Source organism: Poecilia mexicana, unplaced genomic scaffold (genome assembly GCF_051168715.1).
Source record: "Poecilia mexicana isolate PSO_F unplaced genomic scaffold, ASM5116871v1 scaffold_10, whole genome shotgun sequence".
NCBI lineage: Eukaryota > Metazoa > Chordata > Actinopteri > Cyprinodontiformes > Poeciliidae > Poecilia > Poecilia mexicana.
The window spans coordinates 29155546-29394134 of record NW_028263379.1 but is presented as its reverse complement, the minus strand read 5'-3'; the positions used below and the strand labels follow the sequence as shown (position 1 = coordinate 29394134).

The window sequence follows — 238589 nt, the reverse complement described above, 5'->3', positions numbered from 1 at the left end:
TATCCCGTGAATATTGGTCGGGACATGTCCCTACCGTCCCTACCCAAACCTACGCCCATGCTCTCACCTGAGTGTTGGATCTCTTCAGCTCCTCCAAAGATGCCATGCTTCTCTTGGCTAGCTTCACTGATTAATGATTCCCTGGTGGTTTAGGAGGTCCTGGTAGCTTTTCAGTGGTGCCAGGCTCTTTCTATTAGAAGTTACAACCAGTTTTTTGTAAAAAAAAAAAAAAAAAAAAAAATTGAAAACCATGATGAATTTTCCTTCTACTTCAGAAGGATGTTGATTTACGACAAAGTTCTGCTAAAATTACACAGAAATTTGTGGTTTGTAAAGTGACATATTGTAAAACAGTGAGACTGCAGTTTCTAGTTCTCCAAAATGATTGCTAACATCTAGTTGCTAAAATAAAAACACGGTTAAAAATCCCTCAAAATCAGAGACACTTATGTCTCGTTATTCTTTCATAAAGTGTTCACTCTTAGCTGCTCTGTTGTTTGGTAAACAGAGTTTAGTTTAGCTAAGCTCGCTAGATGTTACAAAATAGTTAACCAGCTAAGCTAGCTAACTCTGACTTACAGGAAGTGGTGCACAGCTGCTTCTTACAAAATCATGAATCGGTTAAAGGAAATATTCAAATATGTTTCCTGATTTGAATTCCGTGTCGAGAAAACATTTTAAAAAGTTGGAATCAGGGTAACAAGAGGCCAGAAGCGACGGCAGCAGAGCCTCCAGAACAGGCTGAGTCAGTTGGAGATGAAGATAAAAGATGAGATAACAAGTCTGGGAAAGGCTGAGTGGGCAGGTGCTTCAACAAAGACAGAATAATTTTTATCTCTGTGGAAGTTCGAGTGTCGCAGGGAAGCTGTGTAACATATTGGAGATATGAAGGGAATTCAGAGAAAACTGTAGGGGACAGTGAGTATTGACTGATTTACCGTTTCAGTCTAAATTTGAGCATTATTTTTGACTATAACAAGTCAAATAAGAATATTGTTTGGAATATCTGAAAGCAAAAATGATGCTACAATTGTATGCCATGAATCCTCAAACAGTCTTAATAGGTTGTGTCATTTGGGCCCCATAAGTTGTGTGCAGTCTAACGGGGTCGGACTGACCCCGCATCCGCTTCTACAAGAGTGTTTTTTGTGCATGTGATTTCGGGAACTGACGGGACAACCACTCGTTTCACTGTCCAACTGTGACATCCGCTGCGCTCCTCCTGAGCGTAAGACCGCGGGAGATTTAAACATTTTAACAACTGTAGCAAACTTATTTTTTCTTAACTGATTACTGTACACTCCACCTCTGAAGGCTGCGGGGAAATATGAAGTGATGCTCTCTCCATACAGTTCCTCCAAGTTTTTGAGGTTAAAGTATCTTTAGTAGCACGACTTTGTGGGGAAAGTGCCTCATCATCTCCATTGAAAGCAAAAGCTGGTTTCTCTTTGTCGGTGCTCTCTCTGATTTTTCTGAGAAATCTTCCACTCACTTTGCAACCCCAAAGATTGTAACCTAACTTTACTGCTAGCTCCTGTGTTTGGTTCATTATGGTCATTTCCACCAAGTAGCTGCCAGTGGAAAAGAGCCGTAAGTTGATCTCTACCTGTTCCCTAACACTCTACCAGCACAACGGTTCTCTCCCCTGATGGTGGGAACAGGACTCTTGTCTCTGTCTGCTAATTCAAATGCCAGTTCACAGTGTTTGTTTGGAGTCAGGCCACAGAAGCACTGCCTCAATTTACCCCAAGGCATCTGGCTCATTTTACCCCAGAGAATGGTCTAGCTTAGCAATTTGAGACACTCTTTGGCTAAATAGTTTACATGGTTTGATATACTGCCAAATCATCAGCTTGTATGGTATACAGTTTTAAACATGGATAAATTTGCTTTCAGGTAGCAGTCATGATGACTGAAATGTAAAGAGTTTACTTTGACATTCAAAAAACCTAAATAAATAAAAGATATTTGTCCCGTTACCACACGCTTTGCCCAATTATAGGGACACTAAAATGGAAGGTATTTGCAGAATTTATGGTCACATGAACACAAATGTCTACCTGATGTTGTATACTGCAGCAGGTTTCAGTAAATCAAATTTAAGAATTTTGAAGAACTTTTATTGCCACCTTGAATGAAAGACATAAAAACTATAAATATGGGGAATGATTGGGGATCCATATCAAGCAATGCAAAATCCTCCGTAGTTCCAAACTTAAAAGATTTTTTTTTTTTTTTTTTTTTTTTTTTTTTTTGCACAGAATGCAGTTGGTGTCGTACAGGTTGGCAACAGAAGTGAGCCAGTGGCGAAAACAAACGTTGTCCAGCCAACTGGTGATAAATTTGCACTCACCCATGACAAATAGCAAGGGTCTATTAGCACCAAGTTAGCGGTAGCCACAACTGCCTCGAGACACAGAATGAAACAAAGAGGTCTGTGAGCAACTCAAACTTTTACCAGTACTGGAAGACAAAACTACATATTCTGCCAAGATTTAAGATTTAAGACTTTTGAAATAAATTTAAGACATTTAAAACCTTAATTTTGGATATGAAATTAAGACTTTTTAAGGACATATGGACATCCTGTACTCTTCAGGTTCTTACTTCATGTCAGATGTTTAGAGGAATATTCACAGGTAATAAAGCAAAAGAAAATATAAAGTTAAGACATATTGCTTCTACTCCTGACCCAGAATTTTTGGGCTTCTTAGTGTGTGTGTGTGGGTTGGGGGGGGGGGGGGGGACCCAGCATTGGGTCTAAAACAGCTTCAGGATGTTTCATCTTTAAACTCTTTAGTCCAGGTCAAAGTTTAAAGGTGCTGAGTCAGTAACGAATCAGAGGTTCATCCACCCACACAAAATGTTCAACTTGCACATCCTGGATGTTTTGAAAACCTGAAGCCCGTCTTGACCTTAATGTTTCCGTCAGAGTGTCTGAGAGCCAAAGTGCTGCCTATGAAAAAGAGAAAAAATACTTAAAGAGCCTGATGCATTAAGTAGTAGAGAGTCTTGATTGACACAGTCATCATACACATCGTCCAGAATGAACATACAGGAGTAAACAGTAAACTAAACCTTTTCCACATATCTGATATTTAAAATTCAACTGAAAAACAAATAAATAATAAAGACTGAAAAATCAACTTGGAACAACTTGCTTTTTTTATAACTGTAATACTTCAATGAGGCAGTTTTTGATTTAATTTTAGCATTTAGGCTTTTTTGGTCGAACATGTTTTCATCCCTCATTTTCATTTGCCCTCTCTACCTTAGGAAAGTTCTCCGAATCTGTCGTAATGTGATCCCACACACTTCCTGTCAGATGTTGTTCTAAACCATCCAGAATCTGAATTTCCATCTTATGATTCCCCACGTGTGGATTTGGATGTGATGCAGCAAAGAACCACCTTCATGTTTCTAGTAGATTATGATTTCACAGACCATGACCAAAAACCCAGTTTCATCTGAAGGAAAGTAAGCCCAGAGCATGATGCTTCCCCCACCGTGTTTCACCATAAGGACAATGTTCTTTTGGCAATTTTCAATGCTTTTTTTGTTTGTTTGTTTGTTTGTTTTGTGTCTTGAGTTCATTTTGTAACTCTTGTCTAAAACTTGAAGTGTGTGTTTGTCTGAACACAACACACCCTCCCAGGAGGTTTTGAGGCCTGGGTGTTTCCTTTGAAAGAAACAGCTTCAGCCAAGAAATATTTAAAGTACAGAGGGATTGCTGTCACGTGTGCCACACAGAAAGTCCTTGATGAAATTTTTTCTTTCTCCTTGAGTTACTGTAGAGCTCTTAACAGCCTCTCTCGCCAGTTTTTGATTTGTCTTAATATTTTGGAGAAATGTTCAGTTTTCTGAAGTCGCTCTTTGTCCCACATTTTCTGCAGTAATTGCAGACTTTCTTCACTGTGTGGTGTACGTCTAAAACACTCCTGATGGTTTTATACCATCATTTCAATCCTTCATCTGTAAATATGTGACTTCAAGATAAGATTAGAAATAATAAGAAGTCATAAAAATCTAATTAGGAAAGCTGAATTGTATTTCTGATTACACAAATGTAACTTATTTCTCAATAGGAGTGAACTGAGGGAAGCTGAGTGGCAAAAAGGAATTTATCTATGACGGTTTATCCTTATTTAAATAAATAATTTTTACACTTCTGTCAACAGGATGGACTATTTTTAAAATGCAATAACAATCTAAACTTCTACTAAAATCACTGTAGATTATCTGAAGTGTAAACTATTTTTTGTTTTCATGCCGAGTCTAAACTTGATCAAAAAAAGCCTCCAAACATTTAATCTCTGTCCTTAAATTTATTAGTAGTGACAAAAAAGAATAAAGTTTGGTGCCTGAAGAGCATCTGTGTTTGTCCTGGAGGTCGACTGCCGACATCTGGACGCTGTGGCCTGGTTAGGGAGCTGGATCTATGGTCATTTGAGCAAAGGGCATGAATACTAATCACATTTATTTATTTTTATTCTCATGTTTTCATTTCAAATGACAAATAAGAACTTTGTGACTTTAACTAGACAAAAAGGAAAAGAAGTTCAAATGGTGTGAAAACTTTTACAAGGCATCACCTGCTTTAATTTACATTGAGGTGTCATACTTTTAAGCACTCACACTCTGTCTCTCTCTCTCTCTCTCTCTCTCTCTCTCTCTCTCTCTCTCTCTCTCTCTCTCTCTCTCTCAATAAAAAGCTTCAGGGTAAATAAACACTTTTTGTTATTATTATGTAATTAGAGCAGAACCTTTAGTTTGCTCAAATTAAAGTAGTGCTAAGGTAACTTTCTTGCTTTGGTAAACAACGTTTATAGTAAAGCACTAAAACAAAAACTTCATCTGACCTGACTTCACCTTCTTCTCCTACTAATAACCATAAATCTGATGAGTTCTGTTCTGGGGTTTATTTTCCCACTTGAAAACAAAATACTTCAAGTCAGTAATTGTTATAAAAACACGACTATCAAACACAGCACTTTACGATGACGATATAAACTGGAAAATACACTCTTGGTGTCCTGACTATGAAATGCTTTGTGCATTATAGAAGCTGATAAAACCTGCCTGATACACATTAGGAAGTGAACGGGCCGCTGGAGGACGGCGGCAGCTCGGTGAGTCCTAATGCTCTGGGATCACAGCGGCCTCCAGCTGCAGCTTCACCCGCAGCTTAATGACCTCTTATTAACACTGCGATCGGACCGCTAAACATCTCCTACAGAAGCGTCCAACCAGAACCAAGTGATGCATTCTGCCTTTGCTTACTGAACATCAAACCGTTTCTCTGAAACAACAAGCTACACGCAACGACTCCCTGCAAGGGGAAGTTTTACTGTATCATAGAGGCGATAAATCATATACAGTTCCCTGTAGGTTTTGTCTCGTTACAGTCGCAATGAAAAAAGAGAATCAGGACACGGATCCTTAAAAATCCTGCATCTATAAAATTAAGGTATTAAAATTCCTAAAACTGTAAGTTATCTTTAAATGCGTTACTCATAGGTATTGAATTTAGTCTTAGCCGGACTATTTAGTCCTGTATATAGTTTTTTTTCTGTGGGTCAAGGGACTTGAGGCTACCGCTAACTAGCTGCTAATATACTCCTGCAAGCTATTTAGCTAGCTGTGGTTTTTCATCTATGATGGGTAAATGCAAATTTATAAGTTGCATTTATCGTTTTTGTCTTAAATTAAGTTTGAGATTACTTTGAAAGATTTTAAGACGACTTAGATTTGACTTGGTGAAACCTGCAGATACTCTGAGAGTGGAGCGCCAAATAAAAAAAAATTAATTGGTTACCATTAATTGACCAAACTTACTTTAATTACTTTTGTTTAACTTAACAACTTAAGTTTAATAAATGGATTTGGACAAATTTAATTTGATGCCTTGTGACCAAGTAACACAATACATTGAAGTTGGATCACCTGTACTATTTTTACAGTGTATCTGCACTGTAAAAGTAGACCAATAGACCAGCACAAACAAGAGCATAATTATAAAGTGTGGATAAAAAGATTGAATGTTTGAACTGACAGTGAGCTACACATTTAGATTCAGCCTCTTTACTCTGAAACCCTGACATAAAATCTTTAATGCTGCGAATCAGTGACTAAACACAATCTGTTGGGTTTCCTTAGAAACTTTTTAAACAACTTTGAATACTTATTGAGCTATTATACAGTTTGATAGCTAGTAACATGGAAATCTACATTCTTGGCCCTTTAAGTATTGATAGGAATTTGCCTTATCGCATATCATTTATCGTGATAAATTTCTTATCGCGGTACAATTTTGATTTATCGTTGTCATGGTAAATCCCAATTAATGATGTTTAAAAACCACTAAAACTGTCTTTCTTGATGGGATTCTTATTTTTTTTACTATTTTTCCTCCATTGTTTGTTCAATAATGCTGTATCAATAAATTTAGTGTGGATTTTATTAATATCAATCACACTTCTTTAAGTGACTGGCATCCTAAAGAAACGAACACATGGGAAGATTTCTCAAAAAGCAATATTTGTGATGTGTCACAATGACCTGAAAAAAAGTAAATAGTTCTTATCGCCACTTTTAGCGTTATCATAATAGTACCAAAACATACCGCGATAAAAATTTAAACCTGTATCGTTCAGACACCATTACTGCACAAATACTCTCAGGACTCCAACATATTGTAGCTGCTGAGCCGTACAGAAAACGTCTCGAGCTGGAGTGTTGCTACTTCTCCCTGCTCATGCATTCATCTCTTGCAGGCAAACCCACGCTGAGCAGAATGAGTGAGCAGAAAGCATCATCATATAGTTCTGCGAACGATCATCCTGAGCCTGTTGACGACAGCAGCCTCCTCTTTAAACTTTCTTCATCACAAAGTGCTCATCAAAGTGCTAAAAAAACAACTCAAACGCCAAGCCACAGATGCTCATTTAAAAACCTGTATCTGAAGAATAGGGAACCGCTTTAATTTCGCGCAGAGCCGCGCCGCCTCCGACTAAAGGTACAGAATAATGACGGCAGAGCCCCCTATTTTCCCCTCGTCTTTGTTCCAGCGGTTAAGTGAAATTGGTGATGGTGAGGCTGAAAGGCTTTTTTCCTGGTTGGGAGAGGACCCATGCTGGGGGCTGATGACGGTTATTTGTGTGTGGCGCAGTTAATCAATCACTTCGAGTCAAATCAGATGGCACAGTGTGTGAGGCAGCTCTGCGCAGTTTGAATTTAAAGAGAAAACAGCGGGATGCCACCTTCAGTGCATTAAGGATTACATAAAATGCCTCCCATCTGGAAGGCAAACATGCTACTTATCACTGGGATCATCTGTTGTGGTAGTTGGGGAGAAAAATATATATAAACATGGCTTAATTACTGTAAAACCTAAAGATGGGGGAGGGAGTTGGCAATAACAGGTTGTATCTTTGAAAACAACATGTTTGATATTGAGCCCTGGGGCATTTCCGGAAAGTTTAGACAGAGACGGCCACTGGTAGTCCTGTGGTGGCACACAATGATTAAAAACTTAAATAAATAACTTCTGCAACTTATAGCTCATTTTCTCCTGCTTTGAAAACGTTAAGCTTAAAGAATGGGGCCGACTTAAATAGGAGGCATAAACCCAGATTCCATGAGAATTAATATATTTAGTAAACATAAATCGAATGCGAGATGTTTTAATAATTACACGTGCATTATTATTATTATTATTATTATTAATTATTATTATTAACTCTCTTGCGGTCTTGGTGCAACTCTCAGGAGGAGTGCGGCAATTGTCACGGTCAGAGAGTGGGGAATTGTCCTGTCAGACCGTCAGTCCCCAGAACCACAAACACACAGTAAAAACTTGTAAAAGCCCAACAGGGGTTAGTCCTGTCGGAACACAAATCGAGTAAAAACACCCCGTCTCTTGCGAAGGTTAGTCAACTTTTTAAAAGACGTATAATTTTGTAGCCCCATCTCTGACTCAATGAACCCAATAATATGATTTATAGCAAGCTTTAAACACAGGTTCCAGACTGTGTTTGTTATTTTTTGGTGTGTTTCAGGGACTTTGTTACACATCAGTTGGGCCAGAGTTTAGAAATGACTTTCAGGGTCAGTAGTCCAGGGCGTCAACTTCTAAGGGACGGAAAGAAAAGATTTTTCATTTGTCTTTTTTTTTTGTTGTTGTCATTTTATGAATGTGTGTTTTACAAACACTTTACTTATAGAAGACAGGATATAAACAAAGACATGAAAATGAATACTAAAGTATTAGAAAATGTTGAAGTTATAGTACAGTTTTCTGGAACAATATGTAGCTACTGACCAGCATAAATAAATTCATACCCACTAATGTATACGGCTACCAGATAGGGCACTAAAACTGAGGCCCATGTCCTTCTAAATCTGGCCCTTTAAATTGATCTGAGATCAACTTTTAATCAGGATGAAGTTATTTCTATTAAAAATAACAATAATACAAAACTGTTCCAGGAGAAAATAGTCTATTTTAATATAGACGTGAGTTAATTTTTTTTAAATAGATCTATTTGCAAGTGTGAAAAATAGTTGTAGAGGGCAGGACACCAAACCTGCCCCCCTCCTACATCCGGCCCTGTTTGACCAGCGGGGCGGGGCACCAAGCTGACCATGCCACTGTTTAAAGCAGCTCAGTAAGAATTATGGGAAAAAACACACCGCGGAAGTTCGGGCTCAACACTGGCAGCAGTTTCGTGACTTCAGCTGAGGTTAAATACACATTTTATTCACAAGTAAAAACGGTAACAGCAACCATTCAGGAAAACAGGAACTCTCCACTTCATTTCTTCCAGCAAGCTGTTGCTTTTATGGGCCTGGATGTGCCTGCACTTGTCTGGGCCCGTAGGCTGCCACTTTTTATTCTATATTTGAAATGTTTAATCTGTTTTCTATCTGGCTCCTCAATGATATGTGACCAGAAAACATGAGAATAATGGTCTGCTGACAAAAAACCTCCTGTGAAACTTACTGTTATACTGTGTGTGTTGGAGGAAGATGTTTGGGGGGGCGGAGGGGGTTTAAGCACAAAAAAAGAAAGAAGAAAAAAAAAAAGTCAGTGATTGTCACAGCAGAGGCTGGGGCTGGCTCCGGAGCGGCTATGTGTTGCATGCCTCGGCGGGGAAAATGTCCTCGTAGGCGGGCGGCAGTTCGCTGGGGATCGGGTATGAGAATGGGAAGCAGTGGTTGAGCTCCGGGTCCCAGGGCCAGTATCCGGGCAGGTCGATGGACGGGTGGCCCCCGCGCTGCACCTCGGCCCCCGTCTCGTCCAGCACGCTGAACACCCCCAGGTTGATGTAGGACACCGGCTGGAGCCCCGCGGCCGAGCAGTCCCGCTCCTCGCTGAACACGATCGGCCCCCCGCTGCTCTGCCGCTGCCGCTGCCGGCTCCTAGAGAACTGCTCCGCCTTGTAGCGCTTGATGATGACCAGGTTGAGGAGCCCCAGCAGGCACTCCAAAGTGCTGAGGACGGTGGAGATGACCAGGGTCCGCTGGTACTCCCGCAGCTGCTGGCAGGCGGAGTTCACAAACACCGAGTGGAAGCAGTAGTGGGAAAATTTCCTCTCCACCAAAGAAGCCGTGTCCCCGTCCACGACCGCGCCGGAGAAGGCGGTGAGGACCCCCAGCAAGAAGACAACAACACCCAGGAGGAAGAAATTCCGGCAGCCGGGCTTCCGCACGCAACAGACCATCGCCGAGCCCAGCAGCACCTGGCCGGTCCCCACCAGCAGCCCGGAGTAGAAAGCCCCGGCGGCGGCGCCGAGGTGGAAGTGCGCCTTCACCGTAGATCCCAGCGAGACGCATCTTAATCCAACGACAACTTCGCTCAGGGCGCACACGAAGAGGAGGGCGCTGGAGCACACGGTGCACAGTCCTTTCCCACTCAACTTCATTATAGCCCACCTCTGCCGCTCTCGACCCCTCTCCCCCCTTCTTCATCCTCCTTCGTGCTCTCCTCCGTCTCCTCTGGAAACACTCTCGGGCTGGGTCATCATCTGCCGGTGAGTCCTCTGGTTCAGAGCGGGCGAGCCTCGCCGCTGCGGCGTCTCTCGCGCATCCCCGCCGCTTTACAGGAACCCTATAAATAATTAATGGCAAAGCAGAGACGTCCCCCCCCCTCCACCTCCACCACCACCCTTCTCCCCTCCAACCCTCGTCGGCAATTATTGATAATCCACACGCAGCCAATGATCGCTGTATCCCAAACGTCCAGGCGCTCTTCTGAACTAAAACTTCTCCACGGTTTTTCCAAGTCGCCTGCAGGAGAGAGAGAGAGAGAAGTCTGCTCGGTGTGGACTGCCGAGCCTGCCGGCTGGAATGCAGTGGGGTGTTGTTTCTTTTTTTGTGTGACAGAAAGGGAGGAGATAATAGGGGGTGACCAATGACCCAGGGCCGTTCAAGCTCCACACTGCAAAAACCCCAACTCATACCAAGTGGCTTTAGTGAAAAATATTTTTAGTAAACTTGAAATAAGACAAAACTTACTTCAAATAACCTAAATGACATTTTCAAGTAAAACTTTTTCACATGTAATACATCGTCACCTTCAAAAGCTAATGACTTAAGTCATTTTTGCCAAAAGTGAGTTTGGAAAAAAAGACTTGGGGCGTTTTTGTATTATTGTAGCTCAATAACATTTACTTTACGTTTGTGATTAATAAAGTATTTTTGAATTTTAGGAAGGTGACGACATGTAAAAGGCTTCTTGCCAATGAATCCGCATGTATAAATGAAAATATTTCATCTCAAATTTAACAGGAATATAAATATTGTTTCACAAGATATAATAGCTTGTTTTAAGTACAGAATTTCTTACTGTTTTTTTAAGTACTAAGTAGATTAGTTCACTTATAATTTATTTCCCAATACGTGAAAGAATTTGCGAGAGGAACTGGTACTTAAAAAAAAAAAAAGAGTCAATATTAAGGAATGAGCTTAAAACAAGCTGCTATATCTTGCTGAAAAGATACTTATAAGTTAGTTTTGTGTTATTTTAAGTGTACAGAGATATTTACAGCAAACTAAACCAAAAATACTTGGTAAGAGAGAGAACATGCAAACTCCACCCAGAAAGTGTATTTGTAGCGTTAGTCCAGACGCTGTTCTGCCTGAGGACCAGCTGACGGGCCTCAGTGCGAAACTCTCCGGGTGGTTCCTTGAAGTCAATCTCATATTGTCTAAGATTCACTGACAAATATTTTTTTTAAGACTTTGCTGGCAATAGTAGTAATTCAACAGGATGGTGGTAAAGAGACACAAGGTAGGAGTCGAACTTGGGGTCTGTTCCAGTTCATTTGCCTTGAGAGTTCGGTTCGTTTTGGGAGGTTAAATAATATAAAACTCTGACCCGGATAAAAACCTTGGTCTCGGTTCAGTTGAAGTGAACTCTGGTGTGGTTATGTGGACGCAACTGGACTGGAGACCACTCAGAAAGCAGGAAGTGGACTATACTACTCCATTTCTGTTCACATTTTGTGAAGCAGGAAGTTGCGCTCAGCATCTTCTGAGGTTTTCGCGTCATTTCCTTCAGTAGTTGTTGGTGCAGCGCCACCACAGGCGTGGAGGGGAACGGGTTTTCCAAAGGCTCTAGTTTGTTTGACTCGGTGCAGTGTGAAAGCGAACCACACCAGTTGAAAATGTAACAAATGTTGCAATTTTGGTCACCAATCAAACCGACTACCAGACTACCAGATCTGTTAACAAACTTGCATCACTGAAGAAGGATGACGCTGCTTCTAGTCTTTTCTGTAACTCAGCAAACTGGACTGTACTTCTTGACCCAATGTTTGGCTTTAACTGCCTGACTTCTGTCCCAAAAGCATATCCAATATCTGGATAAAACAAACAACCCGATACTATTTGGAGTGTGCTTTCTGATGCAGAAACACTCTGCTCAACAGAAGGTTTGATTCTGTGCACACCCTCAAAGCCCTCAGTCTTATGCTAAAACACAATCTGACAGCAGCAGTGACAGACTATGAATCTCATTTCTTCAAGTAATCTTTTAAATAAATGGAGTTTTAGTGAAATCACAACTCGCTCCTTTCGGATAACACATTCAACACATTCGCCGTATGCAGCGTGTCAGCATCCCTGAATGGTTTTTTATATTGTGGAATCAGTTTTGGGGCTCGAGAGCAAAATCCAGCAGCTGACTGAAGCCGGACCGAGGCTTTGAGCCGTCTGCGGCCTTCTGTCCCGCTTGCTAAACTCCTCCACATCTTTCCCTACAGTGAGCATGCTGACACTGTAGATAAAAAAAAAAAAACCTGTCCCCTGGGATTTTATTTAAGAGATTTAATAGAATTGTGTGGGCGGGCCTACAGTATCTGCAGTTTGTTTTCTCTTTTCAGAGTCCAAACGGCCTTGGCACTGGTGAAGACAGGACCACAAGAATTGCATTACAGTCTTTTCATTTCAGAAGGACACACCGTGTGAGTCACCCACAGTCAGCGCAGTAATGCCAAGCACAGGCTTACAACCCACAGTCTAAAAGCCAATGTCTGAGTGTGAAAATCTTTGGTTCATAACATTAGCGCAGATGCCTGAAAGGGGAGCTACACCAACTTCGAAGTCTCATAGTCAACATTCATCATTAAGTCTAAACTTTTTGGTCTTTTGTCCATTGCTATGTCTGGTGGCCAGGTGTAAGATTTGACCGTATAATTGCGCAAGTTGGAATTCCGAAATCAAATTAGCTTAATGGGTCTTGATAGGTTTTGATCTTCTTTAGATCAAAATTAGAAATTTTGTTTCCGATCAAACCGAACCTGGATGACGTCATACAGAACCGTATTGAGTATTAATTTGTTTTAAATTTGTTTACAGTTATTATATTAAAAAAATGCAATTTCTTTTACCAAATCTTTACTTATAAAAATGGAGATATTTAGTTTTTCCAAAAATATCACTAAAATTTGTAACTATTAAGTATGAGCTAAATGAGGTGTTGTTCGCCCATTTATGAGTGTCTGGACCCGGCATCAACGGTAAAGTCCTGACATGTTTCCATGTCTGTGGAAACGAATGACTTGGATCTGTACAGAAAAAAAAAGTCATAGTCGCTGTTTTTGATCAGTTGAACAATTGATTTTGACACAGTTATCCAGTTTTCACTGCAGGAGGTGGTATAATGTGTTGGTTTCTACACTGTCTATTCAAAAGAGTAGAAGAAGAAAAGAACTGAAAACAGAATACAGTGAATGTGCCAAAGCGATGGCCGAAAAATTACTTCTTGTCAGCATTCTCTGTTTCTGTGCCTATAATGTGTCCATATTCACCTCGGAACGTATGTGGTTTCTGTATTCTTGTTGTCTCTGAGAAATTAAATGAAAATATCCTCTCTGTAATCCTGTAAAATAAACTTTGTTGCAGGTTTTCTCATCATGTGCTGACCGTTTTCTATATTTCCTCTGTTTGGTGCCTGACTACCTCAGCAGTTGTGAACAGTGGAGCTGCACACAGATGTCCAAAAAGATAGTAGACCTTCAGTGGGCGCCCAGATTTGTAGAGCAGACTAATGAAATATGAATTTGTCTTAACTGACCCCAGAGAAAGAGGGAGAGAAAGAAGAGGAACAAGAAAAAAACTCAGGAGAAAAAGTGAACATCAGATTGGCTTTCCCTGTAAGCAGGACAAGCCAGAAACGTAGAATTGGAGTAAGAAATGGTTAGGCGTGGTATTTTTCCTCCCAAAATGAATGTATTTTATAATTCCATGTAGTCAGCCTAAGTGTCGCCAATATCGTAATCCAATTTTGAGTCAATGCCCAATTAATGTGCTGTAGTCAAATCCTCATGGAGCCAACATCCAACTTCTTGGCTGGGCAAAAAGTTTGAGAAGAACCAAAGTCACTGAAAGTCAAACATCTGAGAGACAAAGAAAAAGAAGGAACAGTGTGTAGACATGTCACGATGCCCTTTCCAACAGTTCAGCTCAGTGGACACTGCCCTTCTTTGTTTCAGGACGGTAATTAAACGTGGTAGCTTTTGAATTCTTCCCAAACCCTTGAAAGTCTTCACATAGGATGAGTCCCCTGAACTGTGAAGGGACTCCACGGTGAGATGCGCTGGCAGGACACCCAGGACTGTTGTGGTTGTCACTTCGCTGCGTCTCAACGTGAAAAATTAGCCAAAAGATTTGACTGCTCCCATCAGAAAAATTACACCAGAGACAATCCTCTCGTTTCCATTTATCACAATGAGCCACCTCATTGACTTTACTGGTACGGCTGCCAGTGAGTCCGCGAGCCTCTCTAATTAGGTCGTTACTGCTTTGCATAGGCTTGCAGATAAGAATGACAAGCTGATGATCTGCTGATGGATCTGCAGTCCTGCTGGCTGGTGACGGGCAGAGGCGGAGTGGGGTGGGTGTCTCTGTCGGCGTTGGTCGGTCCACTGAGAGAGCCGCAGATGTCGCCACAATCAGCAGCAACGGTGCCACCATTCAGCAACACAAATCTGAGTTTTGAAGGAGGCAACAGATCCAAACCGGATTTCACATTTGAAAGGATTTGACTTTGTGAATCCTTTCGTGACTTAGGGGTGAATTCACACCTGCTCTGTTTATTCTGCTTTAATCAAACTCTACTTGGTGTAGAAAGTCTGGTTCGTTTGTGGAAGGTGTGAACGGGCAATCGAACTCTGATGTGAACCAAAACACAAACTATCATCTGCCTAAAAACCTCAGTATGGGTCCAGTTCAAGTCAACTCTAATGTGGTTCGAATCCATATGTGAACGCATCTGGACCGGAGGCCGCTCCCAAAACAAAAAAGGGGACTACAGCACAAGGCATTCTGGGTAAAATACAACCAAAACTAACGTGCTAACTGGAGAAATGGTTCGTGGTCTTTTACCAAAGTCTAAAGAGAAATCCTACAACTACTAAAACCTGACGCTACTCCATTTTTGTTTACATTTTGTGAAGAAGGAAGTTGCATCAGTGTCTTCTTCAGTGGTTTTCATGTCATTTCATTCTGTAGTTCTTAGTGCGGCACCACCACAGGAGAGGAGGGGAACAGGATTTTCAAAGAATTTTGTTTGATTGACCAGTGCAACACGAAAGTGAAACTCACCAACTGAAAATGTGATAAATATTGCATTTTTTTACTCCCCAACTGAACTCAATCTAAAAAAAGCCTAACTGTGATTAAGAGCTGTGCAAATTAGATTGAGAATAAGCTAAGTTAACCTGCAGCAGTCGCAGGTCACACAGAGAGCATTTCAGTCCCGATGTGACTCACCGCGTTAAATTGCCTGAACAAATCTGATGAAGCAGAAGTTGTTAACAGCATATGTCTTTCATCGGGACACAAACACATCCCCGCTCTCCTGCATAACACAGGCAATTTACTCGTCATGGTCACAAACCTGGAAGACGCCGTTACTGAGGAGGAAAGTAATTCCCATCCTAACAGGCGAGATCGTCCCTCGTACACACGGCGCGCAGTGAGCAGAACGAGCCGAAGCCGGCTTCATTTTAATATGCACAGCACTCTTTGAACCAGACAATGTGTTTTTTTGGGGGGGGTTTTTTTTACACCAGGTGGTATTTAGAAAGACAGAAAAAAAACTTGTCCTCAAGACAGACTTCCTGACAAAGAAGTGAAATCCTCCTAGAAGCAGCGTTTGAAATATATATCACAGCATGTGTCTGTGGAGCTTGTTGCTTCCGCCGTGCCAAAAAGCCAGCTGCCACGGCAACCGGGCTGCAGTTTTACGGCGGCGGTGACGGGTCGGACGGCCTGTAAAACCTCGTTTGATCCCATGAATATTAAAAAGTCTGGACCAGCTTTCTGCAGGGCTGGGAGGGAGTTCAACAACATTCATCCTGAAGGCAGAGAGACGTGGAATCAATACGGAGTCTGACCGGATCAGACCGGAGGACCAGGGGTCACAGTTTAGACGGGGCTTACAGGGGCAGTAGCTCAGGGCGCTGGGATTTGGGGGGGCGGCCTCATTGATTTGTTTTTGTAGTCAACAGATGCTTTTCCTGCATTGTGCTTTAAAACCCATATGCATTTGTTTAAATTTAATTTTACTGTATATCTTTATTTTTTTGTATGAATGTTTGAATCTTGTATTTTTATAGGACTATGGATGGAAATTAACATTTTGCTAAATCCAGTATAGTGTACATTCAGTAATTTGTACTGTCTCAATAAAATCAATCAATTTGATTTTGGCAATATGACATCATAACTTTGTGTCTTATCCCAAGGTTAATCAGAAGTGAGAAAAATAACATTTTAGTGCAGTTTTTTTTTAAAGGGGCAGTATTATGTAAAAATCAACTTTTTTTTTAGCTTTATGTCATGATTTTGAAACTCCATGGCAACCATTAAGATGCCTCAGTGGACCAAGCACTGCTCCTCCTCTGAGCTGTTGTTTCCAAGCTTCTGCCTCACTGAGCTCCTCCACTCAGCTCCTTCAGGCTAGCCAGCAACAATTAGCAAACACCTGGTGGAACATCTGACCTCGTTATAGAAGATTCCTCTCAGTACAATGCTGGTAAAAACGTTGCTAAAGGGTTGATAGAGAAGCCATGTTATGACGACTTCGTGAAGGCGGAGTTTCAGAAAAAGCAGGAGCTTCTTAAAGAGACAGAGACCCAATTTCAAGGTGTTAAATTAGGAAGTAATTTTTTAAGTCATATTTGATATGTACAGTGTATATATACATATACAAGTGAAGTTAACTTAGTTACCTGACTGTGCTATAAAACAAATTACACTGCTTCTTTAAATGTGCATTTTAGTGATTGCATCAACAAAAACAGGCCTGTGATTGTAATGAAAATATTTTGCTTTCTATTTTCTTCCTGCATGGATGAAGTATTGATGCTGATCACTTCGCTCAGTGCCAGTCTGGGTTTTGCTACATCTTTTCAAGAAAAACAGAAGCATCTGAGCGGGGACATCTCCACTAATGTTTCGGACTCCCTGTCAAGCTAATATGATGTTCACATGAAACAGAAATGTGTGTTTGTTGGGAGCCAGAGCTCGATTTAACCCAGAGGCCCACAGTTTACTATATCTGGCCCTGGTCAGATCCGGGTTTAGATAAGGTGGTCACAATTCAAAGATCAACTGAGTCGTAGAGATTTTGCTCGATGAACAGGTAGCTAAAAGCGGCTGCGTGTGACGGCATCAATAGCACAAACTCGCTAAAATTCATTTCATAATAACTGCTGCTGCTCTCTGAGGCCTGTTTTTAGTGCTTCCTCTGGATTTTCCTCCATTCACCTTTTGCGCTCATCAGCCTCATTCACGGCCCCTGCAGGTGGGTATTGTCATTTAAAAACGGGCTCAGTTAAAACGCCTGCAAAGAACAGAGGAGACGGACAGAAATCAGCAGCCATTATGGCCAAAAGAGCAGCAGCTAAAAAAAAAAAAACAGACGGACTTTATCTCTGGAGTCAGTAAGAAGAAATGAACCAGAGTGACTCTTAATAGGTACAATTGTTTCTAGATATGTGTCAAAATGTAATTATCTGAGGAGTTAAATAATGTTAATATGTCAATAAAGTGTTTGGAGTTTGTTTTGTTGCCGCCAGCAGGCCGAAAGGAGACATGCAACCTTAAACAGGTTGCATGTCTCCCCCAATCCCACAGCAACATTTCAAAGATTTCATCTCATCTCTGCTTGGATCAGATCAATATGTAACGTTTTTGCAGAGGAAATTTGAATATCTCAGTAAAAATCCTGTTAATTTATTACGAACACAGCTTCACTACTTTTAAAAAAAATGTGCGCGAGTTTATGTTGCTCTTGTTTCGCTGTGTGACTTAATGGATTTTTCCGCATACATCACACAAGCAGAGCTATAATAGACTGGTGTTCAAATGGCCCAGTCAAAGCTCAGACCTTAATCTAATTAGGGTAAACTGTGGCTAAACTTTGAATATGGCTGAGTTTAAACTATTTTGCAAAGAATGATGGGTGAAAGCTGTTAGAAACAAACCTCAAAAGCATCTATTGTTGATATTGATCAGTTTTTTTTCTTTTTTTGTTCTTTTTTTACAATCAAGCACTATTTTTGTGTTGATCTATCAAAACAAAAATTCTCTCAAAAGGTTACAATATGATAAAATGTGAAAACGTTCAAATGATCCAAATACTTTTGAAAGGTAATGCCTTTCACTTTAACTCCTAACCTCTATATTTCAGTTTTATTATTTTATGTAATTTCTGCTGACTAACTTTGAGCCACAAAGTTCTCTATTAGCTCATTTACCCCCAAAGAAGCAGGTAGGCAAACAAAACACAATTTAAGCAATAATGACATCCCTCGCTGTAGCAACAACTTTTCATTTCCTGCCTAGCTTACTTTATATTGTTAAGCTTTAAAAAACTTAATTCAATGTAGAAAAAAAAAAAAAAAAAAAGCAATTAGCCATCATCCCTCAGGTACAGACTGTCTGGTCAGAGGAGGGGAACAAAAAAAAGGTGATTTCCAGGACGTCTTAAGTGAATTACGTAGTCGGTCCAATCTGCGTGCTTTAACTTTCACTTAAAACTTTGTTCCTGTTTCCTTCCAGAGCAGTGAAGATGGTAATGATGATGATCAGACCATTAGGGTGGCTCATTAGTGGGGAGGAAGAGGGGAAAATAAAAGGCTACGTAATGATAATGAACTTGTGTGAGGTTACAGCACAGTCTATGGGAAGGTTTCGGCCGCAGGGTCACAACTGAAGCGCGTTAAAAGACACAAATAAACTAACGACCGGCTTACTTCACCACACTGGTTCTGTTGGGCCGGGATCCCTCATTAGAGGCTGAATTATGTCATCTCCACATAAAAAGCGGAATGTGTCTGAATGAGAAGGGAACGGATCACAGCAGAGGCTGTTGTAGCTTTGGTGCCTTCCTTTGAAAACATTTTGGCACATGACAACAATTTGTGTGTTTTATTGTTGGCTTTGTGTAATAGATCAACACAAAGTGGAGCACAGCTGTGAAGTGGAAGGAAATGACTCTGTTTGCAAAGCAAACATTTGCAAAATAGTGAGTATTCAGCGCGCGCGCACACACACACACACACACACACCCCTCCTAATTCTTTGTAAGAACCATTTTTTCTGTAATTACAGCCAAAGGTAATCTTTCCTGTCATAACTCTGTACATTAACTGAGTCTAATTGTGCTGGATACTGCTCACTCTAATTGCTCCATTTGCACAAAATATTTAAATATATTCTTAGATAACACTGTTTAATTTCATAGAAATATACATTGTTCATATATATTTTCTTCATATTGTTAATATTACTATTATTTATGATTAGCATGCTATGTTTTCTGTTTTATGTATATTGTGCTGCTGCCTGATAACATCTCAATTCTGGGATTAGGAAAGCGCATCCTAACTTAGCTTATGCTAGCTTAGCTGAATTCATTTTGAGATACGTCTGTTTACAGCTAGAGACTGAAATGTTTTGTGAACATGCCTCACATTCTCAACTGGATTTGACTGGAACATGCTAACACATATTTGTTTTCTCTAAACCTTTCACTTGTAGCTTTGGCTGTTCATTGGCTTCTTGTCCGGCTGGAAGCTGAAGCTCCGCTCCGTTCTCCTGACTTGTTCAGCCTCCACCTGGTTTTCTTCCAGGATTGTCCTGGATGTGGCTCCTCCTGTCGCCTCTGACCGCCATGTTTCACGATTGAAATGGTCTTCAGGGTAATGTGCAGTACGTTTTCTTTAATCCAAAGATTAAAATTTTGTTTTTCTATGACATGTTTTCAGTACATGGCTTCTGGCAACATGGAGTGAAAGTCAGAACAAAACAGTGCATTTGTATTTATTGATGATGGAATCATTGGCGGTGGATATGCAGGTGTCCAGGGAGACAGAAATGCAGAAAACCAGAAGTGCTAAAAAAGAAATAGCATACGCAACCGTTAGCAAAATCAGCGAAAAACAGATTATCCTATCACCTCAAAAATCTTTTTTTTTCTTTCTTTTTTTAATCTTGTTGCAGTGAGGATTAAATTGGAGGTTTTCCACCTCAATCGCACGCCGTTGTTATGAACAATGCCCTCTGGTGCCTGAGGGCCGATGTTCAGCTTGTAGCTGCTCTTAAAAGGGACTTAGAAATGAGCTCAATCAACTTGATCCCTGAAACCCGAAGATCTGAGCAAAGGGCCCCATCTATGTTTCAACAGGCTCACCTCGACTGTCATGGCAGCACAGCGGCGCCGCGGGGCCGTTTTGTACGACACACACCACCAACCCTTTGTTTAGAGGGATCTCCAGCCGGATCCTGCGTCACCTCCTTGTGGGCTTTACAGGATTGTTGTGGGGAGACGGACTGAGGGGGTGAGCTGGGTCCCGGCCCTGCTCCGCCTGTCAACTGGAAGCAATCGTTTCCAGCCCCTCTAACAATCGCTGGAACATCAATCCTTCAGATCCTTTTTCTTACAATAACTTGTTTTATCCTCTTATCTTTCTCCCACCTCAAGACACAAAGCCCAGATAGAAGTAAGTCCCCCTGCATCTGATGAAAGCCTTTCGAAACAACTCTGTGTTTTTTTTGTTTACTCTTCATTGTGCTGCTCAAAGCTAATATGCTGCTTTCTCTCCAAACAAACAGTCCTTTAGACCCATTAAAAATACCGAAATATATTTACTGAAAACAATGTTGCACTTAATCAAATTGATTTATATATATATATATAGTGGCAAAACACTTAAAGCATGAAACAATGCAAGTCCATTTGGCTTCAAAACACTTCTAGTGTTAATTTTTCCCTTACTTGTGTTATTTTAACAACATAAAATAACATGTTTTATGTTATATATATATATATATATATATATATATATATATATATATATATATATATATATATATATATATATATATATATTGCTAGGAGGTAGAGGAACAACATTTAGATGAATAATTGTGAATCTAATTTATGTTTATTATTCTGTTTATTATGACTGCGCTTCCTTTCTGTTTTAAAGCGTTGCTCTTGTGCTTTGTTCAAGCAGCAGACAAACATTTTAATTCCACCAAGGCACTTAATTGATGTTTGATTTTTCTTGTCGGTCTTATTTGTGTGCTAATAGGAACGGGAGTCATCTGAATGTCGTAACGCATTCCTGATGCACAAAAAGCTTCGTTTGATCACCAAAATGAGTCTGGTGGTTTGTAGTCCCTTGTGGAAATCGTTCATAACTCTTGAAACCTAAAAACCTTTTCACAGGTTTTTATGTTGTTAAAATAACACAAGTAAGGGAAAAATTAACACTAGAAGTGTTTTGAAGCCAAATGGACTTGCATTGTTTCATGCTTTAAGTGTTTTGCCACAGCTAGAGCCTTTTGAAAACAGTCACTTATATTTTTTCTGCAGTGCAGCTAAATTAAGACAGAATCTTTCATATTAGGAAACTAAATTACCTATTTGCTTTTTTTTAAAAATTAGTGACATTTATTTTCCTTACCCATTTTTATGGTGCCCCCTGGACTACTGGCGCCCTGAGCATTTGCCTATACTGCCTATGCCACAGGGTAACCAAAGCCATCAGTAGTTGTTTTGATACTATAATTCAAAATAAAATTTTCCCCCTGAGATTGAACGAGCTGATATTAATTTTCACTAATTGCTGATTGACTTCAGCTGGTGTCATGACTTCCCGTGTCTTGGTGTCATTCCAGTTTATCAGTCATTATGGGCTAACTGGGCTATTACCGACATATTGTGAACATTTTCATGTTAGCTGGACATTTACAAATTGGGTTTAATACGTTTACTTTTGAAAGCAATTTAATTATCTTTTAGACCTGAAATATGTTCTCCTAAACCTTGGGACATATAGAGTTCAACTTAAAATCACTAGCTAAGGTTGTCATGTGACGCCACAGTAAAATGTCAGGCTAACATCTTATTCGAAGACCCTATTTTCTGATAATAATGCTGTCGAAGAGGGAACAATATCTCCACACCTTTTTATTCCCAAGGTGTAAAAAAAATGTGAGACAGGTGACAGAAATGTCACAGGTTATCTTGTCGCAGTGAAACCTGCGGGGTACTTTTTATATCACGTGTTAAAGTAATTTTCTCTGTTTCTTCTTTTTCGGTTTAAAGCTCAATAGTACAGGCACACATGCGTCACCTCAAACAACCCCACATGTAGCCTCCTGTGTGTGAGTGAAACCAACACCGGAAACAGATGTTTCTAAACCAGGCTGGATGCGGTCCAGGACTCAACATGGTACGTTAAATCCACGCTGCCCGCCGGCGGCTGCATCTGGACGAGGCTTCATGATGGCTGCTGTAAACACACACTCACATGTGGCCTCAGATCCGGAGACAAGCGAATGACTGTCTCCTTGTGCCTGTGATGAAACCGAGTGGTTTGTTTGGAGGAGTGCTGGGATTAATTAGTATTTTAATTATAATCTGGAAGTCTTTTTTAGTTCTGCGTTTTACCACTAGGGAGCACTGTGCTCAGAGCAACGCTTAATGAGGTGCAGCAGGTGTCTCTTCTTGTTTAATAAAAATGAAAGTGTAGCCTAAACCGACACTCGCATGTTAGCCTTGATTGTGTGTCATGGTGTGTTTTTTTTTAAGTCAGGTGCAGCTGGCAAACCGAAGCCTAAAACATAGTATCCTGCTGTTAAAAGAAAGAGAGAGAGAAAGAAAGAAAATTAAATCATTTCGAGTTGACTTTTCATTCAGTAATTCAAGTGCCAGGCAGTTTTCATGCTCGGTCCTGTCACAACTACCGATGACGTGAACTCTCCAATAACGATCCTCCACACCAAGAAGGGGGGAAAAATGGCGAGCAGCCTTACAGAAGACATAATTACAGACTACTGGGATGCAGAAAATGAAAAGAGGGGTGGATTGGGCTGTAGTGTCAGCAGAAGTAGGAACAGCTGCATCTAGTGGAGTAAATCCATTTCCAAGCTCGGAGGGAGTCCAGGACGTGAAGCTAAGGCTGTCAATCCGTGCAGCAGCACTCACAGGGGGCTCCAGGTTCGCTTTTCTCCTGGTGGCACGGGACAAAGCCTGTCCAAGAAATTTTAAACAAGTTGAATTAAATACTTCTTAAGACTTTTTAAATACCACTCTGAATTAAATTCAAGACTTTTCAGTCTTGAATTCAGATATATTCAGATATAAATATACAAAAAACGAACGTCTCCCAGCGAACTGGAGATAAATTTGCACCAACATGGCTAGCTAGTTAGCGGTAGCCTTGTGAGTCCTTTGGAGTAATTTTTTTTACATGATGTTTGAACCCCTTTCTATGACTTATTTGGGCTAATTTGCGACGTCGTGGTATACCGTTTGTGTTTGGACTCTTGTTATACCATAGCTCACTTAGCCTCATTTTTTACGTTTTGTTTGGACTAATTTTTGACGTAATGCCTCATTTGATATAATTTTCGACGTCATGTTATTCCATGGCCCGTTTGTTGTCAATGACACTGAAAATGAGCTCAAACGACACATACTATGCAGCATTTTCAGGGCTGCCTCAGTGGCCACCTTCATGGACTCTCATTGAGTGCACAACTTAAAAACGCTGTTTACAGATCATATTAGTGGAATGTTGAGTGGTAAAAAAAAATGCAGTTGCTAAAGAAAAACTACAAAACCGGACGTCCAGAGCAAACAATGCAGATTAGCTTCCTTAACACCTCAGCAGTCACAGGCTGATATTAGCCTCCATCCCATAATGCATCAATTGCTGAATCTAACTTCTGATTGATATTTTAAATCATTACAACACAATAAGTCAATGATCAGAGTCCAGCAGCACGGTAGTGTTTTATTGCTCAGCTGCTTTATTGTCACAGAAGGAAAAGGTTCTGCTAACAACTGTCAGTATTTTAACTAAAGTTATGTTTAAACATGACTTACCCTTCCACTCACACTAATAATCTTCCACGTTAGTTTGCAAACTAGCAGCCAAGTTAAAGTCCTGTTTATCTTTTCTGCCACCGACTTATCACCAGTTATCAACCCTCTAAGCTGCAGTTTGGATGCTGTTGTGCAAACAAAAGCAAAGAGTCCTTTCACACACATAAGATGTGTAATGATATATAAAAAAAATAACTACTTTAAACTGTTTCAGATGAAATAAGCAAGAACAGGGAGTTAATATTTATACGGAGTATACAGTCTAAGTGACAACATGTTTACTCCAAGACTGAAGGGATTTACAGAAGACTTTACAGCGATATCAAACTCCATGTGTTGGTTAATGTTAATGGAACATGGAGGGGAGTGTTAACGTGGAGCTCTAGCTGGCCTCCTGGGTCTCGGCCGGCTTGGTTTCCTCATTCGAGAGGCCGTCTGCTCCATATTTGTTCTTTAGTGAACGTCCCAAAAACTGCCAGTACTCCTTACGAATGGTGTCCTTCTCCTGGGCAAGAAGCTCACAGATCTTACCGGGAAGACAAACATGAAACGGATGAAAAATGAATCCACTGCAGCTTAAGAAATTGATTAAATAAAGAAAAAGTGCTAATTTCTCAAAGTATCAACAACTGCTCACCTCCAGAGCCCTTTTTAGCGTCTCCTTATGTTCCTGCTCCAGATTTTCCTTTTGGAAGCTGGACTCCAAAGCGTCTTCATAGCAATCGAAGAGGAAAGCGAGGAGGTAGGGCGAGCAGTGCGTCTCTTTCAGCTCCAGGACCTTTTCCAGCAGGCCCGGCTGAGACGAGAGGCCTCTGTCCTGCAGCATCCTGATGGGAACAAAAAAAGGTGGAAAAATATAAAATAAAAAATAGAAGAAACGCCGCCTCAAAGCCTCTACGTTTTTAATAACTGAATTGTGACCGTGGCCGCGGCCTCCTGGCGCAAGTTTAAACATTCCTGTCCTCCACACTGAAAGGGACCGATTCATTCTTAAACCAGAGAAAACCAGAAAAAAAAAAAAAAAAACTTCCCTTTCAGGGTTTCTAAGAAGTTAAATCTAACGTATGCGTGTCTCACTTCTCACCCTTTCAAATAATTCCAGGCGCTCTCGTTGTGAGGAGCCTTCCTGATCTGGTTCAGACAATACCTGACACAGAAGAAAGCATTAAAATGAATGAAACCTGAAAGAAACACTGCATGCATCATTTGACAGCAAATACCAGGAATTTCTTTGATTTTTCAAACAGGAAGACATGTTAACCATTTTCAAAGTATTAGATTTCCTATGAAAAATTTTATAGGTCAGATTTCCTATAAAACAGACTAAACTCAGGCTGCTTTGTTTTGAAGTGTAATGCTGCCTTGCAGCTTTAAAATTGGTTTTAGCTGATCAAAGGTAAAAATTGTTCCTAAGCTCTCTGTGAATCATCACATAAAATCCTCAAATAAATCAGGTCCTACAGGATTTTACTATTTTTGTGATGTTTTTTTACCCCAGTAAAATTCATTAACTCGTTATGTTGCTACTTTACAAATAATTGCACTAATCTGTGACAGTAAATGTTACTTTCTGTTATTCGCCATGTCATCACAGACTTCACATCAAGTAAGGCCGAGGCAGCAGAGTGGTAGAAGTAAGAAATACTGCCACCTGCAGGCCAGAGTTAGTCACTTAAACTATAACAATTTCTCTGGAAAATTTGGAATTCAATTAATCTGTTGATTTTGCACAAGAAACTGTATAACATATTAAAGTTTGTTTTTGGAGTATGGATACTTTTCAAGGAACTATTTATTAAAAGAAAAGAAAAATATTTTTTAAAAAACCCTTACTGTATCTCTCTCTGCACGATGGCCGGGTCAGAGAAGCCCGTGGTGTGAGAAATGACAAAGTGCCTTTGGTTCCACGCCGAGTTGTTCCGCACGTCTTCATCCAGAAGACTCTCCACAAAGTCCAGCTCGTTGTCCCACAGCTTGTACTCCTGAAGGTCAAACACAAAGAGACGCCGTCAGACGTGGAGCCCCAAAAGACACACCGTCACACCCTTGTTTTTCTTGAACAGAAAGAAAAACAAGAGTGGAGAAAAGATTCCCTCTGAGGGTTTGTGAGGCGAAGGAAGCGTCGCCGACCTGGATGACCCACTGCCTGTGCTGCCAGGCATGGTAGTTCTTGGCATCCTGGCTGAGGATGTCTGCGATGAACTGCAGCTCCGCTGAGGGGTCGTTCAGCCACTCCACCACCATGCGCCTGTGATGCCTGGACAGGAAATCAGGAAATACGCAAATACTGGGTCATAATGACTCCTGATTTCTATAAAATTATTCATTTTCCAATAATTCTGGGTTTTTTTTCATCCCTTGTTAGTCCTTTTATGTCACTGCAACAACAAAAAAATCCAAATGAACTAAAAATATGAACCTCAATTCTAAAAATCAAGATGAAGTAAAAATAAAAAAAGATGTATAGAGAAAGCCCACGTTTTGACTCTAATTTTTACATTTTTAAATCACTGCGATAGAGATTGTGATTAGAAATGCACCGATATGAACATTTGGTATATTTGGTATACACGATGTTGATATCCGATTTTAATACTGCTGTGATGGCCGATAACCAATATCATACAAAGTTTCTCTACCGTTTTGACACATCTGCAAAGAAAACAAGCAGAAACAAATGGCAACAAGATAAAAACAAATACTGGCTGTTAACCAATTTATCGGACCAATACCGATACGTTAAAAAAATGACAAATGTTGGATACCGATACCGATGTTAGTGATATTGTGCGTGACTTATTGTGATCAGTGGAAACACGACTCACCAGACTTGGTAGTTCTTGGGCTGCTCCTCGATGATGTTGGTGATGTATTTCATCTCCTCCCTCAGGTCCTTAGACAGAGCTTGGAGCAGAACTCGCCTGTAGTGCCTGAACAGGAGCAGATCCAGGGTTACATAGCACCACAACCTCACAACGGAACCCAAACATTACACAGTTTGAGCCCAAACTCTAATCTGTTGGGTTTTCCCTAAACATTTTAAATGTTTGAGTGCAAAGCGTTTACTTTTATCACCTGTACATTTGATGACTGAACACACTGCTGAAGCTGGATTTTGATTGGGTAGTGGTCTTAAAGGCCCGTTTCACTGTTTTTGGCATCTTAACTAACACAAATCAATTCTGTTTCAAAAATAATTAAAAGCAATCTCAAATGAAAAGTGTATTAACTTCCAAACACAGAATATTTAGTGCATTTATGAGGTTTGGAAATATCCATAATAAAAACCAGCTTGAAGGTTCAATATCGAGTCTGGAGGGCCACATAACTTCAGGCGGGCCTCAATTTTAACACCAGTACGTAAAGCCAGTTGAAAATTGTCCACTTTAAAACTCTGAGGAGGTGGAAACCTCTGTGCCCCTTCACCCCCCCAAAAAAAAAACAAATAAACTTTACACTGTGTTTCTCTCATTTTAAGCTCAATTGCTTTTATTCACTTTTTTGTACTGCTGTCGTCTCACAAGAGTGACGCTCACCACACTGTGTAGTTTGCCGCGTTCAGGTCGATGGCATCGGCTGTCAGAGCGAAAGCCCTCTCGCTCCTTTCGTCCTTCTTTAGGAGCGCGCGGAAATAGTCATAAACATCAGCAACTGTTGGATAAAACACACGGTGATGAGTGGCACGACGTTCATATCTGATTACGTTCAGTTTCCAAAACGAAAACACAGAAAGCGTCTCGTCACACTGCAAAAATGTTCCCCAGCTATTCGTTTGAGGTTGATTTCAATGAGTTAGAATGTCACTGTAAAGTTTCAGTTCAAGTAATTTCATTCAAAATGTGAAACTCATGTAGGTTTTTATTTATATTAATTTTTAGGATTATAGCAAGCAAATGATTAAAAAAGGTCAAATAAGAATATTGAAATGAACAATAAAAAAATATGGGTGGTAAATCAATTTTAATGATTAAATAAATCTTTGTTTTTGAGCACGTAATTTTTGAAAAAATATAAAAAATAAAAATACATACCAACGCACTCTAGTGTTTCCACAGTTCAGAGTGACGTCAGCCCACCTAAAAACTACTATTCTGTTTGACAAGCAGGTTTTATAGCTTCTATTTATTTTAACTTTGAATTCAGATCAACTTCCAAAAGCATTGATTGAAATAAAAGTCCGTTTTTTAAAATAGATATTTTCAGTCACCTATGATTTTTTTTTTTCCGGAAAAAGTGGGGTGGGGGGGGGGAAATCCATCAAAATCGGAAATCAAATTTTGAATAAATAAATCAAATCTAAGAACCTCCATTCTCCGCTAATTATTTATTGCAAATACTGTACAATGCTTGGACATACTTTCTACTGTAAATAATAATAATAATCTGTTATATAACAAGAGTTTCATTTTTTGAATAACTCAATGTTTTGATGATACTTTAATCTGCTGAGATGCGCTCCTGTGGTATCCTAGCAACCGCCTTACACTTGTCAGAGTAGGCGATCTTCACTACGGGATTTGGTCCGTCGTCTTGCGGAACAGGCTCCAGATCAGCCCACTCCTTCCGGTCTCTGAAAGATAAAAACACAGCACTGATCCAACTGCATACCTCAAATACCTCCGGACACCAGCTTACCACAACTTTGAAAACTAAAGGAGGGCTACTAACAAAACTAGATTGACCTTCAGCGTAAACTGTCATTTCTTTTATTACCGTGATGATTATTTGAGCATAAATAGAGACAGAAATTCCAAAGCAAAGCTGTTATATTAGCCTGAACCGAGTTAATTATTGTTACCTTGTGATAAATGACCATTATCATACTAAAATTATTATCACTATGACACTTGAAACACATTCAGCCTTAAAGAATTAATATGGAAAAAGTGGCGTCTCGAGAAACTTGTAAGAAACGCCTCCTTGCTAATGGAGTAGCTACTGAGGCTAGGTTAGCCAGCGACAACAAGACGGAAAAAGTACCTGTAAAAAATGTATCGGGTTGAGTCGGCGCCATAACTGTCCCCGAAGTGGTCCCCGACATCTACATCCAGCTCTTTCTGCTCTTTAACCCCCAGGGGTTCACTGGAGGGCTCCTCAACAGTTGACATGGCTAACTTCTAGCTTTGTCTCAGCCAGAGCGCTGCTTCTGCAGGAAGGAAGACGCAACTTCCGGTGCCTCCGTGAACGGTGGGAAATATCAGTTTCCTCCTAATCAGCAGTAAGAAAGGGTGAAAATCCGCATGTGCAACCGTATTTTAATAAAATCGTGTCTAATTGTTTCTCATAATTTCACAACCACTCACTTTTAAAACGAAACACTTTCATCACAACTTTCAGACTGTTTGACAGAAAATCAATTAAAGCAGCTCACTCAGCAGGTTGACTGGCAGATTTATTTCACGGTGGTTGTAGATGCAAAATTAAAATTGGTGCTCCAATCCAACTATCCTATTTTCTGTGATTATAAAACTGAAGATATTTTTATATGGGCTCAAACAAACTTCAATTGAAATAATGAAATGTTTCTGCTCTGTTGTGGAAGATTATGAAATCTGTACTTCCAGCATCTGGCCTGTTGACAATATCTGTGGCGTCACTTCAATATCAAAAATCCTTCTCTCTCATGAAATAACCTAATTTTCTGAGGAACTAAATTTTGAGATTTTAAATTAGCTGTACTTGAAATATAGACATATATGTAATGCCTAAAAAATCTCACTTTGTAATTTAGTGAGATGTTTTATTAGGCAAGTTGTACTTTTTTTAATTATCTGGGACATTTTAAAACGTATCCATTATAAAAACTTTAAAAAAAAAATCTTATAAATTAAAACCATTTTAAAAGTTCAGTGGTGGTATTAAGGAAGTGTTGGGGGCCGGGGGGAACTGTTCACAAGTTGATAAAATATGATTTAATATATGGTACGACCCTTCTGGTGAACCATATTTATCCCTAGCTTAGCCAGGTTCTAACAACGTCGTGTACTAGGCGCATTTAAACGCATCATGAGGTTGCCAGGAACTCTTGTTTTGAAAAGCAAAGGCGTGACAGCGGGGCAGAAATGGAAACTTTAAATCAGCGAAGTTAAAGACACCCGAAGAAGCACAACCGTAACTGTAGACGTCATAACAATAACTTATGTTTATCCAGGCATTCAAAAGACATTTTAGATTGTGATAAACTTGTTCTGAATAAGTTTATCACAACAAAACATTTATATATATATATATATATATATATATATATATATATATATATATATATATATATATATATATATATATATAAAAGAAAGCTCACACACCTTATGTTTCAAATAATTTCTTGAAAGCAAGGTCAAGCTGAACTTTATTTTCATCGACAACTCTGACATTATAAAAATAAATAGATGATTTACAGTCAGTGGATTGTTATACAAACCGTTATCAAAATTATGTCTCGGCCAGGATGAAGAATTAAACACATGCATAAAATCACCATTCAATGAATGTATACATGTTTGAATACTTTGTTGCCATTATTTGCGGATAACAAAACCAGTTTTTCGTTGTTTTTTTTTCCAGCTCGACAGGGTTGATAGAAAATAAAAATCACTTTCCAAAAGTAGACAGCAGGACAGCTTGAAGATGCCTCACTCCGACCAGTTTCCAACGATCCGACGTTTTGTTCAGTGGCTGTCTTCCGGGTCCAGTCCGTGCTTCTCGATGTAACGTCTGCAGAAGACCACTGCTGGTTAGAGAAATTAATCTCGCACAAACAAATGTCGTAGGCGTTATGGTTTGCTGTCTGCATACGGAGGTTTAAATCCGCTCTTCGTCAGCATGAATGTATTTTAAGCGATTCGTTTCAATTGTTCCTTTTTTCCAGGCGTGAACAATGATTCAACATCTTCAATTAAAATAAAAAAAAAACATTAGGTTTTAATTTACTGTGTTTTTTCCCCCTCTATATTTAAATTTGCATTTAGATATGTGTTAGAAGAAAATATCTAAATGTGAAACAGCATTCAGTTTTTATGCAAACAAATCTGGAACAAATTTCCAGAAAACTACAAAACTGCTGAAACACTGACTTCCTTTAAATGAAGGCAAAAAAAAAACACAGCACCTGCTTGCCTTTGATTAGTAGTAACTGGAACATTGAAAAGTATATTTGTTTGATTTTGATTAAATGTAATGTTTATTTTTGGTTTCATAGATGCTTGCTGTGTGATGTTTTTACGACGTAAAGCACTGTGACCAGCCGTGTTACAAAATAAACATGACTTGATTTGTGAGGGTGTATTAATACATTTTTGAGCTTGTATGCATAATTTATTTAGGTTTGAATGTGGGGAAAAAAATGTACAACACATTCAAACTTATGCATCTAATTCTTACTTTAGAAATGAATTCATTTTTCCACATTGGAAAATGTTTGAATCAAACACATAATTAAAAACCCGAACTAAATAATATATTTATGTTGATTATGAATATTCATAAACTTCTCAATGACACTGCAGGTAAATTACATCCCTCCTCATATCGCCCCCATTTATTGTATTTTTTCTAGCATAAAAAGCTGGGGGTTTCTTTTTGGCCACTTGAGGGCAGCAAAAGCGTGTCCAAACACCCCACCTATTTTTAATGGGAACCCGCTGATGTTCAGTAACCTTTCACTTTTAACAGTGTAAAAATGTTCTGTGGAGACATTGTTGGGTGCCAAGTCGTTTAAAACATGAAATTCCTCTAATCTCTCACCTTCTCGCGTAATTATACAACGCCTCTTTTCTTTGCTGGAGAGACATGTGTCTGTCAGCTGGCAATCTCCCAAACGTTTTGGCAGCAGGCTATGGAGAGGAAAGGTAAAAGCAGGAACCGCATTAGTCAAATAATAATTTGGACTTCCCAGGATTTTGAATACATATGAAATTTGTTCTACCACGTAAAAGTTGGGACAGATTACAGCATCCACTTATATCTGGGCTGCAGGTCGAAGTCCACAGACCAATCTGAGACAACTCCAACTCACAATTTAGTACTTAAAGGGACAGTTTAGGATTTTTGGTGTGTTGTTCTGCTAAACGGATATCAGCAGTGTGTATCTTACCTGCAGAAATTGAGTGCAAGACCAGATTTAAGGCAACCAGGAAGTACAAGAGTAAGACAATGCTAATCTCAACAACATCACAGCAGTTTATATGAACACTATTTCTATGATTTATTTTTACATTGCTTTAGTTTCATTCTTAGTACACGTTTTTCCATTTCCTGTGAAAATAATCTTTTTTTTTTCTGGGTAAAGTACCGCCCATCATGACAATCCAAAGATCCTCTAGGTATAAACCGCCATGATGTTTGTGAAACTGAAGTTGTTTCAGGACGTTATTGGAAGTCTTTTCTGATCTCATCCCCTCTGGCACGAGGCGTTAGCGTCAGATTCTGGGACTAGCTGATCTAGATTTATGCTAAATGAAGAACCAAGAGGCCCAAATTTATTCAAACCACTGCCAGATTTGAAATTATTTTTAACCAACTAAGATTTGTCTCTGACAGGTGAGACAGGAATGTCCTAAAACACAATACAATGTAAAAAAAAGAAAGAAATCATGTTGATTATTTACGCCCTTCTTAGAAACTTCCTAGGCATTGCAGCAGTCAAACCTTTCTTTTAATGGATGACCAGCAGTTCAACGTATTCTGACAAGTTAACTTCGGTGATGACCTTCAAGTCTTTGAGGTTGTAAGGACTTGTTGTCATTACCAACTCTGTTGCAAAGTAAATTTTCAGATAAACTAAAAAAAAAAAAAAAAACTGGAACCCGTAGGATAGCTTTTTTTTTTTTTTTTAAAGATCGCTGCAACAAAGATGTTGGTCAAATTGTAAAATTAATTTAAACCTGAATTTGTCAGGGATAACTGCTTTTTAGATGGCCGACAATTTTATGATTGTAACCTAGAGTCAAAGATAAGTCTAGGTTACAAGAGGTCAGTGAAGGCATCATTTTGAATGGTCGAACCTTTATGGCAGGAGAGGATCCAGAAGGGAAGGAGCTGATCCTGGAGGCTCCGTATGCTGACGTCTCAGTAGCTTCCATTGACGCTTCCTCTCGGTTCTCTAGCAGGTTTGTTATCGTGGTGTCAACACAGTTGGTTTTAGCTGGAAAAACAAAAACAAAAAACCACATGATTCTACCCTAGTTTTTCTTGATTAAATTTCTGTGACGAAAAAGTGATGCATTGTTGTGCATTTGATGTTACATATTCACCATTTTAAGGTTTCGAAAAACCTCAACATTTTCCGAGAGTGTACTCGCTTTTCAAGATGAATGGATGTGTTAACCACAAACCGTAAGGAGTATTAAAACCGGCCCGTACCTAAATCCCTTGTAATGACACTGATTGGGACGTGTGGCAGCACATCCTTCACCTGCTGGGCCATTTTAGCGATCCGGTGGTCATCTGAGCCCAGACTCTGGGCCATGAAGCCCAGCCCGATGGAGCCAGATGTGGCACCTGCAGAAAACAAAACGCAGCCACTTAAAGAATCCCAAACTGTGAAATGTGCCACACGGGCAGATTGTCTAAAACGGCTCATTTACTTACTTGTAGTCGTTTGTGGTACTGAATGTCTTTTCCTCTTAATGTGCTCTGCTTTATCAGCTTTAGTAATCTTGGTGGAGACCAGCCCCAGTTCGATAGCGAGAAGCTGAGCAAGACGACACACGTTAGAGTTAAAAGAAAAAAAGAGAGCCAAACAATAAGAAAACAGACTAAAATTATTTTGACAAAACTAGCATTCTCAGATTCAAAGAAATGTGCAACTGGGTAGGATATTTGTTCTAGGTTTTCTGTCAAGGGGATATCATACAAAGTATTTACAAAATGTGCCTGAATATTTGTGCATCGTGAAAAAAAAAATACTATTTACAAGAGAATGAAGAAGCTGTGCAAATAATCGCAATGTTTGTCAGCAGCTGTCATGGCGAAAGAGTCTAACAGCTTCTGAGAGGAAGGATCTGCAATGACACTCCTTTGTGCACCAGAGACGCAGCAGTCTGTCACCAGCTGCATGTCATCCAGCCAACTGACAATAAATTCATATCTAGCCAAAGAGAAGTCCCTCGAGAAAAAACCTACATAGAATGTATGAGATTAAATGGTCCTGCCATGACAAAATTTAAGGCCTGTGATTAATGTATGTAAGGCCAATTTACATTTCATTTAATGAATTTAAGACATTTTAAGGCTTTCATTTAAAAATGAAAAAATTAAATTAAAAATTTAAAACTTTTTAAGGCTTTCATTTCGTATAAATGAATTTAAGTCTTAAAACACTTAAATTATTAAATTCATATAAATTAATTTAAGACTTAAGGCTTTTATTTCATATAAATGAATTTAAGACTTTTTAAGGCTTTCATTTCAGAGAAACAAATTTCAAACTTTTTAAAAATGCGCGGAAACCCAGTGTTAAATGCCCGTTCGTCTTAAATCTGCTTGGCAGGCATCTTGAGGTCCAATAAATTCCACTTTTGGTTTTACATGTGTGAGTTATGTTCATCTCCAATGAGGGAATCTTACCTCCTGGACTTTGTTGGCAAACTCCTGCGTAGATTCGCCGTCTTGTCTGGAAACCGGTGGGAGCCAACTGAAATAAAAGGCGATGTCAAAAACCTTATTTTTAAAAGTCAGAACGCAAAGTATGACGATACTTACTGTAGAAACTTTTATTCTCTCAAACTATCTCAAGCTGCAGCTGAGTATCCAGCATTACTAGCTGTGAGCCAGAGGCTGTTAGTGCTGCCAAGGCAACATGTAACCACCACTGCTTTCTACCTCGACACTATCCCTGTCTATCTAACAGATGTTAAGTAGTGATAAAATATGTAGTACCTTACATGATACACTGTACATGGAGAGAAAAATGTCCACAGGAGGTCTGTTAGCCAGCTGGACTCTACCGTGCTCTGTTGGAGGAAACGAAACACATTAAAGATGGCTGTGTTATTATGTTACAGATGGGAAAAAACGACCAGAGAAGCTGTATTATCTGTATACAAATATCCTCACTTATATTGAAGGAGTTCATCATGGAGCTGGTAGAGATCTCTGTAACGCCTGAATGGATTACTCTCAGCACTGAGATCAGATTGAAGCAGCTGCTACTTCACTTTAAATGTGTAATATCAGATTTGGAACAAAGTCATATTTTGTTCATCGAAGATTTTAACCTCTTCAACATGTGTTTCATTGAGTCCTGGAACAATAATAAGCTAAATGACACTAATAAAGCAGCAGATGATTTAGTTTACAAGTGTTCTCCATCTATTCTGACCTGACACACAAGTTTAAAATCCGGTTACCAGAGAAAGCAGAGGTCTGGACACCCGTAAGGCCACAGGTTGGATAGAGTCAGTCAGTGTGAAAGGCCATGAGCTGAAACAGCAAACACACAAAAATACACATTTACTACGAAGCAAACACTATTTGGAAAACTTTCCTCCTGATATTAACAACATTAAAATACATGACAACGTAAACAAACTGTTATTTGACTATTTCGTTATCGATGACGGACGGCAAATTGAAACGAGTGGATTCTGACTAAAATCAGCAGCAGAGCTAATTAGCCAGCTCACGATACCAGAGCTGAGGATGAGTCAGTAAAGTGACCGAAACGCTGAGGTGGAAAAGGAAACTGCAGGCCAGGCGCCCACACAGGAAACACCTGGATGTGGCTGCAGCACAGCATCAAGACGCAAACCCAACCTTCACATTTCTGAATCACTACAAAGTATTCTGCCAACCTTGAGCTAAAGGTTAGATGATACAATATCACACGGCTTCCTGTTTTATATACAAAAAAAAAAAAACATTTAAAACAGAAGTGCATAAAAAATGCAAAACAGTAAACTGATTGATGGTAAAATAATGTGGTTATCACGGCGTTGACCTCCTCTGCTTTAGTTTTGTTCCATTTAGACGTTTCAGACTAAACTGATTTAAAAAATCGGACAAAGATAAGCCGACTCAAATCAAAAAGTGTTTTTTGGATAATGATATCTTTCATTGAGGGGATAAAGCAACACAAACCAACCTGGACCAACGTGAAAAAGTAATTGCCCCCTAAGCCTAATTAATGCCCACCAGACAGGAAGCAGTGGCTGATTTCTACACATTTGCAGACGTAGAGCAGATCAGTAAAAAAAGATTGATTTCACATGTAAGTATCAGCCGATCAACAAAACCTCAGGAAATCAGCACCGACTTATTGGCGTAACCCTAGCAACCAGTGCAGGATGTATGTTAATGCAAAGTTCAAAGGTAAAAAATGAACAGAAGTAAATGTGCCGATAAATGCTCTGAATATTTGTGTTCCTCTGTAAGACTCGGGTCAGAGGAAACGGACAGCAGGTAAAAACAAGAGGAAGGCAGACGGACCTGAACTTTAGCAGACCGGCGCGGCCGTTGGTGGTGTCTTCTTCAGGAAAGACAAGTAAAGGCGGGGCGCCGTCAGCGGAGCAGTACCTCTGGAGAAACTCTCCTACCGCCTCCTGGCCGGAGGCCGAGTGGATCTCCATGAAGCCCCGGGCCCAACACATGAAGCCCGTGGAGCCCTCCAGCTGGGGCTGAGGAGCAGAGGAACAATAACCGCTTACAACAAAACGTGGCAGACGTAGATATTTTAATTCAAGTTTATTTGTGTAGCACAATTTTAGCATTGAAAGCTAAGATTTAAAAACAAAAGCAGCGTCTCTTCAGCCTTTCAAACATTTCTGACCTTTTGTTGGAATGCTTTATTAGCTAAGCCCCTTAAGCCCGACCTCTGAGTCACTCGGGTATTAAAACGGCTCCGACCGCTAAATATTTACCTGAGCTGCAGCTTCATCACACATCACAGAAAAAAATAACATTTTACCCCACAGTACATACATATTGCCTCGCAAAAGTATTCATTTCTCTGCATATTTTCAGTGTGTTTCGTTCAGATAACACGTAACAGAATCCATAGAAACTAACCCACAACTGTGGAGGTGGAAGGAAAAATCCTACATTATTTAAATAGGGCTGGAATGAAAAATGCATGCCACACTTTTCAGGTTTTTATTTGACAAAAAAACATTTGTTTAAAACCATGCAGTCTTTCTTTTTTCTTTTTTCAATCTCCTTTGAGCATCCGACTGGTTAGTGTCCTCAGTTCATTCATGGACAGACTGAACAACATACTGAAATAAGCCGAGTATCGCTGAGACGATCGATTAGATTAATCGTGATGAATCAATTATTGAAATATTCATCAAATAGCTTAGTAGTAGATTAATCCTTAACTGGAGTATAGAGACTCAAAAAAAAAAGGCAAATTGCTGAAAGAGCACAAACCTAAAATTAAACCAAAATTTATAAAATATTAACATTTGCAATAAAAAAACCCCAAAAAAACAAAACTAACACTTCACCTGGTTCAAAATGTGCTAAAAAATCTCCCTTTAAACACTTTTTACTATTTAATTAATCAGTTCTATTCAAGGAATAGTCAACATATTATCTCTACACTGTATTGATACTGGAAGTACTTTGTTTTAGTTGCTGTGCTTCCTTTGCTGCATTTTAAGCGGGAAATGTTTATAATATTATTTAAAAAATAAGTAAAATTGATTATTTGCATCTTTTAATTCGTCTTTAATACTGTATAAAAAGAGCTTAAAGGGAAAATCTGCAGAGAAATTTTTTATCCGATTAATCGTCAGAATAATTGATTACTAGAACAATCGTTAGCTGCAGCCCTAATGCTGAGATGAAAAGGAGTGAAAAAAGAGATCAATGATCAGAAAACCGGTCAATTTGTTTTTTTAAGTAAAATCTGAACACTCACAGTATTGAAGGGGGTCAGGAGGTTGATGATATTGTGGTCAAACTCTGTCACATGATTGCATACGGAGAGCTTGGTGTTTTTATCCCGGGAGCGAGGATTTCTCTGTCGCACGTGCATCCCGAGGACCGAGCACATAACCCTGACGACAAACCTGCAAGCAAAAATAGATGTTAACGCCAACAGATCAAAGAAACAAATAGAAAAAAAATAAAGAACAATGGCCAAGACACGCCACCTTAAACGTTACTTGCCTCCGCACAAAGCTATCTGGGATTGCGCAGCTGACCAGGAAAACGTGAACGCCGATAAAAATCCGCATCAGCATCAAACAAATGCCAACTGGGGAGTAGAGGAGCAACAGGAGGAGAGCCACGGCATCTTTGGGAAACCTGCACACAGATTGTGGAAACGGTTTCAATTCCACAGGAGAAAAAAAATAAAATAAATCAAACACACCTAACATCTCTAAGTCAGGGCTAGCTTCTTACAAATGCCACACTTTCTGGACCAAAATGGGGCAGGTCTCCAGGTGTTGCTGGAAAATTCCCTGTTTCTTTTAGGACCATTTTCAAGTGTTAATAAAATTCACTGTGTATTTATGGCTGACATTCCTTCAGTGGTTCAGTTGATCAATAGGGATAAAATAACTTCACTCCCTCTTTTGAAGAACACTCTATATACATGTTTACAAAATACATAAGTTAATTAAAAAACGCCTTTATTTTGCAACAGATGCTTCTATTTAAAACTTGCAAAGTTTTAAATAGAAGTCAAACTCCTCATATGTGCCTCAAACTTGACAAATAAATTTGATTCTGATTTACTGGACTGCGCTGGTTTGATCTGCTCATACATTTCCAGATGTGAATTGGGCCTCACATTTATTGCAAATTTGACACTAAAGTACATAAACAGAATTTTTTTTATCATGGTTGAACACCAATGTGTAAACAATCAGATTCAGCATTTGCCATTTGAACAGACATCACTGAATGTTGCCTTTCATTTCTAATAACTTATTACACGTGTCCTTTGTGTGCGGCTCTTTGACATCAAATTCTTATTGAAGCGTGACAGAAGTAGTTTTTCTTTGCAGACAACAGTAAAACAACACGTTTATTAAACTTACCTAAACTAAATACTTCCTAGAGCAAGTGGACATGAACACAAACTTCACTTTATACCTTATATAGAGGCAGCGTTATTTTTGATATATCTAACTAAATGAAATAGTGATGCATATTCTTGCCAGTGTTGGGACGTGGACCCTAAATAAAGTTCCAGAGTAACTAATAGCAACATGATGTCTCTGCTACTTGGCTAATTAGCCTATCGTGTTTCTTTTCGAATGTTTTAACTCCCTGTGACACATTTGACCTGTAAATGCATCATATATCCGTCACCGACAACTTCATAACACATTGTCTCAATGAGGAATACAACCCCTCCACCACTGGCTTATTAGCTTTATTCTGGTTAACCAGGGAGTTCTAGTTAGCCTGCCGTTAGCTGACTTACCGACGAAAGTCAAACATGTCCTCAATCCCCCGAGTCTCCATGTCTGCCTGTCGGACTTTGGCTTGGCACACAGGCTAATGCTAAGAATACCACCTGACCTCTAAATATGGGTGAGTCATTACGTTCACAGCAGCGCTATGGTCCTCCACTGGGTGAACTGGTAACCAGCTAGCCGCGTCGTTCACTCGATAAACTGGCAACACAGTAAAACAGAACGAGCAGCTAGGTAGGTTAGCACAGCAGCTATCAACAGATGTTACTTCCTGTAGTATGGCCACAGTTCCTGTTAGGAACCGCTAAAATAAAGGATTTAAAAGAAAAAGTTGAGCTGTGCGTTTTTACTGATTAGACTCCGAAAGTTCAACTTGGATTTATGTACAGTATTTCTAAATTACACATTTTATTACTTTCTATATTTTTTTCTTTTCAAATCAAGTCCTTAAATTTCAAAATAAAGGGTGGTAGGAAAAGAAAACAGAGGGACTTTGTCTCCCTCTGGTGTTTGAATTGGGAACTTTGAAATTACACACAAATCAGAAGGCAAATTAAAACATATTTATGTACATATAAAAAGAAACTTAGTGAAATTTAATTAGTTCAATTTGAAATTAGGCGATTTATTAATTCAGAATTCGTTAATACCTTGAACCACTTCAGAACTTTGAGATCACTCCTGATAAATTGGTAAGGGATTTGGGGTTGAAACCCAAATTAGAATTTCAGATTAATTTCAGGACTGATATCCTGTCCTTTGCATATTTTTTTCCCCAAGAAATATATTCCTAAAAATGTGCAAATATTGCAGATCGCAAATACACTGTAAATAAATTATTGGGTATATCCTCCGTTGAAAATGACTTATGAACACCCTGTAAATCACTCACACATTGTTTATGGAATAAACATTACATTTGAAACAAAATTATATATATACAATTGAAAAAATAGACTTTTTAAAAATCTTTTCTTCTCTCCTTTCTGAGCCTCTCTATCGCCCCCTGGTGTTCCCCAGGCGGCCTAGGGCATTTTCTCTTTAACAAAATCCTCTCATTAAATCTCCCAGGCTCCTCCCACATGCAGTCCCGTTTGTTTGGCAACAAGAGCAACTCGTTTGTGCAGTTGCCGTAGTTAACCCGATATTGATTTTGATTTCGGGGAAAACAAACAGAGCGCTTTTAAATCCAGCGCAAACTGAACGCTGGTCCTTTTTCTTTCTGTCAGCGCTCAGGAGTCAAAATGAGGGTCGGAGTCCGTTGCTGTCCTCTAATCCTCTGCCTGGCCCTGGTCTCGGTGTTCGGGCTGGGTGAAGACCTCGACCGGCCTCTGTTCGGGCCTCCCGGCTCTCCTATCCGGCTTCATGAGTCCGACCCGGACCTTAAGAAGGTTCTGGGTTTCGCGGAGGAGCGATACAACCGGGGCTCCAACGCTATGCACCTCCGCCGAGTCAGCCGGTTCGTCTCTGCCACTAAACAGGTTAAGACTTAAAAACAATTATTTCTTCATTGTTTAAATAATTGTGTCTTGGCTGTGTTTTTAATCATTTAAGAGTCAGTTCAGTATTATTAAATGTCTGTAAACAACGATAATTAACCCTGCGTCATGTTAACATAAGTGAGATCTGGACGGAAGGAAAAATTCATAATTTCAAAAATAAAAGCACAAACTTCATTGTACAGAACAAATGCTGATGTACATTTCCTAAAGAATATATTTATTTCAAAGCTATCTAATTCTGATTATAACAATTCCCCATTAAATGAAGTGAAACAGACGTGCTATTAATGTAAAACTTAAATTGTTAAAGCGTTTTTTCCCCAACCGGAAGCGTCGATTTATCAGCGCATCATCGACACACCACCACCAGAGAAGCTATATTCCTAAAATAACAACACGAAACCATAATCTGTTAAATTCAGTGAGGGAAGGTGATGATGCCTGACATTAGGAAGTCATGTGATGAATATGTTGTTAAATTTACATGTTACTCAATTTTCCTTCCTTCAATTTTCCTTCCTTCCTTCCTTCCTTCCTTCCTTCCTTCCTTCCTTCCTTCCTTCCTTCCTTCCTCCCTTCCTCCCTCCCTCCCTTCCTCCCTCCCTCCCTCCCTCCTTCCTTCCTTCCTTCCTTCCTTTTTTTTTGCTAAAAATGTATACCGTTGTCAAGAACTTATGTCTAAATAAATAAATAAATAAATAAATAATGCTGCCTGGCAATTTTTTTAACACTTTGGAGTCTAATAACAGGCACATTTTGCATTTTAAAAAGTAGTTTATGCAACACTGATATTACAGTGACTATTTTTGCAGTAAATGGCACAGCCCCAACATAAGTCTGTTTGTAAATCCTTTTTTGTGGAGAACTACATTTCTGTCTTGCAAATTCCAAATTTTCACCTGTTTTTCAGCTGGTGAAGGGAATCCGCTACACCTTAACACTGGAACTGAGCAACACCCAGTGTAAGAAATCTGCCATGCTCAGGACCTGTGACTTCTATCCTGAGCCTCAGAAACTCAAGGTACGCTGTGAGTGTGACTGAGCAACAAACAGGAAGTTGCTAGCCTGTATGGAATGGATACCAAATGTCTTAACTGATTGTGTTGTTTAATGTTGCAGCAGTGCCTCGTGTTTGTTCAGGCAGAAATGTCAGCACTGATCTAGTCTTGTGAAATGACTGGCTGTAACTTTGGCCATGTTTGTGCAACTCTGACATATATATGTGTGTGTGTGTGTGTATATATATATATATATATATATATATATATATATATATATATATATATATATATATATATATATATATATATATATATATATAATGCTTCCACAATACAGTTATGACAGAAAAAAAAAAAATTAAAAACATTAAATCAAAGTGAAGCGTGCACACACACACTAACTTAACTGAAGTAAGTTGGAAAGTATGTGAGAAGAGATGAAGACAGACAAGTAACTTCCACTTAGCATTTGCAGGACATGAACAAATACATGATTCTGATGATATTAATGTCTGTTGTTTTTCTTGTTCTGGTGTTTTTTCCTGAATCAGACTGAAGTATGTGTGTTTGAAGTGTGGGACATTCCCTGGCAGGCCACCACCACCCTCCTCAAACAGAAGTGTCAGCCTAAAGGTCGGTCAGTCAGCAACCAGACGACCGGATCGCTCTTTCCTATAGACCTCACCTTTCTTCCTCCTTTTTGTTTTTTTTAAATTCATCTTATATTTTCGTATATATATATATATATATATATATATATATATATATATATATATATATATATATATATATACACACCTTTATTTATACATGTTGTCTCATTAAGATCTAATGTACAAGAGAGACCTGGTTTCCTACATCAAGCAACAACAAAAACTGGAAAGACAGCAAAACAAAATTACAGAGACAGGTCTTTTTTTTTCTCTGACTAAAGTATTTTGAGGAAAATTGCAATATCAGGTGATCTACATCAACTTTAAAAAAATCACCCTTATTCGTATTTTCACCATGGTCTTGTTTGTTCAGTCTGACCTTCATGTTACATAACCAGGATCAATGAGATAAATTAGGTAAAGGGTGACGAGTCAATGTCTAATGTTAGCATTCACCTTGCTAAAGCCTCCATTACTGCTACTTAGTGCTGTTTAAAATAAATCTACATTTGACAACATGAAACTGAGGCACGTGTTTATCGACTAATATGCTCTCCTCGTTTCAGTCGGTCCAGCCTCAGAACAGCCCAACATGCTGGAGGCTCAATCCACCATCCAGCCCTCAGAGGTGAAAAACAGCAGCTTAGTGAGGTTTTGTCAGCGTTTCGTGCCCCAGCAGTCGTTTATTCTCTTTGTTCTCTCTGTGGTAGGAGTCCGTGGAGCTACTGGGCCAGTTTAAAGAGTTCATGGTTAGATACAATAAGGTCTACAGCAGCCAGGAAGGTGAGCGGTTTGCACACGCTCACACAATCCAGCAGCTGCACACACACACACACACACACACACACACACACACACACACACACACACACACACACACACACACACACACACCACACACACACACACAGAGTCACATTCTGGTGCACAGATACTGAACCTTTTGTGCTCGCAGGTCATTGTGTTCACCCTGAAGGGAAAACACACTCACAAGTCAGCCCACATTCAGTTCCATGTATACACAGAATGTTGTGAAACAGTTAAATACGCAAAACCTAAAGAGTCAAAGTAATCTTATTAAGAGGAATTATTAAAAGCAGTTTTCAAATAATGTTTTACTTTTTTTTAAGAGGAAAAAGTTGGTCCAAATTGACTTTGCATTATTTGAAAAACCAGTTATGCACTTTATAAAATTTCGCAGCAGCTGTGATTAACCACATTTTCTTGACCGCTGAGTTAGCTGTGGGCATTTATCATACTGTTTATCATTTACTGTAAAAATGTCTTATAAGAATTCTGATTTATCGTCGTCTCGATAAATTTCAATGAAAGATGCTAAAAAAACTGTCGTAACTGTAAATGCTATTTTTACTATTTTCTCCACTGTTTGATAAGAGCAATACATCAATAACATTATATATCGTGATAAATACATGATCAGTGTCTGTAGATATGTCTGATACATTATTCAATAATTTCACTGATCTCTGATTCAGAACCAAACAGCATTCTGGGAGATGAAAGCTGAGGAAAAGCTTTTGCTGCTCAACCTTTCACAACCAGCTATAATGTTGGTGGCATCAACAAATTCACTCACTCTTTGGTTACCTAGCAACAACCTGTTGAGTAACTTGAGCAGCAGCAATGTCAGGCTTTTCCACCGTGCCACATAACTGCTTAGAAATTAAAATCAACGGCCAGGAGTGAATAAAGAAAATGAGTACAACACATCCAGCGGAAACTGGATGAAACAAAAACGGTCACGTCACCAGCTGGCAGCATTTCAGATATATAAAACAAAAAACTACTCGATAATTATCATCATCGACTGATATGAAACCCTAATATTATGATATGTTTTTAAGCCATATAGTCCAGCCCTAAACAAAATACATAAGTTTAATGGGAACAGAGCACGGAGCAACAGTAAAGTTTAATTACTGTAGAATTTTAGCCAAGACCTAAAAGCCAAAAAGAGTCAAATTTCAAACTTCAATTTCTGAGCTCAGTTTGGACAATGACTAGCTTACCTCAAATGCTAATAAAAGAAAATGACAAATGTTTGTTGGCTTGTATTTAGAAAGCGATAGATAGAGATCACATGAAGTGCTGACATTGCATGTTGTGATGTTAAGTATTATCTTTGTGCGTGTTTCCATGACAGAGGCTGACAGGCGCCTACAGATCTTTCACGAGAACCTGAAAACGGCTGAGAAGCTCCAGTCTTTGGATCAAGGTTCGGCTGAGTACGGCGTTACCAAGTTCAGCGACCTAACTGGTGCGTGCCACCGTGCGCCGTCCAGTTATTTCCGACGAGGAAATGCGTCTTCTGCTTTTAACATTGCAGCTTTGCAACAACTCGACGTTTTCCCGGTACCGCAAACGTTTCAGCTTTGTATTCTGTCCATCTGTTTTCGTCCAGAGGAGGAGTTTCGTTCCACGTACCTGAACCCGCTTCTCAGTCAGTGGACTCTTCATCGTCCAATGAAACCTGCCCCCACCGCCAAAGGCCCCGCCCCCAGCAGCTGGGACTGGAGGGATCATGGAGCCGTTAGTCCCGTGAAGAACCAGGTGATGCCGAGCAGAAGAGTTAATAACCGACGGCTCACTCTGTTGGGAATAACTTGATGTAGCGCAGGGACATTTTTGAACCCTCGTTGTGTGTGTTTGGTAGGGCATGTGTGGATCTTGCTGGGCGTTTTCTGTCACAGGAAACATCGAGGGCCAGTGGTTCCTGAAAAATGGGACTTTGCTGTCACTTTCAGAACAGGGTAAGTCGTCCTCAGATTCTGACTGAAAAAGCTCACCACTAATGTCTTCAAAATGCAATGAAAACAGTCAATTTTCCATTAAATCAGTGGATTATACACTCTCTGCTTTGCAGAGCTGGTTGACTGTGATGGACTGGACCAGGCATGCAGAGGTGGACTGCCGTCAAACGCTTATGAAGCTATTGAAAAGCTGGGTAAGAAACAGCTTCACGGGAACAGTAACACACAGAAAACTGAAAAGGGAGGATTTAAGTTTAAATAAGCTTATGTTATATATATTTTTTTTTCATGCATGTTTGTCTCTCCTGTGCCATTAAGGCGGCCTGGAGACAGAAACGGATTACTCCTACAAAGGACACAAGCAGACGTGTGATTTCACCGACAGGAAGGTGGCTGCCTACATCAACAGCTCACTGGAGATTTCCAAAGACGAAAAAGGTAAGCAATGGGGTGGGCATTTATCGTATCATTTATCATTTATCATTTATCATTTATCGCGATAAATTTCTTACCATGGTAAGAATTTTGATTTGTTGCTGTCACAATAAATTCCAATTAATGATGTTTTAAAATCCCCCAAAACTCTCCTTATTTTTGAGTTTTGTAATTTTACTCTTTTCTTCACTGTTTGATCAATAAATACTGATAAATCTGAAAATAGTTACTGTTTAGTGACACAAATCACACTTCTTTACGTGACTGGTGTCTTAAAGAAGCGTATCCCAAAATGGGAATGTTTGTTCAAGAGCATTATTTTTGTTTGTGGGGCTATAATGGCTGCAACACAGTAGAAGTAAGAAGGATTTAATAAACCGTTGTTATCGTCACTTTTATCGTTATCACAATGGTAACGCAAAATATTGTGATAAAACTGTAAGTCCATATCGTAAGAGAGTCAATGTTCTGCGAGTTGGGCATCCAAGCATCATTAAACAGGCAAATATTTTACTGCTTTATTCTTGTTCTCAGATATTGCCGCTTGGTTGGCAGAGAAAGGACCAATCTCTGTCGCTCTCAATGCCTTTGCAATGCAGGCGAGTTCTTTACTTTCTCTTTCCGTTTCTCTGTTTGGTCTGATGTAACTTGTACTATTTTTTTCCTGTATTATCAAAGAGTAAAATTTGCCTTTACAGTCACGGTTATGGTTGTCTTTATATTCCTGTAGTTCTACAGAAAGGGTGTTAGTCACCCAATGAAGATCTTCTGCAATCCGTGGATGATCGACCACGCTGTGCTGCTGGTGGGATATGGTGAACGTGAGTAAATCACTCCTCCCCAATCAGAGTTTAATGACATCTGTTGATATTAGTTTGTGATTCAGAGTATTTTAAACTGTTTTCGTTGTGCTGTTCTTCTTTCAGGAAATGGCATCCCATTCTGGGCCATCAAGAACAGCTGGGGGGAGGACTACGGAGAGGAGGTACAAGAACAACAACAACTACCACTCACTTTATTTGATTCAAGTTAAATGTAGGATACAGGAATGCAGATATGCTGACAGATGTGTAGAATCCTACATTTATATTGTTTTACTGGTGCACCGATAAATCAGCCCCACTTTCCTTATCGGACAATACTTTAGCGCTGAATTGCTGTTGGCTTGCTTCATATAAGTTAATATTTACTACCTGACTCAAATCACAAATTAACTTCTTGCTCGTATAGCAAATTATTCCACCATAATTCATTTCTCTTAGCACACAATTATAGCAGCACTGTTCTGTAAGTACCAACATCACCCGCAGTGCTTAATTACATAATTTACCTTCCCATTCAGTTTTTTTTCTTTTTACTGATTTTTTTCCAGTACTACAATAAAATTTCAATTTATTTCAAGGCTTTTTAAGCTTCTTTACCAATAAATGGAACCAGTACCATGTTGTAAATACATGGAGGTCTGGTGTAAATTTAACTCTACTTAATATCATTAAACTAGAATGTTTTATGTTATTGTAAGAGTTTTATTTTGTATTCTGTTTGTCTCTTCTGCAGGGTTACTACTACCTTTACAGGGGGTCCAATGCATGTGGAATCAACAAGATGTGCTCTTCAGCTGTTGTCAACTAATCTTCATGCTGTCTGTGTTGTACCAGCCGCCTGGTACAACTACGTCAGCTCACGAAAAGCACAGGAACAAACTGCATGAGGATCCAAGTGAAGGCACTTCCAAGCTCTAACAATGTTCCGTTAAACCGTTTGCTGTATTCTAACGTCATACCTCCCGCCTCATGTCAGCCTACTCTGTCACACCAGCTCTACTGACGTTAGCTTTGATGTTACTGTGAAACTTTGCTGTCAATTGAAACTGCATTTTGTTTGCACGTTACTCCGTTGTTTCAGCAGAGGCAGTGTTGTTTGTAACTCATCTCTACTAGCAATAAACATGCTTGTGCTCGAGGTATTGTGAAACTTAGACCATGTCTACTCAGTGTTTTTTTTTTTTTAAGTTCTGTTATTAATTGTTGTGCTAATGGTATTAATTGAGATTTGTTTCCAAGGAAAGGTTTGCACAGGACTATTAAACTGTAATAACAACTGCAGTGAGAGTGAAAAAAAAGATGTTTGAATAAAATGTGGGAATTAAAAAAAAAGTTCATGAAGTGTCCAAACTAAATCACTTTGCTTAGACATTTGGAATTATGAATGGAGACAGTCAATTATTATTATCCATCCATCATCAATAACCCTGTCTAAATGGTGCCTATCTCCAGCTGACCTTAGACAAGAGGCGCTATCAGGTTGCCAGCCCATCACAGGACAATACACACACACACACATGCATACACTCATATAAGCATTCAACATATTTACACTCAAGTAAATGTAAAAAGTAGCTTTGCAATAAATTATTCAAGAAAAAAAAAACTCTGAGTAACTGATCATATGTGATTTAATATTTAAAAATTATGTAGGAAGAGAAAACGTATATGAAGTTAAGTGCAAAATTGGGTGTTATATTACAAATTAATACAAATAACAATTACAAAACAAATTCAAGCAGAAGAAACGCTAAACTTTTTTTAAAATACAAAACGTAGGACACTAATATAGCAGGTAATCCAAAGAATAAGGAGAATAAAGAAAATTATTTCCAGTGACAATATATGGTGTTTGCTGAATCTTCACTTAATCTCCAAATGGTCCAATAGCAGATACAAAATGACATCAGAACAACAAAGCTTGTTTGCAAACAAGTTGTCTGCCTTTCACATCAGTGGTAGATCTGTGTTTGTTGCCTTTTTGGTTAAAAAATATGTTTGTTCTTTATTCAGTGAAGGTCTGAGTATCTATTTTACTCAAATAGAAGAAGAAATGCTTCATAATAACATTACTCAAGCAAAAGTAAAAAGTATGGAATAGTAGAAACTACTTCTAAAAGTATTCCTGTACCCAAAGGTTACTGAAGTAATTGTAAGTATTTAATACCCACATCTGTACAGTACAGATACACAGTACAGATGCGTTTGGACTTAGAAGCCGTAGGGAACCCAATGGTATTACTATATGCATCTTACAAGCATTTAAATGTTGGTGATCTTGAACATTGCTCTGATTTCTGAAAGAAATACAATTCCCATAATGCAAATTAAGAATAACCCAGAAATAGATAACCCTTGCTTCCGCAGAAAGATACCTGTAAAATAAAAAAAAAGTGTTTCCCAGCTCGTAATAATGTTTCACATTTAAATAGAGGACAATATATTACTGTTGTATTGAATTTCATAATTATCAGAAAAGCATGTGACAAAAGAGCAAAGTTTAAAAAAAAAGAAGGTAAATAAAATCATACTGGTTTTACTTTGAAAGTAAAAAGCACGTTAACACCGGAAGTGAAACGTTTGTTTTAGGTGTTTTCAGAAAACGCGATAGCATGTGGCATATTCATTGATAGAGAAGGCCTTGTTATTCTGTTCAGCTTTTCTGCTCCCCTTTTTGTCGCTGTTAGGGAACATACTTCGTTTTGAAACGAGACTTTTGTCTCTAGTTTTCAAGGTAGGAGCGGAAATACAAGTAGTAGCTTTCAACGTAGCCAGTGTTAGCAGTATTAGCATATCAAGCTAAGTTCTTCGTATCATTAATAAATTATGTACGGTATTAAGAATATGACCGCATTCAGAGGTAGCATATTCGAGTGTGTTTGCTTTTTTAAATCACTTTTGTGACTCTTTGTAGTTGTCGACACTTTGATAGGTGTTAGTTAACTAAGTTTGGTTAATGTGCAGCAGTGTTTCCAGGTGTAAGACAACGTTCTGTGATCATGCCATTTGCGGACTATGAAAGGATTTCCGTTTATTTTAAAAACATTTAATTAAGAGTTTCCAAATGTAGTTATCTAGCTTTTCTTTATGTCTACAAGTTTATTAATTTATCGGTGTATCAAACTCTGAATTTATTTTTTACCAGCCATGTGCAAATTATGTCAGTAGTCGTCACAATAATATCACAAATATCGTGATAAAACTCTAAAGACCATATCGCCCACTCCTACGTATTAGTAGTAGTATTTCAACATAACAAATTTTTTTTAACAAATTTTGCTTTCTGTTTTGTGATAAATCATACAGTCTTACCCATCTCTATTTGTACTGATTTTGTTTTCCCCTCCTGAGAATTAAATGTTTGACAAAGTGTGCTAAAGTGTGTGCAGAACAAGTACAGAATCTATTCCGACTTTTTTGTAATTTCTTTTTTCTCTTCAAGCTGGCGAAGAAAACCGCTACCCATAACTTAAAATGTCACAGGCCACTAAACGCAAACATGTTGTGAAGGAAGTTCTGGGAGACTTCATCACTCCCACGGAGAACCAGCAGATTGTGAAGGTAAACATTTTAATGTACAGGTCATAAACAACACTCAGGAGGACGTTTTAACCATTTCGTATCTCCTTTCTCCACCTGCACACTCTCACAGGTGACTGGTAGCCGTGGCAACAACCTCCACGAAGCGGTCACGGCTAAGGGCGAGACGTTCCTGGTTAGCATGCCCACCAAGTTCCGCAAGAACATCTGGATCAAGAGAGGTGATTTTAAGAGTAGGATTATTTTTCTGAAAATGAAGTCATTGAGCCATTCATAAGTATTTAAAGATGTCTAATGGGGCAGTTTGTTTAAATATACCCATTCTACCTTTGGACTAATATCGTTGTCATATCTTTACCAATCTTATATACATCTTACTACCCTTTCAACATCTTCAAAGAAACAATCACACGACTGACATTGCTTCATTTAAACCCCCCACAATCCTGTGCTGCACTGCTATCTCTGTCACATGACCAAAGACCTCATGACCAACTTCCTCCCTGTCCAGAAACCAACGGCATAATGATGTTAATAAATATCTGTTGGTAATAGCGACCCAGTTTTCTTTACTGGAGCGAGACTCATATGTTAAAAAATTATGAAGATCGGCTGATGTGCCTGTGTGTTAACGTAAGTTGCATTTCCATCAATTATATAATTGCGCAAATTAGTTCCGGAAAAAAATTCACCCAGTATAAACGCAGCAATTTAAAAAAAAAAAAACAAAAAAAAAAAACGCAGTTTCCACAAAAACAAATAAATGAATTGAGCTAGGATGAAGCTGTTTTTGGTCATATTGAAATTAGCGTGTTTCACAAAACTTTGATGGAGACACTTTTTTTTTTTTTTTTTTGCATCACACGAGTCACATGATCAACAACTGGATGTTACTACATGCAGTCACTAACAGAAAAGATGGAGACGACATCTTGTTTTGGGAATATGGGTATTACGGGGGGACATCCTATATTGTAAGAAGTTAGATTATGATCACTGTAAGTTAATATTTGCCTTAAATCCTTTTGTTATAGATTAATTTCCTGCATAATTTCATTCTGTTTCTCAGGTGATTATGTCATCGTGGATCCTATTGAAGAAGGGGAGAAGGTGAAGGCAGAGATCAGCTTCATTCTCTACAAAGATCACATTCAGTACCTGCAGAAACAGCAAATCTGGTGAGTAGAATCCCAAACCCCCTCAGAGGGAGAGCAGTGGAAGCCTCCTAAGCCACGGAGTGTCTCTTTAAGGCCCGAGGGTTTTATGGAGGAGCAGTCATCGCAGGACAAGACGAGCAGCAAGGAAGAGGAGGCGGAGGGGAGAGATGATGAAGAGGAAGGAAGCGACTCGGAAGATGACGACAGTGACCTCTTCGTGAACACAAACCGCTGTAACTACCAGTACAGTGAGAGCGAAGATGAGGACAACACTGAGGAGGAGGAAGAAGACGAGGAGGAGAAAAGGACAGAAAATGGATCATAGCAGCTTTGTGAGCTGGAAAGATCCAGTGACTCTCTGACTGATCCTGATTCCACGATGATTTCAAACATTTGTTCTTGTGCAACGGCTCCCTCTGCAGGCCGGCTGTGAGAGAACAGCCGAGGGCTGGAGTGGCTGGGCTCCTTCAGTGAACCTAATTGTTGCTGTTTCTACCAAAAACAATCTAAAATGTTCCAGTGAAACTTAAATACAACTAGAATCAGCATCAGATATGTTCCTGTCTTTCCTTCTAAATTCCCAGTAAAACTTTTAAGCCTAATTTTTCAGGTTGGTTTCTACAACAGCCCTAAACTGCAAATTCAACTATAGGGTTAAAAATTTATTTAATCTCCAATTATCTCTTTAATGGGACAAATAAGTCAATAAAAAGTGTAAACAATGGTTTGCTGAAATAAACATATTTTGTCAGCTTAATGGTTACTTTGCCCCTTTGCCGTTCTCCTGTTTTGTTTTGTCACGTTTTTCAAACGTGACAAAAACTTTTTCTCCCAAACAGGGAAATGTCCTTGAGTTGCTTTTATAGCCAATTGTTCAAAATGATTTTCTATGATTTACTGTATATGTTATGGTTATATTACTTCAATAAATGGTGTTTACCAACAGGAGTCCATTCAGTTACTTTGGTTTGATCAGTGATCCTGGCTATCAAGGATCGTGTTGCATTTAAAATACAGTGTCTTCAAAATAACCAAACTAAATTGGGGGATTTAAAAAGGGCAATATTATGTAAAAATAATTTATTTTTGTTTTTTAGCTTTACATTATTCTCTCCCTCACTCAGCTCCTTCAGACTAGCCAGCAGCAATTAGCAAACACCTGTTAGAACTGCACATCTGCTGAGCTCAGCATAAGAACCACTTCTCAGTGTGACGCTGGTAAAAACGATGTCAAACAGGAGAAACGGAGGAGACATTCTGAAGGCAACAGCAGGAGCTTCTTAAACCAAGGCACTAATTTACGAAGTCATATTTCTTTTACACCATATTTGATATGTACAGCGTGTTTTTGTTTTAGACAATTTAAGGCAACACAAATTACTTCTGACAACAGCAAGTTACTTGATTGTACTAAATGATCCCATGTATCACTTATTAAAACAGCACAGCAAAATAAACCCCACTGAATATAAAAATATCTTAAAACAATTTGAAAAAAATATACATTAACAAAGTTCCTACAGACAAATAGAAACTGATATAGCTGGTGAACTGTTGGGCGATGTAACGTGCCATTATCACCTTTTTATTGGAGATGCTAACATTATCAAATGAACGCAGTTGTGATGCTAATTCTGACCCAGCAGCACATTTAGGTTTAGCAGAGACGTTACCTCTGAGGCTGCATGACCAAAACGTACCACTATTCTCAGTAATTTAGCTTCTGTTGTAAACGGCATCAACAATGATGCAAGAAAGCAATAAATGCTGTGTGTTTTATTGCACATGCTTGCAAGACCTAGGTATTTCTCCATGATTCTGAGAATTCCAAATACCAGTGAATCCAGCTGAACCAGTCCTGTGGTTAGTGCATTCACCCCAAATGTCAGCCTTGGTTGTATCACAAGTATTAGGTAAAAGCTAAAGCTTCTCATCCTGAAGCTTAAAATTATTAAACCCACAACAAAACTCCATGATTCGACTTAAGATACAAGATTTTTTTTTCTGAATCACTTTTAAAATAAAATGGACAGTAATTGTTCAGATTTAAGTAGGGTCATTAATTTGATTGCATTTACTCAGACAGCGGTGGTTACTCATACAGTTTATATGAGCAACATCCTGGAAGGTGTGTCAATACTTACCAAAGAGTTTTGTTTTCCATTTTCAGTTTAAATCAGCTCTGTACAGGAGCCTGTATTAATTCAAAAATAATGGGGGGAAAAATGATGAAACCAAGAAAATAACGGCTGTGATTCACACAAAGGTTATGCAATAAAGGAACGAGTTGTTCCAAGAAAAGCAAAATTGTTTCTTTTCTTTTTCAAGAGTCCAACAGTGGGAGTGTTGAAGCTTCTCAAACAGGTAGTTACATTTCTTAGAAGAGCAACTCAATGTGTCTTACGAAGAACATGTATTGTGTGAGTGTGTGTAATGAACCTTTTGTTTATAGCTGATGTACTGTTGTGTTGACAGAGGTTTTTGTGATGTGATCAGAGGGCTAAGCTCTGCAAACACAGCAGTTCGTTCCTCCGAGGCAGGGCGCAGTGGGGAGGAAATTCCTCTCAACCGTAACTCTCTGCCTTGAAAAGGTCGTGTTAACCGGGAGGGGAACTTGTTAATAAAACTCCACGACGTGATAAAGATACTTGACTGCAGTAACTCTCTGTGTTAAACTGTGATTGTTTCTTAGAGGAGTATTTAAAGCTCTGAACTGAAATACGGATCTTATTAAGGTTATATTGTAACGGAAATCATATAATTTCATTAAATTTTTTTGGGGGGGGAAGTCCACAAAATATCCAGTGGGGAGTATTAATACTCATAAAAATCCCTTCAAAGTGCTTATCTTTTAATCACCATCGATCTTCATCTTTCATGCTTTATTTAAACTTTCAAAAAATGTAAATGACTGCATCTGTCTAGTACTTTATCAAAGGGCTCCAAAGTACTTCACCCAACATTCAGCCATTCACCCACTCAAACGCTGATGGTGGTGAGTTATACTGTAGCTGCAGCTGCCCTAAGAGAGACTGGCATTAGCAAAGTTTGGTAACACTTTCTTTGAAGGGGTGAGAATAAGACTGTCATGACACTGTCATAAACATGACATAACACCTGTCATGAAGCCTTCATGAATATTAATGACTGTTATAAAGCGTAATTTGGTAAATTATGACACTTTTAATACAAAGTTGACATTATTCAAAATGTCTTTGCTATGACAACTTGACATTAACCAATAAATCATTACTGTTTAAACTTTACCTTTAATAACATAAAGTTACCTGATTTTTAAAGTGCAATCAGTAATACTTTTATAACAAATTTATATCAGTAATGATTTCTTGGTTAATGTCAAGTTGTCATAAAGACATTTTGAATAATGTCAACTTTGTATTAAAAGTGTCATAATTTACCAAATGACACTTTATGACAACAGTCATAAATATTCATGAAGGCTTATTCATGTTCATGACAGGTGTTTATGAGAGTGTCATGTCAGTCTTATTCATCCCCCTTCAAATAAAGTGTTACCCAAAAGTTGCTCTTGAATCAGAGCCACTGGGAATGAAGACCACCACCAGTAGGCAGGTGAAGTGTCTTAAAGACACAATGACTGAGATGGGGGAAGGTTCAAACTGGCAACCCAACGGTTATTGGACGAAACCCAACCTCCTACAATGGGTCATCCGAAGACCATTCCAGAGGTACAAAACAAATATCTATTTGTTTAGGTAATTTCAAGAAACCATGATTGTCAGTGGAGCTCCTGGAATTACTTTAATAACCCAAGAAAAGGAAGTACAATCAACAAATGAAAAAAGTTTAGGAACAAGCTACACTCATATCTAAATTCACCTGGAATGGGAAGAAACCTCGTTTGAAATTGAGAACACTTTAACGAGATAAAACACTTAGGGGCTTAGGTTTATCGAATCTTAAGATGTATTTTTGGTCCTTTGTGCTCCGACCTTTGCTTGTATGGTTGAATCCTGAGGCCTCTGTGTCTTGGAAACCAATTGAAGAAAATTTATCCAAAGCATACAGACTGGAAGACTCTGTGCATTCTAATATACCTCCTAAAGAGGCTAAATCACAATTAGGACCCATAATTTCTTCTCTTCTTAGAACCTGTCATTCTGTGCTGAATCACACAAACACCAACCTGAAATGGCATAAACACTCTCTTATATTTAATAACTTTTCTATCCTCATTGGAAACAAACCATTCTCCTTCCCTAGTTGGAGAGATAAGGGTGTCAATGTCCTCAAAGACCTTATGAAAAATGATGGCCTGAGTTCTTTTAGTGGCCTACAAACTGCGTATAACTTACCAGGTTCTACATTCTTCTTTTATTTATAACCACATCGGCCATGAAAGTGTAAGGTATGCCTTGGGGTGTGCCTCTTCCAACCCATCCCTTACAAGAACTTCTTGCCTCATCGGATCAGATACGTGGCATTGTTTCTAAATTATATAAATTCATTTCGGATCCTCATGCCAGGCCCCCTGTAGAAAATATATGGGGGAGAGACCTCTCCTTTACGGGAGATGTAGAAATCTGCTAGGATACAGTATGGGAGAACTTCCACAACACATCCAAAAATCCTGACCACTGGCTTATACACTTTAAATTTATCCATAGGATGTACTTAACCCCCAGGAAACGTCATGCTATGAAAATGATCACATCTCCTATTTGTGACCTATGTACACTTAAGACTCCAGGCTCTTTTATGCACATGTATTGGGATTGTCCTAGTGTGGCTGCTTTCTGGAGACAAATCTCCACTACGTTGAGTGATTTGCTTAAAGCTAATATTCGATTATCACCATCTTTGTTTCTACTTAATGACGATTCCACTTTAGAACTTTCCTCTCAACAAGCATGCGCTTTTGCATGCTATGGGCGGGACTCACTGTAGCTAATAAGATGTTGGCTCTACGATGGCAACCACCACACCTATTGCCTTGGCAACAATGAGCCAACTCCTTCCTAGATATCCTTGTGATGGAGAGATCAGTGGCCAGGATGCACACGGCCAGTCAAAAAACAATTAGAGCTTGGGATGCAGCTTATTCTTTGGTTAGAGAAAGAGTGAAACATAATTCTATGTAATTCTTTTAATATGTAACTGTAAGTGATGACTTAATCTTCGCAACTGTCCACTTCCATATTTGTTATCACTTTGAGATCCTTGGGAACAGGGTAGGGGGTCGCCATGGGGTTGAGGGTTAGGGGTCACACTGCTTTTTCTATTTCTATGTCTTATTCCACCTATTGTAACTATACTGTATTGTACATGTTGTTGTGGATGTAAAACAACTAAAATAAAAACATTTGATTGCAAAAAAAAAAACAACAACAAAAAAAACAAATGAAAAGTTTTCCAATGTGTGGAAAACACATTGAAGCAGTCACAGTTGATCAGAACTGTTTTAACATAGTTTTTTCACATAAGAGTCCAGAGCTGAGCTTAAACACTCGGTGACGGTGTTGCTTTCTGTTTTATCTTCTTGACCGCCCTCAGCGGTACACCCTGACATTGTTCCCTCGTGTCTTTCAGGTCAGCCCACAGCTCGACTACTTCTCTGGGGCTTCGCTTGTGGACCAGAAGGATGGTGTGATATGAACACGGCTGTGCCTCTTCCTTCTCAGTGAAGTCAAAGGTGAGGAAAGCCGGGTGGTGGATGGGTTGGGCGTTGAGCTGAATCATGCACATTCCGACGTAGACGTCGTCAATAGGAAACAGGTGGATTGTTTTAGAGATGTTGTGCAGGCGTCTAGTCAACTCCCCAGAGTACACCACCCCTCCTCCGCCCGCGTACATGGGGTAGAGCCCCCTGTAGAAGCTCTCTGGGATAAAATACTTTGATCTCCTCACTCGGTTGGGCAAAGCAGACCCTATCACCTCGCCGACCATGAACTCATGCAGGGTGTTGCGGGATCTGTGCTTCTCTAGCTGATCCTGGAGGTAGCTGATCAGCTTTGGGGTGTTGACGAAGACGTCATCGTCTCCCTTCAAGACAAAGAGAGGCTTACTGCAGTGGTGTGAGAACCAGCTCCAGAAGAGCACGTCCTTCAGAGTCAGGTTAAAAAACGTGTCTTTGAAATCCCACTGCAGAATGTCTCCGTGACGCTTACTTTCTGCTCTCAGTAAATGGGATATGTCTACACCCAGGTCTTCTGGAGTTTCTTTGCCCAGTAAAAATACCCTTCGGATGTATCCTCCGCCCATATCTCCGTCGCTGCTGTTGATCCTCTGTCCCTCCACCCATCCGACACGACCCCAAGTCTGTCGAATAACCCGTCGGTTCCTGAAGTTTAGCGCCGTTGACTTGATGGCAAAAAGAATCAGCGGAGGCTCCTTCTCCTGCTCTGACTGAGCTCCACACTCTCCGTCTGGTTGGATGAGGATAGGATAGTTCCTCTTGTGCATGCTGCTTGCAAATTCTCGTACCTGCTGTGGCAGTCTCTCAAAATTCTCCCTCACGCTAGCCATGCTGGTAACTTCAAAGTAGCTTTGGTGCAGCAGAGACTCGTCAGAGCTACTTCGTTCTAACAACATGTCGGACTTTTCTTTGCGGATGATGGGGTTGAAACGGTGGTCGACGTGCCGTTGAAGCCGGTTCCACAAGGCATCGCTTCGCAGATGTTGTTCCCAGAAGGTTTTAGGGACAGAGGGGCTGCTGCCGTTGCTCGAAGCACCTGCGGCTACAAAATGGGGGCTTGCCAGATTTGGGGAAACCATGGCGATGTGTCTCAACACCATTGAATTCATGTGCAGATAAATGGTGATGATGGCGTAGCTGTAGAGCAGGGTAAGGCAGCAGCATGGCGTACACACGCAGATCAAGATGTTTCTCAAGCGACAGCAGCGTCGTGCCATCCAGCTGAGGATGAATAGAAAAGTTGTGTTAGTTTGGAGAAATCCAACGACGCCAGACTCTTGATATAACCGTTCCATGTTTACCTTCGTTTGGAGTTACAACAATATGAATTATGTTACGTTTAGTCACACATTCTGGAAAAATTCAATGCTTTGCAAACATTAATAACACATGATCTTATTCGCAATTTATCATACAACCAAAAACTTTAACGTGTTAGAATCTAAACTAATCTAAAAGATAAACTAACAGTTTAGATGGATAGTCATTTGTTTTTCCATACAATACTCTAGTGATAGTTTTTAAGTTTATTAATTAGCTTTTCACTGAACTTTTAACATATTTTAAAGATTTCTTTCAGCTGCTTAAGTTTTGGAAAAGTAAATTCTTCTTTCAGAACAAGGGCAACATGTTTTCATTTACATGTGCGGCACATGTGTGTATTTGAATATCAAATAAAGTTCCAGCTCTGCCCAAATCATTTGTAGCCCAGGCAATTTCAAACTACAAAAAGCATAATCATTCAAACAGAGTTTGTTTGTTTGTTTGGGACAGTTTGTGACAGTTTGTGACACTCAGTGAGATGATCAAAACCTGACACACGCTTTATAACTTAGGCCTCTACGACTTTGTTTCAGACAATTTGGGGCGCTCTTCATGATCTCAGAGAGTTTGAAGACATTATGATAATTGGCATAATGTATCTTACTGGCTACTGGCTTTCTAACCACACAGCCAGACAGAGACCTAAAGAGGAGCAGCAAAAGCAAAGCAGGGAGATTAGCAGTGCCAGCTAATAACTGATACCATCCAGGAAAGGTTACTTTGGAATATTGTCTCTGCTGTCTGGAATTAGCATGTTAGCACGACATCCAGGAGGCTGTCATACAAGCAACAGTGTCTTCAGACAGAGGTCTCTTCAGAGCCGTTGAAATACTGACTGCTACTGCAGATCCTTCCTGCCTCTCTGTGGATACTTTCATCATATGAGCTGCAACATTTAATTTCCCTTTTGGGAAAATAAATCATATTTGAGTGAAATGGAGCTGTTCACTATTGTTCTGAAAAATTAAACTTTTCCTTCCTCTTCACAATTATTTTCTAGAATTTGCCGTCTGTCACAAAAACCCAACAGAACACTTTAAGATTTATCGTTGTAACGTGGCAAAATATGAAAAGACAAAAAACAACAAGTGAATCACTTTGGAAAACTGGGCGTATGTTGGACTAACTAAGCTTCTAGAATCATTCCTAGAAACTTAAGAATGTGGTTAAAGCACGAATTGTGTAATTTAACCTGATACTATGCTGCAGACATCAGTGATTTTTTTTATTTCTAAAATAAATAAAAATAACACATCAGAGTAGCAAAATAGAGAATTCACATTTAGAGTGCGGCGATATTTTGGAGTGACTTTAGTAGGAAAAACTACACCAAAAAAGGTGGAATCATTACAAATAAGCAGTAAAACTTCTGTTTCACAGTTGATTTTTCCTCATCACCTTGCCTGTGACATCCACTTTGCTATAAAGCCACACCTTCAATTTCACAAAGTTGGTGTAAAATCACATAAAAAAGAAGAAGAAAAAAAATACTCCACACACTGTAAAAGTGTAAAACACACTCATGAGGTATTTTCTAACTTCTAACAGAAATAATTTGTCGATCAAAACTTTGTGCGACTGTGAATGAAAAGTTTCCTCACCCGTTTCAAGCGGAGTCCTGCTGGCTCAGTGAAAACTCATCCGTTTACTGGGGCCGCAGGCGTGAGGTGGAGGCGTTCCGTGGCCGACGGAGCTGAAACTAGAACCGACCTGTGAGGTGGCTTTGGATGAAAGGGAATTTGTCAGGCTGCTGATGGATACACCCACCATCAGGCAGGCAGAAACCACAGAGCAAGAAAGGCGATGTTTCTATCTCCAACACTAACGGCCCAGGGTGAAACCGCCGGCCGGACCGGAGGCGGGCCAGTCGCCGCTGTCAGGTCGTCTTTAATCTAAATACAGTTTACAGCAACTTGCATTATTAGATTTTACTTCTAAAATTGACAGGGTTTTTCCTGCAGGGCTCATTGTTTGCTTCTGCATTGTTGTATTATTTGGTCATGGCCCTTGGCAGAGCAATTAAATAATTGAAACGTCACATCATCCAATTATAAAAGGAGTCTTACAGCTTGCAAGAAACCTCCTTGTTGGCATTCCTTCCATAGAAACCCAAATTCCCACCAAACGAGTAGGCCCGTCTTCCTGCGGAGACGTCATCCCGTTGAGCAGACATTCCCGCCGAAGCCATGCACTCTGCAGGACGAAGAGGAATCAAGAAAAACAGATTTTTAGAATGTTTGTCCCCAAAAACAACAAAAAAACAAACAAACAAAAACCTCTGACACTTGTGTTGCAAAACTTGTAGAAAGAAAAACCGAGGCCATGGAAATTTCCAGAACAAGAATGTTTTAACGGTGACTGAGACGGTTTATTGGTGTCAAAATAGAAGGTTTTCACCACAACTGCAGGACATTGTTTAAGTGCTGCAAGTTCGGAGGCGAGGGGCCTTTCCCACATTTACTGATTTGGACTGAGATTTAGGGGAATCTGCAGGAGCCAAGTCAATGCTGGTGTGCTCCTTAAAACCACGTGTTACATACAGCATGAGTGTAATTAATGAGACCGTTTTAATGGGGCGTTCTATTTTTAATAAATGTGAAAAAAAAATCTCAAAAACCTTTTTTTTCCCCACATTGTCATGATGCGGTTTTTGTGTGTAGAATTTTGAGAGAAGAGAAGAATTTAATACAATTTGGAATAAGTCTGTAACAAAGTGTGAAAAGTTGAACCTTTTGACTGAAAACTATGAAGTGATGTAGTTTAGGGTTATTTACAAGGATGGGTCCCCAGGGGTGGAAACTGCTTTGGTGCCCCATCCACCAAAGAAAAGATATTTTGCTAATGCAAATTACAATGCGTCATTAGGTTGCTCTGTACATAACTGGGTATGAACTGATGATAGTAGGCCATGTTATCAAAAAAATAAAATAAAAATAAATAAAAATCTAAAAGTTCATTGTTTTTAAATACTTGAGTTTTGTCATGCAAATATCAAATTTTATTACAACTCACCTGGTACGGGCCTACGACCATAACTTATCATTTCTCGCATGAGGCGTCACTTTTCACATTGACATGTCTGTGAAACATGCGTTCATTAATATAAAAAAAAAATTAAAATTAAAATCTAAGAGATCTAAACTCCTAAAATAATTGACACCCTCTCAATACAAGTTGACTGACTGACGGACGGACGGATTATAACTTAAGTTGCTTTATATTTAAACCTTTTTGGTTTTTCCATGTCCTGGATGACTGACAACATATAAGTAGATAAAAAAAATGAATATCTGGGAAGTATCATAACTTAAACCTAACACTCAAAGCACCAGGGTTTTTAGAGTAGAAATATTCAGATTTTATTTTGTAGTATTAAAGGCTCTATGTTGAAGATGGTAAGAAATATATATTTTTTACTGTCAGCTGCTCTGACAGTAAAAAATAGGAGGAGCCCTCCACCCCCTCCCGAAATCTCCCACTCCTTGTGAGGTTTTCATCTCGTTTCTGATCAGAAACAAACTTCTTAGCCGAAAGAAAATCATCTTAAGTCTAAACCCGACAGGCTTATGAATAATTTTAGGCTTACTTGCACATATTAGATAACTCTTCTTGAACACTTGTCCATCATAGGCTTGCAAACAGTTCTGAAAATGTTAATTTCTAAAAAGAATACAAAGAATGTACATTATACTTCAGTAACTAACATTTCATAAACCAAGAGTTCAGTTCAGATTAAGTTCAAGGTAAACACTGCCCTCTAGTGATGCAATGTGAAACTGGAACCCCATTCTTAACTTTTTTTTCCCAGACTCAACAATTTGTCACTTTTCTTTCTTTCTTTTCTTTTTTTTTTTGGCAACTTTTGCAAAGATGACAGGACGTTTTCAAAATTGTAGGAATAAAGTTTTATTTTCCATATGAAGGGGTGGTTTTGGATTTTTCTTCTTTTACAAGTAGTATGTTTTTGATAAAACTTGCAAAAAATTTCCTAGCATATTCCAAGAATGATGGACATGAAGAGAAGGGGAATTTATTGCTGGATGTTTAAAATTATGACTTTTTTTTTACTCGTTTATTGTTAATATTCTTCTTTTATTTTTTTTTACTGAGTGGAAAAACAATTTGCTTGCTGCTTTTTCCATGCACCCAACTACCAGTACCACTAGGACATGCAGGGGAGGGGAAGGAGAAAAGGGTGGAGCTGGAAGTGAGGGAAAGGAGAGGGAATTGGCAGGTAAAAAAGACAAACTGCTTGACAAACAAACGTTGAAGGGCTGTGTGTCTCTCTCTCTCTGTGTGTGTGTGTGTGTGTGTGTGTGCATTAAAGTTTGAGCGTGTGTCAGTGTGTGTATGAGTGACATTTATGTGTGTATGCAACAGGTGGGTGGGGAAGTGTGGGGTGAGGAGAAACAGGGTGGGGACGGGGGAGAGAAGTTGTTAAACATTTCGACTAGCTCTAGAAGCACACTATCCTCACTTGCTGAATTTTCCATGTTGTAAAATCCCGGACTGATTACAGTGACAATACGATAGAACTATAGGCGGAACGTTTTTTGGGGGAAGGAGGGAAAAATACCCAAATGATTCACCTCTACTGGGATTCCGAGCGGGATTTGTCACCTTGGTTTTTTTTTTTTTGTTGTTTTTTTTTTTAAAGATACTCTATATCTCTGATCCATGCATCGTCTGTGGAAGGAAAGAAAACAGAACCTAAACAGGGGAACGAGTTCTATGGGACACAGTGACGTTCATCCTCAAAGAGTCTCCAAGGGGTGGAAGAGTTTTGGTCGGCCTAATGTGAGTGTGCTGCTCTGTGTGTTCCAGACGAGGGGTTTAAATTCCTCCGCTGGTTGCTTTCGGAAGGTCCTAAGATGGTGAGAGGAAGACATGACGGCGGGAGATGGTGGGAAAAAACCCCCAACAACAACAACAACAACTCCTGTCAGGCGCCATGACGAATCAAAAGAAGCTCAGGCGATCAAAATGTCAGAATCACAACTGAGGACGTTTTAACCTGGATTATCACACACACCGCCACACAAGTGTGCTTTGTCGCCTCTTAATTCACGTCCAAGCTGTGCCACCCACTACCGTGACGAAAACACGTGGAAGTTTGGAAAAGAAAAGACAAAAACATCAGGTGCATCTCAGTAAATTCAAAAGTCATTCAAATGAATTCAAAAGTGAAACTCATATGGTCTGTCAGAAGCTGCGTTTCCTTTGACCAATAATTGCGCAATTTCAAATTTGGAAAATAAATTTGCTCAATGGAAACATGCCATTTAAAAAAAAACAACTTGATTTTTGATAAGACGTTTTGCATCGAAATTGGTTTATTTTTGAAAAACTGCAATGGGAACACTAATCATGCCACACCAGTCATGAGATCGACAACTGGATGTTACCGCTGGCGCAAAACACTAAGAAGAAAACAGGAAGTAGTGGCATGTTTTTAACGACTCATGTGAACAAGCTTATTCACATGTAGTTTTAATTGCGTTTCTCATTTAATGGAAACACAGCAATTACAAAATTGCTTTTTTCCCCCCAACATTAGCAGAAATATCGACAAAGTTTTGCGCACATTTCTAGCAGAAAAGAAGCTAGAGTTTCTCCTAGAAACTCTAGCATTTTGTTCAAACATTTTATTATTGTTGATTTTGATAACTAATGAAAAACCAGATTTCAGGTGCTCGGAAAGTTTGAATGTCACAAGACCAATTAAAATAATTCAGAAATACCATATTCTAAAAAGGTTGCCTTTGTACCGCAGAGTGAATGCGTTCAGTAGCTGAGTCGGACTTCTTTTGCAGCAATGCTGTGTGAAATGAGAGCAATCAGGCCTAATGGAAGCCTAGTGCAGGCGAACCTTGGCTGAAAAAGCATGGCTGGAAGTGCGTTGGGGTGTCAAGTCCTGCCCAGAGCCAGATTTTCAAGGATGTGGGCCCCTGGGCTGGAGACAGTTTTGGTACCCTATCCGATAAGGAAATATTCAATTACTAATGCAAACTACAGTGAATCAGTAGGTAGTCCTAAACACCAGCAGGTATGAACTGATGCATCATAGGTTTAATACGTCCTCAGCCAACAACTCCATGTTGTTCCCAAACAAATCTGTTATTACTTCATAATGTTCAAATACTTGAATATTTATATTAATAAAAATAATAAAACCCGCATGATTTGGGCCTACGTGTTCTACATAAGGTAGAGTGTTTGCAAAACATGCATTCAGTAAAAAGAATAATAAATAAAAAATAAAATAAAATCTTGGGGCACCCACGATTTTTGGGTGCCCCCAATTTTTGGGGGGCACCCCTCCTCCCTATTAAATTGGGGGCCCTGGGCTATTGCCCCTGTAAGCCCTTTCTACAGTGTGGCGTAACTCCTGCGGGAAAATGAATAAGAATGGAAGACATTCTGTACTGACTGGAACTGATAAGCACAGCGGACTCACATCAGCAGAAACGTCACTCTGGACCTTAAGCAGAGTGGATTCTGAGCCTCTCTGCTCAAACTCTAGGACACTGACTTCAAAGTGAAATGCACAGCACCTTTTGTATTTTCATTGATGGTCATTGCTGGACAACTGGCGAGTCAGACCTGCGCTGTGAGGCCATAATATAGTACTCCTGTTGCACATTCGTTTTATTGGCATGATGCCAAAGCTCCTGCATCACTTTGCATGCGAGATAAACAATTTGATCACTTTGGATTTGCAAAAATGGATGCTGAATGCTTTTATACACCATGTATAAACAACATGTGCAATCGTTATGGAAACAAGACAAACTCCTGGAAACTGGAAGTTAGCCATACCTCCTGCTGGGCCACTAATTACTTAGAGGAATAACCTCTAGATCGGTATTTGATCCACAAATATGGGAAAAAATAATAACATAAAGACATGGTAATGTCAAGGCAAAAGTAACTTGCTCCGCTCTGTGAACTCCACACCCTTGATCCCAATTAAAACAGCATTCAGAGAGGGATCAAAACAGGTTATTCAAAGATTAGCATGGACTTGATGTTTCACAGCGAACAGAGAGCTGGGCATGTTTACATTTTAAATCTTTTCAAATTGTTTTCTGTGATATTCTAATTTTGGAAACCAAAATTTTGGGCTCTCATTAGCTGTAAGCTAGCCTAGCCATGACCTTCCTGCACATTTCCGCTCAATTATGATCTAGCTTCACAGCACAGCTCTGTTCGAAACAAATAACACAGAACAAGGTGCTTATTCTTACCAGGCTAGCTGTAAGCTACAATCACCATAATTCAATTCAGCCATGGACTCTGATGACATTTTAAATGTTACCCAGTCGCTAAAGTAAAAAACAGGCAGACTACAATTCTGAACCAACGCAGGAAAACAACGTCATCGTTCACAGCTTCACATTCTTTTCGCTGATTGGCCCAGTAGAAATCCTACCGGAGCCAATCCTTGTAAACGGGAGAACTGTCTGAAGCGAGAAGATTTTAATGGAGCGGAGAAGCACAGGAAGGCAATGACCAGGCTACTAAATGCGTCGTTTTGTGTGTAACGCCTCTTCATAATATATGAGTTCCACTTTTTGAATTGACTGAACCGTTTTGATGACATTGTAATTTTCTGAGCTGCACTTGGGAGCCGGGATGACGTCGTCCTCTCGGTGTGGGTGTGGCGTGAGGCAGAATTTCTAGCAAGGCCCCGGATGTGCCCTCAGCACAACGGCGTTCTCCGACTTCACCGCCAACATTTTTGGACAAAACATCTATCTACACGTGCTAACTTACATACATACAACTTTTTGAATATTAATAATAAGAAAAAAAATCTGTGAATTTCCAATACCGTTCCCAACTTCAGCGCCCTAAACTTGTGGCTATGAGTCTTTTTTTTCTTCTGTTAACTTGACGGAAGTGAGTGCGGGTGGGCGGTGGTATGGGTTCTGGCCTCGTGGACTGATCTGATACTGGGATGACGGGGACGGTGGCGGGGGCCGGGGGAGGCTCTGTCTGCTGCGAGTCGTTCGGCTGTGATGCGATGGGGAAAGTCCTGAGACACAGTGCGGCTCTAAGCTGCTGGCATAGGAAACGGGCGGGAGGCCAGGCAGTCCACGGGAGGCCAGAGTCAGGCTGGATATTACAACTGGACTGGTCGGGTTCAGTTCGGGTCGGGCGGCTCCCTGGCTCGCGCGAGGGAGGTGCTTACAGTGCAGTGGAGCTTCTGGCAGCGTGGCGACCGGCGGACGCGTCAGGTGAGGGACCGCAAACTGGGCTTTATGAAAATCTCTCACACACACACACACTAATGTAATGACAGCACCCTGAACATCTACACGGATATCTGAGGTCGCCGTCCCTCTACATACGACACCTGACCGCCCTTCTTTACGACAGAAACTACGAGAAGATGAGTGACGGGCAGCAGACATGGACGCGGCTAATGACAGATGCGTGTTCGTCAGAGGAATCCACCCTACACATCCGGCTGGACCACAGCACGGGGCGAACTCATGTAAACAGACACCTTGTACACAGAAGGAATCGATATTGCATGATGACATAATCAGATCACAGTTCAAAAAGAGGAAGATCCCAAATCAGAGCAAAACGTAATAATAATAATAATAATAATAATAATAAAAAATAACAAAAACAAACCCAAACCAAAGCATTAGGAAGGAAGAGGGTTGGTCTCTATAAAAATGAGGAGTCTTTATAAGAAAAGCTACAAAAACTCAACGGGACCTCCGACTTCAGCATACAGCAAAAGGCACCACAATATTATTCTATTTATCTAACTTGTGAAAAAATTGGCACGTAATTCTCCTTTTTTCATCTCTCATAATGCTGTAAATCAAAAAACTTTACATATAAATATCCCCCCGTTATAAAAAAAGTCTTTGCTGTTAGCTAGTAGACAATTTTTGCTGAAATGAAAATAAATATTTCATTTGTTTAGAATATCTGTCTGTTATACAAAATAAAAATATTTCTCCTAGGTGCAGGTCTCTAGTCCACTGGTTCTGTGAAGGAGGGAGGAGAGGAGGTGTGTGAGGTGGCGGGGGTCGTGGCGGGACGGGACAGGACGGGGGTGTTATGGGTGGGTGTCGGGGGAGGTCCGGTCTTAAAGGGGCATGTTGTCGGCTTTGGAGCGCTGTGACTGGGAGCTGCGGCTCTGCCCGTTGCTGCGCGCGCTCGGCCGACTCAGCCCACGGTGAGTCCGTGTGTCCGCGCCAGACGACGAGCGGTACCCCGAGCCAGTCAGCGGCTGGTCCATGTTCATGTTCTGCATACTGAGGAAAGGCGTGCTCTCCCCGTGAGCATCCTCGTCCTCGTCCTCTTCCTCCTCCTCCTCCGACTGACTGAAGCTCTGTGAGCTGTAGTCCCGATAGCCCGCTGAGCGCTGGGACGTGTGTCCGTTGAGGCGGTTGCGCCGCGGCCGGCGCCGGCTCCGGATGGGTTCCCGGGAGGAGGCGTACTCTTGCGTCGTCTCGTAAGCTTCGTCGTCCGGGAGGTGGTAGGGGCTGGACGGTAGACTTCCTGTGCTCTCTGTCAGGTAGGGCCGCCGGGGTCGTCTGGGCTGCCTGTATAAACTTCCGTCCTGGTGCGAAACAAGGGGAACGAGTCAGAGAAATCTGATGTTTGCTGAGAACGAAACTTCAGAAGCAGTTAATCGATAAAATATTCGATAAGTATTGGACATCTGCAAATCCTTGAAATATTAAGTTGGTGCAGAAACTTCAATGTATTTTGCAATATAATGTAGTGAGTGACAAAAATATTAATCACAACACATATTTTCACAGTATTCCAATTTTTTTCACAGCTCCTAGTCTTTTGCACATCTTTTGCCTGTCATGATAGAAAATTCCACCTGGCGGCCCGTCACTTTGAAAAGCACTGTTCTGACCAATCACGATCTTTAAAAAGATGAATGATTTTGGCTTATACCAATTTTTTGGTCTGCAAAGTTGCTAGCGACAAAGTTGCTGAGTCGGGCAACAGAGCAGTGACTGTTGCTAACCGCACACACATGCAGACGTGACATGGTGGTCGTTTCTGTCAGTCGGACACAGAAGTCAAAATCACAGTTTTCAGATTTTGTTGTAAACAATTTTGAAAATCCTACACCCTTGTCTTCCACTTCACAGTAATGTACTTTAAGAGGTCTTTCGTTCCTCGTCTTGTTTCCCTGCTACCGCCTAATGACATCGCTAAGTGTGCGTCATGTCTGCCTACGTACTTCGGGGCATCTTAGCAGCGGTTGGTCGTCGTCTCTGTGGTAAGCCGCGGCAGCAGGGGGCAGGGAGAGGGCGTGGCTTGTGTTGGGCGACGTGATCTGGAAGATGGGCACCTGGGGCGGCAGAGGTGGGTAGTGGAACTCCACAGGAGACAGCCGCGCCGGCGTGGTCAGCGCCGACACGTACCTGGACGGAGAAAATAAAGACAAAAAGCAAACAGAACAGTAACTGAAGCAGCAGAAACCATGAATCTGACTCTCAAATCAAGATATTTTAAGATATTTGATCTCACATGGCTGCTGAGCGAGTGTTTAAAGTACCGATACAGACATTTCCCCATGACTGTGATGAATTAGTTTTATCCTTCAGTTATCGCTACATTTGTGTAGCTATAAATTCAAATGTGAGCTGGGTTAACTTTTACCTTGTTGTGTGTTTCTACTAAAGTGGTTTAAGAACAAGAAAACAGAAAGCTGGATGGAAACATCTCTGAGACGTCAGACACCGGGTGTTTTCACACCTGATAGTGCGGTGGACTCAGTTCCATTGGAGGTCAAAGTTGCAACATTTGTTACATGTTCAGCTGCTGAGTTTTGCTTTCACACTGCACTGTATCAAACGATACAAGCCACTTGAAAAATCTGTTCATCTCCTCGCCTGTGGTGGCGCTGCACCAAGAACCACTGAAGGAAATGACACAAAAACCACTGAAGAAGATGCTGAGCTCAGCTTCCTTCTCCACAAAATGTAAACCAAAAATGGAGTGGTGTCAAATTTTGTAGGATTTCTCTTTTGTCTTTGGTAAGCAACCACGAGTCGTTTCTCCTGCTAGCGGTATCCCTAGGGCTTTTGTTTTGGTTGTATTTACCCACAATGCCCAGTGCTATAGTCCACTTCCTGCTTTTGGAGCAGTCTCTGGTCTGTTCAGCATTCACACCGCACCAGAATTCACTTCAGCTGAACCGAGAACGAGGTATTTGATCTGGACTTTCTGACAAACCAGAGTTCCGTTAAAGCGAACTAAACACGGCTGGTGTGAATGCAGCCACTGTCTCAGTGATTCCCCTCTTGAATCATTTGACATGTAGTCGAATGATTCAAGTTCACATGTTAAATAAGCCGAGATCACCAACGAACCTCTGATACAGAATATATGTTTGATAACAAAATCATGTCAATGTCAGCTCTTGCTTACATCGCACTTGTTGTTGATGCAGTTTTAAAGATGACAGATGCTTAATGATTTAGTATTCTGAACCAGTTGTCCCAAAAGAGGCTTTTCCTTACCTGTCACTGTGAGGCGAGTCTCTTAGAGAGTCGTAAGAGTCCCCGTACTGCATCCCCATTCCCGACACGTCTGTGCAACCGTAGTTGGCGGCCCGCCTCGCCATGCATGCCGGGCTGCTGCACTTACTGGTTCCCACGGAGCTGGAGAGCCCACCCGACTGGCAGTCTGAGTTCACGCTCTCTGTCCGCTCCATGCTCCACGTCTGCTCCTCGTGTCTGCAGGTTAGCATCAGGTGTGAAAGGTTACAGCAGCATTAGCAACGTGGAGCTGTGTAAGTCGAAAGCATAAAAACTACGGAGATAGGTTAGGGCCATAACTATTAAATCAATCACTCAAGTTTATTTGTGTAGCACATTTCAACAACAAGGCAGTTCAAAGGGCTTCGCGTCATAAAAAACAAAGTCATTAACAATTGAAACATTATATTTTGCCGAGTGCCGTCGTTATGGCACTGTTGGTATCGAAACGTTGGTTGGTGTTTCGTTTATTATGGTTCAAAAGCCACTCTAAACTTTTGGGTTTTTAGAGTACCGGTAGATTTAAAGGAACTCGGTGTTTTGCCTGTTTTCCAGTTTTCCGGATGTTTGTTCCAGATTTGTGGTGGATAGAAGCTGAATGCTGCTTCTCCATGTTTGGTCCTGCTGATATTTGCTAACTTGAAAATAAATGGTTGAAAACTGATAGAAAGGAGAGCTAAAATCGAAAGCTAACTTCTGATCTAGAACTCCGAAATGAAAATAATGAATAAAAAAAAAAACAAAGTTAGAGGGAGTGAAGCTAATAAAATAAATATATTGTCATATTCAGTAGCTAAGAGTATTAATGAAACGTTGTCCAGGTGGATCCAGTCTCTCACCCAAAGATATCGACATCAGCCACAAGATAAAGACAATGTATAAATGGATGGATTCACTAAAATTCTTGGAAGCCTTTAATGTTGTTAATTAATCGTAATTTTCTGCTTACAGTTAATGAAGATTAGAGCATCAAACTATTTTTAATACCGAAACGTGTTCTTTAGGAAAAATACAGCTGTAAACCGTAGTTGAGCTACATCAAAATAAAGACATGCTGACATGTTAACAAGCTAATAGCTCTGTGGTGTTTGTAGCTTGTGAGCTAGCAGACTGCTACAGATGCCTTTATCTTCCTCTTGTGACAAGAGAAGAGTGACAAGACTTTGTCTGCTGGTTATGTTTAGCTACCAGCGATGATGAAAAGCTGTTACTGTGTAAAATACTGCCACAACAGACAACATTAACTCATAGCGCTGTTAGCTCTACAAGCTAACTGCCAGGCTTACAAGCTACAGTCTGTTTCCAGACATCCTACTTTCTGGAAAAACAGAAACATTAAACCTACAAAGAAATACATTTTGAAAGTGTAAAAAAGCATATAGAGGGAAAAAACATAAAATTGAAAGCTGTTAGAAAAATATTTATCGTATACATCGCCACCATACTAGAATGATGGCCTGTTTCAGTTTTGCCAAAAGATGATACATAGACCAAAGGAAAAAAAAAAATCACTTTTGGCAAAAAAACTAACATAGTACAATATTAAAGTTAGGCCTCAATATATGAAAAGTTTAATACAAAAATACTACATGGAATTACATTTTCATTCAAACTAAAATGAAATTTTGCTTCACTTTTAAAACTTTTTTTTGTTTACAGAGTTCAAGATAAAAACTTCTTTCATCATTTTGGCACTGATCTTGCTCCATAAATAATAAAAACTTTTAATATGCCACAGTTTATTTTTAAAGTACAAAACTTTTATTGGACTGGTTGATTTTGCTGCATCAGTTGATGCCTTTGCCAACACACTTGGCTGCTCGGCCGTTTATTGTGTCCAGGTGTCGCGCGTGTGCGTGTGTGTGTGTGTGTGTGTGTGTGTTTGGCCTACCTGGAAGCATGTGAGGCAGTGGTGGAGTGATGGGAGCGGGTTGACATTCGACTGCCTGCATAGTTCCCAGCACCCTCCGCTCCATGGCTGATCACACACTCCGTCGTCGGGACGCTCTTTGGGATGTACTGCAAAATCAAACATAAAAACATGATTCACTGCATTTCCTGCCTCCCCATCTTCTAAACTCACTCGGCGAAGTGGGGCGGACGATTAACACACGCAAATTACACAAATGTAAATCTGACAGCCATTACAAGGAGATGCTTCAGCGTTTTATCGGCCTCCGTCTCTGCTGACTCATGGCCGTTACGTCTCCAGGAGAGCGATAGGTGTTTTTCTGCTCTCTCCTTAACATCTATCAAGTACGTGGCACTAAATTTCCCCCCATGTTGTCAGCGGATCAGAGTTTTAATAACACAAACACCCTCTTGGAGGCAGAGCTGCACTGAGGGCTAAAAGAACTTTAATTGTTGTGTTAAATTTTAAGTCCCAAAGTGAAACAGGCTCCATCAGCAGCGGCGGCTAAGCAGGCAGCCGAGGCTTACTGCGCAGTTTGCCTCCTTTGTCCTTCCTTTAGTATTCATGAATTTCCTGGGGTATTTCTTATAGACACCAAAATTATAATTAAAGGGCAGTAAAATTTAATTAAACACAATGATATATCTACTCTTATTTGAGCGGTTGCTGTAGGCCAGGGGTCCCCAAACTGCGGCCCGCCACGTCATTTGGTCCGGCCCCCTGAACAATGCCGGATCCGGCCCGCCTCCTCATACCAGAGAGCATTCAGTGTTTTTTTTCATATATTGTATTTTCTGGTTTATATGTGGATTTTTCTTCAACCACCAGGGGGGCTCTTGAGCAGATGTGAAACTAACTTTCCCTCAATGGAATATATACTCGTCAGTCCCAGTCACCGTTTCACCCACGGTTTTTTCCATTTGCATTCTGGGTAACAATCTATCTAAAAGTGCGAATGTGTCGTCGCCCCCCCCCCCCTAGAAGAATTTTCTAAGGTTTTTTTCTCCAAAAACTAAGACCGGCCCCGACCAGAGAAAGGAACAGCTATGTGGCCCTCACAGGAAAAAGTTTGGGGACCCCTGCTGTAGGCCTTTGCTGAAGATTGGACACCCTGTAAAAGCTCAAAACAAGAGATAAAATAACAGCTATTTTTAACGTGATGCTACATTCATGTTTGGTGGGAAAAAAACTGAAAATCTCTAGACCAAAAAGTACATACATATATGTGTATATATATATATGATCTTATATATATATATATATATATATATATATATATGATCTTTTTCGCTATTTTGACCATTTCTCATTTTCTGGAAATAAATATTGGAATTTCATAGACATGCTGTCAGCAGCTCATAGAATAAAATAACAATGTTCATTTTACTCAAACATTTATCTGTAATGAGTAAAATCAGAAACTGATCGTTTTAAGTGGTCTCTTAATTTTTTTGCAGAGCTGTACATATTTAAATTCTAGCTTGATTTGCAAAAGTACTGACACCAACTGATTTTTTTTTTGTTAGTTTTTTTTAAAGTTCCGTTGCAACCACAAGAATTTATGTATTTTATTGGAATTTTACATGACAGTCAAACCCAAAGTGCCACATGACTATGAAATAGAAAATTGCTTAGTAGTTAATTTTTTGTTCTTTACAAATAAAGAAAATAAAAGTCAGGCATTAGTTTGGACTCCACCTCCATCCTACATGGATACGTTGCTGGTCTGGCTGCAGTTCCAGCTGTAAGCCTTAGGGTGTTAGGGTCTCCACTAGCTTTACACTGAACATTTCAAACGGCTCAAGCTCGGCCACACTGGTTTCAGACCATCTCTGAAGAGCTCATTTCTAATCTTACTGCAGATTTTTAAACAGATTTCAATGAAGTCGAACCTCTTTTTGCAGCCTGTTAAAGTTTTTTCCCCCATCATCTCCCTGTATTTGGCTTCCCATCAGGACTAATTAGCTTTTCTGCAGATGCTGAAATAAAGCATGATGCTACCACCACCATAGTGTCTTCATGATTCAGTTTGCTTTCTAGTTAACCTGGGACGCCTTCGCAGAGCAAACTGAAATAAATCACACACCTTGCCCACTTTGTGTACCAATGTAGCAGTGTCAGGAGGAACCTCATTCTGGAGGAAAATACATCTTCACACCGCACTTTTCAGATTTTTAGTAATAATACTTTTTAAAAAACCACAAATCACTTTCTGCATACTTCAAAAACAATGCATCACTTCAAGTTGATCCGTCGCATGAAATCTCAAAACAATTCACTGGTGTTAGTGGTTGTAATGTGAAAATTTAAAAAGACAAAGGGATCGAATACTGATGGTATGCACTGTAAAAACACAAAATCTTGACATGTATTTCTAGTGCAAATATCTTAGTACATCTAAATAAGACAAAACTGACTTACAAGTAACTCTTCAACAAGACACAGGAGCTTGTTTTAAGTCAATTATTCTTTAATATTAATGAAAAACTACCAGTTCCACTGGCAGATAATTTTATTTATAACAAGGCGATATTCACTGATTATTTTCAGTCAAATAATCTGAAAAACTTGTACTTTCTCATCAATATCAAGGAATAATTGACTTAAAATAAGCTCCTATTTTGTTGAAAAGTGACTTCTAAGTTAAATTTGTCTTATTTTAAGTGTCACTAAGGTATTTGCAGTAGAAACTGGACCAGAAATCCTCAGTGAGATTTTGTGTCTGATCATCGGGTTTGTTGCTGATGAATTTCTTGGCCACCTTGCAGATCACGGCCGTTCGTTTCCACTCACACTCTCCGTCCTCCAACGTTCCGACAGTGTCTTTCTGCCGCAAATGACAAAAATCCCCCTGCCGCCGCTAAATCACACGCCGAGACGTTATTCTGTAATTATGAAACTATTTGCCCGTGAAATCTTCCAGAGTGGCTATTTCCTCTTCATCTCGCCCCCTCCCGACAGACTCTTCCTCTCTTTGACGCTCCAAACACTCCATCATGCTACTTGACCTGTTGCCAGATAACCTAATTAGTTTTGAGATTTTCCGCCGGGTGATTTTTCTTCCTGTCTTTTGTTTCCTGTGTCTAGCTTGTGGCGACCTGATGCATATTTTTTTAAACTTTTTTTTGTACTTCCCGCTGTGTGGACTCACATCCAGCATGGGGATCTCCTCCGGACCAGGCCCAGGGTGGTTGGGACCATTAGCCAGCACGCGGTTTGGCTGCTCCACGAACTGATTCTGGTTTTGATGTAGGTGACGCTGCATCTGATTCCTCTGCTTCCTGGAGAAAAATAATGTGTAAACATGACAGAAAGCATTAAATTCTTTATTCCCCCCTCCAACCCGACGTCCTTCTCTGTTTTCAAGAATCGTTTTTATTGCTCTCTATGCTTTTTCTGACACGTCTTGCAAGGGAATAATCAGTTTTTTTCTGGGCAAAGCTGTCATGCTAGAGTATTGTTTTCATCTGAAAATGGAACATGTTCTTGTATTTTTGCTGCACGTTACTGTAAAATGCCGCAAACGTCATTAGTAGCTAAGAAGTTTAAGAAGTCAGTATCTTACCTACAAGTGATGAGAACTTGGTTTCTAGAAACAAAAATGGAGAAGTTAATTTCTGCCCAAAAACCCACCTCAGAATTCTTCCGATTGATTTCAGAAAATTTCTAGTAAAAACTTGGAAGCTCACAAAATTTCCCAAAAGTTGAACATTTTCAATTTTTCAAACTCAAAAGTTTCAAAGTTTTTTCTAGAAAATTTCTGAGCTTTTCTTAGCTTTTTCTTTTTTTTTTACTTTTCAAACTCAGACATTTCCTTGTTTGTTCTAAATTCTTCTGAGATTAATGTCAAAATTTCTGATTTTTTTTCTAGCACATTTTAAACTGTGGGAGCTCAGCAATTCCCTTGTTTTTTTCTTGAAAAATTCTGAGAATAACCTTAAAATTTCAGGGATTGTTTTTGGGTGGAAATTGACTTTTTATTCCATCTACAATGGCCATCATCCGTCTTCGTAATGTTGGCCAAAATACGGAGGAGGTGGGAAAAATAATATAACGGTGTCGGCTTGATCTGCCATCATATTTTTGCTTTTTTACACTTCATTAATTTTGTAAATGGATAGGTACAGCACAGAGTATTTTTTTATTAACCATACTTTTTGCTTTATCTTTAAGTTACAAGTAAACAGGACCACAAAGATTCTTTGTCTTTTACTCAAACACAGACGGAGACACACTTATCCATCATGCTTGGCTAAATAAAGCCAAAGTGTTTGTGAATTAAAAAAGTGATCTGTTATTTTTGCTCAGCCACAAGATATTTTGTTCTGGACAAAAGAAAAAGGAGAAAACAATCAATTCGAAAAAATGTTGTAAACTGTAAACCTTTCTTTTAATAAGGGACTTGGACAAAATCCATTTAATTTATTCTTGATTATTTAGTTTATTAAACAAACCTTGTGCCCAAGTTTGACTAACTGGAATACATTAGTTCTCTATTACACTGCAAAAACAGAAAATCTCACCAAATAAATTTCTCCACACCGTAAAAAAAAGTCTCTAATTTCTGATATAAAACTGGAAGCTGTGGTTTTTATTTATATGACAAAATTCTGAAAATCACTGAATTTTACTGTATCAATAAGGTAAAATCCGTATTTATATGGTAAAATCCTGGTAACACCAGCTGCCGTAAATTAGAGACTTTTATTTTTACAGTGTAGTTTCAATGTCTATCTTATCACACTTGAAATGAGAAAAGCAAACTTAGAAGTAGCTTTTCAGAGAGATACAGAAGCTTGATTTAAGTCAATAATTCCATAAGATAGATGAAAAAGTTCTCGTTTCATTCACAGATTATAATCTACCAACGGAACTAGAACTTTTTCATCAATATAAAGGAATTATTGCCTTAAAACAAGCTCCCATATCTTGCTGAAGGGTCACTTACAAGTTAGTTTTGTCTTCTTTCAGGTGAACTCAGATATTTACACTGGAATCAGTCACACTTGGTGATATTTAGTGTTTTTGCAGTGTGGTCATGTTTCTCCTTTCTCTCCCGCCGCATCAGGAACAGAAGCAGCAGCTGATCACTGCCGCTTCCTCATACGGGGTAACAGGAGGGCTTACAAAGTCCTTCTCATGTAAGGAGAGAGAGAGCGCTTATCCCTCCTTCAAAGACATACTTGGTTTTGCAGTAGGCCACCACGCACACGATGCCGACCACTAACAAGGCCACGCAGATGCCTGTGATCGTCAGCACCCGCCTCTGGTAGACCTCCTCTGCCTCTGTGGATGAAAGCACACACACACACGAGCAGACGCACAAAGTTCACACACACACAAACATTCATGCATTGGAGATCACACATACATACACACACACACATAGCGATTGAGCGCTACTCCATTTGTGGTAACGACAGAAGCAGGTTTTCTCACTGTTATTCCTCTCTACATCACATCCCCCCTGAGCTGTCTGAACAACTTGTGCTGCTTCATATCACATGTCTGACACCTGACGGCGCCTGCTGCGATAACCAGCTTCCACAACACACACAGTGACTCCCGACGTCTGGGCTACACGACGCCAGTGGGCGTCTTGACAGACTCTCTGACACCTGCACATGACCGCGGTGGATGTGGTGACACACGTGATGCGGGACGGGCGTCTGACTACATGCCTGGACGGATGGGATGAAAAGAACACAAATTATCCAGGTAAAGAAAATGTAAATTAAAAATGATACAAATTTGGAGAAAAAAGACAAACACAGTTTGTTAACGCCACAGGAACTGGAGTCTGGACTCTAATTCACCGCAGATGAATTTCACCGCGAAAACGTAAAATATTACCAAGGATTTTTGGTCTAGTTTCTTTGTGCAGACTTCTTGACACACTTTGAAATATGATAAAACTAACTTACAAGTAACTTTTCAGCAAGATATGTGCACTTATTTTAAGTCAGTAATTCCTTTAATATTGATGAATAAGTTCTAGTTCCACTGGTAGATTATTTCACATATAACAATAAAGTACTCTCATGTTATGAGTGACATAATCTACCACTGGAATTAGAACTTATTCATCAATATTAAAGGAATTATTGACTTAAAACAAGCTCCTTTGTAAAGATGAAAACTTATTTTAGTCTTATTTGAAGTGTACAATTATATTTGCACTAGAAATTAGACCAAAAATACTTGGTGATTTTTTTTGCAGTGTTAACGTTCATGATGCCGTAGGAGCAGAATATGTTTTCGTTATTATTATGCTCACTAAAAAGGCAACGGTGTGGAAAAAATATGCTAATTTCCTAATGAAATAATAAATGAATACCATATGTGGGTTGTTGCTGTTTTAATGTTAACTAAGTCTTAAAGACGGGATATTTTTGGGTTTTAACTCTTCCCCACCATCACAGTCCTATGAGACCTGCACAATTAATCAGTTAATTACACGATAAACTAAAATAAGCTCCACAAATTTCCACAAGGATTAACATTTCTTGAAGGGCAATTTTGTTCACAGAGGCTTCATAATCCATTTTAGTTACAGTTTTGATTAGGTGTGGTTTTTATTTCCGTTTTGTTTATTGCGTTTTATTTATTTTGGTTATATAAAATGTCCTCCAGTTCCAGCGTGACGTGTTCTGTACAAAATTAGTTTTTGAGAGGGCAAACTTGCTTATGTCGTTAAAAATGGTCTCAAAATGACATTTTGAGACCATTTATTATCGTTTGCTGAAATATTTTCTATGACAATTTATCTGTAATTTTGTTATTATGACAGGCTGCTTGTGTCCACTGTGGCTCTAGGAAGATATGAGTTACTTAGAAACTTGTGTTTTGGACAGATAATGCTTCTTCGCCTGTTTATTTTTATTTACATTTTGCCACATTTGTAAGAAAAATCTCTTGTGATGAGCATGTGGCTTGTGCTCCTCAAAAAAGATACAATAAAATAAAATAAAATAAAAACTTGTCAAATATTGTCTACAAAAGTAGCTCATTCTGGAGTTTAGTCTTTGATTGCCACATGTTGCAGGATCTCGTCTCGATCTCTCTCCGCATTAGCATATAAATATACATATATATTTTTTTAAAATGTAATTTTTTTTGGCTGTGCAAACTGATTTACTTGTTTTAAATATTTGCTGTTTCTTGGCACAAAAACAGATCTGTTTTTCTGGACAGTTGGGTTAGGGTTAGGGTCATAACATGTTGTTATGCTCAACAAAGTTTACATAATACCACCCCTTTAAGCAGTCTCATTGAATTGCGGCCCTTCTGGACTCCCATATTTTCCAATCGAGTCATTGGTGAGTTTGTTAAAACGACTACGTCAAAACATGCTGCGAATATAAGAGCTGGATTCATGTTAAGGCTTCTTTATTTATTTATATAGTCAGTAGATGTAATGCACACTGTGTGTGTGTTTTGGAAGGAATAAGTTTGTGACGACGTTGAAGGCGAGTCCAGCTGCTACTCTGGCGTAACGCTCTGTGTCTGAACAGCAAGCTCAACGACACAATGATGGAGAGAGCGACAAGCAGAGGAGATGATGAGGGGAAGAGGGAGAGACTGGAAGCAAAGATCAAATCAAAGTGAGGAGGAAGGAGGAGGAGGAGAAGAAGAAAACAGGACGGAGGAAGAGGAAAAAGAGGAGGAGGAGGAGGAGGAGGAAGGGGACGGGGCATCAGGAGAGAAACTAATTCCCAGGAAGCAGATAGTGACCTGACTCTGTCCTCTTTTCAGTTAACTGGATTATAGAGGTCCTTTATGTGTTAGTTCTGGTTAGATTACAGTCCCTTAATGCTGGCAGTTTTTTTTAAAACACAGCTGCTAAAATTTCATTTATATGGTGGAAAACTTAGGAAGTTGTTATCTATTATTTGATGATTCAAGAAAAACTTATTGGTCAAAAATCTCTCATGGTTTTTATCACATCACATTCTGCAAAAACTAAAAAATTAAATAAATAAAGGCTCTGGAACAGGACGTAAGTGGGGTCAAGTGAGGACACAAGGAGAGTTTCTAAACAGGGCCTGATCAAGTTGCCTTGTGTGTGTGTGTGTGTGTGTGTGCGCGCGCGTGCGTCTCGTGGGTTTACTGGAGCAGCAATCTCAACAGCAGTTGTGACTTAGGAGAGGCGAGCTCTCGATTCTGACAGAGAGTCAATCAAGGGCATAATAATAAGGACGGCCTTTATGTCACCAAGCTGTTTGCCTGCTTTTGGCAAAGCTCAGAGAAAATACTCGCAGCTTGGCGTCTACGGCAGGCTGTTGAGGCCAAAACTGCCAAAACCCAGAGGACGAGGCAGACTCTGAAACTTCCTTTCATTGTTTTTTTTCTGTTTTGGGCGAAAGCTTTAATGTAAAAAAAAACAACTTTGATTCGAATGTTACGTTCACCTCTGTCGCAAAAATGTTCACACCCAACGGACATTTTTACATGCTGTTGCGCTATGATCTCAGCATACTTCATTGTTTGTTTTTACAAGAAAGACCAGTGCTAATGACATTATTGTGAAATGCCATTCATCTTACAAACAAAAATTTGGACTGCTTGTTTGCATTCAGTCCCCTTTTACTCTGATATCCCCAAATATAACTGAGGGAAACAAACGACTTTCAGAACCTGCTGTGTGTAAAGTGATTTGTTAGAGAGCGTCAGAAAACAAAAAGCATCTTTACTGTCAAGCCGACAGGTTGTGGAAAAGTTAAAGCAGCGTCAGGATATAAAAGAATATTCAAAGTTCTGAAAATCAATTTTTAGTAATTCAGTTCATTTAAAATTCATATCCACTTTATAGTGGCAATCTGTGGCTATAAAGCCGTAACTACTATGGAACAACCTCATATTAGAGTTTTCGTCTGATTTCACAGTTTTTCAACTCATTTTGGACTGCTGCAGAGATTTTCCATTGCAGTTTTTGTGAAAATACACTGATTTCCATACGATTGGAAAAACATCTCATCCTAGCACCAAACTTTATATTGAAAAAGAAGAAGTTTTTTTTTTTTTTTTCCCAAAATGTAGATGTTTCCATAGAGAAAATTTATTTTCACAATTTCAAATTGCACAACTTAAAGGTCAATGGAAACGTAGCTAAAGGCGCCCTCAGGACATTTTCAAAGGGGTGGCCAGGCCTGGACAGTAAAATCTTTAGTGTGGCATCGATAAAGAAAAAAGTAAAAATTATATACATACAAATGTTAATCGTGATTAGTTTTTTTTAATTTTAATTTTTTTTTACATTTATTTATTGGATTTTACGTTTACGTCTTTGTTGAAGAAGATGACAGTTTGCCTTTCTATGGCCTGGAGAAGAGTCTCTGGGGTGGCCAACATGTTTCAAGATGGGGCCGTGGCCCCCTCGTCCCCTCTTTGGGGATGCCCCTGTTGCTTCAGCCACATACAGATGTGGCTGAGGCAACATCTGTATGTTGCCTCAGCCACATACATAACAAGCATAACAAACATTGTTTGTTATGCAAACTAAACAATGAAAGGCGTGCATATTTTTCCTTTTCCTGTCATAATTACACTCTATGTTGTGTTGATTTATGACATTACATCCGAATAAAAACATATGGAAGCTTGTTGCTGAAGCATGACAAAATGTAAGAAAGTCCAAAGGGTGTGAACACTTTGTTCTCCTGTCGTTAACGAGTGTCCTTCTGTAAAACGGCAGCTTTCCCAGAGTTGTCAGGTTAAAACGGGCAGAATGGACGCAAGGAAAGGAGGTTAGGTTTCTTCTTCTAATCAGGTTAGTGGGCAGAGGAAAAATAGAGGGACAGGTTGAGAGAGAGAGACCCAGCTGTTGGTTCAGGAGAGAAGATGGTTACAGTAATGTGAGACTGTGAGAGGAACTCGGCAAGCCATTTAAAGCACAATAAAATGAATAATAATGTTCCATACCCATAAATCCATTTTTGAAAAGATCTGCCAGCGCAGAAAGTTGTGGTGGTAAAAAAAACAAAACAAAACAAAAAAAAAGAGAGACACATGGTCAGCTGTGAAGTCCACTTTGGAGGCAGATACATTTAAGAAAATTATAATTTCCACATCAGTCGTTTGGACCGACATATGTACCGTATTAGTAACGGACAGATAAAGCAGCTGGTTGACCCCCCGGAAGTGACGGGGGGTGGCTGGGCGGGAAGGGGAAAAAAAAGAAGAAGAAAGAAAAAAGGCAAACAGAAAATGAGAAGCGAAAGGGAGGAAAATGAACCAGAAGCTGAAGGAAAGAGAAACCAGCAGCAGGCAGGGAGAGGGCATGCAGACACACGGAAAGACTGGAAAAAATAAAATCAAATAAAACAAATAAAAAACGACAGCGAGACAAGAAGCCACATCACTTACTGCTATAGTTAATAGACCTCATTTCTGGAGTGAACGACATCGGACAGAAATACAAAACAAATGAAGAAACAAAAGTAAAAACACAGACGGAAAGGAAGAACAAGAAAACAAAAGATAAAAAAAAGCAGTGAGTTATTCTCCAACATAAAAAAAACACACACAAACACAAACGCTACAGTTGATGAGGCTGACACAGCAAATGGGGGGTGAGTGCTGTGACTCGTTTGACTAATGGCAGTCGTGTGCCTCCGTATCGATCGCAGCATACCTCTCTTTGTCCTGCTACTGCTGCTTACAGCTGTTCATAACCCTGCGCATAATTTACAGGGAAAATCATCCCAGAGTTCCCAATTTTGCTGTGTTACTGGGAGGGACGGGGGGAGGGAGGAGCTCAGCCGCTGTAATGGCTGGACCTGAACTGAGAGTGAATCTTCTCCAACACGGAGTAAAAAAACAGAAAAGAAAAGAAATGTCACACAGACAATTTTAAAGATGCAGACACGGCGTGGCGACTGGGTGTGAGATACACGTCCGGTTAATTCTAACATCTTCTGACGTGAAGCCAGTTTCGAATTCTTCCGAATGTTTGAGGGATTTTCATAACAGCAGACCAGGACGGTATGGCATGAAGCTTCTGGAAACACCAGGTCTCATTCCTGGGGTTGCTTGGACAGCAGCGTGAAGACAACATGGAAACTCAGGATCAAGCTAGAGCGTAAGCTCCTCGTGTGAGTTTTGCCAACTCTGACTGCGTCTCACTGAAAGCTGTCCCCGCAATCGCAGGAAAAGCAACAAAGCACACCCCATTTGCGTCGATGTTATTTAAGGGAGCAGTCCAACATTTTGGGGGAATCCACGTGTCGTCCCAGCGAGTCTGAATGAAACTGAAACAGAACCAGGTGAAGTTCTGAACCTGCTGGTAACATAGTTTTCATTAAGGTCCCCCCCCTGTCTACAAAGTACGAGTGTCGCTTATTTTGAACTATACCGGGATGAGGGGTGTGCAATTCACACTGCGTCAGATTTTGTTTCGGTCTTAGCGCTGTCGATCACTCTTGTGTACACACTGCTCAACGTGCTAACTTACCGTTACAGGAAAACTGTTTATCGGTGGCTATGTTAACTAGCCTTAGCATTCATGGCAGCCTCTGATTTGGGGAACTAGCCGTAGCTCAGCAGAGAGGAAGCATTGAAGGTGATTGGCAGCGCTAAGACCCTCCTCCTGACTCTGATTGGTTGTTTGTGACCGAGCTGTGTTTTTCTGAAGATGGCTTCAGGACTACGAGGAGGAGGCAGAGGAATTCGATCTCATTATCCATCAGGACATAGTGGCAGTTTTAACAAATATGCAAAAATACATATTATTCATAAAAGTTACATACTGCAGCTTTAAATGTAGAGGGAAGTGAGGCAGAGTTTTACTAATGGGACTTTAAAGCTAGCTGAGGCGTTAGCCAATGCTCATGTTTTTTTTTCTCCAAGGATTTCCCAAAATGTGAAACTACTCGCTTAAATTAATGTCACTGTAATCATAAGCCCACAATGAGAAATCCTGAAGACGTTACAAGTTTAAAGAAATGATCAAGCAGCATTTAAACCACATGCTGTAACAGCAGCCGGTCTGACAGATGATCCATGGACGCTGCGGTGGAAACCAAAGGTCAGGATGCTTCACTTTTCTGATCATTTTGAGAGTTTCAACCTGCCTGGACGTCAGAGGAAGAATTAGACCTTTCTAAACACTTCAGAGGTTTCTCTGAAACGTACGTGTACTGCACTTCTCAGAAGTCTTGAATTTGGGAATTTCTGGTTTTGCCTGGATCAAATTCATACAAATCTCTTGAAAAAACAAAACAAAAAACTTTTCTTTTGCAGCTAAATTTCCCATCAAAGCAGTAAAAACTCGCTATGATGCCTGAAAGGCCAGATGGAAGAACAGAAACGTTGATTTTTCCTGACAGACTTTTTTGTTTTGTTTTGTTTTACAGTGTGCACAATTATTAGGCAAGTATGAACGCATCATCATTTCTAAACATATTTTCTGATTCCAAACTGGATAAACTTGAATGTTTAATCTTAGCAGCTGATGACTGTCAAGTTCGCTGCAAAAACATATGATCTTACCAAGGATTTTTGTCTAGTTTTTTTTGTGCAAATATCTTAATACACTTGAAATAAGACAAATATAACTTATAAGTAACTTTTCAGCAAGATACAAGATCTCGTTTTAAATCAGTGAGTTCTTAATATTGATGAAATAGTTCTAATTCTAGTGGGATGTTTTTGAAAAAAAATTTTTTATGTCAGAAATGTTTATTGTAAAGTTTTGAGATGTTTGTTTTAAAATTCTCACTTAGGCCGATACAAATCAAAAAACCAGAAGGGAAAATGTCTGTTTTTCATTTAGTTGCGTAATAATTCTGCACAGCAACAGTGTAGACATTCTCCTAATAAAAGCCAAAAGCTTCACTTTTACTTTCTTGAAAACTCACGTTTGAGGTTTGAGTTGTCATTTTGGATCAACATAGATCACTGAAAAATAAAGACTTGCCTAATAATTGTGCACGCAGGAAGAAACCAGCACCAATGGACCATCGACATGGACGAGCAATAAAACATTTCAGGAAAAAAAAGAAAAGCAAGTTCGAACTTCTTTGCAGAGTCAGATCTCTGTTTCATGTAAGTCTGAATTAAAAAAGCAGACACAAACTAAATCTGTTGCTTACAAACTCATAACCTTTCATAGCATTTTCGGTTCAAGTTTTCAACATTTAATCACTACAATGTCAGGCATGCAAGCTAGCATGAAAACAGAAATAATAAAAAAATCAGAACATTTCAGATTCACTGCAAAAACACAAAATTGTACCAAGTATTTCTGGTCCAGCTTCTAGTGGAAATATCTCAGTTCGCTTAAAGTGAGACAAAACTAACGTGCGTAACTTTACAGCAAAACATGAGATCTTGTTGTAAGTCAATAATCACCCATTAATGAAAAAGTTCTAGTTATATGTGAAATAATCTGATTATTTCACTGAGATGAACACCTTGTTAAAAGTGAAATAATCTGCTAATGGAACAAAGACTTTATCGTCAATATTAAGTATTTTTGTTTAATCTCAATGATTTTTTAAAAATCCTGGTTAAAAAAAACAAACAAAAAACCAATAAGGTTAAAAAAATGACTTAAAAAAGCTCCTATGTTTTACTGAAAAGTCACTTGCAAGGTAGTTCTATCTTATGCTATACTTGTACTAAGATAGCGGTTCTCAACGTGGGCGGTACCGCCCCCCAGGGGGCGTTCAGAGTACGGCAGGGGGCGCTGGCGGACATTTTTACAAAAGGGGGGCGCTGGGATGCCTTTGGGGGGCGTTTGGTCGAAGGTAAACTTTACACCTTATATGCACAACAATGCCAGTTTAGACTTTGAGCAACTTGGTAAAACTGTATTGTGTAACATTAAACCATGTCTGGTTGCAACAATATACATGGCAGCTGTTCTTCTATTCAGTGTTTGTAGCTTCTGTTAGTTTCTTGGCGCAGCTCCGTTCTCCTGCTACTGGTAGCTAAAATCACTTTGTATACCTCTGAAAAATGAACCCATTTAAATAAAGAAATCCCTCCATAGTGATACCACGATAGAGGGCGTTCATTTTATAGCGTTAACACCGGAGCTGTAAGTGGTCCGGTATGAAACAGGGGTGATAGAACAACACAGCACTTTTAAATGTCAATAATCAGAATACCGAAATTGTTTCCGTTGTTTTAAAAGGTTTATGTCAGTCTGCCTTTTCCCCATCGATACGTTTCCCGACCGCCCTGCACCTCAGGATAAAAAAAAAAAAAGACGCGCACATTGCACAAAACTCTAAAACAGGAGAAGCGGGACATAAAACGGAGCGACGAACTAGATGTGAATTATGGCATAAAAACAGAGAATCCGACGCTGAACAGTGAAAAATCAACACATGATGTGAAACATGATGATTAGGCGGAGCAGCAGGTGATGAGTGAAGATTAATGATGGTCAATAAACGATAAAATAAATCTAGCAACAGGAAAGAAACTAAAGTGGACAAGAGAGGAAAATACTAATCAAAGGAAACTAAATGGAAATGAATGAATAACAAAATGCAAGAATAAACTAAGAAACTAAAGTAAATACAGAGGAATAAACTGGTATGGCAAGACCTTTCGATCAATAATTAATACAGAGGACTGTATGGCAAGAATAAACACACTATTTCCAGATAAAAAGTAAAATAATATTGTTGAAATGTCATGGGTTTGTTGAGACCACATCTAGTACTGAGAATAAACATACCTTACAGATCATAACAGTAAATAACTTATCACTTATTCATGTTTTTAATTAGATTTAAGAACCAGATTTGTTCTTTGTAATTTCTGTCCAGTAAAACCATTAATCTATAAATCAATAGACAGGTCTATATAAAGATTTAATCAATGTTTCTGTCTCATATTTCTATGGCCTTAAAAGGATCTGAAACTGTTGTTTTTCCACTGACAGCTCTGGATTGCACACTAAATGCCATGTGGGTGAAATTTTATGGATGATACTCTGATGTCTCATTCTCCTGAAGGCAGCACAGAGCTGCACCACCAGAAACTGACAAACACTGAAGAGAAGAAGAGCTATGATTGATGTAGTTGCAGTTCTATCCATGTTTTAATGTTGCAGAGCTCAGTCATTTTGCAAATAGGTCAAAGTTTAAACTGGCATGTCGAACAACTTTTATCTGACCATTTGGTGGAATATTTAACAAATAGAAAATGGCACAAAATAAGAATATTTTTTCCACTCTGATTGGCTGCTGTTAGGCCTACCGATTTTAACTTGAATGTTCATTGCATTTTTCGTAGACGCCTGTGAAAATATTTTCTATTCCCATGGCTTTTTTGTTCTCTGGGAAATTATTTTTGATGATAAATACAGAAACAAGCATAAAAATCAAAACATCTACAATAGTGATAGTAATATTAATGATAAAATAATGGTCAGTGCAAAGTAGCCTGCAAATTTTTTGGTGGGGGGCGGTGAGGGCTAGGGGGGCGCTGGCCCAAAAAAGGTTGAGAAACACTGTACTAAGATATTTCACCAGAAACTAGACAGGGGAAAAAATACTTGGTAAGATGTTGTGTTTTTGCAGATCACCTGAGGATAGAGAGAAAAACAGGGTGGGGGGGAGGAGGGGGAGACAACCTCGTGCAAACACACCCTCACACACGTACAGGAAACAGAGAAGCAGTTTAGTACACACGAACACACACACACACGCACACACACTATCCAACCCCTCCGATGTGGCATGCAGCATCTCAGTGAGAAGGAGGACAGACAAGAGCAAATGGACGTACTGTAGAAACTGGTCAAGACGGAGTTTTGACAGCGGTCCCCCGTATAGTCATTGGGACACCTGATGGAGCGAAAACAGGACACAGAGGGAAGAGAGTGGGATGGGAGGGGGGTAAGAGACACGGAGAGAAGAGGAGGGGGGGGGACAAAAAGAGGAAGAAAGAAGGGATTGGGAGGGGAGACAAAAGAGAGCAGAGATGAGGGATTAGAAACAGCACAAACCACCAACTACAGAGAGAGAGGAGCTGCGTACCGCGGCGTTACCGACATCACCGCGACGCCGCACGTGATGGTGGCGAACGTTAGACCCTCACCCCCGCACACAAACAGATGAACACCAACACACACACACGCACAAACAGATGAACACCAACACACACACACACACACACACACACACACACACACACACACACACACACACACACACACACACACACACTCTCTCTCTCTCTCTCTCACAACTTAAGAGTGTAGCATGGAGCAGGGATGCAGTAATCATTCAGTAAGTGTCTGGCTTGATTAGCAAATAATTCGCTAGCAGCAGCATATTTTAGAAGTGTTTACTTAAAAACAAAACAAACAGAAGAAGAAAACATCTGCAGGTCAGACAGGTGACCTGAACAGAATAATATCAGTATGATTTCGAGAATAAAGTCAGAATGTTACGACTTTATTTTTCTAATTCTCATATCATAGCTTTATTCTTGTAATACTATGACTTTATTTTCCTACTGGTGTGACTATTCTCAAAATATTAGGACTTTATTTTTATCAAGTGTTGTGACTTGATGTATGGTGGAGCACTTTTATCCAAATTGCTGCAGTTTCACTCCAGGCATAAAAACCCTCCTTTGTTTTAAAGTAACATGCACAGTTTTCCTTTTGAAATCATTTCCTTCCTGTTATTTCTACCACTTGAACTTAAGACAAAGAACTTTTATAAATTAACTGGAAATAACGTCTTTCCAGCTTTAAACATGACTAATAGTGTTTTTTCAAATCCCTTATAGTTTCAAGATATTAGATTGAATAAACACGTTATTGATATGTTCTCTAGCGTTCACTTCACATAAAACTATAACCGCTTTCTTTTGTGTCACAAACAGAAGTTTAGTGTTGGTTTTATAAACAGTACGTACAATTTATATTAAAAAAACTAAAACTTTTCTTTCACTCATGCTTTTTGTGTGATTCTGAGCTAACTACAGACTTTTCCCCCTGTACTTTAGAAATTTCTTCACTCGTCTCTTTACAGTTTTTTTTTCTTGGCTTATAGAAAAGTTGGCAGCATTTTTGTCCCGACGTAGTAATGGTCTCTTCTGGCGTCTCGCCCCATGCAGCCCATTTTTTTCTTTACGCCTAAAGAAAAAAAAAAAGGCCTTATTGTGCATCTTAAAACTGCCACAGCAGTATTTTTCTTTCTTCTTCTTTTTTTTTGGACAGTCCTTTATGTCAGCTGGAGATATTTGTGTTTTTTTTTGTTTGCCTTCCAAATTTCCCTGGAAGTTGTGGCCAAAATGTGTCGGTCTCCTTGACCGTGGCCTGGTTTCAACACAATCCATTGTTTTCTACTTTTTAATTAGAGTTTAATCACTGCTCATTGGCTTTCTTGGATACTTTTAATGTCCTTTTCCTGCTTCATACGGTTCAACTGCCTTTCCCTGCAGATCCTATGATTCTGAATGCAGCAGCATCAGTGCAGCACCGTAGTAAACGTCTGACTCGGTAACTCAACGACCTTTTATACAAACACAAAAATTACAAGCAAACATTGGCTCCCAGTTGAGGTTGATTACCTATAGAGGCCATTTAGACTTAGTTATGTCAGCTTTTGTGTTTTCAGGTCAAACTTCAGAGGTTATATAAACTTTTCATCAGTCACTTGGGTAGTTTCTGTAGTCAAAATGATTTAAAAGGAGAAAGCACAATTTCTTAATAAACAATTAAGTCACCCAAGACTAATAATGAGTAAATTTTTATTTAATTTTATTTTTACACACCCTTCATTAGTATAAAACACTTGACCACAACGCTAAAATAAAAGCCTTTGAGGTAAACTTTATCTATGATAATTAGCTTTCAGGGCGAATCTCTTTTCTCTGTGTCTGAGCCAAATGAATGAGTGGGTAGTTTTATTGTCTCATCCTCCATAGTTAGTATTTGACCTAAACAACACAAGTAAACTAAATATAGACAGATGTTATCTACATTTATACTCTTATTAGATTAATTATGTGCAGAAAAGTGCAGATTCTTCAATTCACTGCTATGTTTTAAACAACCGTCACCTCATATAAATTATGATGGCAACAGAATTTTTGGAATAAAAAGAAAAATTAAGAGCAGATATTATATTTACTTGAAGGTTGGCAGAATTTCAGTACTTTGAATTACATTTTTTTGCAACAAGCCATCAGTCCAGGCACACTGGACTTAAAACTGTAGGCACTGAGCCTGATTGTTGGGTCTCCAAGCTACTGCCTCTCAGACAGCATTAAAAACATAATTAATGAGATTTATTATCATCTTATGGCTCTCAGTCTGGAGTTGGAAAGTTGTCCACCAGTATTTTCTCAGATGGCCACTGAGTTATGGGTGAAGAGTCTGGGGTCGCCCTTGAAATTCGCTTTGTTTGTCTTTTTGTTTTTTCAGATCTCAACTTTGGACAAGTAAAAAACAAAACAAAACACTGTTCACTCATTAAGGATACAATATGTAAACACTATGATCCATGGACTTAAGCTGTTTTTTACTGTTTTGCTGCCAGATGAAATGATTACAAAAATTTTAAATCCCAAATGTAGGGAATGCAGGGTTTCCCTCAGTGCATTATAAGCCTGGAGGGCCACCAGGCTTTACATGTAACCCCACCAGGCTATCCATCCATCCATTTTCCGTCACCCTTGTCCCTCAGTGGGGTTGGGAGGGGTGCTGGTGCCTATCTCCAGCTCGCGTTCCGGGCGAGAGGCGGGGTACACCCTGGACAGGTCGCCAGTCTGTCGCAGGGCAACACAGAGACACACAACCATGCACACACACACTCACACCTAGGGGCAATTTGGAAAGGCCAATTAACCTGACAGTCATGTTTTTGGACTGTGGGAGGAAACCGGAGAACCTGGAGAAAACCCACGCATGCACAGGGAGAACATGCAAACTCCATGCAGAAAGACCGGGGCCGGGAATTGAACCCAGAACCTTCTTGCTGCAAGGCAACAGCTCTACCAACTGCGCCACTGTGCAGCCCCCCACCAGGCTAAGCATTGCTTATTTATTTAAGTCCTTTAAGAATGTTTGCATTTTTAAAGATTTTTATAGTTGGTGTTCAGGTGTTAATCTTCCAATCTTTCAATAACACATAATTATCAAGTGATATTAAAAACTTCCTGTCAACTTTTAACTCAAAAACAACGCGGGCCGCTGGATGAATGACCGGCCTGTCACCCAACCACCAGGCTTAGCAAGTTTTCTGGGGGAAACCTTGGAACGTCCAAGATGTAATATTTCACTTGCGAGTTCCTTTTTTTAACCTAAAAGACTTTCGAAATTTGTTAAACTGTTCAGACGACAAAATACACAAAAAATATATTTTTTAAAAAGAAAAAACAACATTCCTGCTTACAATAGTGATTTCTTTAAAAGCCGGAGAAACATTACAAGGACAGAAAAGTGCCCAATTAAATATTTGCTTCTCTTTTCATGGCTCATCTAAAATTAAAGGCAACAAGAAAAGCCCTCAAATAAACTTTATGTCCTGGACCATAACATCCACTGCTTACACTTACCTTGCTCTATTCTTTTTATTTAGCAACCAGAGCGGGTTGGTGCGTTCAAATAGCCTCGTCTTTTCTGAACACCCTCCCAGCTACGAGGGAGGGCAGAGACTGAATGCTGCGTCTGCAAACAGGAACCACTGAGTGAACCGTTATAACAAATCAATCTGACTCAAACGCCATTACAGTAACAAGATCTTTGACACAGACTCAGAGTTTAACCTAGATTTATCAGGCTGTCCACGAAGAAACGGAGCGTTTGATCACAAAGAAACCCATAACTCCACATTAAAATGTTTTCACTGGAGAGAGCACAGGAAGGCACATCCAGCGTTTATTTCAAGCTACAAATTTTCCCTTAGCATGAATTTCAGCTATTTTTCCATTTACTTCTATGGAGTTCTGCTGCTATAAAACCAAAAGGGAAAAGTTTAAGAAAACTATAAAAATACTCAAAAGAGCAGAACTGGTGTGTATTATGAAGGTTTTAGTGCCTTTAGTAATAAATTCACGCCTTAACTCAGTGATAGAACTTCAGTGTACAGGCGCGCTGTCCATAGAAGGGGTGGTGTGAGCTTCTTGCCACATGCGCAGGTCCAGGATTGGTTGCACTGACCCAATGTGCACTTTTTTTCTTTATATTTTGTGGCTTCAGGAACTAAAATACTAATAGTGTTTTACAGAAATGGAGGAAGTGATGTTCGACCATGACACCTGCCGCGCTCTTCACCGAGCTTTGCGCCAAGACCGCGGGAGAGTTAAAATCCTTGTAAGGAGTTTCAAATTGGGTTAAAACCAAACAGCGCAAATAAAATAAAATAAAATGCGCACACTGACAGCTCTCCACAGAGTGTGAGCGTGAAAATTGATGGAATAGATTTTTTTTTAGGAGTTCTTGGCCATGAACAATAACAGGAGTTTACATGCAGCTGCAGAAAGTGCTGTTCTGTTTCTGGATGGGTGGCGAGCTGTCAGTGAATAGTGCAAGTGGGGTGTGCGAGTCGGCCATTCTCTCCCTGGCATCAGCTATCAAACTCACAGCGCCGAAACTAACAAGCAAAGCTCCTCACTGCATCTCAAGAAACAGGAGATTGATTCAAGTACATGCAGGGGAACATCCAGGATTTATTTACTTATTCATTTTTTTTTTTTTTTTGCCAACTTACTTCTCCTCACAGTTGGACATCACATACTCGTTTTTCACACATGCATTGTTCACCTTTTTAGTCATACCAGCAGTCATATGTCTTTGACTGACAAGGTTTGTGTTTTTTAACCTCTGCTGGTTGAAGCAGGGTGAATTTAGTGCCAATTGTAGGTGTGTTGTTGTTTTTGTTGGGACATAAATTCAGATCCGAATCAAAAATCATCACGAACGTTGTGAATTGTAACGCATGTCATAGCTCTTACCCCGCTTTGCATAATCGGTTTGATCAATTTCCCTGCTGCAACTGATACTGAGGCGCCTTTTTTTTCTTCTTTGTACCACAGCTGAGTGAAAGACGGGCACGCTTTAGAGGATCTGATCCGACTGCAGCGCACATTACCCTCTGGATGGATCACAACAATTGACCGGAGTACTTCTGATACTGTTGATGTGGCACTATTCCAGCGATGATGACAGAGGCTCTTCAGCAACTCCATCCAGCCCCCGGCAGTAATAACCCGTGCCGTATTTATTCCATTGATGTAGTGCCTGGTCAACACATTTATCCAGATTAAAATGCAGGGACCTTCCTCTTGCCCTTTTGCATAAACTGACTGGGTATCCTTCGCTCCTCTTTCTCACCAATAAAGAGAGAACTTGCATTTTGAATCAATTACAGCAAAAACCCTCAGTAGAGCCCACTCAGCAATTTCCCAGAGAGATATAAATAGAGCAGAGAGAAAGAGGTGAAGCAGCCCTGTTCGCTCTCTCTCTCTTTAGTCTTTCTTTATCTGCCTAAACCTTCTTCCTAGTTTCCCTCCTAACTGTTTATAAGTGAAAATGAGCAGAAAGCACATCAAAGTAAAGCACATTTTTTCGTTGCACGACATGAAGGCAAACTCTTCGGTTTCCGTCAATTGATTAAAGCCTCATTAATCTCATAAATGTGCGCACCAACATTATATTGAGGCATCAATATTAGCCTGAACTAATAAGGTTTGTGTATTGGATTTAAAGGAAGTTTAATGACCCACTGGGACATTTGAGAGGAAATGTGATACTTTTAACTAGATAGTTGGAAATCCGTTCGATGGATTATTTACGTCATCGAGTCAAAGCAGCTTCTTATTTTAGGATTTGACCTGCATGAACAAATATCTGATAATGTGTTTTATTGATATAGTTTGGATAGTCTTGAAGACATTGTCCTCCATCACTGCAAGCTGACATTTGCTTTAAAATGAATATTTGCCTTAAAAACACACAAGAGGCAGGTCAAAGTAAAACACTTACATCTCGTTCCAAAACAACATACAAGAACCTGCCGCTAAGCACCCTGGGAAATAGTTACCACTCCATGGCTACCTTAAAAAAACCTTGTTTACTCAACTCTTGGCGATACGAGAAACTGAATAATACTATAATACAACTTACAACTGTAAGTTCATCTTCCACAAACTCACATATTTAAGTTCAGAATCAAAAACTCGTCAGATTTATTTGACTTGAAGAGTAAAAGTTGGTAGACAACTAAATGCCCTTTTCCACCAGCACCAACTCATCTCTGCTACAAGGGAGTTCCTCTAGTAATGTTTACATAGTACCAGCACCTTTCTTTGAACTGACTTTGCTGCAGTTCTAAGCTTGTTGAAAATGAAACATCAGGAACTGCTGGTCACCGGTTAGCTCGGTGGTGAGGTCGTGTAACAAAACTGCATCATGTTTTCTTGCCATTTTCTTTTTCAAGTAAGACAAAAAGCCACATACTGTTCAACATACGTTTGTCACGTACAGATTACGTCGCGCTACTTTTCGGACTCTGAGGTCGCCCCGCCTCAGTGCCATGTCTTAATGGTGTTTCCTATTAAACAATACCACAACTGCGAAATTATATTTCATCAACATTGGCGGAATATTGGCAAAGCTTTGCACACATTTGTGATGGAAACGCAGCTTTAATCTATTTACAAGGCCCTGTGTCCTGCGTTCACAATAAAGTTACGCTAAAAGTTAGCATAAGCACTGTGTATATTTGAACCGTCACTTCTCTCTTGTAATGTCTGGTGGGGAGTACGTCACTTTTATTTGGCCACAATTATCTCTGTGAGGTGGTGTAAATGATTGAGAGAATATCTGGAAATGGGCTAGCGTCACATTTAGCGGTGAAGCAAACGTTGACTAAAACGAGAGTTTTCTGGAGCAGATTCCTGGTCTTTACGCATGTTTTACTAGATGTTGGCAAAGCAAAGAGCCCTGCTGACATGGTTTTAGCCTGCTGACATGCCCAGATCACTGTCAAACCTCTGCTAGGACAAAGCTACTCAAAGCTAATCTAGAATCACCAGAGGAAGAGAGCAGGGCTAACCCCAGTGATGTCAGTCCAAATCAGGAAAACTCTTCCCAATCTGGGTAAGGCTTCTACAAAACTCCACATCTGCATGAACGCGAAGGGACATTAAGTTGGTGGAACCCGTTAACGAGCTCTTCTCCACTTCCACCTGGGTTTTAAGCACAATGTCTTTCTGCATTGCCTGTCCTCCAATTTAACCTACACAGTGCGTTTTGCTCTACAGCAATAATTTGCCCTTTAGGGAAGAGGATATTAGATGTTTTCCCAGATGGGGAGGTTGTGGAGCGTGTGGGGAGGGGGGGGAATAAAACAGCTTACAAAATACCCCCTCAAGTTTCAGAGCCATCATAAATTTCTGCGGCCTGCCAGTGCCATGCGCTGGAATGATTTGCAGCAGTTGTGCAGATTCATGAGAGACAGAACAAGAGGGAGAGTTAGGGACTACATATCTCTGAAGTGAACAAGCCGCACTGACAGTCTACAGACAGCAGTCTTATTTACATCCTGTTATCCAGCGACCCCAGCAGACGGGCCAACAAAGGATGACAGAGCCGAGAAACCCACGCCGGTCCCATAAAAAAAACCCTGCAGGTTCCTGGCCGTGCAACATGCTGAGCACAGAGCGGAGTCGTACGCACACGAGGCCGTGCAATCGTGCACATTCCCCCCCCCCCCGAGCCCCCGCACGCCTGTAACGTGCAGCACCGTAACGTCTGGGTGTCAACCCTTTCACACTAAGTTTTCTGCTTGTCAGCACCACGAGAATAAATCCTGAATTATCCTTCAGCAGTGTCCACAAGGGATATCAGATGGGAGGTGAAGAGAACGGCAGCGAGTGAAGGAGGGAAACGTGGGACGGAAACGGAGAGAGAGCGAGAGAGAAGGAGGCAACGAGAGCAGGTACGAGACATCTACGGCGGATCTGAGGATGAGTTTCTCTCAGATGTGTTCAGTTGTACGGGGAGAATTATAATAAAGCTTTTGATCACACAGGACTTTACATACCATCTGTTCTCCACACAGTCAGGGGAAGGAAATGCTACACGTCTTCCAAAGAATCTAGCTTGGAATTTAAAGATTACGACTCTGCTATCTTATCCAAGAAGTAAAAAAAACATAAAGGCATCTCTATCTATCTATCTGTACATTTCATTTAAGTATGCTACTGGTTTGATATTTTTGAAGACTTTTCTCACACGTTTCCCGTTTATGCCTCATAATACACAATCATGGAAGAAATACTTTATCTACAATTGTTGAAACAGTTGTGGAAAAACACCATACACCCCGACTCCTAGAGGAATTAAGAAGGGAAGTAGCAGCTAGATGTCGCTAATCACATGCAGGGGTTAACTAATCGTTAGCAAGCGTCGGCAGCACCACAAAAGCAGGCGTGTTGGTAATTAGCATGGGGCTAAACTTCACAATATGTAGCCCTCAGCGAGATTGTTGAATGTTAAACTTTAGGACAGTACAATGAGACAAAGACTGAAAAGGGATTCCTTGTTAGCAGAGATGTGCAGATTTTCGCTAATGAGCTAATTTTTCACTTAGTGCTTTAGCATTTTTGCTAACTTTAAAAACGTTTAGGGCTTCCTCTAAATTAACTTTTCTGGATAAATTAAATAGCACCAATTTACTTTGCTGTTTTACACAGTTCCAGTTGAATAAAGTTTGACATTTTGTGTTGAAGTTTTGATTGTAATCTTTTAAGAATTCTTCAGCTAATCAGATGTCTATGTTCATGCTCTTATTTTGAAGTAAGTCAAGACTGTTCATGCAGCAGTTCCTTTTCCTGTTCTTGTGTTTTCTCTTTTTTTCCATCAATAATTTATGTTAAATAAAACACAAATAGGATCAAAGTAAAACCTAGACAGTAGAGAGAGCAACATAAAATATCTAAGGCCAATATAGAAAATATAAATTATAATGTCCTGTTGAAATGCAAAAAAAAGGACTATTTTGAAATTCTTAATATATTTCAGGTTTGTTTTATTAGTTTTAGATTGACACGCATATATTGTAATGTCAGTAATTACTTTTCGCTGTGATTACGCATGATAGTTTTTCAGTTTATTGCTTTGTCTTCTTTTGGAGAAATACTTTTTCTTTTCTGTGTAAAACGTCGATCTAAGTCGGCGCTGAATCATTCAATAAACACTTTTGCACTTGCTGCTCTAAACACCTACAGGTCTGATGGCTGCTTCCTGGGAAGACGCCTCCTACTCAGACAAAGTGATGCGTTTAATGTTCGCGGTTTTGTTTCCACACAAGGAGGACCGGATCGCTCACAAGTGCAGGAACTATGAGGATCTGACAGGGAAGTCTCCGTGTCAAGGCTCCAGGTTACGTCCCATAGTTTGTCTCATTTTTTTAGGATATCAAATTTATAACTGTAAATGAATTTAATTGACTGGGAAATAATGAGTGTCTTAACTCTTAAATTTAGGTGCAGAATTGACTGTAAAATAGGTTTTACATGTAATTTAACGATCCGTGGGCTAATTAGCCAATCTGCAGCTCCAAAATATAACGCCTAAAGTTATCTGAAATGTCTCCCAGTTCCAGTGCTAATTGTTGTTTAGAAATTAAAGATTTTATTTAATTATTGAGAGGGTGCACTCACAATGTTGTTATTATTATTATATTTGATAGAAATAGTCTCAAAATGGCAATATTATCGATTATCGCAATAACTTCTGGAACAATTGATTGGCTGTCAAAACGCGTTATCGTGACAGGCCTAAATTTGCATTAAAACGATCGTACACTGTTTTTATTGTACACACGTTTGATAAACGATGGCTGTCCTGAGTACAATGAACAAAAAAAAAAAAAAAAACTGGAATATGCTGTGCTTTTCCCCCCAAAATTTATCAGAAATTTGCTTTTGGCAGACGTCACGTGTGCTACGACAAATAAAAAGACAGACTCGTCAAACCCATGCTCGGCTTATGTTGAAAACAAAAAATTTGGACTTCTCGCCGTTGTCCAAAAGAGACAGTCCAGGCTTCATTAAGTAACTGAGTAACTCACAGGTGTGGCTCAACTCTCAGTTAAACGTGAAGGAGCGAATCATCCAACAGCCTCCCGCTCTGTCCTCTGCGCTGCCCTCGGCTCGCAGAGTGGCTCATGGTTACAAGCCAGCAGAGAGAGCAGCTAACACTCCGTGTCAGCGGGACGTCCTGTTTAACTTTTCATTACTTCACCGAGCAGAGTAGTGCTGTAGAGCGTATACTGTAATGTTACCCGCTTCCTGTGACCTGACACTGACCTGCTGGGATCCCTTAGAGCAGAACAGCTCCAGTACCTGAGAATGGTTTATGTATATATATATATATATATATATATATATATTCACCACCACAGGTGTAAATGTCATACTAATGATTTTTATTTCTTTAAGAATCACTTTTTGAATGAACCATTCAAAGGACTGTGAGTACAAATTTCTCTTAAAAAAGACCAGAGAGCTTCTGGAATAATTCTGGTTGGATATTGGGCTGCTCTTGTTGCCAGAATTGATACACATCTTTTAAATTGTTTAGCTCTGTAGCTACAATCTTAAGTCCACAAATGTTCAACAGAGTTGAAGTTGCTTCAAGTCTTTTGTAAAACAAAAGCCGCTAGCAACTTCAGTGTCACCGTCCACAGCGAAGGTAGTTTAGCATTTGCTTTAAAGCTGGGCTATTTAATCGATATTGTTGCTTATTTTAATTGTACGCAGTTCTTTAAATGTCTTGTGAGTATATTTGCCCATTTATCTGTAACAACTGAAACTTTCAATCTGCGGCAAGTTATTTTAGCAATTTACCATCTGTTAAAAGTGTCGCCCTCAGAATAATTTCACTCCCTGCTACGGCAGGGGTGAAATTACCGTAATGACCCGATATCGGCTGGAAAGCGCAACGTCTCCCCTTTCTGAATTTTCAGATAGCGCAAAGTATGGAGGAATTACAGTACTGCACATTTGGCCGGATTCCCATCGCTCCTTTTACGACGTATAGGGTTAACTTTTATTATTTTAAATGCTCTAGCGTAGGGGTGCCAAAAGTTGGTCCTGGAGGGCCGGCATCCTTTTGTTTTAGTTCTCTCCCTAGTGGTAGTAACAACCTCCTCAGCAAGTCAATGTTCTCCTTAGGTCTTCTAACAAGCCATCATTTGATGCAGGTGTGCTAAACCAGGGAGAGAACTAAAACATGCAGGATGCCGGCCCTCCAGGACCGACTTTGGACACCCCTGCTCTAGCGGTACATATTATCTAAAACTGTCACTATGATGTGACAGTTTGTTTTGAGACAGATAACCTGTGAAAGGCTACCATTGCCGTCCGAAGAAATGCACGCACCGCTTCTAGTCAAGAACAACCAATCAGAGCCAGGAGGAGGGTCTTAGCGCTGTTAATCAACCTCATGTGCGTGCTGCTAAATGTGCTAATTAGGGCTGTTGTAAACGAATATTTTAGTAATCGAGTAATCTATCGATTCTTACGATTAATCGAGTAATCGGATAAAAAAAAATTATAAAATGAAATATTGGTAAATCTGGCATAATACCGGTGTTACTATCAGATATCAATATCAGTCCAATTTTTCATATTTGAGCATCCCTAACAGTTGCTTTTTGTAGTTTAGAAAACTAACCTGTAACAATAATAGCTCACTTTCTGAGTTAACCAGAAGAAAAGTTATAGAAAAATCTGAAATTCTATTGAATTTAATAACAAAGAGGCAGGCTCACAAATGTGCTTATAAAAAATGTCTACAATCCAGCTTTTAGTTTATGTATTCATCTTCAGTGAGTTTAATAGATTAATTAAACTCACCTTGCCACCTAACCTGTCACGCTTTGGGTTTGAAAATACGGGAAATGCCGTCTGGAGTGGGAGGAGAGGGCGAATGAACGAACGTAAGATGGGGTGGAGGGGAGGAAATAGACCAGCGGACTGACGAACCGTTAGACCGGGGGACGAACACGGGGGGAAGCAACACGGGATATTTACAACACCTTCACTGGTCACACTCAGAAACTCATCTACCAGCCATGTACGATGCGCTCCACCACCCGTTTCTTCAGACCGGGATATGAAATTTATTGTGCGGTTCGTCGGTAAAGCTACATTTACACGGTAAGCATCAGCTACTCAGCCGCCCGCCCTGTTCAGTCTATCCGCTCACCTCAGCGCTCTTCCCGCTGTTCGCTTTCAACCAGCAGCCCCGGAGGAGAAATGCTGCCGTACTCCAGGCATTCCCCAGTCATTTTAAGGATGCTTATTGGTTCCCCAAAAACGATAAAAAGTCGGGCATTATCATCAATCAATAAAATCCCCACGGGCCAATCTTGAAGATTGGACTTTATGCCACTGAGACTTAGCTTTTGTCAACAACTCAGAGGCGGAAGTGAGAGCTCCGCGCAACGCAAATGAAGTCCCGGCCGGAACATGGTGCGCTAACTAATAAAACATAAATTAACGAAGCTTCGAGGCACTAAATTTTCCTCAAGGAATTTTAGTAATCGAGGTACTCGAATCATTCGAGGAATCGTTTCAGCCCTAGTTCTAATGCCAGAGAAACAACTCATTGTTACAGGAAAACTATTTGTCCACCATCATCGGTTGCCATGCTAACTAGCATTAGCATTTATAACAGGCTTTGTTGTAGTGAGCTAGCTGTAGCTTAGCAAAGAGCAGGAGGGAGATTTTGAGCACCTTGTAAAGTTGGGCGATTTACAGCGCTAAGACCCTCCTCCTACCTCTGATTGGCTGCTTCTAGTTAGAAATTCATTTTTATGGATTATCTGTCACATACTATAATGTCATGACACAATGACAGTTTTAACAAATATGTAAAAAACATATTTTTATAAAAATTACATACACCAGCATTAAAAGTATAAAACAGATTGAAAAAAAGCTTCTGAAAAGGCCCTGACCTTTAACCCTTAACTATTGTTTCAGGGAGACTATCATTTAAAACGAGCTCCAATATTTCTGAAGTGAAGATAGGTCAATGTCCAACAACAATTACACATGTGAGGTTTAGGTGATGCTTTCTAAAATATTAGTGAAGATATATCAGGCATGGGCGTAGGTTTGGGTAGGGACGGTAGGGACATGTCCCGACCAATATTCACGGGATATGAAAAAGTCCCGACCAATTTTTGCCATATTGGCTCAAAGAACGTGGATCTACGATCTTTGATTAGCAGCAACAGGCGGTGCGCGGAAAGGAAGCTTCTTAGTTTGACATTTATTATGAGGCTCCGAGACCGTGTCGGAACGGTGCTGTCGGGGGGTGGGGGGAGGGGGAGTCAGTTGAATCGTCGGACGTTCTTTGATTAGCTGCAAAAGGCGGCGGCTAGCTGGGCACACGCGTCTCCTTCTGAGTCTCCGAGACCATGTCGCCACCAAAAAAGAAAAGGACAGACATTAGAAGTTATTTCGCTACGTCGGCTGTAAGTACAGTGAGTGGACCCATAAGTTAGATATCTATCACGCAACGCATTTGTTGTAAAGTCCGGTGTTTAGTAAGGTCAGCACTGAATGTGAGGTAGAATAGGTCTGTTAATTATGTAATATTTTTTCTTTTTTATTTTATTATTGATTTCTTCTTATCTGCAATTGTGTTTGCTGTATCCAGAGGATATTTCTTTTGATCTTACTTGTAACGTTTGCTGAATTTTGTAAAGGAAAAAGTAAAGTGTTCTTGAACTGATCTGCTGAGTATGACTGTATCTGGTTGTATAAGATGTATGATATGGTTATGGTTGGGGGCAGGGGGTTATTAAGCCAATGTGGTTTCCCCCCCCCCCTTCTCACAAATGTTCGGTGCTCTTGGGCATTTCACTGTGCTGCGGGGGGGTGTCAAGGTCCCCACCAAAACTTAGACCGAACCTACGCCCTTGATATCAGGCCATACCTGAAGAAATAAACGTCTTGAATGCATCATTAATACCGCATTCAAATCTATGACGATTAAATGTTCCACTAAGTTGATCAACCACCATCAGCGTTCTGGATGCTAAAAGGGAAGATAAAGACTCCATTTCCCAGAATGCTAGACACCAACACTTCTGCAGTGAAGAGTTCTCGAGGCTGCGTTTACGTTTTTTCCGTAAGTTTGCTCCTTTCTCTCACTCACTCGCACACAGACACGCTCACACCGCTGCAGCAGGGAACCGAGACTTCTGGACGCGTACGGTATGAACATTTAACCGCTACTGCATCTGCTGTTAGCCGCCATGAGAGCCCGGTGAGTGGGAAAACCGAGCCACGGTGGCCCCGTTCAACACGCATGAAACGGAGCGCATGGTGGTACGGCGACCAGCAGACACTGACGGATGAAAGGCAGTGGGGTGGAGAGATGGAGGAAGTTTAAAAGCAGCACTTACTTGCAGGACAGCTGGTTAAAACCGTGTATAAAGTAACAGTCTCCTCCGTTAGCGCAGTAGGCCCTTTCTGAGTCGTTGCAGCGCCTCACGTGACTCACACCTGGAGATGGGGTGGTGGTGGTCACTGATTAACACAAAGACACAGAGGGCTGTTAGCACTCAACACCTGTTTAATAATGACACTTTAAAATACATCTGAAACTTATTTCACACACTATTATATAAATTAGTGCACGGCATTTAGTTTCTGATGATAAATCAAACTGAAATTTTCCCGCTTTAGGTCGGCTAGGATTACAAAACGACTCTGTTTGCTAACCTGTTGAAAACAAATATTTTAGGGACGTTTCTCTTGTAAGTCAGAAGTTATACATTTAGATTTTTGTGCCTTTAAACAATTTGTCAGGGTTCGTACACGTTTCCCACCGCAAAATTCAAGCATTTTGGAGGTAGGCAGCAAAACAGCGAGATAATTTGAACAGTAGCACCGATTAAAAGAAAACTTGGTTGTTAATGTTTTAAGTTTCAGTGAATCCATTTTCACTTTCAGTGCAACATTTTTCAGCACATTTATTTCACAGTCAATTAATATTTTCAGCTGAAGTTACATTTTTCATGCTGCACTTCTCAAAATAGATGCTGTCATATGGAAATAATTTTACGTACAAAAATTGAAGCAACATCTCAAAAGATCAACCAAGAAGTGAAAATGTCAGAAATAATGCGTCTAACAAAAGGACAACGATGCTTAGCAGTTAGCACACCTCAAGAATATTACTATAGAACTTACTCTGGCACTTAGAAATAAATAATTTTGGCAATTATAACAAAGAGAATAATAACAATCGTACAACAAAACACCTCCAGTAAATTTTAAAAAGCAGAATTTCAGCTGTCAGCCAAGACAAGTCAAAAGGTTTCTGGAGAAACTGTTTCTGGTCCGGTGAGACAAAGACACATAGGACTACAACTTCAGTGAAATTGTGAGTCTTAACATTACAGTCAAATTTGCAGCTAAAAGAATTAACTGAGAAGCTAAAATGAATGTAACATCCACAGGTAGTTCGTGTAAATATCTGGTAGTCTCTGTACATTTAGTGACACATATTTATCCTCAGCAGTCAAGTTTGATTCAATCAAATTCAGAACAATTTGACTCCTGCAATTCACTTTGTATTCTAAATAAAAAGATGCTAACAAGTTCAGTTTCAAAACGCCGATCCGACCCAAACTGATGCATTTTTAGCTCCTGCATCAACAGCTCTCCATTTTCCCTGCGACTTGTTTTACGTCGTATTTTATTCACACACACTGACTCGACATGCAGAACGAAGCCGCCCGGGTCCAGTGCTTACAGATCTGCACGGTGATTATACTCGTGGCGTTTTCTTGTCCTAATGTGTTTTCAGCCACGCAGGTGTAGTTGCCGGAGTCTTCCAGACGGACACGAGTGATCTGCAACTTAGAATTTTTTCTTGAGAGAGGAAGAGACGGAGACACGCTCAGTTATTCATGGTCACAGTAAAATGAAAAACTGTGTTTTCTTTTCTGGCAACTGGCACATAAACTAGTTTAAAAAAGACTTTGAAATAATCCAGAGAATCATTCATGGAGGAACTATGATCACTATTATTCACCAGTTTCAGAGATAAACTGAAAGCCACTGAACACATCGGCTGCGTTCACACAGCAGGTGTTGATGCGCATTTCAGTTTGTTTGTTTTTTTTGTTTTTTTGCTGAAATCCGACTTTTTTTAAAACTCGACCGCATGAAGCGACTTCTGTGTGAACGGTTTACGTTCCCAAAGCGGCCCGTTCAGATTGCGGACACTCTGACGCTGGTCTTATCCGAATTGCCACCACATCTGGACATGGAGCAGACCAGAAAAGGTGAAAAGATCAGAACTGAGACGTTCAGACTGAGGTGAAAAAGCTGAATATTGGTCGCATCTGGGCAAAGAAAAGAAAAGTGGATTTAGTTTTCATTTGCCTGCTGTGTGAGCGTAACCATAGTAACTGACGACCACATGACAAACAGTAGGTCTGTGAAACAAGCAGCGTCTGCAACACCTGCATAATGTTGGGGAAGAAAAACATCCCAGAATCAGAGATCTTAATCGCTCTCGTTAAAATAACTTCATTCTTGTACTTTTACAACTTTATTCTGGTAACATTCCATCTTTATTCTCATAAAATTATGACTTTATTCTCGTAATAAACAAAAAGAATCTCTTAATCTGGTCCTAATACTTCATTATATTATCTTAATGTGACTAACATCCTTCCTTTTTATCGGTAGCAGCTCATCTGGTGGAGGATGAACTCGCCAGGTGTCTGTTTTCGTTTCCTCCAGGTGATATCCAGACTCACTGAACTCACTCAGACACTCACACGTTGGTTTTTATTTTGAGGTCTCTGCCTTTCTGGAGTTCGCGTCCGTCTTTGTACCAGCGGAAGGAAGGGCTGGGGTTCCCCGACGCCTCGCACTTCAAGTACATCTTGCCCCCCTCCAACAGAGACTGGCCTCGCATCGGCCTCAGCTTAGGAGCAGACGCTGGACACGCAAAGACAGAAAACACACACAAGAGGGAGAGGAGGAAACACGTAAGTGGAAAATCAAAGTTTTTGTCATTGACAAACTAAAGGTTTTCATTGCTCTGTCTTTTTACCAGTGTGTGTGTGTGTGTGTGTGTGTGTGTGTGTGTGTGTGTGTGTGTGTGTGCGTGTGTGTGTGTGTGTGTAAGAAATATTTTAAGCACTAGAACCACTTTCAGAAGAACTTCATATATTTTATCATTTATCGCGATAAATTTCTTATAAGAGTTCCGATATATTATTGTCGTAAAAAAAATCCAATTAAATGATGTCCTTTGTGTCAGCATTGTCGTTTTTCTCCAGTTTGTTCAGTGAGAGCATCAATAATATCAATACATTTGAAAATATGATTGAATGCGGTTACTATGTGCAGGTTAGTGATATAAATCACACTGTTTTATGTGGCTGGGGTCCTAAATACACATATCACACACGGGAATGTTTGCCAACAATGTTATCTGCGTCTGTGTTAGTCTGATTGCTGTGTCATGCTATTCCCTAAAAAGGAAGCAATAAACAGTTCTTATCATCACTTTTATCACTATCACGATACTTACCACAAAATATCGTGATAAAACGTAAAGTTTGTCGCCCAGCTCTACTTTCTAACCTTCAAACAAGCCTATTAAGGAAAGCTACAAGGCGAACATTTGTCAAAATGTTCTTACTTTCCAGACATCTCCTCATTATTAATAACTAAAAGCAAAAGAGGTAAAAAACCCCCCCCAAAAAACAGATACATCTAAATAATTGGGTACAAGGTGAATCCTGGACAGCAGAGATATTTTTAAATGAAAACATTGAAGAGAAGAGAAATCCCAGCTCAAAAAATCTGCAGTACATTTTCACAATGGAGCAATCTGTGCATATATGTATACGTGTGTGTGTGTTTGTATATGTGTATGTGCTTCATCTGTCTCCAGAGACTTTCCCTCTTTCTCTCCTCTCCTAAAAAACTACAGCAGACTGCATCACTGACACCAGCGCAGACACCAACATGCAGGAGCTAAAGCAAGGAGACAACCCAGCTCCATCTGCTAACATTTACCCTCACACACACACACACACCTCACAGCACAGGGTTTCATCCACAAGTCTATGTGCACTAATATGGGGCTATCACACGCACACACTGATGCTGAACAGTGACAGGACACAGTTAATCAGATGCAAGTTGTGTAGGCCCACAGCGCTGCTGCAGCACTCAGTCCTGCTCAGATGGATGCAGCAGAAACAGAAACACACACACACACACACACGCATACACACACACACGCACACACACACACACACACACACACACACACACACACACACACACTTTGTGCACTTACATTAGAAAGTGTGGGTAAGAGTGTTTCCATTAGGGCTGGAACGATTTATCGGATTAATCAAATCGATTATTGAAATATTAATTTAGTAATCGATTAATCCCTAACTGGAGTAAACAGAGTAAAAAAAAGGCAATTTGCTGAAAACAACAAAACATATTCAGAGCAAAAAGACAAAACTGCACAAAATAAATATGCATAAATGCAGGATTACAGACAAAAACACATTTGTCTGTAAATATGTTTTTTATGATAGTTTTACTCAAGTTAGTTTCACTAAAGCAGTGCTATAGTTTTGCATTTTAGGCAATAAGATGTTTATATTCATATTTGAAAAAGGAATTGAATTATTTATTTGCATCTTTGAATGTATTTCAAAGATTATTACATGAAAACGCCTGAGTGGTTAAGCAAAAAATCTGCAGAATGTGCCAATTCATCTGTCGGATTAAGTGACGATTAATCTGATTAAATAAAAAAAAAATGTTTGTTTTTATTATTACAGATGTTGTCATCATTAGACATCGTGAAACAGGAAAAAAACAACACTGGGAAGTGCTGCATTAGTAGAACATGTGCCAAAATGGAGTCTATAGTTTATTTTTCAACATTTCAAGCACATGTGAGCCGATGCGCGTTTTCCTTTCTGGAACTGAAGGTCTGACAGGAAAATCTGTCAAATAAGTGACAATTTACAACCAGCTGGCGAGCGACTTGGATCAACTTACATATGCTGACAAAGCTGCTGTGTCCACAAAAAAAAAAAAGAAAGAAAGTAGCTAGCAGCCTTAAGCAATCACTGCTTGATGAAGTGAAAGGAAAATTTTACATTTTCTAATTTTCTTTTTCGCAAACTAAATTCTGGGAAGTATTGTGTGCGTTTGTAACTCTGGGGGAGCTGCAGAGATCCTCAGCTCAGGTTTAAGACTCTGCTGACTGTTAGTCATGCGCTTCACAAATCTTTAGCAAGAAAAAAAAACATAAGTATACCAATTTAAATTTTCAAAGAAAATCTTATTTAAATAACTTGCAGTTAGTTCACTAAGACTTTGTTAAAGGCGCTTCCTTGAACAGGTTAGGATAGGTCTATAGGTTATACAACACATATTACTTTTTTTTTTTTTTGCACAAAATCATTTTTGGATAGTGAGATTTTACTCTGGTCAGTTCTGTGAGCTGTTTTCAAGCCTGTTGTCACTTTAAATCCAAACAAGAAACGCAACGTTTACACTCGCATGCAAAAATGGCAGCAAACAGGTGCGTAATTATACAACCGAACATCTTTGAAAAGCAGAAGTGGAGCCTCCCACACAACCAACAGAAATGCTGCAAGTGGTTTCTGAATGGTAAGTCAACAATAAAACACTTGTCTTTTCCAGCAGCCGTTGTGCAGCGGTAAAACCAGCTGAACAAATGTGTCGGGGCTCTGCTTTGGTTGCTAGGTAACGGTAACGGCTCGTTTTCCAGACACCAAAAAACTTATCACCTAAAAAACGTCTGGGTGTTTTTTATGCACTAGGACAGTTTTTTGAAGCAGTTGAGACTCAAATGAAAGTATTAAAATGTGCAAAAGGTAAATTTTGCATGACAGGTCCCCTTTAACGTGATTATTGATAAAAGACGAAGGAGCAGCAGCAGCACATCGTTGGGATCCAGTGATCACATCTTGTGAGCGTTAGTCCTGTCACAGACTCTTACTGCTGATGTATAAATCCACATCACTTCTCAGTAAATCACCTTCGATTCACCACATGCTGACTCGCTCTCCCTCCACGACTCCTCGCCCAGAATGAGTTATGCTGCAGAACAGCAGCGAGTGTCACAGCCATCATCTTTTCTTTTTTCTTTTTTTGCTGAATAATTTGCCAGGTATTTTAGTAGCTTGCAGATGTCACAGACTCAGGACCAGATCCTGTCGATCTACTGCTTGATGCAGATATGAAGTTATAAAGAAAATATTTTAACGTATATAAGCTTCAGACGGGAAGCTGTGTTTCACTTCCTGTTACAAAAAACAATTTTACAAGCTAAATGATTTTTCAAACTTTCAGATGACTGTTTGACTTTTATGACTCTAGTGGTGGATAAATTGATCTGTTAATTAAGTAACTTCATTTTTAAAGATATTTGAAGTAGTCCCTTTTGTTTGAAGAACGAAGGGTTAATAGCGTAAATATGGTTAGAAAGAAATTCTATTTTATTTATTTCATAAAAGGAGACGATGGATATTAATCAACATGATTACATGATGTAAAGATGCCAGATTTAGCCAACGAGGCTAATTTCCATTTGTAATTCCCCAGCAAGTTGATGGAAGAGATAAAAAAAAAAATGCATACTTTATCACTTTAAAAACAAATCCTGACGTAAAACGTTGGTTCTGAAGAATTGCGACATTCCTACAAACAGCAGATGTTTGTGATCGCCGAGAGTCCGCCTTTGTTTTGGTGCTGCTTCAGTCGAACATAAACTTTGATTCTGAACACAAACATTCAGCGTGTTTTCATTTTTTAAATTTTCATTTTGTGTAAAATTGACTTTTTTTAAGCTTTACATCGTGTCATAATGCAATTCCCTCGTGATATCATAACAACACTAGTGTTGCCTCGATTCTTTCATGCATGTCTGAGGAATCCTTTCATCTCCATGGCAACCATTCAGCTGAACAAAAACGCCTGAGAGGACCGAGCGCTCCTGGACTCCTTTACTCAGCTCCTTCACTCAGCTCCTTCAGACTAGCCAGTAGCAATTAGCAAACATCTAATGGAACCGCTGAACTACTTCTCAGAGCAGCGCTGGTAAAAATGTTGCTGAAGGGTTAATAGAGGAGCCATGTTGGGGCAACTTTCTGAAGGCGCAGCTTCAGAAAGAGCAGGAGCTTCTTAAAGAGACAGAGACCCAATTTCAAGGCGTTAAATTACAAAGTCAAACTCCTTTTAAGTCATATCTGATATAAGCAGCATTTTTATAACAACTAAAGGTAACATGTTACTTGACTGGGCTATAAAATGGCTGAGTCTATATGTACCTGGGAAGCACATAATACTGAAATACTTAAAAACAACAATTCAGTAAACCTAAAATACTACGACAAAAAACTGTTAATACTGTAAAATTTAATTGAATATATGGAAACACGTTTTCTACAACAAGGTTCCTTCAGCGTGTCCCGTGTCTGGCCAGCCGTCTCCTCCCAGAGGGACGCGGCGCAAAACCTCAGGTGAGAACCCAATCTGTCCGTCCATCTGTCCACTGTGACATCATTCATCAGCTTTTGTGAGGACTTGTGTGTCCACACCGAGACATGCGACAATAAACTAGCTTGACATCCAGAGAAGCTGCATCAGACCAAGAAAGAGACTTAAAGGCCCCGTATGAACAAACTGAGCGAGGAGATGGAGGCAGCTGAGAGAAGCTATGTAACTGGTAGCTTTACAGCAGGAGGATGTAGTATTTTGTGATGTCTCCGCCTCATACCGGAGAATCTGTGCTGATCAACATGGCTCCATCTTGACTCAGATTCACAAGTTCCAACGTTACACCATCCTCCCATTCCCCAAGAAATGCATCGATACGGGCTTAAACGACAAGTGTCTGAGATCATAAAATCCTTTGAGCAACTTAAAGGACATGGCAAGCCCCCTGCTGGAAGCGTCAGATTTCAGATTACACCAGATTACACAACTACACTTCATGCTGCGCCACCTCGACCACCTAGGTACGCACATAACGGCGGCGAGTACGGCCATTATAGATTTCTGTCAGAAAAAAAAAAATGAAATTTTGACATCAATCGTACAACTTTCTAGGAAAATAACTAAATGAAAAGTAATAATTACAAGTCGAAATGTCACAAGAAAAAAAATTCTGGGATTTTCAACATTAATCTCAGAAATTTTAGAAAGGACTTGAACATTTCAGGGTTTGAAAAGTCAAAAAAATTATCTGGAAAAAGTCAGAATTTTTTAGATTAACCTCCTAAAGTTTCTAGAAAAAAAAAACTCGGAAATTTGTACATTTCAATTTATGGAACTCAGCAAATGTCAAAAAGTCGAACATTTTTGAGTTGGGTTTTTTTTTTTTCTTTTTTAATCCTGTAATGTTGAACTGCATGGAATTGGTAAAAGCACAATTAAAAGCCTTTAAAACAACCAAATATTTAAATTAAAGACAAAAATAAAATACCTCATCTTCTTTTCGGTATTTTTACATCAGACTCCAGAGAAGTCGGCGCCTCACCAGTCACTGATCAGAGTACAGTTAGTGAAAACACTTAACTCAAAATCTTTTAACTTTATGTTCAGCAAAATATACGTTGATATTATACAGATTTATATGACGCTTCATCAATTATTAAGCTAACATCTTACCAAACCTCTTTTGGTCACACAGACTGTAAAAGAGAGTTTTTGGTGAAATATTGTAACATAACTTTTTTACTCCCAGAAAACTGACAAAATGAACCCAAAGCGTTTGTTTAAACTCGCATATTGGATCCTGCGTTCTAGTTTCCTTCATAAAGTGCAACAGCTTCATTGCTCCTTTTTCTTTATTTGTTTCAAAGGCTGCAGAAACAGCTCTGATCCTTTGTTTGTACAGTTTATTGCTCGGCGTCTTGCCCGATTTCAGCTACTCGTTCTTCCTGCCGCTCGGTGGAGAATCTGAGCGATAAGTCCTGAGATCGTCTGCGTAACCTCGACTTTTACGTTTCTCCTCAGGAGTGACGCCCGTTAGCTTTCGACTGCTTCTAGTTGTGACAAAAGCTTTTTGCTTTCTTCGTGTGTTTCCCAGAAATAAAGGAGATTTCTGGAACAAGCAGGCTAATTTTCTTAAATAGGACACGGAGACACGTTCCATAACAAATATGAACAGAAATTAAAAGCTGTTGAATTATGTACAAATACAGAAGGTGAATGGTTATAAATTCTGAATGGTTTTCTTTCAAAAATTATTTTATTTTATCTATTTGTTTTCATAACTTGTAATTTTTATTTTTTTATTTTTTTTTTCCCTTCAGGTTGTTTAAAATCGCAAATTGCCTGCTATGAATGATCAAAGGAATCATAGAAAGCATGTTAAATAAAAATGAGCTTTTAGCATTTTTATTATTTTTGGTAAAGCAGAGCTTTCCCATCTACTGTCTTCAGTCTCGCCATGACAAATAGTTTTCTAAAGGGCATGGAGGAGCCTGCTTGCTGTGATCTTCCTGTGTTTTGCTTTGGATTTTTTATTTATTTTTTTGTTTTGCTGGAGACAATTAGGAAATCCTGGGAACTGTAATCTAATAACAATGTACCATATGTGGAAAAGAGATGAGATTCTACAAAGGGAGGAGGCGACATCGCACTTATTCCAGCTGCCCGGATCTGGCATTTAGCTTCACAATGACAAAATACCTCGGAGAATAATAATCTTTGTTTTTGTGCTGCACTTTTCAAAAGCAAGTTACAAAAAGCTTCGTTGTAAGTAAATACATTAGGAATGATTAAGAGTTAACTAGAAATGCCACCAAAAAAAGAAAAAAACACACACAAAGACGCACACGAAGAACAGACCGCACAGAGATACGGCGGCAGCTGAAAGCTGAACACGAATGTGGAAACACTTGTAAACATAAAGAGTCTGCTGCTCTTACTCTGCTTCAAAGTCTGAATGGCTCAGAGTTGCAGTTTGTTTTTTTAATATGAATGATTTCACTGTAGCAATGCACCATTGCAAGAATCCTGCAGCAACGCAGGATTCTCTGACTTCTTCCAAGACCACAGGGTTAATCTGAAATCCGTGTGGGAGTTAACGGAGTAAGGCGTTGAGTTGAAAATGTAGGTCTCCGCAGACGGGAGGATTTTTCTGAAGTCTGGTGACACACTATGAGTGGGAGGTTAACACACAGAGGAGGAGGTGGGGTGGGGGGACACATGCAGTTTGACCGTACATCCAGCCTTGTTAACAACCAGTCAGTCTGGTAATGGATTCCTACAAACCATCTCAAGGTGTCAGTTCAGTCGCATCCGCAGAGCAGAGCAGCCGGTCTGCTTCCACACAGAGCCCTCTACGGAAAACATTTAGCGCTTAAAAAAGACGATGAAATTAATGAATCTCGTTTATTTAGCAGAAAGGAAAGAGTGGGTAAGAATTAATGTCCTGAGGCCTGATTTAGAGCTACACTTAATGATTATTCTAGCGACAGATTGTTCAATCGATTATTCTGACTATTAACTGCCTTCACTCTGCACTGTGTCAAACCAACCAAACCTTTTGGAACACCTGTTCCCCTCCTCGCCTGTGGGGGCGCTGCGCAATGTACGACTGAAGGAAACAACACAAAAACCTCAGGAGAAGCTGAACCAGTTTGGATTTTTACATGGGTCAGAGTTCAATGTATTCCCATCTTCCAAAAGAACGGGACTTTCTAAACAAGTGAACTAGAGTCTGATTAAAGCGGACTAAACAGAGCTGGTGTGAATCCACCCTTAGAGAACGAGGGAGAGTTTCATCAGATGATGGCTAACAGGCTACAGAAAGAAATACGTTTATCCTTTGGAGATTTTGACATGTTTCTGTAATACAAAACGTTGGATTTGAAAATGCTGACAGTCAAGAAATCTTAGGTGAGGATGTACGTTCTCCAGAGACTGATGTCTTTAGCTAACGCTAGCCACGCAAACTGCACAATAGAGACTGATGTCTTTAGCTAATGCTAGCCATGCAAACTGCACACTAGAGACTGATGTCTTTAGCTAACGCTACCCACACAAATTGCATAATCATAGTCTTTGGTTTAAAACGAAAGTCAAACTTTTGTTTTGTAGCAACTTCACTCTCTCTCACACACAGTTGACTTGGTGTTGCTTCTACTTCTGATACAAATAATTAGCATCCGCTAACAGTTGGATGTCAAAAGACCTGTATGACTATTTATAAAGCAGTTCTTAAATGATGGAGCTAGCGTCCTGAAACCAGAGGAGACGCTTCTGGTCGAGTCAGAAATCTCTTCACTATATTTATAAAATTATAGCCACAGATAAACTCAGCTTTTGTAAAAAGATTTTGTTGTTCATGTTTATACTTTAAAAATCATCTGGCTGACTGATCATACACAGTACGCCATCTCTAAATCACCTAAAACTCAAAGACACAACTGAAAAACCAGAATATTATCATCAGATGTGGTGAAAAATGCGAACTGAAAAAACATGCTAACTGTTTCCCCCTCTGGGCAGCTAATTCAAATGCAACTATTCATCTGTGTCAATGCATACTATATAGAAGATATTGATTTTTTTGTTTGTTTATTCTGCTCACAGGTCGCAGTAATTTAAAAATAACACACCAGATGTTCATTTGTCCCTCTTATGATTGCTGTATCCAGCGGAATAAAGTGGATATATTAAGAATTATATCTTTGCCATCTGTTTTATGTTGCTCTTAGAGTGGCTCCTGTAATAGCAGCGGAGAGTTCCCTTTAACATGATCAGGAACGATTGAACCACTCCCCCGCTCAGTTGTCATTACAGCCATGAGAAGGAAACAAGGGATGCAGAGAAATACCCGGTAACATGTTTATCTAATCAAATTTACCTTTACCACCAGCGTAGGCACCGCGTTATCTGCTTGAATGTCATGAGTCAAATCCAGTTTTTCTTTGTCATGTATTTATGAGGACTCATCTGTAGCAAACAGCCATCAGTCTCTTTTAAAGTGACAGATAATATATGATGAATTAACCTTTGTCTGTTCAGATAAACACAGGGGGAAAAGATTTACCTTTGGAATATTCTTCAAGACAGATACTTTTTTGAACTTGCTGGGTGATGAACCTCATTAACAATTAGCTTTGTCCAATAATAGAGGATTTGCTAAGGTAAGAAAATCAAATCAAAGTTAACTTTCATAAACCAAAATTAAAAAAGTCAGACAATTTACAGCTAATTCTCTGAATTATTGGAACTCATTTCAACATTTTATAAAAAAAAAAGTACAGCTTATAACGTTCCAACATGGACAACTGTGATTAATGATTTGACTCGTGTTGGTGCAGCCGTCCAAGACGAGCATATGAGGGGAAAAAAAGTCACTTTCTGCGACTTTTTGGATAAATCAGTCAGAAGATTACAGCTCTGCTGCTGCCGAGGAAGTCCAGGATAAAGTTCTGCTTTTATGGACTTCTCTCTAAGTGGGGGGTTTTCAGCGTTTGCAGTGAATAAAGCTCATAAAGCCATAAAGCCGACCCTGTAAGTCACTGTAAAGTCTTCTCTACTTCATTTCTGTGACGTCACAGTGACTAAGTCGACTCAATTTCCTTCATGTTAATCGTGACTTTAGAAAATATGAAATCGTTCAACCCCGGTAGCAGTGTCCGCAAGATTTCTGTCTGCTGGGGGCGGGAAAAAAAATAACTGGCCATTATATTTAAAAGATGTTAAAAGCAAAATCATTAAAGTTTATAAAGCGGGAAAACAACTTTCCTCCGCAAGTTTTGTCTCCAGACATTCAACTTTGAACCTCGTTGAAGTATGCTGCAAGCCTAATTGACAAAGGAGATAGCAAACATGCTAACGGTAGCACAGCACTACAGCAAAGCCCTCTGCATAAAAACTTTGTCAACAGGAGAAAGATGCTGTGTTTTGAGTTAGATAAATCTTTTTTTTTTTTTTTTTTTTTAAAGCCTTTAGATGAACATTTCAGGGATGAAAACATTCAGATCGGGAGACGTTACAAACATAGTATTACAACTTTTTAACACTGAAAGTGTAAAAACAAGTCTGCACTAAACATTTCGTCTCATTCCCCCGGAAAGAAGAAAATATGAAAGAGCGACTCTGAACACACATGTGCACAAACCCAATTAGAGAAGATTCACACATCCCACACACGGCCCAGACGAGCAAGCAAGCCATAACAGGCCCTCACTCACTCAGCTAACTGCAGCTGCAATTTACACCCCGGCTAAGATTTTTCCACAGCACTGCTGATGTGTACGGCCGAGTGTGAGGGAGGGAGTGAATACACACACACACACACACACACACGTACATGACGCGAGGCGCACAAATCCAAGCAGGTACTATTCAGTGTTTGCACTGATGGAGATGTGTGATTGTCTCTGGATATAGACGTGTGCTGAACATGAGTGTGTGTGCGCGTGTGTGTGTGTGTGTGTGTGTGTGTGTGTGCGCGCGCGCGCGCGAGTTGCTGATCTGAGCTGTCTGTATCGCTGACTGATGGGGAGAACTCTGAAGAAGCGGGAACGCCAAGAGGTTATGAAACGGTGTCTGGCCAATAGCCTGTGACCAGGTTGCCTTGGCGTCCAATCAAACGTGACCAGCGCTCCCATCAGCTGTCCGTCAAGAGGTCTTCCTCTCAAGGTCGGCTCCCTCCCTCTCTCCCGCCCTCTCCTCTACTCCCCACACCCCCATCAAGCCTCGTCTCTGTCCGCCAGAGCGAGCATCAACAAAAATTGATCTAATTTCTCGCTTAGCATGATCCAATAACAGTGAGCGATATGGAAGCCATGGCCGATTAGGTGTGTTTGGCATCCTGACGACAACATGCCTGAACCCTGCCGGAGGAACCGGAGTACATTCATAAAACGTGCGCGTGAGGCGGAAGGCGGTGCACTCGTGTGAGCATGTGGGCGCGCGCACACAAAGGTAGAGAAGCTCCTTCTATCTCCTTCTCCAATCAACGTGATTTCTGCAGCGCACAGCTGTCACCATAGAAACCAGGAAGGGCACAGGGGAGAGAGAGAGAGAGAAAGAGGATGGCAGGCAGGAAGAAAGAAGGTAGAAAATAAGATTGTGGAAAAAGTAGGAAAGGCAATGTGTGTGTGTGTGTGTGTGTGTGTGTGTGTGTGCGTGCGTGCGTGCGTGTGGTGAGTGATGGCAGCCCCACGCAGCATCGCCTGGCTAACAGCGAGCCCCGGGCAACCCTCTGTAGGCGTGGGTAAGTAAGAATTTGTGCAAAGGCCATCATACAAACATATTGTTAAGAAAATAATCATGTGAGTGTGTGTGTGTGTAGGTGTGTGTGTACGCTTTCAACAGTTTCTGTCAATAACTCCCTCCTTTGTTTTCCCTTGTCTATACCTTCTTGTTTTTTGGGTTTTTTTTGCAAGACTCTTGACAGACACACAAACCGGCATGACCTTGTGTGTTATCCTGGCTGCTGTGCATTGTTCTATTTGCGGCTCAGAGATCTATTTAGGTAAAAAAAAAAAAAATCCATCAGATTCAGCAGAAATCAGGGTTTTTTTTTTATCTTACAGATACACACATTCAACTACACACAGCCATACAGAGAGGTAGAGAGAGAGAGGCTGTCTTCTGCTCCAGATGTACAGTCGAGCCTTTTGTAAGAAAAAAGGACTGTGGGTGTGAGAAAGCCAGGAAGAAAAGAAAGACATAGATAGATAGATAGATAGATAGATAGATAGATAAATGAATAGTTAATGAAGGGCTTGCGGGCAGAACGGTGGAGAAAAGCTATTCTCTCTATCTCTCGTTTTCTCCACTCAGGAGTCTTCTGCAAGTCATCCTGCTTTCCACCAGTCCTCCGCTCATCCCTCCTTCATTTCATATCTCTACCTGCTCTTTTTTCTATGTGTCAACACTTTGCATTCTGTCTTTGACTTCTTCCTCCTCTGTTTTCATTCATCCCGGTATCTCGCCTCTCCCTCCCGTCTGCTCTCTCTTTTCTTTTTCTTCCCACACCTCTAACCCCGCCGATCCTCACTTTTCTTCCATCCAAAACGCCCGCTGTCCAAACCACCAAAGCCCCCAAACGCACAACGTTTAACCGCAAGCTGGAAACGCAGACCAACAGGCACAACTGTCCCGATAAGAGGACCGAGGCATCGATCAGATCTGTCCTCTGTAGGGCGGCAAAGCGTCTTTAGGATGAGAGACGATGTCCCACTGCTCCTTTTTAAAGAAACCACACACCAATGCGCAGTAGAGGAGGCTTTGACAAAACAAATAAGTTGAGATTACTGACAGATACACAGGCGACGCACTAAACTGAACTTCTAATTAGGCAAATAATGAAAAGGCCCAAACCAAAAGTCTGCGTGGATATTTGGATCATCAAGGTTCATGAAATCACAATCCAACCTCGACAGAGATGTACGTCTGACTGCACCTAACCCTACCGCGTTGTTCCCCGTGTCCAACAGGTTTCACCCAGGCCAGATTAAACGTTTGGCGAACGTCAGGTAGCGTGTTGTACAGAAAATCCCTGGCCACAAACCCGAATTTTACTGGCGAGGTGAAAGCCACAATGTGTTCAACCTCCCTGGGTTTGACCAAAGTCTGGTTTCTCCCAGGTTAATTTGTTTTCTCATCTTTCAGAGGACAAGTTACACGTTAGATTAGGAGCAGAAAAAGTGACTCTGATCATCGCTCGACAACAGTGAGATCTCCCTGGCCTTCCTGCCTGTCCACCGAAAATCATTCATTGAGGATCCCGTCTCATCCTGGCTTCTCTGCACATTGGCAGCACCAAACGAGGCTGCGAACAAACGGTTTGCTGTGTGAAGCTAATTTCAGAAAGCCTATAGCGTAATCTGAGGAAGCCGATCAGTGCTTTTCATCAGCACACACGCCTCTGATGCGATGAAGAGAGCAGCGCAGCGAGGGACCTACTGCGAGCGAGTCCAACTTTCTCTGGACAGGCTGTACAGAGAGACGGTCACCGGCTCATTGACATTCCTAACCGGTTTAAAGGAGAGCGTTCATGACTCTGGAATCATCTTAACACCTCGTTAACGGGACGCATCCAGTGTGGAGCTGCAGCGTGAATGAAAGGATGCTTTACGCTTAATGTGAGGGTCAGAGTTCTTTTTTTTTTATCTCCGTGTGGATATGTACAGTAGAGAGTGAGGGGTTTAGATTACAAGTTGATTAAAAATTAATGAAAACTTTCATTTTACAGTAATAATTAATGAAAATCAGGACAAAGGGAGGATGAGGATTGGTTCAGAGTCGACTTCTTTTTATTTACCTTGGTCGGTACAGTGTGATACTGTAGGGCTGCAGCTAATTTGGTGGTCGATTATCCTGACGATTAATCGATTAATCGGATCCAAACTCGTGACATTCTGCAGATTTTTCCATTTACGCACTTAGGTCTTTTTTATACAATTTTAGAAGTGGATTAAAAAGAAGCAACTAAGCAATTTAATAGATTTTTTAATTAAGAAACAAATTTAATTGCCTAAAATAATGACAATAACAGCATTCCTTTGAAACTAAAACGATGCCACTTGGGGAGTTTTTGGTAAATTTACAGATAAAAGTTTTTTTTTTATCTTAAATATATTTAGTACATTTTTGACTTGTATGTTGTTCTGACTCTGCTGTATTTTTTCATCAAATTGGCTTTTTTAGAGTCTATACTCCAATTAACGATTAATCGATGACAAAAACAGTTGACAATAATCAGTTCACCACGATTAACCCGATTAATCATTTCGACTCTATTGCTTTCTGTTTAATAGAAGTACAGACAGAGTGTTTAAATAGTAAAGCACTGACATGATGACATATGCTAGGTTGGGAAGCGCTAGCTCCGTCCACTAGTCATTTTTGTGCAACAAGTAAAGTTCAGCTCTTTCAACTTCAACCAGAGCGTATTAAAATAGGATGTAATGGATAAAGGACGAGAAGAAAAGAAGATGAGGAGGACCAAACAGAGGAAGAGGAGAGATTCAGCCAATAAAGCTGGTGTTAGTGCGGCTGCTGCTAGGAAATGCCAATCCAACAACATGAAGCAAAGAGTCTCTAGAGCTGCTTACAGTTAGCATAGAAATCAAAACATTTTCTCAGATATATTAGAATATAGGGCTGAAACGATTCCTCGAGTGATTCAAGTACGTCGATTATTAAAATTCCTCAAGGAAAATGTATCTGCCTCGAAGCTTCGTTAAATTACCGTATTTTCCGCACTATAAGTCGCACCTAAAAACCTTCAATTTCCTCAATAGCCAATAGTGCGCCTTATAATCCGGTGCACCTTATATATGGACCAATATTGAGCCACAATAGGTCTAACACCTACGGTAAGCAACTGCCGACTTCATTTTTGCCCGTAGAAGAAGAAGCGTGCGGTGCATGCTGGGATAGTTGTCAGAACGCTGGTTTGTTAATAAAGTTTGACTGACCTATCTACCCATAGACATAATATAAGCATAGACGCCTCATGGACCGCTCCGGCGCAGGAAATACGGCGGCCATCTTGGAGCGGTATACCCTCCTACTTTGCTCAATCAAAACAGCAGAAGATGCCTCAGCACTGAGGGATATTGTTGTTCTGGTCGATGGACTATTAATGCCAGGGCTCCACAGACAACATTTCACAAGTAAGATGTATATATTGTGATTAGAATATTACTTTACTGTATTTATGTCCACCGGCGAGATACCAGCTACTATTAGCTACAGTGCTTGGTGTAATACGGGTTCAGCCCCGCTATGAAGGCTAACTGAGATTCCGTAAATCTAAAAAAATTAATTATTCTCTAACATTGACTTAGATTATCTGACACAAGGGCCTATATTAGAAATTAAACAATATAACACATATTATAAAACTTATATTATGTGTTTTAACATTCACCGGCAAAGTTTACACAGGTGGTAAAGACTATTATTTATATGTAATTCTTTCAATAGTAAGATACATCCTAAATCTTCCGTTTTTGTTTTGAAAATTTCCTAAAGACACGATGTGAGGAAGAAGAGGGAGATATCTATAAAGAGAGACGGATTCACTGCAGCACGGATGAATCTCACATCGGATTTTGGGCTCGTCGGCTATATATATATATATATATATATATATATATAAAATTCAGTATTAATCATTATTTGTGCCATTATTAATCTCTATTTATTAGTGTTTGTATATTTATATAAAATATGTATTGATTTTACTAAATAATTTAGTAAATAAATTATGAACGGCTGTGTGCTTTGTAATATGCTCTTCATACATCGATATCAGAATATTCCATTCCTATTCTATTGTTATAGCCACTAAGCATATTTAAATATGATGAACTATGTATTAAAAACATACTTAAAAAATACAATTGTTTATAAATGTTGCTTTGATAGATGTTTGAATATGGTTTACAGTAACAAAAAAGTGTGTTATGATCGATTAAATCCGCTGATACGTCATTGTGCCTGCTAAACACATAACGCTGAGTGGAGTGGAGTACCGCTCCAAGATGGCCGTTAGTGGTGTTAGTTCCTATTAATTGGAACTAACACCATTAGCAGATAGTATTAGCTCCTACTAGCTCTAGCTAATATAGTAAGTAACTCACAAGCCAATCATGGCTGTTTATTTCAGCAGATATCTCTTGTTTACCAGCAGATGAAAACTTTGAGGTAGTTTGCCTCAACCCAGACGTTCATGTTCATAGCGTTAGCCTCCACAACCTCCACTTTCTGTGTTTTGTTCATAAGCTCTAGTCCACTTTAGCATGTCGTCAGCCCAGGTGAAAAAAAGTAAACCTGCATAGGGGAAGAACATGGTAAAGGCATACAGTTTTTGAAATAATTATGAGTTTTTACGCATCGGGAAAGTACAACATATTTAGGCCAATGTGTTCAACTAGTCGTGGATCGTTTTAAGAAACCGAGTGAAGGAGAGTCCATGGAGAAAAAATGCTCCTACTGTCACAGTGTTGAAATTTTTCACATGCAAAATTTATAAAAAGGGGACGGGGAAAAAAAACAATCTGGTCTTCATCACATTCTTAAATTATTAAAATGTGATCTCAAATTAAAGTGAGCTACCACAAGTTGGAGGCGGACATAATTTTCTCAACAAAGATGAAGCCAAAAGAAAAGAAATGGGTGAGGAGAAAGTTAGTGCACCTTCACCGCTCCAGTAGGGTGGAAGAGGAAAATTAGCCGCTAGTTGCTGCTAAATAAAACACTTTGTTAATGAATCAAAGCAAGCAGGAGTTTTAGGCAGACGGGGTTAATACATGCCAACATGGAGACACATCAGCAATAATATCTGACAAGGAAACCTTAGAGTGGAAGATTTCAGAAGTCCAACATTTAACAGTAAGAAACATTGTTCATGACGGGTGGGAAACATTTCACTAATTATTCATATTTGAATAAAATTGGCAGAAAACAATCTTTGTTCAAATCCATGCTGAAATATTTGATTTTCTGTGGTTTGTTTTTGTGCTTTAGACCAACTTGGAAGAAGAAGACGTTGCAACGATTTGAGATTTGTATTCTGTTAAGACTCAAATAAGCTAGAAGTACGGGATGACATGTTGTTTTATAACAAAGACAAGAATTTAACTAAAAACGAAACAACAAAACTGACAAAACTAACTATGATTTTGTAAAAAAAAATAAAAAAAAAAAGAAAGAAAAAAAAAACATGCTCAGAAATCAGTGGATATGAATTTTCAAATCATAAAATTTGTGTTGAATTTGATGGCAGAGCGGCAGTTTCAGGCTCTGTAGTTGTTACATAACAGCTCAGCTCCTCTCTGTCAGCTCAACACATAAACAGCAGCTAGCTTTAGCTTTAGCTGTAGTACCATGGTGCTACTATATGTCGACACTAATGCTACTGTGTTGATCTTATGTTTATCCTGGTTCCCAGGCAGAACGGCTGTAGCCGCATGCATGCAGACATATTTAGAGACACCATTAATGCCTCCAGACTGAAGAATGATTTGGTGGAATTAGTTCTGCTTTTTATTTTCACATGATTATTTGAACAAAAAATAAAAGTAAAAGCTGTGTATGTGACCTAAAACAGGATGAATGTGTTTTAAAATACTCATAAGTTATTAAATCATTCTGCAAAGGTAAGAATCTCGACAATGATGTTAAAAGATTATTGACAGTTATTACAGATGTTTGTGTCTGGATGCTAGAACTCGCTTTTATGCTCAGGTGGGCATAAAAGCGAGTAAACTCTTCAAATTTTGAAGAGTTTACAGCAAAGAACTGAAGTAAATATCTAAAACAAATAATCCATTATTTAAAATGGATTATGACATTTCTGTAATAAAAAAAAAGAATAAGACCTGGAAAACAGGCAAAAGTGGCAGGTAGTGCAAACTAACCACTTGGTACTGGGCATCAAATGTTTGCAGTCAACTTTTTCTACGATATTTAAATTGAAGCGTCTAACAAATGGAAATTATTGGCGCTCATTTTAATTTATCGTGCAATTAGTCGATTTATTGATTATTGTGACAGGATTATGCTTAGGGTGCAATTACTTCTTCCACACATCACCGGGTTGGTGTGGATCGCTTTTATTCATTAACAAATTGCATTTTATTTTATTTTTTTACTCTGGTTATCTTTGTCTGATATTAAAATTTGTTAGATGTTCCTAAAATAAGACAAAGCTGCCCAGGAAGCCTGTAGGGGGAGCAAATACTTTTTCCACATCTCTGTGCAGCTTGTGTGCAGCTCTGCACTGGTACAGATCTCACCAGCAGACTGCCTTGCTCAAAAGCAATGGGGATTTGACAGAAATAGTCCTTGCCGGAGTGGCAGCAGAACATGTCACTTTGCTAGCTGCACAAATATCCGGCTCCGCTGACTGAACGCCAACCCCCTTAAAGTCTGGCAGAGCAGAGATGGGAACGGAGGAGAATGCCAAAAGATCAAAAAAAAAAAAGAAAAAAGTCTTTCCAAGAAAACTGTAAGATGTCTCAGATAAACTGAAACTGTTGCAAACGAGCCACCTTAAAACGCTTTACGTGCAGCTGAGAGACAAACGCTTTCTAATTTGGAATTTGATTCTACAAAAAGATAATCTCTGCTGAGAAAAGAAGACAAGAAAAAAGAGGAAAAAGCATGAGACAAATCCACCCGGTCAGAAACGAGCACTTTTACTGATGCAGTAAATGGGATGGGTGGTGTGTGCAGTTCATCTGTGTGTGTGTGTGTGTGTGTGTGTGTGTGTGTGTGTGTGTGTGTGTGTGTGTGCGCGTGTGTGTGTGCGCGCGCGTGCATGTGTGTGTGTGTGTGTGTAGGTGGGGGTTACACTAAAACCTCTCTCATTCACAAACTAAGCCATGTGGCAACATCCCTTTAAGAGGTGTGTGTTGGAGTTTTCCACTAAGTCTGACTGCTGAAAAGGATGAGTGCTGATACATTATTCACAGACAACACAACACACACAGTCACACACTCACACATATCCACGGAAACACACTGAATAACTGAAGGACATGAAGCTACACGACTCTGACATCAGGAGGGAGCTGTGTGACAAAGAAGCACGCTAATACACACTCCTCGACAAACGGAGTTGATCATTATGACATCAGGAGAACATAATTGGGCTGAGATGTGGCCTATACATCCACCTGCAGTACACACACACACATGCACCCACACACACATGCATGCAGTCAGGCAGGCAAGGCAGCAGAGTGGAGAATTTCTCTGCCTTCTGTTATTCTGCGTGCATAATTTATAGCAGCCCCAGATCTCTCTGCTAATGACAGCACACTGGGGCATCTGCAGCACAGCAGCAACTGCAACAGCTAACTGGCATTGCTGTATGTATGTGTGTGTGCATGTGTGCTCTGCTGAGACTAGGACAGTGAGCAAGACGAGAAGAAAAGGGTAACAGAAGAGAGAGCGACACACAGAGGGGATCTGAAATAGACACAGATAATGCAACAAAGAGGCAGAAAGGACGAAGCAGACAAGCGAGGGGAGGCGATGCACGCATAGACACACACAGTCATGTTTTCATCGCTTGTGGGGACTTCACATTGACTTCCATTAATTTCTACAGCTTAACCTTTACCATAATCCTAATCCAAACCCTAACCATCACAGACTTAACCACTAACCCAAAAATAACAATTTCCCTCATGGGGACCAAGAAAATGTCCCCACAAGGAGCAACGGTCCCCATAACCCCACATTGTAGAGATAGGTTCCCATAAAGATATAAAACCTGGTACAAACACACTCATCAAGTCATAGATCAAACCAGCGAGTCTCTCAAGCAGGTTTATGCCAGCATGTCAATCTGAAGTGAAACACGACGCTGTTGGCCACGATTTCAGACGCCACCAGAAATTAGCCGGTGACCAGGAATCAAGAGAACTTTCAGTTCGATATGAAACAAGCTAGTCAGAAACACAAAACCCCCAATCTTTTTCCAGTTTATGAACACGCCTTGCTAAGTGAGATCAGGTCTGACCGATAGCAACACTCTCCGGTGTGGCGGCTAGTTCTCAGAGAGAAAGAATCAAAGTTAGCCATTTCCATCGTCAGTGGGAGATTTCCAATCAAAGTCAGAGGAACGGATTGGAAGGAAGCTTTACATGTTACGGAGTAAAGCTTCTTCTCAAACAAGACGGAGGCTCGTATTTCCTTTACTGAACCCTTTTGTTCAGTATTTATTGAAGAGGAAAAAAAGGGCTTCAGCCGATAAAAACAGAACAACAGCAACAAAAACTGCTCGTAACCAAGCAATAAAATCAACAAAGCAAGATAGTGACTAAACAGTAACAGATCCTTAAGCATTCTTCAAAATAAAAGACTTCCTCTATTCAAATAAATCATGTCTTACACTGAAATATATTTCACTTCGCCTTTGTAATTGTATACAATCATATTCAATATAATAATAATAATCATCATGTAAATTATGCTTAACATATAATTGTAATCAGTCACTTATCATGCAAATATACTGAACAACATAAGTGTAAAAAAGTCACAACATCCTCCCACCCGATGAACAACTGTTCATCTGTGTAGGATTTACCTTTCATTTAAGATACTTCTAAAGGGTACAATAACTGAATAGGCCTGCGTAACAAGCCACCAGTCGAAGTACGAACATTGCATGAACGTATGAGACCATCCCTGCCTGGGAAGACCTCTACAATTCTACCCATTTTCCATGTCTGTCTGGGTGTATTGTCCTCCCCCAAAAGAACTACATCTCCTAATTTAAGTAGTGTTGGAGTAGGACTGTTCACCCTGTGGGCTGATTTTAAGTCCATCAAATAATCTCTGCGCCAGCGTTTGCAAAAGCCTATCAAAAGTTTCTGTTGGTATTTCCACCTTCTACCTAGCTGTTCGCGATTTGCAGTGAGAACCTGATTTAGGTGAGGTGATGGAATAATCTTTGGTGGCAAGGAAGTTAAGCGTTTACCAACTAAGAAATGAGATGGGGTAAGTGGCTGGGGTTCTAATGCATCACTAGTTACATAGGACAGAGGCCTGGAGTTCAACACTGCCTCAACTTCAGTAAGAACAGTTGTGAGCTCCTCAAAGCTCAAAGATGCTTTCCCCAGTACCTTTCTTAAGCATGTTTTTACAGATCTCACAAGCCTTTCCCAGAATCCCCCCCACCAAGCTGCTCGCTCAGCGATAAACTTCCACGTGATTCCCTTGTCAGTGAAAAACTCTGTGAGTGTCGATCCTAAGATGTTTTGCCATAACTCCTTTAAATCCTTGTCAGCCCTTTTGAATGTTCTAGCATTGTCAGAGTAAATGACCCTACAAAGACCTCGTCTTGCAATGAATCTCTTTAAGGCCAATAAGAAATTCTCTGTAGTCTGATCTGAGACCAACTCTAAGTGTACTGCTCTTGTCACTGCACATGTAAACAGTGCTATGTATGATTTTACAGACCCGTCCTTAGTTTTAACATATAAGGGTCCAGCAAAATCTACACCAGTAACTTCAAAGGGAGGTGATTCTGTTACTCTGTCTCGAGGTAAGGGAGCAGTAATCTGTTGTGCTGCCTTAACCTTTAGTTTTTTGCAGATGTAACGTTTTGAAACAATGTTTCTTACAAGCTGTCTGCCTCTCAAAATCCAATATTGTTCTCTAACTTGAGTTAATGTGTCTCTTACACCAGAATGCATCACTCTTTCGTGACATGACTGAACTAATAGTTCAGAATACTTGTGATTTGTCGGTAGTATCCAAGGGTGTTGTTCTCTGAAACTAAGATCTGAATTCTGCAGCCTTCCCCCAACACTTATTAGACCATTTTCATCTAAGAATGGTTTCAAATCTTTGATTTTAGAATCTACCTTCACATTTTTGTTTGACATTAACTGCAATATTTCAGAACTGAAACAACTCTCTTGTGTTGACTTAATCCAGTACATTTCAGCTGCACCAAGTTCTTCTGTACTTATCTCTCCCTGAACCTTCAGATAAGATCTTGTGTTATTAACAAACCGCTTTACCCATGCAGTGATTCTTAACATGGTCTTAAGCTTGCTGTACCTTTCTAAGTTTAACAGAGGTTCAGTTTGCTCAGTGGCAGTGAACTGCACAACAGTCTCATACCCAGACCTCAGCTCTGCATTCACTTCATCCACTACATAGTCACTACAAATGTTCAGTTCCTTCTCATCCGTAGACAGTGAAGTGGGTCCCTTCCACCACAGCTGGCTCTTAATAAGGCTCCGAGCATGGTAACCCCGCGTAAGAAGGTCGGCAGGGTTCATTTTGCCAGCACAGTGGGACCAGAGTTCTGGATTTGTGAGCCCTTGTATTTCTGCCACTCTGTTGCTCACAAATGGTTTCCATCGACGTGATGAGCTGCGGATCCAGTGAAGCGTGATCATAGAGTCCGTCCACATGTTGAGCTGGTTTTTCTCCATGTTCAATGGCTTAAGGAGGCTGTGTCCTAATCTTGCTCCAATAAGTGCACCCATGAGCTCCAAGCGAGGTAATGTCATTTTCTTTAATGGTGCTACTCGTGACTTGGAGGCCACAAAACTGTTAATAGTCTCTTCTTGGTTGTTTTGTCCTTGAAGATATGCCACGGCACCGTAAGCCTTTTCACTTGCATCACAGTAGACATGCAACTTTACAGTGTGTGACTCTTTGTTAATCTCAGTGTGGTACCACCTGGGAATAGACACCAGGTGTAACAGTGGTAACTCCAGACACCATTGCTCCCACTTCTCTTCTAAGTCAGTAGGTAATGGTTCATCCCAACTCAGTCCCTTTTCCCACATCTCTTGGAACAGGCACTTTACTCGGACTGTAAAAGGAGTAAGAAATCCAATAGGGTCGAATATACGGGCTGATGTTCTTAGTACACTTCTTTTTGTATTTTCTCTGTCTTTCAAAATGTCCATTAACCCCTTTTGATCAAACACAAAATCATCGTGTTCCGGTCTCCAAACCAGTCCAAGTACTTTAAGCACATTTCCACTGGACTCTGTATCACCAGTGAGCTCTACTCCATTCTCTTTCCACATGGCTTTCAGATCAGGTGAGTTGGTAACCCATTTGCAGAGGTTCATGCTTGCCTGAGAGAGAATGTACTTTGCTGCAGTTGTCATGTGAAGAGCATCCTGCACAGTAGGTGAGCTTGAAATAAAGTCATCTACATACATAGAGTCTCTGAGAGCCTGTACTGCCCTTGGCTGTTTTCTTTCAAATTGTTTGAGATGTTTTCTGATAGTGGCAGCAAGCAAGAATGGGCTGGGAGTTACTCCAAAAACAACTCTTTTCATCCTCAGGACACGCACCTCATTTTTCCAGTCCTTAGCTAAAGGTCTGTGCATCCACAAGAACCTGACAGCATCTCTGTCCTTTTCTGCTAGTGAGATTTGAAGAAAAGCCTTAGTTATATCAGCAGTAAATGCTATCTTGTGCAATCTGAACTTTATGAGCACATCTAGCAGGTTTGGGTTCAGGTTAGGTCCAGTGTACAGACAGTCGTTGAGGGATGGACTGTTTGCCTCATGTGAGGATGCATCAAATACCACTCTAAGTTTGGTTGTGGCCTTTTCTTCTCTTATTACAGCATGATGGGGCATATAATATTTCACAGTCTGTTGATTCATTTCTGGTTTTCCATCTGCAACCTCCTCACAGATACCATTTTGAAGATAGTCTTCTATTACATCGTTGTATCTGGCAAATAAATTTACATCAGTCTTCAGCTTTCTCGTTAGATTCTCAAAGCGTTTCTTCGCTACCCTGAAGTTGTCTGGAAGCTGGTCTTTGTCACATTGCCAGGGTAACTCAACTTGGTACCTTCCGTCTTCAAATGTTGTTGTTTGTTCAAAACGTTGCATAATTTCTGAGTCCTCTGGGCTTTCTGACTGTTTATTTACAATACCCAGGGACTCCACCTCCCAGAATGCATGCAACTGATTAGACAGCTGGGTGTCTTCGTTCAAACTAATGTGCATACACGTGGTGTCTGTAACACTGGAGGTAGTCACTGGTCCCTGTAAAGCCCATCCAAAGAGGGTTTCAACTGCCACTAATGAATCTGTAACCCTTTGGACCTTTCCAGTAACAGCCTGCCAGTAGTAATCTGCTCCAATTAACATCTGCAACTCTTGTTCATTAGCACCCTCTAGTGGAAAGTCTCCAAGCTGCAGTCCTCTTTTCTTAATCTCTGCTTGAATGGGCTCAGTTGGTACCTTTATGACAGCAGTGCACACCTCGGGGGTCTCTACAGCATCTATTTCGATTTTCCGTTCAGTGTTCCACACATTTTCAAGTTGAACTCTCACTATGTTGCGTTTTTCCACTACAGGACTGGTGGAACCAAAAACATGGAGGTTTAGTGTCTCTTGCCTCACAACTTGCAGTCCTAGGGCTCGGACAATGTCTCTGTGAACAAAACTACGCTGGCTACCTCCATCTAACAGACAGCGAGATATTTTTCTCTCCTTTGGTCCTACAGCCCATGCCTTAACCGTTTGGAGCAATACTGTGTTCTGAGTATTTGTCTTCACTTTGACTGAGCTGGTCAATGAAGACAACACAGCCTCTGCATTTCCACTATTGCTGGTACTGTCGACTTCTGGTTTAGCTTCAGATTGTTCACAAACTGACAAGTGGTGTTTTCGATTGCACTGTCTGCACAAAATCTTCACTCTGCAGTATTTCGCAATATGTTTCGGGCCCAGGCAGACAAAACACCGTCCAAGCCTTTTCAGTTTCTCCCTGCGTGCACTTATTGTAAAACCAGGACAGTTCTCTGGTTTATGGTCATTACCGTCACAAAACACACAGGTTTGTGGCACGACGCTGGCTGTGTGCAAAGCAGTCGCTGATGGAATGCTCCACTTTCTAGGTTGATCACAGGCATAGGATGGCTTACCCACATGCTTGTGTTGTGGGCTCGGGCTCTTCAATGTGTGGCCTGGTCTGGTCAGCAGAAGCGCCCGTTCTCTGCTTTGCACTTCATTTTGCAGAAACTGAATCAATTCTGGGACTTTCCATTCGTTAGTTGAGTTTTGTTGCCGTGTATAAGCAAGTGCTATGTCTTCTGGAATAAGCTGTAGCAACACTGGACATAGGAGACAGCCGTAAGTATCACTTTGCACTCCAAGAGACTCCAAGCTGCGTATCTGGATCTCACATTCATCATAAAGGTGCCTCAAAGCTGCAACATCAGATGATCTTCTCACAGGTGTCAAGTTCAGCAATTTAGACATATGAGCACTTATCACAATATCCTTCCTTCCAAAACGATTCTGGAGTAACTCTATTGCAGCATCATAGTTGACATCTGTCATTGTCAGTCCTGCAATAGTCCGAGCAGCTGCTCCAGTTAGGTAAGATCTCAGGTAAGTGAACTTGTCCGTCTTACATAGTCCATCATTTCTGTGAATGGCTGATTCATATTGTGACCAGAATTCCTGCCATTGGCTTATTTCTCCATCATACTTGATTATCGTTAGTTTGGGCAGTTTAACCGTCTGTTTGGATTGTGATGAAAATGAGCCGTTGTTTACGTCACTCACACGCGCTCTTAGGGTGTCTGTAGCGGTCTCCTGCAATCCAATAACGTTGGTGGTGCGAACCTTCCAAATGAGAATCCGGTCCGTGTAATCCTGTGAGTTCGTTATCTCAGTGTCCAAGTCTTCAATTGACGTTTCATCTTCTATGCTCTTGTCCAAATCCAATAAAATTTCCTCCTTAGAAGATAAAACTGCCAGGAACTCACGCAGTCTATCCATATCGGGACTCTCTTTGCCCACCTCATCTTCTAGTCGAGTTAACAGCTTCGTCGTCGCTGTTCGGATAGTCGACCGTTTCCTCTTTAACCGCTCCAGTCCTTCCGTCATGTTGGCTGCTAAACTGAGCCTTAGCTTCACTTCGTTCAAAAAAATCAAAAAAATTATTATTCCCGGGTTTCGGCACCAAAATGTTACGGAGTAAAGCTTCTTCTCAAACAAGACGGAGGCTCGTATTTCCTTTACTGAACCCTTTTGTTCAGTATTTATTGAAGAGGAAAAAAAGGGCTTCAGCCGATAAAAACAGAACAACAGCAACAAAAACTGCTCGTAACCAAGCAATAAAATCAACAAAGCAAGATAGTGACTAAACAGTAACAGATCCTTAAGCATTCTTCAAAATAAAAGACTTCCTCTATTCAAATAAATCATGTCTTACACTGAAATATATTTCACTTCGCCTTTGTAATTGTATACAATCATATTCAATATAATAATAATAATCATCATGTAAATTATGCTTAACATATAATTGTAATCAGTCACTTATCATGCAAATATACTGAACAACATAAGTGTAAAAAAGTCACAACATCACACTTAGCCAGGCTAACTGTAGAAGAGCTAGCTAGCTTTTGTTTTACCCCCTTCACCCTCTGTTTGCCATGGAGCTAGCCTGGATATTGCTTTCTCATCTCCTTCCAGTTCTCCATCTGGACTTTCTCACAATGACTTGGATTCCTCCAGTAGAACTCCAGTAGAGAAATTGTGAACGATGTTTTAGAACTAGTCTGTGGTTTTAGCAATGGCAGCAGAGGAAGTAAACAAAGCCGTCCAGTTCCCCACGCCTCCAAATATCAGTGATGTTTGATACCAGCAACATCCTTTTTGAAACAATACTGAGTAAAATTCAAGCTGATACTGATTCGATTCAAAGTCTTTGTGCAAAAATACCTAATGTTCCTCGTAAATCGTTAAAAAAAGTGGTGTAGTTCAAATTTGGGCTTCATGAAGAACATAAGACATCGCTTTTTAACTTTGCTTATGCAAGACCAGCCTTATTTTTAAGGTTACGTTTAGTAAATCTCCATCATTGTCAAACTGGATACTTAACTAGTGTGCACACTGACAATAAGACTAAATTAATCATATAAATGTAAAACAATTGCACCTGAACTACACAGACATGATAAAAAAAACTGATAAAAGAAAAAGTGATATTTTCTTGAGGGAAACACTCATCAGTGAAGAAGAGAAAGAAATATCTTTTTTAGCTACAGGCTCATTTCCTGGATTGCAAAAAGAAAGAGAGGAAAAAAAGCTTTGAATGAAAAAAGTAACAGAAGGGATTAGTTATGTAAGTTAAGAGCAAAGGATCAAAAACATTGAAAAGAAATGGTTGGATTATAAAAGACAGCTATAAACTTTAAACCTCACTTAAAGATTATACATTTGGGCTCAGGGAAGTGTTCAGATTCCTTGAGGTTTCCTGGGTTTTGTAACGTCACAAACTAACATATTTTATTGAAGGGGAGACCAACTCACTGGTGCACAACTCCATTAAGAGGAAAAGAAGACACAGTTTACAGTACTTTAATACCTTCCAGGAGGACAATAACGCTAAATCTACATTGAAATAGCTCAGGTCAAAACATATTCATGTGTTCATTCGTCCGGAGATCTGCCAGAACTTGGAAACTGATTTTCAAAGATGCTTCTCATCTAATCTGACAAAGCTTCAGGTGATTTACAAAGAAAAACCGGACAAAATTTTAATCTCTAAACGTGCAAAGATTTTATAAACTTTACTCAAAAGACCTCCAGCTATAACAGCAATGGTAGGGCAGCTGAATATGAATACCAGTTCGTCTTAGATTTTTAAATGTAGGGGGGGAGGGAAGAGAAAATACTCAGAATTCTGCAAAACCAATAATTTTGGTCTATAACATGAAATCTTGAATGCTGCAGAAACACCATTAGTAGGAGCTAGCACTGTTAGCAGAAACTGGCACCATCAGAAGGAGCTAGCACAAAATCAAAACAAATGTAGATGATAGCGAAAATTCAACCTGGAAGACTCCATCACCTCCGTTCACCCATCGGCGTTATGCTCATCTCCGACCTCAGCTCTGGACCTCACCCGGCGTGTCCAATCATCAATCAAGCTCTGCATAAAAGGATCCACACCGAAGCCGTCAGCCGCTTCCCAGCTGCGTTCAACCCACCACCGCCCCTTCTCCACCCACATCCTTCGGCTCTCCAGGATGGCACCCTTTCCAGACCTCCACCACCAGTGTCGGGCCCTGGGGGAGAGCATCCCTAATCGGTTATCGGGATGTTCATCGAGTTCACATCAAATCTCAGCTCAGATCAGCTGCCGGGGCCCGAGCGCCAAAGAACTTTTATTCATTGCTGTCATTAAATCTTTCAATTGTTCCTTTTTCTTCGTCTGAGTCTTTCCAGATTGAAATAGTTCAGTTATATTTATATGTATAGCTACATAGGTTATTAATACTGATTTTAAAAAACTACCTAACATAAGTCATAATATGAGAAAATGTCCCTTATCTGTTGCTTTGACAGCTAGCAAACCAACACTTGTTGAATTCAACAACTGCTGGTACCTAACTCTTGCTAACCCAAACCTTTCCAACTGTTGGGTAATCAAAACACAGACCAGTCATTAAAATATAAATCTATTTTTATCAGATAAAACATTTTTCCCCTATTATAAGTCATAATATAAGTTCCACTGGCAGGTGATTTCACTTATAGCTAGAACATTTTCATCAACATTATGAAAGTCTTATTGACTTAAACCAAGCTCCGGTTTCTTGCTGAAAAAAAGTCAGTTGATTAAGTTTCATCCTATTTCAAGTGTGCTAAGATGTTTACACTACAAAACTGGACCAAAAATACTTGGTAAGAATTTCTGTTTTTGCAGTGAGTGGATATTAAAACCCCACAGTCATACATGGATCAGGACGTCTCATTTCAGAATAAATTGAACCAACAGTGCATACTGTGAACGTGTTGAGACGAATCCATGAAACACACACACACACATACAGTAGTTTCACCCCTGACCTCTGCGTCTTCAGCCTTGACGGGGTACCAAAGGCCTCGCTATGAGTGAAAGTTACTGCCGCACGTCTGTAGTTTTAAAGCTAAAGACCCCTCTGCCCGTCTCCTTCCTCTGCTCCATGCTTTGAGTGACTGACAGAAGGGCAGGCAGAAGCTGAACCATACACTCTAGCTACAGTCAGCTACAGCAGGACGAGAGAGAGAGAGGGAGGGAGGTACGCAGCTTTAGATACGGCATCAGTGACAGGAGCATGTTTGGGCATCAGATAAAGCTATTTTAGGAACAAACTGTCAATGCATCTGAAATGGCACGCCGGCAGCCATGATCAGAGGAGACCTACATTGCGCTCGGGATGTCAGGGATTGTTTTGTACTTTCAGAAGGCAGCGTTTTGGTTTTAGCTTAGCATTCGCTGGATTAGAGAGAAAAGAAGTCAATTGCAGCAGAGCTCCGTGATCATCCATACTGTAGCGAGAAAATCACTTCAGCTCAAGATCATTTACCAACATTTCCAAAGCACTGTTAGGAATAAGCAGAAGGCAGAGATCTGCAAATCATTTCAGCTTTTCTTTTCTTTTTTTTGTTTTTTTTTGTTGAGCTTGAAGGTAGAACAAACTCTAAATACCCACAGCTGATGTTCTTTTAAAGAAGTGCTGACTTTGAATTGGCTGTGCTTACCAGCGTTTACTGCCGAGCTGCATCACACCCGTAGCTGTAAAAACATTTCTGTTGAGGTTTGGACAAAGCTGATCGACTTTGCTACATTTCAGGGCCTGGTATTCATGGCGGGATTGTGGCTGTTGCGCATTACGTAAAAGATTCCTGCAAAATCTAGTTTCTGGAATACGGAAAACGCAATACGGTAACAGCAACATGTAAAAATGTGAACTAAAACGAAGGCCTAGCATAGCTGGACGTCTGGGGAAAAAAATACAGTTTTATGCGTTTTGGCCTTTCATCGCTATGATATGATCATTTATAAAAACTCTGACCACAGTGAAGATTTGATAAAACTGTATTTGTGTTTGCGTGTGCACATGGGAAAACGGAGATTTGCGCCCAAATATCCACATACTTGACAAAATTCCCAATCGACAAACTTTCATGCTTTATTAACTTTATATTCTAACACGCTATTTAAAAGTACTTCAACCTATATATCTGTTCACATGAATGAACTTCCTGGCGCCATGTTTTATTCCCAACAGGAAGTCATGGCTGTTTTGAAGCCATCTGATTGGCTGGCAAATTTTAGCTTTATGCTACACTGCCCCCTATGGGTGTGGCATGTTTAAAACAACACTCAGGGGCAGATTTGTGCGAGTTCATGTGGATAAAAACTTTTCTGAATCCGACCTCGTGTGTACAGTGTTTTTTTTGTTGTTTTTAAGATGTGGTTGACTACATTAGTTTTTATCCATTTTATGTGAGGATAATAAGGTTCTCCTCATTTTAAAGTACCACCTCTCTCTGTTGCGTCATTATATCTTTTGCTAGCAAATCAGAAACTGTTGGACAACGCTTTCAGCTGTTAGGTAATGGAAACATGGACCACTCGTCAAAATATGAATTTATTTTTCGGTCAGCTGAAGGTATCTGCTCCCGAAAAACTCCAGAAGAACCAGTGCTGTTGCCAATGACGTTTGTAAAAAATGAAATAATAAAACTTTCCAAACTTAATTGATTATACAGTGTGTGATAAAGTAATATTTGTTTTAATTTTCAAAAGTATTAATTTAGCATTATCACCCATTTTTTTATTATTTCCGATCCTACTGGGTTTTTTTTAAGTTACCTTTTTTATTTGAATATTTCTTTTTTCCTCATTTTTTTCATTTTCTGTTTTTAAGTTGTTTTACTGTCATTTTTTAAAAATCACACAGTATTATCTCTTTGCTACTTTTTCCTTTGTACATTTATTTACATGTTTCTTTTCCTCATATTTTCTTTCTTTCCTCTGACTCTTTGCAGGAGGTAAAGTGACAAAGGAGGAAGGAGACGGTAAGGGAGCCCGGTGGAATGCCGAGTCAGCTTCCCTCCTATTGGTCAACATCAAAAGGAGTTGGGAAAGTTCTTATGTTTATTTTTCATATCCAGTGTTTGTCAGATGAATTAATTACTTTATTAAGCCATTTATTTATTTGGATTTTTAGTGCCTCTTTTGACAGGATCAGTCCTCCGTAGGAACGAAGGAGGCACTAAAAACTGGCTCATTTATTGGAGAGACAATTATTCTGGAAAGAAATGATGCAGAGACGGAGGAAAAAGAGAGCGGGGAGGTACTGAAAGGATGGAAACCCAAAAAGTCGGGGGAAGAGGCAACAAATCAGAGCGATGGAAATAGTTTAGATCGTCTCTGACTTTAACTCAGCACAGACAGACGTCATGGACACATCTGAGGATTTTATTTCAACAAAAAGTTGTTGCAACGGAGAGAGAGAAGGACAAGAACAAGGGAAAGAATTAGAGCTAATAGTTAAGACAATATAAAAGAAGATCAGTTAATGTTTTTCTCAGGTAATGTGAGAATGTGACAAGATAGCTAATAATAATAGCAGTAATTCAATCTATTCCTGAAAGTTTTCCATGCTGATAAATATGTTTGGCCTTTAACTCCTGTGGTTTTACCCTGTATGTGATCTAGATGCAGAAATCCTCAAATTGTTTTACAGTTACAGGTTTTGGCATTTATTGTATAATTTATTGCAAAAAAAAAAAAAAAAGAAAAGTCCTATCAAGACGAGACATTTTGATTTATCATTATCATGGCAAATTTGAGTTACTGATGGGAAATAAAAAGTCTGATCGGAAATGTTATTCTTGCTATTTTCTCCACTTTTAGTTCTACAAAAGTGTCGATAAATATCATTAAATAAAAAAAATATGATTAAACGCAGATACTGTGCAGCTCAGTGATACAAATCACACTTTTTGAAATGAGTGGCATCATAAGAAGCCTGTTTTTAATGTTTTTCAAGAACAATATTTCTTATCTAAGACTGGTTGAGCACTAACTGTGCTAAAAAGTTGTCTATAACCAGCCTGTTTGGACAGATATAAACAAGCTGTTGAACTTTTGTCAGAACCAAGAAGCTCAACTGTGATCTAATTAGCACTTTGTTCCAGTTAAAGTACAACAGAGTTGAACAAACTCCACATGTTTCCGTTTGTGACGGTAGGACGGAAAAGGTTTTCTCTGGCATTTCTCTCTACAAAGTGGTTGCCATACGAGTCGTTATGGAGATTTGGTGAACCCAAGATGGCAGTCCTCTTACGATGGCCTTTGGATTGTTTTCCCAGGCTTAACATCCTGCTAATTCTGCAAGGGGGCAAATATAAGCACAGGTCCTCTTCACACAGGTCCATGGGTGACCATGGACCAACCCCTGTCCAATCCGCTTACATCCCCTGCACTTTTGAAAACCTAAAAGTGTGGCTAAAAGCATCGTGTCATATATATGCACATTAAGAAGTTCTGAAAAACTCGGATCAACTTTAAAAGTAAAGCGAAACTTAATAGGTGCGCCAATAACCTTAATCTTTAGCTGAGATTTTATTTCATTTCATTTACTGTCCAGCAACCTAGAAGCACTTTAATATAGAAGGTAAAATAAAAAAACCCAAGTTGCAACGATGCCACTTGATGCCACTTGTTGCCACTCCGGATGGTGATAAAGTCACTAATTCACTATGGGAATGCTTCTTCATGTGAGTGTGTATGATACTCCTGTGGTGAAAAACATGCATTATTCACAAAGCCAAGCTGCAGGGACTCTCTCACACAGGGCAAAAAAAGAAAGGCAAAGCTGAAGCTAACATCTGCTGAGTAGAGCTCCTCTCCTGAACTTCTGCCTCCTTTACGAAAATATATTTAGACTGACGACAACAGCGACTGTCAAAACGGATTAAAGGCTTGATAATTTTAGCAGGTCGCCGATGTAAAAATAGCAGGAGGAACTGTCATTTCAAACACTCGCTGAATCCTTTGTTTAGACATCTGAGTGAGCTTTTCTGGAGGAATTACTGCCTCCAGACAGCAGCCTTGTTTATTCTGGATGCTAAATATAGAGAATATAAAGCTTTTGTTTTTAACTGCGTGGTGTCAGCTGTTTTCATCCCAACTGTGCTTTTAACAAACACACATTTTTATTTGAGCTAATCAGCTGACCCCCAGTACGTAAAAAAAAGGAGAGATTTGAGAAGAATTGAGTCTATTTCCCCTCACAAATCTCTTGTTTTAACATAAACTCCTGCTACACTGTTACATACTGGGGAGTTTCTTATAAATATTTAATTACGAGACATTATGTACAACAGCTTCTGTGATGTAAAGGGTAATAAACAAAGGCACGTTTGTTTCTTTTTTACACGACAAGTTGCGTCCACCAACACGCCGCCGTCGCTACGAGCTCAACACTCTGGAGGATTTGCACCATTTTAGCTCCAAATCTGACAGCAGCCGCTGCAACGAAAGGGCAAGCCGTGTAAAAGTTACAGAAGGAGGTTAAGGCGTCCGTCGCGTGATTCTGGCACACTTGGTCCAACTCTGACACACGGCGTCTCCCCACGCACTACAGACAAGGGAACCGAAACTGGAAACTACAACTTTGCTCGGCGCGTTCCGTCGCTTATTTCTCACTCATTCGGACAAAAAACAAACAAAAAAAAAAACAAAAAAAAATCTGGAGTTTGTGGAGGTTTCGGGTGTTCAGCGTCTCTGCTCTCCCCCACCCCTCCTCCTCCCCGCTTGTGCGGACCAGACGCCAGGCATCCACAGATCGCCTTACATCACCGTGGCACCTCCGCCGGCCTGTGGGTGCACGGCAGGTATAAAAGGGGGGGGGGGGGTGTTGAGGTTGAGGTCGAGGAGAAGCGGTGGGTGGGTGGTGGTGGTGTGAGTGTGTATGGTGGTGGTGGTGGAGGGGAGGGAGTTCAACTTACCGCAGTCCTCGCACAGCACTCTCTCCACATTCTTCTTCAGTTCCGGCTCGCTGGCGTCCACGGGGGCGTAGGACGCCTTGAACACCAGGGGCTCGGCGGTCGGGTCCATGAAAAAGATGTACCTGTGGTCCTTCTCCACCGTGGTGCAGGGCGCCTCGGAGCCGAAGTCCCCGACGGTCACGAGCTGCTCCCTCTCGAGGCCGCCGCTGTTGACGGGCCACACATCCAGCACTCTGACATTCACGCTGTAGGGCTCGCTGGCGGAGACGTTCTCCGGGGAGGAGCGCACCTCGCCCTCGATGACCACGGCCGATCGGTACGCCTGGTCCTGGAGGGAGTTGAGACTCGGGGCGTAGCAGGCGAAGGAGACCCCGATGACCAGCATGGAGAGATGCACCGGATCCAGCCTCATGCCGTCAGCCTGTGCTGTGCTGCAGTGCTGCTGGGCGGCGGAGCGAGCTGGAGGAGAGAGACGGCGGCGGCAGCGGCAGCGAACGGGCTCCGGCAGGGCAGGCGGGGCAGAGCGGCAGACGTCGTGGAAGTGTCCATGCCATCTGGGTCTGCCTCTGCTTTCCCCATACGGCTGCTGCTTGGCGTCGGATGGGGGGGTGATGATACGGCGAGCCTAGGAACCGGAAACGGCCCGCTTCTGCATGCTTAAAAATGTGATTGCTGCATTCTCCTTCACCGACCACCCTCCCCTTCTTATCTCTCCCGGTTTTTCCCCCCCCTTCCTGAAAGGCAAAACAAGACTCGTAAATTAGCCTCCTCTATGAGATCCAGGACTTGAAACCTCTCTCCCTCTTTCTCTCTCTGTGCTTCTCTCTCTCTCTCTCTTTCTCTCTCTGCCTTTCTCTTCAGCTAATAGGCTAGCATCGCATGGGTGGGCGCATTGCCTCTCTTGCGCGTACAGGGGGAATCACAAGGAATGATGCGCACTCCACGCACACGCACCTAAAAATAATAAAATAAAATAAATAAAAATAAAACCCTGTAATCCCGCGTCTTTTCGCTCTTAAAGAGTTCCACTGGTCCAAAAACAAGCTAAAAGAAAAAGTAGATAAAAATAAGTTTAAAAAAAAAATTTAAAAAGAGGAGGGGAGGGGAGGGGGAGAGGGGAGGGGAGGGGGAGAGGGAGGGGGGGACAGACGGACAGGATGAGATAGCAGCAGTTATCCGGTGAGGCGCTGCAACAGTAGCGCGCACCCTCCATCCGCGTCCCCTGCGCCCCTCATCAAACGCGAGCGGCTGACGTGAGCAAACATCACCTGCCCTGTCACCGGCGTCGGCCCGCCACGTCCTGCGCAAACAGCCTGACAACCCGGGCGAAACCCCAGGCCCTCCGCCACCACGGACCCCGCCGGCGTGCGACCGTGCCCCCCGTTGTGGATCTCAGGGTATACGGCGGAGGGCGCGCGCAACAGACGCGCTCACACACACACACACGCACGCACGCGCTGCGGATGGATGACTAACGCTGCGAAACTCTCTCAATGGATCCCCCGATGTGTGCGGAGGGGCTTCAGGACTTCATCTTTACGTTCCCGTCAGAAACACTCAAGCCCCCTCCATCTCTCTCTCTCTCTCCTTCTCTCTCTCTTCCTCTCTCTCTCTCTCTCTACAAGATGAGCACGCCCAGAAATACGCGAGTCACTGCAGTTCACTCCTTCAACAGGACTGGATGGCAACAGCAACAGCTGTCACTGTCTGCGGCTGTGAAGCGTTTCCGCTCCGCACGTGCCGCTAATAAAACCCCCACTTTTCCAGCCAATCAGAAGTGGTTTGTTTGTCCGAATTCATAAGGCTTGTTGTAAAGTTGACCTCAAGTACAGGCCTCTCATCTCCCCCCGTCATTGGAATATGCGGATCTCAACCAGAACATTGTCAAAGATCATTTATTTTAATAATTCTATTCGAAAAGTGAATCTTACAGTCATGGTCACTGGACTGAGATTGAGATAGTACAAGCGTTTGGATCTTTTTTGTTAAAATAAATTAATAAATCTGATTGTGTCTTAGGTTTAATAAGTTCTGTATCCAAAAATGGGCTTGGAAAGTTGAGTGGAGGGAAAAGGTTTGGCTAAAAAGAAGTGTGCAGGTATGGGTTAAAGCAGCATCACCAATGGTGTCAATGCAAGTCTTTGTCTATATTCTGCTAATGTAAAAATAATAATAATAAAAAAACAATAAAATAAAATAAAGAAATAATATGAAAAACAATTTTGTAATTGCAGTGTTTCTGTTAATTCAATTAAAATCTCAGTCTTGTTCAGGCAATAAGTCATTAAAATCATGTCAGCTACGGTTGTAAACAGATACATGAGATATGTTCATATTTCAGCCACAACGTTCATCATCTATCAGCCAATCAGAGGAGACGTCGGTGACAAGCCCCGCCTACTTGAGAAACTACTTCATCTTTTCCCGCCAGCAGTGACGTCCGGCTGTCGATCACATGATTCATGAGATGCGGGGAAAAAATGTTTCCTTTGTAGTTTTACGAAATACATGTATTTCGGTATGACCGGAAAAAAAACACCTTATCCAGCGCAATTTTGAGTAAATGTGCTTTTATTTTAAATTATACTTTTCTGATTTTTCCTAAACTGTAAACCATTGTCATCCAAATCAACATAAACAAATGCTCGACGTGTTCAGTGTCCTCAGTGTGTGGTCAAGCCGTAGGAGTTTCACTATTTCAACTGAAATCAACTAGAAAATTCCTGCAGAAATTTTAAGGGGCCTGCCAACTGTGCCCATCACTTTAAACCCAGCGTTTCAAATTTGCCGTGAAAAATAGATATATGCAGGTCTGACACACTTAACCCAACACTAGCACACAGTAGCTGTAAATATTGTCAGGTATATTATGATGATATAAGTCACCAGTGAAAAGCAATGTATAAACCCCAAGCCAGTGAATTTCAATCCGAGACCGACGACTATAAGCTTCGCACATGTGGTTCTCACTCATGGTCCAAAATAAAAAAAATAAAAGAAAAAACATGAAGAAAGTTGGTAATAGTTAATTTCTAAAAACAATTTCAATTTTCATACTGAGGATTTTAATTTACACTCAAAAATTTAGACAAGTAATAATTTTATGTAAGCAAAACATGAATAGCCACAGGAAATATGTATTCTTCCCACAATGCATTGTGAGATCTGATTCAGCGCTGTGGGAATACTCACTGCCTCTGTCTAGGACCCGTTGCTCTGGTAATTAATGATCTGCACCTGGGCTGGCTCTCTCTGTCAGGCAGGATGCTGGTTTCTATACTTGTGAGACACCCAGCGTCGGTCTCCAGGACCTTGACAAGAAACCATAAGCCCTAGGAAAATTTTGAAAACATTTTACAGGAGCAGGCATGTGTATCTATGTCATGACCAACTTTGAGATCAATAGGCCACTATTTGTGCCTGTGAGGGGGAGTTAAAAAGAGTTTTGGAGTCAGACCTCCACTGTCCTGTGTGTGTGTTTCAGAGAGAAATCTTAGTGATTCTGAGACACTCAGCCTAAACGTTTCTCGTTTTTCTCAATTTATGTCGTCATCAGAATCCCGCACGATTTGATACCACTTTTGTGGGGGTACACGCAGCGGTACGAGCCGCATTAACGGTGATGGAAGAAAAATAAATAATCTATAATAAAGAGACATTCTATTAGGTGTAGAACAATAGGTGCCTGCCATGCAATGCATGGAGGCAGTGACTGCTCTCCCTATGCATTGCTATGGGCAGGCCCCAATAAACGTTTTATTGACACTCTGATGTGATGCGTCGCTGTTTTAGATCAGCGTCCAAATCTGATTTCTAAATAAAGTAAAAAAAAAAAAACATTTTGAAATTTAGAACGTGGAACATTTGTAATAAGGTAGAAGGTTGTTCTTTTGTGAAAGAAAAAAAAACACTTTTTGTAAGATAAAATCTCTTCTTATATGAACCCCAAATTACAATACATATCATGGTTTAAAAATAATATTGTGATTATCTTCTACCCAAGTCAATCACCAATTAAGTTAGCTTTGTTTCTTTTGGACACCTTCTGATATTTTCTCACTTCCAAACATAAACTCGCATAAATGTGTTATTCGTTTCTAAAGAACAATCTGACTCGGCATTTGTTTCTTCAAATAAAAAAACAACAAAAAAAACTTCATTCATGCACGTCTGACTGTATTGATCCTCTTTTGCACCCGTATGTGCTAGGGTAACGCTAGCTCTCCTTCCTTTCCGTTTGCTGATATTTTACTGCTAACGTCAGTACGGCTACAGTGAAAGTTATGGACGCCTCGACTGCTAGAAATCTCCAAACTTTATCTAATGAAACCAACAAATTACCAAACTGGAAATTCAAATTGTTAGTTTAGGGACAGAAACTCTTGGATTGTCTGTTTTGAAAAATAAAAAAAGGATAAGATGTAGGGTAAGATGGTGGGTTAACAGGAGCTAAAACGTTTCCAATAGAAGCTAATTAAAGCTCAACCTAAAACGAATGGATTAGCTTAGCAATAGGATTCCTGTCAACAAGTCACTAGCAAGAGAGTAGACCTTGTTTGAAAAGAGGAGGGAAAGCATTGGTGGTACTATATAGAACACTATATTTAAAAATATTAATTAAGATATTAGCGCAATTTTCTGTCCTTTGATCTATGAAACTTTGACAACAGTCATAGACTTAAGCTAACTAAGTGATGGTTAACACAAAGTGTTCAGTACTTAAATTACACTTACTAATTAGTATCTGTGCAAACGCTGCTTTACTTGTTTTTACTTTTCGTCTCAACAAAATGCTACATGTTGCCTGTTTTATACATACATCATGAAAGAAGCTCAACCATGTCAAATGTGATTGGAGCAAATTGATAAAATGTGATTTCGCCACAAAACCCACATTATATATAAATATCCCGAGTAAAGAAAGAGGATGCTAAATATTTCATCAAGCGTGTAAAAACATCATCAGAAGAAACAAACAAAACAGACTCTGTCCAATCAGATTCTCAGAAATGTTTTTACTAATGTGAAAACGAAAGTTTCCAGGATTGTCCAGGATAATAATAATAATAATAATAATAATAATAATAATAATAATAATAATAAGAAGAAGAAGAAGAAGAAGAAGAAGAAGAAGAAGAAGAAAGTAGCATCTTCATAAAAGGTCGCCAGGAGACAGTGTTTCATGTTTGGTGATAATTTTGGCTTTTTTTGCAAGTTTTGGTTATAAATTCACCATGAGGTCCAAAATACCCAAAATATAGAAATAGATATTATAGGTTTCTTAATATACACACACACATATATATATATATATATATATATATATATATATATATATATATATATATATATATATATATATATATATATATATATATATATATATATATAAAAAAAATCTGAAAACGTCTGAGTACATAGACAATGTAAGATCATAAAAATTTTAAGTATTAAACTAACTGAAAAAAAACCTACCAAAACATATTTACAATTTGATTGATAAAACTTGCATAAAATGAAATAAATCAATGTTCAAAGAGGTAGCAAATGCGCATGTCAAATTAAAGTACAACCGAAACTAAAAATAGGTTTGGTTTATTTAACAAAAATAATAAATCCGTTTCCAACACAAAATATATTTATCAATGTTAGCAACAGCGAAGTTCCCGCTTGCCAAGAATGACACAGCTAGAAGAAGACGAAGAAAAAAAAATCTGAGTGAAATAATTCATGATGTTCCGCAGCTCATCAGTTTTTTTTTCCGCAGACTCCCACATGGAACGCTCATTCACAAATTTCCTCTTCATCCCGCTCTTCATCCGCTTCCACTGGGATCGTGCGGGTTCACTGTCCGTGGTGCTGAACGCCCCGAACAGCTGTCCTTGGTGCTGAAACACCCACCCAATAACCACCAGGTAAGGCTTTGTCCATTCTCTGCCTTTTATCGGATTTCAGAATGAGAACGAGGACAAAGAATATTTCAAACACCAAAATACGAAGGCAGTACATGTAACGAACCCCTCTGATTTCGTTAAGGCGATACTTTTACTGCAACGTTTCAGCTTGATTTTGACGAAAGCGAACTTTACTCCGCGGTATACGGCTTTATTAAAAACTAAAACGTCTGCTAAGTGCTGCGAAAGCAGCGTGTGTCTCTTGAACGCAGCACAGACTCCTGCTACTTTCATTTTTTTTTCTGCCCTTCTGTCGTCTCGCGATAGAGCAGCGGAGCGGCTTGACGGGCAGTCGAGGTTGCAGCAGGCAGAGGGAGACGGTGGAAGGTAACGCAGGGAGGCAGCATCATGGCGGACAGAGACAGTGGCAGTGACCACGGAGGGCCCATCGCAGGCCCCGGCTCGCTGCCCCCGGGCGCGATGGGCGCCATGTCTCGGCTGCAGCACGACACCGAGGAGCTCGCCTCCAAGCGTGTCGACATCCAGAACAAGCGCTTCTACCTTGATGTGAAGCAGAATGTTAAAGGCCGCTTCCTAAAGATAGCCGAGGTCGGCGCTGGGGGAAACAAGAGCCGCCTCACACTCTCCATGTCTGTGGCCGTGGAGTTCCGCGACTATCTCGGGGACTTTATCGAACATTACGCCCAGCTGGGCCCGACGAACCCGGACATGGTGCAGGATGAGCCGCGGCGGGCGCTGAAAAGCGAATTCCTGGTGCGGGAGAATCGGAAATATTACATGGATCTGAAAGAGAACCAAAGGGGGCGGTTCCTGAGGATCCGGCAGACCGTTAATCGGGGCCCCGGATTGGGAAGTGCGCAAGGCCAGACCATCGCTCTGCCGGCGCAGGGTCTCATCGAGTTCCGCGACGCTCTGGCCAAACTCATCGACGACTACGGCGTGGACGAGGAGCCGGCGGAGCTCCCGGAGGGTACCTCGCTCACGGTCGACAACAAGCGCTTCTTCTTCGACGTGGGCTCCAACAAGTACGGCGTGTTCATGCGGGTGAGCGAGGTGAAGCCCACGTACCGGAACTCCATTACGGTGCCCTGCAAAGTGTGGTCCAAATTCGGCAACACCTTCTGTAAATACGCGGAGGAGATGCGGAAGATCCAGGAGCGGAGTAGAGAGAAGCGGGCCTCCGAACTGCTACCTGAGGGCCCGCACGGCGCGGACGACGGCGACGATGACTGACTGAGGATCTTAAAGAGGAGCCGAGGTGAACCAAGCAAAGTCGAAATCTGAACTGTGTGAGAGAAAGAGAGAGGGGGAAAAACACACACGAGACTTTTAGCTGTAAAATAGATCGAGATTTTCCAAGGGAATCACCCCACACACACAACCTCCACAGACATGGCAGCACCTCTGCTGCCTCCTCGCTCATTTTACTGGATGTCACCCCACTTACCACCCATGAAACAGTAAGCCGCTGCTATCAAGGATCGAACTGTAAGATATGAACTGTTTCCTACTTGACTTAAACGACAATGAACAGAGTGTTTATAATCTATCTCTATCGATGACCGATTTTGCACACGTCAAAGCTATTTCGAAAAGTAAATGTTTTCAAACTGCGATATATATGCTAAGATTTAATCAAAGTAAAGAAAAAAAAGAAAAAACCACAGAGGTCTATTATATGAATCGATAGTCTTCATGTTGAATTAATATTTGACATCAGCACAAAGAGAATATAATGTATAATGGATTTTATGAAACCAAAATCAGAAACCAGAAGATGTAAAGTTTACTTATATGAAGAAAAAAAAAGGTACGCAGAATAAATATATAAAAAGCACTCTTATTGAATAAGAAGCACTACAGGCTTGTAAACACCTGTCAGCATGTGTGTAGGCTCATGCTTTGTAAAGAAGTTGGTGGAGTAGATAATGATTTGACCGGACGCATGGTCAGCTAACGACAGTATTTCTATCATGCAATCCTGGGAAAGGTTTGAGACAGAATTAAAAAGCCCCACTTGGTGGGTCGGGGGTTTGGGTGGGGGGGTTCAGGGGCTCAAGCAAACGGGACAAAGCTGAGCTTCTCTATTGAATATCAACTCTCTTGCACCATGTCCATGTAAACCTAAAGGAGAAAAGTGCTAACTTAGATGTACTAATTATGATTTTGTGAATCAGCTGTAAAAAAGAAATCCTTATTAAGATACCCACGTTTTCAGTGGGTAACGTTTTTCTTTTTCTTCTTCTTCTTCTCTTATTTGTTACTTTGTTGCTCTTTCCTCTGGATGGGGTAGGGGAGGGGGATGCAAAAAAAAAGGTTAAAAGGTCCAGTTGTGGGAGCGCAAGACGCAGAAAACAAAAAAAAAAACAAAAAAAAACAAACAAACAAAAAACAAAGAAAGTGAGACGTGTCAGCGTGTGGCGAGGCAACAGCATCCTCTCTGACGTCATTACGACCCGTGCCTTATACACTCCACTCGTTTACGTGTTCTCACATGGATGGTCCGTGACCTCGACCGTTGTATGTTTTTATTTACGAGTGTTGTTAATAGTAGGCAGAGATATATACATATATATCCTACTCACCGGCGGGGGAGGCTGCGGGTTGCTCGCCCCGCATGGTGCATGGAGTCAGCTGAGAGGGACATGAGGGATGGACAGATGCGGTGGTGGTGGGTTGGTGAGTGGTTGGAAAGGGCTGGGGGCCAATGAGATCTGAGGGGGTGCTCACTGTATTATGCCAACAGGGAGCTCAGGAACCCCCTTGCTACACCCTGAGTGGTGTGGCATCTCATAGACGTAGGAGAAAGACCCAAGAAATGGCTGCGCAAACTATATGCACCATGATGTTGACGAAAAAAAAAAAAGGATGAAGAGCTGCTGGATGAGAGCAGATAGGAGCTGAGAGGTTTGCCCCATGCAGAGAGTGTGAGTGCAGTCCAGAGGATGCAGAGGCCTATCAATGGAGGGCCAAGGCAGTATCTATCTTTTCATGGTGCTACAGCCCTTGACGTGGTCCTCGGGACCCCTCGCCACTCATGTCACTTTTGCATAATTTGTTTTTTTTTTTTTTTCTTCTGTCTTCAGAGTTTATGTCTCCACGTATACATTGTCCAAAAACGTCTCGGGTTTCTCCTTCCCAGCAAGAGAAGAAGCCGCCTGGCTGATGTCGGACGTTTCATATTAGTGTGCAATATCGTGTACGTGCCAATGGTGGCATTGTATCAAGTGTACAGACTATTAAAAGAGGAAGAAAAAAAAAAGATGTACAGGCCGTGTGATCGGTAGATATTCGAAAGCATGAAGATAAAAGGTCGATGCTTCTGCGTTATGTTTCCCAAATGTGAAGACTGCTCAAACTGACAAAACGTTGTAGTAAGGTCTCGTTTTCCTTTCCCATTCTGTAAAACCGGTCGGCTGCCTTGTCTGGGTTTTATTTTTGGTGCGCATACACTAGTTTAATGTGTTTATGTGTCCTCCACCAATGAGATTGCCCCCTCCTCACTCCTCTTCGAATGCACACAATGCAGACACACAGCCGCCCCTATCCGTGTCAATGTTGGACCCCCCCTGCCCTCCACGTTGGTCTCCGCTGGACTTCAACAGCTTCTTGAAGCCGGGTGTCCAGAGGTGGCTGACAACACACATCCAACCTCCCCCTGCTGAGGCCTCCTGTTGCTCTCTGAGTGTTTGGGAGGTCTCTAAAGTATGTTGAATGGCGTCTCAAACCGCACAAGGCCTCTTGTCACTAGGAGCCAGGAAAACTGTGTGTTTGGAGTGAGAGCTTGTTGGGAACGGTCGGTTGCAGGACAGGTGAAGTACAAACCAGCTTTGTCTTTTATTTTATTATTGGAAGCACTTTTGCTAGCTGATCAGCTAAAGCATGGAGGGAGGGTGTTTCTGGTGGTTTCCGCGGTGAGGGTCACAGCATGTCTGTCGGACGTGGCTTTCAGATTCTCCTATCCAGGTCCGGTCTCTTTGTGCTGTGACCGACTTAATAACTTAAAATTGAACGCTTAGATCACAATCAGATTTATGCAAAGCCAGTTGGCACACAGCGGCTAACTCAACTGATCCCGTCACGTGGCTGCGGAGCAACACAGACAGGCCGGAATAAAAAGAGTCGGGGAGGTGGGGGGGTAGCCGAGACGCACCTCGGCTGCAGAATACGACGAATCTGCTTCGATTTTTGTTTTAAAAAGGTGGATTTGTGTTTGACTCATCAGGCTTTTATCATCCGAGAGAGATACTTCTGATAACGCCACCTGTCTCATGTAAAGACATTTTGGCTCATGGAGAGAGAGAAAAAGAGAGAGAGAGAGAGACGGTGAAAGGCCCGACAAAGCCTGGCACTGTCCTGTATCGGGCTTACCAGCAGCAGCCTTACAGATCCTAGCAGGACCTTTTTCTCTCTCTTGCAGAGATTATTTCAACACCCCGGCTTGTGAATGATAAAAAAAATAAAAATAAAACGCCGATATTTATTGAACATGAGCCACCAATGATTGTGTGCCTGACAAAGCACATTTGAGGTCAGTCTGAGTTCATCCTGAGGGTCAAGACTCTCTGTTGTGCACTCACCCTCCAAAGTACTCTCTCCTTAGCTTGATTAAATTTAGTTCATGCAACAATCCCCCCCACCCCCCAATGCACCCCGGAAGCCATTAACGAGAGGCCGAACCTGCTCAGACTTCATGAAACTTGCACTTTTTTCTTTCCAAAAGACCCCGACACGTATACCGCACCGGCCAGCGCTGCGGGGACAGTTGTGTTTTCGGCACAGAGCAGTTCTGTTGTGAAATGTGACTCGGCCCCCACTTTTTTGGGTCGCGGCTCTGTCTCAGATTACGTGGCAAAAAGGAGGTGGAGGGGGATGCACATGGGATTTTTTATTTTATTTTTTTGCTAATCGACTCTGGTTTCTTATTTCACGAGAGATCATGCAGTCTCAAAGCAAAAATAAAAAACCCGGAGTGACCTTGCAGCCATGTTGTTGCCCAGATTAGAGCTTTTTCTGAGCTGCAAAATGGTAGGCTGGCGTTTTATGTGCTGCTGTTTCTGTGTGTCAGTGGTCAGGCTGTGCGCTGAAGTTCAGTGTGCGTGAAGCTGTTAGCATTGATGAGGATGATGGGTTGATTAATTATACTCCAGGCGGCATTGCAGCAGCCCTCTAACATGGCGTTTTCCAGCCTTTTCGTGCTTATCGTCCGCAGCGCCTCTTTGTCAAATGAGCTTTTTATTTTCTTGAAACATGCAATGCTTGTTGAGCAAAAACAGGAAAAGTGAAAGACTTAGCCTCCTGCTGGCTGCTGTTAAGATTGCAAAGTTGACTCCAGTTTTTGGTGCTTGTTGTCTGAACATCTCACACTTGGCAACGAGTAGGCATGGGCCGGCTGACGGGCCTAAAAACTCAGAAGATTTTCCAGCTGCTGCTGTTTGATGTTTGAAGTACAATCCTAGAGAAAGTACCAGAGTGAATGTCTTTTGCTCTGTGCCACTGCCCCCACCCACACCTGTTGCTGTGCACTGCCTGTTAGATGGCTGGAAAACCCCCCCACCAGAATCAATTCAGCTGAGACAAACTAAACCTCATTTAATGAAGCGCCACCAAGAAAAAAAGCTAAAATACTCTGAGCAGTAAGCACTGCTTTTATTTCTTTTTAAGTCTTGTCTATAAGAATCAAAATACCAAAGATATGTACTCAAGTAAGAGCAGAACAACTTTAATGTATTTTTACTTGAGTAAAAAGTATTCAATCAAGAAGTTACTCAAGTAAATGCAACTGAGTAAATGTAACTAGTTACCACCCAACTTTAATACTAATGGATAACAAAAATACATTGATTACAATTACTGTAATCAATGTAGCACTTTTACAGAACTAGAGATACTGGCTGCATTTAAAAAAAAATGAAACCAATCAGATCGTCTCTCTGACTGAAATGTGGCGCTAACGACATTTCTACTGAAAGCCCATCATCTTTTACCGGCCCATGCCTACTAACAACAAACTTCCAAATCAGAAAAAAACAAACAAAAAAAAAAACATGCAGGCGGCGACTTGCTTCTACAAAAAAAAAAAAAAAAAAGTTCTGAAAGAAACAAAAACTTCCAACAAGGTGTCCCCCCCCCACAGCTAAATGTTGTTTGTTGTTGTTTTTGCTTATGGAGTTCCCGGTGAACAATCAAAAAGACAATAAATAAATATAAATCCCAGCCAATCACAGCCTCTCGTCAAAGCCAAGCATTCTGTGTGACTCATCACAAAACCACTGACAGGTGTGGATGGGGGGTGGGGGGCCGATGTAGAGAGGGGGTTGGAGGTGGAAGGTGTGTTGGGGGGGTTGGGTCCATTCAGCACGTCTTCAGTTTGCACATGCACGCACAAAGCAGTAGGGTCCATGATGTCTGCAGACTGTACAGGCTACTGTTGTGTATAGTTGTAGAGACGTTCCTTCGAGTGTCGCGACGCTGTTAGGAACGACTTGACCCCTGTTCGGGTGTGGGGGGAGAGAGGAAGGGGTGAAGAGGGGTCGAGGAGGGTCAATGCACAATGAACATATCCCATGACACCGTTTGATCCCTTTACCCATCCCCATATGAGATAATATGTTGTATCTTTCAAAAATATTTTATCTGTGGCGTGCGTGAGTGTGTGTGTGTGTGTGCGCGCGTGTGTGTGTGTGTGTATATAAATATATATATATGGTTTGTTATATATGATGCTCCTCCTTTCAGAAAATATAACATGTAAACAGGAAAAACATCTTGCTGTTTTTTTCCTTTGTATTTTATACTTACAGAAAGCATTGAATAAAAACGGATACTTGCACTTTAGATATATTAAGAAAAAGAAAAAAAATCTGCATATTATTTTTGATAGGGATCTCACATTTAAAGAGTATAAAATTACAGGCTTTGTGACTATTGGTGGACAGAGATGTATTGAGTTCTAATTACTGAAGTATATTTTGTCTGTGTGTCAGAAGGTTTACTAAAGTAAATTGCATGATAAAGTAGTGCTACACCAATTATTGTTCAGATTTTTTTCTTTAGTTGGTATAAAAAAAAAGAAGAAAAAATGTCTGAAAACTGTGATAACAACCCTCTTGTATCATGTTTAACCTCTCCTCACCCGTTCTAGGATATTTCTTACTGAAATATGGCCTTTTCCTGATTACATGATGATGGTGCTTACTTTGGCTTTTGACATCAAGCTCATCCCATTCATCTCAACATCATCACACCTCGCGTCCTCTCACACGCACACACACCGTTACTTTCTGTTATGTACTCTCACAACCTTATTAAATTTCTGTTGATGGCAAATAAAAAGAAGGGTGTGCTGTTTTGTACATTTGCTGTTTGTTTTCAATGTTTTTTGGGAGCCTTGTTGTCTGAAAAATGACTAATCGCGCAATAAAATGTCATTCCACGTGTCCCCGTCTCCGCACAACTGTCTCGACTCTACGGCTATCCGCTCACACGGATTGCCTTTGTGTACATAAACTGTTCACAGTGTTGCTTTTGGAGGGGGTGTGGGGTGCGGGATTTCTCCAGGTGAGGATCTGTTGAAGCATCGTGTGCAGTCAATATCTTATCTGCGGTGGGTAATGCGGCATCATCGTTTGGTCTCCGTCTACATTAGTGTGTCCCTCCAGGATTTCATGGCTGTTTTGTGATTTTTTTTTTTCTAATCAAAATCACTGATTCTGAGGTGTAACTTTAGAAATATTTGCAAATTATTTTGTGAACTTTTTTCCCTTACAAAAAAAGATGTGAAAGAAAATATCAAGCAGACTGAATAACTTGATTTTTGTTTACTAGTCATATCAATCCCAGACTATAACTTGACATCAGGTAAGGATGTGGCAGCAGGGTCGTAGAAGTAAGAAATACTGCCACCTGCAGGTGGGAGTTAGCAACTGGCATTTTTGCAATTAACTCAATTAGGTAAAGAAGTAGCATAAAACAATGTGCGCACTGGTTTTCTGTAAATTTCTATGATTGTGGATTGTAGCACTTGACATATGTACATTGGATGGTTATTCACAATGAACCTGATCATTTTCTTTTACATGAGGAAGGTAGGAAGTGGTGCACCACCGGTGATCATCCTGTGTGAAACACACTGAGAACAGAACATGTTCCGGTCAGAATAAATGTCTGAAAATCGAGATATCATAAAACTTCAAGTGAGAATGTTTTATTTTATTTTATTTTCACAACACGTTATAAATCAGACAGTTACTCACAGAACACAATTTCACATGGGACGATAATTGGTGGCGCACAACCTCTTGCCTTCTTTTACCAGGTAAATAATCACGTGATTCATGGTAAATACAGCCTACTACACACATAGCAACAGGTTAACAGTTCGTACATAGGTATTGGCATTGTTATTATTCAAGTTTTGACATAGTCGAGACCAGAGTTCTTTAAGATGGTAAAAGTCCGCCTTGTTGATAACAGTTAGCCTCCAACTAATTTGCATTTACACCTAAAGATGATGCTCAGAGTCTCATCCCCTGCAGGTGAGACATTGACTGCTAAACAGAACATCTCTTCAAACAATCCTATGCTACACCTTTAAGAAGGGGAATGTGCTGCAAATGTCCAGCTAAGTTGTACTGGTTGAGGGTACCTCAGCTCTGACCTCTCTCCAATATCACGTTTAACACAGTGCTGTGGACATGTGTGCTTTTAATTTTCACCTGGGAAATCAAAGACAGAGTGTCACATTGTCACCACAGCAGGACAGCGGACATGCTGTTGACAGAGCGGTATCATCCAGGAGAGGAGAGGACTTTTCTCCCTGCAACAGGTCAGTGCACCAAAAGCAATTAAAGCCACATGGAGTGTCAGCCTATTCCAACTGTATTTTTGCTTTTCTTTTTTCTCGCTATTTTGACCATTTCTCCTTTTCTGCAAATAAATACTAAATGTTCATTTTACTCAAATATTTACCTATAGAAAGTAAAACCAGAGAAACTGCTAATTTTAAGTGGTCTCTTAATTTTTTCCAAAGCTGCAGCTCTATTGCTTCCCTGTTTTATTAAAAACTATTAGAACATGTTCATGAATATCATACCTTACATAATAAAATAACACAAGTGCAGTTACTTTTATTAAATCAATGGCCCACAATGCTAAAGATGTGTTAGCCTTAGCTAATTTCTGGTACTTTAAATGACTTTTACACCTGGATTTATGCTACAGGTTAACAATTGCATGGCAGTGATATAACTCTTTAGTTACTTAATGTTAATGAGTTTATAAAGGAATTAACAAGTTGTACTTGCCCTCTGCTGGCTTCTACGGACAAATATTGAGCAAAAGACATGTTGGTGAAGCAACTTTTCAAAAAAAAAGAAAAAAAAAAATTAATACAAGGAAGCATCTTGACAAACAACCTCAGCTCTCACTAATATTTTTTGACACCCAACTATATTTTCTTTCATATTTGAAAATGAATTTAATTTTTTTTCTACAAACGCCAAACGTAACTCATTACCAAACTCAATAAGCAAATTACTTGTTAAAATCAAACTTTTTACAGCTTCATTTGAGCATGTCTTACACTTGAAAGACTGCGTTTTATAATTAATTTACTTCAAGTTGATAAATGATGGAAGAAAATTAGCGAAAGATCAAATACAGTAATTAAGCCACTCAATAGCTTCACAACCTTTTCAGCGGCGACTTTGAGCACTAGCTAACTACACTAGCCAACCAGAGAAGCTAGCTAGCTTAACCCCGCCGAACTAGGTAGAGCGCGAGGTGCATTATGGGTAATGTAGGCGACAGGTTAGGCAAGTGAGTAATGCGCAGTTACGAATATCTCTGGTTCGCTACATGATAAATTAAGTAGACTGTGTAGGAATAATAAATGTTTTTACACCAGTTGCTATTTTCTACTCTTCTTCCTCTGTTTTAGTTATTTTCTGGGGGAAATCTTACTAAACTCTGGAATTATTCTGGAAGAAGCTCATTTTAAGAGTCAAACTTTCTTTCAAATTTAGGAGCCGAACTTTAAAGCTGTTAAGGGAAAACAAGTTTTTAAAAGACTATTTTAAAAAAACAAAAAGAGGGAGAACATAGCTCGTTTATTACAATTTCAGCTCTGAGAAAGAACCAGAGCAACTTGGACTGTCCACTTGATGTAGCATACTCGGTGGGATTCTCTGATGTCAACCCATTTGTTTCGCAGTGGATTAAGGTCCAGATATGCTGGCTGCATATGGTTGTTCCAGAACCAACCTGCCACCATCATCCCTGGTAAGCGATAAATGGGGGAGGTCAACACTCACAGGCAGCTGCAGACGTTTCCCTGATTACCTTGGAGACGACTGTCAGCCAAGTCTTTACTGTTTTGGCTCTTCTTTGATAGTTTTCTATTTCCCTTGAAGTCCCTGTGACTTTCATTTTAAAGCATTTTATATAATCTTTGTGCTTCAACTGTATGTTTTCCTCTCTCCAATTAACTTTTTAATCAGCGTCCAGTGTTCACTGAACATTATTTAGAGCGAGCCTTACAGACTCTCTATAACCAGCATTTAGATTTGCGAAATTAAAGGTATTAAATAATAATTAAAAACACCTGTTTCAACCCACATTTTTTCACAAAATGAGTGATTCCCTGATTGAACCCCATGCTGCTGTCGTGAACACGCTCCGCTTGATTAATGATTCAGTTACACAGAAACAGCATGTCGTTTAGTTTTCCATTACTCTTCTGCACCGACTAGTAAATTAATCACTTTGTGGAAATTAAATTTTTAGAAAACAAAATAAAATAAAAAAAATAAAATAAAGCAGTGATGTTGGACTGCTGTTATTGTTTTAAACATAACTTTGGGTGCACAACTTTGACGTTATGGATTTTCTTATATGCATGTAACAGTTTCAAAGAGGCTGAGTATTGCTGAAATATTTACATATTCCCCTTTGAATCTTTGAGGAAAGTGATTACAAATTCTCTGAATTATATTGTGTGGAATTACTTTACAATTGTTTGTAAATCTGTTGAAATATATTTTAAATACACTGCTATATGTATGAACTATGTGAAACTATTTCCAAAGTGAAGTGAATAGATTTGATATGTCAATGTCCGACGAGCAGCTTTAAATATAAGGAGAGAATATTTTGCTTCAAATTTAAAAGAAATATCCTAGTATTCATTTTAAATCTAAAACTAAAAAAAATAAAAAAATTCTGTCAAATTTTTAACTTATATCCCATATAATGTATTATTTTTGTGCGTAACCATGATTCAACTACTTACCAATTCTCACATCGTTTCCTCCACGATAAAACAAATCAGATTCTAATAAATCCTAAACGTATTTCAGTAATCTAATAATCTGCTTTGCTCTGTGTTGGCAGTAATAAAGTCAAGGCCCAGTCGTCTGTATAAAAGCTTACTTTATGAAGCACAGACTAAATATTCAGTAAATATGTCCTTTACATAGTATGCGCATTCTGTCAAAAAGTTCAAATATACAAACGAAACAAAAAAAAAAAGAAAAAAAAAAGAAAAAAAGACAGATCAAATTCTGGCACCAATACGCCAAAGTTGTCAGGTTTTTTTTTTCTTTAAATAAAACAAAAACAATCCACTTTTTATTTTGTCACAACCTTATTTTACAGCACAGGCCTAACCTAGAACCTAGAACACGAGGAATCGAAGGTTAGCACGACAGCCAGACAAAGGGACTACGCCAGGGAAGCCTCCCTGTAACGAAGCGGCTCTTTTTATCCAAACGGCTTTAAAAACGGGTAGTTCTTGCTTCGGACACACGGCTCTTCTTCAGCGGCTTATTTGTTTTGAGTCTGAAAGAGAATCCAGGTTATTCCAGCCAAAGTCCCAAACGAGGATTCCGGACTAAGCCAAACCTGGTCCTCCAAAGCGGCGGAGGCGTCCATATCGTACGGTCAGCGTTTCCAACGTGATCAAAAAACGCATCAGGGTCAAGTGAGCGGATACCGAAGTTACTGGTCTACAGTTGTGTCATAAACAGTTAAGTTGGGGGGGTGGACATGTTTGTGTGTGATTGGGGGAGCTCAGGCTCAGTCAATTAAGGTGCTCACAAACAGATGTACTAGCGCATCTCCTGTTCCAACCACAGTCGTCTTCTTCCAGGAAATTCAGGTCCATTGGGTTGCTTTTTGTCTCTTGGTTTGGGAGAAAAAAAACAAAAAACACATGAGCCGTAGATCTGCTTTGCCTGTTCTTGGTCTCTACTAAGAAACTTAAACTGGTCCCTTTTTCCTAGAAGTCGCTTCACACCAACAGGAAAAATGTTTTGATGGCCACCGGTTGCCAGATACCGACGGGCTTATCGACTTAGAAACACGAAACCGGAGCAGTCCTGCTGCTCCGCTCTACAAATCGGCCAGTTTTCGTTTCCCCGAAGTGAGACATCAGCTTCAGTCGGTGCTGGATACTGGAAACAGGCCAGAGAAAGTTATGACGGCCCCATGTGACGGGTGATGGATCCGAGGGGGTGATAGTGCATGTTCAGACTCAAAGATAAAGGCTTTGGAGAGACCCAGGCCTGATTGTGCCGGCGGGAAGCCAAACACGCTCAATCAGCTCGTTGTAGGACAACGAGACCCGGGTATTTAAATTTGTTTAAAATCCTTCAGCTGCTTTTAGCTTCAATATCCCAAACTGGAACACATTCACACACCACGACCAACATATCCTGCATCGCCCACACCTTCCTGTCCTGCTCTTGTAACAGCCAGACATATTCTGTTGCATCACCAAGCCAAAGAGTTTCCATCTCTTGAACTTTTCCACATTTTGTCACGTCACAGCAACAAACCTAAACGTGTTTAATTGGAGTTTTATGTGGCCAATCAATTTTGTGCAACCACAATTGGAGGTAAATTACAACAAAACTACCACTTTTAAATTAAAATCTGCTTACAAAAGTGTTAGACGCTACACGAAGCTTTCTGGTTTCTCTGTCGTCTTGGTAACTAGGAGCGTCTCTTCTCGTTGTTCTCTAAATCCACCACTGTTTTTAATTGCTGTATTAAAACTTGGCTGAATACAGCAACTGTTTTCAGATGCAGACTGACCTACATCCTGTTTTTATTGCTGGGAATGGACGAAATATTTTTCCTGTTTTCCTCAATAGAGTCCAAAATAGAGAGTCCAAAAATATTAAGCGTAACGTAGCGTAACTTTCTTCTAACAATATGCCCCAAAACAATTTCAAGTATCTATAATCCGGTTTCTACAAAATAAATAAGTGAATAAAATTTTATTTAGCTAAAAATACTTCATGGTTAGTTTATTGTCGAGTAGGTAAAAAAAAAAAAAAAAGAAGAAAAATTAGATTTCAGAACATCGTTTACCGCCCTATTCCCAAATATGCACAAAACGCGTCGTAATTTGTCAGAGGCGATACCGACGACCTGCGCTGAAGTTTGCGATGCGACAAAATGCTAAAAAAATTCAAGAGCGTTGCAGACTTGTTTCTGTTCAGTTGGGACAGAAACGCAGCAGTGAGAGGATAACGCAGACAATAGTTCAGAGGGTCTTTCTATCTGACCAGCACTTCTCGAAACCCGCTTTTGTTTCCTGAAAATGTGAAAAATATGAAACAAATGTTAGTGTTTTGGGCGGTTTAAGCAGTCGTTTGATCTCTCTGAGCCAAGGTGCCCTTCAGTAAGGCACTAAACCTCCAGCAGCTCACTAGGAACAGTTTTACCCATTTTACATCCTCCAAAGAGACATGCAAAAAAAAAAAAAAAAAAAAACCTTCTGGAAACAGGATGACAAGCCTTCTCTGGGCTAAATAAAGTCAAATAAATAAATAAATATGATAATTAGGGACTTTATCCTTCTGAGTTAATACTACACTCTCTCCTCATACTGTAGGTCCATTTGCTACACGTGCCTGGATGAGTCCAGATGAGTGAAAACGGCCCAATGCTACAGCAGCACGGCGCCTGCCTCGCTACACCCACCGACTCACTTCAGGACCGAAGCACAAGGTCAGGAAAGAAAAACCAGACGGTTCCGACTTGCTTTCCGACTTACTCAAACCACTTGAAGTTCTTCTCCGAGCTAATGGCACTTCGACTAGACAACTGCCTGACTCTGAGATGATAAAAAGTAATACTGACGGTGCTGCGTCGAAGCAGAGATCACAGTTTGGATCGCTCCGAATGTGCGACCACAGGAGCTGAGAGAACAAAGGGTTCAGCAGCTTCCCTCAACTATTGCTCAAGGTCAGGATATTCATCAGGTTTAATAACATCTGGGAGGGAGCGGGGCGGTTCGCCGGGAGGACGGCGGGAAGGGGAGGGGAAGATCCGAGGAGCCACAAAACGCAACGGGCGAGTGACTAAACAGTGCATCCGGGGAGCCTCCCGTTCTGGCCGGAGTGGGACAGGCTGATGGACGGGGAGGAGCGCGTCTTCCGCAGGAGGCACTCTCGACCCGCCAGGGTAGCGTCCGACATCATCCCGCCGAGAACGCTGGCCTCGATCTTCTCCAGGTCGTCCGTCTCGGCGCGGATTTTGGCCTGCAGGAGGCTGACGTACGTCTCGTAGCGAGTCTTCTGCTCAGAGACAGGGCAGGGGGAGAAACGATCAGAATCACTCAACTTAAAGCTACAGTAGCTTAGTAGTAGTATAATAGACAAATAATCTGTTTAGAAATCAGACGTTTAAGAGAATAAAACAGCATCATGAAGGTCATAACATGGTAGATTCTGCTGGAAAATAAATTACCTCAGTACTTATTGCGATGATAAACGATAATCTTATTGTTTTGAGACCATTTTCAACTGATGTATTGATAACGGCTTAATAATGCAAGTTTCCCCTCTCTAAGACCAATAAATTTTAATTTTGTAAAGAATTTTAACACTAAAACTGGACAATACTTTAACATCCGAGATGAATAAAACACAACAATCAAACAAAACTTAGATCCACACACACGACTGAAACCATAAATAAAATGGATCAGGATGTCTGCAAACAAAACTGACCTTCAAAAAATATGAATCGGAGCAAAAAAATGAAAAATTTATGATGCTATTAAATTGCTTGAAATGCCCAGAAAATGGAAAGGGAGAAAGATGTTCAGTTTAAAGCAGGGTTAAAAAAGTCCATTTTTTTTTTATCAAATTGGTTAAACTAAAAACCCCTAAAAAAACAAAAACACTTGTCCTGAAACATGTGGACATCCAGATCTACAACGGAACGGTTTAGACATTCTATTTATGTGTAAAGAAATATGTTGTAGCTGTAATTAAAGCAAAACACGGTTCTGCATAGTACCGACCCGGGAGGACACACTGTTAGATTTATTTCTTTTAAATTCATTTTGTTTCTATTTAAGGTTGAAAATTATGTTATTTTTCTTCCTCTTCCCAGTCGTGTGCCACTTATTGTTGATCTATGACCTAAAACTAATTGAAGTTTGTGGCTAACGGATGACAAAATGTTAAACCAATAAATTTTTCAAGGCGCTCCGGATAACCCGGGATTGTTGCTGATCAAATAATAGAAATCTCAGTGGTTCCTGTTTGCTGAAGCTGATCAAACATGGATGAGCGCTGCAGGAAGTCGCTACCTCGTACGTGAGGTAGTGCTCTTTGAGCCGGTACTCCTCCCAGTCGCGGCCCTTCGGGTCGCCCGACGGCTGCAGCTTCCTGTGCTCCTCCAGCTCCAAACTCGTCTTCTTCAGCTTGTTCTCGTGACTCAGCAGCTGCTCCTCCTGTACCAACCAAAGACGGCCCGAAAAAACAAACAAACAAAAAAAAATCACTCAGGAATTAGCTGCTGAAAGCTGTGTTTCAAACAAAGTAGCTACTATGTACCTGGTTCAGTCTGGTGGACGAGGACGGCAGGATGGGCCGGCAGAATTTCTTCATGGATCCGATTGCGGCGGGAAAAGCCGGGGCGGAGAACAGCGCCGCCACCAGGTTTATCCGGAAGATCCAGGACAGCATCTCCTCCTCACTCCTGCAGAGAGAACGGAGAATAAAAACGACCCGACCAGCATTTGATCAGCAGCACCAGATTTTAGAAGCTTTTTCTCAGACAAAAAAAACAACAAAAAAAACTAAGGGTGGACCGATCTACTTTTTTCAGTTCCGATGTCGATATCTGAGGTTTAATATCAGCTGATACAGATCCGATACAGAAAAACAGCTGAGCTGACTTTCTTTTTTTAAAGCAGACATAAATGCACTGATTAAAAAAAAAAATTAATAAGTTTTGTCAAATATTTAAAAACGACTTTAATTTGTTCAGCTAGACAATGTAAAATAAATAAAGAAAGTGAAACAACAGGTTGTCTATTTTGGTCAAACATGTAAAAATAAAAAGCATCAAACTTTCTTTCAAATGGTTTAGAAAGTTCAATTAAGGATTCCAAATATAACGTAAAAATAACTAGTAAATGATGATGTCGCTCAGAGCACAAAGCATACAATTAGACTGAATAGATCTGCCCTTATTAGGCACATTGTCGTCGACAACCGAACTAGAACTTTTTAAATATCAGGACCGATACAGATATCACCATCAGATCTCTAAAACAACTCCTCTGATCTGGTGTTAACTATTTAAACATTCATTAATATCAACACATTAATCCCTGCAGATGTGTTAGTTTCCTGTCTGAGTTGTTCCTTACGGGGCCTGCAGCAGAAACACTCTCCAGTCTGAAGTTTTCAGTTTCAGCACATGGGGCTTCTTGCTGTAGTCGGTGGCACGAGTGGCCAGAGCGTGATGAATCCTCACGGCGTTCTTCAGGTCCGCCTCGGAAATGTCACTGTCCGGTCTGTACTCATCCTGTTGAAAAACAAGAAAAGGAAAATCAGTTTGAGTTTTTTTTGTAAAGTAAATCTACCGGCTTTACTTGGAAGTCAAACAACTGAACATGTGGTCAGTGCAGCTTTCCAGCCAGCAGAGGGAGACATACACACACCACGCCTCTCAACACATTTTCTACCACACACACACACACACACACACACACACACACACACACACACACACGCACACACACACACACACACCCCGCAGCAGCTCGCAGCATCCAGCACGGCTGTCGCTGCGGTGGTGGATGTGTTTCTATGGCAACGGAGCAGAGGAAGAGATCTGGTACCTTCTGGAGATACAAGATCATCCCCTTTAGGACCGCGTAGAACTTTTTCCAGCCTCGCCGCCCCTTCGGAGCTGGAAGAGAAACAAACTAGAGTAAAAACCAGTTTCACTGAACAGTCAGTGGATGTAGATGTTTTATCGGTTCGCCGGTCGGCTCGTGGGCGCTCACTTCTTTTGCCGTCCATGTCGGCGTCGCTCTTGCGCGTCAGCACCCCGTGTTTGTAGGTGACGGCATTCAGCTGAACGGGAATGGCGATGAAGGGGTTAGTGCCGTCCGTCACCCTAGCAACACGCTTGCTCCCGCCCTCACACTGGTCCTCCACTAATTCTGACAGACTCTTCCTGAGCTCCTCCTCCTCACTGCGTGTACACACACACACATTGAGATAAAAAAAACACCAAGAAGCAAAAAATAAAAAATTAAAATTAGCTTACACATTCCAAAAAATACTTCTAAAAGGTGAACTCACATTGCCCACTCCAGCTTTTCATTCTTGATTGAGTTATACAAGACCTGTGACACAGACAGGAGGAAAATAAATCCATTTTCATCTCCGCTTGTTTCAGTTTCAGTTCTGGTGGGAAATATAATAAGAAATAATGGGAAATAAAAGTTTGTTGTACCTTTAATAATTCTTTAGGGAAGTCATTGTCGTTGTTGAGGCCATCTAGGTTACTAATAAACTGCTGGCAAGACATTTTCTTCCCAATGTTCTGAGGACAGGAGGAAAAGCAACATAGCAGCTTGAGTCAATAAAGTTTTGTCAGTGGGAATATATGTGAAAATGTAAAGATGATGCATTTCCTGTGGTTCATTTTTTTTCTTTCACTTGGTTGCAGTTTCACAGCTCTCCCACTGGGTGGCAGTGTTAAGCTGCTAGAGTTCAGCAGCGCCTCTGCTTTCATAAGAGGTTAGCTAGCAGCTACCTACCGCAGAGGAAGTGTTGGCAAGTAATTACGGTCCAACATTAGTGTAGGATAAAAGAGAGAGAGAGCTGTTTGTAACTGCAGTCAAACTATCTGAATGAATACAAATGATAAAATAAATACCAGGTAACAATGCTACTGTTTTTAAAGAAATTGTTATGAGATTTGAATGGATTCAAACTCAGTTTTAGGTATTTAGTTATTACAATAACTAGCACTCTGGTTTATTGGTAAAATGCAATAAGTAAGATAACTTGTTTGTCAAATTTAAAAATAAAGCTACTAATTCCAACATGGGTATGTTTAATTATAGGCTTCGCTGTAAGCTATGAAGTTTTAAAATATTTCACTTTAATGCAACGTCTGCAAAAAATATATTCATCTGTTGTTACTGTAGTATAATCTCTGAGCATTTTAGAAAATTTAACTTTTGATTTGACCAGATTTATTTTAGTGGGGAAAAAGCAAGTTAATAAAAGCAAAACTAAATGACCAGTTTTGAATCCCTTCTGCTAAAACTTTAAATTCACCAGCAGGACAACACTTTGCCTCATATTTCACAAGCTCCAGTGAAGGTTAGCAAAGTCCTCACTTGTGATCGATGAATATTTGAACCTCACTCTCTTTTCTACATGGCATCAAATGGTGGCTATGGATACGTGGTTCTCCAACGGTAATGCCAAAAATGTCCTCACTGTGCATATTTAGCGTAAATAGTGTCAGAGTCCAGTCTTTGTGGACTGTCCTCTGTCACCATCATGTGTTGGACTTTGTTCTATTATGTAGCCACGTTTCTTTCATTTACAGTCGTCTTTAGCTTTTTATTTGCAGCTTCCTGTTTTATTTTGGCTAGTATAGCTAATATGTGTTTTCTTAATGTTTTGGTCTTTCCCCCATCTCATGCTGGGTTTGGATTTTCTCAAGTTTAGATGTGTGTGTCTATAGTTTACCAGCTTCTGGTCTGTTCTGCAAAAAAACCCCAAAATATCACCAAGTATTTTTGGTTTAGCTTCTAGTTTAATATCTTAGTACACTTGAAATAAGACATAACTAACTTCCAAGTAACTTTTCAGGAAGAAAAGGGCTTGTTCAAATTATTTCACTTATTATAAGACATTTTTTCCAAAATATTAATGAAATAATAGTAGTTTTTCATTGATATTAAGGAATTATTGGCTCTTATATTTTGCTGGAAAGTTACTTGCAGGTTAGTTTTGTCTTATTTCAAGACAAAAATTCAATAAAAGAAAAACTTATTTTATTGCTTTTCACACATCTGTACTGGGGGACAAAAAACAAATGTGAGCTGTGCCGTTTCAGCTGGTAAAAGGAGGGCAACGCGTCTACAGGGAGACTCTTAGTTGGTAAGCATACTCACCACCTGCAGGGGCAGAGAGAGACCAGGGGCCAGATTTGGTTAGCAGGGGGAAGGGTTTGAAAAGGAGAAAAGGGAATTGAAAAGACAGAGAGGATATTAGTTAATATTGCTAGTGAGGGTAGAAGTGAAGTGAAGAGCAGGGCCAAGGAGAGGCAAACTGTGAACTGACAGCGCTCCAGTTTTCACACCGCACACAGGAGACGGTTCCATTAGACGAGACATAAGCAGGTCATAAAGTAGGCCGAGGAGAGAGTGAAACAGCAAAAAGGACAGACGGGTAGAAAAAAAAAAAGAAATGCAGAAAACGCGTCACAGACGTGCCGTCCTGACGGTAAGTCATCTCAGATATTTTGCATCATGTTTACAGAAGACTTTATAAATTAGAAATCAGCAAAAACGTAGAGGCGGGAAGACGACGGTGCGTACATGTCCATGTAGATCAGTGTTGAGTAGCATTAGCGCGCAGGTCAATGTGTGGGCTCCATCTGCAAAAAGACGAAGAAGAAGGTCGATGTCGGAGGGATCGAAGTGAGCCAAATTGCTCTTTAAGTAAAATAAGGCAAATCCTGAACGTGTTTAATGAGGCGGGTTGAGTCAAACCTTCAGAGGTGGGCGTCAGTGGGTTGCAGTGACAGTAACGTCTGGAGAAATGGACGAGGACCCGCTCTCTTTCCTGAGTTTCTCCCATCAGTGGAAAGGCCTTTAAGAAGTTTCTGTAACACAAAAACAGTCCAATGAAACAAGAACTGATGTTAATCTGTTCTAATTTCAATAATGAGAACTACAACCGCTGTTACCATGAGCTGAAAACCCTATGTCATGTCTGATATGCTGTAGGGCTGAAACGATTAATCGGATTAATTGCGATTAATCAATTACTAAAACGATCGTCAACGACTTTAGTAATCAATCGGTTAAAAAAAGAAGCACATTCAAAGCAGTAATTAAGTCAAAGCTGTACAAAATATACATTTTGCATTGAGGGTAAAAAACAAATAAATCTTTGTCTGTAAATATGTTTTAGCCAAAACTCCTCAAGTAGCTTCACCTGATTCAAACTCTCTAACAAAGCAATACTATTTTCATCTTAATGCATTTCTAGTATTGTGTAGAAAAACGCATAGGTGGCTACATGAAAAATATGTAAAATGAGCCAAAAAATTTTTTATCCGATTAACTGATTAATCAACAGTATAATTGATTAATCATTAGAATAATTGATAGATTAGTCAATTGCTAAAATAATCATCAGCTGCAGCCCTAATGTACCGTAAGTTGCACAGGATAATCGACGTCAACACTGTCAAGTTGATTAGCTCAGAACTAACGTATGTGTGTGTGCGCGCGTATGTGTGTGCGCGCGTGTGTGAAGATCTTCTGTCATCCATTTGCCTCTAAAATTTGCTGAGTAAGCGTTACCTCAGGGCTCGGTCGAGGGACAGGCCAGAGAAATCAAAGTAACTCAGGTACTCTGAAGCCACCAGCTGACTGAACTCGTTGCTGCAGAGAGAGAGAGAGAAATAATCAGCATCAGTAGGTCAACGTGACACCAGAGGATGCAGCCTCTTATAAAAACATTCAAATCTCTTGAAGTTTTTCCACTTCGTAACCACAAGATTCTACGTGTTTTCTATTAGGATTTTATTGAACAGATCAACACAATGTGGTACTGATCTGTGAAATGAGAGCTGGAATGAATGCATGAATCCAAGATCATTAAAGTCTCGTCAGAATGGAAACTGTTTTTTTCTTCTTGTTCTGTTGATGTGCAGTGTTAGTTTTTCATTACATGCAGTTTTTTGTGAGCTGGCCAAAAAGCTAAACTTTGGTCTCACCTACCCTACAAAAGCACTTTGTTCTTCATGTTGCTGTTTCCTACACGACTTGTGGCAAATTGTAAATGGAGCTTCTTTTGTATTTCCTTCAACAACATGAGCCGTTATGATCCATAGGTGTTTGGACTTGTAGCTTCAGCTATTTTCTGCTTTTTTATCATTTCTTTATAGTTTGTTTCATTATACCCGGGTATTTTAGCTTGTCCCTTGTTGCCATTGTGTATGTCACAACATATACAAACACTTTCAAAAAAATCATTCAGGGGTTTTACTCAAACTCCCCAAAAAAACACGTTTCTCTTTCAGAAGGAAAGTTTGCCGATTTATTTGCAGAGAAACGAGTTACATTTACTTGAGTAATTTTTTTATGTGTACAGACAGCACTTGGGAAAATGTTGTTGATTTCTGTGTTTTTATTATGTAAAGCACTTTGAACTGACTTGTTGCTGAAACGTGCTACGCAAATAAAGTTTGATTGAGTGATTAATTGATATGAAGTATCGCTACTCTTACTTTACTTTAACTTACTTTAAAGTTTTTACTTTAACTTGCGTAAAGCCATGTTGAAGCAGTGCTACTCTTACTTGAGTTCAGTGTTTTGGTTACTATCTGCTCATGCGTCATACTGACTCACTTTTTGCCCAGGTGTCTGGCGACGTCGCAGCGCTTGAAGCCGTCCAGGTGATACAGGCGCTTGGCCAGCCTCTTGGCGGCCTCGCTGTCGACTCGGCAGCCATTGGCCAGAGTGTCGGTGCTGCCGCGCTCCAGACTGCCCAGATCGCACTCCTCCAAGTCAGACGGCACGTCTGACAGGTTGGCATCGCTGGGAAAGAGAACATACGCACACAGACACACACAGACAGACAGACACACACACACACACACACACACGCACAACAGATGCAAGAGCTCAAGTTAATGAACGGGACGAAAAGAAACAGTTTTTTACCTCGGCTCTCAGATTTGTTCTATGCCTTTTCCTCCGGTTCTGGGCTGACGCTGATCGGGGGTAGCGTGTCATAAAGCGCAGGAAACCACAGGTGCACAGATCCATCCACCTCCAGCGGCAAAGCATCCTTAGGTTGGAGGGGAGACATTCTAACACTTGACCTTAGCTGTGATGCTAGCTGCACAACTGTAAAGTCTGACTGTCACAAAGCTTTCCTGATAACGTCAGACACCTGCCAGGTTTCTGAACCAGCGACTCTAAACTACTTTTTTTGTGAATCTCCTGTTACAGCAGGAACACACACACACACACACACACACACGCACACGCACACGCACACAGGTTTGTGCCAAGAAACCGCAAGGTGAAAACAGCAGCAGCAGCTTTGCAGTCGTAGGTGGCAACAAGACGTATACGCTCATGCTGACTTCAGAAACTCCCATGAAACTGTCCTTAAGGGTGACGCTCAAAGTCAAAAACTATTCAGCCGTTCAATTTGTGATTTTCCCCAACTGTTTGGCGAAGTGAAAATCAAAATGTCCAATCCCGTAAAAGCCAAGACGACAGGAAAACAAACACAAACGAGCAGGAAAACTATAAATAAACACGTTTGCTTGCAACAACATGACAGTTCCACAAGATGACAGACCTTTTGGGGTTTTTTTTTTTAGCAATAAATCATAATTTAGACAATATAATCGTTCCAGCAAACGGCTGAATGAGGATGAATTATAAAAACATCTCCATCTTAAGTTCCTTTCTGCTCCGCTGGGTTTCAATGGCACCTGTTAATTGTCAAGGTTCGTTTTAAACACAACAAACACATTTGAAAGCTCCTGGAAAACAAAGCATGAAAAAAAGAAAATCTACCAACACCGTTTCTGACGTCCCGTCCTGCGTTACAATAACCATGTACTGTTGTAAACTAAAACACTAGAGAGGCTAAGCAGCTCAGTCCAAATAACCGTTTATGGGTCGGTCTCATACTGTACACAGTTGTTAGGCTGTTGTCAAGTAAACAGAGAATCAATGTGCAAGTATTAATTAGTGCCCCGCTTGTTTATTTATGACCTACCTAATTGATGTTGAGCTGCAGTTTGAGAGCATTACACACGTTACTCTGCAAAGTGCTTCACTGCCGAGTCAACCAGGAAGTGAATGAGCCTTTTCAGGGACATTTTAATAAACCGTGTTTGTGTTTGATTGCCAGTTTGAAAAATGCTCTTATTTAAATTGCTTCTGCACCGAGCAACTTGATTTGTGTCCCAGGAGCTTTCTTCTGGATTACCCACTTATGTGTTAACAGCGCTTTATTTCAACGTCAATGCCACAGAGAGTGTTTTGGCATTTGCTTACCAATTTATGACAAATCGTACAGATTTATTCACCTCCACTAATCTGACTGGCGTTTCCTCATTTCCTGTTTGAGCATGACTACCGGCATTCTCACCAGATGACTCAGATGTTGTTGTTTTTTCTCTTGCTTAATCTGATCAGCCAAATTTCATTACCGTGACAAATTCAATACATTACAGACCAGCTGATTAGATGGCTACCATGGAAGCAGCTAACGCTAAGTAGCCTGTCCTAGCAGAACAACGGCTGAAGTGTTACACAGAAACATAAAGATGGCAGAGAATGTTTCTTCTGTTTACGTGCTGATGCAAACGTTGAACTTTTTCATACGTTAAAACCACAAACGTCTATATATTTATGTTCTACAAATAAAATAAATGTGTATTCCTCCAAATCACTACCAAATACTTTAACGACAGAAAAAAAGGCTAATCTTTTTGGAGGTAGAGTTGGAAAAAAATCTAATAATGTTGATCCAAGGTATATAAACGAGATGCTCCTGTTCAGGGTTGCTAGATAAATATTATCCTCTGGTCTAATTCCTTTTCTGGGTTGGAAGAATAGGAGTCTCTGCATAATAATCTAAAAAGTATGTTGGTCTAAATAGTGAGAACTCCACAGTTTATATATATATATATATATATATATATATAAATAAAAGCTAGAGTGATCTAAAGTAATGAGAGCATTGATACTGTGGACTGACCCACCCACCTCCACTGATAAACAGTAATCCGTCTCAAATGAACCAGATGCTCATGTCTCGCTTTCATTCCTAATCAGAAATTGTGCTAAGCTGAACAGGTTAAGCAGCATGACGCTAGCCGCCATTGTTTTTGTTGCCATCCGCCCATCCACATGTCGAATGAGTCCCACAGCCATGCGTTCTGCGCCTTCGCGTCTCGGTACTGGGTGCTACAGAAACGTTTCACTCCCGGTTTCAGAAAGTACCGGTGTCAGAGACTGCGGTCACTGGCGTAACATTTTTTCTGTTGGATCGCAACAAAAATGTTATGGTTCAACTGCAAACGTGGATCTCAGATAAGATCCTGACATCACACACAAAAGTTTGTGGTTTTAACAGGACAGAAAGTCTAACGGTATATTTAGACACTTGACCTACATCCTTCATGAAGGGCCTGGACGTTGACGCTCTTTGCAAGGTTTCACTTGAGTGTTGCTCTTCATCTACCTATTTACTTCTTAGGACTTAAATAAAAGTTATTTATCGTATCAGTACAGCTCCAGGGAACATAAACAGCTGCATTGCGATGAGCTGCCTCATGTAAACTCCTCTGCCTTATCGTGGCGAAGCATCAGTCGCACGAACCGTGTCGAGATGGCGGATAGAGACTGTAGAAACCGAGAGCGTGAGCTCAGCCTTGGAGACAGGGTGGGGAGTTTCCAAGAGGTTTGAATAAAGAGAAAAAGAAAACCCTCTGCTCTTTGGCGTGGAGGAGAAGTCATCTGATTTTATTTTGAGATGGGACTTAAACGCTTCCTGTGATGCTCCCAGTGGAGAGGCTCACAGGAACACGTGAAACAGGGCGGAGGCCGACAGAGTGAGACCCTTCAATCTGCAGCATAAAGCCTGTAGGGACTGCTGCTTATTTAGTCTTTAAATTCATATAAACTCCATATGGAGACACAGAAACACCTTCAACTCATTGGGCCTCAGCTACAGACTCTGATCACTGGAGGAACCACAAACACAATGAAAAGAGGTCACTGCTAAGCCGTCCCTGCAGTAGAAATTGCTCTCGCTTGTCTGACCATATTAATTCCCAAGCTTCAGAGAGACCTCATAAATCATTCAAAACTGATATCGGTCATGGGGTAAACATGACGCGCGCGCACACACACACACACACACACACAGATTTCGAGACCAGACACTTGGAGTTGCCAAAGGCCAAGTGGCACACAGCAGCGCCATTAGTGTATCTAAAAGCACAATTCTGTACCCCGAGGCCAAGAGTATTCAGCTACCGTGGCTGCCGCTCAGTCTGCACGCGTGTGTGACTGTGTCAGAGTCAGAGAGCATGAAGAGGCACGCCTGTGACTCACATGCTAATCTTTTGCAGCGTACCGCCGGTACCCACACCTAGAAGATCAAGGCAAGGTGTGAGTGGGCGTGACTGGGAGGGAGGTGGATGGTGGTCACCGTGACATTTTTAAAAGGTGGTGTGTGTGTGTGTGTGTGTGTGTGTGTGTGTGTAAGGAAATAATGTTGAATAATAGGGAATTGGCCAAGTTACGCAATTCAAATGGTTTCTTTTTTTTTCTGTGAATAATGATTGATAAGGAAACCAGAAGCATTGTGGGAAAAGACAAGTGTGCGTTTGTTATTGAAGGTGATATGTTGCAGCTTGTAGATGTAATTATGTGGAAACGCTGCTGCAATGCTGGACCTCAACATTCAAAACAAGCAACACCTCCAGACTGATTTACACAGAGTTGCTAATGTTAATGCTGTTCACAAACCGTTCTTCGTTCTTTTTGAACTTATCTCTGATTAAATCTGATGGTGTAGCATTAAATGTGGTGTATTCCTAAGAAATTTAAAGTTTAAACACAAATTACAGAATATTTGATCATTTTATGGAATGCTTTAGTACCATTCTTGCTAACTCTTAAATTAGTAGTACATCTTGGACCTGAGGCTCTGAAAACATGTGATTAGCAATGATTTTTATCTGAATAATTAAGTAATGACCCGACAAATACAGAGATTTGTGTTTGGAGATTTTAGCCTGCAGCTCATCAGAACTTACTTTAGCTAATCTTGAGTGACTTAGTAGAGATAAATACTTTCATGTCTTTCAGCCTCATAAATCAGGATAAAAAGCTCTATATAAAACATTAGCTTAGTTACACACCAGGATCGTTGCTTCTTCATTAAAGCCAAAAATGTTTGTTCAAAGGTTACTCTGCGATCCCAGTAAAATATTAGCAGAACTACTGACTCATTTCCACTTTTTTTTTTTTTTTTTGGCATCCTATTTTTTAAATGCCGCCTCCCCTCAACTATAAACCCATCAAACAGATCTTGACGCCAAACTCACAGGAGCTGCAGCAGGAAGTCGAAGTGAACATCATATTCCTCCTTCCACATCTCGGATCCTGGACGTGAGCGGGGGAAGGCGCGCTGCGGACCGACCCCCTCATCCTCCAGCGGCCGGGGAAACGGGCATCGTCCCGGTTTGCGGGCTTAACGTCAAGCTGCAAACGATCTGCTGAGCGCCGACCGGATCCCAGGATAAAAACGCTGACTGTTCCTGGTCAGCCTGAAGGGTTAGCGCTGGCTAGTTCGGGCGAGCGGCAGGAGGCGGGGGGGTGAGGTCGTACTGTAGAGGTTTTCCTTGAAGTTTCTTGGTTGGTGTGGGCTCCTCACAAAGGAGAGGATGTTGGAGGCGGAGCGACCGGCTGGACAGACTTTTTCCTGACGGATTGCGCTGTTCCTAGTGGTGGCTTTACAATGGCCCTGTGTGTCCGGGCCAGCACAACTTCCTCTGCGCTAAAATATCGAGACTCGAGGCCAACAGGTCGGGTCTGTGTGCGCGGGGTGTCCCGACTTGTGGATAAGACTGAGCTGTTTCTGCATGTTTGGAGGCACAATCAGAAAATACTGGCCTGGATTTGTATTAAAACTCACCAACCAAGTAAGTAATGAGGATGAGCAATATCAGAAAACATCCAATCTATTACAGAGCCGGATTTAACTTAATAAGGGCCCTTGAGCTGGAGACAGTTTTGGTACCCCATCACAAAAAATTTGAAAACATCTAGCAGATGGCTCCATGTTGGTCCCCCCCCAAAAGATGTTTTTTCAAATATTTGAGAATATTTAATTATTTTTGTTTTAAATCCAACAATATTTTAATAAAACGCCACATGCGAAATAATCCCTTGACATCAATGAGATACAATATAAAACATGCACCAAACAAAACAAACATTATTTTAACATTCCCTATTCCACTCGATTCCAATCTCTCTTCACAGCTCAGTCAGTCAATTAGACCTTTACGAAAAGCAAAGCACAAAAAAAGACCTTCATGTTCCATCAGGATGACCAGAAATACAGCCAGAGTAACAGTCAAATGGGTTTTAATCAAAGTACGTTAGAACGGTCTAGTTCTGAAGTCTGCAACCTTTTCAGTCCAAGGAGCCATTTCTGTCTTCATTTCAACAAAATAAAACAGTCTTGGTGTGGCTGTGAATTATTTAGTGGCAAAATGATAAACATGAGCTTACAAAAAGTGACAGAAAGCAACAAATGGAGAGTGAGTGAGTGAGGGAGAGAGGAGTTTAAATACTGCCAGTGATCTCTGGTACAACAGACTGGGGCTGATGAGCTAACGGGTTGCAGGTGTGAGAGGAGAGAGCTTACTTGTCTTACTCCATCAGTGCTTGGGGGAAGCAACAATTTCAGTTTATTATTTTTCGACAACTGGCTGAGGATTGATCAGGTTCTTGGTGGGACTTTCACGGCCACTGACCCTATATTCAAAGACATTTAGCTATCGCTTTGCCTCATGACAGAGTGCTCCATCACGCTGAACAAAAAACACAACATAACAAAAACATGGATTATTGAGTTCCTGCTGGATCACTGGGGGGAGTTGCTCTTAGAGAATGTTTTGATCCCATTATTTATGTCAATGATGTTAGTTAAAGCTTTGTGTGAGTCTACCCAATGAGACAAGAGACGATGACTAATGTGAGCACTGCAAAAACACAAAATCTTACCGAGTATTTTTGGTCTAGGTTCTAGTGCAAATATCTCGTCACACTTGAAATAAGACGAAACTAAATCAGAAGTAATTTTTCAGCAAGATATGAGCTTATTTAGGAAAATAATTCATTGATATTGATGAAAAGGTACTAGTTCCATTAGCAGATAAATTTACTTATAACAAGCCAGTTTCCCCTTGTTATTAGTGAAATAATCTGAAAGTGGAACTAGAGCTTTTTTAAGAACATCAAGGAATTATTGACTTAATCTCCTCTATCTTGCTGAAAACTTTCTCATAGTTAGCTGTGTCTTATGTCAGGTGCACTACGATATTTGTACAAGAGACTAGACCAAAAATACTTGGCACGATTTTGTTTTTGCAGTGTGTAAGTGTTTCCTTGCAGAAGAATGATTTGCTTTGGAATAAATCATTCTGTGTTTCTAGTTCAGTCAGAGTGACAGTGAAATCAGCGGCCCTGTCCACATGAAGACATCCCTCTTAGCTTGAAGTGATGCATCAATTTAGGGCATCGTAAGTACAAATCCAGTTTTTCCTCAAGTCCATTTTCATTATCTTCACTGACTATAAGTAGTTGCGAATCATTTCATCAGAGCACTTTTCACTGAAAACACACTGAATGCAAATTGCCACCATAAATAAACGAAGCAGTAAAGTTTGTGAAAATAAGATTCCTGTCCGTTTGCGACCTGTAAGGAGCGTGTGGAGGTTTTTGCTGCTGAGCTCTGGTCACAAGTCAGTCTGCCGTGACTCACCGACTCTTTGTCACTCACTGACAATAGACCAGACGGCAGAATTTATAGACCTGCCCGACGACAGCCTATTTTCACAGCAGGCGGCAACTCGGAAAGTCTCCTGCTTAACCAGAAGAAGTTACGGAAATCATAAGCAGCCTGATAAAGTCGTCCTCACACAAGGTTTTTGAATTAAATGTCCAGACAATAGCGCCATGATGGAAAGCTTGATTCAAAAGCTGAGCGTTTTTGGGCTTTTGGCTCCATCTGTGTTATATCCATCATACACTGACACCTGCCTGTGCTTCCAGTGAAAACAGACATATATGGGATTAAATTGGTGCTGATAAATTTTTTTTGATGTAGTTATTTTTTGTCTATTTAACGTGATTAAGACTTTTTCTAAAATGTACAGTGACCTTTTTAACAGGGAGTGAAAAAGGGGTTGATATTCATTACTAAAATTACAATGAGATGCATTTTTCTTTATGTAAGAGTAATTATATCCATGATCAGAGCAACCATGACCGCTAACTGAAGGTTAAAGTCAGTTAGGAGGAAGAAAAGAGATGCTTACTATGGTCTGCAACAATGCTGAGGCATTTGGTGTGTGTCAAAGTATGGAGGGCAGGAACTAGGTTTGGGTGATAAATCTAATTTTTGGTTTTTGAGGATTTAATTTTGGAAGGAGAAAAAAAAACATATCTGGATTTTTGGTCTCTTCGGGTTTCCATAGCTCAGACTGATGTCAGCGTACTCAGGGGCGCCATCTTGTTTTACAGCTTTTGTTTATTTGGACTTTGAATTCAGGTCAACTCTACGATGAACTACAAAGGCCAGGCTAAGAGTCTTTCTGAAATTATAAGAGTCACAATATTGCAAGAGTACAGTTATAATATTAGGAGAATGAAGTAGTAATTTTATGAAAACTCCAATATGAAAAATAATTATCCAAGCTTTTTCCTCAGTTTTAAGATGTTCTTCTGGTAACATCATGTCTTTATTCCATTAATATTATGAGACTATGGTCTCATAATTAACAGAAATTGTTGTAGCTTTTACTCTCTTACACTTGAAGGTGAATTAGAAGAAGACAGAAATGAACTGAATCAAAGGCTAAGCACTCTTGTTCAAGTTTTAAAAAAATAAGAGACAAACCAATTTGTTTGATATTAATATCTGAATTGGGCCAAATGTTGAAAAAATTTCTAGACTGAGCATCGTACAGTAAGTGCAGATCTATTCAGTCTAATTCTATGCTTTGTTATTTATTTTTACATTATTTTTATTATTCCTGATTGTACTGACTGAAAAATGAAAGTTCTGTTACTTTTACATGTTTGATCAAGCTTGTGAAGCTATAGGTGTGTTTAAGTGAGGCAGAGTTAGCAAATGAATCTGTAATTCATTTATGTCTGTTTTTTTTTTTTTTTTAAGAAACATTTAAAGTCAATTCAGCTTTGTTTTCCTGGATCGGAATCAGGCCATACTAAACCCCAGATATCGGTATCAGAAGTGAAAAAAGAGGATCGGTGAATCCCTAATTAAAGAAAAGCAAATTTATCTAAGGACAGGACTTGTTAATTAGAGACTTTTAACATCAATTCTGCATCACGGACAATAAGAAGAATCCTCGGTGCCAAGCCTGCAGCTTCTTCTGGTATCTGCCATGAAAATCAAAACAACTAAAAGTTTCACTTTCATAATGAAAGAAAGCTCTAGCATTTACCTGCAAGCCTGTTTTTGTGCCATAGTGTTCATCTATTTCCAGTCTCGCTCCGTCAGTCTCCCTTTACAGACACAGCAACACAACATCACCACTTTAGCTGCAAACAATGAACAATGGTGACCTCTTTTGGCTGAGTGAGACCAATTATGCTCAGGTGTGGGATTGTGTTTGGTGAAACACTGAACAGCAGCCTCGTCTGACTCGCAGAGATTAACCTCTGGGAAAAAAAAAACAAAAAACAGCCATGCTTTTACAGTGAACAGCGTCCCGGGCTGCGGTGGGAAGAGCCTCCGCCAGCCAAAACAGTCGTTGCTACAGTAAGAATGTGGGATGTGTCATTAAACACGGAGTCGGGCTATAAATAGAGACGGCTAAATCTGCAAGCGTTGAAATGATTCCCTTACTGTGTGCGTTGCGGAAAGTGGCTGGAAGGAAAGAAGGAAATTTTGTGCTGCTGGATGTTTTTTGAAAAAAAAAAAAAAGTGTGTAGTCATCTTTTTGTGTCTTTGTGTGTGTGTGTGTTTGTGTCTATATAGCTGCCTGTGTGAGAGCCAGGAAAAGATAATCTGCAGGATGTTTCAGCTCAGCTATAGAACCATGCTGAGGTTTTTATTTCCTAAGTAATGCCATGAAAGAGAGAGAGAGAGACATTTCCTATGTGTGTCGTTGAGGAAGCTTCGGGATGTGAGCGAATTAAGCGCAGCCCTTGTTTACGTAAGCGCTGCTGCTGGCCCGTGAGTCTTTTATGCCGATGTGCGTTTCTCACTCCACGTACATGAAAGAGATTAGTCCACACGCCAGAGCTGCTCCTCTGATATGGAAACAACTGCGCCTGGCTTTCATCTGCTTTCCTTGGCGCTCTGATCTGTGGGGCCTCGCGAGGCGGCGGAGAGGAGCGCATGCAGCAACGCAACACATGCACGCAAATAACCGACCAGGAACAAACCCAAGCAACGCAGGGAGACCCATCTATCTGTGTGTGTGCTAATAGTTCAGTTCATATTGGTGTGTAAACTGCTGTGACTAATGTCAGGAGGGAAGTTCCATATAATTGGTACAAATAAGAAGCCAAAACTGCAATCAGGTTAGAATCCTGAAAGAATTCACAAAAGGCAGAGGAGGCGGATTTATTAAAAAAAAAAAAAAAAAAAACTAAAGTATCATCCTTCTCCAACAGTTTCTGCAGCTTCGTCAGTCACATATGCTGCTCCAACTGCTTCGCGCTGCATGCTAATGGTTTCTTGCAAACGCACACTTCAGCTGTTGTGTGATTGATATTCAGTCGGCGTCATCACACGTTCTACCAAATGTCAAATGTCAAATAATCCACATCCAGAGATGCATGTCTCCTCAAAGAAAACGGCAAATTCATTCGCAGCCCGCATTTTGTGTTTCTGTATTTGGCCTCCGGCCAGAACAATGGCTGGTGTTTGTTTGTCACACCGGTTGAGAGGACGGCCTTTCAGATCTGTTAGCTCTACAGTCTGTTCTCCCTTCTCTACGGATTTAACAAAAAAACTCTACACCATTTATTAATCTATGACAGAGTATTAGGGCCATACTGAGACAAAACAAAATCTAAAAAAATACAATTATGAGAATGGTCATAACATTAAGACAATAAAGTAAAACTATTATGAGAATGAAGTTGTAATATTATGACTTTATTTTGTATTATTTTAACTTTATTCTTGTACGGGTGTATCTAATATTATGTAATTTTATTACTTTGTTCCTGTAATTGAATTTTAAAAAAAATTTCTCAGCATGGCCGTATACACTGTCATATTAATCGACACTATTTAGAAGAAAGTAAAATTATTAAACCAATCCTAGTAAAAGTAATTAATGTCACATACAGACATTGAAAAGGCAGTATTATGTATTTTCCCGGCACATGGTGCTATTTCATAGCACAATCACATAATTATGCTAACTTCAGTTGTTATGAAAATGCTGCTCAAATATGACTTAAAATAAATCTCACTTTATGATTTATCAACCTGAAATTGAGCCTCTGTCTCTTTAAGAAGCTGCTGCTCTTTCTGAAGCTCCGCCTTCAGGAAGTCATCACAACATGGCTGCTCTATTAACCCTTCAATAAATGTTTTTAACCACCGTTTACCTGAGAAGTAGCTCCTGAAAAGTCATGTTTGGAGTTTCCCTCAAATGATGTGAACTTACAGGACATTGAGGCGTCCTGATCAGACGAGACTTTACACACAACGTGAAAAACTGTTGATGCTGCCACATTCCCACTGTGGAGCATGGCAGTGGGAGCATCATCCTGTGGGGGATGGGATACAGTACACAGGACAGTCCAGGAGGAAAACTTGCAGGCTGATAACAAATAAAATGCAAACTTGTCACCACTTTCACTCTTTCCCACTTTAAAACTACGCACTACCGTTTGCTGATCTATTGCATAAAATCCCAACGCAACGCGTCGATGTTTGTGGCTCAACGTGATAAGATGTGAAAAAGCTCAAGGGTATGCATATCTTTGTAAAACACTGTATCTGTTGCCGCACAGCCGCTCTGTCCTGCAGTGAGAAAGACGAGCTGTCCGTGACGCTCCGGGAGCCGAGATGTGCAACCGTGGCTAGTCACTGAAAAGAACGGAGGAGAGGAAAGGAGGATAAGAAGCAGCAGAAGAAAAACACCGAGAGGGGAAATGGAAAACAGTGGGATGCGATAAACAGAGGAGGATGGTGTGTTTCTGGACGAGTGGGGCAAGTGTGGGTGATTTTAGATGAGATAAAATGGCTCAAGAGGAGAAATGAATGGAAGGTGAGAATAACAGGGAGACAGAAAAGGAAGCTCAAAATGTTGTAACGGTGCACGTCATACGTTTAAAAAAAACATCACTGATGTCTTATAATACCCATTTACAAGAAAATCCAACTAAAGAATGTCCTTTTAAATACAAAAAACTATGTGGATGGAGATTATAGGCTGTATTTGATGACAATAAACAGGCATTTATAAAAGAATAAGTAAAACAAAATCTACTTTTAGAAGTAAGGATGTACCCCAAAAATCAGTTCATATAAGACAGGGGTGTCCAAAGTCGGTCCTACCTTGTGGCAATAACAACCTTTTCAGCTTGTCAATGTTCTTCTTAGGCCTCTAATGAGCCGTCATTTCATCCAGGTGTGTTAAACCAGGGAGAGACACACAGGATGCCGGCCCTCCAGGACCCACTTTGGGCACCACTGATATAAGAATTGCGATTCTCATTTACTACGATTCAGAATCAATTAAAAAAGTTCCAATCTTGATTTTAAAAAACAAAACAAGTCTGCTGCCTTTCAGCCTCCATTTTGTGACTACAGGGACGTTCTGACGTCGCCATGGAGACGGGACCTGAACGTATGAACGCACGACAGTAGCTGCGTTGCCACTGACCATAAAATTGTGCAAATTGGAAAATAAATCTGCTTAATGGAAGCACGGCGATTTTGAAAAAGCTCATGTATTCCCATGAAAGGTTTGTGCGCCAAGATGAGATGATTGTATCAAAATGTGATCAACAACCGGCTGTTACTACTGGCAGAAAAGACAAAGAAGACGACAGGAAGAGGTAGGAGGAGGATGGAGCAGCTTGGTTTTTTTAATGTTTGTAACGTGAACAGTCTTATTCACGCAGGATTTTAATTGTGTTATTTAATGGAATTCGAAAGTGTGCTTTTTTTGACATTGACGGAAATATCGACAAAGTTTTGCAAACATAATGAAAACGTAGATAATAAAGAGGAAAGTAAAACAAAAAAAGAAAGAGAGAGAGAGATTCAACCGGCCCCGTTTTTGTTGAAGGAAAACATTTTGGACTTATTTTGTTTCTCACAGAAGAGAAGACTGAGACTGACATGAGCTTTACCTTGGTAAAATTCACAAAATGAAGATTGAGGACTTCGGAAACACGGCAGCTACGCTACAGCAGAGTCAACTTCTGGATGGAAACTGTAACGTTGTCATCCACAGAAAGGTGGCGCTCTCTCTGTCACTGCTTTGTAAAAACACAATGGAGAAAGCAGTGAGGGAAAAACATTTTAATGTCGTTCTGCTTTGCTAAGCAGACTGGAGTAGAGCATGAGGATCCTTTACACATCTATAGACTGAAGCAGGAATAATTATGAATAATCGTTTTGAATCAAAAATCAGTTTGAAATTGAATTGAATCGTGGTCCCAAAAATTGGAATCCAATCGTGAGATGGTAAAAGATTTTCACTCCTATTTTGGTTTCATAACGAGGTCAATGCATTGCAGATCTGCACTAACGAGACACAAAGGCCTGCATGATAATACATTTTACTGGATGATTAATTGTTCCAGGAATTATTGCAATAAACGATAATATTGGTGTTTTGAGACCATTTTCAAGAAATATATTGATAATGGTGTAATAATGCTAGTTTCCCCTCTCAAAGGCCAATAAACTTTAATTTTCTACAGAACACGTAACTCTGGAACGGGAGGATATTTTATGAAACCCAAAATAAATAAAACATGACAATGTAACGGAAATTAAAACCACATGCAACCAAAACCATAAATAAAATGGATTATGAAGTCTCTGCAAACAAAAAATTACCTACTAATCATCACCATGGAAACCATCAAGCTCATTTTAATTGATTATGCAGTTTATTAATTGATTAACTGCTTATTGCGACAAGGCTTAGAGACTATTTTCTAATAAATACTACCTACAACATTAACCCTGATTTAGGCAAAAACTGTTAATGCTCTCCATTTAATCCCATAAAAGGACCAAAGCGGAACCGGGATCAATGTGCCTGGTGAAAATGAATGCTGTGGAGCATCTTTAATATTTCCCCTTTCACACTGCCAAACAGATGTATCCACTCCACATTTAAGTGCACAAATGTCTGGCAAAGCATGGCCAACACACAGAGCAATAATCGCTCACATTCGCTCTGTGAGACCCCGCTAGGCAGAGGGGAGGCTGAAGACGATGATGTCATGACACAAACAATAGCTCATTGAGGCTGGCGCTGGTGGTCAGGAAGCAAGGCCGTCCTTAAAGAACAACATCTGCGGACTGGATCGATGCGGAGACGAGAGCCCGAGAGCAGAGAAGAGCCGGCGTCTGGAGGCATGGAGTTGGCCAGAGCTGCCGAGCGCCGGGCGAATCCCCACAGTTTGCTAAGCAGATCATGTCGGAGGGACTGTTTGCCGTTGCGGTCCGTTTGGAGCTGCAGGAGCCGTGCAGTGCAGGAAAACAAGCCTCAGAGACGGTGGAAATGCCAGCCAGGAAGACCTATGGCCTTAAGTCGCAGTGAAGCAGCGAGGTTTTCCCCATATGGTTCTGGTTATAGGGCCTCCCTCCCCGCCCCACACAGCCACCCCCACCCCGGGTGGCTCTACGCCGTCTTCCTCGAGTCTTTTAGGGCTATTAAGGTAATTATATGTAAGGAAGTAATGTAAGCTGCTGCTGTATTCCCACAGTCCCATGGGGACTTTGCAAACGATGCTCAGAGTGGATGAGTTTACGATCGCAGAGGAAAATCGTTAAACCAGTTCAAAAGATTTTCTCTCTGTAAGGATCCTCCATCATACAAGAACATTGTGGTTTAGAGACTTTTGCATTGTGCTTTTAGCTACCATTTTCCTCCTTTTGGGTATTTTGTATTTAGCTAACCTGCCTCGGTTTTATGTAGTTTGTTCTTGCATCGTCTGTCTGCGTGTTCCTGTACAGCTGGTCTTCATTACTTAACATTCTAACTCTGACATTTACTCTCTCTGCTGCTCCTTGTCGGGTGCTTCATGTTGTCATCGCCTTTTGTTGCATCATGGAGTTTCCTCCGGCTTCCATGTTGGTGCAGCAGATTCTTAGATTAGTGTTTCAGACTCCCTGCAATTGTAGCACCTTTAGTTTCAGAAAGTACAGTTAGATTTCTAACTGTATCTCTGCAGGTCCTCCGTGCTAAACTTACATAACAGGAAATCTTTATTTCGATTTAGCACCACTTACCATTTTTGCAAATACCCTTTATGAAAAGTGGTTAAATAGACAGTAAAAGGATGAGATGGTCACCAACGTCTCTGTTTTCAAAATCAAAAAGCCCTGCTTTAGAAAACTACTTTCAAACTTGAACTATTAAAGCCTTTCACAATTGAGCCAATATATAACTTTTACTTGCCAACAGAAAGCACAGCTGTGAATACACAAAGAAGAAGAAAGATTAAAGATATTAAGATGTGTGGAGTCGACCTACATTTTCCTTGTTTACTGAAAAGAGAACTGCTTTCAGCAGCAGCTCTTTTCTCCAAGAGCTGCTTGAAGAAAAGTGAGATTGATCTGTCTGTACTGAAAGGTTAGTTGCTTTTTTTAAAAAAAAGAAGAGCACATATCCACCTTCAACCCACATGTTTTTCTCTCTCTAAGCACCCACTTGCAGGGTTTCACTTTACTAATGCCACCTGCTGGTTGAGTCAAGGTTACAACACGTTAATTACACTTTTGCCAGTCTGCTGCGCCGACTAGAGCAGATAAAAACGAAACATATATCACATTAACAGAAAAGAAGGCTGATAAAATCACTTTTTATGGTCTTAAGATTGTTCTAGTTTTGTCAAAAAGTAGAAAAATAAAACAGTGACAACACTTTTACACTCACAAGACAGAAAACACAACTTAAATTTCCACAGTTAGGATATTATTAGAGTACTAAAGACTTTTCTACATCTCTGATTAATGCACATAGCCTGCTGATCATCTTGACACAACTCCACCAAACATAGAAACACTAACTCCCACAACACATTTTTTTCACTAATTATTGGTGACGGAGAATTGATTTTCGGCTCACCCAGTTGGAAACTCATCTATCCTATCTTTCACTGATCAGTAAACACACCACATCTCTAAGAGACGGAGAGAACTACATTCAGTATCAATTGATACTGGGTTGGGTCTGGAAATCTCTGAATTAATATAAGAATCTACATTTATTAATGCTAGTCACGCTAATTAACTGCAAATGAAAGATACTACAGAGCATTTAAAAGGTTTCCTCTTTGTTTGAGACAGTGAAACCCTGTGTGACTCCTCTCTGAACATGCAGCGTGACGCCACAGCTGTTCCTAATATATGTAATTAATAACCACTCATGGCAGGAGAGCTGGAACAATCATTCTCTGTCTTTTATCTTTGTGTATTGTAGTTCTTCAAGAGAAACTGGAATCAGTTCAAATCTGCTGGATAAAAAGCAGAAACTGGGAGTTTGCCACAACGTTCTGATGCGGCTCTACTGACTGTGACCAAACTTTAAAAATACATCAGCTAAAACCCAGCACAGAGATGAATATCAATTAGAAAGCCTTAGTAAAGGCAAACATTAAAAATATAATTAAAATAAATATATATTTTTTACTACTTCAGTTGTTTCATCCTAATTAAAGTGTGCAATTTTTTTACCTTTTATCCATGACTTGTCACTTTACTGTTATAGTTAGTGTTTAGTTCTGTAAAGACAGTCAGTGGTTAGAGTTCCTGCCAATAAAAATGACCTCTGACCTCAGTCCCCTATGTGTTCACATGCTGACCATACTATGCTGCCCTTGTGCTTAAAACCGTTTCACCAAAGACGCTCTTTAACTCGTCTTTGTCACTGTTGTATATAAAAAAAAAACACCTAATAATGAAACAAACAATGCTCAGCCTGGTAGGGGAGCAAGTTAAGCCTGGTGGCCCACCAGGCTAATAATACATTGATACTGATCAAGTGTCTATTGTGTTATAGATGTAGATATATTGTCCAGCCCTGGTTTGCAGCAGCCAAATGTAAACTCGTGAATATAACCTTTAGCCTTCTACCTTCACATTTTGAACGCTACAGAGTGACAGCTGCCTCGTCCTTACCTGACAGAGCTGACCATGGCTCCGGCGCGCTCCCCGGCTCCCTGGGAGTCTGAGTGGTATCCATTGGGAATAGCCCAGCGTCCGGGCTGGCTCAGCGCGAATTCCGACCTGCTGCCTGGTATGGTCGTCCTTAACGGACTCCCCCCCGCGGCGCCGCCCGCTCCGCCTGCACGCACCGCGCTCTGCCCGGACGTGTCGTCGTCATCGAGGCCGTCGGCTCCGAGCTCGGCCCCTTCCTGCTCCTGAACCGTGGCCAGCTCCAGCTCAAGGGGCTCGGGCCCCTGCAGCAGGGACCTCTGCTGGATGAGCGGGGTCAGCGGCGCCTCGAAGCTGACGCAGCTGTCCGTCTCGTCCGTGAGCGACAGCACGTCCAGGGAGTCGAGGCTGCTGTAGCACGTGCCGCCCCTCAGCAGGGCGGACTCCACGATGCGCTCGAACGTGGAGCTGAAGCCATCTTTGTTGTCCACCACCTTGTTTTTCTCCTTCTCCTTCTCTTCCTTCTCCGACTCTCTCTCTTCTTCTTCTTCTTCTTGCGCATCAACCTGCTCTACGATCTGCTCGAACGCCGAGCTGAAGGTGTCCTGGTTTTCCGTTTCCTCTTCATCTCCCTGGGCTCCTTCCTCCTCCTCCTCCTCTTCCTCTTCTTCCTCCTCCTCGTCCTCCACCTCCGTGTCGGCCTGCTCTACAGTCGTCTCAAAGTTGGAGCTGAAAGTGTCCAGGTTGGTCCGTCCCTCCCTCTCTTCTCCGCCGTCCTCCTCGCCGTCCTCCTCGCCGTCCTCATCATCGTTCCCGCTCGTACCGTTTTCAAGGCTGCAAAAAGAAAATCAGAAATTATCTTCAGATGACCTCTTTTATTCTGACACACTTTCAAACGAATGACTGACAACGATGTCATCCGTCTGAATTAGCATCTGAGCGGCCACTGCTGTAATTTAAAATAAAAATATTCTACTGTGTTGCTCATGAATTAGGAATACAGTTTGTTTTATGAAAGATAAATTTACAGTTCTGGTGAGAAGAAGGTCTGTCACGTTAGCAGATTTCGCTGGAGGATAAATTGTTCCAGAAGTTATTTACGATAAACGATAATATTATTGTTTTGAGACCATTCAAGTCATATAATGGCATAATAACGCATAAACACATTCTCAAAGATCAACAAACTTTACATTCTAATTAACATTTAATAGTGGAAGACATTTTAAATATCCAACATAAATAAACAAAACGACAGAAACAAAAAATAAAATCAATCATGAAGTTTCTGTAAACAAAATCGTCCTTCAAAGACAAAAGGTCGAGTTGAGACCAAAGCACCAGAATGAAGACTTTTATCATCCAATTTTTGGTAGAAAGAGAGAAAAGAAACGATAAATCATGCAAACATAAATTATCGAGCTCGTTTTAATCCATCATAACTGATTTATTGCTTGTTGCGACAAGCTTGGTCAGAGATAGATACAATATTTGATAATATTTGATGTCATCTCATATTAATTTGATCATTTGGGCTCTTCTTATTTTCTAAGTGAAATGATTATGGAATAATTAACTTCAGTTCTAATCCCAAAAAAAAGAGAGTTTGGGGGAAAAAATTAATTTAATGTGGATTTGGCAAAATCCACTGTAAATGTTTCTTGGCAAGCCACAGAGAAACCACAAGTTTTGTAGTTATAAGACATTACAGATCCTAACTGTGAATAACTTTGACGATTTTAATACTTTTGTGTTTACCCCACATTAGTTGGAGTCAAAAAATATAATTTTAAAGTGGTCTGGATGAGAGAAAATCCTTATGAATAAATTCAAACTTTTTGGTTTTGTAAACCTTTTGAAGATTAAAGGGCTCAAATGCATCTTTACAACTTCAATACTCAGATGAAATTTAAACTGAATGCATGTAAACATCTGACCAGAACTGCACATAAAACAACACAAAAACATCTCAACTCTGTTTTGCCATTGCTGTGCTATCTTGTTTATTTCAAATTTATTCAACAAGAACCTTAACAAGTATAATTCCTATTTCACCTTTTTCATCTACAGATTCCTAATCTTTGTCTTTTCAAGACGAGTGCTTTTAAGCTAAGTCAGTTTTTTTATATTGTTTTCTCAACTGGCTGGAGCTTTTCTGTTAGAAACAGTGAGTGAAGCAGTTCAGGTTAATAATGTGTGAGGAAAACACATAGAGAACACCTCTTGAAGAAAAAATATTTCCAATAAAAAGATCAGCCACAAGAGGATTTCTGAGGAAACAGCAACATTAAAGGGGTAGAGTAATGTGTTTTCCAGGCACATAGTGCCATTTTATCAAGCAACTATGTTACCTTCAGTTGTTATAATATATATATATATATATATATATATATATATATATATATATATATATATATATATATATATATATATATATATATATATATATATATATATATATAAAAGCTAGCTCCCATCAGACACGATGTAGAGCATCTGTGAACATTGACTTGCATCTCCTATAACAGCCTGGATTTAAGGCCGGACTTTGGCAGAAACATAAAAATGTCTCACACAATTGCCTTTATATATATATATATATGTGTGTGTGTGTGTGTATATGTATATATATATATATATATATATATATATATATATATATATATATATATATATATATATATATATACATGTCTATAAAAAGAAATTTCACTTTGTAATTTAGCACCTTAAAATTGGGCTTCTGTCTCTTTAAGAAGAAGCTGCTTATCTCTGAAACTCTGCCTTCAGGAAGTCAAGACAACATGGCTCCTCTATGAACACTTTAACAAAGTTTTTAAGAAGTAGAAGCTCAGCAGATGTGCTATTCCATCAGGTGTTTGCTAATTGCTGCTAGCTAGTCTGAAGGAGCTGAGTGGGAGAAACGTGGGGTGAAGCTGCTCTGTGAGGTGGAAGCTCAGTTTGGAAACCGCCTCAAAGGCGGAGCTAGGTCCACCCAGGAGTTTTGCACAGTTTTGCACATGAAATAATCAAAGCACAGGTACGTTTTAGATTAAGGAATAACATTATAAGATGATGCAAAGCTCAAAAAAGTTGATTTTACACCATACTGACCCTTTAAATTCTTCACACATTAGAAGTACTTGCTAATAAACTGTAAACATTTAACACCAATCCAGATTATTTATAAAACACACATTGTTTCATTCACTGACCGTTCAGTCGGTTGAGGTTTAGTTCCCTCTGTCTCTGCAGATAGCTGCATGTCTTCATTGTCCCTTTTTTCTTCTTCTTCTCTTTTGCTTTGATGATGCTCTTCTTCAGTTGAACCTTCCTCCTCCTTATTTAATTCCTCTTCCTCTCCCTCATCTCTTCCCTCTGCCCTCCCCTCTCCCTCACTTTGTGCCTCCTCCTCTCTTCCTATGCTCTCCTCTTCTTGTTGCCTCTCCTCTGGCCTGTCCTCCGCTGCCTCGCCGTGCGTTTCCGCAGGCGGGTCGGTCGTGGTTGCGGTCGTGTCGGGCTCCGAAGTGTTCTCAGGTGGGGTGGGAGAGGGCAGAGCCTGCCCCTCCTGGGTCATGGTGCTCTTCTCAGAGCGGCGCAGCAGTCCACTCTGGCTGCAGATAAAGACCAGCGCTGCAAATCAGCAGCCAGGGAGGCAGCTGGAGCAGAAGAGGAAAGAGAGGAGAGAGAAAAGAAACACATGAATAAACTACATGTGGCTGTTCGGAGGTGATCCACGGAGATAAAGAAAGCCACTAAGTTTTTCACAACATAAAGAAAGTTTTGAAACTGGAAAAAATATTTGAAAGTGAAAAAAAAAGTTTTGAAACTGAAATATGGATATCTGAAGCTGAAAAAAAAAACTATTTGGAAATGAAATATTTTTGAAAATGAAAAAATAGAAACTGAGAATAAAGATTTGAAATTTAAAAAAAAATCTGAATGTCAAAAAGGTCTGAAGCTAAAAAAACTATTTGAAACTAAAATAATTATGAAACTTAAAAAAATAGAAACTGAAAATAAACATTAGAAACTGAATAAAGATTTGACACAAAAAAATTAAATAGTTTTAAATAAAAAATTAAAACTTAAAAAAATGTTTTGAAACTAAAAAAGAGAACATGAAAATGAAAAAAAAAAAACCTTCAAAACTACTTTTCAGATTCAAGTTTGTTGGGGTTTTTTATCTTGAACAAACTTTATGGCTCCAATTTAGCTCCATAATGATCACAGTGGTTTAACATGTTTAGAAAAACATTTCTGCATAAAATGCACCTAAATATTGTTGAGTTTTTTATGTAACAGACCAACATAAAGTAGTGGATTATTGTGAAGTGGAGGGAAAACTAAAAATGCTTTTCACATTTTCTTTTACAAATAAAACCCTGTCAAAAGCAGAATCCATTTATATTCAAGCACCTTCAGGCGATACTTTGTAGAACATTTCCCTGCAGTCGCAGAAGAAAGTCTTTTGAGGCATCTGTCTACCAGCTTTGTACATTCAGACACTGGATGCTTCCCATTCTTCTTTGGAAAACAGATCAAGCTCCCGTGAGACACGATGGAGAGCATCTGTGAACATCAACTTGCATCTCCTGTAACAGCCTGGATTTAAGGCCGGACTTTGGCAGAAACATAAAAATGTCTCACACAATTGCCTTTTTTTTTTTTTTTTAAAAAGGAGCTAATGTCCTAAATTATTGTCTGAAACCTTGCCGTTAACATTTAACCAGAGGTGCACCGACTGCAGATTTCTGGCTGATCACTGATTTTTATAAGGTCTGACCTTCTACATCCGATTTCAGAAAGTGTCGGGGGTTTTTGTCTGAAAAGTTGCTAAATATAGCGACAGAGTTGCTAAAAGTTGGAAAGACTGGGATGACTGTTGTTAAAATTTAGTGATGCACTTTTTCACTTCCGATATCTGAGGTTTAGTATCCGATACAGAAAAACAGCTGAATTTATTTCAAACATTTCTTTTTTGTTTTACCCACAGCCATAAATATACTAAATTACAAATTTATTTGATAACTCTGACGGGCACTCTTTTAATAGACAGTAAATTGCAATAATAACTTGCTAGAGATTGAAAGTACCAGTCTGTATGGATAAATGGGCAAATATATTTACTCACAGGACTTTTAAAGAACTGCATACAATTAAAATAAGCAAAAATATCCAGGCGGAGATTTGAAACTTGGGCCATAAAGGGTTAATTTGTTTAGTTTAAAACATAGAATTAGACTCAGCAGATCTAAATAACCGTCACCGATACCTGATCTAGATTTTGTATCTGTATCGGGTCGATTTCTCCTACATTTGATATTGTTTTTAGTATTTAGCATGTTTCTAAAAATAAACATGTTGTGAAGATAAAAGTGAAGTTAAACTTCTTTTGGATGTTTTGTTTTTAATTTTATTTCTGTGACGGTAGAAACAAAGAACACCCCGTCTGAACTTTGACTGAACAGTGTGTTTGTAATTACAACAGTCCGCTGACAGGCTGAAGTAGAGCCGTGAAGCAACTCTATCTGCCTGATCCTCTCTCATCTCTGCTGACTCATCTGCAGCGAAGGACTCTGAGCAGAACTGCAGTAAAATATTTACTGCCACTCCGAGTCTTTCTTTTTTTTTCTGGCTGCATGAAGACGCAGGTAGGGATCTGGTACGTCTGGAACAAACTCTCCCAACCAGCCAACAAATCGCTGCGGCCTCTCGGGAGCATTTCTAGCATTTCCAAGTCCAAAACGTGCAGTGGCGGGATACGCAAGGGCTCGGATGATGTGAACCGGTTTCGCTTCTCTGATGCTGCGATCGCTTTGAATGAGAGGTCGCCAAGGGCTCCCCTCCCCACCCGCTAAATGTTTCATCAGAGTTGCAAAGTGACGATGCAAATTATGCAGAAGGCTGGAATAATTTAACAAATCGGTTCCCTCATTTCGAGCTCCCAGTTAAGAGCGGAACGTTTCGCTTTCTCAGGCGCCACGCCGATGAAAAAACACGGATGAGATACAGAATAAAGATATCATCACACTTACGAGCTTTTATGTCTTGCTAATGTGTCCTCTAATCCTCCTCTCTCAAACTGATGCTGCTCTGATCTCAAAGGACACTCTGGCAGATTGCTCAAATTCTTCCTGAATCCATAATCAGCGATTAGCCTCCTCCTTTTATTTATTTATTTCGCAACCAGATGCTTTTAGTGGACGCCATCTGCAGAAGCGTCATTCGTTTTCAAGTCATACTCTGCCGTTCTTAACTGCATTTTCACACAGTGAGAAAAGTTCCTCTCAGCGTAATGAGTCTAAAAGTGTCTCTGGCACTAAATCATTCATGGATTAGTATCTTCTGACTGTCTTCAAAAGCTGCATTAGGATGAGCTCGGCATAATCCCAGACTCAGGTACTCAGTGTTCAAAAGACGTCCCCAACTTAGCTTCACTGCATGTGAGCCAGGGCTGGGCATTTATCATATCGCTTATCATTTATCGTGATAAATTTCTAGGACTTTGATTTATTGATTGTCCATTGACTGTCCATATTGTTGGGTTTGACAGATTTACTATTTTCTCCACTGTTTGTTCAATGAAAGCACCAATGAATGCCAATAAATTTACAGAGTGATATAAATCACACTTCTTCATGTGGCTGGTGTCTTTAAGAAGCTCATCACAAATGGGAATGTTTTTCAACTGCAGTGTTTGTGTTTGTGGGGCTATAATTTCTGTCATACACAGTTACCTAAAAAAGATGTAATAAATAGTACTTATCGTCACTTTTATAGTTATCGCAATAGAGCGGCAAAATATCGCGATAAAACTTCAAGTCCATATCTCCGGGCCCTAATATGAACCGCTTGTAGCCAAACGTCAGCAACCTGCATCCATTTCTGCTGCTTTTCATGGTATTAAAATGCAGTCAAACGGACTCCCAGATATGCACAAGTGGAGCAGTGACACGTCGCCATAAATGGAAACAGTGAACCGGTTATGAAACCAGACACGGTAAGTGGGAATTCTCTGTCTCCGTCTCTCTCCCCCTCTTTTGAGTCTCCTGCGTCCTGTTTTCCTCCCACTCTGCCCTCTTCATCTGTTTCACATTAGGTTTGCTGCTATCTCACACAGCCTAACTCTGCTTTTTCTCATCTCCATCTCAGCCTCTCATTTAGCTCTAATTGAGCTAAATAGGACTTATCCGACCGGGTGGAAAAAAAAGAAAAGAAAAACTAGAGAGAGAGAGAGAGAAAGGCTGTGGAAGTAAGAGGAAGTACGAATCTGGCTGCAGAAATGAGAGAGAGAGAGCGCAGATGTGCGCAGGCATCCCGCATGGACGGAAGTAGAAAACGCAGCCAGAGATGGTGAGAGGGAGTGTGTGAGTGTGTGTGTGTTTGTGTGTCTGCATCTTTGTGTGCCAGACAGGAAGGACTTTGCTCCTTCTACTTTTGTCAGCCAAACGCCAAGACTCTTAAGCCTTATCAATTTCCTTAAATTGGAATTGGACCAGCTGCCAATCATGTGGACAACACACAACACATAGAACCCGCTGCAGCACAAAGGGCCAAACTGCCATCAATGTAGTTTTTCCTGAAACAGAAACACACAGAGAGAGGTACACACACTACTCCAAGAATAGAGCCAGACACACACACACACACACACACACACACACCCCCACACACACACACACACACACACACACACACACATACACACGGTGCTCTAATTTATTGATCTGTGAGACGGCGTGCCGCAGTCCGCTGAGAATCCCCCGCTGATGAGCATGACTGGTCTCTACAGGCAGGAGCAGAAAGGCAACGCTACAGAAGTAATGAAACTGGAAGCTTTTGGAAACCAGAGCAGCTCGGGGGAAAATCTCAGAGCTCATCTGGAAGAGTTTCAGAGTTTATTTAATCTAATGTCGATTTAGGCACGACGGCCATTAAAAAGCAAGACAAAAACAACAACAAAAACGAAACATTGGGGAGCAAATCACCCTCTTATAACAAAAAGATGTGGAAGTGTTCAAATATTTAGACTAAAGTAAAATAAGATTGGTCATTTTGATTTGGACAAAATGAAAGAAAAACGTGTTTCGGTCATTTTGCACCATAACAACCAGGTGGACCATCTCACACCTGCTTTAATTAATCTCCCATCTAAAGTAACTTTCTATAATCTACATATAGTCTTCTGTAACTGTTTGTGGTTATGTGACTCTAATAAATAATAATTAATAATAAGTTAAGAGTCATAATCTGTCAAGCCAGAAGGTGATTAGATCAAAATGAATAGAAATGCAGAGTAACGCAAAGTTTTCAGATAATAACCCAGAATTTAGTGAAATTTTACGCAGGGTTTGATGATTTAAGAAACCATCTGCCTCTGATATTTATGGAAATACTTAACAAGCAATTAATCAATTAATCACATGATAAATTAAAATCAGCTGATAATTTCCTTTCTTGTGATTAATATTTTTTGAAAGAGAATTTTGCTTACAGAGACGTCACAGCACAATTTAATTATGGTTTCTGTTGTGTGTGTGGTTTTCATTTCCATTTCATTTATTGTTTTTGGTTGTTGTGTTTATTTTGAACATTTAAAATATATTTCAGTTCCAGGGTTAAATATTCTTTATAAAATTAAACTTTATTAGTATTTGAGAGCGCAAACTCACATTATTAGGCCATTACCGATACAGTATTTGAAATTGTTCTTGAAACAACAATATTGTCATTTACCGCAATAATTTCTGGGACAATTTTGTTATCAACGATACGATTGGAGATTAATATATAAAATGAATGATGTGAATTTAGCATATGACAAATTTTTAAAAACATTTAAAATATTATATAACAAGCACTGCCCAATCAAACAATATAACAGGAAAAGCAATCAAAAAAATGAACAGTGGATCACAAAAGGAATACAAAAGGCATGTAAAAAGAAAAACAAACTTTATAGAGAATTTCTAAAACATAGAACGTCTGAATCAGAAAACAAATATAAGAAATATAAAAATAAGTTAACTAATATTATAAAAACATGTAAAAAGGACTATTATCATAAATTACTGGATAGGAATAAAAACAACATTAAGGAAACATGGAATATTTTAAATAGAGTTATTAGAAAATCTAACAATAACAACTATCCAGACTATTTTATAGATAATGAACAGAATATTACTGATTTGAAAAGTGTCGTCAATAATTTCAATAGATTTTTTGTTAATATAGGACCTCAATTAGCAGAAAAAATACCGACTACAAAAACTGCAACTCAGCAATATCTAATTGAGAATAATCCCAGCTCCTTATATCTCAACCCTGTACTAGAAGAAGAAATCATAGACATTGTGAATAACTGTAAAAATAAGACTTCCACTGACTGTGATGATCTGGACATGAAAACTATTAAAATAGTAATTAAAGGAATCTCTAAACCACTAACTTATATTTGCAATTTATCATTTCAAACGGGATCATTTCCCAACAAAATGAAAATAGCTAAGGTCAAACCAATGTATAAAACTGGCAACAAACACCTCTTCACTAACTACAGGCCTGTCTCTCTTCTCCCACAATTTTCTAAAATCCTAGAAAAACTCTTTAAGAAAAGACTGGAACAATTCATAGAAAAACATTCGCTACTTATTAGCAGTCAATATGGATTCAGAGCAAACCGGTCAACATCGCTGGCCGTAACTGACTTAATAGAAGAAATAACCAACGCAACAGATAGTAAGAAACTGGCAGTAGGGATATTTATAGATCTAAAGAAAGCTTTTGATACAATAAATCATGAAATCTTACTTAAAAAATTAGAACGCTATGGAATTAGGGGAGTAGTTTCTGACTGGATGAGGAGTTATTTAAAGAGCCGGAAACAATTTGTGAAATTGGGAGATGTGGAATCTGATTGGCAGGAGACTGTCTGTGGAGTACCACAAGGATCAGTATTGGGACCAGTTTTATTTAATCTTTATATAAATGATATCAGTAAAGTGTCCAATGTATTAAAATTTATCTTATTTGCTGATGACACAAATATTCTAGCCTCTGGCGACAATTTAGAGCATCTTCTCTCAACAGTCACTTCAGAGATTAGTAAGTTAAAGATATGGTTTGACCATAACAAATTATCCCTAAATTTGGACAAGACGAAAATCATGGTCTTTGGGAACTGTTATAAAAATACTGAAATCCAAGTTCAAATAGAGGACGTAACTCTAGAAAGGGTTTTTGCTAATAAGTTCCTCGGTTTAATAATAGATGACAAAATCAGTTGGAAACCTCATATTAAACATTTACAGAGTAAACTCAGTAGAAGTATATCCATATTGGCTAGAGCTAGACATGTATTGAATGCTAAATCACTTCATATTCTATATAACTCTCTGATTTTACCATATCTATCATATTGCTGTGAAGTGTGGGGAGTTAATTACAAGAGCTCTTTACATCCGGTAACCGTCCTACAGAAACGAGCCATTAGAATCATCCATAATGTCGGTTATTATGAGCATACAAACCCGCTCTTCATAAAATCCAGAATTCTCAAATTTGACGAGCTTGTAGAATTTAAAATGGCTCAATTTATGTTCAAAGTATCTAAAAAGTTGTTACCTGAGCACATACAGAGCACGTTTTCTGAAAGAGAAGGGGGGTATAACTTAAGGGGTCACTCAAACTTCAAGATCCGCAATTTTAGAACAACAAGAAAAAGCTTCTGTATTTCAATTAAAGGCGTAAAGTTATGGAACAAGTTACATGAAGATTTAAAACAAAGCAATAGTTTAACACAATTCAAAAGAAATTACAAAGAGGTAATTTTCAATAGATACACATACGGGTGATAGAAAGCAATAAGGTGTGTATTGCAGATAACTTGGTGTAAGGGTTTAGAAAGACAAACCAGCATAAAATGGGAAAATGTATAGGTAATTATTAGTAACTGTTACTTCTGACTGCCACTTTGATTTTGATTTTTTTAATGACAGTAGGACTCTAAAGTTTCAAGTGTTTAGGGGGTAGGAGTTTATAAGTTCTCACTTCTTCCTACCCCATTTTGAGCATGATATGTTAACTGAAACAAAAAAATCTGTATTTTCTCTTCTTTCTTATGCACTTCTTGTTACTGTGCACTATTTTATTTTTATATTTGTATCATGTTCGAATAAAATTTCATCAACAATAACAAAAGATAAACTCCTACACCATTGTTTAAGTACACAATTATGTGACTGGAACAGGTAGAAAATGAAAGTAGAAAGAGAATAAATGATATTGACAATATCAGGGTACCAATTATTGAGAAAAAGGGTCAAAGTGATCCAGAGTCTAGCAAAGCTAATATTATGGGTAGATTTTAAGAAGAAATAATTCAACATGTTTTCAACTTCGTCCAAAATATAAGATCCATTCGGTGGTCCAGTGGTCACAGCTCCCCTAAAATCACAAACCAGTTCTGTTTCATTTGTTCAAAATGGTAAATATTCCACCATTTACTGTTTTGCTAAACTAGTTTTCAAATCTTCTAGTCATCACCACAATACATGATTTCTATTAAAAGTGTTTGCAATTTTTTTAAATGTTCAGGTTGGTATATTGTGTACAACCAAAGGGAGACAGTAATAGTTGTATGCTGACTGAACAGGGTTGGAATATTGATTGTGAAATTAAAATATCTAGTAATACCTAACTGCTCAATATATTGATTTCCAATCAGACATCTCAATATCTGTATGTGCAATAAATACCATCTCTAAAAACCATTCATTCACTTATTATTTGGACATTTGGATGGACTTTCACTGCCTTTAACCCATTTGTGATGTACGATGTAGCAACTAAGATGCTAGAAGTCATAATGAGGTCAGCATGATGTGCAGAACACAGTTTGTTGAAGGGCTGAGTTTGTAACCAGGTGGCCAGCAGCACCACAGGGCACTGCACTCTCAAGACACAGCGATTCTGAATCTACATCAGATTTCACCAATAAAACTGGTGCGTAATTTTAATTGGAGCTGAACGGAGGACGTGGATCCAGTTGAACGAATGAGCCCGTTCCTTATAAAAAGTCACTACATTATGAGATGATGCTACGGTTCAAAACAGATGCTGCTGATGAAAATCACACTACTGCATAATTACGAAGTGCGATTCCTGGAAATGCAACAATACTTAGTCTAATGAGGGCAACTCCAAAAAGAAATCTTGCCATTCCCAAATGAAAAACACACAATAAAAGACCATCTTCTGTGTAACTGTTCAGGAATGTTCCACTTAATATTTATTACACCAATAAAAAAAACACAAAAAAAACGAGTTTATAGTGCCTTTAAGCAGGGCACTATGGGGAGTATGCTGGAGTCAGATGTTACTGGCTGGCAGGTGATGCAGTGGATGGGGATTATCCTGGATTCCCAGAGAGTTTAGCAAATGAGACAAACAGGATAAAATCCAGAAGCAGCAAATTTGACACAATGCAATGTTACAGCAAATTACAGCCTAAACATGGCGTTTGAGAAAATCATGTTTTGCTCTATAAAGACTTAATCTCCTTAATCCTTAATCTCTATCTATCTATCTATCTATCTATCTATCTGTTCTAGTTTTACTAAACATCATTGTAGTATCTCTTCGTGGGTTGAAGTGTTCGCCACCAATTGACCACATTCAACCTGTCTGACCTCATTACATTCAGAGTGCTGCCCACATACAGTCCAAACACAAACGTTTGCGTGTAGCTCTTTTGTTTCTGCTGTGTTGCTCACTCAGTTTCTTTCTAAAATGCAGCAAAAACAAAAGGTGCGATGAGCACTGCGCCAGTGCTTCAGTGCACTCACCAACATCGAGATGATTTTATTTATTTATTTAAAAAAAAACAAAAAACGTATTTCATAGCCAACAAACAGAAAACAATGAAAAGTGGCTAATACCACATGGTTTTGGTGGGGAAATTAAAAATGTAAGCAACCACAGCGAACGTCTGTCGGGTCAAGTGTTGCTACTGATATCACAACAGCCACTGTAAACCCAAAGACCCACCAGGATGACTCTCTAAATACTTTCTATAAGGAAGTAATTAGCTGTCAAAATTAATTTATGAAGCTGCCAGGTGAAATGATTGGTAATATAAGCTCTGCATACTAAAGACACCAAATCAAAACCTCCAGTGTGCTTCCCTTTTTGTATCCCTCCACAGTGGCTAACTAGATTATTCATACCCCTTTGAGTTTTTCACATTTTGTCGTGTTACAGCTAAAAATTATGTGTTCTGTAGTTATTTTTGGTACCAAAATAGAGGGAGGAAAAAGATGCATAGGTTTCCAAATTTCTTACAAGAAAAATATGACAGCTGTGTGGTATTAATTTCTATCCAACTCCTCTGAGTTAATAAGACCTTGAAGAAACACGTTTCACTGCAGTCGCAGCTGCAAGTCTTTTGGGGTAAGCCTCTACCAACTTTGTGCATCGAGACACGGACATTTAGCCGGGACCGCAGGACAACAGGAAAACATGCGATATGGAATAATATCAGTGAAAGTCGTATGATTATCAGCTGTAGGTGAATCGAGTCTTTCAGTTTCAATCCATCATCCCTTTTAGGATGATGGATTGAACCAAGCTCTGTGAGACATTGTTTTATAAACATAAACTTGCTTTAAACGTCTCCAGAACTTTCTCCCTGGGCTGTCTGCTGTGCTCCTTGGTCTTCACGATGCCGTTTGTTCTCTAATGTTCTCTGAAATACCTCTGAGGACTGCACAGAACAATTGGATTTATGCTTGGATTCAATTACAGAAAAAGAGCGCTGTTATATGGCTGCTATAATTATTTTCTCAACTTTAATTAGAAAAAAGTCAGAACAGCAGCTGTAAGTACTTCATTTTTCAAAAGAAAAGCTCTCTTTATGTCACAAAAGGCACAGATTGTTACTGTTCAATAATCTGTGCTTGTATGCATAATCTAACAGGACATATCTGGATATTCAACTGGTTTCTTCATGTTTTGGTTTGACGTTCTTAGCTATTATGGATGAAACTTTCAATCTGAATTAAAAATAAACTTGTGTTGGTTTAAAACTTTTGCACGTTACTACTATCAATCTTACAAAGCTGTTCAAACCAACTGGCTGTCAAAATTGGAGGGCAGAGTTAAGAACTGCACCTCAGGTGTTTCTTAAGCAACACCAGGTGATTAATTATTGTTTGGTGGCAAAACTTATTAAACACCAGGTGGCGCTTTTTCAGGGCCATTTATTAGTCATGTAGTGGCTTTAATTACATGCCAGGTGGCGCTTTTGAGTGCATTTATTAGGACATTTAGGTGATGGTGGAAAAGAAGCAATCTCCAAAATGGCTTCCTGTAAACATCTCATCTCAAGTTGCTCCTGCATATAAATGCAAGCTATGCTTTTCAGATATTTATTTGTAAAAAAAAAAAAAAAAAAAAAAAAATTAAATATAAAACTGTGTATCATTTTCCTCTCACTTGACAGGTACGTTCAACTTTCTGATAGTCTTAAACATAATTTTTCATTGAATAAATTGACTCCCACACATCTTTCATTGATTCCTATAGCCTCACTCTGACCCTAACCCCACACCTAACCGCTAACCCCAAAACAGCACATAAGGAGCAGCAGGTCTTCGTAATGTAGTACTCGTTGGAAAAATGGGCCAAACAAAATGAGAAATGCTTAAAAACACACACACACACATCTGCATTTCTACTCACATGAGGCCTTTGAATTGACTTCCATTCATTTCTTTAACTGTATATGAACCAAACCTCAATTCCAAGACCCATCAATCTTTGGATGGTTGGTCTATAGGTAACATAAACGAGTACACACGCACACACATGTACACACAATGCAGATATAGTGTCACCTTTAGAAATACTGGTGCAGGTGCAGAGGGGAAGTAAAGCATTTCATCATTTCCTACTTGTGAGCCTGAGACAGGAAAGCAAGGAGCAATGAACTTGGGAACAGTCCAGGGTGTTTTCCTATGGTCTGTGTCTGCTTAACCGGCCACACAGCACCAGCACACCGCCTCCGTCTGACTCTGCAAGCCTATTGGAGCGTTAACAGTCGCTCAGCTCCACCCCAATGTGTCACTTCCAGGCCATCAAGGTCAACTGTCCACTCGCATCTTGTCTCTTTCACTGCTTGTATCTGAATATATGCAAACACAAATGCGACGTTTTGGACTTCTGCTGTGTATCCTTTGAAATTTCTTATTACATGAACATGGAAAAGTGTAACGGTTCAATTTGGCAGGTAAGTGGTTTAACTTTGTCTAATTTTTTGGAATATCAGTGTTAGAATAAAAAAAATACTTGAAAAAAATTAAGTAACTATTTCTGTAGTATTGATGCTATTTCAGTAGTTTTGATATTCTTCTGCTTAATCCAGGATTGAGTTGGAGTAGCAACAGCCTAAGTAGAGCAACCCAGACTTCCCTCTCCCCAGCCACTTGGACCCAACTCCTCCTGGGGCATCCCAAGGCGTTCCCAGACCAGCTGAGTAACATAGTCCCTCCCTCCCTGGGTCTTCCTCTGGGTCTTTCCCTGGGTCTCCTCCCAGTGGGACATGCCAGGATGTGTCAAAGGTGTCCATGAGGCATCCCAACCAGATGCCAGAGCCACTTTAACTGGCTCCTCTTGACATGGAGAAGCAACGGCTCTACTCTGAGTCCCTCCTCCATAATGGAGCTTCTCATCCTATCTAAGGAAGAGCCCAGACACCACCCACTTGTACCTGTGACGTCATTCTTTTGGTCACTACCCAGAACTCGTGACCATAGATGAGAGTAGACATGAGGATTGACTAAAGCGCTCACTTCTCTGCAGACACCGCGCCAATCCGACTACCAATCTCCAGCTCCATTTTTCCCTCATTCGTGAACAAGATCCCAAGATACTTGGGGAAGGACCATACCCTTCTAAGACTCAAGACCCTGGAGTTCCTGATTCTCATCCCAGCCGCTTCACATTTGGCTGCGAACCGCTCCTGTGAAAACTGGAGACCCCGGTTTCATGAAGCCAACAGAACTGTTTCCTGCACAAAGCAAAAACCCCATCCGAAGGCCACCAAAATGGGTCCTGTTCTGCTAGAAATTCTGTCCATAAACGTTATGGGCTGAAGCTCTGACACTGGTTGAACTGGGACCTTTCAAAGGGCCCACTCTATAGGCAAGCACCTCCCACAGGATTCCCAGAGCGATGCAGTCGAGCACCTTGTCCAAGTCCACGAGCGAACTCCCATGCAGCCTCCAGAACCCTGCTGAGGATGAGGAGTTGGTCCAGGCTAACAACCTCGAATTATTTATTAGTTTTCTTGCAATTGTGTTTTAACAACTTTCTTTGTTTTGACTGAATCAGTTAAATAATAAACTTAATTTCCATTCAGATTCAAACAAGGATGAACTGAGAGGAACAACTCAAATCCAGCAGGGACCTGACTAGTCCATAGCTACGATATTAGGGGTTAGCATTTATCGTTTCATTTAATGTGATAAATTTCTTGTGATTATAAGAATCTTGATTCATTATTGTCACGATAAATTCTAATTAATGGAAGTTTTTTTTTAAAAGACTGTCCTTACTGTTGTAGCAGAAACAACTACCAGTAAATTAGAACATATGCCTAAATGCAGTGAGCAGTTTAGTGATATAAATCATGTCTTTATGTGACTGGAGTTCTAAAGCAGCGTATTATACATGTATAGGAATGTCTTTCTAGAGCAGTGTAGCATATGTGGGGATATTACTGCTGTGTCATGCAGTCACATTGATACACTTACCTAAAAAATAAATAATAAACAATTTGTATGCTCACTTTTATCATTATCACAACAGAACCACAAAATATTGTGACACTTGAAGTCCACCTCTGTTCTAAATCCAGGTCTGGGTTTGCGAAGTAATCAGTGTTGTTTTTAGCCCAGTAGTTTTTAGAGTGCATTCGCCAAAGGTTTTTAAACATGTTCCTAAATACACGGACTTAAACAAACACGAACAGGACTGGGGTTATTATCCTACTCTCTCGCCTGTCTCTCTCCCAGTATGTGTCCCCGTATGTGTGTGTGTGTGTGTGTGTGTGTGTGTGACAGAGAAAGGGAGACCACAGCGCTAGACAGCCATGTTCTCCCAGCCTCCTCGAGCCAGTAACCATGACAACGGGATGGCTGGGAGACACTGTTAAAGCTCAATTGAGGCCGGTGTCTATCCTCTAAAATAGACCTTGGTCGTGTTTCAAGAGCGACTTGTCCACCTAAAAGCGGAGAGGAAACGCTTTTCTTCCCCTTCTTCTCTTCTCCAGGGGGGTACGGAGTGGGAGGAAGCACACATTCACACACACCTCGATTAAAAAAAAATAGAAAAAAAATAGAAAAAAGAAAAAAAATCCCACGGCCCGGGCGGTGCGTATCTTCCAGGCTACATTTCATTAGCTCCAAACATTGCTGTCCTTTTAGAGAGTGAGCTGAAAGCTGCTGCTGTGTTTGGTAAGAGAAAAGGAAACGCAGGGATGCCAAACCCCGAGCCTCCATGAAGACTTTTTAGAGGGTGGGGGGCGTTTAAAATAAAACAGGCTACATCCTAAACAACCGGTTAATAGAGACACGGAGAGCCGACACGGCTGCTGTAGCTTCAACTGATAAACTATCCTCACTCACCGGGAAAACGCGTCCTGTCAGGAACTGGAAATGAGAGACTCCTCGTCTGCTTCTTTACATGCACACCGGGTAGTAACTCTGAGAGACGGGCTCTTTTTCCTCCGCTCGGCCCCCTCCTCCTCCTCCTCTACCTCCCTCTCCCCCTTCTCGTTCACGTCCGCCGCCGAATGACCGACGCTCGCGGTGTGAGTCTCGCGCCTCCGCTCCGGCTGGCTGGCTGGCAGGCGGGGGCACGCGGGCGGTCCGGGCGGCGGAGCGCGGCTCCTCGGCGGACCGATGAATGGCTACAGGAGCGTCCTGCCCGTCCCCTCCTCTCCGCGGAGCCTCGGCGTGTTTGAGTGGCAGCTCGGAAAATGGAAATGTGCTCCACGGAGAGCTCGGGAGCACCGTCACTCCTCCCGTGGTCAGAGCGCGGAGTGAACGGGACGCGTTTCGAGGGGCAGATTAGCACCCCACCATCAGTTGTATTTACACACGTGTCTGTCTGTCCTCTGTCACTCCGTGATCAAATCTGAGATTTTCACACATCGCCCGAGGACCGTGAAATCGTGAAAGTGTTTCACCGTGTCCTCTGGTGGATTAAAGTCATTCACCAGATTTTGACACATTAAGAAATAAAAGAATATTAACTGGCGTTTTTTTGTTGTTGTTTTTTTAATGTTTTTTTTTGGAACAAAACAATGAGGGGAAAAAAAGATTAACATTCAGATAATTTACTGGCAGTAATCTAGCGCTGTCCAAGGTCTAAAGTCCTGCAGCTGTCATGTTCTGGATGTTGCATTGGTCATGCTGGAGTTGGTTTGAACAGGAATTGTATGTCTGTGAAGGAAAACATGACCTTTGCAACTGTCGATAAAGCCTGCAGGATTCATTTTTAGCTTTGTATCTTGACGTGAATGACCCCGTAAAGATGTGACATACTTAAAACATAAACTGTAAAATAATTAAAATGAAATCCAACCTTTCGGTTTCCATTCAGTAGCTTATGGTTTCCTTTTCCTACCCGTTCTCAGTCCTATTTAAATGTTGCAGGACTGGTTAGCACTAGGACTGTACACTGAGATTTTGAAAAAACAAAAAGAGAAAGATGCTTTCCAAACAATAAAAAAGTATTTTCCCCTTAAATGAAAGAGTAACTTTCTCCAGCTGTTCAGTGAATAAAGCAATGCACCACTGCCTGCCTCCAGCTGTGATTTCCAGCTAGCTGAAAAGAGGCTAACAAAACTTTTCCCATGTTTACAAGAAAGTGAAATTTAGCTGTTTAGAAATAGCTACCCTTATAAATAAATTTTAAAAATACATATAGTATTTTTTGGAAATACTACACTCTTCCTTGTGTTTGGCTTACATAGGCCATTTATTTTGTTAAAGACTTGATGCTTTTTGGCTCTTGGAGGGTTTTTTTTATCTGTATTTTGACATGGAGAAGTTCTGACTCAGCATATTCCAGTTTATCCTGTTTTCATTAACCCTCTCAATATGGAGTCTTTTTTTGTATTTTGTCACATTCCAGCCAAAAAGGTGACAAAAGATGAACAGATTTTTCTTATGTCATAGCACACTAACAATAGCACACTATAAAAAATGTTACTAGGGAATTGTCTGTTACGTAAGATGGGCAGAAAGTAGCTCATCGAAACAATTCATAAGAAGTCACCTTTCCTGTTTACCACAAGGTCATGTACGGGAAATTGCAGACACGCGGAAGACATTGCTGTTGTCACATAACTTTCTGGCTTGTGTGGAATGTGTGGGTGGAAAAAAAACGCCAATGTGGGCACATCACCCTGAACGGCGGTGGTGGCAGTACCAGGCTGTGGGATTTCCTTGGCATGGACAGAAAAGCTGGTCAGCCTTCATGTGAAGATGTCATGGCTACTTATCAATACTTTAAGCTTCTTTGTTAGAGTCTTATTTCTACTCTAAGACCCGACTGAGCACCAAGAATCCAAGTATAAAATGCAGCAGAAGATCAATCACTCGCCGTATTTGTTTTTGATTATTAATCTTTGTAATCTATCTCGAGTTCCCACTCCCAACAAAGTTGCTGCCAATGTTCTGTCTTTACATGTGGAGCAGATTTAAAAAGAGAACTGTCGCTAATTAAATCACCGAAGAACACAATCATTCATTTGGGCCGGAGAACAAAGATAAATCCAAGTCCTGATGCGACATTCTCAGCGGAAAGCAGTGGAGCTAGCTTCAGCTGAGCATCTGAGTTTTATATGTAGAAAGTGTTTGTGTGTGTGAATGACATCTGTAAATGAGCTGTCAGAAAGGTATTTGGCTTTGATGCTGGAATGAAGCAGCTATGTTGTCAGACAGGGGGCCATTTCAAACAGAATGTAAAAAATCTTAGCGCTGCAATGCTACCTGTCAGCATTTCCTGAAAATCACTGCCTGTACCCTGCTTTCTCGACAAACCAGACTGTCGTGCCACCTTCATCCTTCGTGCTTTTCCCAAATATAGAAGCAGCTCAGAGGCAGCGATTTCGAAAGTAATTCAGACCCTTTCGACTATTCCAACACAACAAATTCTGCAGAGTTAAATCAACACTATGCCGAGTCTATTTCAACAATAGTTTGAGTAGTTATAACTTTTTTAAGTGTTAAAATTACTCAATTTCTTGTTGAAATAACTCTGAGAGGATTTAAATTAACACCAATTCTGATAAGGACCAAACAGACTCAGCAAAGTGTTGATTTAACCCTGCAGAATTTACTGTGAAGGTTTGTCACGCCATAAACAATACAAAGTAGTGCCAGAAGAATAAAATATGACAAATAAAAACACTCAAAATGTTTTGTGCAGCTCATGTGGGATATTCTGTAGCTATGACTCCACAAGTCTGTCCTGTCAATGAAGAATGTGCTCAGGCTAGATAAAACCAAAACTGTTTTTTTTTTGTTTCCTTCACCTGCATGAAAATTGTTATCTGTGTGGAAAAACTCCACCATCTCTACTGTGAAACATGGTGGTGGCAGCATCATGGTGTGGGGATGCAGTTGTTCGCCCTCTGTTCAGATGACAACCCTAAACATACAAATCAGAGTAACGTCAGAATAGTTTGGAACAAAGCACACACTGCAAAAACACAAAATCTTAGTATTTTTGGTCTAGTTTTTGGTGTAAATATCCTAGTACACTTGAAATAAGACAAAAGTAACTTACCAGTAACTTTTAAGCAAAATATATGAGCTTGTTTTAAGTAAATGATTCCTTTAAAAAAAGTAGTACTTCCACTGCCAGATTATTTCACTTAGAACAAGGGGAAAATGACTTGTTATAAGTGAAATAATCTGCCAGTATCTGCTACTATTTTATCAATATTAAGAAATTCAATTTTTTTAATCTAAATTAAAATGTATTAATCCCACCGGGAAATTAAAAGTTGTTGTAACACAATAATTCAAATTCTACAGAGCTTATTTATATGCTATGACAAAGGAGATGTTAGCAAACCTACCTAGCTAACGTTAGCTACCTGCCTCTGTACCAAAATTCTGTACCCAACCTTTATCATAAAGATATTTAATCAATATTATCTAAAGTTAGCTACCTGTGTACAGTTTATTTCATATATTTTAAGGCACTAGTTTTCTTCTCTTGTTGGCCATTTACACCCAGCTTGGCGTAAAAGCTAACGTCACCTAGCATGTTGGCTCGGTCTCGGCCTGAAAAGGTGGTTTTTGTCTTGTCTTCTTGACTACAACGCTAACTATACTACAGGTTTTTAAATGTCATAGTTGCTGAAAGGATGAAGGCTTCCACATTGCGTTTAATGATTTCCTCTTTGTTCTTTCACATTAAATCGAGAATAAATTGCGCATTTACAGTCTAAGTAGAGCTAGAGCCACTTTAACATGCTTGTGTTCTCTTGTTATGTCGCAACGACCAAATGACACATTTTAGCTCAGTCATTTTGGAAGCACAGGACATATGAACCCTATGGATATTTTTTTTCTCCCACTGAAGACTTTCTGATGTACGCTTCCTTATCAACTCTCCTCAAATGTGCAACATTGACTAGCTCTAATGCAACATGCGCGTGGTCCGAGGAGATCGATAGAAGGATGCAGAAGAAGAAGAGGAAGAAGAAGAAGAAGAGAGCGAGTGAAAACAAATAAGGAGAGAAGATGGAGAAGATGTGAAAAGTGGGGAGAAAAATAGAAGTAAAGCAGAACAAAAGAAAAGGTTGAATGTGTTTTTGAAGGTCAGAGAGGCAAGGTTTGCCCAGGAGCACAGGTAGTGTGTGTGTGTGTGTGTGTGGGGGGGGGTGTTATCCAAGGAGAAAGATGAAGAAGAAGAGGAGGAGGAGGAGGAGGAGGAAGAGGAGGAGGAGCGCAGCCATCTGAAGATGATGACAAAGGGAGTTCAGACTGACCAGCAGTTTTATTGGAAACCCATTGAAGATGCCATGTCAATCCTAATTACTAATTCATTAACCTTCCAACTCCCATCCCCCTTTTTTCTGTTTTTTCTATTTCTTTTAGTCAGACACTCCCACATACGCAGCCGCTGCTGCCTCTCCACCCCCACCTCCATCCTCCTCCACCTCCTCCTCCCTTCCACCCTGTCTGGGTCCCAGGAGAGGCAGAGGGATGGATACACGGAGAAATGAAGAGATGCGTCTGCGGCTAAGTGACATCTGCCGGGGCCCTGATGGAGGCAACGTGTTGGGAACGCTGCAAATCCCTGATGTGACAATGGAGGGAGGAGGAGGAGGAGATAACCGGTGGATGAGGGGGGAAAAAGAAAAAAACAAAAAGAAGAAAAGCAAACAGCTTGTGTTCTGCTTCGTCTGGAAGAGAGGTGGTCTCCTGTAATGGTGCACATAAGTACGTTAAAGTGCATTGTGGCAGAAAATGCATATGCAAGCGCCGGATGCATACATGCATCTTTGCTTTTTTAATGTGTGTAATTTTGCAGTCGTGTGAGGTCTGAGTGTGTTTGTTTATAAAATATTGAATGCAGGATTTGGAGGACATAAATCAATATAGTGAAGTAATAACACTGCATGCACAATCAAAGCAAGGGGGAGGTGGCAGACGAGACTGATAGTGTGTGTTTCGCTTCTATACCTCATGCAAAACTCATTAAAAAGATACAGATACAAACGGTGCTCTCTCATGGGCTCTTAATCAGGCTGTGAAATATCCACACACACATGCACACACACACAAACAAACACACACACACACACACACACACACACACACACACACACACACACACACACAATAAGACAGTGCTGTGCAGCTGAGTGGATTCAAATAGAGAAATCCTCCAAACAAGTATTGATCAGCAGAGTTTACAGCTCCGGTTCCCTCAGTGTCTGCAGGCTGAACGACGGGGAGCTGTATGGGACAGCTGGGGGAGCACACACACACACGCACACACACACACACACACATGCACACACAGATCACAGAGAGCATGTGTACATGTGATTTTCATCCCCGAACTTCACAGCAATAACAGCCTGAGTATAAAGCACGCCAACATCTTTAATACACGATAAAAGAAAAAAGTGTTCACATGCATTTAAGTGTGGAACATAAACAGAAGCAAAAAGAGCCGTTTTCAACCCAGAGTCTCATGGCAGCATGCTTAGAAGTTGCTTCTCTTCAAAGCTGTTTCTTGTTTTTGCAGAAGTTATGATGTGCTTGAAGATGATTTGCGTTTAAAGTCTCCAGGAACCCAAGAAAACTCATTTTTAGTTTCAAAACAAATAGCGTTAGATTTTTTATTTCCCTTCTGATACTGATATCAGAGGTTTAGCATCGGCCGATTCTACTCTGATACAGAAACACTGTGCTGAAGAGACTTGGAATGTTTCTTGTTTTGAACACAGACATAAATATACTAGATTACAAGTGTATTTGATAACTCTGCACTGGTACGTCACACTTTAACACATCAATAGCTTCACAAGCTTGGTCAAATATGGAAAAACAACTTTAATTTGTCCAGTCAGTGCAATCAGGAGTATAAGAGCCGATGTAAAGCAAATAACAAGGAAACTGAAACTGACAAAAGTTGGCTGTTCAAATGTAAAAAATAAACTGCAACAAATCTTCCTTCAGACGGTTCAGAAAGTGAAGTTAGGGATTCTAAGCATATAATGTAAAAATTAATAAATCAGATCTGAATAGATTTGCGCTTATTGTCACCAATACTTTATACAGAATTGTTTTCAATATCGGCATAAATGCCGATATTAATATCAGATTGGTGGATCTCTAGTATTCACTCGACAGGGGAATTTGAGAATGCAAAATATAAGAGCACGCCACACTGTCCAGATTAATTTTGTGGAAAAATGACCAAACAAATTTATTATTTTTTTGATTCCACTTTGGTGTAAAGCCTCACTCTGCCACAGCTGAAACAACCAAAGAGATGCTGCCAAACGGCCCCCAAACAGCCCAGACCCCAGTCTGACTGATGCAGCAGAACAAGCCACAGCAGACCTGGAGGATCAACTGCAGGCATTTCTTCCTGTCCAATAGACTTAAAAAAAAAAAAACAGAAAAGGTCTATTAGGATAACAATGTGTTTGTGAATATCCCAAAACAATTGACGGGAGCATTGCTGTGTTCTCAGAAATGCTCTCTTGGGGAAAAGTGGTGTGTGTGTGTGTGTGTGTGTGTGTGTGTGTGTGTGTGTGTGTGTGTGTGTGTGTGTGTGTGTGTGTGTGTGTGTGTGCGCGTGTGCGTGTGTGTTTAGCAGCCATTCAGTAGCTGCTGATGGCATGATGGCCTTGTACAATGAGATTTATGTGACGGCTTCAAAGGGAAGAAAACGAGGCGAAGCCTCAAGCCCACCTTCACGTTGGACATCATCATTTAGCTGCCTTTGTGTCCGACTCCATCGCCTCCCACTAACCTCATCAGCATTCATTACACCCTGTGAGGAGGAGAGGAGGGGGGCAGGATGTCAGCACTGGTGGTGTGTGCAACAGAAAAAAAAAAAACACACACACACACATACTGCCATACGAGCGCGCCTTTCGTTTGGATCATTATAAGCATGAAACAGCTGACACGTTTCTACTCATTGCAAGGACAAGACAGATCCACCTGGAGACACAGTCGCCGGAGTCAGGACAGAAACTGTGAAGTGCTTTCAGCTCCTGGTTATAGAGTGGCTGCATCTGTGTGTGTATATGTGTGTGTGTGTGGGAAACAAGGGGAAAAAAAGAAAACACATGTGACCTTGACAACATGGTGGCAAAATGTGGCATGTGTCTGTGTTTGTGCAGATCGGGAATATGCCGGGCCTGCTGGTCAGCACATTGAGGGTGAAGCGGGCCGCCGCCGAGCGCCAGGCTGTAAACAAGGAGCCCACAATAACATGCTTCACCCACAGGACCGCAGCTCTCCTGAAGAGCTGAAAACTTTCACAACGGCAGCCTGTTTATTAACAGACATGTGAATTTTAAGTAATCCAGTGGAACCGCCTAATGGCACGCTGCAAAATCACAGAGTCCTTCCAGGAATTTTTGGTCGAGTTTTTAGTGGAAATATCTTAGTACACTTGAAAGAAGACAAAAGTAACTTACAAGTAACTTTTCAGCAAGACAGAGGAGCTTAAGTCAATAACTGCTGAATATTAAACTGTTTCACTTATACAATAAAATAATCTCCTTGTGTAACTAGTGCTTTTTTATATAAATATTCAAAAATTATTGACTTAATCTTTTATATCTTGCTGAAAAGTTACTTCTATGTTAGCTTTGTCTCATTTCAAGCTTTATAAGATATTTGAACCTGAAATTAGAGCAGAGATACTTGGTAAGATTTTGTGCTTTTGCAGTGTGGGAGTGTGTTTTCTGTGTGCTCATACGTTCTCTGATTTTGGGGAGAATATGTCTGAATAGTGAAGTCCTCATTTACAGCTGGCATCAGGTTTTGGATCACTGTCACTTTGGCACGCACAAGCACATCGTCTGAACAGCTTCAGTGGCGGATGAGGGCACATTTCCATCCGCACTGCAAAAACACAAAATTTCACCAAGTATTTTTGGTTTAGTTTTTAAGCACAAATATCTTAACTAAGAAAAAAAACAAAAAAGAAAAGCTAACTTACAAGTAATAATCAGTATTACATACCAAAGACAACTCTAAACGAGAGGGGGGTATAGTCTAGATTTAAAGGAAATCAGTGTTTCTGCAGGTTTGTAGTTTTCTGGAAGTTTGCTCTAGACTTGTGGTGCATTGTGGGATTTATAACAGACGTGAAAATCCATTAAATCGAAGCAGATTCTGACACCAAATGAAGGATCCTACATCATTTTTCTCCTCTTAAATCCTGCACAACTGCGCCAGCATCTGCCAGATTACATTCAGGAACGCACGTAAAAATCAGTTTTACGGTAAATTTCGACATATAACGCCGCCTGCGACTAGTAACACCCAAGTTGTTCTGAAAACACACCATCGTGGCCGGGTGTTAAATGATGGAGGACTTGGCTCGGCTCCGTTTATCCTGGCCCTGGATCCTTTCTAGATATTTCTTTATGCTCCGTTTAACCGCGTCCATCTCTCGTGTGTATACAAATGCTTATCCTTTTCATAAAGCCGGCTGTATTACAGCACATGCATTAAACATGAGGAAGCCGGGGGGCGAGAGAGAGAAAGAGAGAGAGCTGGGGAATACCAGTGGAGGATCAGACTGGTCGTGGTCCTGGTCTGCCGGAACGCGACGCCCGCCGTTAATATCAAGGTCAACAGAGAATGCTTTGCGTGTTCCGCCGATGTCACCGGAGACTTATCGTATGCGGCTTGTCGCAGATGAAAAACGTGAGATTTGCATCCTCTGACGAGAGCTTTAGTATGCTGTAGTATACTGTTTATTATTCAGCGGGGTTTTCTTGCAGAGAAGTGAACGTTCAATCTTACTGGGGTGAAAGGTCACAGCGATGTTTTTTATGCCGTGTGTGTGTTTTGTTTTATTTTTTACATACGTCACGCTGTAAAAACAGGTTTTTAAAAAATCTGACCTGATTAACGTGCTAGCAGCAGTCTGGTTTAAAAAAAAAACAAAAAAAGACCTGGAGGTTATTTATCATCGCCTCTCTGCTCCCATTAGGTTTAGTAGAGAATCTGCTCCTGGTAAGCGTGGAGAAGAGTGACAATATGCCGTGCTTAATCCTGCTTTGATATTAAAAGGACAATGTTATGTGTTTTCCAGGCACATAGTGCCATTTTATAGCACAGTCAAGTAACTATATCACTTCCAGTTGTTATGAAAATGCTACAAATATCAAATATGACTTAAAAGATATTTGACTTTGTAATTTAGCGCCTTGAAATTGGGCCTCTGTCTCTTTAAGAAGCTCCTGGTGTTTCTCAAGCTCCGCCTTCAGGAAGTCATTCCCACATGACTCCTTTATTAACCCTTTAACAGCATTTCTACCAGTGTTGCTCTGAGAAGTAGCTCCTATAATGAACTCAGAAGTTGCACAATTCCACCAGCTGTTTGCTAGTTGCTGCTGGCTAGTCTGAAGGAGCTGAATGGATGAGCCCTGGGTTAGAGCTGCTCTGTGAGGTGGAAACTCGGAAACTGCATCTCTGAGGAGGAGCTTCGTCCTCGAAGGCGGAGCTAGATCCACCTGGGCGTTTTGCACAGCTGAATTGTTGCCATACAGATTTAAGGACGTCTCAAAAATTCATTAAAGAATTAAATCAACACTTCTCCTTGATGAGGGAATAACATTATGACAAGATGAGAAGCTCAGAAAGTCGATTTTACATAGTACTGGCTCTTTAACTAGTACAAAAGGACAGGAAAAAAATGCTGATGGATGATGTGGGTCAAGCAGATGACTGGGTGGAACAAGCTTTAATTAAGGCTTTCATGCATATAATAGCATCAAATCTAATTTGATGGATTAAAAGTAAAATTCAAAAGGAATCATTCATGTCATCATTCTAGGACTGTACTGTTATCCATTTGAACTGCTGTTTCTTTCAGGATGGAAGGATTACAGAACAAAAAGCTTGAACCAAGTATAAAAACCAAGTTTCCAATGTTCCTCAAATGCATTCAGAGGGAAATTGTTATAGTTAGAGGAGACTGATTTGGCTAATTGGCTGCAGTGTCCAGAAATATGTTTGAAGGAGTTATAGTGAGGATATTAATAGAAAGAAAATTTATCCAACTGCTAAGCATGGTGAAAGTATTATGCAACTCTTTTGAAAATGTGTGCGTTATGCTTAAAGTGTGTAAAACCAACAACTTTCAAACAAACCGCATCATCTCAGCCAATAAAAATGGATTCAAATCCTACAAGAATAATGCCAGAAACTTATTTGTTGCTACTATTAGTTCAAATACTAAAAATTATGAAAAATTATGTTTTACTGTCACAGAATGTAGCTGTAGGAAAGTATGTTTTGTTTAAGTCAGTTGACATTTTGTTTTTATTCTGTACATTTTGTATTAGTAGGAAATTACATATTGTTACAGGTTAACAGGAGTTTATTATTCAATATAATACGTCCATGGTCATTCATAAAAATAAATATTCAATTTTCAATTTTTGAGGTTGAAAATATATGGGTATGGATGTGGTTATTTTATTTTTTAGAAGGAGTTTTAAGCAAACTGATTAAACTACTAACCCCTTACATAAAAAATAACCTGCTACCCTGGTTGCCTCCAGCAGAGGGCGCTGTTGGCGCACTATTTTATGTTTTTGTTCTCTTTTCAACTGAATTCAGACGCTGCCGACGTAAAATGTGGATAAACGTCGGTACTTTTCCAAGGTGTGCCTCTCATACCGGTGTATCGGAAAGGTAAGAGAGTGACAGAAGCAGCACGGTGGAAAACATTTCCCAGCTGTTTGTTCGTCATTAGTATTTTTAACATTCAGTGAACTTGACAATTAAACGGGAGGTGACGTCTTTGTGGGAAATAGCGTTAATACTCAAGGAAGAAAGTTGTAAAGAAAAATAAAGAAGCATGACATCACTTTGGTGGCATTTCATAAGTGAAATCACGCAGAAAGTTTTAAAGACTCTCCTAGAAGAGTATTAAAATTCACACTATAGTAGATCTAATCTGTGTAAATACAGATTAAAACAAAAACCTGACACATCAGTGTTATTCAGTAAAAGTAACAGATTCCTGCTGTCTGAGATCCGTGACCTGACCACCAGGTTCTTGCCCCCCCCTCCCCCCCTAGTGGCGGACTGAGCAGTAAACAAACAGGTGTCTGGTATCACTGAAAACACTGGTTTTGGTGGAAACTCTGTGCTATCTACTGGCGGCAGCTGCTTGGTTTCATTTTGCGAAATGTCAAACATATTGGAGGTTCAGACTGAATGTTCCTGGACATTTGGTGATCTCACTCCTTTACCCCACTGAAACAAGAAAAAGATTAGCGAGAAAGCTAATTTGCTTAGCTAGCATCTCTAATGTAGAAATAAGTGTTATTCCAAATTAGGCTGTCCCCAATGCAACCTTGAAAATGTAGTTAAATAAAACATTTTTTTTTTTATTATTATTCGTTAGCTCACATGGTGGATTTGTTTTAGTTGTGTTGGCATGGCCGGTTTCATGATGTCAGGTGTTTCCCACATTTCGATGAATAATTACAGAATCCAAACATAAAACGCTTACAAACCAGTTTGCAAACTTAATTTGCTTCACTAGGTTAATATTTTCTTGAAAACAATTGACCTAGTGAAAAATTATAGGCAGCTGGAAAATGAGCATATTTGTAATATTTTGTAACATGATGCCCTCTACATTTATCTATGCATCTGGTAAAGATTTGCATGAGACTTAGAATAAAGTAATCTCTTATCTCAGTGGCATTAAATCAAACTGAACAAAATCCTAACTTTATAGATCACAATAAAGTTTGGTTCAATAAACCAAGTTTATTTGGATCAGTAAAAAAATATCATTCAAATATAATATGTTATATAAATATATGTATATGTATTCACTATCACTTAAGTCAGTATTTTTTAGGAAATGTCCATTTTTTATTTGATACACTGGGGAATATAAGATACGTTAGTATTAGTTGTTTTTGTTTACTTATTCCATCCAAAGTCACATCTTCTAATATTTATTATAAGATAAAGGTTGCTGAAGCTTCTTTTTTTTAATTAATGTTATTCAAATTCCTATTAAAAGTGAAAACTCTCATTGCATTTGGTCAGTAAATGCATCACCGTCGCATTTTAGAGATCAGAGAAGAGCAGAAATTGGCAAGAAAACAAGATGGGTTCACCTCTACATTTTGAAGCATAGCTTCCTGTTTTCCTGAAGTTTGAATATAATATGACTCAAAGACCCATTTACTGTGGGCACTCTTCAAAATGGGAAAGACAAGAAAACTTGTGTGTTTATCTTCATATTTCAGGCTTCAGATGACTTTATTTTCAGATTTTTTTTCCCCCTTCAGGTTAAGTGCTTGTTGTGTCTGCTACATTACACTGAAGGCTCCTTCCAAAGTCCCTGAAAAAAATAGAATTCCCTGCAATTATGCAATCTGTGTCACAAACTAAATGACAGATTGCAGCAACCATCTTGGCTATGAACATGTGACTTTGTCTTGCTATGAATAGCTTTAATCACTCTCAGGTATGCGACCGATATTCACGCCATCCACTTTGGCTTGTCAGATCTGGCAGCAGCAGAGCAAACCCAAAACAATGGTCACCGGTATCAGAACTGTGTCAACAACCTGTTGACAGGAAGAAATCCCAAAGGACAGGCAGCCGTGCTTCCTTCCTGCGCATGTGTTGTTGTAATCGGCGGTTTTTGACTCTGGCAGGATTTCCCTCAGGGAAGACAACGAAGGAAATCAAAGAAAAGTGAGTGTTGGAGATTTGATCAGATTTGAAATAATAAGAAGAGATTCTGCTCTGATTCTACAGGGAGAAAAGTTACTGACCCTGTGTGGATGATGACACATGGAAATATTAGAAGCAATAAAACACACAAGCGTTTTATTGCTGGTCATATGCCAATTAGATCATTTTATCTCCTTATATTTTATTATCTTTTATCTGTGCAACAGTCAGAGTTGAGTAGAGTATCCAAAAATTGTACTCAAGTAAGAGTAGCACAACTTCAACATATTTTTACTGAAGGTAAAAGTAAAATGTAGCCGTCCAAGTTACTCAGGTTAGAAAATGAAAGTATTTAATAAAAAGGCTGCTCAAGAGTCACTTAATATTTAAAAATTACATAATTAGACACACCAAAATATAAATTATGTAGAAATGTTTGTATTTTAAGGGGTCAAAATAAAAATACTTACAAAATGACAAAAAAAAACATTATTCCAAATAACTGTTTTTAAATATAAAACTTATGAAACTAACAAAAACTGCAGGTCTGTGTCTGGGGAATTTTTAGTGAAAACAAACTCAAACAAATTTTACTCAAATAAGAATAGTGACTCTTCATTATGAATTTACTCAAGTCAAAAGTAAAAAGGATAATAAAGGTAGTAAAAAATTACTCATAAAAGTGCACTTTTCTAAAAAGTTACTCAAGTAATTGAGTAAATGTAACTAGTTACTCGTTAACATTGCAGCGACGTTAGCTGGAGATGCGAGAAGGAAAGAGGAGGGAGAAAAGATGACTGCCAGTCCGTCCCACTCCCGGTGAGTACAAATGCAGCCCAGAAAACTTCAGCTTTCATACCTCAGCTTTTCACACACACTCAGAGAGAGAGGCGTGCTCTTTCACGTCACACACACCCATCTATCCCAACCCGCAGAGGCACCGGGAATCAGAGCGGAGCGAGGAGATGCCACCGGCTGGCAGACACTGAGTAAGTCCGCTCTCCCTCCTCTCTTTCTCAGCCGGGTCTCTTTTGTTGTGTCATGGCGGCTCCACGGTCCGTCCCAGCTCATTTACCGCTCGCCTCGCGCGCCTCTCCGCCGCTCTCAAACGGCCACTGTTAGCTCAGACTGAGGGACTTTTCAAAGTTTATCCCCTCTGTATGCAGGGCACACTTGCCTCCCTCTTTTCCTCCCTCCTTCCCTTCTTCTCCCCCGGCTTTCTTTTTCTGTCCCCTCCAAGCCAGAGAGGCAGGAGAAAAAAGAAAAAGAAACTCCTGCACTAATTAGCATGTGAGCGCTGAGCCACAGGTGGATGTTTTAGCTTAAATGACAAATTTAAGTCAATCGAAATACAAAAACGGGTTTTTGCTTTCAAGCTTTTAAAATCAGGCAGCCTTAAATTGTCTTGGTCATAAATAATGCAGTTTTAGTGCTCTTAGAGATTAGGCATGGAGTGGAATGATATAAATAACATTTTACATGAAACTTCAAAGCGATCTGATTGCTTTTCTTTGAAGCAGCAATTACACTGCAAAAACACAAAATCATACCAGCTGATTTTAGTCTAGCATGGTCTTAAATAAGACAACTAACTTACAAGTAACTTTTTAGCGAGACATCGGAGCTCGTTATAAGTCAGTAATTCATTAATATTAGTGGAAAAAGTGCTAGCTACATGTGAAACAAGTCAGCCAGTGGAATAAGACATTTTAACTTATAATACTGGAAAAATGTCTTGTTCCACTAGCTGATTATTTAACTTAAAATGAGTGCATTTCCTTTAATTTTCATGAATTATTTGTTTAAAACAAGCTCCTATATCTTGTTGAAAAATTACTTGCAAGATAGTTTAGTCTTATTTAAAGTGTACTAAGATATTTGCACTAGAAACTAGTCCGAAAATAGTTGGTAAGATTTTGTGTTTTTGCAGTGTATTCCTTCTGTTGCTAGAATAATTGAATTATTACAGCTGTTTAAATGCTATATGTTTACTAATTTCTATTTTGACTATGTTGTGCAGACTTTTACAGACATATATATGGTTAAAATATTTATTTTATTGTAATGATTGAGTAAAATGTATAAGCCAGCTGGGTGGCAGTGCACAGAAATGCTGTAAACAGTTGGAAAATGTATCATTTTAATAGCTTTTATTGTTTCATAGCCAACACCTTTCTGCAGTGGGACGTTTCTCACCGACCACGTTCATGTTAATAGATCTGGATTGGCTTTGACAACCAGTGATTTACGATCGCCTTCCTGCATTCGACCTCTAGTCTGCTGTTAAGAAATATGATTATATGACTCCAGTAAATAGCATTTACCAGCAGGAAGTGGCATGTTTCGGTTTGATCGTAATCTCTCATATTTCATGAGAGTTAACAGGGGCCAACCCAGGATCGGAGCCATAATCAATGGGAACGGGGTGTAATGCAAAGTTTACTGAAAAGGATGTATAATAAATTTAATTATGTGTTAGACTGGGAGACTTTTATGACTATTTATTGCCGCAATTCATAAAAAGAAAAAAAATGCATAGCTACCTGATGTGGATTGGTTTTAGTATAGGGGCTTGAAATGATTTGTTTATGGGGATAAAATGGAAGCAGAAAGCGATGAAACTGCAAAAGTGTGTGTGCAAAATATGAATATAAACTATTAAAGAGGCAAATTGACTTTATCAACTCTGAAGACTTTCAGACACAGAAAATGGAGAGTTTCTACACAGAAAAAAATTCAACTATATTTAAAAAAAAGATAAATACTTTTTGCCCATTTAAACAAATGTGCAAATTCATTGTAAGCTCTCAGTTTTTTCATCTTTGATTTTTTTTTTCTTACTATGAAACTATATTGCCCCCAGCCTCCTCCACAGGTGTAGATTGGTTAATAGTTACCACAGACTCGAACCCTATTGGCTGTTTGGTCGGGTATTTTTCAAAAATGCTTGCAAGACCAAGACTGCCTTTATTGACACACACACATACACACACACACACACACAGAGCAAGAGAGAGGTCAGGGGCAATTCCTGGTTTTTTTTTTCAACTTGTGGACTTCCTGACTGGAAGAGAGCGCCGGCGTCACGTGGGTCGATAAGGTGCAAACAAAAAAAACAAAAAAAACAAGCATGTCTGTTGAAATGAATTATTGAACAGGGTTCTTGTCTCAGTGTCTGTTACTCACAGATAATGTGGAGTCATTAGCACCCCACCCTGTGAGTGTGTTGACATACTGAACCTGCCCCTGTTTGCCTTTCAGTGTTTAGAAACCCAGCAGCATTCCCTGCTACACACACACACACACATTTACTTGTGTGGCAGAGGGGACATTATTTGCTTGGGTCCCATTGTGACCTGCCAGCCAAAACACAATTGAATGGAGAGGGACTGAACAATGCAGCCGATCTAATCTCTCTGTCTCTCCAACATTCACAGCAAAGGCAACAAGTCTTGAAGGCCAAAACTGATCCGGATACTCCAGACCTCCACGTCCAGAGAAACACAACTGACGAAGGAGACCGCTTCTTCCTCCTCCTCCTTTTCCTTCCCCGATCCGAGGGAACTCGACTCAGGAAGAAGCGACTGCGGGACGGACAGAGAGTCGAGATGCTGGCTCAGATCCTCAAGGAGATGTGGGTGGACCCCGAGGTGCTGGAGGCCCTCAGTGAGGAGCAAAAGAGGGTCCTGTTTCTGAAGATGAGAGAGGAGCAGGTACGGCGCTGGAGAGTGCGCGAGGAGAAGGAAGAGAGAGAAGGAAGGACCAACAGGAACACGAAGCCCAAGAAAGGTATGGAGCGCAACACTCCTTATGTCGTACCTGTTAGACTGGCAGGGGGAGAGCTCATAATTTAATTCCAGTAAACTATACTGAGCAAGAGTTATTGTCAGTAATACAAAAAGAATGAGGCATTAACAGGTGGAGCAACATTTTTTGCTGGGTGTTTTTTTGAGACCTTTGAAGAAGTTGGCGCTAATTTAAAGCAACAGATGGTTCTCTTTCACTTAAACTCAGGAAAGCAACTGTTTAATTTAGATCAGGCACTTCATAGACCCCACGTCTGCTTATCTTGACACCAGACTGAAACACTTTGACATGCATGATAGTTGTAGTTTTAATGAAAGGTTAAATAATTTTTATAATAGTTTTTATAATTTCTCCAACTATCTATTATTTATAATATTTGGGTGCAACAAACAATCTATAGGTATGTTGTGAAGACGACACTTGTAGGCTGTTTTACAAATAATTAATTCTGTAATCTTCTAAACTCAAAGTGTGCATAAGTAATGAAGCAGGAGTTGTGTCTCTAAGGTTACCAATCAAATTAAGTGTTTGGGTTTTTTCAGCCTGTGTTTTAGTCATTAAACCCAGCCCTCCTTCATTAGAAGTGCTGATCTATCTTACAAAGACGCTGTCATCTTAACTAGTTCAGCTGCACAAAGGGAGTGTACTTACAGTGTGTGTGTGTGTGTGTGTGTGTGTGTGTGTGTGTGTGTGTGTGTGTGTGTGTAACTGAAAGCTGTGTGGGCTGAAAGCTGAAGAAGATTGAGTAAACCCTGTGGTTTCGGGAGTCACCACGCTTTAGACCACATATCAAGTTACCATCTTTGTTTACCCAATCTCTGCCATGTCACCTGAGAGGAGAGTATGTGTGTGTGTGTGTGTGTGTGTGTGTGTGTGTGTGTGTGTGTGTGTGTGTGTGTGTGTGTGTGTGTGTGTGTGTGTGTTAGCATTGCAGAAGATATGCTCCACTTACACGTCTTTACTGATGGGCTTCAACGGGTTCATTTAGGCTTATAAATGTCACACTACGACACTGTTAAACCTATTCCTGTCACTAAATATACAGATTCTAAAAGGCGTTTAGGTCGCTGTAAAAAAAATCCATGTTTTTGTGTTTTAAAAAAATGTAACCATGATAAATAATTTAAAAACTTTTATCACATTTAATGGGTGAATTTATCCCATACAATTTAACTGAAAGACAAAATTCTGCTCGATTTCAGTGTTCAATCTTCCTTTGTTGCAGTTGGTTGTATTCTCTACCCAGAAGAAATTCTCCAGATAAATCATGTTGCGATGACACCCCCTTGTCCACCATCCCTCAGATTATTTTAAATTAACTTTAATCCTGACCTTTACTTCAACAAGTCCAAAAATGTATTTTATGTTATGAATTTGCAGGGGGAGAATAAAAATGTCCCTCCATCTTTTGCTTTTTACTAGATATTTGTTAAATTGGGATCCAAACTGATCTTTAGAGCTGTTAATGGTTGCGTCTCAGGTCATGATGATGCCACCGCCGTGTCTGACTGTGGGTTTGGTGTCCTTTCAGAGGTGTGCTGTTGTTTGAGATGAGATTATTGACAGGTTTGAGATTACTCTGGATACAATCTCTCCGCTAGGTATTGAATGAAAATACCTAACTGTCAGGAAAATAAATACAAGAATAAAGTCAGAATATTTTGAGGATAACGTAAAAATATTTCGAGAAGTCGTACGAGAATAAAGACTAAATAATACAAGAATAAATTCAAAACTACAAGAATAAACTTGTATGAGTATGAAATCACAGTAGTCAGAAGTCGTTTGAATATAAAGTTGAAATAATACGAGAACAAAGTTGTAGTATTACCAGAATAAGTTATTACAAGATTAAAGTCACAACATTGCGACTTTATTCTGGAAATACTATCAAATAATACTAACTTTTTTAATTTGAGTTTTAAAGTAGTATAATTTTAACCTTTTTCTCTTTTTTTCTGGTAGTATTGCCAATATAAAATCATAATATTGTGACTAAATTTTCACAATACAACATTATTCTGATAATGCTATAACTTTATTCTTGTACAACTTCTCATTCTTATACAAGTTTATTCTTGTAATTTCTTTATTTTTTCTTAATTCTTGGTCCTGTTCCATTTTTCCTGCTGATAGTAACAAAGGCAGTGGAAAAGGCCTCTCCTATCCGACTGATACAACTGAGTAACATGACGCAGCTGCCCACATGGAGATGTGTTTACACGCAGATTTATGCCTGTAGTGACGTCACACAATGCTCCCTTTGCGCGGCGGTGAGAGAAACACGGCCTCCTTTGTTGGAAATCTGCGTTCAGAGCTCATGTGACCGTCACTTATGTGTCCCTGATGATAACATATCGCTCTATGTGGCCTTTTAAACCGCGTTTCGGTTGGCAGACGGCGCAGCGCCACGTTCTGGGTTTGAATTTCTGTAGCCACGCCCCCGTCTGTGACGTCACGGCAGGTTGTTTCGTCTTCATCCGGAGAGTCATGGAAAACACCTGGGCTATCGCTCATTGTGACGGGTGGCTTATTTTTAAACACTGCGTCACGATAAGGGAAAAATTGGACGTTGTTTCTCCAGGGTGTGACTGAGATGTTTATAAAGTTTTTAAAAGGAAATTGTAACGTATGTTTTATTTACTTAAAATAGCTGTGAAACATTTATTTAAAAAGGCCTTCAAGAAACACCGTGTGCTGTTATTTTTTTACTACCACAGGTTCAATTTTGTTGTGCATTACATTTTATATTAGAAAACTGGCAATTAACACAAAGAATAATAAACCTAAATATGTAACACCACCAGGATGACCAAACAATGTATTGTCATAGTCGGTTTCACTGAATTTATCCTTGTGCGACAGCACCACCTGCTGGCTGAAATCAGCTATTAAGAGGTCTGCTTCAGGCAGAATCTTGCTGAGTGTCTTCAATTTTGGGGTGTAGAAAAATAAATGAACCACTTTTTAAATTTTTGTTTGTCTCTTTGTTTCTAGCTTCCAGTAAACAAGTGAGCTGGCTCCTCAGTAGGGACGGCGATGTGAGCGTGACTATAATCGGAGAGGTGGATGAATTTAGGTCCTCCAAGGTTCTGCAGAACCACATGAACAGGTAGAAATAGAAAACTCTCCCAATCATCTATGAATGCATAGGACAGTAAAAATGTAAAATAACAAAAGAAATTTCTTTCTAAAATAATGTGATTCTAAGCCAACAGTTGTAATATTACCCGTTTTGCTATGTGAGGTCAAAATATTTATCTGTGAGCTGGGAGGTCTGCAGAAACAACAATGGATATCTTTCTCTTACAGACTCCTCAGTGATAACAGGAACTGCATCCAGACGGCGGACCTGCTGCCAGGAAGTGATGCCCAGCAGCTCAGCATCAAAGACGACGCCAAGCTCCCTCTCACAGATGTTAATGTGAGTCCCCCTCCCTGCGAGTTTGTATGTGGGAGGTGGGTTATACAAAAACGGCCAACGCGTTGGATTCTGATCAGCATATCCTCAATCACACGCAGGAGGATCCAGGTTCACCAATCAACCAGTCATCTGAGGAGGAGGTGGCGGACTGCAGCACTGATGAGGACCCGAAGGACCCCGACGACGACAGCTGCAGCAGCTCGGAGAACGTTATTGAGCTGAACCTCGTCTACAGGCCGCATTTTCGTAGAAGCCTGTTCCTACGAAGCCACCAGTCAGAACCAAAGAGAGTCACTCCACAGGACGGAGGTGAGAGAAGGATAATTCATGCCTGTAGGAGCTGAAATATGCAGCGCCTCGCTGAAGTGTCCATACCTCTTGAACATCTTCACATTTGTAGCTACAAACTTCAAGGTATCCCATTGCCAAATAGCTTGTCACTAGAAAGATCCAGTGCTCAGGTGGGAGAATCTGTTGACAAAACAACCATATAAAGTTGCCACAATATACAGTGAATGTGTGTGGACGAAAACACTGCAAAATGAAATCTAAAGTTATATGTAGGAAGAGTGCCACTAGTCACTCAAACAATATGAAAGGAGGTGCTCAGGTTAAACGAAATTCTAACTTTCACATCATACTGAACACACCATTCCAACAGTGAGACATTCATTGATTTAAATACAGGTCAACCCTAGAAGAAACCCATTACAACAGGAGTCTCAGTGTTATCACAGTCATATCAAATAATTAGGTCATGGGCTCTTTGCACCTAAGGCGTTGACGTCACATCTCCAGGAGCTAATGCGGCTCACTTTTTTCCGCTTCGAGTTACCATGACTGGTAGAAAAGACTAAGTCGTATTTCAGATGCAAAAAAAACAATACTATTAACATCGTTGTCTTCCTAATATAATGGGCTTTTAAAGTTTTCGTTAATTTCCAAGCGATCCTGAATTAAGAAGATGGCTTGTAAATATCTGTCGCTACCAGCTAACGCCGCACAGCAAAGTTTGCAGCTTCACTTCACTCCGGATCAGCCTAAAACTACCAGGGATACGGATGGTAAATAAAGGAGCCTCCCTGAGTTATTTCCATGGAATCACTTCTATATTCAGCCTGAAAGAGTTTATGGGAACGAGAGAGCAGACCAGAGCCAGACAGCCGAGCAACTGATCCGCCTGTACATCCTGCTGTAAACACCGTCCTATCTGAGCTCTTCACAAGAAACATGCAAAGGTAATAAAACGAAATAACACGGAGACATGAAGCAACACGGTCATATTTTTCTAAAAGCAGCAACTTTGAACCTGAACAGCTGAACCAGATCTCTGACACCAGAGCTGCGCTACTGTCAAGCTATGAGGCTTGTTGTGCTTCGTCAGGCTTCGGAAGTAAAAAGCCCGAACCGTAACCGAACCCCGTTAGTCTGTGACACTAACGACAATAAACACACATAATATACTTGAAAATAAGATAAATACATTGTCCATTAGAATGTTTAGATACTTAAATAGCACATTTTACAAGAACAATGTCCGAGAATATTGCCTACTAGCATAAGCTAACGTTAATGTTAGCCACAAAGTTTAAGTAAAACTCACCTTTGTGTCAGTGAATGTATAACGAGGCGAACATCTTAAAACCTTTCTCCAGCTGACTTGTTGGGGCTTCGGATCGATGTACAAACCTTGGCCAAGCACTGCAAGCACCTAATGTAAATGATATTTGTATTGGATCGGAAACAATCGAGCCGCTTTACCCCGAACGCGGAAGCTGAGGTGCAAAGAGCCCATTAGAAGGGCAATATGGAACCTGATTGACAGCCAAAGCTGCCTGGTCATTGCCTTCTCACGCAAATCTTCCTTCAGTGCCCATCTGAACTTTTTCCCATTTATTTGGATTCTTCCTGTAGTTTTTCTACTGGTCCAATCAGTGAGCAGATATTTAAGTTGTGAACAATGACATCAATTTTCTGTGCCGACTACTAAACTGTAGTCTGCTTGTAGTTTTAGCAATGACAGCGGAGGAAGTGAACAATGCTGTTCAGTCGGTGTTGGTCACACTTCAAAATATTGAATTAACACAAACAGCCGCCTCATTTGGATTTCAGAGGAGGATTGTTTATAGGGCAGGCAATTTCTGGTTAGCTTCATAGCATCAAACTGGCGCATTATATACGTCCTGACCAAACATTAGCGATTAGGTAACATTTAAAACTTTAACAGAGGCCACGGCTCCAGGAAGCGATGTTTCTCAATATTCAATATCACATATGCTCTTTACGAAGCAAAGCATAGAACAAGGGGCTGGTTGCAATCAGGCTTAAGCTAATGAGGCTACAGACGATTAAGGTGTGGACGTCAATGGATATACCAGTCTTTGGCTTAGAGGCTACAAAAGTATTGACCCTGGAGTGACGGTTCACCTTCCAACAGGACCCTAAACATATAGCCAAAGTTACAGTAGAATATCAAATTAAAGTCTAGACCAAAATCCAAATGAAATTCAGATGCAAGACTTGAAAGTTGTGCCAGTCAGTTTGAGTTTGAGTTATTTTATCAAAAAGAATGGGCACCTTAAACACAAAGACTTGCCACCCTTTGCTGATTTTTATTTGCTAAAAATATAGAAAACCATACATCATTTTCTTCCTCTTTACAATTATACACCACTTTATGTTGGCCCATTGCATAAAGACCCTATGAAAACATTGAGGTTTGTTGAAATTCGAACTCTACCAAGGTTATGACTATTCTGCTCAGTTCTTCCTCATCTACCGTAACTGAAATTTCTTAGTTAAAACCAACAGAGGAATAATTCCTGTAACTCTTCTGATCTTTCTCCCTCTTTTTTTTTTCCCCTTCAGAAACTCGGTGGCGCAGAGATACGTCAGAAAATGAAGGTCGCGTGGCTGATCTCAAGAAGGCGTTTGCGGACGATGCCTGCAGCAAACCACCCGCCTGCAAAAAACCCCCCATTCCTGTCAAACCGGCTCATCTACAGAAAAGCAGCACGGCGCTGGTCCATTAAGAAGCCGCCGTGTCTCCACCCTGCCGTACGTCAACACACCCGACCCCTGAGGAGTGGGAGCTGACGCAAACGCCGCAGCTCATTTGTACTCCTGCTTGAGGACCCGAGAGGGGGATAAATACACTGCAAAAAAAAAGTTAAAAAAAAAAAAAAAAAGGACAAATGTCCTTTTTTGAACTTTTCCAAGACCCAATTTAAAATTTCCACCTGCAGATGGAGAAGCGTCTGTGGAGGGGAGCGAGACTGTGTACTTAATGGGGGAAACTGAAATTCAGACTCTTACATTTTCGCAGAGTCTGATCTCGATGCAGACACTGAGGGAGGACATGTCCGCAGGACGCAGACACAAACACACTGCTGAATGGAAAAACACAGTGGTTTTATACTGGGATGACCTCGGGTGAAGTTGGAAACCGAAAAGCGTAAATCAGTCACAAATATTCATCCATGTTCATATGAGCTCTGGACTTTCTTTCTTTTCAGCAGATCCTGGGAATGAAATAAAACAAATGGACTCAGTGAAACGGACTTCTTGTACCTTTATCCTTAAAGGGATTTTAGACAATTTAATTACACATCTCAACATTCACATGGGAACGCTCCCTTGCACTCGTTCACTGACAAGCACTGACCTGCTCGTCAGGAGCCCTTGAGGCTCCAGATAAATTGCTCAAGAACTCGTCCAAGTGTTAGAACAAAACCACTGAGCAGTTTCTGGACAGCAACGCCTCTTTGCTGATTCATATTTCATACTCTATCGCAAATGGCTTAATGGTTCACGTTTGAGCTGCCACTCAACCACAAGGGAAGTTGTTTAATACAAGGTTAGCAAGAAACTGTCTTAAATCTCACTATCTTCTAACTCTCCCAACACGAGTTTGGCTACTCTGTCAATTTCTGAATTTAGCCCAGAAAATATGTCAATACGTTGGCCCAATTGATCAACTCTAAACATCTTTTCAACCACATTATTAAATTATAGACGTCTTTATGTGTAACAAGTTTCAACTTTAACTTTTCAACCACATTTTACTTTTAGAGAAAAGGTCTTAAAAAAAAAAAAAGGAAGAAAAAACTTTCAATAGGATGTCCATTTCTCTGAATTTGCTCAGTGGGGAAATTTTCAGGAGCACTTTAGATATTGACGTTTCCAAATAAATATTACTGCTTTAAATTTGCACCTTGTGTCGTTTAGTGAGCCAATCAACACGTAAGCAAGCTATGACGGAAAATGCGATTTTCTGGAAGTGTTAGCATGCTAACGCTAGTATTAAGTGTTAGCTAAATGATACAGAAGGCCTGGGAAGCACAAAATCATGTGAGAATGGTTAAAACTATACAAAATTACCACAATAAAGTGGACATTATCGATTGGAATACATGCCCGAGGATGCCTATATCTCAAACAAGAGGAACCCTACATATTTTGCTCAGCCATCGTCATATGTTAGCATGCTAACGCTAGCATTAAACGGCGGCTAAGTGATACTTTGGGAGGCACAAAGGCATGTTAGCATTGTCAAAACAGGACAAACCTTACACAATGAAGTTGACTTTATAGACTGGAATACATGCCTGAAGATGCCTATATGTGAAACAAGACGAAACTTACATATTTTGCACTAGGATGGCCTGAAGCTTGTGCTGCCTGATGAGATCTCTTCCACATCTTCTTGAATTCTTGGGCTATTTTCAGTGACTGTCTCAGGTGTGGCAACCACAAGCACAGTTTAAATCGTCAGCATCATTAACAAAGAGACAGTTGTGCTGGGGTAATAAAAAGGAGCTCAGAAAGAGAAGCAAACCTGTTTGCATTAAAACTTGTTGAATCTTTAAGCTCATGATACCTGCTTGTTGTCATCCACTGAGAAGGATTTTTGTCTTATAAGAAACTCTAGTCTCTATGTATTAAGGTGCAACGTTTTGTTTTAATCCTGAACACCCACCTGTCATACAGCTGTGAGTCAGACATCTATAATCACGTGCTGGTGCGAGCGCAAGACATGACACCTCCGAGCCAGTAGGGTGCCCCAGAGAGCTCACGATTTCACGTACAAACTATAATTATCTGAAACCTCAAAATTTGTAGTCAGATTTAAAAAAAAAAACTAATTGGGGGTGGTAGAACAGGTGTTCCAAAGGGTGAAGCTACAGTTCTGTTTATTTTACATTTTTAAAAATGGAAAATTTAATTCCTATCATCCAAGAAAAAAATTGCTTCTTGTTGTAATTTTTGTCATAACATGTTTAGTAAATTCTGTACAGAGTCCAACAGAACCCTGAGGGTGGACACCGCCATAGTCCATCAGATATTAGAAGCTGTGAAAAACATGAAGCCACACAGAACAGAAGCAAGAGTCTTAGTATTTTATGGTTTGTTTGAGATGTAGTTACTACCTAACTTGTGGGTCATGTGTTCACTTTACTTGGTCACCAATTGAATCCCTGCTCATGCTGACTCTGCTGACTGTTTCTTTTCTTTTTTTTGTATTATACCCAAATGTAAGCATTTATACTATTTATCTGTTGTCTAGGTGGAAAAAAAAAGAACAAATTATAAAACGTTGAATTTATGCTGTGCGTTTTTTCCTTCTTAGATTTATATTTTTAGATAGATTTGACAGCAACGAAGTTGAGTTTTATCAGTGATTTGCACAGTGATTATCTATTCAGCGGGATGCATCAGAAAAGCGCCTGGTGGAGATCAAACGGACGGCGCGGAGAGCTGATTAGCATGTGGTTTGGGCTGAGACAGAGGCCGAGACGCTTGGGGAGACAGAGCAAATGAGAGTCTGGTCACGGGAAGAAAAACGTCACACTCAACTCAATAAACCTCACCGCATTCCCTCACCTCCTCCACGCCATCATCCCGTGTGCGTGTGTGTGTGTGTGTGTGTGTGTGTGTGTGTGTGTGTGTGTGTGAGAGAGAGCGTGTCTATCCACCCATATATCTTGAATCATGTGACTTAACACAAGCAGTCATGCACACAGTGTGAAAAGCCCCGCTATATATAGTAGGACAGTGTTGGGTTTCCCAGCAAAGCATTGTAGAAGTCGCTTCATCTTTGTTCTCTCAGAAAGTACCCGTTATCGACTTCTTGTAATGCAGTCAGCCCACTGTAGGTGGTTCGGGTCCATGGATGCTAGCTGGGGTTAGCAGGTAGCTGAGGTCGTGTTGACATCACGTCGGGGAACTACAAGTAACGTTGGAGAGAAGAGTGGTCATTACAAAGTATTTAATGTTATGAGCAAGTTCATCATTTATGTTATAATACTGTGAAAAATTTATTTTAAAAAAAACAAAACATTCTGTCACATTACAACCACAAACATCACTGTTTTACACTCAGATTCGGTTTAAAGGACAAACACAAAGTGAAAGGAAAATGACACAGGCTTTCTGACATTCTTTTTTTTTTACATAATATTACTGACTCAAGTCTGTGGAGGATTGTGTCATCAGCTTTGCACATCTAGGATCACATCTCTTTTTTCATTAATTTTAGATCTAAAGTATCCTATTGTGACGTTAGCTCTACTAACGTCAAGAGTCGTTAGCATGCTAGAAGACAAACCTACGCTCCTGTCCCAACTCTTTTGCGGTCCCTAACAGGCTTTCCTCTTGGGTTACCTTAGCTACATTGATCACCTCCAGCATCTGTTGTCTAGGTGGAAAAAAAAAGAACAAATTATAAAACGTTGAATTTATGCTGTGCGTTTTTTCCTTCTTAGATTTATATTTTTAGATAGATTTGACAGCAACGAAGTTGAGTTTTATCAGTGATTTGCACAGTGATTATCTATTCAGCGGGATGCATCAGAAAAGCGCCTGGTGGAGATCAAACGGACGGCGCGGAGAGCTGATTAGCATGTGGTTTGGGCTGAGACAGAGGCCGAGACGCTTGGGGAGACAGAGCAAATGAGAGTCTGGTCACGGGAAGAAAAACGTCACACTCAACTCAATAAACCTCACCGCATTCCCTCACCTCCTCCACGCCATCATCCCGTGTGCGTGTGTGTGTGTGTGTGTGTGTGTGTGTGTGTGTGTGTGTGTGTGTGAGAGAGAGCGTGTCTATCCACCCATATATCTTGAATCATGTGACTTAACACAAGCAGTCATGCACACAGTGTGAAAAGCCCCGCTATATATAGTAGGACAGTGTTGGGTTTCCCAGCAAAGCATTGTAGAAGTCGCTTCATCTTTGTTCTCTCAGAAAGTACCCGTTATCGACTTCTTGTAATGCAGTCAGCCCACTGTAGGTGGTTCGGGTCCATGGATGCTAGCTGGGGTTAGCAGGTAGCTGAGGTCGTGTTGACATCACGTCGGGGAACTACAAGTAACGTTGGAGAGAAGAGTGGTCATTACAAAGTATTTAATGTTATGAGCAAGTTCATCATTTATGTTATAATACTGTGAAAAATTTATTTTAAAAAAAACAAAACATTCTGTCACATTACAACCACAAACATCACTGTTTTACACTCAGATTCGGTTTAAAGGACAAACACAAAGTGAAAGGAAAATGACACAGGCTTTCTGACATTCTTTTTTTTTTACATAATATTACTGACTCAAGTCTGTGGAGGATTGTGTCATCAGCTTTGCACATCTAGGATCACATCTCTTTTTTCATTAATTTTAGATCTAAAGTATCCTATTGTGACGTTAGCTCTACTAACGTCAAGAGTCGTTAGCATGCTAGAAGACAAACCTACGCTCCTGTCCCAACTCTTTTGCGGTCCCTAACAGGCTTTCCTCTTGGGTTACCTTAGCTACATTGATCACCTCCAGCATCCCTATCCTTGCTGAAGAAGAGCATCCCCACAGCATGATGCTGCCACCACCGTGTTTCACCAGGTGAATGATGTATTCATGGACATGTGCGCTGTTTTGTTTTGTTTTGAATGTTCAATGGAAAAATAAATGGTAGATTCTTTCATTTTCACCGTTGGGACAAAGAAGGCTGAATACAAATGCACACCACACTTTTGAGATTTTTCTTTTGGAAAAAAAAAAACATAAACGTTTTATTTTACATTCACTTGACAGTTATCCACTGCTTTGTGTTAATCTAACAAAAATCTTTGTCACGTAAGAGTAAGGGATGCTTTGTAACACAATATAATAACTTAGGATTAGCAAAGCTACTTTTTAAGTCACATTTAGGGAAATGTCCTCACTTAGCCCAGCATATTCCTCTTCTTCAATAAGTGATTAATAAAGACATTTATGCAGCTTTTTAAAGAGCAAATTCCATAAACGGTTGAGTGAAAGATTTGAACTGAAATTGCCTCATTCAAATATGATATAGCCAGTCACGGTAATTGGCCTTGAGAGTGTCTCGGCTGTGACAGTTGTTGTGGGAACCGAATGAGGGTTAAACAGACAGAGAGAGAGTCGGCAGAGCAGAAACTGGCAGCAGCTTTGAAAAGCATGCCAACAAAGGGAGATTAAATCACTAGTAATCAGCCATTAGGTGACTGAATGGTCCCAGGTTGCAGAATAATTTATTCAAATGTCGTTTAACATCTTAAGTGACTTAAAAAGAGGGTAAAAACAAAAAAACTCAGTTGAGGAAATAGTGCAAATTTGTCCTTGTCGTTTTACTTTAACTGCTGAACTCGGTCATTGAAACCATGTTATTAGGATCGCAAGATTTTAATGCAGACACTATGCTGCAGTTAGGAGCTCATTATTTCAGGCAATGTTATTAATTAACTGGACTTTGGACTTGTTTACTGAACAAGGTAGAAATCTGTCTATTCTGGCACGTCTTTAATAACGGGGGAAATGTTTTGACTTGCTGTCAATCCAGGATTTTTAATTGTATTTAGTCAAAAAATGAGCTCCATCATTAAACAACTTCACCTAAATTAATCTTGTAAGAATTCATAGACTTTTGGCAATTGTGGGATGCAGGCCCTTCAATAAACATCTTAAAAAGAGATAAAAAATCTAATTACTTTGCAGAAATAGAAAATGTTATGATTTTTGTAGATTACATTCAACTGGTGTAAATTAATGACACTGCTGAAGTTAGCTTTAAGTTCGAGTCCCATGTTAAGTTTGTCTGTTGTGCTAATTAGCAACAGTTAGCATGCTAACATGGCTAGCAAACATGACTTGACAGCTAGCTAACCTGCTGAATGCAGCAAGTTAGCATTCTGTTAATGAGCTCAGTTTTGTCTTAAATACCTATTTTTTTGTAATTTTTTTACAATTTAACTTTGGCTTCAAAATTAAACTCAAAAGAGGAAAGTATTATTTTGTAAATTGAATTGAGAATAAAAAATACATATGATTTATTATTTTCACATATTTAGATTCTCCTTAACTTTTCTTTTGCTGCTGGCCAACAACACACAACACATCACATCTCATGTCTTACATCACAGCTTGAGACTGTATGCGATGCCAGTTACCTGTTAGCATGCTAACACTGTGCTAGCTTCCAAGAGCTGACATATACTTGCTGACATTATATTTGCATTCTGACTTAAGGGTTTCATTAGACAACTAATTAAGTATTAACTTTTTGTTTTTATCTACAATTTGTTTTAAGATTAAGATTCTCAATGTAATTTAATGCTAGCAACATATTTCTCAGCTAATTTAGATCAACAGTTGAAGATTATTGGTAAAAATATACCTATAGCAGATTAATTTATTAAAATGTAACGTTAAACACCTCGCCAGGGTCAAACTGTTGTTGAAATGCGTAGTGAAAGAGTGTTCCTGCTTGTAGTGAAAGAGTGTTCCTGCTTAGTAACGCAGGGGAAAACGTCAGCTCAACATCATGAGGTGACTTCCAGACAAGCCATGATGAAACATCCCTGCAGCCAGCAGGTGTTATCGCTTTGCTTTAACTTCCTGGAACCGTCGTGCCTTTTTAAAAAAATGAGCAGCGGGCTAAAGATTAACAGATTTCTGCGTACCCATCATCACCAAGAATAAATGCGTCTCTCTCTCCCTCGCTTTTTTTTTTTTTTTTTACGTTTATCTCCCTTTTTTTCTGCTACGGAAAGCAGCCAAACAAGACAAACCCAGTGTTGTCCGAGATTTCAGCTTATTCTGTATCCACCTTTAACAGATTTAAGTGTCAAAGGTCAAGAGACCCCCTTTGACCTCTGTGTCACCAAAATATCACCTGAGGGGCAGATGAGCAAGAGCTTTTTTTTTTTTCGCAGGGATGTAAGAAGGCCATTGTGTGTGTTGGGAGTTAGCTCGAAGAATAAAACCGAAAAAAACAACAACACACAAACGGACGGAAGAGGCCGGCTGCCGTGAGGCAGTGAGAATACAACCAGAGGAGGAGAAAACACACACACACACACACACACACACACACACACGTTCACAATGAGACACAGTGTCTCAGTGAACTGCTGTGGCCAACATTTCAAAGGACTGGCTCCTGAGTGAGGGTCCGCCCAGCAGCAGTGCAGGTTGCCTTGGGGCTGGCAGGTTGCTCCACTGCAGTGTGTGTGAAAGAGAGCGAGAGAGACAGAGAGAGAGAGAGAGAGAGAGAGAGAGAGAGAGAGAGAGAGAGAGAGAGAGAGAGAGAGAGAGAAGAGTTTTACCCCTCCAGAGTGCTGCTAACATATGTAAGCTCCACGGGGGTTTTTGTGACGGCGCACACCGGAGCTCCGGACGCTCCGTCTATCGTTACCCCGGCATCTCCGCGTTCCGGCCCGGATCTCGCGCTCATCCCCCCCCCCCCCACCCCCGTCTCTTTGTTTGGGCCCGCGTTATCTTCATCCCCTGCTGTCCGTCTCCCCCCGTCCTCCTCCCCGTGTGTCCCCTCTCTCTCTTTCTCTCCCCCTGTGGCCTGCTTTTCATCTTTTTTTCTCTCCCCCATGTTTCAGCCACTCTCTTACCCTGACCCCTACAACCCCCTCCACCCCCAACACCAACCAACCAACCTACCACCCCTCCGCTCTATCTGCCCTTCACCATACCCCCCTGCGCCCCCTCCTCCCACCCCCCCATCCCAGATCCGCTTTCCACCCCCTCCTCTCCCCCACTAACTCTCTCTCTGAACCCTCCCCCTTCCTCCTCTCCTCTATCCTGCCCCCTCCTCCTCCTCCTCCTCCTCTCCTGCCATCTTGCAGGCCAGTGGAGCCAGACTGCAGGCGTTCAGGGAGTCACTGGACCTGCTGGGCAGCGGGTGACACAGATTTCCGGTGTGTGTGTGTCTGCGCGAGTGTGTGTGCGCATGTGTGTGTCAAGACCAGGGAGGGTGGCGGTAGGTTGGCGGGAGGGGGGGGGGGGATTAAGCTTCAAATCACTAGAAAAGGCACTGAAGAGAGAAGGGGAGGTGTGTATATGTGTGTGTGTGTGTGTGTGTGTGTGTGTGTGTGTGTGTGTGTGTGTGTGGTGGGGGGGCTGCAGATCCAAGAATTTGAAATTCCCCTTTTGTCTGGGAGATGAAGAAACACTACACTGTGGGCTCAAACTAAAAGACTGTGTTTCTCATTCAGTGGGAGCGTTGTAATAGCGTGATGTTGGAGCTCGCTGCTTTTTCTCCATGAGTTGGCAGTGTCCTGCGTTGGCTGGCGTGCAGCGCTTTCTCTCTCTCGCTCTCTCTCTCTCTCTCTCTCTGTGCCTGACAAAACACGCACACACACACACAGATGCACGCACGCACACATTGATACGCGCGCGCGGTCCCTCTGCGATCCCCTGACTGAAGGCTCACAGGAAGTGCAGCCGTGGCCCAATTATAGCGTGACACCTCGGGCCGGCCGTTGCCATGGTTACGTCTTCCCTGCGGTCCCCTGGAGTGTGGCGCCGAGGAAGAAGGTCTTATCACATCAGCCATCGTTACGGCAGCGAGGAGAGAGGGGGGAAAAAAAGAAGAAGAAGAAGAAGAAGAAAAGCGCCTCCCTGTAGCCTCGGTCCAGCTGGCTGTGGTTTTTTTTTTTTTTTTTTTTTTTTTTTTTTAGCTTTTAAAAATCTGTGCGTCTGGATGTGATGCGTACTTGTAAAAAAAAAAAGACAAGAAGAAGAACGTGGAGAGGGAGAAATAGGGTGGTGTTGTGATTGTGTGTTCATGTCAGGTTTACCCCAAGCGTGCGGACGTGCCAAAGCGGCGTGTAGGTGTGTTTGTGTGTGTGTGTGTGCGCGCGCGCGTCTGTGGGGTTGCGATAAGGCTCTCAGCCACACCATTAGGTGACTCATAATCCACACCACCTCAAACACACACATACACACAAGTTTGTGTTCCTAGTCTTATTAGAACATTGTGTTGACTTCGATTCGTTCCTGAAACCCCATTTGTGCCTAACCCGAGCACAACCCCGAGGCCTAACCCTAACCCAAAAAGACACACGTCACCCCACTAACACCAGGCCTTGGTCCACATTGTCTTAAGAAGACAGCTAGCTGTACACGAAAAGGTTCAAACAAGGTAACACCTGAATATTGTATTTCTAACCATATACGGAAATTGTATTGACTTCCATTTAATTCAGTAACCATATTTGTGCCAAGCCCAACCCTTAGTCATAACCTTTGCCTTAACAACGCCTAACCCTAAAAGAGATGCTTCACCCATTTAAGACCAAGCTTCCATTTCATAGGGGCTTGAAATGGCAGGTGATCATACCAGAATAGGTTCAAACAAGGTAACATACCCGTATACACTTGCACTAGTTTGTATTTCTAACCATAACAGGAAATTATATTGACTTCCATTTGCATCAGTAACTCCCATTTTGTGCCAGACTAACTAATGACAGCCATAACCGAAATCTTGGTACACATTTGAGCCCTAACCCAAACCCCAAAACTAATGTCTGTTGCACTTGGACTGACCTTTGGTCCCAATAAACCTAACGGGTCTTCAAAGGGTCAGCAATGACACCAGAAGTGGTCTTCAAGAGGTGACGTAAACAACTGAACCAACACGGTATCGCCCATGTGCAAGAGCAAACTCAAACATGGCTCCAAACAGTCAATTAGAAATGAACCCAGGCATACAGGAGCGGCACAAACCTCATACACAAGTAGCACATGGCAAACTTCTTTTATTTCAAAAGGGCAAACAGAGCTATACAGTACAAGTAGCACAGGAAATAACTTAGCCAAGGCTGAACTCATTCATTTCTTACTGATGCAGTGACGTCAGAACAACAGAAGCAAGAAACTCCTCCATAGAAACAACAAAAAAAAAATCATTTTGGCTCCGTCTTTATGCTGAAGCACGGTACATCCAAACTGGAAAGCAATGTAAAAAAAGGACATAATGTTTTCCAGATATTTACAGTCTTATGTACAGGCATTTTTGTTGTCATCTAAATATTGACGCACATTGGTATCCTTCTTTTTTTTTCTCCTCTCCCATATTCACTGATTGTCAAAAGAAAGGATGGAAACAGGTGTGGACATTCTTAAACGGAGCTTTGTACCGCAGTCCGAGCATGTTATTGTGGTGTCCCGTAAACTACAGCTCCCAACAATCATCCGACCGGCCTCTGCCAACGCAGGAGCTACTATCCGTCCAGGGCCCCGTTGCTTCTCTCCTGTGCCAGACCCAAAGTAAAATCGGACCCCCTTAAATCAAACCCGGACACCCTGCTGTCGAACCCAGGACCCCCGGGCTTCCTCTTCAGCTCCTCGCACTTCCTGTATTTACAGATCTGGTGTCCCCTCTTGCGGTTGCGGCAGCTGCTGCACTGTTCGCAGTTCGTCTGACGTCGGCAGGGCACGCACTCCCCGCACCTCTTCCTCTTCCTTCGCCCTCCGCCGCCCCCGCCCAGCGAGCCGGGGGAATAGCCCTCAGCTACCAGCCCCTCTATGCCCTCCGCTCCCACGGCCGTGCTCCTCCAGTGGCCTCCCCCCATCTGAAAGCCTGCCAGTGGGAACAGAGCTGGGCTGAAGGGGAACCAGGCGCCGAGGAAGGGTTGGAAGTCAGTGCTGCATCCAGAGGAGTCCTCTTCGTCCTCCTCCGGCCCAGACCCGCCTCCCTCGCCATCTCCTTTTCCGCCCTTAGCCTCTTTCTTAGCTGGCTGGCTGCTCTGCGCGCCCAGGCTGGCCTGCTCCGTGGTGGCGGGGGTGAGAGCCAGCAGTCCGGCACGCATCAGCAGCTCTGCGGCATGGGCCAGGTGGAGCCCGCTGGGCGACTCCCACATGTCAGGCCAGGAGGGGGCCCGGCGGGGCTTACTGGGCTGGGTGGGACGCTGCTCCTGTGCCGGGGATGGCTGGATCAGGCCTTTGACGTCCACAGCAGGGGAAGGGGTAGAGATGTAATGGGAGAGGCTGTAGGGGTGGTTGGAGCGCTTAAGGCTCGGTCTCAGGGGCTCATTGGGGATTTTAGCACTGCTGTGGGCCTGATCCGGGGAGGAAGGGCCAGCGATGTCTACGGCAGTGGACATGGCAGTGGCTGGGTGTGTGGGGGGGGGGGCGGTTTGCCCTTGTGTTTTTGTGTGCGTGGGAGAAGGGGACTGAAGCTGATGCGGAGCTGACAACTGTCCTGCTGTTACTTCAGCCAAAATGGCAAGCCTTGGCCTGTGTCCCTATTCCCATTCTCTGCAGCGGCTTCAGAGTCCTGGAGAGCTGGAAATGAATAGGGGATGAAGACAGGAAGGTTAAGAATAGAAATGCTGGGGAGACAGATACAGAAAGAGAGTAAACAGGGAAGACGGGATCTGTATTTTCCCCTAGCAGAACGACTCAGCCGTGTCGGGGAATTATCGGGCCGACAGCAAGAGTTAAAACACAAGACATATGTATAAAGCCGTGGAAGTAAAACTGCTACAAAACCAGAAGCAAGGATCCGTGTGAGTGTGTGTGCGAGAGGGAAAGAGAGAGGGAGAGAGAGAGACAGTGCATGCCTTGCAACGGATTTCCGCATACAGGAGGCAGTATCCCTTTAAGAATTTCACGGTATATCAATGCAATCAATAACAGAGCGACAACAATATGCAAAGATATGCGCATATGCGCAGGTCAAATGTGGAGCGCGCTTTTCAAATACATTTTGACGACTGCTGTTATGTGTGCCAGCCAGAGCTTAAACGGAGCCGAGAAGCACCAAATAAGGGACCGTAAAGAAAAACAGGCTGTCTTTTGTCTGGTATCGACGACGAGTAGCGAGGTGCGCAACGATGCGGGTGCTGTGGATAAAAAAAGACCAGGCTATATTCCGTGTCCACGTTTGTGTGTGTGTGTGTGTGTGTGTGTGTGTGTGTGTGCGGGAGGGGGGAAAAAAACCCCACAACACCGCCGACTAAACGCGGATCGTGTATGTTATTACAAAGTATGAGTTCGTGCCCTTTCGACGGGTCGATCGGGAGACGTAATCGATCACTTTAGCGTGAATGAGGTTACCTAAGAGGACCGACGCCAAGGCGAGCTGACCACAGTCCGAGTGGTCGCTGCGACACGGCGCTGCGCGCAGGAAGGGAGAGGAAATCGGGCGACAAAACGGCCAAATCAACAGGAAGTGCGATGAAAAAAACGCGTCACTTTACCTTCCCAACGCGGTCCCCGGCCTCTCCTGTCAAATATATGATGAAGTCATGAACTAATGTCGAGCCGATCGTATAGCGTATGTGGACGGCGGAGCTGCCGATTCCTCCTCCACCTCTCCGTCCCGGAGGGTCTGCAAACACTCTGCACGGAATTTGGGGGCGTCGCTCAAAATGCGAAGTGGACTCTGCAGCCGACCGAGGCTCGTGTGGTCAGAGCGACCCCGTGATGTCCTCAGGAGCAGTCCAGCTGACGACGACGATTAAACCCAAATACACCCATCGGCTCCACTCAGCTCAGGATCACTTTTTACACCGTCTTGCATAGACATAATTAAACACCGGCTTTTGTGCCCAGTATTATTATCATTATTACTATTGTTATTTTGTATTTAAATGGTCATTTTGTCATTAATAGAATACAACACTTAGACTTATCATTGTCATTATTAAAAAGCACAATGGATTTCCACATGGTTTCTCTCTCCATGCGAATAAAAACACAATATAAAGTTTTGATTAATGTAAAATTAAATAAATAAGTAAATTAAATTTTAGTTATTAAGATAGCATTGAACTGTTGCAGGGTGCAGCTTACTCCAAGCAGAACCAAGGCAAAAGCAAACGAAGCAGCTGCTTAGGGCCTCCACACCAGCAGGGGGCCACACGTGAGCCCCTTTATCTAGTTACACATTTTTCATTGACACAATTAAATCTGTGAAATTGATCGTTAAAAGCAAACTCTAAGTTATCTAGAAACATTTCTTTAATATTTTGTATTTATTACTGTTAAAAAATGTAATAGGTTATAATTATTTTTCTGATGATCATCAGGCTCATTTAACATCTACAGTGTTCTATTCAAATTCTGGCCTTCTTTAGCTTTATTAATAACAGAAGTCTAGTGTTATTTGTTCACTTGCAAATGGAGCCAGCCTAAGGCATAAGCGAAATAAACAGCTTGCTTAGGACCTCCAAACCAGCAGGAGGGCCAGAATCCTCACAAACCGATTAGTCATAGATTTTAAAACCTAAAGTGTATTATTCATACAAAATGGACAATGTTGGTCAGTTTTTAAATTTTACTCTGGGTGATCATTACTGTAATATTTTGATTTGTTTTTAGCTGTAAAAGTAAAAATTATATATTTTTACATATGAATAGAACTGGGTTTTTAATGACGACTCTTTTGTTCATATTTATTATTATTTTTATTATTATCTACTTATATCTGCAACATTACACATTGGTAACAGCATTGTTACTAATCAATGCAAATTTTATTAACCTAAATTTATTCCTAATAAATTTATTATGTGCAGTTTCTTCCGAGAGCCGATGCTTTTGCAGTTGTAAGAGCGGCCCCAAGGTAAAGGCAAACTAATCAGGCCTCCAACCAACAGGGGGAGCCCAAGAGCACTAGAACTCTCATTTACAGTTTTTTTTTTCAAATTCCATCAGTATGACTCATTTAAAATGACACAATAAGTTGAGAGTATTTAGTATGTAGCTTAAAAATATGCAAGACTTTTTTTTTTAAGTTAAACAACAACAAATTATTAATATGTTCGAGTACGTTAAACCAGGTAATTCCATTTGATACCAGGATGCAAATTATGTAATAAGAGCAACAAAAATTCAGTTGTTTTTGACTGAAACGGGGCTTCTGTGGGGTCTCCCCTTCTTTGTAATTACAGAAAAGATAAATTTGGCTATGTGAAAGTATTTTCAATCATGAAACACACAGTAAAAGTGTGAAAGCTAATAGAGTAGCACGCAACAAAAAGTTAACACAAACTGATCAGATTATTAGACTCCACCAGAATGTGGGTCATCTAAAGGAGCTACATTGTGTAACTTGACTTTTTTGAGCTTTATGCTATCCTCAGTGAGTGTTGCTGACAGAAGACGCCTTCCCCACTCAGCTCCTCAGACTAGGGACAGCAGCGATTAGCAAACACCTGGTGGAAGAGAGGTTATTATATTAACTATTTCTCAGTCCAGCACACCAAAGAACATTTGCAAACACTTAATTGAGAAACATTGTTGTAATGAGATGCTGAGGGCAGAGTGTACAAAAGAGCGGGAGCTTCTTAAAGAGACAAAGGCCCAATTTCAGGGCGTCAAATTAAGTCATGATTGATATGTACATCTTTTTTTCTACAATAGTTACTTAATTTTACTATAAAACGGCACTATACTGCCACTTTAATTCACTTTTTTTTATTAATAGGCAGCTGATTTGCATTGAACTTAAAGAAGCGCCTTCCATAACTCTTATTAAGGTCATGCTGTTTAAAAATATGTAGTTCCTAAGCTACGAGCAGATTGGCTGTTTTAATTAAAGCAATGAGGTAATGATATACATCATTCCTAATAACACTAACATACACACGTTCATTTAATTAATTTAGAAATTCAGTAACATCTTATTTTACAAAAAAGAAAGAGATGAAAACTAGTTTAACTATGTTAAAGTTCAGATTATAACTACTGATGAATAGCAACATCTCTCATCTGCCGTCATTGGTTTTACCTTTTAACTCCGCTCCCTGTCCAAACGGCGCCGCCTGATACAGGAGGTGACTCCTCCACGCAGGAGCGCCGGAGTCCACTCCACCTCTTCTGAGAGTCCTCCGTGCATCTGGCACGCAGCCAGACACCTCGTGCGTGTGCATCCGTGTGTGAGCGAGCGTGCGTGTCACTATGGAGGCAGGGGCCCACGGTTACTACACCGTCTGGCCTGGACCATCCGTGTAAACACAGCGTCTTCTAGTGGTCAACACAAATACAGCCACCCGTCTTAAAATGGCCA

General features: G+C 40.4%; 11 protein-coding genes and 1 long non-coding RNA gene across 15 annotated transcripts; 5 read left to right on the top strand and 7 right to left on the bottom strand.

Moving 5' to 3' along the window:
* Nucleotides 1-8737: 8737 nt before the first annotated feature.
* tmem271 (transmembrane protein 271) lies at nt 8738-10414 on the bottom strand. The gene has a single exon (XM_088009256.1). It carries the CDS (start codon nt 9921-9923, stop codon nt 9129-9131), a length of 795 nt encoding a protein of 264 aa, XP_087865382.1. The 5' UTR covers nt 9924-10414; the 3' UTR covers nt 8738-9128.
* Nucleotides 10415-23799: 13385 nt separating this feature from the next.
* On the bottom strand, nt 23800-29084 carry fnta (farnesyltransferase, CAAX box, subunit alpha). Its single transcript, XM_014993177.2, has 9 exons — nt 28892-29084; nt 28396-28481; nt 27448-27562; nt 26737-26841; nt 26042-26168; nt 25745-25893; nt 24996-25058; nt 24549-24738; nt 23800-24437 (listed from the first exon to the last, which is right to left on the bottom strand). The coding sequence occupies exons 1-9, from the start codon at nt 29017-29019 to the stop codon at nt 24294-24296; spliced, it is 1107 nt and encodes a 368-aa protein (XP_014848663.1). The 5' UTR covers nt 29020-29084; the 3' UTR covers nt 23800-24293.
* Nucleotides 29085-30243: 1159 nt separating this feature from the next.
* aup1 (AUP1 lipid droplet regulating VLDL assembly factor) lies at nt 30244-39550 on the bottom strand. Its single transcript, XM_014993171.2, has 12 exons — nt 39288-39550; nt 38021-38158; nt 37770-37920; nt 36338-36525; nt 35260-35332; nt 34790-34863; nt 34478-34544; nt 33500-33602; nt 33272-33409; nt 32914-33053; nt 31655-31743; nt 30244-30625 (listed from the first exon to the last, which is right to left on the bottom strand). The coding sequence occupies exons 1-12, from the start codon at nt 39326-39328 to the stop codon at nt 30580-30582; spliced, it is 1248 nt and encodes a 415-aa protein (XP_014848657.1). The 5' UTR covers nt 39329-39550; the 3' UTR covers nt 30244-30579.
* An 842-nt stretch (nt 39551-40392) lies between these two features.
* On the top strand, nt 40393-47797 carry ctsf (cathepsin F). The gene is made up of 14 exons (XM_088009784.1): nt 40393-40760; nt 41692-41802; nt 42334-42415; nt 43002-43063; nt 43146-43218; nt 44600-44713; nt 44858-45006; nt 45110-45206; nt 45320-45400; nt 45525-45644; nt 46176-46240; nt 46372-46462; nt 46568-46626; nt 47199-47797. The coding sequence occupies exons 1-14, from the start codon at nt 40524-40526 to the stop codon at nt 47271-47273; spliced, it is 1416 nt and encodes a 471-aa protein (XP_087865910.1). The 5' UTR covers nt 40393-40523; the 3' UTR covers nt 47274-47797.
* Nucleotides 47798-49031: 1234 nt separating this feature from the next.
* Nucleotides 49032-52105, top strand: eif1ad (eukaryotic translation initiation factor 1A domain containing). The gene is made up of 5 exons (XM_014993174.2): nt 49032-49199; nt 49908-50026; nt 50118-50226; nt 51075-51183; nt 51256-52105. Exons 2-5 carry the CDS (start codon nt 49940-49942, stop codon nt 51485-51487), a joined length of 537 nt encoding a protein of 178 aa, XP_014848660.2. The 5' UTR covers nt 49032-49199; nt 49908-49939; the 3' UTR covers nt 51488-52105.
* A 4170-nt stretch (nt 52106-56275) lies between these two features.
* LOC106921456 (N-acetyllactosaminide beta-1,3-N-acetylglucosaminyltransferase 2-like) lies at nt 56276-61918 on the bottom strand. Its single transcript, XM_014993170.2, has 2 exons — nt 59764-61918; nt 56276-58060 (listed from the first exon to the last, which is right to left on the bottom strand). The coding sequence occupies exon 2, from the start codon at nt 58054-58056 to the stop codon at nt 56644-56646; it is 1413 nt and encodes a 470-aa protein (XP_014848656.2). The 5' UTR covers nt 58057-58060; nt 59764-61918; the 3' UTR covers nt 56276-56643.
* Nucleotides 61919-66320: 4402 nt separating this feature from the next.
* On the top strand, nt 66321-74950 carry LOC148157169 (uncharacterized). Its single transcript, XR_015764511.1, has 3 exons — nt 66321-66402; nt 66545-66662; nt 74696-74950. It is a non-coding gene; the product is annotated as an uncharacterized LOC148157169 (long non-coding RNA).
* nrg2b (neuregulin 2b) lies at nt 66844-138984 on the bottom strand. Its single transcript, XM_014993169.2, has 11 exons — nt 137941-138984; nt 104404-104566; nt 103368-103486; nt 102013-102136; nt 87353-87411; nt 76792-76894; nt 74760-74889; nt 71588-71715; nt 69679-69894; nt 68394-68577; nt 66844-67751 (listed from the first exon to the last, which is right to left on the bottom strand). The coding sequence occupies exons 1-11, from the start codon at nt 138350-138352 to the stop codon at nt 67275-67277; spliced, it is 2115 nt and encodes a 704-aa protein (XP_014848655.2). The 5' UTR covers nt 138353-138984; the 3' UTR covers nt 66844-67274.
* Nucleotides 138985-144191: 5207 nt separating this feature from the next.
* purab (purine-rich element binding protein Ab) lies at nt 144192-151294 on the top strand. Its single transcript, XM_088009785.1, has one exon. The coding sequence runs from the start codon at nt 144243-144245 to the stop codon at nt 145086-145088; it is 846 nt and encodes a 281-aa protein (XP_087865911.1). The 5' UTR covers nt 144192-144242; the 3' UTR covers nt 145089-151294.
* Nucleotides 151295-155267: 3973 nt separating this feature from the next.
* Nucleotides 155268-200721, bottom strand: psd2 (pleckstrin and Sec7 domain containing 2). 2 transcript variants are annotated; one of them, XM_014993165.2, is made up of 15 exons: nt 200224-200721; nt 185749-186192; nt 182558-183367; nt 165778-165966; nt 164728-164808; nt 163909-164021; nt 163735-163793; nt 161628-161717; nt 161474-161517; nt 161173-161363; nt 161005-161075; nt 160531-160688; nt 159710-159854; nt 159463-159606; nt 155268-158440 (listed from the first exon to the last, which is right to left on the bottom strand). In XM_014993165.2, the coding sequence occupies exons 2-15, from the start codon at nt 186108-186110 to the stop codon at nt 158225-158227; spliced, it is 2673 nt and encodes an 890-aa protein (XP_014848651.2). In that variant the 5' UTR covers nt 186111-186192; nt 200224-200721; the 3' UTR covers nt 155268-158224. The 2 variants fall into 2 exon arrangements, with proteins under 2 accessions (XP_014848651.2, XP_087865909.1); XM_088009783.1 differs by lacking the exons at nt 182558-183367; nt 185749-186192; nt 200224-200721 and adding an exon at nt 170514-171514.
* Nucleotides 200722-212939: 12218 nt separating this feature from the next.
* On the top strand, nt 212940-225875 carry LOC106921452 (uncharacterized). 2 transcript variants are annotated; one of them, XM_088009782.1, is made up of 7 exons: nt 212940-213060; nt 213789-213858; nt 216477-216828; nt 219844-219958; nt 220159-220270; nt 220369-220579; nt 223139-225875. In XM_088009782.1, exons 1-7 carry the CDS (start codon nt 212984-212986, stop codon nt 223300-223302), a joined length of 1101 nt encoding a protein of 366 aa, XP_087865908.1. In that variant the 5' UTR covers nt 212940-212983; the 3' UTR covers nt 223303-225875. The 2 variants fall into 2 exon arrangements, with proteins under 2 accessions (XP_087865908.1, XP_014848650.2); XM_014993164.2 differs by lacking the exons at nt 212940-213060; nt 213789-213858 and adding an exon at nt 213881-214028.
* A 7439-nt stretch (nt 225876-233314) lies between these two features.
* On the bottom strand, nt 233315-236036 carry cxxc5b (CXXC finger protein 5b). 2 transcript variants are annotated; one of them, XM_014993162.2, is made up of 2 exons: nt 235777-236036; nt 233315-234859 (listed from the first exon to the last, which is right to left on the bottom strand). In XM_014993162.2, the coding sequence occupies exon 2, from the start codon at nt 234676-234678 to the stop codon at nt 233797-233799; it is 882 nt and encodes a 293-aa protein (XP_014848648.2). In that variant the 5' UTR covers nt 234679-234859; nt 235777-236036; the 3' UTR covers nt 233315-233796. The 2 variants fall into 2 exon arrangements, with proteins under 2 accessions (XP_014848648.2, XP_014848649.2); XM_014993163.2 differs by lacking the exon at nt 235777-236036 and adding an exon at nt 235634-235754.
* Between the last annotated feature and the right edge of the window lie 2553 nt (nt 236037-238589).

What these genes read in the sequence shown, in the direction of transcription:
- nrg2b (XM_014993169.2), bottom strand. Translation starts at nt 138,352, where the DNA reads ATGAGGCTGGATCCGGTGCATCTCTCCATGCTGGTCATCGGGGTCTCC. An exon ending in CGTCTTGACCAGTTTCTACA is followed by an intron (nt 76,895 to 87,352) that starts GTACGTCCATTT and finishes TTTCATCCACAG; the next exon opens with AGGCAGAGGAGGTCTACCAG. An exon ending in GACTCGCCTCACAGTGACAG is followed by an intron (nt 68,578 to 69,678) that starts GTAAGGAAAAGC and finishes TTCTCCGTCCAG; the next exon opens with GTACGTGTCGGCGCTGACCA.
- LOC106921452 (XM_088009782.1), top strand. Translation starts at nt 212,984, where the DNA reads ATGTGTTGTTGTAATCGGCGGTTTTTGACTCTGGCAGGATTTCCCTCA. An exon ending in GCCAGTCCGTCCCACTCCCG is followed by an intron (nt 213,859 to 216,476) that starts GTGAGTACAAAT and finishes CAACATTCACAG; the next exon opens with CAAAGGCAACAAGTCTTGAA. An exon ending in AGTCACTCCACAGGACGGAG is followed by an intron (nt 220,580 to 223,138) that starts GTGAGAGAAGGA and finishes TTTCCCCTTCAG; the next exon opens with AAACTCGGTGGCGCAGAGAT.
- cxxc5b (XM_014993162.2), bottom strand. Translation starts at nt 234,678, where the DNA reads ATGTCCACTGCCGTAGACATCGCTGGCCCTTCCTCCCCGGATCAGGCC.
- LOC106921456 (XM_014993170.2), bottom strand. Translation starts at nt 58,056, where the DNA reads ATGGCACGACGCTGCTGTCGCTTGAGAAACATCTTGATCTGCGTGTGT.
- purab (XM_088009785.1), top strand. Translation starts at nt 144,243, where the DNA reads ATGGCGGACAGAGACAGTGGCAGTGACCACGGAGGGCCCATCGCAGGC.
- eif1ad (XM_014993174.2), top strand. Translation starts at nt 49,940, where the DNA reads ATGTCACAGGCCACTAAACGCAAACATGTTGTGAAGGAAGTTCTGGGA. An exon ending in GAACATCTGGATCAAGAGAG is followed by an intron (nt 50,227 to 51,074) that starts GTGATTTTAAGA and finishes TCTGTTTCTCAG; the next exon opens with GTGATTATGTCATCGTGGAT. An exon ending in CTGCAGAAACAGCAAATCTG is followed by an intron (nt 51,184 to 51,255) that starts GTGAGTAGAATC and finishes TGTCTCTTTAAG; the next exon opens with GCCCGAGGGTTTTATGGAGG.
- psd2 (XM_014993165.2), bottom strand. Translation starts at nt 186,110, where the DNA reads ATGACCCAGGAGGGGCAGGCTCTGCCCTCTCCCACCCCACCTGAGAAC. An exon ending in GCCATGGTCAGCTCTGTCAG is followed by an intron (nt 165,967 to 182,557) that starts GTAAGGACGAGG and finishes TCTCTTTCCCAG; the next exon opens with CGATGCCAACCTGTCAGACG. An exon ending in TCCCTAAAGAATTATTAAAG is followed by an intron (nt 161,518 to 161,627) that starts GTACAACAAACT and finishes TCTGTGTCACAG; the next exon opens with GTCTTGTATAACTCAATCAA.
- ctsf (XM_088009784.1), top strand. Translation starts at nt 40,524, where the DNA reads ATGAGGGTCGGAGTCCGTTGCTGTCCTCTAATCCTCTGCCTGGCCCTG. An exon ending in GGTCTACAGCAGCCAGGAAG is followed by an intron (nt 43,219 to 44,599) that starts GTGAGCGGTTTG and finishes TTTCCATGACAG; the next exon opens with AGGCTGACAGGCGCCTACAG. An exon ending in GCTGTCACTTTCAGAACAGG is followed by an intron (nt 45,207 to 45,319) that starts GTAAGTCGTCCT and finishes TCTGCTTTGCAG; the next exon opens with AGCTGGTTGACTGTGATGGA.
- tmem271 (XM_088009256.1), bottom strand. Translation starts at nt 9,923, where the DNA reads ATGAAGTTGAGTGGGAAAGGACTGTGCACCGTGTGCTCCAGCGCCCTC.
- aup1 (XM_014993171.2), bottom strand. Translation starts at nt 39,328, where the DNA reads ATGGAGACTCGGGGGATTGAGGACATGTTTGACTTTCGTCG. An exon ending in CCAGATAGCTTTGTGCGGAG is followed by an intron (nt 37,921 to 38,020) that starts GCAAGTAACGTT and finishes TTTTGCTTGCAG; the next exon opens with GTTTGTCGTCAGGGTTATGT. An exon ending in TGTCATTACAAGGGATTTAG is followed by an intron (nt 33,054 to 33,271) that starts GTACGGGCCGGT and finishes TTGTTTTTCCAG; the next exon opens with CTAAAACCAACTGTGTTGAC.
- fnta (XM_014993177.2), bottom strand. Translation starts at nt 29,019, where the DNA reads ATGTCAACTGTTGAGGAGCCCTCCAGTGAACCCCTGGGGGTTAAAGAG. An exon ending in GATCGCCTACTCTGACAAGT is followed by an intron (nt 27,563 to 28,395) that starts GTAAGGCGGTTG and finishes TTTATCCAACAG; the next exon opens with TTGCTGATGTTTATGACTAT. An exon ending in GCCTGGAATTATTTGAAAGG is followed by an intron (nt 24,739 to 24,995) that starts GTGAGAAGTGAG and finishes TGTTCCCATCAG; the next exon opens with GATGCTGCAGGACAGAGGCC.